The sequence below is a fragment of the Equus quagga genome, chromosome 1 (genome assembly GCF_021613505.1).
Source record: "Equus quagga isolate Etosha38 chromosome 1, UCLA_HA_Equagga_1.0, whole genome shotgun sequence".
Lineage (NCBI taxonomy): Eukaryota > Metazoa > Chordata > Mammalia > Perissodactyla > Equidae > Equus > Equus quagga.
In genome coordinates, this window is record NC_060267.1 from 147,424,812 (window position 1) to 147,713,169 (window position 288,358).

Sequence of the window (288,358 nt, forward strand, 5' to 3'; positions counted from 1 at the left end):
CATCTCCTCCTCCTCACCAGCTCCTCTACCCTCCACTCAGTCTTCTACGAACACTGCTGATACTGCTCAAACACTCAATGCCACAGCATTAAGACAGTGCACTGTTGGAAACATTTATACTCAAAAGTTAAAAAGAATTGTCTCACCTCCACAAGATCTAAATGCACCTCATCTCCACCAAATACCCTCCCTCATCATCCGTAAACTCTAGTGAAATCAAAGTGCTTCAAGTGTTGGGAAATTGTAAAAGAGAAGGCTGAAAAGAAATCTTTCCACTTTTAATCAAAATCGCCTTTTTGGAAAGTGAGGACATTTTTGGCTTGACAGGTTTGAACTTTGGTAGACCCTGTTCCTACTGGAATCAGCATTGCTCCAGCATATTCTTGTGATTCACTGTCCTTTCCCTATTGTAGCACACACATACGTTTTCAGTATTACTGTTTGATTACAGTCTTTCCCAGTAAACTCCAAAAATATTTGTTTATTTCACTGCAAAAATGACATCCATCAAAATGACCAAAGGAAAATCCATGTCTTGAAACAGGCAGCTAGTGATTCACCATGCCCAGATTTAGACTGTTGGGTATGAATGCATTTTATCAGTTCATTAAGTGGTATTCACCCTCACTCGTCTTGGAGGAGGCACACACGGAGCTGTGATGTCATCCCCACCCAAGAGTGACTGCTGATTTCATTGTAATTTTTCTCTCTGTCAAGACTCCCTGACCCAATGTTGAAGGTTTTCCAAGAATATTTTTGGAAACTCTTCACTTTAAAGTGGTTCCTTTACAGTTTACTCCATGGAGTTAGAGAAAATGTTTACTTAGGAAAGGCCTTAGTGATTCATCCTAAATGTAGAGGTGGAAACTGTGGTGGAGAGCACTGGCATTTCCTCCCTCCAAGGGCTGGCATTAAAGAAGCCATTGGAGGTCCTTGCAAGGTGTCTTTCATTTCTGTCCCACCATTTCTTGCTATGGACTTTCATGTCTTTGAGAGAGCACATTAGCAAAAATAAATGAGAACATAGATGACCTGAATACTTTAAGCATTTATTTAGTAGATACATATTTAACTTTATACACTGCAGACATAACTTTTCTTTTTTGCCGAATTCTTTGAACATTTATAAAGATAACTGGTATTTTAGGGCACAAAATAAAATGCTAATCAATTCCTCAAGCAGAAGCCATATGAACTGTATTTTCTGACCACAATGCACAATGGTTTTAATCACACACACACATGAAATTAAAAAATCTAAGAAAAAAATAAAAACTGTAATTACAGAGTATTTAGAAATGAATGAAAATGGGAAAACTTTAATACAGTCAAAGCTGAACTCAGAGGAAAAGTCATAACCTTGGATGATTTTTTTTTTCACCTTAATAAGGAATGAAAGTAAATGAACCAAGTACATAATTTCAAGAAGCTAGTTTAAAAAGAGAAGATAGACAAAGAAAAATATTGCCATGCATAAAAAAAGATGGGATCAGGTGAGTAATCTGAGAAACTGAGTAAATGAGGCCAGTGGAGGAAATCTGAAGATGATCCACCATTTTTCTTGGAAATAGGTATTATACTTTTCTAAGGTATATTTTCGGGGCTTTAGTACATCCTGACTTCCATGAAGACATGGGAGTTTTTCAATAGCTGTTTAAACTTGATGATGAGATAATAAAAAAATCAGCCACTTTTTCATTTTTAAAAAGGAGCTCTAAAATAAATTGCTATCATCTGGCTAAAATTTCAAGGTACAGTTAAAAGTTTCCATTACCCACAGGAAGATTGAGGACTATTTAAATTTCCTTATTGGAAGCTAAGAAAAAACATGTTCCAAGGGTCAAAAACACCAGGTGTTGTACAAAACACACAACAGAATGGCAACTGAGCAAAAGTGAACAGATTGTTAGAGGATGTCATTAAACTAGTTTTATTTTTTTGTCCGAGTTGTTTGTAAGGGCTTTTGTTTTGGGATAAAACTGTGGAGCACACCTGCTCACTCAGTTTCACGGGGCTACTATTTTGGGCGATGCTGAACTTTCTTTTACTCTCAGATTTATACCAGCCTACGCCCTGCTGGTCAGTATTTGCTAAAGCTATGGGAACACAATAAAGCTACTCTTACTCCTGAGTTTTCCATCCCTTGGGGACAGAGGTCCCAACTTTCTCCTATTCTCTACAGATTCAAGAGTAGATTGTCTTTCAGCCTTCATTTTTACTATGATTGTGCACTTTTGTCCTTTTCAAGACTTCACAGGTATCCTAGTGAGATGCAGAAAGAGAGGGGCCATCAGGGAGCACTGGGGCTCTTAGGCAGACCCCACATTATATGAGAGTTCTCTACCGCAGTATTTTCCAAACTACGTTCCTTGGTGTGTTCTAGTTCATGCTAATAGGTGTTCCATAGTTTTAAATCCCCTTTTACAGATTCACCTTCAAAATTAGCAAATTAAAGGCTCTGAGAAGTCTTGATTGAAAAAGTCTGGCTCACTTTATTGAATCTAAGCTTCTTTTTGAACACACAACACTTTTTCACAGCTGCTTGGGCCTGGCTCTAGGCTGGGGCCAATAGTATGTTTCCTTCCTGGCTCTCTTCTCCTTGGAGCAGCCAGTGGCCTGGACTAGCTTTTGAACTTCCAAGATGTTTTCCTGCCTTTTAGCAGTACTTGGCACCAGGCTATTTACATGTGTTGTGATCTTCCAACTGATTTTATTTTTCTCCCTTTAATAGCAAAGAGGACTAGCTCTGATAAGCTCCTACCATGTGTCAGCCTACTAGATGCTTTCAATATGTAGCCCAGATCCTGGACTCTTCCTCTCGATGGGAGTGTGTGTGCATGTGGGTGTGTGTGTTTGTCATGTAGAGTTGGGCAGGAAAAGTGGCCTGTGAAATCAACTGTGCTGGTAGCCAGTTGGACCTCTACACATAGGCTCTCTTTGCAGCCCCACTGCTCACATTAAAGGTGATTCAGATGTCTACAAATGATGGGGGTGAAAGAAGTTTTATTCTTCATCTTCTGGAGCACAGAGGAAAGTTCAATGAGTTATTAATTTCAAATTCATCATGATAGAATCCAAGTCCTACAGCACTGGTAGTAAAGTATAGGGCACAGCTCTCCTGGTTTAGCTGGATATGTGCCATCCCTTAGCTGGAGGCAGGGGCAGGAGGTGAGCGGGTACAAGGCTGTTCCCTCAGACTATGAAGAATATCCCCCCAGATACCTTTTTTCTTCTTCATATTAGCACTTTCCCCTCCTTCCCTGTCCCCTCACCAGAGTCTGTATCCTAAGGTCTTCATCTCATCTCCATTCTGAAAGCCTTTCTTCCAGACATTTCTTGAGTCTTGGAAACCTTCAAGACTTTGGTAGGTAATAGCAATCGCTGTTCTTGCCCTTTCTGCAGACAGGCAGGAGGAGAAACAGAACTATGGCTCCTAAAATTTCTGTGTGTGTGTAAGCATTATGGCAATCTGCGCTTTGAGGAACATCTTGCTCTTTCTTTGATATCTGGATGACTCCAGATCTTTAAGGAATGCTATACATCTTGCATTTGGAGGGTTAAGCACCTTCCAATACCTGATGTTTGCAAAAACTGTTGGGCCTGGCTGTGCAGAAAGAGTATTTTTTCTCCTTTCTAACGCTGGCACACTTACAAAGTCCCTCTTTCAGTTATCTATTTCTGTATAACAAATCACTCCAAAACTTAGTGATTTTAAAAAAACAAACCATATTTATCTTCTCATAAATCTAGAACTTGGGCAGGACTCAGCAGGACGATTTCTGCTTGGTGATATCTGGGCGCTTAGCCACAGAAATGTGCGGTCTCTCCACTGGGTCTCTCCTCCATGGTGGCCTGATAGGAGATAAACTTAACATGGTGGCTCAGGGTTTCAAGGCTGAGTGTTCCAAACGATTAAGGCAGAAGCTGCAAGGATTTTTGTGACCTAGCATCAGATGTGGTGCAGTATCACTTTCGCCGTATTCTATTGGTCATGTAAGACCAGCCCTGACTCCATGTGGAACGGAGTTACACAAAGGCGAGGATATCAGGAGGCAGGGATCATTGGAGGATCAGCTTGGAGGCTGGCTACCACAGCCTCCTTCTGTTCAACTTCAAAAGGCAAACTGATTTTTTAGTGCAAATTAAACTTGCATAGGATGTGACATCACTGTATCCAAAAGCTTCAGTGGATATTCCACCAGAAAGAAGAGATCGCGACACATGTTTTTCTATGCTCTTTCTGGCCACTGTGTTATCTTTATTAAATGGAATATTGAATTAGAGGCAAAGAGCGTTTATACTCTGGCATTATATTTTATAGAATAGCAGTCATATCTTTCATTCTGGCTCTCAAAGAATCCATCTTGACTCTGTACATTCAGTTTTGCACATTGTGTCAGAGAGGGAGGAAATTCTGGATGCTGGCTTTAAAATGAGAGTAAGGCATCCAAACTACTGTGAAACCAGCAGCCACCCCGTCTCAGCTCCCAACTTCATACTGAACAGTAACAAAAGAAATAAATGACGACTAATGATGCTTTGGTTTGGCAAATAACGTTTACATGCACAGATGCATCCACTTAAGTCTTTTCAAAACCAATTTTTCTAATGATTTTATTGCTCTGTAACAAAATAAACCAAACTGACATTGATTCCAAGGTCACTGTGAATTGCAGTTTAACTGTATTAATGACTAATAGGATGCAAGTTTGAATGCCAGGAGGAGGCTTGAGGAGGAAGGCATCACAGTATATTGCATTCTTGTAAACATTAGTATAAGTACAGAGTAATAGAGATTCCCCTAGTTGATGCCAAATAGGCCCTAAGTTCCTCTGCTTTCAGAGGGATGAAGCATTAAGGATTCTTTCCCATTTTACCTCTGCTAGGGTATAATATACTGCCCTAAAGAAGAATGGATTCCAATTTGGCTACTTTTCTCCTAAGATGCTGTTTTTCATTCTCCTCCATGTTTCTGGTTCCCTGTAAGTTGGGCTCAACCTCCAAAATGGAGTCCTACCTGATGGCATGAGGGAAAAATGCTGCCTGCTCCCCAGCACAGAGCATGTAACATAAAAATGGAGCTCATTATCGAGACTTTTTCCCACCTTCTCCTACCTAGCTCCATCGCCTTGGGGAAAGCCCTTCATAACTGAAGGGGCTGTATAACCTTCAATAAATAAGGGCTCTTTGCTCCATCTTCCCCCGACGTCGCCCTTTGTATCTATGCCTCGTATCTTGTTCTGTTACCTCTGTCAGTAACTAGAGCAGCAGGAGGGTGTGCCCATCAGCCATCTTTGGGCAGATAGGTCTTTGCAGTTAGTGCCACGTCACCTTAGTCCTCACATCTAATGCACACCACCAGGATTTACTCAGAGGACAGAAGAGACAGCGCAATCACAAAGTTAGGGGGCCTGAGGGGTACACTGGAATGTTGGGGGCTAGGAAGTAGGACTTCCTGATGCTCTGCTGAGAGACTGCTTGGGGTCTCAAATATGATGATGCTGATTGGTTGGGGCTGGGGACAAAGGTCTGGAACCAGAATCACACTTGGCTGCATGGATCTGAGCCTCACACTGGGGCCGCACTGCAAACTTGGGGCACATTCCAGCAGGTTAACTTACACCACACAGACAGGGCGGGAGTTGAGTCCTGGCGGACAGCTGTGGTTGCTGCCCTGCTGCCCCTGCTGAGTATGGCGCTCCGCTCTGCCAGCCGACTCTCTCAGCTTCATCCCCTCCTTGGGCAGCCTGGATATGCTGTGCGATGGGCCCTCTGTCTTGTGGCTGTTCGTCCACAGTCTCAGATCCTTGAGTCTTGTCTCACTGTTTCCTGGGTGGCCGGGTCAGTGCGGCAGCTCCTCTGGGTTGACACAGTGTGAGATGAGGCATCGCAGCAGAGCTTGCCTACTGCAGAAGGAGGAGCGGCCAGCAATCAGATGTCTTCTAGGACATCGAGGGGGACGAGGCCTCTCTTCTTTCCACTGAGGACTCTGATAAAGCCGTCTTGCTCTTCTTCAGAAGTCACACAGATCTGAATGAGAAAGAAGAAAAAACCAAAAGTGTCAACAAGAAAGAAGTTAGAACTTGAGTTTGAATCACTGCTGGCTGAGGTCAGTGGCCCATCACACTGGAAAAGGGAGAACAGGTGCAGGGTGGGAAATTGTGGCTCTGTGAGAAAAAAATTGAATCACAAATTAGGCAGAACCCTAGGTTTGGAACTAGGCCCAGGCATTGAAGATTTTCTGATTTATGAACGAGGATCAATAAAATGGGATTGATAATACTGTGTCCCTCTGAAGAGTCACTATGAGGACAGAATGAGATAACGCTTATCACAGAGCCTACCATTTGGCATGCAATCAGTCCTCAATACGTTATTTAAAGATCCAAAATAACAGTTGCCATTTAGCAGGCTCCTGTCATGTGCTTGGAAGTTTATACATATAATATTAGGAAGTCAAAGGAAGCTATTTCATTCCTGGCCCCAAGCAAATAAATGCCAACATCTCCCATATTCCAGAGTAAGCCACCTGCGCTGCACTTAAAAATGAAGTGGCTAAAATCCATTTGGGTAGCCTTGTCACTCACTGCTCATAGGATACTGAAGGGCACATAAGGGTGGATATGGCCAGATGTAAATGAGAAGAGGTTTTCGAATAGAGCTGTTAGTGTGTTGTGAGTTTCTCCCACTCGACCTGCTTCCATGGGTGGTGGGTTATGTCTTAGGTTGGATTCCTTAACAGAGCCTGAGACAAGAATTCCTGTACAAGTGACCTATCGAGGGCGTGCTCTCAGGAGCTGGGAAGTGAGGGAAGCAGGATGGGGCAGGAGAAGGAGCTAAGCAATGGTGTGGTGTCAGCTGGAGATGAGCCTCAGTCTGATCCTATGAGAATCTTGGAGCATGAAGTGCACCATGGGGTTGTCCTACTTTGAAGCAAAGGATCTGGCCTTTTGGACTCAATGTCAGCCACTGGCCACTAGCTGATCTGGGGCGTGAGGGGCATCACCTTGCAGATGAGGCAGCTCTTGTTCCACCAAGGGGGATTCGCTGGAGAAGGAGCAGCTGTGAGTTGTTAGTAGCCAACATGGCAACTGGGAGCTGGGCACACACACTTAGTGAAGGGAGTGTGTGCAGGACACCAACAGAAACCACCAAAGTGGGCTCTTCTTTCACACAAGATGAGGGGCTTTAATAGGACACATAAAGAGCTTGATTTATGCCTCCTGGTATGTGGGGCATACAATAGACTCATATGTGAATCATGTTTCAGAAATCTACTGTGTGAGAAATGTGAATGGAAAAGGACTCAGACAGTGAAGTAAAGACGGATTAATTTATAAGAGCAGAAGATTGTGTTGACTTTCACAAAGACCAGAGGTGGGTCACTTGTGAGAGAGTAATAGCCCAGGAGTCATGTTAGATTGTACTAGAACCTGATGGGTAAAGTGACCCCCAAAAAGAGGGTGGACTATTTGATTTTCAAAAGTTGAGACCTGCCGTTGCCCATGACAGAAACACCACAGGTGAGAGACCTCAGTGATGGGCAGGGAGTATATGTCTTGTAAGAACCCAGAAAAATGCCTTGAGAGGAAGATTTACCTTTAAAATCTGTTAAAGAGTGAGTTTTCTTCTTTATTGAAATGTGCCGCAATTGAACAATCCTTAATAGAAGTTCAACCAGTCAGCAGCAATGAATAGCTGAACACCTGCCCCGTTGTGCAAGTTTGTTCTAGATGCTTATTTAAAACATGTTTAACTGAAATATTTAAATAAAGAAATCAAATTTGAAAACAACTCACTGACACATGCACACATAGATGTTGTATTGTGTTGATGCTGAACAGAGAGAACACTGGACAAGAAATCAGAAAACCAAAATCCTGGCCAGAGCTAAGAGCCTTAAACCATTACCTTATGCCTTAGAATAACTAAAAAATGGACTGCAGTTTGGGTCTCCATTAGTTTTTTGGGTCATTTTCAGAGTTTTACATCATTTATATGAATAGTAAATTTCAGTCTCTTTAGCAAAACACCCGTGATGGTTCAGATGCGTGTCTATATATAGAGTAAACCTTTGCTTATCCTTCTCTCTCTTAGGATTTCAGTGTGGAAGAGAAACGTTGCTTGATGGAGGCAGTGGAAGAGTTGTTTGGAGGTGTCGCAGAAACAGGAGGCCAAGAAGCACAAACGTTCATGCTTTGTTGGATATATTCACTTATTTTGCTCCTTCTAGTTGGCATCTCTAGAGTTATTTGATTTTGGGAGTCCTTTGTAAGGACGAGGAGCTCTGCACCCACTATGTACAGCTTAGACAGGTTTGGGAGCAGATAATGGGTAAGTAAATGAAGAAGTTAAAGAAAGTTGAAAATAATGAGTACAAATGGCTGAAAAATAGGCTTCAGCAGCTTTCTCTCTACCCAGAAATGAAGGTCTAGAATTTGAAATTCTGGTGGTACAAATACTAACTTTCCAAGCTTGAGAATCTAGCATTTTAGGAAGAAACGGCAAAGTTGGAAACATTTCCTTTCGTTAGAGGTGGGATGGAAAGATCAGTCCAGAAGATTAATTACAGGGAGAAGAGAGGGGGAAGGGGGTGGGAGCCAGAAGAACTCCTTTGGGTTGGAAGGCCATGAATAAGTGACCAACTTGTCTTGGTTTGCCCGGGACGTTCTCAGTTTTCGCACTGAAAATCCCCCGAAACCAGGAACTTCCTCATCCCAGACAACTGAACAGTTGTTTATTCTAGCAAATGTGTTACTCATCACGCTGTCAGACCTACTTCAATTGTCTAAGGACCCTTAATTCCCCACTTTCTACATTCGTTCATTCAAGAAATTTTTATTGGGTGCCTACTATGTACCAGATGCCATTCCAGAAGCTGAGGAACTAGCAGAAAAAAAAAAAAAAAGAGAGGCAGACCAATCCCTGCTCTCACAGAGCCTGCTGAGCAGAACTGAGAGGCAAGAGCTTCATTGAGTAATGACCTATATGATGAGCCTGAGGGCCAGGCCTGTTTTAATCCAATTATCCATTGAACAATACTTAATAAACCCACTGACCACGTAAATCATTAATATTTTTTGAATGAATTAACGAGTGAAGAAAAGGGTGCTGATGTGAACATGTATGGCAATCTGATCTAGCCTTGGGGGTAAGGAAGACCTCCCTGAAGAAACAAGATTTAAGCAAAGAGAGGGAGGTATTGTGGGAGGGAGGGAAAAGAGTAGAATAGGAACAAATTCCAGGGTCAAGAGACTGCGGCACTGTAGAGTGACTAACTAGAACAGTGTAGCTGGAACAGGGAGTTGGAGGTGATGAAAGGTGTGAGATGAAGCCAGAAAGGCTGGCAGGGTCACGAATGTGCAGGAAATGCAAGGCTTGCTAAATCCCCTACTTGACCTTCTGACCTATCTCATTGACTGGAACCGGGTCAAAAGCCAACCACTAAAATAATCACCAGCAAGGGGAATGGAACCAATTCAATCAATTCAGTTAAGGTTTACCTGAATCATGAACCATTGAGATGGACAAGAGAACAAAAATCAGGGCTTTGCAGATGGGAAAAGGGCTAAAAGGACTATTGGTATCTACCAACTGTTGAGGATTTTTAAGTGGAGAGAGGAGCTGGTCAGATTTATTTAAAGCAGCTCTCTTTCCTCTCTTCTGTCTTTTCCTCTTCTCACCTCTCCTCTCCCTTCTTCTTTTGTTAACCATTGTCTCCCTTGCCTCTCTCCCGCCTTCTCATCTTCTCTTCCTTTTTCCTCCTCTCTCTCTTTTCTCTCCAGCCAGAAGCCTTCTGAAGGTTGCAGCAATTTTCTTCTCACTGCTGAAGAATCCTAACTTGTCCACCCAGCTTGCTGACCATGGTACAGACCTGGCTCGGGCACATCATGTGTGCAGCAGTGGTGAGCTGGGCATCTCAGTACCACGGCAGAGACAGCACACACAGAGCAGAGGCACCACTCACACAGCAAACCTTCTCCAGCCAGCCCAGTGCTTACCTAACTATCACTCCCAGCTACCACCAGCCCCTCAGAGACTTTGCATTTGTAATATGAGACAGATAGTTTATGGTCTTTCAGCTTTGAAAGACTTACCCCATTTCTTTCCCAATCTCATGCCCCAAAGCCTAGACTCTTTGCTGGATTGCAGGTCCATCTTGATAATTAAACTTTAACAGTCAGCATTCAATCTTTGGCCTCTTAGTCATTATTATTATCATCATCATTATTATTATTTTAACACCACTCATCCACGTTTCTGCTCTGGTTTCTGAATTTGTAGCTCAACCACCCTCCTGCTCTCACGTCCCTCAATTCTTAAAGACTATTAGAGTGGACTGGATTTTCCACTCTTGTCTCTACTTGATATCTGATTGCTGATCCACTCCTAGGACCTCTGCTTCTTTTCCTGTGTTGCCCCAAATTATGCTACCTGCTGGTTAAGTGTCCCTCTTGACCCAGTCCCATTTAGGTCCTAACTGGCTAAAATCCTACAGTTTCTTTTTTTTGAGGAGAAAACTACAGAACTTTGACTGATACAAAATCTTGAATCCATGAAAGAACATGATCATATTCCTGGATGCTAAGATTAAATGTAACAATGTTAATTCTCCCTAGTTCATTTATAAGTTCACTTTCAAGTTCACTTCACTTCATCAAAAGGCATTTTTAATTGATAAACACAAATTTTTATCTGGAAGAATAGCAGGAAATTATATTTTTTTCATATAAATATATATACATACATGCACACACTTTTTTAAGGTACAGTGATGGAAACTCATTCCATCTAACCCACTTCTGGGAGCACAGATGCTAATAACACTTAAAGTTTTCCCTTGCATTGCCTCCAAACTCGTTAACATTCAAATGTGCTGCCACTTATAACTGAGGAGCAGTCATTTTATTTAAAAATATTTCTCGCCTAGCAATCCTGGATTCAGTCTTCCTCTCAAAATATCTATGAATAATGGGGGTGGGGGTGGGGAAGAAATGTTATAACACAGAATGCCAAGATGGATAGCCATTCCAGAAGGTGATTGGAATTTCCATAAGACCTTTGGAGAGGAACTCAGTTGATGACTGAGGCAAGTTGTGCTGCTGGATCAAGGACAAATCTCTGAGCCTAAAAGATGACTCTTCCTTCATGGTCTATCCCACGCTCAGAGATGCAGCAGCTGCCCTGAGCAGAAAATGGGGTAGCCATGTCTTGATACTATGGGCTCGACTTCCTGACGTAGTCAAAATTCACTTTTTCCCTCCCATTCTACCCTCCTCCCCATCAATGCTTCTCTTTCTACATTTATTGGGAAATGACAGGAAGTAGGGGAAAATTAGAGGTGGCACAAGTGTCTCCTGTGAGGCGAGGTCTCAGCAAATAAAATACAGCGAGTGGGAATGAAGACAGAAAGACCATGGGATCTTGCATGAAGGAGAAAGTAGTTTATCATGTACTCCAGGAGTTTAGAATGTTGAGGCAAAAAGCAATGGTGATAGAACCAAATCCTAACTCAACCCAGCAGACCAACATTGAATGAATGCCTCTTAGATACTAGAAGTTAGTATGAGAGCAATGCATGACTACCTAATCCTCCAACTGAGTATACTTGAAAACCCATGAGTGGACGCTGAGCTAGACCACACTGATGCACTCATCTTCTCAGCTGGGAAACCTCAGCTCTGCACTGATCGCTCCCTGTTCTAGGGTAAGTAAATTGCTTGAGGCAGATGCCATTGGTTGATATCATCAGTCATTTCTGCCCTTTTCCATGCAGCAGAGTCCTGACTTTTGTTCTTTTGTCCATCCCTACCCTATTTGACTCAGGTAAATTCTAATTGGTCCTAACCTGTTTCTATTCTCCTTGCTAGTGATTCTCTTAGTGACTCCCTTGAGACTCAGTTCCAGCCAATGAAACAGGATGGAATATCTGCTAGGGAACTTCTGGAAAAGTTTGTTTTCCTCTTAAAAAAGAAGCACTAGGAAGAATATCTCTTTCCTCATCTGGAAGGGTTTCTTGGAGTGGCTGCAGCTATCTGTGACCACTAGGGGAGGTGGCTGATATTTCAAGGATGGCGGAGCAGAAGGGTGGAAGAATCTAGATCCCTGACCATGGGATTAAGCTGCTGAATTTTGAATCCAAAAACTTCTCTGTATCCAGACCTCTTATTACGTGAGTAAAATACACCTTTTGAGGTCCACTCAATTTGAGTTTTGTAAATTGAGATGTGCATTAGTTTACTATTGCTGTTGTAATAAATCACCACAAATTTGGTGGCTTTAAACAACACAATTTATCACATTGCAGTTCTGTATTTCTTACGTCTGGGGGACTCAGCTAGTTTTCTCTGCTCTGGGTTTTATGAGGCCAAAATCAAGGATTCAACAGGGACTTTTTTGTTCTTTTATTTCCTTTCAGTTCCAGACTCACTAAGGTTGTTGCCAAATCCAGTTCTTTGTGGTTGTAGGACTGAAGTTCCTGTTTCCTTGCTGGCTACCAGCCAAGGACATTCTCCGTTTCTGGGGACCACCTGTATTCCCTGACTTGTGGTCCCTTCCTACATCTTCAAATCCAATAAGGGTGGATTGAGTCCTTCTCATACTTAATCTCTCTCTGACCCACCCTTCTTCATCATCTCTCTTCTGACCTCTACTGCTGCATCTCTCTGACTTCAGCCAGACACATTTCATTGCCTTTAAGGGCTCAAGTGATTAGATTTGGTCAACCTAGATTATCTAGGATCTTGCTCTGTCAGAGTCCATAACCTTAATCACATCTGTGAAGTCCCTCTTGCACGAAATCTGCATTAGTTTCCTACGGCTGCTGTAACAAATTACCACAGATTCGGTGGCTTAAAACAGTGCAAATTTATTATCTTGCAGTTCTGGAGGTCAGAAGTCCTAAAATCAAGATGTTGGCTGGACTGCATTTCCTCTGGAGGCTCTAAGAGAGAATTGGTTTCCTAGCCTTCAGCTTCTAAAGGTCACCTGCATTCCTTGGCTTCTGGTCCCTTCCTCCATCTTCAAGGGCAGCAGCATGACATCTTCGAAACTCTCTCTCTCTCTGACCTCTGCTTCTGTCGTCACATTTCCTCTGACTCTGACTCTCCTGTCTTCCTCTTATAAGGACCTCTGTGATTACATTGGTCTCACATGGATAATTCAGGATACTCTCCCATCCTTAACTTAACCACATCTGCAAAGTCCCTTTTGCCAAGTAAGGTAACATATTCAAAGTTTTGGCGATTAGGACATGGGGCTGTTATTCTGCTTACCACAAGATGAAAGGATCAAGACTGTTACTATAAGACATCAAAAAAATATTGCAGGAAACATATGCTTATGTCTGAAAGAAAAACTTTTAGACATATTGGATGCAATAGGTTGAAGGAAGACTTGACCTTGATGTCTTAAGGGGAGAATCTCTTGAGATGAAGAGATAATGTAATGAGATGCAAAAATAAGATGCTGCAGAGGAAAGGGGGCTGATTGAGAAGAAGACTACAAAGAAATAAGCACTAAATTAAAATCTATGTTAGAAGTAATGAAAGACTGAATTAAAACTTCAGGAAATTGAAATGAAGTGGAGGATTATCTTGAAACGTTCTCTTAGGGAGAAGTGGAGAGTGATAAAGTGGACAGCAATAAAGAGATTAAAACTATAAAGGAAATATTGTGAAATAGAGATGATCCAACCAAAGAGCTATTAAGTTCCTAAAGAAAGAAGCATTAAGATCAAAAAGGCAAATGATAAACTGGGGAAAATGTTTGCCACACATGGTAGACCAGGTGAAAATAGTCTTAAAAGATAGAAAACTTTTTCAAAAGTGTAAGAAAACAGGCAAAGTATGTAAACAGATTATTCATAAAAAAATACAAATATCTCATCACACGCATGATAAAATTTCAACCTCACTAACTATTCAGGAAATGCAGATTAACATGAAATATTATTCATCTATCAAAATGATAGATATCACAAAGAGTAAAGTTCAGTTCTGGCAAGGATGTGGTGACCTGAATATTCTCATAAACAACTGATGTGGGTACAAATTGGCACAAACTTTTTGGAGGCAATTTGGCAGTATGTATCAAGAACTGTAAAAACCTTTTGTCCATTTTTGTATAAATTTTAAAGTATATCCTAAGGAAGTAATCAGTTATGGAGAAAGATTTAGGTTTAAAGATGTTCATTGCAGTTATCAATAATAACAATAAAAAAAGAAAAACTCTGAATATTCAACAATAGGGGAATACTTAAATACATTCTCGTACGTCTAGAGAGGGGTTGGCAAACTTTTTCTGTAAAGGACCAAATAGCAAATATTTTAGGCTTTGCAGGGCATATGTTCTCTGTTGCAACGACTGAGCTCAGCAGTTGTAGCGTGGAAGCAGCCACAGACAATACACATATGAATGAATGTAGCTTTGTTCTAATAAACTTTATTTAAAAAACAGGTCCAGATTTGACCCATGGGTCATAGTTTGCCAACCTGGGATCTATGTGATGAAATGTTATGCAACTGTTAAAAACGGTTTTGATAAACATTTAGTGACTAAGTTAAAAAAAATTGGAAAACTAAATAGAATGTGATATCAAAATATGAATTAGGAGAAAAGGTGGATGGGAAATACACGAAAGTGTTTATGTTGATAATAACTTGATGGTTGAATTACCTGTGCTCTTTATTTTCTTCTTTATATATTTTTTGGGGTATTTTCCAAATTTTCTCCACAATAAATGCATTTTAGTTTTAGAATGTAAAAATAATTTATCCGTTTTTCTTTAAAGCTTTGGTAGAATACAAGGACTCCATGAAAATAGTTCTATAGGGATGACAGAATTATGGACGGATTTAAAAATATTTTTATGGTGTTTCAAGTTGATTTAATAAGGATTTTTTTAAATTTCAAAAATGAAGAAAACATACTCTTGTGTCAAGGCAAACTCTAGTTGTGTTCACAACAAAAGAATAACTTAATTCTATTGGCAACGAGAGTTCTGTGAAAAAATAATACAATAATTGTGAGACAAATTAACCCCCGAGGTAGAAATGTGATTTAATCAAAGAGATGCATTGCATTTATTTTCAGTATCAACTTTATTCTATTTCCCCACTAATGACTAGTTGTCTCTTTATATTTTTAGAGTTACAAATATCATGCTGGCTATTTTCTGATGTTTGCTAGGTGATTTTAGGTGGCATTGGTTGCTGCAGATGAATTGCCCCTTTAGGCTTTTCTGTGAATGCTGATGGCCACAAGGCAAATGACCTTGCTAAGCACCAGTGGTGGCCAGGCACCATGCTGTCGTTTTACCCAGGTGGAGACATTGAACCCTCACGTCCACGTCAAGAGGGAGATGCTGCTATGCTGATTTTACAGATGGAAACGTTGACGTTCAGAGGTGACTTTGCCAAAATCACACAGGATATGGATCCATTTCTGTATGATGCTAGAATCCATGTTTTTGCTGCTACTTTGTAGTACTCCTCTCAATTAACAAGCATGTTTTGAAATTTTACACCTAAAATAGTTTAAGACACTAAAGCGGAGACAAGTTTTAAAATTTTTTCTCAAGAATAGATTTTTAAAATGCAAATTTTCTTTCAGGTGACTGACATTTATAAAAAAATGGGTTGCCATGTTGATGACAAAGATTGAAAATAGAGAATTTGTGTAGGGGTAGAGACCTCAGGGCCTATTATTGACTCATAGGTAATTGTAAATAAAAATGCCTTCCTTTGTCACAAATCTAGGATAACACTTAAAAGTGAGATAATGGAAATGAAGGTCATTCTCAAACTTTAGCTTTGATTAGAACACCTGGGGTGTTTGTAAAAGAGACTGATTCTCTGTGTTTATCCTGAAAACTTCTGTTTCAGCAGGTCTGGGATGGAGTCAGGAATCTGCATTTTCAGCAAGCTCCCAGGTGAATCTGATTCATGTGGTCTTCAGACCGCACCTTGAGAAAGACCAGGCTGGGCAAACATCAGGGGTTATGAGACATTCCTAATGAATTGTTGGCAGATCCATGTGGTTCCAGTTTCAGGCTGAAATGCTATGTTGTGCCTTGAACACTGCTGATTGCAGAGGCTGGGTTGTTGGCCTCACCCCCCCTCCCAGTAGATTGTCAGTTCAACCGTGAGAGTGGAGCCCATTCTCAGAAAATATTTTTTGGGGCAATACGGCCAAGGAATTGGTAGACGTCACTGAGCAGATGTTCTACTTCTGGAAATTGATCAACTTGAGCAAATTCTAATTTGCCTTCTGGTTTCACTGATTTGTATTTTAATAACAAAAGCAATGTTTAACCTCAAATGGGGAAGCACAAGATTATTCTGAGAAACAAAGATCAATCATGCTGGCAAAATTATTTAACAACATTTTGCCAATAAAGATGAACATCCTTCTTGAATTTATTTCATCCAAAAGACTTTCCAAGTTTGGGGAACAGGGAGGATACAGGTGGGTAAACTTGGAGAAGTCTGAAGCATTGGCGTGGAATCCAGCTGGGAAAAGTGCCTATTTGCTTTGTGGGGTGTGTGTGACGACAGAGACGGGCTCTCAGCCTGATGAGAATGATTGCAATGCTTGGAACTAAGAGTGACTCAGTACTGCTGAGTGTCCACATGAGCAGGAATTTGCTTTCAGGGGGCCCTGTGGTCCTAGGACACTCGCTTTTATGACACTTGCCTTCTCTGGGAGCCGCACTATGTACGTGGCACTTTACTGTTGAGTTTGTTCTGCATTATCAGGACACATGGGGGGCTCAGCGGGAGGCACTGGCTTGGAGCTTGCAGACCTAAGTTCAAGTTTCGCCCTGGTTACTTTCCAGGTTTTTGCTGCCTTAAGCAAGGCATAACCTCTATGAGCCTTTGCTTCCTCATTTAGAAAATATAAATAGTGAATAATGAACTTATAAAATTCATAGGGCACGTGTGGAACCCCAAATAAAATGTAGGTGTGTAAGCTTTATAAATATTATATAATATATATGTATGACATTGTTAAATAATGACTAGCAATAATGATGATACTTATACCAATTAGTATTCTGACGATGTCTAGGACAATATTAATTTGTTCTTTCCTTCTCTGTGAACCAGAGGCTGGAGACAAAAGCTTCTCTCTCAAGCAGCAGACCGTAAAACAGGGCATCACGATGCCAAAAAGGAATAGCCATGAGAGTTTTCCTTACATTTTTATGGGTGACATAGTGGTCTGTGCAATCTGCCAGGGGGGAGGGGTTCCCCGGGTGCTGTTGTTAAGAGAGGTCCCTTAGCTGCCACTGTTCTTTATAGGCAGATGATGGCTTCTTCTATCTCTGGGAAGCACTTGGGGAAGCAATGTGTTGGGCAAACACCAGCTCCAGGGAGAATGAGCAACTCTGGGCAAAAAATGAAGGAGAAGATCTTAAGAGAGGCGTATTTAATGCCAGCACATTGATGGCTTTTGATCTCTTTAAACATATATTCTGTTCACAAGGGACCAGGTAAAGGAGAGGTTATGTAATTTTCAAAATGCAGTCTGTCCTAAAGTGGGTATACTTTGTAAGCAATTTTTTTTTTTTTTTATGCTGAGGAAGATTTGCCCTGAGCTAACATCCATGCCAATCTTCCTTTATTTTTTGGTATCTGGGCTGCCAGCACAGCACGGCCACTAACAGAGCGTGGTGTAGGTTGGCTCCCAGGAACCAAACTTGGGCCGCTGAAGTGGAGCACATTGAACTTAACCAGTAGGCCACTGGAGCTGGCCCATAAGCAATTTTTGTAGGCAGGAAGAATGCCAATTTGAAGTAAGACTTTAAAACTGGGGTGAAACCATACAGCCCAGTGACCCAATTTCCTAAGGTTATTAGAGATTTTAATAACCAAAAATCATTAGACGGCATATACCTCTGGGGGTACTTGCATTTATATAAGCAGCAGCTAACTACAATTAGATACAGCAATGGTGGGATGCGGTGATGTGTGTGTGTGCATGTGCAAGATTGAGGCCCAGGAAAATCACAGCAATGCTGTGTACTTTTACATTATTAAATTCAAAAGATAAGATTGAGTATTTTTAATTTCGCTTCTTTTTAAATTTAGTTTTTAAAAATTTACACTATGAAAGCAATTTAAATGGGAAGGAAAAAAGCCCTTAAACAAACCTTCCAATTTTTCCTTTTTTCCCTTATGTTTATATTAATTTTTCACCACCAGTGAGTCATTAATATTTAACTTACTCCCTTACTGTTTATAAAACCATCATCTAAGATGGTGACACAATATTTGAAGATCTCTCTCCTCTCTCCTAGGTCTGTCCCCACTTCTCCAGAGGAGATCTGATCAGGCCACATGTCCCAGGGCTTTATCATCATCTGGTAAAGCTTCTCCTTTCTGGTTCCTCCTTGGAGGTCATCAGGCCATTTTATCTCCTATGCCAGTTTTGCTGCACTCCTTTCCCATCCATTGCTCTCCTGTGGGTCATCTGGTACCACAGGATTCTGAGGTTCAGACAGGCCTGTGGTGGTGGTCATGGTGGCAGTGGTGGGGCTGTGGCGAGGAGGCCCATCAGGCCCGTAGGTCATGTCTAGTTCACTATGTTTCCAATTATAAAAATGGCCTTAGGCCCCATTTCCATCTGTTTCTTTGTGTTTACCTTGGGGGAGTGGTGACTGGGATCTGGCTCTGGATCCTAGAATTCTTTCGATCATTTTATCATAACACCATCAAAACCGTCTAGTCCTAACACTAGCCACTAAAGACAGTATTATTGTTGACTTAACCGCTCCATTGTTATGGAATTGTTCTTAATTCTCTTCACTAGGAACACCACTGTGATGACTATTTTTGCATAAAGTTTCCCCCCCTGTATTTTAGATTACTTTCTTGGCTACATTATAGAAAATGGAATTACTGCATTCATGAAGTTGAGCAATTTCATGGCTCTTAATACATGGCACCAAATCACTATACAATATGAGTGGACCAATGGATCCTCGTATTTATGAAGATGCCAACTGCACTGACTTCATCCCTGACTTTTGTTAAAATATATAGGGAAAAATGATACTCAGAATTATCGGTCTCTCATTCTCACTAACTTTTATTTACTTGAATATAAAGGGAGGGGAAATGTAACATTTTTTTAAAAGTTGTGCCTCCATATTATAATTTTTCTTTAGATTTTCTTTTAGAAATTCTTTTGAATAGCCATAAAGAAAAGGTAAATCATATTCTTTGAGGGTGCACTTGTAGGTTTGAAGATAATTAGGTCATTTGGAGTCATATGTGGCATATAAAATGGTTGATCAAGTTAGGTAAAACAATTTTTTAAAATTACAAATCAGATGTAATTATAAAGTAATGACCGCTTTTCTTGTAGGACTTAGAAACTATCTTTGAAGGCAATTCCATTCGCGATGTCTTTTGGGTAACTCTAGTGAAGAGGGGTAGTATTAAAATTATTAATGCATTTTTTGTTTTGCACTTCTTTGTAGGGTGAGCCTCATCATTTTCAACCAGAGGCATTGATTGCCTCAGAAAATATTAGAATTATTATACCAAGAATGCAGACAGAAAGAGTGGCAAGGTTTGACTTTCAAAACTGGAAATTAGAGTTAATTGTGAGACTTTATTTGGAGGGAAAAGAAATTTCTAATGTTTAATTTCCAAAATCATCCCTAAATACACCAAGAGCAAACTTGAAGGTCTAAGCACATTATTTCACTCTGTAGTGATGATGCAGGACATGACACGAGGGGAGTTGCAGTCAGAGAAGAAGGGGCGGTAGGAAGCCCTCTCTCTGCTTGAAGAAGGCGAAGAAAGGCAGAGTAGGACAAAGAGCTGAGTTGTGCATGTCTTGTCTCTTTCTCCCTGTCATCATTCCAGGAGTGAGATGGGAAAGGATGATGCAAGGAGGGTGAAGGTGCAGGGGGTTCATGATTCACTTCTTAGGAAATGGACAGCATCATAGTGAACTCTACATTCAACATGGCACTGGAGCAAGATGGCGCCAGACACTTCTAGATTAGATATAGGGAGACGTTCAGGGCATGGGCCTGAGATACTCTCTGGTTATCTATGTCTTGCCTATGTTTAATGGAGTGACGTGAAGGTGTCTTGGGTTGCAGTGAGCAGGCAGAAGCTAGGCGTCTGGAAAAGGAGACCTAAGAAGGGTCTTTGTGACTGGAGTCCAATGCAACGAACCATGGAACACAGTAGGAAGTAACAACAAAGTATTCCCTAGAGACTATGGAAAATTAACCAGGCATTGGTGGAGACCAGCACAGAGCCCAGACTGGAGTAGCTGCCCACATCAGAGACCAGCGGTCCTCAGAGAAAAGCATGGGGACCAGATGTTCTCACTCTGCCGCCATGATGTTGTCTACATTTCGTCTTGTGAACAGATACCACCAAGTGAGCTTCCCAACATTTTGGTTTCGTGTGTTTAGATCCTACTACACATATTATTGGAGTAAGTATATCTTTTCTCAAACTGAATACTTTGAATGTGACCACACTCATTTAGATTTATACGAGTTGCTATGTTTGTTAATAGGACTGTGACTCTACTTTGGTCACACTTGGTATGTGCTTGTGTGCTTTACTCACCTGATTCTCTTTCAGTGTTATCTGCCCCTGTTCCTTACACCCAATGAAGGTTCTAACACATCTAAAAATCTTCTCATTTTGTTGTACTCTCTGAACAAAGTTGGCTGGAAAGAAGCCAATCCTGTCTTGAATTTTCCCCTGAAAGGAAAAAGCAGGCATGCATCCACAATTGTAGCATTCATTGTAATTATAGATACCAAATGATTTTTTTTAAAGAAAGAAATACTTACTTTCCACCAGTCTTCATTGGAGTCTTCTAGAAGAGTAATCATGTCTCCTGGCCTAAAATGAAGAGTGAACGAGTGGGAGGAGAAGTAGAGGGGGAGAAGAGAAACAAATGGTAATGTCAGAAGTAACAGTCTTTCATTTCTACGAATAATCCTAAAATAAATAGAAATAAACATGATTTTTACCAGTCTTCCTACCCATGAAAACAGCTTTGTTAGACATTGAAACCAAGTGTAATTTCTGTGCTGTATTTTTAAAATAAGTTTTAGCTTTATTTTTACACATAGATGATCATATTTGCATTATAAAAAACTCCAAAATTTGGAAGTTGATAAGCTTCAAGGTGTAAGTCTCCCTTTATATTCTGCCCCACAATCCTGTTCCCATTGCCCATTGACCACTGTTAATGGTTTCCTGTGTCTCCTTCTAGACCCTTTTCCGTGCCCTTACATTCATATGTGGATATGTATACGTATTTTGATTTTTCTTTTGTTTACTATTGACATCTAGAATTAGTCATTATCTTAACATTATATCTTCTCAGTACCTTCTTGAAACCTAGTACACATTTTCCTAGCTCCACTTTCCCTGCCTCCCACCTTTTACGTCAGGATCATTTTGAATTTTGTTCTAGGCTCATATGTATACGTGTTTTACATCTTTCCTCAAGAATTACTTGGGTCTGGGGCCGGCCCCGTGGCGGAGTGGTTAAGTTTGCGCGCTCTGCTTCGGCGGCCCAGTGTTTCACCAGTTCTGCTCCTGGTGGATCTAGCACCGCTCATGAAGTCATGATGAGGCAGTGTCCCACATACAGAGCCAGAAGGACCTACAACTAGAATATACAACTATGTACTGGGGGGCTTTGGGGAGAAGAAGAAGAAGGAAAAAAAGAAGATTGGCAACAGATGTTAGCTCAGGGCCACTCTTAAAAAAAAAAAAAAGAATTACTTGGGTTTAACTGAAGACTTACATGTTTTTTGTTGTTGGTTCTATTGTTGATGTGGTGGTTATTTGCCACTTCTTGTTTGATTCTCATGTCCACATGTGTGTGTGTTGTGTGTGTGCGTGTGTGTGGATGTGTGTTTTAATTCTTTCTACTCAGTACTTACAGAGCTTTTGCAATCTGAAGACTCATTTCCACCATGGGAAAATTTTGTCTACTATTTCTTTTGTTGTTTTCTCCCATCAATTTTCTCTCTTCTTTCCTTCTGGAACTTCTAGTCAACACATATTGGACCTTCTGGATCAATTGTCCACACCTTTTCTCATTCTGGTACATTTCCCATCTCTTTTTTTCCTCTATGTTCTTAAAACTTTTCTGAATTTTATCTTCCTAATTGCTTACTTTGTGTTTAGGTTTGTCTCTTCTATTGTTTATTATGATACTGAGACTTTTTAAGAAAAAAATTAATTTCCAAGGGTTCCTTATTATTTTCTGAAAATTTCCCTTCATATTTGCCACCTTCTGTTATAGACGCAATCTTATAATGGATCTTTCTGAGGATATTATTATATTCTTAAAGCAATATTTCTTCCCTTTATTGAATGATTTGATTCTAAGATTAGTTAGGCTGTTCTTTATCTTATTACTTCTCCTTCACATCAAGGGATTTTCTCCAGTATCTGTGCTTCTTGGTTGTTTCTTTATATTAATGACCAAAAACAGAGATAGAAGGATGTGGACAGCTGGGTGAGTTTCTCTGCTATTGCATACATCTGTATCTGCAATGGGTATCTCTCCCAAGTGTGGGGGCTAATTTCAGGCTCCATTTAAGAGAGCAAAATGTGTCAACTGATGCATTTCATTTTTGGATGTTTGGAGGGATAGAAGACAGGCAGTCTGGGGCCTCCTACCACCACCCAACTGGCTAAAACAGGAAGGCTTTCTTAACCCTGGTGAGAGAGGTCAGTTTATTTTTCTCCCAGAGCTGCCTTTTCCTTTCCCGCTGCTCTCTTGAAGGTCTGGAGGTCCAGAGTTATCTCAACAGAATTCTTTTTATTTCTCAGACCACTGTGCCCTCATAGCAGCCCTCCTTAGGCATGAGTTCCCTTTCTTTGAAGTGCAGGTTTTGGTTTCATTCTGGAGTCAAACACCATTGCTGCCTACTGTTCATTATAAGCAGTGATGTGGGGTTACGAACACAGTTGGGACTCTGTATCAGTTATATATTGCCATGATAATGCTGTGTAACAAACAGCCACAAAGCCTCAATGGCTCACTCATATGCCTAGGTGTTGGCTGGCTATTGACTGGGCTGACTGCAGTGACTTTGCCTCAGTCCATGTTTCTCATACCCCAGAAGGCTAGTTTGGACATTCACGGCAATGCCAGAGGTTTAAGAGCAGCAAATGGAAACATGCAAAACACACGAGGCCTCTAAGACTTAGGCCCAGAATTGACACATCATCACTTCCGCCTCATTTTACTGGGCAAAGCTAATCACAAGGCCAGTCCAGACTCAAGGGATGGGGTAATAAGCTCTACGTCTGTGGTTAGAGGAACTGCAAAGTCTCATGGCAAAGGGCATGAATACAAGGGAGGGGTGAAGAATTGGGGCCATTAATACAGTTAAGCCACCAGAGACACCTTCCTGCTCTTTAGTGAATTTGCTGTGAGTTCAGCATCTCTTTGAAAGTGCTCCTGCATCTAATGTTGTTTTTTCCTGAGCATTCTTTGGTCTCTGGTCATCTACATTCTTCTTAACTCAATTCTATTTGCTGTGGTCTGCCAGGAAATTCCCAAGGTTATTGGGTGTCTGAGAGCATTATTTCTTGTTTTCTAGTACCATTATGGATGTATTCTTAAAAAAAATATATATTTTCTGACATTTTAAGGGATTGGAGCAAGAGAGAAAGTAGATTTGTGTGCTCATTTTGCGATTCTGATCCAATCTCCCCTGCTGTCATTTTCAATTCTCAGTTAATATCTATCTTCGTAGTGGATTCCAGATATAACAGGCTTGTTGTACCTGAAGCATTAAACACAACTGGCATTTTGGTATTTCAACAGTCACAGTTTCACGCTGATGCCGCAGAAAGTGAGAGGGCTGAAAATCACTCTTTTCCCAGGTGAGGGATTTAATTAAGCAGCAAGGATGAAAGTTGATGTAGAAAAATCTTTCTAGCTCCAGCAGATTTTATTTAACCTAATAACCTAAGAAACCATGTGTTAGTATCAAATACAATGACTTAGTTTATGGTTTGGCAGAAATTGTAAGTAGGGAATAAAGCTGGAGATTGGGGTGAATCTGACCTCTATTCCTATGGTCTAGATAGAGACTTACTCTCACGCCCAGGGATGGGTAGTCCCTGAGGGCACGACCCATGTTAACTAAACGACACATTAGAAGAAGGCACTTGCTGGCCTTATTTTATAAGCCAGATTTCATAAGCTAAAATTTTATGAGAAATACCAGACATACTCCTGGCAATGTGATGGGGATTCTGTCTTTTCCTATAAAAGAGCTCTGCCAGGATCAGAAAATTGTTTGTTGAGTGAGGAGAGTTACATTCACTTATTTTTGTTTTTTTGTTTACCCACTCACTCAACAAATATTCCAGAAGGCCGATCCTAAAAAAGCCATTTTACTAGGCAGTGGGTCTACTTTGATGAATAAAGGCCTCGCTGTAGATAATATTCTAGTGAGAAAGATGGCTAATAAATAAGCAAATATATAATAAAACATTAAATAAATATATAAGTAACAAATATATAATGTGTACATATAACTAATAAATACACAATTACAAATAGTGTTAAGGGCTATGAAGGATATAAACAGGATGCAGTCATAAAGAGTAAGTAGACACCTCCTGAGACTAGCCAAGTACTCTAATCACCTGGCAGAGACAGCTAATGCCTCTTTCTCACTGTAGGGAGGATCTTGCTCTGGGGCAGCACTGGAATCCAAGACAGCAGCTCTCTAACATGTGGGTCAGCAAACCCGTGGCTTGTGGGATTTGTACTGCCCTCATGCCCCTGCCTGGCATCACCTTTCAATCTCAGCATTCTTTCCCACTGAGCCTGCACTCAGATTTAGAATCCTTTCCAGCACTGGGCTCCAGGTAGTGGATCTGAGTAGGCATGCAAGATAAAACCACTCTGTGTAATATAATGATTTTTGGTTTTTAAAAAAAATGTGTTTTGACCCAGTTTTGAAACCCTAGCTAGAGATTGGTCACTTCTCCTTCTTAAGCAGCTGATTAAGTCAACACCTCCAAGCACTTCCCCTATGGGGCTCTCACACTCTGAGGGCCACTGTGCACCAGCCTCTGCCCTGATTGCTCTGGGGCACCAGAAAACTAGGGACAGCATCTATATCCTTGAGCCAGAGAAATTATTCAAAGGAGCTAATCCCCAGGGAGCCTGGGAAGAATGATAACCCCAGCTGCTGCCCATACGTAGTTGCCCCTATAGCTCCAGCTTGCTGTTACCCTAACTCCCAGGGCAATCCTCTGTGGCCCTGTGTGGCAGCCCTTTATTCTCATCTGTGAGCTCTCCTCAACCCCTTCTCAGCTTAGTTCTCTTCTACCCCTGGTGTTGGTGTGCTATGTCCTGCCATCAAAGAACTAAATTCAAACATCCTGTTCATCAGTTCTATGTAGAGAGAGACTTGCCATTGTTCCCGGAGGAATGGAGGCCTGATGCCTAAAATTCTCCTTCCCCTGGTTGGTCCTAGGATGGGCACTGCTAGTGCATGACTCTCTGCCTCCAATAACTTCATGCCTCTGTGGTTGACCAGGTCCCCTTTCCATGGGATAATTCTTTCTTCATTCAGATTATCATACCCCAGGCATGTTCAAAGAAAGTCCTGCTCTGGCCAAAAAGTTATTCTCTTTCTTTCAAGCGACTTTACGTTTCTGATTCATTATGTGTAGATCTTTCTAATTTAACTCTATACTTCCAAATTCTTGGAGATGAATTTGTCAGGCCCCCAAATACTTAAAAAAGGTTCCCTTTGCTTAACTCCATCAGAGCATCCTGAGTTCAGGTAAACACTCTGCTTGTACTGTAACCTAGAATTATATACCATGATACCGTGCACAACGCAATTCGTAAGCAATAAAAGCATCTGTTTCCTATTTGGAGCAGATTGATCAGAGCACCTCAGCTGGTCTTTTCCTTTTGTTTGTTCAGTAAAATTTGTCTCTGGTCCAGAGGAAGATTATCATGTTGTTTGTATCATGATTTATGGAAAGTCTTGAAATGATGAGGGAACTGTGGGCTATCAATGAGATTAAGAATAAAATAACAAAAGCTAACTATAGAATTATGGCTTAATGGTGAGGGCAGAGTTTATTTGTGAGTGTGTTCGTGTGTGTTTACGTGTATGTGCACGTGAGAGTAACGGTTGTTATCTGGGTTCATTCTTAGTAGTCCTCTGCCTCCCTCATTTCTCAATTTTCCACTTGGACATAGAAACCCATATTTTCCACTACCAGGTAAACTGGCTTCAGGGCCTCAGAAGGCACAGTGTGCACAGACATGCAAACGACAGGCAAGCTGAGCCCAGCCAGCTCCAGGGAACTCTTCTGTAAGGTGCTATGAAGATGGCTTAGTGTCTATGGGTGGGGGCTCCTGGAGAGCAGATGTGAGTTGTCCTGAGGCCCTGTGCTGAGCCTCTCTCCAGTCCCCACAAAGAGCGCAGATTCCTGGAGTTGAGACACTGACACCCACCTGATGAGGTCACTGCCTCCGAGAAACACCTTCTCGCTGTCTGGGACAAACTGACACCTCAGACCGGCCCTCCTTTGGGAAACATCTGGACAAGGCAGGATACTCTGGGCCTTCTTTGCTTTCATAATGTTTTTGATATACTAAATATTTTGGAATACACAGGAAATTTGTCTTCATCCCTCCATCGCTGTCTATTGAGCCAAAGGAAATGATCTGACATTCAGGTATTTTTTGAATGCTTATGACATGTTAGGTCTTAGGTGGCCACTGAGGGTACAAGATGAAATGATTTTTCTAAGCATCAGTTTTCTTATCTGTCAGGTGAGGATAATAACAACACCTACCTCATTAATATTTTTGAGGATTAAATGAGGTAATACTTGTGAAACACATTTAGAAAAGCCCACAATAGATGGTGGTTATTATGGTTGTTAAGACATAGTTATCGCCATCAAGATGTCAGTAATCTCAAAGGAGAAAGTGATGTAAACTGGTAATTTACAGTAAGTGTCTTTGCTGAATGAGAAGAAATATACTAGGAGGGTGCAAACAAGTGTGGAATTGACCCCAAACAAAAATCCCAAACATATATGCCTTTTTGAGACTCAGCTGCCTCAATTATATTTATATAATTACTTATTATGCATAAATATATATAATGAACTATATTTACTTTGCAAAGTTGTGTGGATTAAATGAGAAAGCATATGTGAAAGTCTTTGGCAATGTGGTTGATATACACTAAGGGCTTAAAAATTCTAATTTCCTCCTAAAAATGTAATCTTTCACTTGGAAATGAGAAGATCTGGTGATCAATGCCTTTTAAGTGAGTGTCCCTTTAGGTTTTTGGCAGGGACAGTTGGTTAATGAAACGGTCTTTGACCTCTGGTCTTAATGGCTTCGGACACTGACCTTTGGTGTGATTCAGAGTTTTAGAAAAGCTTTTCCCTCTCTTCACAGTGCCCCCCATCCCTCTTGCCCCTCCACTCCAGGTAGTGACCACAAAGGTGGGGCAGGGCCTGGGGGCTGGAGCTAGTATTCCACGGCCCAGGGGGGCTGATTGCAATGGAGAGGTTGGAAGGGAGGCCAGCCACCTAGCCTGGAGGGAGATAGCAATTTTCACTGAATGAAGTGGGCATGACCTGTTGCATTTGCACCCAAGTGAGAAAATTCAGAGCGACTTCCCCACTTATAGGCAGGGTTGGATCCACTACGAATGTCACTGAATCAAGCTGCCCCTTGCACCACCCAAACCTTGTGAAAACTCATCAGAACTGCCCATTTGACTCCATAAGTATTTTGAGATATTTTTTATATTTCTTACACTTTCCCATTCATGAGGCAAAAAAAACCCCCCAAATCAAGCTTACCACAATCATAGTCACTCAGCCAAAACAGATGTCCTGGAAAACCCAGGCTAACGAGAACAGAAAAAGGAGCCAGCAAAACTGCTCCATTAATTTTAGATCTACTGCTTAATTTTTTACTAGACTTAGTTCTTAATTTCCATAATCCTGGTCCAGAGCCTTTAACAGTCTGAGCACATGGGTAGGTAACAAGGAACTCCGGAACTTTGCAGTTTGATTTTGTCTTAAGCTTGGCATCTGCAAGACTGCCTGCGCTTTCCCAAGTCTGTAGACGAGCTCAGAGGAAAAGCATTCAGCTAGAGGGCCATTTGGATGGGATTTGGTAAATGTTCCTGAACTGTCATGGATCACGCTCTCCAGAACCTAATTGAAAGAGGCATTTGAGTAAGAGGGAGGCTGCTAAACACATTAGTGACATTCAGGAAGATCTGGGTTTCTTGACATAGTGCAGCATCAGAACATAATATGCATCAGAGACTTTCCTCAAATAGCCTTAATTGCATTTTGATGTCCTGGTGACTGTGAAGATTATTTTTAAATCAAATTGGTGCATTAGAATTACATTTAGTTTTAATTAAGTTGATGCATTTGCCAAGCAGTAATGTAGTTAGAGAATGGAAACGAGACACCAAGGGAGTCTTATTCTGTCTTACTCTGTCTCCAGGGCTCTCCTTTTCTTATTTTATGGAGGGCTCATAAAACCTCACAGAATGAAGGACATCACCACATAAGTCACAGGCCAAAAGTCCAATGAAGACCAGTGTACTGAGCATCGACTGAGAATCAGGAAATCTGCATTCTGGTTTTGGGTCTGCCACTGGCCTGCTGCAGGTTTTTAGATAAGGCACAGTTGTCCTCAAATCTGGAAGATAATCAGAATCCAGGGGAACATCTAACCATACAGATTTCCAAGTGAATTTTACTCTCTAGGCCTGGGTGGAGCCCAGGAATTTCTATTTTAATGATATTCTCCAGGAGATTCTTTGGCTTGTAACAAGTGGTTTAGCCAACCTAACCATAGTTTTTTCCTCTGTGAACTGCTACTTGCTTGAGTAACCTCACAGATTAGCTAAAAGAATTCAAGGGGGTGGCAGGGAAAATTGTGAAAGACTTTGAAACGGGTGAAATAGATTACTGATCTGAGTGTCCGTTCCAGGTCATCTCGCCCTTTTCAATGTCTTTGAGCTATTTTACATTGCTGAAAGTTGTATAAGATTGATGATAATGCAAATGATTCTTGTCCAGAAAAATGCAAGCAGGTTGTGTCTGATGGAATGTAATCGGTTATTATTCCGTGAGTACTGACCAATTTTGCATCTATTTGTAAATTCACATCAGCACTCCTGATGGCCTACTTACGTGTGATGTATGAATTCTCCTTTGAACCAGATGTATATTTGTATAAGAGTCATGATTTTTTCCTAATTTCTAAAATTATCCTTGAACAAGAGCAACATTTCATGAACACACTCTACAGATCACAAGATTCCTGGTCTTTCAGACCAGAAGTAACAATCCTAATAGACTTGTAGGAAGTGATATGAGTGGACAATATGGGATAAATTAATACATTGTTTGAATCTGCTGATTAAAACATCAATCTTATCAGAGAGGAAATCTCTCACAATCAATGTAGGATGGAAAGTTTGGGGTAGGAGAAAGACCAGCGGACTGGGAGTCCACCTCCCTGGGTTACAGACTTGAGCCTCTGCTGTCTACCTATGAGTTCTTGGGCTTGGTTCTCCCTCCTTACCCTCAAAAGGGTAATGAACCATAAATTGTCTCATTGGAATATGAACTAAACAGCTAGGTGTCCATTCACTAAGCTTTACTGAATTTTAAAATAGTCTTTTGAGAATGAAGACGGGAATGAATGCAGTTATCTAAATACACTCCTGCTCCTGCAATGAATTTCCACCATTTCTCTTTATGATGGAGTTTGCGTTTGCCTTCCATTTGGAACGTCTTAAAGTAATTCTCTTGTTCTGCCGTTTAAGCTATTCTCCCCTTATCCTCTCCTCATTGGAAAGAGAGAATGATTGCTCACTAACCAAGCTGCACAGGCACCTATGTCCCCTCTTTCTGGAAGCCTTGGCTTGGCTGTGATGCCACCTCCCTGCAAAGTTTTCCCTTACCTCCCAAGGCTGCTTTGATTTCTCTTTGAAGTGCTGTAGCATCCTGGACCACGTCCTCACCCGCAAGATCTCACACTGGATTGTACCTTCTCGTCTACCCTTCCACCACCACCCCGCCCTGTGACCCTAGGAGCTCTTTGAGAACAAGGCCTGTAAACTGTTCACCTAGCAGAGAGTAGATGCTCATTCATGATGTGATGAGATGAAACAAATCCTAGAAACAGCCATACAAGGGTTAAAATCACTTTTAACTTGATTCCAAGTGGTACTTTGAAAAAATAAGAAAGAGATGAATTCAGGCCATCCCATCTCCAGAGGTTTTTGTGAATATTAGAAAATGAGACAAATGATTGCCTGGTTTCATTCAGACTCACCCATGGAAAAATCCGACACTTGCTACTTCCAAGAAAGAGCCTGGTGATGCAAGAATTTAAATCCTTATTTGGGGTTATAAAAGAAAACATGTTTTTCTTTGAAGCCCCTCAAATTTAGGTGCTTTGACACACATTGAGTGGCAATTAATTTGTACCTCTTTTAGAATTTAATAATATTGAAAAAGTAGTCTCCTCATTCCCTCTCTTGGCTCATAAGCTTGTTTTTCCTCTTCCTCCCACCCCCCACCTTATGAAACATGGTCATTATCATATAAATCTGTTTGGGGAGAACCAATAAAAATGAAAATGACTCTGATGTGGGAAGCCAAAATGGATTCTTTGGAATAGGCATTATATGGTCACTAAAATATGCATTTGAACCTTTAAGTCTTTTATTTACCTTCAATCTTTTATTTTGGAATCCCTGAGATGCCTTAGGGGTTTGTGCTTACTTGGAGTTATTTACCTCTGCACATTATTTACGTGACATATCAACTTGGCAAAACTATGAAAGTTATGCTTATTGATTTTAAAAAGGTGTGCTGATGTGAATAATAAGCGATGGCTCCAAGACTGTTTTGTAGACTTCTGAACCCCGAAGCAGTGAGGATAATGGGACTGGTTACATTGTACATGTGGAGGGTAGGATTCACCTTCATCAAAAAGCTAAGCATGAGTTATTAAGCTTTTGCTAATGACGTGTGTATGTGTGTGCACGTGTGAAGGCATGTGTATTTGAGTATTCATGAGTATATGAATCTGAATGTACGTGTGTGAGTGTGTGGCTGCGTGTGAGTTTGTATATATCTGCCTGTGACCGTGTGAGACAGCATGTGCATATGTGAGTGTATCACACACACATACTCACCCACTCGGTCAGGAGGATGATTTGACATATGGCCTATGTGAATTCACGAGGCAGTGTGTGATGATAATGATGCCAGTGCTGATTATAATGGGGTTCTGCAATTTGTATTTCAAGCAGCATTTTAAAGAGCTTTGCTCGTGAATTAAGCTGGCAGTCCATAAAGCATAATTTTCAGAGCTCTTCAAAAAACTTGATAATAAGAGTTATTGTTGGAAATTGTCTAAGACCTTTAATTACAGTAGGTTATCTACTATACGAGCTCATTACACTCAGACAGAGAAACCTGGATGGCTCTTCAATGTTATCAGACCTCAAACTGTCAGCAATGGTCTGGAGATCCTATGCACGATGGCATCAGATCTTGCACGTGAGTGGTGAAATTCCATACCTACAGCATCTCATGTCAGCAACTGCAGAACCTACTCCGGAGAGGAGGGACAGGGTATTACAGCCTCCTTAGCACTGGGCCAGTTAGATAATGTCTCACTGGATGTGCTCAAAGGCCAGACAGAGCCTTTAACTATGTTCTCTCTACTATATATCCTTAGGGTAGTGTTAATGAGGGTGTTCAGAAGACTAGGAAATAAAATATATTGTGAAAAGATGCAAATTATGAAGAGAAGCTATCTAAAATATACTGTTCACTTTGTACTGGGTATGAAATCCCACATTTTGTTTACATCATCTCCTCAAACACTCAGTCCCCCTAAGAAAGAGAAAACTGAGGTTCCAAGAGATTAAACAGTTTGCTCAAGTTGATGCAGCTAGTAAAGGGGACAGCTGGGAGGTAGACCAGGTCTATCTGACTCCCAGATATTGCTCCTTTCTGCCCTGCCCCCTTGTTCTCTCCTACCCTCTGCCTGCGGTGATGGAAAGCTAGAGCACTATCATGGTAGGTGAGCTCCAGAGATTTGGGTAGGTAATGGTGGAGGAATTTATGAAAGAAGTTTATTTTGCACTGAAACTGTAGCAAAGCAGACTGTGTGAAGCCTCTGCCTTTAGACAGGGTTTGGAGACTAATGACGGCACCACAGCACTTCTAAGAGGAGTCCTCACTGCCCTAAGAAGGAGGGGGCGGCACCTGGCTTCTCCTCTCTTGAGGCCCGCTCTCTCATCCCCCACTGGTGTGTACTTCAATAAGGGCTTAGCAGGCCTTCTTCCAAATTCTCTTAAACTCTTTGTTCTTTGTGAATATGACCACAGGCTGCTTTTGGCCTCCTTTTCTACAATGTCTTCTTGACAAATAACATTCCTCATGGGCTCAAGGCCCATCTCCTCCAGGAAATAAGTTCTGGCTAAGCCCTCCGAGCTTGATTTGCTTCCCCCTTTATAGTTTCCATTATATTCCCATGGATTTGGTTTGTCCACTAACTGTACACACCAGGTGCAGCATTAATTCATTTATTCTCTACAATATTCATTCATACATTGATCAAACATTTATTAAGTATTTACTTTTTCAAGAACTGTACTACACTCCAGGGATATAAGGGTTAGCAATTACAGATTCTCATGGAGCTTATGAGGGAGATAGAAGTTGACCAAATAATTCCAGAAATATATAAATACAAGTTGAGGTAAGTGCTTTGAAGACAAGAAACATGGTGTCATAAAATTATATACCAGAGGAATCTCAACCAGAATGGGGGTATCAGGAAAAGCTACAACAAGGATGCAAAATCTGAGCTCAGGTCTAGTGGGTGCATAATAGTCAACTGGAAGAGTGTGTGTGTCTGTGTGTGTGTGATAGTGGTGGTGGTGGGTGGATAGGAGGATGGGAGGAGAGGAGCAGACTTCTGGAAGAAAAATTCCTTGGCAGGTGGTAGTTTGGTCCTTTTGAGGAATAAAAGAAGGCCAGTGTGGATGGAGCAAAGATGTGAGGGGAACAGAGGTGCAAGACAAGGCAAAGAGGTCACCAGGAATGAGACTGTGCAGCTGCTGGAGGTCCCTGTAAATATTCTGGCTTCCCAAGGGTAATAGGAGGACATTGGAGAGTTGTAAGCAAACATACGTGTCATGAGCAGATGTAAGACAGGCATAAAGATTATCTCCTTCTACAAATGAAGAAGCAGAGGCTTGGATGGCTTGTGTAACTTTTCTGGGCTTCATGGGGGTCACACAGCTAGTGAGTGGCTTGGCTAGGACTTAAAACCAGGCCAAGTGATGCCCATACTTTGTATTCTTGAACATGCAGTGAATCCATGTCGATATGTTCATTATCTCTCTCTCATTTCTTAAGCCTGAAAAAAGAAGCATCTACTTCTGTAGTGTGACTAGAACTGGTTGGAAATAACATTTTTAAGCTACTACTATATACTAGATTTTGTTATATCTTATTTAATCACAACCATCCTCTAAGGGTGGGACTTATTATCCCTATTTTCAAGATGAGAAAACAGAGGTTCAGAAAGTTAGATAAGATGCTCTATTGTTAGAAAGAAGAGGAGCTGGGAGGTGAATCCATCTTATCTGACTCCAAAGTTTAGACAATCCTCAGTACCCTGTACTGTCACCTTAGTGTCCTCTCCACCCAAAATGCATGGGAATGGAGGAGTAGGGGACAATACTAGAAACACGAAGACCAGGTAGGGCCTGCTACACCAATCCAGGGGGCAGAGGAAGGTGGGGATGGATACAGCAGATTTTAGGCAAAGAGAACAAGTAGGATTTAAATATTAAATACATTTTAGGCACAAGGTAAGGAGAAGCCTCCAGTGGCTAGCTTGAAGCCTGGGCAGATGGTGACATCATTTATGCTAAGGAGCAGGTTTGTGGGAGGGAGGGTGGAGCTGCTGGCTGCCATCTACTCCTAAGGCAGGCAGGTAGGGATGTGACTCTGGAGGTCGGTAGAGAGGTCTGGGCTGTTGACTGGGGGCAGAGAAAGCTTTGCTTATCATTGAGCAGATATGTAATGAATGCTTGCTGAAGCCATGCTTTATGTGCTCTGATCCATGGCCATTGGCTTTGCCAGTTGGGCCCTCTTTGTCTCAAGCTCACACATTCCCTGGACTCTCAAGTCCTTTGGTCTCTTTCCTGAGGACCATACCCAGCGTGCTCCCCTGAATCAGAATGCAGGTGGATAAGAACGACATTTTGTTAAAAGGAATTTTTTCCCACCTTATGGTTCAAGGAGAAAAAGATAATTCACAAAGCCCCAGTTCATTCAAGGTATTATACCAAATCCCCAAAGCATTGCCTTACACAGTCTAAATCAAGCGCCCGGCTTTTAAAATGGGAACTTATGATATCTTCGGAAAAAAAAAAATCTAAGTATGATTTATCACTCCAATCTTGCAGCTATGTAATGCAGACATTTCACTCCTGGGAATGAATAGTCCTGTTTGCCATGAAGCAGACTGTAAACGTTGGATTCGTGACCAGACGACTTGACTTTTAATGGCCTGCGACCGACTAAAATAAGCGCTAAAAGTTACGACCCCTGCCAGGCAGCTAGATGTCAATCCTCAGTACCCCAATAACACTCTAAATTTCTCTGGAATTGTCTTTTTCACCTGATGACTTCACAATAATCTTCTAATACAAAATGGACCTGCACAATAGGAAGTTGTTAAGTTTTAAATTCTAGATGCCCAAATGACAATCTCAAGAAAGACCCAATACTATACTGTATTTATTGCAAAGTAAATATATGTTGTCCCTGTCTTCATCAGCAGATAGTTAACTATGGACCATAAGCTGAAGGCAAGGCGCCACCCCAGTGGTGAATCCTAGGTAGGCTCTAACCTTCAGGGCTTGTTATGTCTCTGATATGATAGGGCTTCACTGGATAAATGCCGTCTCCTCCTCCAGCACTGATGCCAGACTGCTCAGGTAGTGTTTGCAACCCCAGCCCAGTGAATTTGGTACAGCGGTTCTTACTCAATGGTGATGAAAACTCAGATGTACAAGAGCTTAGTTGTGTGAACAAATCTAAAAAGCCAGGCCCTAACTCTGTTCTGGAAAGGCCCAAGAATCACTTGAAAGCAGACTGCAAATGAATATTGAAACAAAGCTGACCTTGAGTGAGAGCCACGGGGAGTTACCAGACTCCGGCAGTACACATGTCTGCTATGGAGTCTTACTAGATGTTCATCATGAGGGGCAGCCGAGTTGCTGAAGTTGACCCAACAGCATATGGAACCTGGGAAACAGGGTCTAACTGAAGCCTTTTTGGTAGCTCTCTCTTTTTAGGAGGCTTTGGGGAAAGTGGAAGGGGAGAGGCAGATTTCACTGAGGTGGGAAACCATACTCAGGCAAGTGTGAGAGGGATCATGTCTGGGAAATGGCACAAGCCTGAGGATGTGGAGAAGCTCAAATAGCTCCAGGGTGGAGAGAAAAGGTCTTCTGGAAGCCATCTGTTGGGAATGACACAGACTGGTAACTTGGCCTCCATAGCATTCAGACAAGCGGAGTCCACCCCAAAATGGAGGACATTTTCTTAATGCTCTGACATTTCAATAGTTTTCAGTGCTAATTTCTCTCTCCGTTCTTTTCTGAAGAGGAAAGGCCAATCTCCCAGGGCCTATTTGACTGGAAAAGCAGCCCCTTCTACCCTGCTCTAGGAATGGAAAACACCAAAGCCTTCTCCCAAGATTACTTACGTTTGGGTTCATGAATGGAGGAAAGGAGTAAACCTCATCTTTGAGACAGGCCAGCGAACACTACGTTATAACAACTGTAATAACTATCAGTTACTGAGTGTTTATGATGTCTAGGTACTGTGCTATATGCTTTATGAACATTATTCATTTCATTCTCACAAATACCTTGGGGGAAGAGGTCATTATTATTCTGTTATAAATAAGGAAATCATAGTAATGAGATGTTTATAAATTGCTTAAATTCAACAATAAGTAGGATGTGAACAGAGGACTGACTGCACCTTAACTATCTCTGAAACATGAAGAAACAACTGGTCAAGAGGAAGGCTGAGATTTCCTGAGGGTCCCCACGCTCACCCTGTCCTCCCCAGCGTTTCGGTTACCAAGAAGTGAGATAGTTCCTGAAACAAAAGCAGACTTCAGGGTGTGAGCCGGGGGGAGCTGCTAGCCTCTCGCAGGATAAAAAAAATAATTTTAGTTTGATTCTTCAATCAAAGTTAATTTGAGCATTAAATACATTTTTGATTCCTTGTTAGACCCCACAGGATGCCAAGCGCATTTGATGCTCAACCTTCATGAAACTCCTATTAGCAGTTCTGTTCATGATGTACTAAAACCATCCTTGTTCAAGTGTGGTCCCCACATCAGCAGCATCACAACCACCTGCAGACCAGTTAGAAATGCAAATTCTCAAGCCCCACCCCAGGCCTGCTGACTCAGAATCTCCAGGCGTAGGCCCCAGTAAGCTCTCTGTCACCAGCCCTGCAGGTCATGGGACGCACACTAAAGTTTCAGAATCACTGCTGTGAAGCATTAGGAGGTAGCACAAATGGAATTATTTTTTCACGTGGAAAAATACTGACTAAATTTTCCCTCCTTCCATCCCTCCCTCCTTCCTTCCTTCTTTAAAAAATGATTTTTTTACCTCATTTCCAAATCTTCAGTCTCCTGTGGTACAAATTTGTACAAGGCAACATAGGTGTTCATCTGTAATGGGTCTTTGGAAAGAGGTCCCTGAAAGAGAAAATAAAAGAAAAATGAGAAACAAGGAGGAAAAAATGGAAAGAAGAGAGAAAGAAAATAGGAAATGGAGAAGTTAATTCAATGTAATTCCCGTGTATGGATCTTAAGTGTTAAAATATCTAACCATTATTAAAGCCGTTGTTTCAACCAAGGGTTTATTTTTAATTTCTTAGCTGAGTTTGATGTCATTGCAAACTATTTGAAAACAATTATGTGGAAATCTTTGTCAGAAATACTACAATTTTCTTCAAATAAATTTTTTCTTTGATATAGTTGTTCATGAAAAGTGACACAGGCTTGGCCCCAGGAATGGGAATATTTTTTCCATAAAAAGAGGGAGATATGAATAGCAGTAAACAAATTTCACTTACTAAAATTGACTTTTTATCAGGTAGCCTAAAATTTGGTAGCTAGCATATTAAGGGGAACCAGGTATATTCATCTGGCAATGAGTTCATTCATGCTGTGAAAAACCATAGATTTTGGCATCAGATTGATTTAGTTTATATCAAGGAATCCCCAGCTACTGTCTGTGAAATCTTTGAATAAAGATTAAAAAAACTACCATTTTTGATAGCCTACTGTGTGCCAGGCATTATGTCTCATGTATTAGCATACTTGCATCTCACAACAGCCCTGTGAGATAGATTCTATTGTTGTGCCCAATTTATATACTCTAGAAGTGTTTGTAAATATTTACAAGTGTTATGTAAATATTATCTATTATTGTTAGCCAAATAAATGTTAATGTTATTTAAATATTTACACTTTATAATACATAATAAATTAAAAATCAAATGACATAATTATACAATATTACATATTATATAATATCTATAGTATACACACATATAATTGTATAATATATAATATATGCATATGCACAATTATATATTACATAGGATATATAATATACTACACACAATACTATATATAGGATATATAATATATAATTGTACGATATAAATAAATACATAATAATTTAATAAATACATGTTACATAGGTAAAACATAAAAGTTGCACAAAACTGTATCCTTTTTACCTATGATTCACTCTGCTCTCCAAAGCTCAAGGACTTTATGCTATATATTTCTGTTCTAATTATGCATATATACATGAACATAAAAATATAATACATATTCATATACTATGAAATATATTAATAATATATTATATATTTACATGACTTACACACTTTAGAGTATGTATCAACTTGTATGTAACATATATAACAGAAACAAAAGTGTACAACACAATACTTATCCTTTTTACCTTTGATGCTCTGTGATATTTCTGTTTCACTCCAAGATGTCTATGCCATGATACATTATACTACATTATCATATTCTATTCTCTAAAGATGCTGATCTGGGACCCACTAAATTGATTTCATGACCCACTTGGGTGGTGACCTGCAATGTTATCTAAGGACCCCATCTGGTCTGTCTTCTGTGACATCCATAAATACCTGGTGGTTTATGTTCTTTGCTTGGTCTCTGAAATCGTCAGTGCCATTTTCTGGATACGTAAACACTGAAGGAAACAAGAGAAAGCAGGAGGTTTATGATCCAGTCACCATGTTTTGGAAACATGCTTGAGAGATGTGGCTTTATTTATTCCCTGCCCAATAGCTCTACTGTACCTCTCACTGCCTCTTCCTCATCCTCACTGACCCCGCTTTCATGTCATCTTCCACGTGATGCTTCCCTCACCTCCCCATGCACATTCTGCATCACCTCCTCTGCATGCCCACAGCCTTGTACGTGCCGCCAGCTAGCACGCATCCTCTTGATTGCTCAGCAGTTGTGTGTTCACAACTTGGTCTCATTTGGTGGTGCTCACCTCAGGAGGAGAAACCATGTCATTCATCTTTGCTGAATGTATCAAATCTCTTGTTAATAGGATGGTGGGTGAAGTGTGGTCCTGTTTAATGGTATTTGAATTACCTTTTCTAAATACCAGATTCTTTTATCTATTTTCAATGTCTTGAGTCTAGTATCTTAATGACATCTACATTCTATTTTGTAGATAAAAACATTAGTTTTAAACTTCAAAATATTTCCTCGATCTTGTATTGTCAATGTGTTGGGGCTATTATTTGGAATAAAAAATAAAATAGTGGTTTCTCATTTAGTTTGTTCTTGGGATGTATAATTCTCTTTTGTTTGCATTTAAGCAGCCACTTTGTGGCCTTCGATAAACAACAAGGCTTCTTAAAATGGGCAGAAGCTTTCACTGTCCATGTACACAGCTGTGGGAGGTCCCTGATGGGTATGGGGGCTTCTGCTTTAGCCAGTTGGATCAGCGAAATTCACTCCATTGACCAACATCAGGACCTTATTCTCACCATATGTATCGTCCTTAAACAAAGATGTGGCAAATGTTTCCAAGTTTATACCATAGAGTTGTGTTGTCAAAACGAACCTACCACTTAGATGACTTGCCGTTTACAAATAACACATTGCTGCTTTATTCTTCCTTTTGGTCTCCCTTCAGATTATCAGTGAAATATCAATAGAGGAAGAGAAACACACAATAGAAAGCTCTACAACCTATTTCAGTTAGTGCATTGGCAACCTTTATTGTCCTTAGAACGGACTCAATAAACTTATGTAGAAAATACAGTTCAGAACGAGAACCCCTGTAAATGTACTGATGCTTAGCAAATATCTATTCTCCAGTTTATAGTTCCAGAGCCTGTGGATGCAATTCCATTATCTCTAGGAAGCCATAGGCAGTCAGTGGAGGAGCTCTGGTTTGTAGTGAGGGAAAACAAAAGCCCAATTCTATGGATCTTGTCTGCCTCAATATTCGGCCACTCAACTTCAGTTGAGCAACACTTTTCTCTGTATTATGTTGATTATCTGAAGTCCTGGTATAAACACTTGATTCTGTAAGTATAAAACCAGATACTTCTAAAAGAATATTGAGTATTCGAATAAAACCATGCAAAGAGAATCTCTCTAGAAAGTTCTTGATTGGAGCTAAGAAGGGGGACTACATAAAGTGCATATGCAATGATCAGTTTGGACTGATTTTACAATTTTGTCATTTCACATTATTTTAGCTTTTTATTGAATATCCATTAACCATCTGGTATGAAATGTGTACCATTTTTGTGAACTATGCTGAAAATTATTTGAAGTTACCCCAAATGTGTTTTCAGTGTTATGGTTGCAAGCAGAACTGGAATAGTGCAAAAACTGATTTTTAAAATCTATTCCTTCCGACTATTTCTAAGATTTTGATTTGAAGGGAAAGGAATAAAGGAGGTAACTATTTTACCAAAAATACATCATACACATTGTATGTTTAGTGCTTTAAATTCATTTTATCAAAGATAATTTGGTTGTTTATTTTACCCATGACAAGTATTCAAAGAATATGGTCATTATGCAGGCATATTTCCTAATGTTACAGACGCAACCTGAACCTTTAGTTTTTGCCACATGGCCCCCCAAATTTTCCTCTTTTCCTTTTTCGTATTCTTTCTTTTTTACTTTCCAGTGTTGTGAGGCCCATGTCCACCACTGTGCTTTCTATTGAGATGATTATTTGTTTTTTCTTCTTTAGCCTGGTAATGCACAAGTTACATCACTAGCTTATCTGACATTGACCCAGATTTGCATCCCTGGAAGGAGTCCAACTTGGTAATTATGCGTTACCTTTTTAAAATACATGATTCCATTCAGTTTACTAAGATTTTGTTTCAGATTTCTATGTTTACATTCAACAGGGAGATGAGCCAGTGCTTTCCCTTTCTCACACCACCTTCATTTGGTTTTGAGGTCAGGATTATACTAGTCTCATAAACTGAGTTAGAGAATGCTGCTGCCCTTCTTCCTTGTCACTTTTTGTTTTCCTGAAAGAGTTTATGTAATCTGGAAATTTTTTTATTCCTTAAATATTTGGTAGAATGTACTTACAAAATTGTCTGGGCCTTGTATTTTCGTTGTGCAGAAATTTAAAATATTAATTCAGTTTCTATTATGATTAGAAACAAATTAAGTTCTCTATTTATATTTCTTCTTGAGTCAGACTTTGGTCATTGATATCTTCCTTGGTGTCTGCCCATTTAAAAAAAGTTTAAAAATTTATTGGCCTGAAGGAAGTCACGAGATTCATTTATTTTCCTTTCAATCTCTGTTATATATCTCCTCTTTTTGTTATTGCTTTTTGCTTCATCTGTCTCTTTTATTCATTTTTTTTTTTTTTGAGGAAGATTAGCCCTGAGCTAGCTGCTGCCAATCCTCCTCTTTTTTCTGAGGAAGACTGGCTCTGAGCTAACATCCATGCCCATCTTCCTCTACTTTATACATGGGATGCCTACCACAGCATGGCCTGCCAAGTGGCGCTATGTCCACACCCGGGATCCGAACTGGTGAACCCCAGACCGCGGAAGAGGAATGTATGCACTTAACCGCTGCGCCACTAGGCCGGCCCCTCTTTTACTCTTAAATAATTATTAGAGACTGCAAATTTTATTTTTTAAGAACCACTCAGCATCTATTGATCTATCTTTGTAATCTAATAATTTCTGCTCTTATCTTTAGTATTGCCTTCCTACCACTTTCTTTAAGTTTATTCTGTTTCTCTTGTCTGACTTAAGTATAATGCTTAGACGAATACTTTTTAGACTTTTTTATTTTTTAACAGAATAATTTTAAAACTAAATACTCTATAGTCACAACGTTAGCTGCATCCCACAAGTTTTGATAAGTAGTGTTTTCATTACTACTCAGTTTTATATATAGTTCAATTGTCCTTATAAATTCTTTCTTGACACACGAACTTTTTAAAAGTGTGTTTTAATTTCCCAAATTATGGGTTTTCCTGGTTATCTTTTGTCTGTTGATTTCTATCTTATTGCATTTTAGTCTGAAAGATGTGTTCTACACACAGTATTGATTCTTTAAAATTTATGGAGCTGGCTTTATGGCCTAATATTTGATTAATTTTTATAATTCTTCCATGTGTTCTTAAAAAGAATTTGAATTTTCCATTTGTTAGGTGGAGTGTCCTTTTTTAAATCAATTAGATTAGGATTGTCAAATGTGTCCTCAGGTCCCTCATGTCTGTAGTGAATCTTGTTGTCTATCTGATTTGTCAGTGATTGAGAAGGGTGTTAAAATCTCTCACCACAAAGGGGAATATCAATTTTACTAAGAGTTCTGCCATTTTCTCCTTGAGTTTTTGTCATTTTGGGGCTATGTATTTGGTAGATGCAAGTTTGAAAATATATATCTTGTGATGAAGCAGACATGACCATGTAATATGCTCTTTTTCTTTAGTAATGCTTTTTTTTACACATTACTATAGCTATATAATCTTTTTTTGCTTAATATTTGTCTGTGTTAACCTTTTAAAATAATTATTTTTACCTTTAAACTTTCTTTGTCCTTATGGTTTAGATGTTTATAAATAGTGTATAGATCATTTTAAAAATCCAGTCTGTAAACTCTGTCTTTTATTTAGTTTTAGTTGATTTAGATGAATTTTGATTATTGATAAATTTACATTCCTAATATTTTATTTTGTATTTTCTATTTGTCTCAAACTTTCTACACTTTTTTTTCGACTTCTGTCTCCCTCCCACCACCCCTTTTCTTGCCCTCTTTTGAGTTGATTAGCTTTTTTCTCCTTCTCATCGTTCAAATTTATTCCCTTTCTGGTTTTGAAAGTTAAATCTATTTTTTATTCTTTTAGTGGTTATTCTAGAAATGTTATGAGGTATATATTATCAAAATCTGAAGTGAAATAATATCTTTACTCTCCTCCAAAACAATATAAGACTCTTTATCCATTTCTCACTTAAATATCCAGTATTTTAGTTAACGTTTTATTAACAACTTTTTATTAACATTATTTTTTTATGCAGCCAATGTTTACTTAGATTTAGCGCCACATGTTTACCACTTTCTTTGTTCTTCATTCCTTGCTTCTTGATCCTTCCTTTGAGATCACATTTTCTTTTTTGAAATACATCTTTCTGAAATTTCTTGAGTGTGGGTCTTTCTTAATTGCACTGAAGATGCAGTTCTTGTCTGAAAATATATTCTTGAAGGATAGTTTTGCTTTTGCTTCATTTATAATTCTGTTGAGTTATTTTTCTTGCAGTATATTGAAGATATCACTGTACTGTAACTTATAAGACGTAGCTGTCAGTCTAATTTTCATTCCTTTGTAGGTAATCTGTCTTTCAGCCTGCATTTACTATTTTCTTTCGTCTTTGAAATTCTGCAGTTTCACCAAGATGGGTCAAGGTATAGATTTCTGAATTTAAGCATTAATGTCTTTAATCAGTTCTGAAAAATTCTTGAACCTTGTCTCTTGCCCATTTTCTCTTTACGTACTTCTAAAATGTCAGTTAGCTTCACGTTGGACTTTCTCACTCATCTTCCGTGTCTCTTTTACTTTCACGAATTCCATTGCTTTGCCTCCATGGCTCTACTCTCAGCAACTTCTTTGGCTCTATATTCCAGGGTACTAATTCTCTCCTCAGCTATATCTAGTATGCTATTAAATCCATCAATCAAATTTCTTTTTATTTCTAGAAGTTCCATTTGGTTTTTCTTAAAATTTGCCTGTTCAATTTTTGTAGTCTCTTGTTCCTTTGTTATATTTTCTAGTCCATTTTTTATATCTTTAAACATATATAACTATATAGTTACATATTTTTTTTCAGTCGTGCACTGTATAATGATATTTTGGTCAATGACAAACCACATATATGACGGTGGTTCCATAAGATTAGTACCATGTAGCCTAGGTGTATAATAAGCTATACCATCTAGGTTTGTGTATGTATACCCTATGTTGTTTGCACAATAGTGGAATTGCCTAACGACACATTTCTCAGAACATATCCCCACTATTAGGTAACACATTACCATATTTGATAATTCCAACATACATAGTCTCTGAGAGTCTGATAATAAAATTAGTTGTTTTGGCCAACTTTCAATCATCGTGGCTCATTTTCTTGTGTGTTTGGTGAATTTTGATTCTTAGCTCATATTATTTGAAAGTTCATTGGTAGAAATTTTTGAGGTCTAGGTTTAAATTCTCTTCCTCCAGAGAGGGTTTGTATTTACTTCTGCCAAATGCCTGGTGATTTTATCACATCTGGGCCACATTAAACTTAGTTAAACTCAAATTTCATATTATTTTACTTTGTACAGGTAGTATGAATTGAGGCCCCAAATCCAAGTAAGAAGACTTTCCTTTTTTCCCCTCTTTCCTTTCCTTCCCTCCTTCCTTTCTCTGTCCCCTTCACCCTATTTCTTTCTTTTCTTTTACACCTGAGCTAAGGCCAAAAGCATTTTCCTTTACCAAATTCCTCTGCAGGATATTCTTTTTTCCTAGTGCCACTAAGGGTGCCTTTTGGGGTATCAGCATTTTCCCAAAGGGCCTCTCATCCAACCTATTACCCTGCCCACTCCCTAGGTTTTGTCCTCTATTGTCCATGCATGGGGCCTAGTCTTCCACAATCTGAGGGCCCAGGAATGTGCAGAGTAAACATTGGCCTCCACCTGCTTATGTCTTTGGATTCACGCTTTATTGTCATTTCTAGACTCCAAGGAATTGCCTTATTTTGCTGCAAGCTCAGCCATGCATTAACTAGAAATTTCTTTTTAATTCCTTTTTATTCTATCTCCTAGCAGTTCTCTTCCCAGTTTAACAGGAGTGTTAAACTTGGAAAAATTTCTCTGAAAATCCAGCCCTCCACATAGCTGAAAAGAGAATCTTCTATGCTTTTAAAGAGATATTTACCTTGACTAGATATTAAATGTGTGTTGCAGAAACATACTATAAATATTTGCATCTGTAATTTGGGAATTGTCCACCGGAGAGGGACCAAAACCAGGCGCATCTGCTAAAGAGGCCATTAAAATATTTGCTTCATTTTTATGGTGACAAATGAAAACTTGAGATATAAAACCAGTGCACATTAAAGCAAGGATGAATTTTCTGAATCTGATCTTGCCTTTTTTCTTTCTGGGCAAAATTTCTTTGCTTTAGTAAAAAGTAAGATAATATTGGGCTTTGTAATACCCTCAAGTGCATGTGATTAACCCAGTCCTCTTTGAAGAATATTTCTAGGAATTTGTCTTGCTATGTTCTGTTGCCCCTGCTTCTCTTCCAGGAAAGTTATGATCGCATGCAGTCATAATGACATACAGTTACTGAAGGCAGCCAGGAACGTCATTATTTGGCATTTGGAGCTGAAATAGGCAGCCTGGATTTCACTTCTCCCTTTGCTCATTACTTGCTTTGAATGGAGTTTCTGGCAGGTAAGCCCAAGGTGAAGACCAGTTCTCCCCATTTACATTTCTAGTGCACTCAGGAACAGTGTTGGAAACAACAAGAAACACTTAGACCCGCCCAAGAGAGACCTTGTAAGAGAGAAAGCAGAGAGTACACTCTTAGGAGTAAAGGAATGGGTATGAATTGTACCCTATTCTAAGGTGGCTTTGGAAATATTCTTCTGGAAAAAATTCCAAAAGGATTTTGACATAACACCTGGCTGGCAGAAATAATGCCTGTGCATTGTGTATGTTTTAGAACATAAGTGAAACACGTAATACAGAACTCCTTGTGACTGGAAGGCCAAACCCTGCTTCTGAATAGCCAGCACCCTCCTTGCCATGACTGTGAGAAGACGGGTGGGACGTGGACCACATGAGCAGGCTGCTTTCTCTGTGTTGTTTCTCAAACTGCATGGACAGAGGATTAAATCCAATCAAAGGAAAATGTTTTGAAGCAAACTGCTGCATAATTAATCCCTCCAGCCTCCAAGGGTGCATTGTAAAGGAAGCTATTGCTGATCAAAGGAATAGTTAATAGATCTCCAAAGCTTTTTAGAGGTTTATTGCTTGCTAAGTTCTTTCAAAAGATTTCTGTAAATAAGGCTGTGAAAATGCCCCTTAACATAAAAGAGATGGCAAGTAATCAACTTGGTGTCTTTGAGATGTATTACTCTATGCCTCAGTTTCCTTATCTATACAGTGTGCGTTGTGTGTATGTGTGTGTACTGGAGGGGAGAGGATTGGACTAAATGATTTCCAATCCTGCTTCTTGAATTTTAACAAGATTCATGTCACAGATTGACATGCAAATTCTAATTCTGCAATCCTAGGTTGGCTTCAGATTTTGCATTTCTAATGGGCTTTCTTTCAAGTGATGCCCAGGCTGCTGGTCGATGGGTCACACTTGGAGTAATGAGGCCCTAATCTGCACCTCTGACACTTTATGACCTTCTGATGACTTTATGAATAGCAACCACGATCCCTAAAGATAATGCTTCACATTATAAAATCCAGTGAAGAGCACTTCTTTGAGTAAAGAAATCCCCAGGGCAAACAGACAACTTAACTACTAAGGGGTAGGTGAGCAACAGCATCAGTGAAGCTAGGACAAGATGGCTGAGGCAGAGAGGTCAGTGGTGGGCACCTGCTGGGCATGATTTTGAAGAGCATAAGATAAGATCTGCTGACAGACTGGACAGGAGGTGTGAGAAGAAGGGGGAGTCAAGACTGATGCCAAAAGCTTTGGCCTGAGCAACTGGTAGCATGGAGTTCCTATTTACTGAGCAGGGACAACTGGCTAAAATCCAGTTTGGGTGAGCGGGTGGGTGAGGGAATCAGGAGTCCAGTGTGTGTGTGTGTGTGAACTTTATGTTGCCTGTTCCACATTCAGATGGTCACACCCAGCAGGCTTTAGGCATCCGGCGGCAGCAAAGAAGCCTAATGCCAGAAATGAAGTTTCAGAGTCATCAATGTACGGATAGTATTTACATTCATTATCTTCTTTAAAGATCACAACACAATATGAGTTTGACGTTATTTTTTTATCTTCATTTTAAAGATAAGGTGACTGAGGCAGAGAGAGGCAAGATCACTGCTGTAAGGCCACACGATCACTAAGTGAAGTACAGTGGTCCACCTCAGAGCAAGGAGGGGCCAAGGAGGAAATACGTCCAGTGCAGTTAGTAATGAGGAGGCCGTCAGCGATCTGGTGAGAGGCACTGGGGAAGGATGCAGGCAGAAGTCAGACTCAGGGGATAGAGCCGCTCACCAGACTTGAAGCATTCAAATGCAGGTCTGGTTTATGTACCAGTCTCTGGTGAGTTCGTTCTCAGATGCTGAAGATTTCTGGGGTTGCTGACCAAGTTAAGTTGCTGGATCTGTACTGCTGGACAGACTTGGGCTGGGTGGGCCTGCTGTGTTACTGCCCCCCTGTATGGTCCCCCTGGCAGCCAGCATGCTCTCATTTGTCTCTCTAATGGTAGGGCTAACTGCTCAATGAATATCTGCATTGATCTGAGAGTATAGTTTTCCCCACGTGATGCCAAAGAATCCTTCCCCCAGCAGAGCGCTTTAGCAGGTGTGTGTGGGCTTGGCTGGGGGGCCCTGGGGAACGCTGACGCTATTTCGGAAGGAGAGTCATGGGGAAGCTAAGCACGTGCTGCCTGTGGGAATCACAGAGATACCGTTCTAACTAGAGAAGAGACATCAATGAATTCCTAGAGCTAAGAAGGGGGAAGTGACACCTCATAGGACTGCTGCTGGCATTGAATGCAGAACTTCTGCTTCCAGTCTGGAAAAGGCAGGGATGTCTAGTCAAGTGGAAAATCTCTCCAAGGGGGGCACATCCTCACACTTCCCACACAGGGATTAGGGTCGGAGGGGTAACTTCTGCCATGAAAACCCATTCAGCCCAAGTCAACACTGCAAGTCAGGACCTACAACCTTGCTAGATTATGAGGAACTTGAGGACAGTTTTGTGACCTATGTACTTTGTGTGTGTGTGTGTGTGAGGAAGATTGGTCCTGAGCTAACATCTGTGCCAATCTTCCTTTATCCTGTGTGGGACACCGCCACAGGGCAGCTTGAGGAATGGTGCCAGGTCTGCGTCCAGGATCCAAACCTGTGAACCCTGGGCTGCCAAAGTGGAGTGCATGAACCCAACCACTACACCACTGGGCTGGCCCCATGACCTATGTATTTTTGCTGGTGATAGTAAAGGCTTCATAAATATTTCTTGGGTAAATGAGTGGAGATTACGTAGTTGTTGACATCAAAAAGGCTCAGAAAGATTCATCCATAATGGGCTGGTGATGCTTCTTTAGGCTCGGGTTTAAGAGGTGGCTCTTTCTTAATGTTAGCAAGCAAGAGAACGTAGTTAGCACTTAACAAATATTTTATAAACTAATGTAAAAAGGGCTTAAGCTATTAGAAAATTACATTATACTAATAAACAATGTTTGGCTAGATTGCACATCTCAGTTTTTGAGTCTTGGCTATCTCTGCCAGGGAGGAGCCAAGTGTGCGGCTCACACCCCCCGGCACCCCCACCCACCTGGTTTGAGGTACCTTAGTGTAGCATGGAGTAGCTTCTTTCTGGTACGGTTTGATAATCTAATATAGGTCAGTGGGGGAAATGACGTGGTAACAAAAAGGTCTGGAAGTGACTCTTAAATCCCAATATAGCTAAATCCATAAGGCATGAGAACTCAGGAGATATAAGACAAATATTGTATGATCTCTCTTATATGTGGAATGTAAAAAACTAGACTCAGGGCATGTTATAGACAAATTACTGAATTCCACCAGTAATTATGGCCAGTTTCCCTCCAGATTGTTGAACCCTTGCTCAGACTGAGTTCCAGAGCTAGCAGAGAAGGAGTGACTGGAAGTCAACTTTCTCTGCCTGCTGACCTGGATGACCAGTGTGATTCACATATGCAGGGGGCAATGCATGATGCCCCACTTCTTCACTCACCGCTGTTGCTGCGTTTCCGTAGGTCGTACCCTCCGTCAGCTTCTTCAGGAACCTCCACAAGATCTGAAGTCTTGGAGAAAAGAGGGAACAGCATGGAGTGAGCAATGTCATATCAGTGGGCCAACTAAGCAGGGATTTTGATGTCAATAGAACTAAGGTGGACGTTGTCTTAAGAACCCAATCATTGCTGTCTTGTCTGTTTGGCTAACTTTAGAGAGGCCATGTGTTCCCTCATGGACTGTCCCTCCCTTCAGGTGTCTGTTGCAGGTTCAAGGCTTGGCATATGACAGATACTCAATGAGTGTCAAATGAATGTCTAGATGCACAGTTCACAGTTAGGCTTCTTCCCAGGAAGTGACAACAGAGAGAAATCAGAATTCCTGAACATATCCTGTTATTTAAAATTTTCAGTAGAATTATAGCTCTTTCTATAGGTGAGTTTTAAATATTAATTATAAGGAATAAGATGCTCTACTGAGGGATCATTACCTAGGTATGAGTTAAATGCTATTCCATTGCTGCAAAAAATCAGTCACGTGTTGCTTAAGGATGGGGATAGGTTCCGAGAAATGCATTGTTAGGAGATTTCACCATTGTGTGAACATCACAGAGTGTACTTACACAAACCTAGATGCTGTAGCCTACTCCACACCTAGGCTACATGGTACTAATCTTATGGGACCACATTGTATACGTGGTCCATCATTGACTGACAGGTTATACAGTGCATGACTATACTTATTTTGCCCTTGTTTTTTTTTTTTTAAATAAGAGAAGTCATAGCCGTTCTTCTACTTCGACGAATGACTTTTAAGTTGTTACACAATGAATCCTGTTGTTATAGAAATAATAACAATAGTAATAATACCTGCACTCTAAATAGTAATGGTTACCGATCATTTATCTTATAAGTACTTTATATGTATCATTTCATTTGTGCTTCACAATAATCCTATGTTAGACTTATTTGTCAGATAGGAAGCTGAAGCCCACAGAGAATCAGTAACTATATTCTAGGTTCCAGAGCTAATATTTGGTGGAGCTTGGGTTCAAACCCCAGGCATTGTCTCCAGAGCTCATGTTCTTAAGCACTGTGCTTCATCAGTGGTGTGCTGGAGCCACTCACAGGTGCTGGGGAGAGTCTTCAGGGTCATCACATTGTTAGCTTAAAATTGGCCATGGTGGGAGTATTAACACCATGGAAATTGGCAAATGCTACAATGTAGCCTCCAACGCCAGCCAGCGGTTAAACATTTATCAGCATACCACTGATTTCGAATGGCCTTTTTCAAAGGGCCAGATGCCCCAACTTCTATCAGCTTGGTTTCACCTTCTTTTTTTTTTTGGTGAGGAAGCTTAGCCCTGAGCTAATATTTTTGCCCATCTTTCTCTATTTTTTGTATATGGGATGCTGCCACAGCATGGCTCAATGAGCGGTGTGTAGGTCTGCACCCGGGATCTGAACCCACAAACCCTGGGCTGTCGAAGTGGAGTGTGTGAACTTAATTACCATGCCACCAGGCTGGCCCCAGCTCCAGCTTCTTCAAAAGAGGAATTTAGGGGGCTTCAGAGGAGAGTCACATTTAAAAAAATAATTTATTTATATCTTAACAGAGAGGGGCAAGTTTGCCTTCCTGGCTTTCCTAGTCAGGTCTGGAGCATTTTGCACCACCCTCTGGAGACTGATTTTTGTTACAATTTAGCTTTAAGACTTTTTTCAGCTATTCTTACTTTCATGGCACATCAGAAATAAGAAAAACAATAAATGTCACAGGGTCTCTAAGTCACTGGTACCCTGCTCCTTTGAAGCTCACTATTTCTGAACAAAAGTTGCTATTATTATGGTAATTTAATCTTATGAAATTGAAGATTATTCATAAACTAGCCAACCAACTCCCAGAAAGTTTTTTGAATTTGGTTTCTGCTGGCCTTCCCCAAGCTTTCAAGCCTTTTATGCTCTAGAACATTTGAAAGCACATTAAAGGAAACATAACAATTTCGAAACAGCCAGGCAGCGACTTCCTGACATTGTAAAGCGAATGCTCCACAGCCCTGGAAGAAAGTAAACCTGGGGGACAGAGCTTTGCTACGTGGGAACACGTCAGCTGTGGGACGCAACAATACCATGAGAATGGCAAGAGGCTGAAGTTCATTATCATTTGACCCTGCAGGAAGGAAGCAAAATCCATTTCAAGTACCAATCAATTGTTTCTGTTTTCTTCCAATGAGGCAAGTTGGACTCTGGGGAAAGAGTGATGTGACAGATATTTAAGAATAATTTGATTTGTCTTTGTCTCCCTGCAGCTCTCAGAACAATGCCTTCACAGAGCAAAATTTCAAGAAATATTTATGGGTGGAACCAGTGCCTGGAAGTCTAAGTGGACTATGATGAACGGATACCTTATTGACTTTCGGAAAACTATCCTTTCTGCGCCTAAAACCAGTCTGTAGGGTGCAGACACTGCTAGAAACAAAACTATTTTAGACATGAAAGCAAAGTGGACATCCTTAAATTGTCTCTCAGATGTTCTTGCTGCCGCTTAGCATGAGCCAAAAATGTGGAGACTAAAGTGTTCATTGCTGACCGTGTGTTTCTGAGGATGCCTCCCTGTCGTGAGTTCAGCAGAGCTCAGAACTGTGGGAGCAGCCCTCTGCTTCCGCTGTGGGTAGGGCAGGGCCATCACTGGGGGACCTCCTTTCCACTCTTGCCTCCCTCGTCTGGCTTTCCATTTGCTCTTCCACTAACGCCAGCCTCAGACAAGCAAGGGAGATGCATGCGCTGGGAGTGGGATGAGGACATGTTGGCTTTCACCAGAGACATGAGAAAGGCCCCTTCTGTGTACAGGTCAAAGAGGACAGATGTCTTCCTGCTCTGGTCAGCACTGTTTGTGTTTTTCTTTTGCATTGCTGGGTAGTATCTACAAAAAGTCGTCACTTGTAAGGGGGATGGCTACAGGCTGAGAGCCAGCTCTGTGCGGCTTTGGGGGAACCAACTTGTTGGCAGCAATGGCCTTCGTCACCCTCCTGAGGAAGGAGATGCAGCATGGTACATGGGGTTAGGGACATGGTTAGCATTCTTGAATCTCTGCTCCAAACTCCAGATCCAGCCTGGTAGCCACTGTGAATGTTTGATTCAAGAGCTGTTCACACAGAGGCAGAGCAAGAGCAAGTGAGGGCAAGCAAGAGAGAATATGATAAAGAAAGAAGAGGGGGCTGGCAGCGCTGGTTTCTTGGAAATAAATGTACATCTTTAATTTAACTCAGTCTCTAACATGCATCAACATCACCTGGAGGGTTTGTTAAAACCTAGATTCTTGGGCTCCATCCCAGAGTTTTTGATTCTGTAAGTCTGAGAGGAAAATACAAATTTGCCTCTCTCACAATTCCCAGGTAATGCTCTCAGAGTCATGTTCCTAGAGACCGTGCATTGAGAACCACTGATTTAATTCATTCCCAGCTCTAGGTCCTTTTTAAAAGTCTAAGGATTTTGACGGAGGAAGGTGTTCGTTCATTCATTCACCACCTATTTAGCGAGAATCTACACTGGACTGGCCCAGTGAATCAGTGGTTCTCAAGCTTTGGTGGGTATCAGAATCACTTGGAGAACTAATAAAGCTCACAGAGGCTCAGGCTTGTTGAAGTGGGACACGGCCTTGGCCTTTATATTTGCACGAAGCTCTTCAGTGGATTCTGACACCCACCTAAGTTGAGGAATCACTGTTATAAAGTAATGGGAATAAAGTGGACAAAAAGTCCTTGCATCTAAGCAGCTTAGTCTAGTTGAGGAAGGGACTGGAGAAGAGAAAAATGAAACAAAAAAGTGAAAATTACCAAGAAATATGCAAAGCACTAAGATTAATGAAATGGTTGCCATGGGTGCCCAGGGAAGAGACACCCAACCCAGACCAGGAAAAGAGATGCTGTCTGCAGAGGCAGAGAGAAAGCATGGGCAAGGCCTAGTAATTGGATTGAGCACGTCTATCCAGAGAGCAGCAAACTGTATTTGGGACGGAGGACATGAGAAAAGAAGTGTTGTATGGATCCCTGAGGATTCTGAGAATCCCTTCAAGAATCCCTTGTTCATTCTTTCTCATTCTTCAAGCATTTCTCGAGTGCCTACTATATGCCAGCCTAGGGTGTTGTGAGATGGATAAGGAATGGGGCCCTGATGTATAGTTACTCAGGATCTAGTTCAGGAGAGAGATGCAAAAGCAGATAATTATAATACAATCATCTATATCCTTTAAGAAAGGAGTTTTTGAAGGCTTGCGGGAGGAGCAACTCATCATGCTTGGGGGAGTCTGAGAACTCTTCATAGTTTGTGTAAAAACCAAGCCGGATCTTAAAGAATTTCAACGAGGAGGAACAGCATGTTCTATGGCATGGAGATGTCAAAGAAGTTGGCAAGTTCAAGGGATGGTGGGTCTTTAGGGTAGGAACAGGCCTTATATGCCATACTAAAGAGTTTGGGCAAGTCAACGGAGTGTTTCAATCAGCATAATACTAATGTGGTAGGGGACACAAAAGGTCTTTCTTTAAAAGATAATAAATCTGGAGGTATTGCTAAGAGTAGACTCAAAAGAAGACAGTTGCACAGCTATTCCTTTATAATGATCTGGGTGAGAGATGATAAGGTTCAAACCTCCAGCATTGGTGATGAAGAGGAAGGGCCTTTTCATCTACATTTCTGAGTTCTGAATTACGGGACCTAATCACCAATGGAGCATGAGATTAGTTTGGACATACTGATTTTGAGATAACTGTAGGACTGGTCTGGCACTGTGCAAGAGGTTTGGATTGGTGATACCTATGGGAGTCATTAGTTTAGAATAGTGGGTGGATAAGAGGGATGTGAAAAAGATAACCAGGAAGAGCATGTAGAACAAGAAGATCAATCCAAAGCAGACTCCTGGGAACACCCTGACTTAAGGAGTGACTAGAGGACACATCAGAAAAGACAGGCTGAGAAGAAGAACAGAGTGGAGCCCTTGATTGATTCAGGGGTTTCCTACAGAGGCTGAGAATGGGCCCTGTTAAAGGGGGGCTCTGGGAAATGCTCTTCTCAGATAAGGTATTTGCCTTTCTGATGGATTATACTCTTGTTTCATTTCATAATAACTCAAGTTCAAAGAAAACCCAGCTATAGGCTAGATGCTGAATGAAAATAAAACAGCAACAATGCCCATGTATTGAGTACCAATTATGCCAGGCCCTGTGCTAGAAACTCTTATTATTATTATCCAATCCATGCAGCCAGAACATAGTTGTATATAATATAAATCCTATCCATATGCACTTCGTATGCTATCATCACATTTAGCACCATTTCTATCCTTCTTTCACTAAATGAATTAACATTATCATGGAGACTGCCAATTTGATTTATAGCCTCCCTCGGAAGATCATCAGGATCAGGTATCTTCAGATGTCACAATTACGCCCTCACTGCTTTGAGGCAATGCCTACTGAAGCTAAACATTTTCCATCTGTACATTCACATGATATAGTTATTATAATACCCTGAACACAAATATGCTATGTTCTTCTTCTTAATAAAAATAGGAAAAGATACATAAAAGAATATTTAAAAAAAAGCGCTAAATAATGCCACCATCATCAGCTTTTTTCTCTGTTACTTTTGTCTTCAGAAATAAGTTGTGAATTCTAAGGGTAAGGAGCCATGTCCTCCACTTCTTTTGTGTCGCCTACCGTGTTAGTAAACTGTAGGCGCTTAATTCACATTTGTTGAGTAGAATAAAGAACTAATTGACATCAATTTTATGTATAGCAAAGAAAAAGATTAAATATTATTTTTGGTTCTTCCCTTTTAGAAATCAGTGGAATCCATGAAGAACACGCTTTCAGTGAGTTTAAAGATGGCTTCCAGGATAACCATGTGGCATCTGTCAGAGGACCTACATACCTACTTATTCACCTACCTGACCTATGTATCTATACACAGACTATAATCTCTGTTATTTTGTGGATTGACTCACAGCCAGGAGGGAGCTCCTTCAGCTCAGCCTCTGAGAGCCCTTTCCAGGGGGTACGCCCTGCCCTTCTCACACAATCTACTCTAATCACTTGATGTTGCGAAGACCCAGTGGGATAGACCATTTGGAGGCTCATCTGTGTCTTGCCTGGAAGTTCCCAGTCCAGCAGAGGCTGCACCAATGGAACTGATAACTGAGTGCAAGCTATCCTAACTGGAAATGTGAATTGGAAGGTCCCTGTCACCGCAGGAGAGATGGTGGTCTTCCGCATGTGCTGCAGAGTTGTGTGGCATCTTGGGGGCGTTTATAGAAATTCTGGTTGGGACAGCCAGGGACAGAATGATGGTAGTAGATCCCAGAGATGCACAGAACACTCATTTTAGATCCGATAAAACACAGGAGAGATGCTTGGGAGGGTGAGTGTCTCATGGAGAGAAGCCCCACTAAGTCACAGGTCAAGTGCCTCTGGGGAGGGCAATTTACTGTGAAACCAAGGGACATACTTTGCCTTAGAGAGAAAGGACTGAGACAGTGTGAGAAATGGCTTATTCTTGAACTGGGATGTAGCTGGAAGGAGAACTGGACACAGCTGGATCTTCCCTGCTTCTGCTCATTGTTTGGGCCAAATCTTTCTATGTGTTGACTGACATGTTACCTAATTTTGGTGCGAGGGTTGGGGGGAGGGAGTATGTGGGAAGAGTCAAGGAGCATGGGGCCAAAAGCATGATCTCTTGAGAAAAGTCAAAGATCTCTAGGTGTTGGCAACAGAAAATTAGTCTTTAGTGCCCAAAGCACTTTGGGTTTCCCTGTGGAGGGTGCCTGACCCACTACAGACCCACTCTCATGATGCGTTCAGGTGGAACCCCTCACACTGCAGTGCCTGAGGCCCGCCCTGCCCAGGAACTCTGTGGACTGAGGCAGGAAGAGGACAATTACAGAGGTTCTGTGAGGTGAATCAGAGCCACTGCCGGAGCTGCTCTTCTTTGTTCTCTGGGCCAGGGAGGTGCCGAAGCGGAGGGTCTCATAGACGGGGTCTACCTTGTTGCCACAGGCTGCAACAGAAGAGAAAGCATATCTGAGACAAAGTTTTCCTCAACTAACTGGCAGGAACATAGCCAACCACCTATCACATCTCTTTGGTTAGCAGCAACTGGGAAGCAGGTTCTGTACCACAGACCCACCAACCCCTGGGAAAATGGGGCTTTTTGTGGTCAAGCTTTCCTTGGAGATGAGTCCCCCATGGCATGTGCCCATTTGTCAGGTCCCTCCACTGCACCCAGGACTCTCTGCTCCCAAACACTTCCTGATTGGTTGGTTTTCCTCTTTTGCTATTCATCTCCAGGACTCCAATTTCAAGGTTCTTCCCGGAGACCAGTTTTGCTTCTTGTGTGAGGCTCTGCTCACTGAGGTACGAAGCCCTGAGACACGAAGTTTGCAGTAGGAAGCCAGTATTTTCCAAAGAATTTGACATTACCAGACTTCATGAATTTCTAATTAAAAGCTTTCCAGTTTATAAATTTCTAGTTTAAAGCTTACTTTCTCCTCCCAAAAAAGGCCAAAAAAAAGTAGAGATTTTCAGAGAGAGAGAAAAAATAGAAGTAAACTGAAAGATACTGTTAAAGAATAAATTCAAGCCAGAAATATCTATAAATATAAGACTTTTTTCATCCTCATTGAAGAATAACTGATATTCACTGAGTTCCTTCAAAGCAATGGTATATAATTTATATGTAGTTTCTACAATCAGGAAAAGCAGCCATGGTATTCTCATTTTATAGGGTCTGACAGGTCACGTAACTTGTTCAGGCACACAGTTGGTCAATGGGGAAGCTGGGCTTTGAGCCGGGTCTGTGGGATGATACACTTCATGCTCTTTGCACTCTACCATGCAGCTGATGAGAGGTATAGTAAATCAGCAGCCTTTGGGAGTTGGGTGTTTTTCGAGCTTCATCAGGGAAAGGATGAAAATGCCTAGTGAATTTGGTCTACTTTATGTTTCCCCTTCAGCAAAATAAACAAACGATCATAACCCAATCAGCCACCAAACAAATGCACAAACACACTCCACTGAGTTTGAAGCCCTGGGAGAATAGCAGCCATTAATGCTGACATTGCTGCTCAAAACCCAGTTCAACTCAGCAATGTTTCAACTCACCAATGGGCATAACTTCTTTAATGCATCCAAATTGTTCATGAATGAGCAAGGGGGAGCTGTAGTAACGCCGAAACCCTTTTGGCTGGAGAGAGAATGAGAAAGAGACAGGCCTAACATCACTGATGAGATGGAGGAAAGCACACAAAAGCTCTAAAAATGAAACCAGTTGGTTTCTCCAGGGACACCTCCCTATCTCCTTTTAAAATGCTGACTTGTCCTATAATTCATCCTTGGAGGCGGGAGGTACAGGTGCCAGTAAGCAAGCTACACTCCATGCAGAAAGCAAGCCCTCAGCCTTGCCCTTCCCTGTCCTGTTTCTCCTCCTTCTACAGCCCGCTGCAGCCTCCCGTGTGTCTGGGCTCCTCATTATCTCCCAGGATACAAATGGACTGGCATGCATTTATTTCACTACAGCTTATTATTGTGGTTTATTAAAATCATAAAAGGCCGGGGCATGGGAAAGCAGACCTCAGAGGTAGGCCTAAAGGCACTTCTATGTCTGATTAGCTCCACCCAGAATCATTTGCTTTGTGTTCTAAATTTCATTCTGTTTTTCTGACCTCTCATCCATGGTCTTTGCCTTGGCTTGTGGAAATCACCATTGGAGGAGGAAGGGAACAAGTGAGGCAGGGGTTTTAGAGAAGAGGACATTGCCATCAGAGTAAAGAGATGAACTCTCTAAGCATCTCAATTTACCATATCCCAGTGTTGGGAAGAAACTTAGTTGCCCAGCCCCTATTAGAATTAGAGAATCCTCTCCAATGTTCTTGGTAAGTTGTATCTTCCTTGAACACTGTCAGTGATGGGAGGTCGGAGGGTAGGAGGAGCTCTCACTTACCCCGGAGGCAGGTCTTTGGTGACATTACCTCTCATTGTTAAGACTTGGTACCTACTGATCCTTGATCTTTGCCCTGGAGCCACCATGGACAAAAAAATTCCTCTTCCTTGTGAGAGGTCTCACATTTTTTTAAAGACAGCTATCCTGCCCTAAGTACTTCTAGGGTAGACATTCTTGGTCCCTTCTACAATTCTTTGGCTATCTTAATTTCAAATATCCTCAAAAGTGCTCTTTTTATCAATGTGTGGCACCAGTACTAAAGCCCACACTCCTAAAATGGTATGATCAGCCCAGAATAGGCCAGGACTATCCAACCTCCCTTGGTTTGGCCACCTTGATCTGTGAAAGTGGAAAAGAGTTTTATTATTCTCTCCATTTTTGGGGGGGGGGTGGTGGTGGTGGTTAATCTCTATCCCATTCTCGACACCCAGTGAGCTGTCAGTCCATTAAGCACTAGGGTGACCAACCATCCTAGTTTGCATAGGGCTAAGGGGGTTCCTGGGATGATGACTTTCACTTTTAAAACCTGGACAGTTCCAGGGTGTGGCACTTCCTGTGCTAAAACTGAGAAAGTTTCAACCCAGAACAAGTTGGTCACCCTATTTAAGGACACTGAGTCCTTTTCACATGTGGGGCATTCATCTTTTAAGTTGACAAAGCTCCTCCTCTTCTCTGTCATTATGCCAACTAGGAAGCCAAGTTGGCCAGCTAGGGATTCTGGGGCGACTTTCCTAGTGTCCACTTCTCAGGGCGCTGCAGGAAAGGAGTTTAGATGAAGTAATCCCATCAGGGCATACAGGTGCCCTGTGCAGGGGGTTTTGGGGCTCACTCCTTGCACAAGCTCTTACCAGCTTGCCCATGCACCGCTGGGATGCCAGGCCGTCCATGCACTTGTGGTGGATGCTCATCTTACAGGCCTTGCAGCGCAGTCCGTGCTTAGCGTTTGTTCCTGTCAGATATACGGTGAGCTTTGGTTAGGATATAACCAACCATTTCTTGGTGACTAGTATGAAATCCCTGAAAAAGTTGCTATTCCCACAATCCAGGTACTTCTTCCCTGTGACTTTTGTATAAGCTTTCAAAGTGGACAAAATATTATAGTAGATTCTTTTACCTTCTCCCACATTTTCTACCTAAGGTATCAGCTCTGGTTTTCCCCTGGATCCTTCCAATTCATTACTGCAGGAAATCTCAGCCTCCTCCACTTTCATGGTTCTCTCAATTCAAACTAGCAAATTCCACTTCCTTTGCTCTTCATATAGGTCACCCCTTTCTGCTCTTCTATATGTCTTGCCGAGTGGTGCAACTCCTGAAATTTTCCCCATTTTTACCTGAATTCCCATCACAGAGTCTGAGCTGTTGGACAAAGTCTCAGGAAAATGACTGATAAAGGGGGAACAGCATGGTCTTTGTGAACATGGGACTGAAGGCACTTTAAAGTAGGGGAGAGAAGGCTCAATTGGACACCAGCTCCTGCCTGGGGACAGAGGAAGAGGAAGCGGGTGGCAATGAAACCACTGCTGCAGTGAGTCACTTAGCCTCCTGGGACAAGGTGCCACAACAGGGTGAGAAGAAAGAAGGCAGAGGAGGAGAGGAGAGGCAGAGAGGCATCTCGGCAACCTCATTGCTGTGCTAAGACCCAAGGCAGCAGCACTGGAAAGGCGCTGGGAGGACAGACAAGAGGGAAGGGTATGGGAGCTTCAGGAAGATGGAAGTGGTGTTGGACACCTGCATTTATTGATTTAGAAAGTGGTTATATGGAGTCTAGGAGGGGATGTTAACATGGGATGTTTTCAGTCTCCATTTAGTCCAGAACAAGAGTATGTGGGACAATAGGTGTCATCTGCTCTGCCACATGGAAGTGAGGTGGTAGGCTCCCAAGGAGGCCTCAAACATGAGGTGCCAAAATGGACTTTACAGTTCTTAGATGACCAAACATATCAAGTATATATTAGAAAAGAGGAAGAGAGCTGGGAGATTGGGGAGAGGATTTCTTTGTACAGTTGTTGAGGCCCTATTAGGTCCATCCCTACTCCTCTAACGTAATGAGTAGGATGGCGGTGCTTTCTTTTCTCCTTAGTCCTACTGAGAGGGGTTTTGAGGAGACTATTTGGAAAGCTTGGCCTATGGCCCCTGGAGTCTGTGGGACACACAGCTGTGGCCATATTCATGCTTGGGAAAGTATAAAAGTGAGAGGTGTGGATGACCAGTGGTCCTGTCAGCTTACTGAGGAGAGACGGTTGTGTAGGCAAGGCCTGCACTTTAAAAGCTTGTCAGGAAAAGAATGTGTGAGTACTTCCTGTGGATCAGATTTGGATCATGTGGAATCCTGCCCAAGAAGAGCACTAGGAGAGGCAATGGGACTCCCTATATCTCAGTGGAGGTATAGGAATTAATATGTCCATATACCATGAGACATGATGCCACAGGTATCTCACTGTATATTACAGCTGACCATAGATGCAAAATGAGGATAGCCTAAGATATGTAAAACCCACTCTCTTCTCCACCATTGCCTCCTCATCCAAACCACCATCATCCCTTGTCTGGACCAATTCCTAACTGAACTGCCTTTATCCATTTTGCCATCTTCCATGTTTGTACAGTGACCAGAGTAATCTTTTAAAAGTATACTTGAGTCACCTCCTTCTCTTGCTTAGTCATCTTTCAGTAGGTTTTGTCTGTCTTTCTGATGTTATACAAAATGCTCACGATTTCAGCAAGACTTTGTATGATTTGGTGGGAGCCCATATTTACCTTTATCTCAGGCCACCCCCTGTTGTTTGCTATGCTCTGCCACAAGGCCTTCTTCAAGTTCTTTGAATGCACAAGCTCTTTAATTCCTTACGGTCTTTATGCATGCTGCCCCATATGCCTGGAATGCTGTTTATACCAATCTTACTTAGCTAGCTACTCCTCACCCTTCCGATCTCCTGTCATTTCTTCAATGAAGTTTTCTTGGAAACATTTACCTTCCCTTGTCTAAATTATATTTTTCCTATTATTCTTTCTGACAGCATTCTCTTGTTATCTTTCATAGCACTTATTAAAATTATTATTTATTTAAGTTTATTTTGGTCTACCTTTCCCTCTCAACTATGAACTCAATGAGGCTAAGGGCTGAGTCCGTTCATTTGCCACTGTATACCCAGCTCTGAGTATTATGCCAAATAAATATGTATTAAATAAACTAATGAACAAATCTTTCATAGTCACATAAGTATTGAAACAGTGGTGACTACTTTAGATAACAAGTGGAAGTTGATTCATTGATGGTGTAGAAATGGCATTCAAGAGCTGAAAGAGGGCTTGAAGATCATCTGTCTGTATGGCTTTATTTTACAGATGAGAAGCCTGAGAGTCCAAGAATGATTTGTTCCAGATCAGAGGAGGTCCTGCCTAGTTTCACTCTTTCACTGCTTGGCTCAAGCATTTCTTCCCCTTTTTTTGGTTGTTTAACTACATTAAGATGCACTTGGGGATAATTAGATGATGAAATGAGAGACTACAAGAACCTGACATTCAGCTGGGAAAAGCAACAGGCAAACTTCTGACTGGACAAAGACCTAAACACCCTTCAGGAGGTGTTACCTGAAAATTCCCTTCAGGAAAGCATCATTTAACACAAAGCACGTCTGCTGTTATAACCATAGAAAGTCAAAGTGACATAAACACACCATAAATTACTGGGTATGTGTACTTGTTCATAAATACTAGTTGGAAAGTCTCTTTTCCTTTTTGAGAATAACCACTTAGCTGAAAGGCTGCAATGCCTTCAAAAGACTGAACTTCAAAAGCAATTACTTATTTTTTGCTTTCAAATTAGAGAATGCTATTTGTGCCCTATGTGAGAACGTAAGTAAAAGCTTCAAAGAGAAAAGTTATTTCATTGTGTGCTGGACTCTGAAATAGCACCATTATATATTAAGGTATATTTTCCTTCAGACCTGAACACCACAATTTCAGTTTTCCTTGTCTGTTCTAATACACTCCAATGTTTGGTATGAGTCAGACCATCAGTAATTATTTGTTTTTAGGTGTTCCAATTCCTATTGTGGAAGAACAAGGTGATTGAAGAGGAAAGTGTGTATTCTGTGGCTCAGAGAATAGTTCAAAGGAATAATTCACATCACAGCAGTGTTGTTAGTTACTGTGGCAAGCTATGGGGGAGCTATGGTCTTACTTCTTCTATTACTAGTGACCTCCTTCTCAAAGGCATCACTTAATGTGACCCTTATGCCTCAACAGAGTGGGAAAAACATGATTTTAAATTTTAATCTGTCTTGTGCTGGCTCTTTAAACTTAAGAACAATACTAACATTCCTGGATCCTTACCTGTCCCACCATCAAACGGGAATAGTACTAACTACTCTCAGGGTTTCTAATAGTAATAGTGTCAAAATATATACAAAGGGGTCTGCATGGGTTTAAATACTTGGAAATATAAAGATGTCACTGGACTTTGAGTAAAAATGGTGGACTGGCCACACTGGTTTCCCATTTATTCACATAAAAACTCCAATAAAATTATAGTCCAAGAATGAAAAAATGGTATAACCCAAATAACCAGGTTACTGGGAGAAGTTTCAAGAGTAGAAGAAAGTTCAACACGTATTTGGAAGGTAGAAAGCAATGGGAGATGTGGTGAGGAGTTTAGTAAAAGAGAAAAAGATTGGATTTCCCAATAGCGACTTGGAAACAAGAAGGCCATGCAGCTTTAAAACTGTGGAATTTCAAAATTCTGAAAGAAAAAAATAATTTCCAACCTAGAATTTTATACCTAGCCAAATCACCAACAAGTATGAAGGCAGAATAAATACATATTCAGATCTTCAGAGATTCAAAATATTTACTTTCCACATACCCTTTCTTAGAAAACTACTGAAGAACTTGATTTAGAAAGATGAGGGAGAAAATCAAGGAAGAGGCAAATATCAGACCCAGTGGACAGCAGAAGGACTGACACAGAGGAGAGGGAAATGACACGCCCAAATGACGCCTCTGCAATAGCCCTAGATAGGAGCTGCAAGATGAAGGAAAGCAGCAGACTTGGGGAAAAATGGAACTTAAAAGTTTATCAATGCTTTTGAGGTTTGGATTTTATAATAGATATAACATTTGACAGATATATGGGAGCATTTGAAAAAAACAATTATAGGCGCATGAAAAGTTATGGAAATGAGGAAGGCAATTTCTAATTTGAGGAAATATAAAACCTGTGTAAGGAAAGAAATGTAATCATAGTGTGATACTTGAACCAGAAGTTAGCAATAGTCACAATAGTGTATAAATTGGTCACCTAGTTAGCACAAAATTATGATAAAATTACTTGGGAAGATGAAAGCAAGGGAGCAAAGATGGTCATATAATTCTTTGGTAAAGGTGAGAGCAAAAAAAAAGGGAACAAGCAAGGGGTATTGGAGGTGCAAGAGATGAATCCTCATCTTCTATAGCAAGAAGCTGAAAAATGTTTGATTAATCAATACGTAGTAGGAGAAGCACAGCATTTAGAAATAGTGAAATAAATGTCAGAAGAAACAAAGAGGATGAAAGTGGTTGCCTTTCTGAAGCAAGGCAGTATCCATTGTAGTATTTTCAGTACCATTGACACCATCTTTAAACTATTCTCATGTTGAACTGTCAAAAAAAGTGCATAAAAAATGAAGTTGCTGAAAACTGGGTCAGGTCAGCGCTTTGAAACAATGTGGTCTTTGGTATGTGGAGATGTAGGGAAAACATGGGGCCAGCACATCACATAAGCCATCAGTTCTTTTCTGGGATTTGCACCTCTGGGATAAGTCTAAGATAGCTTTATGAGGTACAGTTGAAAATTGCTAAGAATGTTAGTTATGATATTCAAATAGAGTTTGGAACGGATCAATGCAAGCCAATACAACACTGATTAACTGTCAGGCACTGGGCTGTTTTATGAGCATGGTATCATTTACCACTATGGATAAGTGACCTGTCCACAGAAAACCAAGTATTGCGGCTCTAACGAATGAAGAGGTCTATACATAGATGAGGGGAGAAAATATTGAAGGAATTTTTCTCAATGCAGATGGCTGAATCGACTGAACTGGGTGACAGGCTCTTTTTTTTTTTTTTAAATGAAATTGATTACATATATATCTGTAAAACAGTTGGGCAGACTCATTTTGATAGGATTTTGCCATCGAGGCTTTGCTTAATGCTTAGTCAAATTTCATATCGTCTCAGAGTTAAGGATAAAACAATGGTTTACAATTGAAATCACTTATGTATAAAAATAATATGAAGAATAAATAAAAAATAAACTTGCCTAAGAAAAGAAATGTAATCATAGTATGGCACTTAAATCAGCAGGGAACAATGGTTATAATTGTTACTAATAATTAGTTTGCTTCTAGATTGTACAACTATAGAATTACGCCCGCAACTTATTTGATTAAAATTAATGTAAATTAGAAAATAAAAAAGACTTTTTACTATGGTTTGGGAAAAAAACTTAAAAAATATAGAACTATATATATAAAAATAAGAATATAAATATATTCATAAATATTTCTTGGAGTACATAAAATATCTATAAATGATTCAAAGGTAAACACAGGTAAGATAGGCCAAAGACTCTCCAGGCCCGTGTTCTAGGTTTAGCTACTGGATTCCCCTCAACCTCCAGTGGTAAACCCATGGCTGGGAGAGGAAACTGCAAGGGATGCCTGCATCAAGAGTGGCAGAGCCTAGGGGCTGGCCTGGTGGCTCAGCAGTTAAGTTCGCACATTCTGCTCCTGTGGCCCGGGGTTTGCCAGTTTGGATCCCGGGTGCGGACGTATGCACTGCTTGTCAAGCCATGCTGTGGCAGGCGTCCCACATATAAAGTAGAGGAAGATGAGTATGGATGTTAGCTCAGGGCCAGTCTTCCTCAGCAAAAAGAGGAGGATTGGTGGCTGAGATATTAGCTCAGGGCTAATCCTCCTTAAAAAAAAAAAAAAAGAGTGGCTGATTCTAGAGAGGGCTAGAAGCCCATGTCACAGAAGGGTCTCAAAGCTAGAGAGATGAGAGCAAAAGCAGTGGGTGAATTTTTGGTCCCTGGGTAGACCAGAGGCATTAAAGGGCTAGGGACTCTGCAAATAGTAGTAAAGATGGCAGAGTTACTATTTTTAAACTAAAGGCTATAACAAAAGCTCTAGTGGATAATAAAAACAGGCATTATAATGCAACTAGCATTATTCACAGGGTGTTTACCCTTGAATACACACTAACACAAGGAATGAAACAGAGTCACGTGGGAATCAGTTGAGAAGCCCTCCGTGATGCAACTTCTGCCTTCTTTCCTTGCTTCATTTTCAACATGCTCCACCTTGGTCTCCTCCTTTCTTTTACCAGATCAGTTGCGGTTCCTGGCAAGGGTAGCTGGATCAGGCCTCTCGAGGGTTGCTCACACTGTCCTGCTGCCTCTCTTGTTCAACTGCTAAACAGCCTCTCATCTTCTTGTATCCCCTAAGAGTGTTTTCCAAGGCCACTTGCACATACAGCCTCCCTCCTTCTACAACTATAGGACCTGCCACTCTCTGTTCTCTCACCCTTCCCTGAGAATCTATCACAACAGACCCTTGACATGGAACACTGGTTTATTCCCCTCTGGAACCTCTGTGGCCAGGAAAGTCCTTGGCACAAACTATGTTACTGTCCATCAGGAGTGATCAACCTGCCCCGGCCTGGGCCAGAGAAGTGCCCAAGGTAAGAATGCTGAGGCTCATACTATGGAAAGAGCTAGATTTCTTTTTGTGACTTCCTGACTCCTGAGGGCTTGTCTGAGCACCGAGGTCTAGCCTGCCTGCAGGTCTCTGCTATATGGGTTCCCAACTGATAGGTCTTGCTTTTCATACCAATGCTCCAATGTGGCCTCATCTTGGCTCACTAGGACTCCGAACTCGCCAAGCTCCTGGCCTGCATTCCAGGTCATAGACTGTTCCATTAGATGCCTACCTGACCTAGGAAGTGGGCTGAAAGCTAATTCTGGAAATCACTCTCTCCGTCTCTCTTACTGGCTTTTCATACCCTCCTCAAAGCAGATGTTGACAACTATCTGGACCAGAATCAAGTTAGCTGCACCCCTTGACTTTTGTCATTCTGCTTGCGGACTTCTCCCAGCTACCACCTACACTGACCTCTGCTTCCTCCTGGTATGAGTTCCTGCTATGGCTCCCAGATGACCTACTATAGCTTCTGTGAATGTACGTTACCCTGACAGAGAGATGCCTCAGATTTCTAATATTGCATTTACTTCATATATATAACCCAGAAGTGTCTGCTACTCTATACCCAAACATACCTGATTATGGGAGTGCGTAAGTATAACAATTTAGCCATGGTTTCAGGTACTGACGCAATGCAAAACAACTGACCTCACACATATAAATGATGGGCTGAATGATCACACGTGGAATTTCGATTCCTGGGACAAGAATGCAGAAATTCTCTCTCTTTAGTGCCATTATTAAAAACTTGTGGCTTCAAAATCTCAATATTCACAGAAAGATTTGGAGATGCCAACATTCCATAGTGGAATTAAAAATAATACTTACAGAACATGGGATGTATTCCCATTACTTTTATTCCCTAATTCTCTTTGATGTCAAATAAGAATATGGAGACATTTCTAAGATTCTGAAGCCACATGAAGGCAGCTAAGCCAAATGGAGTCACTGTGCGTGATTCTATCCCTTCTAGTGGACAAAGGGTGATTTGAAAGAAAGATAAATGAATGGAGGACAAAATGAGTAGAACTAAGATTGAAGGAGTTTTTCAGTGAAAATACAAACACACACACATTTGAGATGAAAGAACATTGTACAGAAATCAGAAACTTGAATTCTCATTCTGATTCTACAGGAAGGAGAGAAGGCAGGAAGGAATTAAAAATTATTGAGATCTTGCGCATTGTGTTAGGCAATTTCCTGAATATTTCTTCATTTTATTAATAAATATTACCTTTTATATGCAAAACATTATTTTAACTAGAGGAGGCAGGAGTAACAGATAACTTTACTGGAAAAGAGTGAACAAATGTTGCGTTGGGTGAGTATGTAACTCTGTAGCTGTGGAGCTCAGTATTGGAACTTTCCCCTGCTGTTATTATTCCTACGTCCTGCGAGGTAGGGATTTTTGTTCTCTTTCTTTTACAGGTAGTGAACTGGGGCCCAGGGATATGCAATTCATGAAGAAGAGGCAGGAATAAGGTCCAGGACTACACAACTCGGAAGCCCAACTCTCTTGCCCTCTCCCCACTGCCTCCCACCAGCAATCTGCACATCGGCAAACCTCTACGCTGGTCTGGCCTGGATTTCTTCTGCTGAAATTGAAAAAGTAGAATTAGAAGGACATTTATGGTCCTCTCAGCTTTGACTGTCTCTGATAATGATAAAATAAAGGCACAAGTATATAATCACCGTCCATGAGGGTGGGGTTGGAGGGTTGGAGGAGAAGGAGCAAGGAGTTTCTAGGCACCAAAAGTTTTCCTAAGAAGATTCTGGGTCCATCACTGTTCCTGCCTTAATACTCTCTTTAGAAGAGGCATTCTGATCCCATTTGTGGTGGGTTACAAATAGGCTCTCATAGTTGATGAATGTGAACAGGAGTTTTCAGGATGAGCTGGCCACTGTAGAGATGTGCGTCCATGTAACAGACACGCATAAGAGATTACGGGCTCTACTGCTCCAGAGCCCAGTGCAGGCCCTTGAAAACATGCAGAGAGAAACCGTGGGAAATAAAGAGTCCTTCCCATGGCAGACTTTATTCCCAAACCCTCTAAGCTGGTGATTACTTACATGATTAATAATGCATTAGGAGTCAATTCTGCAAACACATTAGCCAATATAAGTGTACTCTGCTGTTTCTAGGTCTGTATGCACTTATTGAGGGACTTATTTTTTGTTTTGAAAATGACACTGATGTCATAAGTGCCCTTAATAAAAACAGTGTTCTCCTCTTGGTTGACACTTTTAAAAGGAAGAGAGGAGCCAGGGTAGAGAAGTACAAATGTAAGAATACAAAAGTACAAAAGTATGATAACTATTAAAGCTTCTATGCATAATTTGTATTATATTTGTATATTCATATCTGGATATGTATGTATGTACATGAATACATAATATATAAGATAAACAAAGATATCATGGTGGGGTGGAAAAGTTGTGCCTAAGGCATCAAATTTTAGATAGTAGTCCTTAGCTCTGAGATCTTGGACAAGGCTCTTGATCCCTGAGCCTCAGTCTCCCCATCTGAGAAGGGGCGTCATGATCATAAATTGGGAATATCAAGGGGCCCTCTCTTTGGTAAGTATAACTCACCATGCCAAAGTAAGTGGTGATCTGGCTAGAAGGTGCATCACCTGCAACAGTGAATAGTGACTTTCCCTGAGGTTCTGATTTCCAGATTCCTTAAGGCTGAACTGGACATTCCAAATTTAGGATTTGATCATGTGTGACCCAGATAGAGCATAGTCTAACTACATCATTCTACTCTCCAGTGTGTACTACACCCAAACCCCTCCCTTATAGCTCAGTTTACAAACAAGCAAGTTGATCCTTGCTTTGTAAAACTTTGCTCAAATACTTGGAAGATTCACAGTGAGTTAACATCTGTGCCAATCTTCCTCTACTTTGTACGCGGGATGCCTCCACAGCATGGCTGGTGAGCGGAGTAGGTCTGCACCCAGGATCTGAACCTGCGAACCTGGGACTCCGGAAGTGGAGTGCACAGAATTTAACCACTCAGCCATGGGGCTGGCCCCCAAATCTATTAATATTTTTATTTAAATAATACTTAAACATTTATATATAATAATAATGTATAATTATATTTTGCTTATGTATTAATGTGATAAGTTAATTGTTTAAGGACCTCTAACAACCTGAAGCAGACCAAATTGCTAAAAGTTTTAAGAGCCATGGCCAAACAGAGAGAATTAGAAGTACTGGTTAAAGCATGCATGAGCTGTCAGTGTGCACAAAATCGACCCCTCAGCTTTCTAGGAATACGTCTACAGTGCAAAGGTGGGTCTTCTTCTGGAGAGATCTCCCAGGGATCTGAATCAAAGGGCTACACTGGGAAAGGATTGACAGTGAGGAGAGAATATTTAATAAAACAGCACAACGAAAAAAACAAACCAAAAACGAACGAGTACACACTCTCATTCACGTTATAGAAAAATGGGCAACTGAGACATCACATTTCACATTTCAGATCAGACTAGGATTTGGGAAGCTTCGGCAAGGATACTGGACAAGCTGTCAGAACTGAGAATGGCAGTTCTACAGACATTGGTGGGTCCCTCCCTGGCCCTCATTCACTACTTTGATTTTAAGGAAATGGGCGAGAAAGAAGAGGCTGAGGGCTGGAGAGAACTGTGGAGGTTAGCTTTCTCTGGAGAGTACCCCCTCCGGAGGGAGAGGGGACAGAAATACTCTCCTGTCCTTCTCTCTGGTACCCATCTCTGCCACACTGAGCATGCCATTGGTGATATTTTTATGACATTCACTGCAGCACTAGAAACAATTCCTTATCATTTGGTACAGTATTTTTAACCATAGTTTGGAGGCTAATCAAGAGAAGACATAACCAGGAGGAAGGCAGATAGCTCCCAATGTCTTCTTTGAAAAACACCTATATTCAAAGACTCTGGAGATTTTGACAGAAGAGTAGAGGATCTCTCCAGAAGAAAACCCTTCACAATGCCAAGCTTGGCTGTAGAGTTAGGAGGCTATTTTTTTTCTTCTGAGGAGTTAGACTAGGGTCCCGCAAAGTTTCTCTGTAAAGGGCAAGAGAGTAAATATTTTAGGTTTTGCAGGCCACACAGTTTCTATTGCATCTAGTCAACTCTGCCATTGTAGCATGAAAACAGACATAAATAATAAGTAAACAAATGGGCATGGCTTTTAAAACTTTATTTAAAGACGCTGAAATTTGAATTCATATAATTTTCATGTGTCATGAAATATTATTCTTCTTTGGATTTTCTTTCAACAATTAAAAACTGTAAAAACAATTCTTAGCTTGTGGTTATATAAAAATAGGCAGTGGGCCAGATTTGTCCTGTGGGCCATACTTTTCCCCCCAGTATTTTTTTATTGAGGCAGAATTCACACAACGTAAAATTAACCATTTTAAAGTAAAAAATTCAGTAGCAATAGGTATGTTCACAATGTTATGCAACCACCACCTCTGTCTAGTTCCAAAATATTTTCATCACCCCAAAAGGAAACCCTGAACCCATTAGGCAATTACTTCCCATTCTTTCTTCTCCCAGTTTCTGGAAATCAGCAGTCTCCTTTCTGTCTCTATGGATTTACCTATTCTGGATATTTCATATAATTGAAATACAACATGTGACTTTTTGTGTCTAGCTTCTTTCACTTTGTATGTTTTTGAGGTTTATCCACATTGCAGCATGTATCAATATTTTGATATTTCATTTCTTTTTATGCTGAATAATTTACATATATATAATTATTCATCATTAGAAATAGCTAATAATCTAATTAGTCAGATTAATAGACATCTCATTCTGATTTAAACTATTAGTAAACGTGGGAGAGGGATACTTCCATAATATAATGAAGGATACACCTCTGAAATGAGTCTCTGTGATACTTAACAAGGAAACTTTAGAAGCTTTCTCTTGCCAGTCCACCAAAACTGCTCTCAGCAAGGATACCAGGTACCATGATCCAGCTACATCCAAAAATCTAAGTTCTTCCCACAGCTGATCTACTGGTAGCATTCGACAAGGCTGATCGTTCTCTCCTCTTTGACATATTTTCTCTCTTGGCTTCTAAGATAATGCATTTTCTTGGCTTACCTCCACCGCACTGGTCACTATTCCCAGTATCTTGGTTGGTTCCTCCTCTCCTACCCAATTTTTAAACATTAGAGGGGCAGAGGACTCAGTCCTGGGTCCTCTCCTCTTTTTTGTCCATACTTACTCCCTGGGTCATATCAGCAGATCTTATCTCTTTAAATACTATTTATATGCTGATGATGCCAATATTTATATCTCTTGCCTAGACAAGACTCTAGAACTCCAGATCTACTTAGCCACTTGACTACTTGACATTTTTCTGCTTAGTTGTCAAGTAAACATTTCAAAGTTAACACTTCTAAAACTGAATTAGTGATATTTCCCTTGACACAAACGCCAGAAACTATTCAACCTATGGTTTTCCCATCTCAGTTGATGGCAACACCATTCTTCCAGTTATTTGGACCAGAAACCTTGGAAACATCTTTGGCTCCTATTTTTCTCACACAGCTGATGTGCAAAAAATCCTGCTGGGTACTTCCTTTAAAATATATTGAGAATCTGGACACTTCCCATTTCTTCCTATTATATCTGGACATCTTACCTGAATTATTGTAATATCCTAACTTTTCTCTCTGTTTCAATCCTTGTCCCATCCACCAAAGTCTATTTTTCACATAGTAGCCAGACCAACCCTTTGCAAATATAATTAAAGTCCTCTAATTACAAAGTAAAAGCAAAAGTCCTTACAATGGCCTACAGAGTTGCACAAATCTCTGCTCCCTTTCCTCTTTGCTCCTTATTTACTCTGCTCCAGTCCCACACTGGCCACCTAGCTGTTACTTAAATGCCCCAGGCATGCTCCTGCCTTAAGTTTTTGTTCTAGTTGTTTCCTTCACTTTGAATGCTCTTTCTCCAGAGGTCTTTCACTTTCTGCAAGTCTTACTCAGATCTCATCTTCTTGACAATGCTTACCCTGACCACCGCATGCAATACTGCAACCTGTCCCCTGCCTCTCTATTCCTGATCGTTCTCACCCAGCTTTACACTGTTCTTCTTTCCATATCATTATCACCTTAGAAAATTCATCCATCCCTCTATCTATCCATTGTTTCTCAACTAAATGCCAACTCTGCAAGATCGGCAAAGATCTTTGAACAAAGATCAATGAACACATTGATGCAACCCAAGTGCTTAGAACAGAACCTGGTACAGGGGAGATACTCCATAAATATTTGTTGGATGAATTCCTATTTAAGTTCGAAAGAAGACAAAGATGGCTGATGTTACTAATACTAAGCACACAATGATAAAATAAGAAGATGACGTGTTGAAAGGATGCCAATTTTCTCCAAATAGTTCTGCAAGTTTACCAGAATTCCAGTTGAAATCTCAATGGGATTTGGGTGGGGGACTTCACAAATGATTCTAACATTAATCATGAAGAGTAAATGCTTGAGAATAGCAAAACATTTTTGAAAAAGAATCTACTATAAGCCACAATAATAATTAAACCAGAGGACTATTGGTATTGAACAAAGAAAAAAATAACCAATAAAGTGAATTGAAATCCTAAAAATATCCTTAAGTATTCTTAAGAATTTAGTGTTTGATAAAAGTGACTTTCAAATCAGCAGTGAAAAGAAGAATTATTTAACAAATATTGGTAAGTCACCCGGTAAATTCGGGGAAAACATCAGATACTTAGTACATAGCATACTCTGAAATAAAATTTGGATAGGTTAAGAAATTTATATGAAAGTTGAAACTATTAAATTAACTGAAGAAAATATAAATACTAGCTTATTTCTAAGCATGATTTATGAGAGAAAACACTTTACCAAAAGATTGATAAATTTGATTACATAAAAATATACTTCACTAGTATAAAACTGAAAAGCAGATAAATTGGGGAAAATATTTGGTTTATATAATTAAGGGTATTGTATTGCATTGCATGGGATTTATGAGCATCTCTTACAAATTAAAAAGAAAAGATAAGCCAAAGGCTATATGGTTCAAGGACAAAAATGACAGCTTATAAAAGAAATGGAATTGAAAGTTAAGCATTTAATGAATGGCGGATTTAATTAATAACCAGAGAACTGGAAGTAAAAATAGTAAGATATTCATTTTTTCCCTATCAAATGTGCAAAGATTAAAAACATAAAGACAATACTCATCAGGCTTGGATGTAAGGTAATAGGAACTCCCACACACTGGGGCTGGAAGAGGAAAATGGTACCACCACTATCAAATTAATGTGGGGGCATACATCAAAAGCTTTAAACATGTGTATAATTCTTTGATGCAGCAATTTCAACTTCAGAATTGAGTCTTAAGAAAATAAATATGTTTGCAAAGATTTAACTACAAAGACGCTTACTACAGCTTTGTAAATAGTATTGAAAAATGGAAAATAACTGAAGTATCACAAAATAAGTTCTTAGTTAATGAAAGTTTGGTTCATCCATAAACAAAATGCTTTGTGGCTACTGAGATAATTTTTTATTTAATAACGATTGACATGATATGATGTTCACAATATTATGTTAAAGTGTTAAAATTGGGGTAAAACACAAAATGTTTAGAAAACGCTCATTTAAAATGAGTATATATATGCATGCAAAAATAATCTGGTAGGGCAATGCCAAGATGTTAATAATATTTCTATTTGGGTGGTGGAATTATAAATGCTTTTTAGTTCTTGTTTTTGTTTATTAGTATTTTCTTATTTTCTATAAAGAGTACATTTTCCTCTTGTAATAAGAAATATGATATTTTGAAAGGAAGTGTTAGTATTATTATTTTTTGGTGAGGAAGATTGTCCCTGAGCTAACATCTGTGCCAAACGTCCTCTATTTTATATGTGGGTCGCTGCCACAGCATGGCTTGGTGAGCAGTCTGTAGGTCCCCGCCTGGGATCCGAACCCACGAACTCCAGACACTGAAGTGGAGCTTGCAAACTTAACCACTACACCACTGGGCTGGCCCCCAAGTGTTATTATTTTTGACAAATTATAAGAATAAAATCATGTTGAGATGAGAGGAATCACTCTGGTGCTTTTGTTTTTGGAATTACCATTGTTAGGAATTTGTGATTGCAGTTGGGAGTCCAACAGCTTAGGAAAAAAAGTGGAAGCAACTCCCCTGATCTCCCCTCACCACGACCTTGGCCTTAGGTAGCATGGAAAGCGTTGTCCTGGATGCCATGTCTTGCTGTAATCAGCACGGCCCCAGCTCCCCACATGCTCACGTGCCACGCACCCTGTGCATGTTGACACGTGCAACAGGCTTTTTTTTTTTCCTTTCCTGGAACAATGTGCATCAAGGCAGCCTTCCTCTGGGTTCCTCAGAGCACATTCTGGAGTAGAATGTCAAGTTACAGACTTCACAGATTATTCCACCTCAATTGCCTCTGGTTGACAAGGGGAAAACGTCCATCTTCCTTTATCTTTCTTCACAATTTAATGGGTAGCTTTCAATACTTTAGAGATTTCAAAGCACTTTTTTTTAATCCATGTTTTCTGAGTGGAGTTATTCAGCCTCGGCGCTAGTGACATTTGGGGTCTGATAATCCTTTGCTGTGTGTATGTGTGGCTGTCCTGTGCTTGTAAGATGGTTAGCAGCAGCCCTGGCCTCTACCCACTTGATGCCAGTAGCACCCCTCCACCTAAATTGTCACAACCAACAACATCTCTGGACACTGTCAAATGTCCCTGGGGAAACAGCTGCTAGATAAATAAAATACAGACAGCCCAGGTAAATTTTAATTTAAGATAACAAATTACTTTGTAGTATAATTTAGTATTTTTTAAATTTTTTAGTATAAGAATATCTCAAATATTGCATGGGACGATTGTGTCCCAAATATTGCCTGTGACACACTTATACTAAAAAATTATTGGTTGTTATTCTGAAATTCAAGTTGCACTGGGTGCTGTGTCTTTTTATTTGCTAAATCTTGAAACCTGACCTGGGAGGCAGAATTACCTGTGGTGGCGAACCAGGGACGGAGAGCAACAATTAGTTTCCGCCCTCTTTTATAGCTGAGCAAACTGAGGCTTGGGGAGGGGAGCCCTTGGTCTAAGGCCCCATGGAGAAAAGGGTGCAGAGATGAGAGTTGAACCCAGGTATCCTGATTACAAAGTCCTTCTTCCTTCCTGTACACAGAAGAACTGCCCATCTTTATTTCTGAAAGGTTGAAAACTCAGAGACCGTTGCCATCAGGCCACTTGATATGGGCACTGTGCTCAGGATCTTCAAGAATTAGGGACTTTCCATATGTTCTAACACGACAATCCCTGAAGTTAGTTATTATTCCTCACTTAGATGGAAAATTGAGAATCAGAGAGTTTAAACAATTTACCCAAGATTATTTAGCTAGTCAGTAGTAGAGCTAGAATCCTGAAGCAGGTCTGACTTACTCCACACTTGATATTGCATCTCTTTGCTTATTTATTTCTTCCCCTCAATCAACCAGGCTTGACTGAAACCTTTTAGCTGTATTTTCTGGTTGCATCAAGGTACCGGATCTTTGACCCATTACGTTTGGAAATCAGGGATAAAAGGATGAACTGGGCCAGAACTCTTTTTAAATACCATTTCAGACCAAAACCAAGTAGCGTAACCACTGGTTTTACCTTTTGGATATAGGTTAACCTGGATAAATCTGTAGGCTATGTCATAAGCTTCTGAGAAATTAAGAGGTGGCTCTGTTACATTTTTCTTTTAAAGAAAACACAGCATGTTTTGGTTCTTTACTCAACAGGAAGGTGCTTCTAAGAATTATAAAGAGTTTGGTAGGGAGTGGTGAACTCCTATTCATCTGTCAGTGCCCAACTCAAAAGCCACATTCTTTATGGAACTTTCATTGATCTCTTTCTCCTCAGGCAGAGCTATGGTTTCCTCACTTGGGTTTCTCTGGCACTTTGTATATGTCTCAGTTCAGATATTTACATGTACATCCTCAATTATCTATAAAGCATCTCATATTTATTAAGTATCTGTGGAAAGAAAGAATGAGATGAATATCTATGCAAGAGACAAAGTTAGAAATCTTATGAAAGTTTAAAACTAGCTCTTTTCTCTATTATTTCTGTACTTCATTTTCTCTTTCCCAGGTAGTTAGCAGTTGGTATTAAAATACTACTGTCCAGTCTCCTGGTCTAATGGTCTTCTTGTTGCACCATGCTGGGAAATTAAGCAGACATAGCTCAAACTAGGACGTACAATGACCTTTTCCTCATCATCTTAAAAGGAGCCTGAAATTACCTGTCACGGTCCTCATAGTTTGGTGTACTAGAAAAAGCTTGAGCTTTGGAATTACAAAATACACCTTAAACCACCCCAAAACTTTAGATATCACTCAATGGTTACAAAGTTTTCTGCTAAAGGCGAGAAAAGGGAACATATTTTCCCTCACAGTTGAACCCTAGTCATGGGAGCTTGATTAAAAATAACCCATTCTATCTCTCCCCTATTATGAGTTCAATTGAACAAGATGATTTCCAAGTTTTCCGGGAAATTCGCTCATTTAGTAATTCACCAGTGACTTGAAATGCCATCAAGCAAGCAGAAAGGACCATTAAAAAATGTGAAGACCCCTGGGCTATCTTTCCCTGCCTATATTCCCCACTCCTTGCTATACTACATCATTTCCAACCCCTTCTTAGCTTAAAAAAATTAATGGCATTCATTGTTTATAAATGCCTCTGTTGATCTTTCCTATTTAGGTTCCTGACTACTAGTGGAAAAACTCTCCCTACTTTCCCTGCCCCTCACCCGCATGGAGCTTTAAAAATAGCAAGGGGGGTTGGGTTGGACCAGGGTTTTGTGTTTGCAGTCCACAGCCTTTACCCTCTGGGTCATCAGTTCACATTGTAAGACCATGGCTGCCAAGCTTTCCTTCTGCTACATGAGTTTGGTTTAAAGTTTTGAGAGGAGACGTCCTCCTGAATGATCACTTTCTCATGACCATCTGGGAAATATCTGGACTTGACATCCCTGACCCCAGTATTAATAATCTCTGCAGCTCTGCCTTCTCCTCTTCTCTGAGGTCTGCAGTTTTCATAATCTCATTTGCTTTCTTCAGAACTGTTCTCTAGCTTGAGAATCTGTATTTATCCTCAGGCCTCCCAAGAAGGGACTGGCCAATCTATGCTCTACACTTTTTCTCCATCTCCAAAGTACTTTCCTAGGAATTTGGCATACTGTTAGCAATAATTTTTCATACATAAAGATAGCATTAAGAATAGTGAACAGTTTTTGAATTTTATAGTCCATAAAGAACATTCATATGCATCACTTTATTTAGTTATCAGTAAATCCCGTGAAGTAATGTATTGCTATTTTCAATCTCATTTGAAAGACACTGGGATTAAGAGAAGGTAAATCAGTTGTCTGCGGTCATTCAACCTACTAAGCGCAGAGCCAAAATGCAAATAACTACCCCTCGACCCCTCTGCACCATTCTTTCTTTCTCTTGCAGGTCTGTATTTTGCATTTATTTGCAATGATCTACTTTTAGATGTTCACTAGTGCCATTGATGATGCCTGTCAGGCATAGTAAGGAAAGTTTCACTTTCTCTAAATCTGATGGGATAAAGCCCTTACTTCTTTGCCTTTGTTAGCTACTGCAGGTTTTAGAATAAGCGCCAAGCTAGGGAGCTTGAGTGTAATTCTCTAGGCAATGAGTAATGCAAGCATTCCCGAGAAAAGCAGTAATTCAGTGTCAGTTTGCTTTCAGAAGATGTTTGGCAGCAGCGTGTAAAGTGGATGAGGAGGTAGAGATGGATAGAAAGAACATAATTTAGGAAGTTCTTGAAACAATTCATTTGAGACATGCTGAAGCCTGGACTGGGGCTGGAGCAGTGGGGAAGAGAGGTGGGGCCTGACTGCAGAGAAGTCACGGAAGTAGAATTGACAGTGTGCTGGTGGATGGGACTTCTGGAGAAAGGGGGCAAGGAGGAGTCAAAGACGGCCTTGAGGTTCTGGCCGGGCAGCTGAGAGCATGCAGATGCCATCTGCCCCAGCAGGAGAGGACAGATGTTATGGGGGAAGAAGACACTTTGTTCCATGGTGGACATCTTTAAGCACTTCAGCATTCATGAGGCATCTGGGCAGCAAAGTTCTGGCAGTTGAAGTGAGAGACTCAAACTCGGGTGAGAGGGCAGGCCAGCAGCAGTGCATGTCCCCTGTGATAGCAGGACAGGAAGACAGGGAGAAGCAAAGAGCCTGGAAAGCTACCATTAACTGAACACTACTGCTTTTAGGTACTGCCTCATCTAATCTTTATACCAAATCCACCAGAAAGGCATTTTCTATTTCCATTTTTAAAATGAGAAAACAGATGCTCAGAAAATGGTCCTTGACATCTTCTTTTCAAACAAGGATATCAGGCTGATCACATGCAAATGGTACAGTCCTTCTGGGTCAAACAGAGTCGGGCTGGTTCATCGTCCCCCCTCAGTTTTAATAAGTGATTCTTGCTGCTGCTTTTTCTGACATTATAAGCAGGGTGAAGATGGTGCTTGGACCTTACATTGTAAGGGGTCAGATACAGGCTGAAGTGGATGTGAACTCTTTAAACCACGCTCTTGTTGTGTCAGTGAAAACACACATTCCCCTGACTGGAGGTGGGAGTGTGTGTGGTGTGCACAAGTGCGCATATGTGTAAACGCGTGCACTCCTGCACGGCTTGTTTGTTCTCATTGTTGTTGGGGTGAGGAGCGCAGGGTAGCTATAAGCTTCTGGATTTTCTTTCCAGGTAAGTTTAGCATGTGATAGAGTAATCTATGCTTTATTTTTCTGGTTTAGCAACCAGGCGGTGTTGGATAAGCTACAAATAAAACGCTTTAGCAGCAATTAGCCATATATTTCTATGGTCCCCCATCCTCTCTTCTTAATTGTTGGGTCACAATGTACAGGTGTGTGTCTCCCATAGACACACATACACACACACACACATACACACGCCTGATGCTTTGAGCCCCAGATACACACAATGGGCCATCCTAGTTTCTATTACTGGCCCAGTTCTGTCATTTTATGATGTGGTATCCACTGTGGCTGCACAACCAAGGGGACCAATCTAAAGTAGGTCAGTGGAGAATTCTCTGTTATGGCAGCTGAATGGAAGTGCAGAATACACATTTTCCAACAGGTCCCTATCTCCCTGTGTTTATAACTGGAGGTGGCCGATTCACGGAGCTCCCTAGCCTCCAAACATGGATTTAACTTTGGGTCCAAAGGCAGGCAGCCTCTCTACATTTGTTTGTCATGGGTGGTACAAACCTCAAGCAGGAAGGCATGAATCAGCAAGAGCATATCCAGGAAAAGATTTTGAGCTTCAAGTTTAGACAACTCTCAAAGTGCATCCAGGAATCACAGTAGTGTCTACTTTCTGTCCACTCAAACTCTATCTTGAATGATTTCTCCTCCTTCCCTTTGCCCTGGGCATATTTTTAATTTCTTCCTTGATGGGACAAGGAGAAATTATAGAAAGCACAGTGGGTCTCGGAAGCACATGGAAATACCTATTTAGAAGATATTTGCTGTGATATTACTAAATAGCTTGTAGCTGGTGACCTATAGGAAATGACTAAACATTTAACAAAAGAACGCCTTAAATTATCAGACAGTCTCCCCTCTCCGGTCTGTTATTATGCAGTGAAAATACTTTGCTATATTTTCATTTCTTTCTGCTAAAATAGAATCTTAAAAGTCTCCTAAAATACAAATATCTTCTTTGAGGCAAAAAAACATTATTTTTCTGAAAGATCATCTCTATGCCATGATTCAAGAAATCGCCAAAGCACTCACTAACATGATGATCTATAATTTAAGAGGGATAGTCTTTTTCCTTTGGCTAGATTTTTTTTTTTACTGCTTTTTCCTAAATTTGACCATTTAAGACTTCAGTCAATTACTAGTAAAATAAACAGTTCAGAGGAAGGAAGTTCCACGTTTTCTTTTTTACATTGATAAGATAGCAGCAATGTCTGGCAACTTGGGAAATTTTCATTTTCTGGAGAGCTGTGTGCATATCAAGACTCTCTCTTCACCACTTGATCCCTTTCTCATTCTTAACAGTCATGACGTGGTTAAGGATGGGGTGGAGGGGGATGGCAGTGTCCATATCTTCCTAATATCAGCACGTGTGTGCAGTAAGAAAAGCAGATTTAGGAACAAATTTAGAAGGATGACCAACAACATTGAGAAGAACTAGACTCTTATAGTTCCTCTGGCTTCCTATCTTCCCCAAACTGGTACCCCAAATGGGGTTTAGATATCCTCCCATCAGTGATTTGGCTTCAGGACATCCAGTTTGATCACCTGGATGGCGGTAAGGGGTGGGATGGCTTTGGAAGGCCAGTTAGAGCATCATGAAGCCTGTTAAACCCATCTTGTCCACTGAATACAGCAAAGTCTGTCATGGACAGAGGCCCAACAGGCCTTCAGCTTAAGGTGGACGGGAGTACTCCTTACTTCCTCCAGTTTCTACATAAATTCTATTTCCTTTGCCTTTGCCAACTCTCAGTCTCCTCACTTGAAATTTGTGAAGATGTTAGATATTAGCACAGGGCTTGGCATACAGTTGGCCTTCCACGGTTGATGGATAAACGGTTATCTGCAGTTTTATCTTCTTAAATCTGAATATTTTGCTCTGTGTATAAAAAAAAATCATAACCATAATTCTGATTCTAATATTTCTCATTGGTTGAGCACTCATCTGTTCATTTGCTCACTTAACAAATTCGTATTGAACAATTATTACAAGAAGAACTATTCCTGGGTACTAGGCTTAGTGCTAAGTGCTATTAGTACAGTGAACATGACACACAACAGCCCCTGCTCTCTGGAGTTTATGCTGTGACATTTGCCATTAGCCTAGTTCATGTGACTGCATTACATAACCTATCTCCCTCACCCCTTTCAACAATGCCATAAGGGAAGGCATATTTTCAAGGGTTACACTAAACAAAAGACAATTATAGACAGCATCTGCTTTTGGTTAACAATAAAATACAAGAGAACCAGATATTATGAGAAAGGAGTCAAAAGAAGAAGTAAAAAAAATCTGGAGGAACATGTGGGGAACATAGGAAAGCAAAAAATAAAATTTCATGATTGAAATCCTTATTAAAGGCAGTGAAGGACAGAACTGACACTACAGATGATTTAATTACTGTCATAAAGCAGCAGTTCCCAGCTTATTGGATTTCACGGACTAACCTAAAAGGGGGGAGTGTGCTACTTGCTTCAGTGAAAACAGAGTGGGCAGAGAAATGGAGCCACAGAATATGGCAGAGGGACGTTAAGCAGAACCTGCAAGAAGCCACGAGTTGGCCTCTGCTCACCAGTCTGCCCCAATCTGCAAGAGATTCATTAGCCAAGCAACTGGGACCCACGGCAATTTACTCCTTCATGTGTTTAGTACTCATGTTCTCTTCTTGAACAATATTACTGAAAATATACACTGCACAACTGAGAAACAAAACAAAACAAAAATAAGAGCTTAACAATCGAGACATTACGTAATAATAGAATTGGTTGTAAATATTGAAGTCAGTTAAAACTAGAAACGTCTAAATAGATGTCTAAATCTTGTTATAAAATGTACGTATATCTTGAGATTTATTCTAAATCAAAGGTATGAATTGCAAGACATTGGAAAACAATAAAAATCTGGATTGACAACAGTGCATACTTAATTTGCAAAAACAAGATGTGGAAATACTATCGCTGGTGGGATGGGAGTTAGGATTAAAAGTTTGGTAAGCTTATCTGGAAGAGTAGAGGAATCAAAATACCATATTTATTTTTACTTTTTAATAACTCGAGAAATGTAAAGTAAAGAGCGTTTCTTGGAAACCTCAGAGATAATCATTAGAAGAATATATTATATATCTTCCAAAACACAGGAGGTTATAAAAGGAAAGAACACATAAACCACACATGGCTAACACACACTCTCTCTCTCACACACACACACGAAATGGAAGGAAATGAGAAACATAAAACAGAAATCATATAGATAATAGAAGGAAAGCCAAACATTTCATTCATAACAATGAATGCAAATCCATAAACCTCTTCTGTTTAAGACTAAAACTTTAAGTTGGGCAAAAAAGAAATCTAAAATCCAATTACGTTTATTTTGAAAAGAAGCACTTAGATAACACAAAAAAGCTTTAAAGTTAAATGTATATAAAGGCATATCAGGCAAATATTAAAAAAATTAAGGTGGAAGTGTTATTATAACAGTGGGATTCATGACAAAAGCATTCAGTTCACTTCTCTTTCTGTTGGTTGGTATTGGAAGGCAGATTGTTTTTTCCCACGCATCACTACTACTTCTTAAATACTCACTATGTGCCAGGAGTGTGCTGTGCTTGCTGCTGTGGGAAGAGGCACATAAGATAGACTTGCTCATGTCTTTGAGGAGCTTACCAGAGTCTAGTCTGTTTGAGAAATGACATGAAAGTTCAGAGAAAATAAATGGTCACCAAAGAACTGGAGAAAGCTTTTAATTGAGTCCTGATAGATTTAGGATTAGAATAGATGGAAAGATGGAACAAGAAGGAAGGGAATTCCAGATGTTTCAGAAAGAACAGCAAAAAGGTAAGGCATTGAAAATGGGCTCAGAAAACAATATTAGGATCTTCCACAGGGAATAGGATGTCTGAGGCAGACTGGTGGGAAATATGGTAATATGGGTGGTCCTCCACCTCCTCTCATACTATCTTCTCTTTTGGCATCAGGTTAAGGATATTTACATTTTCAAAGTGATGACATGGAGGTCCCATATGATGCCCCAGAGCATACTACTGGCCCCTAATGGGTGCTATTTCCATTTCTCTATAAGGTTCTAAGATACCTTCTTCCTTGGAGTCCACCAACATCCATTTCTGCTCAATATTTGATGGAAGGAATGTGGTTTACTTTTTTATTTAAGTAATTTTCAATGACAAATTTATTAAAATACATAGTACTTGGCAGCAGGCCTAAAATTTCAGGAAACTAACAGAAGATGCTAGCTTAAAAGTATTTTCAGCCCCTTTACTTGAAAGGTGCTAGGTACAATGTTCTAGAAGAACATTGGCCCTGATATTGAAGTCTTAATAACTCTTTAATGAGTTTCCATTGCAGGCATTGGAAAGGCTCTCTGAAGTGTGTACATTAAAGAGATACATGACAAATAATGCCCAATAGCAGCCAAGTGGAAGCAGAGAAAAGTAGACGTTAGGACGGAGAACTCTTCAGTTACAACCCATTTGTTCCACTGTCTCTGTTCTCCATTGACAACACTTGGTTGTTTTCAGGATAGCAGGACTTCAAAATGCCAGTGTGTGCCATGAATATCCAACGGGAGTATAGTGTATAGCATTTTCCAAACATGCATTTTATCATGGAAAATCCCCTCTCCCCATATCAATGGTGCCTACTTCCGGAATTACTTTTAGAAGCTCTTACTTTCAGTATCTTGAACTCCGCCTCCTTGTATCATCCATCACTGTGTATTTGGGATCCCAAGTGAGTTTAAACCCTCTTCCAGATGAGATCTCTTCAGCTATTTGAAGACAATGATCACGTTCCCCTAAGTCTTCTCCAGGCCAAACACTGGCACCTCCTGCAAACATTCCTCCTCTGATAGGGTCACCATCTCCTAACCCTGACTGTGCCCCAGTTTTACTTACTTTCACTTGAAATTCTGTGCCTAGAATTAACACGATTCTCTCAAGGGGGCTTTATGAGAAAATACAAAGAAATGATGTCTATTGGACTGGGCATTACATTGCATTTTTGTCCTCTAGTAGGAAAGTAGCAGTTAAGTTATGGACACCAGAGATTAACAATCCCATTGGACAAAGCACTGAGGTCTGGGTACTGCATTTTAAGAAGGACATATACCATGGCCCAAAGAAAAGTTATCTATTTGAAACTGAAGAAAAGATTTTAGAGAGCATTTGTATTTTCTTATTACAAGTTGTACAGCGCTTAAAACAATTGTCCAGTTAAATGATTGATGACACCTCAGAGTTTCAATACCGTTCTGAGAATACACATATTTGACATCGATTTTTAATATTCCCCTTGATTTCTGTTTGGCTATTCCCACCAAAAGACAACTTTATTGGTGAGTGAACACTGTTTTGTCTTTTTAGTTTTATGTATATATGTATGTATGTGTGTGTATATATCTCTTTTTCTTTCCATTCATGGATTGATTAATGTTTTATGGCTTTTTAGGTCAGAATAGTCAGGAAACAATTAAACTAATGGTCAAACAAGAGCATGACAGAAAGGTCCTGGACTAGGGTTTAATGTAATATTTCCTCATGTTATATGATTCATGATAATGGTAATACAATGTTATAGGTACAATGATGCCAAGACCATTTGCATTTTAAATTCATTCCTAGTGGAGGATGTTTTTATGTTGTATCTTGTAGCATTAAAGTATGTTTACTGATGATGTGATGCTGTTGGTGCCTGGTCCAGATCTTATTTATCATGTTGATGCTGAGAGTGTTGGCTACTAATGGCTCACACATGCCCTTTTTCAGATAATTGTTCTTGGCCACATGGGATCCTCCTTGCCTGGGATGTCACACCCCCACTGCCTCCCAGGGCCAGCTATGGCCAATGACTGAGTGACTGGAGTACACAAAAGCCAGCACCTTGTCTCAAGGTGGGACCACTGGGTGATGCAACCTGTGTTCTAGTGCTCCCTGTGGTGGGGTCAGTCTGGAGACAACTCCAGCTGAGACCATATCCTCGCTTAGCTCCTTCTCTTTCTCCTCTCGCTTTTCTGATTCCCCTTCTCCTGAGGGTACTCCCCATAATAAGCCACTTTCATGAGAATCTCTATTTCAGGTCCATTTTAGGGATTCTTACCTAAGACAAAGTCATTATTATTTTCCCCAGTGGTTGCCTCTTGGACAGTTTGGAAGCAAATGACTCTTTGACTATTCAGGGACTATATAAGGGAAGTCAAAATTTTAGGCAATGAAATCCAGCCATTTTGCTAAATACTTGTTTAGAAAATATGAGCTCTTTTAATATGCTGTGTTTTCGACATGGACAACAACTAAAAACATTTAGTTAATTTAAAAATAGTTTTGGAAACAAGGTATCTGGCAGTAAATAGAATAGAGTTCCTTGGAAAAAACCTCCCTAATTGATGGAGTAGACTTAAGCATTGAGTTAGTTATGTTAATAATGCATGTTGACTTGTTCAAGTCTTCTAAATTTCAATGAGACCCAGATTAGAAGAACATTCAATGCTCTCTTGAAATGAGTCATTGTAGACAGTTAACTCAATGTAAAGACAGAGTGCCACAGATGGAATACATTTAAGTGATGCACAGTGAGGATGAGTCTCTCACCCCTAACTCCCATTGCTAAGGCCTAAGGATGGCAAGAGTGGCTCTGCTTGGTGGAGGAGGTATATTCTTCTAGCCAAGCACAAGAGGCAGTTCAGAATTCTCCTAGTCTAAGACTGGGTCTTGAGTCCTATTGACTCACAGGCTGAGGTATTCAGCATTGGGGCTGACAGGCACACCTGACTACTTATTTCTCTCATGTCTCCATGAAAGCTTGGGTTGATCATCTTTGGTTTGCATAGGTTACCAAATTTACTGGAAAGAGATAGTCTAAGGAGGTGATCATAAAGGTGCTGGAGGCAAGATTAGATTAGCTAGAGGGCATACCACAGTGCCTGCTTAACTAAGGGGTCCAGGAGCCAGGTCAGTAGGGGAGGAGCAGTCTCAGGTGTCAAGTCCAAGGGCAAGGGCAAAGCTGGCACTAGAGAAGAAGTGAGAGAGTGAAGGAGCTAAGGAAATTAGAAACAGACGGGTAGGGAATGAGTCTGGGATCCTGGTCTACTTTTATTGGTCACTTTCTTGTGGCAAATATGTAGCCTTTTCAGATTTAAGGCACAGGCAGTCAGGCAAGGCACAAACGTGAGGCCTTGTAAGCCCAATTCTGAGTGTCCATTCCGGCACAGAAACCCTAGACAGTGAGGATGCCAGATTCCTTTTAGTTTTAAACGAATATCCATCAGCTAGAAACTGCACAAATGAGAGTTGATGTCTCTAGGCCATCATTATATAACCTTCAGTTCTCAGTTGAGAGGGAAAAAAACCAGCTTTAATATTTTTTGAAATGTCATTCTAAGGGGATAACAGCAGGTGGTCTTTCCCTAGAATTTAGAATATGAAGATGACTTGTAGCTTGAAGGAAACAAATCTTCAGGAAATACATGTAAAGACAGGAAGCTAGGTTTGAAGAGTAAAGAAAGAGAAAGAGGGCAGATCAACTGTGTTCCGTTTTCAGGGATTACAATGCCCTACACACTGTTTTGGGAAGTTGAAACATTTATCAGCCTCTACGTCACCTGACTTCTCTTCCTTGCCTCACCTCCTTCCTCCAGCCTTTGCTCTCTTTCCTTTCTCTGCTGCCTCACATGGTCTCTCTAACCCCCTTCTTCTTTCCTAGAAGGAGCCTACTGTCTGGTTTACTTTGATTGCATCTTTGAAAAAAGCAGTGTGCCTTGTTGACTATTTTCTTTCTCTTTCCTTTTTAAGTTAAAAAGGTAGCTACAATATAAATTTAATTCTGATAAGAGAAAAGTATAGCGCAATTCTCTTTAGCCCAGGGTATGCTTTTTGTGATTTTCAAAACAGTCTTTCAAAATTGTTGTACTTGAGGTGTACCTAGAATCCTCTTCAGGATAATGATTATGACATTCCTCAGAGGTGAACTCATTTCCGTTACTCATTCTAAAAACACATGTTCCATTTGTCTTTTCACACTCATCACAATGAGATTTAAAATAGAGACTCATTATCACCTATTTAAGGGTTATGAATAGCACTGCCTTGAAAAGGCCTGGTGGAAATTTGTGTGGAAATTGAAAGTGACGCATCAGATTCAGAAGCTAGAGAGGCAGACACAAAAACTAAGTTGGAGGCCAAATTGCCTAAGGATTCTGAGCATGGGACAGGCTGAGACACCCTCCCCACCAGCCTAACAGTCGGTTGCCAGGCATCACTTCTAGATGGAGAAGTGAAGCGGAAGCATGACTTAGAATCTGCCAAATAAAAAGCGTTCAGCAATCCAGAGGCCATCCCGAGCTTTGCAGTAGATTGGACTATTGACCCTATTCTTCACCCCTCCCTGTACCTGTGACCTTTGCAAAGTATCTTTGCAGTTCCTGCTGGAGAGGCGTGTGTACGCTTCTCCATCCCTTGACGTGGGCTTGGTCCACATTCTGGTGGAACAAAAGCGGAAGTGACAGTGTGCCACCTGTAATCCAAGGCCTTAAAAAGCTTTGTATGCTTCCCCTTGTCCTTGCCATGAGAAGAATAGGTCATGGCTAGCCTACTGGTCCAAAGAAAGGAGATAAGAAATAGAGAAAAGATGCAAAAACTGAGCTGAGTCTGGATCAGCCAAACCCCAGCTGACCTGAAGATTCCTGAGTGAGAGTAAGAGAAAGCTGCTTTAAGTGCTAGAGTTTGAGAGTAGCTGTTACACAGCATTATTGAGGAAATCCTTGACTGATACAAGGACTATACCTAAATGTGGCCTGGTTAAAGGAAGAAAATGAATAATAGTGACTAGAATATGAGAGCGTGAGTAGATAACGGTTTTCTGAAGTTGAGGACTGGTGTTGTGTGTATTGTCACAAGAGGGGCTGATGTTTCCACTCATTCTGAATATCCCACCCCTTAATGGGGTTTTGGCTGAAGGTGAAGCAATTTGCAGAACCCTGCCTTCCTGGCCATACTGGAAACCATTGATATGTCCAAGGTCAATGATGACAGACATTGGCCTGTTTGGGAAGCAACAAACATTCCACGTCTCACTTTAAAGAACATCAGATAATTAAGTCAGGAAAGGCCTTCCAGAGGACCTACGACTGACAGCAGTTAAACTACTTGCTGCTCACAAGGCAGCTCATTCAATTACAGGTCAAGTGCATCAGTTAAACCATTATATTCTCACTGAAATTTGCCTTTCGAATTTACTCCTTGTTCTCAACCCTTCCCTCTAAAGCCACATAGAATGAGTACCTTGTCTCTTCCAATGTGGTATTTTAAAACACAGCTCCAAATCCTAAGTCCTTTCCACACCAAACTCCCAGAGTTTCCTCACAATTTTATTGTGACATACCACTCACCATTTTGATCACTCTCTTTGATCACTCGCTTCCTTGTCCATATCCCTCACAAAATATGAAATGCAGAATGAGAGACAATCCTAAGGTGTACGCAAGACATGGCTGCGTAGATGAAGGGCTCACTAGATAACTTCTTGTTATCTGGATATTATTTTTTTCAATTATTTATGCCTATTAAGTTTTGAAATTTCTTTCTGTTAAACTAATTTGGTTTATCCTCCAAATATCTTTCTCTGCTTCAGTAGAGTAACGATTACATTCTCCATTAATTACAATGAGAATAATACCAACTCCAATGGACTCCCTTTACTGAGAGCCTATTATATGCCTGGTACTTCCCCTCTATAAGTTCATTAATCCATACAAAACCCTGATGGTGATATTATTATCTCCACATAAAATGAGGGCACAGATTCAGAGAAGGTGAGTCACCGGCACTAGGTCACACAGCTGCATGGGGCTCAAATCCAGGCCGTCTAATTCCATGCTCATGGTCTTTCTACCATCCTCACCCCCTCATCTCATTTTATCTGGAAAGGGACAGGGCTCATTATGTCCCGGGAATCGCCAGGAGCAAAATATGGGTCAGCATTCTCCCCTTTTTGTGCACCAAACAAAAAGATACCTCTTGGCCCGCTTCGAATGAAAATGGCCTCTCATCATGTGACATTACAAAGCCATCAGCTGGAATACACAATCACATGACTGGCATCAGAGCCAGAATAGACAAGAATCAACAAAGGCCAGTCTTGTGATCTTCAACCAAGGTTTTCTTCTATTGTTGTGGTGGACACTGTTGATGTCCAGCCCACATACCCTTTACTGGGTGTGCAGAGGCAGAATAATGGTCTCCCGAAGATGTCCATGACTTAATTCCCACAACCAGTAAATATGTTATGTTACATGGCAAGAGGAAATCAAGGTTGCAGGTGGAAGTAAGTTTGCTAATCAGGTGACGTTGAGATGGGATGATTATCCTGGTTTATACAGGTGGGTCCACTCTAATTACGAGGGTCCTTGAGAAAGAGGAAGAGTCAGGACCAAAGAGATGACAGTGTGAGAAAGATGTGACCTGCCATTGCTAACTTTGAACATGAAAAGGGGCCACAAGCCAAGGGGTGGGCAGCCTCTAGAGTTGGAAAAGGCAAGAATATAGATTCTCCCTTAGAACCTCCAGAAGGGAACGCAGCCCTACTGACACGTTGATTTTAGCCCAGTGAGGCCCACTGCAGACTTCCCATCTCCAGAACCATAAGACAGTCAATTTGCGTTGTTTTCAGATACTGAATTTGTGGTAATTTGCTACAGTAGCAAATACACTGGTGGTATATATGCTGGCTGCTAATGACTCACAGCTACCCAGTTCTCCAGAAAATTGCCTTCAGCAGAACATGAACCACTTTGCTCAGAGGGTTATGAAACGATCTCTATCCTGGGAGGAGGAGAGAAGCTCACTCACACCAGGATACAAAAGTCTGGCCCCTTGCCTCAAGGCAGGACCTACTCATGCAATTCACGTGCCAGAGCTCCCTTGAGATCAGGCTGAAGTGAGATCCACCTAAGACCACCTCCTCGTTTAGCTCCTTCCCTGCGTGTCTACTCCCCGCCCCTTCTCCCGAAGAATCCCTTCAATAAATTATGTGCCCTTGTATCCCTGGCTCTGCTTCTAGGGAGTCTGATCTAAGACAACCGTCATACTCAGAAGAGATGCCAGCCTGCAGGAAATCGGTACTGAAGGGGAGACGGTGGAGTTGGGAGGGAGGGGTGTGTGTCAGGGGAGAGGAGCTGGAAGGTGAGATGAAACGACATATTAGCTTTTTGCCTAGAGCCACACTAGGCCCTGGCTGCCATCTGGGGAATCTGAGGCTGTTGATCTTAAAAGTGTTCTTCCCTGAAGCATTCATTGCCAAGGCTGTTGCTGGGGCGTCCAGGCTGTAAGTGAGCAAGAGCGACAGCGTACGCCTGGCACTGGATCCCAGGGTGGGCAAGGCCTATCCCCACACCTGTTTTCCTCAGTGTTCCTCCAGGCACTCCAGGCATTTGGTTGGCTACATGTCTAGGGTATCAGCCCTGTCTCAGGAAGATGGTCCACAGCTGGATCAGCCTGGCATCTTTCGATTTTCAGCCTCATTTTCCTCTCTTTAACTTCTCCTATCCTGGAGGGTACATCCTCACACCCCCTGAGAGCAAACCAGGGCCTGCATCCTTCCCCTTCCCTCTGGTTCCTGGTGACTGGTCAAATACTAGGATATACCGCTGTTCTTGAAACAACTGCGAGTCCCACCCGAATTCCCTTTCTGATTTCTCCCGTCTGTTTGGTCATCAGGTTTCTGATGCAGGAGAGGCAGAAGAGAGTGAACTGTGGAGTCCATGTGTGTGGCTCTGAACAGCCTACATTCTCCACCAAGCTGGGACATCTTATAGGTCATTCTCTTCATCTGGGTACAACCCCTAAGACTCTCAGGCTACCACCATTTCTCTGACGTACCATGAGTGGGTCCTTTCAGGCTCCAGAGTTGTAATGGTGGCTGAATCACCCTTTCTGCCTGGTTCAGAGCCTCTCCAAGGTCGCCCAGCTCCAGAATCATCCCTCCCACACACACCTGTCTGGGTCATTCACCTGTAACTTCCCAAGCAATAGACCCCTCCCCAGGCTGCCCCAGATAGACATCGCCATGCACACTGTAGTGGACGCTGCGATGCTCACTCAGGTCCCCAGGCAGAACTGAAGCATTTGATCCCCAACTGCCCAGTGTCTTGGTTACCTCCCACTGATTCTCTCTCTGCTCATTGCCCTTGGCTAAACAGAGCAGCTTTGTTTCAAGATTATGCCCCCTTCTCAGGGCCTGCCCATACACAGTGACGTGATGCAGGGGTACAAAGTCCCAGACCTCCAGCCTTAATGCAAGATGACTGTAAAGGGCTTCAGAGCTCCCCGGCGGATGAGCTGAAGGCTTTGTTACAACTGTATCACAACCCAACTTCTCCTCTGCCCCGTCCTTCTTCTCTTACCTTTTCACAAATATTGTTCCCCCAAATGCTCTCATATAATCATCCTGCAGGTGAACCTCTGAGGCTCAGAGTCTGGGTACGCGGGACCTAGACTGCGCTACACCACTCTCACTTGGCTCTCAGGGGACGCTGGGACCTGGAGGAAGGGGCAGGAGAAGGCCTTACCCACGATCATGTGGTTGCAGACATCACAGAAAGTGGGCTTCTTGAAGATGTGTTCCTGAAAGGCGTGGGCCTTGCCGCCTCCACCTGGGTGCAGGCCAGCCCTGGTGGGCGTGGACGTCAGGCTTCCCGGAGCCGGGAGTGGGCTGGAGCTGGGGCTGACCTCAGCCAGCATGTCCGCCTGCAGCTTCACGTCGCTGCTGGTTCGCTGGAAGAAGTTGTCAGCACTTTTGCTCCGTAAACTCTTGGTCTTGAAAGAAAGTGATCGTTTTAGTTTCTGGAGCTGCAATGCAATGACAGAACAGACTCTCTTATGATCATGCAGACTCATGCTGTGGGGGTGAGGTCTGTTCATGCACTGCACGGTTCCTACTGACACCCTTGGACCCCAGGAGGCTCATATATGTCCCTGTGTGGGTGAAGTGGTGTCATTGCCTAGAGGGGGTTCAGCAGCACCTCCCCGCCCCCTGCCAAGCCAGAAAGAGGTCCCATGTAGCCTCTGCTTCTGCCCCTGCTCCTCCTCCCTGCCTCCTTGAGGTCCTAGCAATGTGCTGTCAAAATGTCCCATGACATTGGGATTTAGACACCATTTGCCTTTTGAATTTGAATCACTGGAAATATTAAGCATACAATCTCCTGGGCTCAAAGGCTGGGTCTGTAATCCGGGGCCTCTGCTGGCCTTTTTCTCCTATGGTGATTTAGCAGCCACTTGTCTCTAACACAGCAAAGCAGAAGAGGTGACCGTCTGACTCAGAATCAATCTGGCTACCCACAGAACACAAACCAGAAACTCCCAAGCCTGCTGGGGTCTGAAGCATGTGGACCAGTAACTTGTGCGCATGTGTGTGAGAGAGAACACAGTGTGGAATGATCCATTTGACTTTCTCTGCTCTTCCCCATGCCCTGCTGCTTGATTTTGGCCATAGCAAACTAGTCCACTTCTCCTTTGCCTTTGGGTCTTATGAAGAGGCACCAAAATGGGTTTGAAAAAGTGCTAACTTCTGAAACAAAGGTCTGGGTTTGGTCCAGTCTTCACCTCCAATCTAGTCTTCACGTTGGAGCTAGAGGATCTTTTGTGAACATGTGAGCCTGTTGTTTAAGATCCTTCATGAAGTCTCCTTTGTTCTTAAATTTAAAGGAAAGCTCCTTCTCATGTGCTCCAGAGACTGGCAGGTTCCGGATCCTGATGGCAGCTTGCACCACGGCTACCTTGCTCTGTTCATCCCAGCCACAATGGCCTTTGAAAAGTCTCTGGTATTTACTCTGCTTTCATATCACCAGCCCTTACTACACAGTTTTCCCTCGGCCCAGACAAAAGAAACGAAGCACACAGTACTGCATGACCTGCAGTAGGTCACTTCACCTTTGAAGTAGGTTCTTGTTGTAAGTGGATGTCATGGGGACCCTGCCTATTGCCTGGGTTAATGTCTGTGGCCCAAAGCTGCAGACACAAAGATGCTAAGCACGTGAGTCTAATAAAGGCCTCCATCAAGTGTGGTCAAACACTCCTACATATAAGATTAGTTGATCTGGCCTTGCCAAGCGTAGCCACCTCTGCATCAACCCCTCGACTTCTCCCTCAGAAGACCAGGAAGATGTGGTGGTCATTAATGCTTGGAGTAGAGTGCAAACATGCCACCATTCTCTACCTTTCCCCTTTGTGATGCACAGAGCAGCTCCTCCTATCAAAGGTGGAGTGTATTTCCCCCACTCCTTGAATCTTCTTGATTTTGGGAATTTAACCAATAGAAGGTGGCAGAAGCAACTTTAAGCCAGTTCCAAGCCCAGACTTTAAGACACCTTGTGTGCTTCTGTTGTCCCTCTTGGAAACCTGCCAAACTGCCATAGGAACAAACTGAAGGATGATGAGAGAAACATGGTCCAGTTATCTCCCATCACTCGAGTAAGCCCCAGAAGCATAGCTGCCCTGCTTCCCTGCAGGGAATCAAGGAGTCTAGATGAGACCAGAATTGTCCAGCTGAGTCCCGCTCAAATTGTCAACCCACAGAACCATCAACTAGAGGTGGCTGGTGTTTAAAACCATTAAGTTGGGTATCTACTGTGTGTACACAGCCTACAGTGCTGTTATCTCTATCTTCCCAGCATGAGGTGGGGTTGTACTTTGTTGTCCATTTGAAGTTGGCTGTGGCCGTATGAAGACAGCTCTCCACTTCAGGGAGCTATACAGCTCTAGAGGAGCCCCACTAAGGCCAGCAATGGGGCATCATCAGCCAGAAAGGGCCAGCCAGAGAAGCAGCAACAGCCTACCTAGAAAGGTCAGATACAGTGGCCAGCCAAAACTCTTCTCTCTTTCCCTCTGCCCGTCAGCCCAAACCCAACAGAGGAGCTGGAGCTGCCGAAGAAGGAGGAGGAAGGAAGTGCTCCGGAGTTACTTTGGAGTTGGTTGTTACTGTACCGTAATCTAGCACACCCTGACTGATAGAGGGGAATGAGCCGTGAGCCTCTGGGAGTGCAGTATTTATTATGAAGGGGACCCTCCATCTCCAGCAAGCTAAATGAGAGGAGGTTATGAAACAACCCCTTGCTGAGACTCAGCCACGCTGAGTGAGGAGCTGGAAGCAGCAAAGGAGCAGAACAGAGCTTCTTCACTTCAAGCCCTTCCAGCAGCTGGAAACTGGGCTGGTGCTGAAGGAAGGAAGACTTAGATAGGAGGCGAGGTGGGAGTTTTATTCTAGACAGATTTTAATAAATTAACGTAACCAGGAAGTTATGGAATCTGCCAAGATTTTGTCATGGGCTGTGCAACCCAGGGGGAGGCAGGCTTATCAAAGCAAATGTCATCACACAAAAAAATTAATTCATTTTCTGTTTTTCCCCCATGGAGTTCAGATGGTTCAATAAATTGGCTACCCTTGTCTCAAAAATAGAACAATAACACCTACCCTCATTATATTAGGGCACAGCTGTGAAGGTCTCAGAGGATGACGGCTCAGAGACAGCTGAGAATTCTCCATGGCACAAATGAAAGGAGGGTGATGGGGCAGAACAGGGGAGCAGGGAGCTGGGAGTATGGGGCTGGGCTAAGTGCTTCACCAGGTAACCCCTCTTCATCTTCCCAATCATTCAGTGAAGACCCCCGGATAAATAGAGGCTGAGAGAGGTCAAGGAACTTGCTCAAGGTCACACAACTTATGTGAGTCAAGACCAGGGTTCAAAATTAAATCTGCCTTCCTCTGAACCCCATGTTGGTGAGTTGACAGAGGATGAATTGGGGGATGGAGAGGAGATACCCCTCACCCGTAGGGGGATGGAGCTACTTCTGGTGGTCAGCGAGGATGGGAAGGGATGTGGAGTGGGAAAGCAAATCTGCTATTTGGGAGCTCCTTCCTCTATTTTATGTATTTCAAATTTCTGAAAAATAATAAAGGCGCATGCCTTGTTTATCAAAGGGGAGCATCAGATGTCACTGTATGGCCTTCTGCTGCCAGGACAGGGAAAGCGACGGAGTGACGCCTACACACAGATGTCCAGTCTGGTCTCCCTACTGTGGTCAGGTGCTTTATTTCCTCCTTCAAACCCTTCCATCATATGCGGTATTCTGTTCCCCAGAAGTTTAGTATAATGTCAAGAAACCTGTAGCATTTGTCTTGTCCTGTGGAGTATGGCTGGAAATTGTGTCAGCCTTTTGGAGCCTGCTTGCTGGCAGAGCTGGAGAATTTGCCTTGGAAGTCAAAGTGACATTTCTTATTCAAGTGGACAGCTTAAAAGAAATGCCTACAAGTTAAACAAAGTCTGAGCAGTGAGCTCAAAGGAACATGCTTTCTCCAATTATCCCTAAAAGAGCAGAGGCCAGATGGGAACATATGAAATGCAGAAATAGAAGCAAACTTTGATAATAGCAGATGTCACAAAATGACTGGCTTCTGTGCACTACTGCCACAGCCCAGCTCCATTTTATAAACAATAATAATAGTAGAAGAAACAGATATTCTTGAGTCCTTTACCATGTGCTAGAAACTGCTCTATATACTTCATGTAATCATCCTAGCAACCCTATGAGTAAGAGATCATTCATTCATTCATTAAATAATTCATTCAATGAATATTTACTGTGCTACCACTATGAGCCAGGTATAGCCCTTGGCATGGGGATCCAGCAGTGAAAAAAGTAAAATCCTTCCTCTTAAGGTTTTAAGGTCTAGTGGGTAGAGATATAAAATAAACAAATAATCAAAGATATATATATATTTGGGTAAGGATAAGGGCTGTGGTCGACATAAAAGCAGAGCCAAGATTTAGAAAGTGACAAGGAAGCCTTCTCTGACAGGTGACTTTGGAGCAGAGACATGAAGGACATGAGGGTGTGAGATACTTTGGAGAAGAGCATTCTGGGAAGTGAGGAAACCAAGGGCAAAGGCCCCGACAAGAGTGCAAGGTGGGTGTGTTTGAGGAATACCAGGAGGTCAGCGTGTCTGGAGCAGAGCAATGAGGGACAGAAGGGGCAGAGACGTCGATGCCAGGCCTTGCAGATCATGCAAGGGCTTTGGAATTTATCCTAAGGGTGATGGTTTTGAGTATGGAAGTGACAAGGTCTGAGTTTTATTTTAAAAGCGTTACTCTGGCTTCTGTGTGGAAAATAGATTATAGGAGGGCAAGAGGGAGGTTGGGAGACCACTTGGGAGACTGTTGCAATTATCCTGATGAGAAATCATTCTGGCTTGGTCCAGTAGAGGTACGGCAAGACATGGTTGAATTTGGGGTATATTTTGAAGGTAGAACCAACTGGGTTTGTTGAGGGATTGGACATGGAGCGTGGAAGAAAGAGGGGAATTAAGAACATTTTTAAGGTTTTGGCTGGAGCAACTGGGTGAATGGAAGGGCCATTTACTGAAAGGAAGACACTGCAGAAGAAGCAAGTTCGTGTGAGGAAGAAGGGTGGGGATCAGAGTTGAGTTTCAGATAAGTTAAGTGTGAAATGCTTATTTGGAATTCAAGTGGAGCTGCCAGGTAGGCACTTGGATATATGATTCTGGGATTCGGGAGAGAGGTCCAACCTGGAGTAATACATTTGAGAGTCATGAGCATGTAGATGGTATTTAAAGCCATAAGACTAGACAAGATCACTACTTAGGTAGTGCAGACAGTGAAGAAAAGTAATCTGAGGACAGAGACCTGGAGTGCTCCAATATTTAGAGGTCAAGAAGATTAAGAGGCACAAACAAAGAAATCTGAGGAGAAGCTGGTGAGGTAAAAGAAGGACAAAAGAGATGGATGTTTTAGAAACTTAGGGAAGAAAATGATTCAAGAAAGAGAGAATACCCAGCAGCATCAAATGAAGCTTATATGTCGAGTAATGTGAGGTGTAAGGGCTGGCTAAGGGAGCATCTTTGGGGGCCTTAACAGCAGCAGATCCAGTGAAGTGGTGGGATGATAACCACTGGCAAGATTTCAGGAAAGAATGGCCAGAGGGGAGTGAGTGGAGGTAGTGAGAATGGGCAGTTTTGCTGTAGAGAAGATGAGTGAAAAGAGGAGGGGGATGTGGCATCAAGGGTGGCTTTCTTTTTAGTTTTGCTTACATATGGAAGATTATTTCGTCATGTTATTAATCTTATGCTGCAGAAGAGAGAGGAGGGAAATGCTAGAGGAATGTCCTTGAGCAGATGAGAGGAGGTGAGATGCAGTGCACTGCAGGAAGGGTTGACCTTAGATTGGAATGAGGTAGTTTACCTATAAGGAGAGAGAGATGCAGACAGCTTGGTAAAGTTGGTGCTGGTTGGACATGGATCTTCTCTTTTGATTGCTTCTATTTTCTCAGTGAAGACAGAAACAAGTCTATCTCCTGAGTGAGTGGAAAGGGGAGGTAGAGGGAGGAGATGTTGGAAACTGGAAGAGAGAGAAGATATGCAATAGCTCTTTCAGAAAGTAGAGAGTGAATGGAGTAGAGCAATGCACAGTGAAGGATGGGAGGGTGGCACAGAGGGTCTGCTTCAGGTTATTACCTCATTTTACAGATGAGACCACCAAAACCCAAGGATAAACGGCTAATAAGTTGCAGAATGAAGATCCACGTACGGGTCTCTCTAACTCCAAAGCGCCTTAAGCCAAATGGACTTTCATAAGGAGGTTTCCCACCCTTGACCTCTTCTTAGTAAAATTCCTCTGCTTAGTGTGCTTTATCTTCCTGGTGCCAGCTGGAATTTTAGCAATAATCCATGTGGTTGCCATGTTGAGCAACACTTCCATGGCAATTAATTGAGGAATGCAAAAATCAGGCACGATTAGAGCTACGGAAGACAGAATTACAGCCTGAAGGTGACGTGGTGGCATGTGTATGGATTTACCAGCCTGTTCTGCAGTGGCACATAAAGTTAATTAACCAGCACGTGCTTGATCATTTCAGCCAGGATCTAACATCTGCACTTTGTGGGAAAGGGGTGGTCTTGGAGCAAACGAGTCTCTGCCCACACAGGCATAAATCAGGAGACGCAGTCACCATCTCAGTTCAGTTTCCTGCCGGTTGACATTTAACCATGAAGTTGCCTCTACAGACATTTCTTTCACTATTTAAGACCATACCAATCATGCACTGGCTTTTGTTTCTGAATTGAAATGACGTCATCAGAGAACTCTTGACAAGCAAATGTCTCTCTTGATGCCTGTATGGGATCTACATGACTGAATTTAAGACGAACATTTTTTTTTCTCTTTCACATTTTCACTTTTCTAAAATAGGAATATGTCTTCAATTGAAATGCTCATTGTTTTTTTTTCTTGAAAAGGTATTATTAAACCAATTGATGACATCTAAGAATTGAGGAAATAAGTTATTTGTCATGCTGTGGCGTGGCAGCCCCTGTGCATTGCCTCTGAAACCCAGCTCCCTTCACTCTCCATCAGCCATGCAGATTCACTTCAACTATTCCAATTTCGGCTGATGCTGTGGTTTGTCAGAGCTCTTCCCACACTAGCCCCTAACATTTTAACCAGGGCTGTACAGGCAGAGTGAGTAATGGGGTCTGCAGAAATGTAATGCTCATGATGAGTATTAACTTTCACCCACACTTTCACCCAACCACAGATTCCCTTTAAGGCAAGCACAATATATTCCAGGTCCTGATTTGCTTTAATTTAAATGGTGACTTCAAAGTCAGAAATTGTCTTCTTACATCCACCTGGCTCTGTCACAACCAGCTTCAAAAACCAGTTGTTAATGAGTGTATCAGTAAAGCCACAGTTATTGTGTACGATCAATTGCATGCTGGACCACCAACGTGCTGTGTGGCTTGGGTAGGTCCCTCAAGCTCCTTGGCTTGGGTTCTATCAATAAAAGGAGAGGATGAGCTCAGTGCCTGCCAAGTTCCCTTCCAGCTCTGGCAATTCAGCACAGTGAGGGAATACAAAAGACTCTGAACAGTCTCCACTTATAGGAAGTCTAAGGTCTAATTCTGGAGACAAGTAGAAATGTTTAAAACCATCCGAGGGTGACATAAGACCCTATATTTATATTATCAAGTGATAAGTAGAGTGTTTTGATCGCTGCCTACTCTAATATGTCAGAAAAGGAGCGATCAATGGGAGTTGGAATAGTCTGAGACATTCTTTCAAATCTTGAAGGATGAGTCATCTTTGAAACATATAATTCAACTAAGAGATTCAATGGCCCCTGTTGCTTCTAGGTTATATCCAGGCTCCTTACTGTGGGATAGAAGACCCTTCCTGACAGACGGGGCCATCCACCTCCCGGCATTATCTCTAGTCACCCCTCCTTCACCCCAGGCACACAAATATGCTAAGAGCAGCCCAAAGATGTTCAATGATGTGAAAGCCTTCAGTGCCTTTGTTCTGCCTGGAAGGGGCATTCAGTCTACCTGGAAAATGCCTGATTCTCCTTTACTGCTGAACTTGTCTCTGGCGTCTTGCTTGGCCTTCCCTGCAGGCAGATCGGCACCTTCTCTCCCGTGTGACCTCACTGTGCAGCATGGAGATGTGTCACTGTCCTTCTTGCCTTCTGCTCTCGGTTCTCCTCCAGAACATGAGACCACTTCCAAGATGTTGCACAGTGCCTGGCACATAGTAATGATATTAATTATGCTAGCAAACAGTTATTGAACTCTTATTATACACCAGACTCCATCCTAATGGGTTTACATGAGTTATTTCGATCTTCATGCTAACTCTATGAGGTAGGTACTATTACTCTCTCTATTTTATGGATAAGGAGGTGAAGGCAGAGAAAAGTGAAGTAATGTGCGTAAATATACCCAGAAAATGTGGTAGAGTCAGGATTAGAACCAAGTACCAGTTTGACTTCAGAGTCCAAGCTTTAAACTTCTACACATTTGTTAAGTGTAGAAGTTAACTTCTACATTTGTTAAGTGACTGCCCAACAGACTGATGGACTGACTGAATGAACAGCAAGAAATACAGCCAGATGGGAGACTTAGAAACGCAAGCAGGAGCAAGTGTTCTGAGGTCCCCCAGGATTTAGGTGGTGCTTATCATAGGGCTTCAAACATACTGGTTGTCCAGTAAACCCTTACTGAAAACCCTGGCCTGCCTGGTAACCTGGGTATGTCAGCCAAGAGTGGGAAACAGCAGCAATTAAGGAAGCGTGTATGGGCGTGTGTGGGTGGGTGTTCCAGCTAATGATGGCCGCCAAGTAGAAAGAGCGGAGGACAGTATGGTAATCTACAGAGACCACTGCAGACTTTTCTATAAGGCAGAGGTAGCCTTGATGAGAGCAGTGTAATAAAGAGGATCAAATTGGGGTAGGACTTGGGTGCATTAGAAGGAGGAGAGTAACATCAGAGAGACGTCTGGGAAGGACAAATCAGCAAGGTGCTCTCTCTATGCTCTAAGGCTGGCTGCCACATTTTCTCTAAAGAAGTTTCTGTGTAGCTCCCAAGTTCACAGTTGCTGGAACAGGAAGAATGGACTACCACGCAAGTCCTGGCTACTTCTCACCTATTCTTCTTCACTGGAGAAATTCAAGATCACCAATTTCCTCAGGCACCATCATCTTCCTCTCTGAAAGTCCTAGATGTTGTGGGATTTTTGTCTTGTCCTAAAAACCGTCCTTACCTATACTATTTAAGCCCAGAGTGGTGACCTTGGTTAGATCTTGTTCAACGGCAAGCACCAAGATGATAATAGTCCACTTTTTCAGTACAACAATACACACTCACAATTTTTATTTAATATATCTTTCCATGAAACAGCCCTGTGAGTGCAGGGGGGAAATATCTCCATTTTACAGTTGAAGAAAATGGGACAAACAATGTGAAGTGACACGCTCAAGGTCCACAAAAGATGAGATGCTTAATGGGGAGGAAAGATTTTAAGGATCCTCATATGTACAGGGACAGGAGCCTTTCCAACCCGAGGGTGAGACACAGTGGAGGGCTCAAGGCTTTGCGGTCAGACTGACTTTGCTGCCCTTCCCAGCTTTGCTGGTGTCCAGTAGTGTGAGCACAGGAAAGTTACTTAACATCTCTGAGCCCCAACTTCCCATCTATAAAAAGGGGACAAAAACACTTCCCTTGTAGGTTTGTGGTGAGGATTAAATGAGATAAAACATCTAAAGTCCCTGGCACAGTCCTGGCTCTCAGGGGCCACTCCGCAATCTTGACATCTCGAAATCCCACCATACCACTCATGTTTCTGGTTAGCATGGAGCTGGGCAGCATTGATTTTATCCTTCCCCTGTGTGTAGATGTCAGTACAGCAATACGGGGGCAACTGTATCACCTTCAGAGAGGGGTCAAGATTCCTCTTGGGAAAGGGTACTACATGTGCTCAGAAGAAATATTCGAAGAAGCCACCTGATGGGGGGAAGATACTACTTCAAGGACCAAACTCAATAATTAATAATAATAATAATGATGATGACGATGATGATAAAAATGCAGCACTTTGTTCTGGGGAGTACTGAGAAGAGTGAGGTTTACAGGTTGAGGGACGGAGCTGCACTACAGTGTATAACAGAGTTGAGTGGAGGGCGGGGCAGGCTGCCATAAGGGGGCTACCTGGGAAAAGGCAGAGAGGAAGCAATTTGGGGGTAGTAATGGATTTTTGAGTAAGAGAGCTACTGAATAGGGTGTGCATTGTAAACCTCCTCTTTCTTCTCCTCAAATTTTCAGTAAAGTCTATTTTGCACGCTAATGTTTTGGTGAGGGGGTTCTTTGTCGGGGAGAATGAAGAGCAGGCTTGGGGAGTCAGCACCTGGCTCATAATGGATTATATGGCACATTTCAGAGTATGATCCTCAGCCTGGGAATCCTGTCAGAGAGAGGGCGTGCTGACCAGGAGGCACAGAGACTGGAACTGAGCGTACTGGCTCTGAAGCATCTGGCCCATCAAATGGAAGTCACACTGGGCTGTCTGATGCCGTGATCACTGTTCCTCAGCACGTCCAGCAGTGGCCAGTCCCCTTTCCGCGTGTTGCTGCTGCTGTTGCCATTGGGACAGCTTGGGAGGAAAGATACAGCCCCAGGGACCACATTATTGTTTTTCCTTCCCATGAACAAAGAGGGCTGGGCCCTAGGAAGGCCAATGAAAAACAGGGAAAAGGAAAAAATAATGGCTGTCTAAAAGGTGGGAAAATGGTTTCAAGGGCAAATGATGAGTTTAAAGTGTGGACCTTTCTTGATTCTGATTCATATATTAAATGGTTCTATTGATTAAGTGATGGACCAAGGAACAAAAGTATTTACACTTAAGTAGTATGCTAGGCTTCATATGTTAATACCACCACTATGGGAGGTATTAACATTCATATATTGAATTCATATTCATATATTGAATTCATATGTTGAATTCATATATTGAAGCCCTAACCCCCAATACCTCAGAATGCAACTGTATTTGGAGATAGGGCCTTGAAGTAGGTTAATAAGTTCAAATGAGGCCTTTAGGGTGGGCCCTGATCCAGTCTGACTGGTGTCTTTACAAGAAGAGGAAATTTGGATACACAAAGAGACACCAAGAATGCCTGCACCAGAGAAAAGGCCACCTGAGGACACAGTGAGAAGGTGGCCATCTGTAACCCAAGGAGAGAGGCCTCAGGAGAAACCAACACGTTGATCTTGGACTTCTAGTCTCCAGACCTCTGAGAAAATAAATCTCTGCTGTGTGAGCCACTCAGTCTGTAGTATTCTATTATGATGGCCCTGGCAAACTAGCACAATGCTCAATAAAAGCTTGCTGAGGTGAAAGGTTGTGCTCCTAGAGCCATCAATTCCAATCAGAAAGAGCTGCACTGAGATTTCTGTAGTGTTTCTAACGTGTCCATGACAAATATGCCTGGCCATGTGTTCCACTAGGTAAGAAATGGAAACCTGAGTAGACTGGCTTGTCTATGCTGTTTTGCCTGCAATGTCCTTCCTCACATTATTTCCTGGAGACCTTCTGCTCATTATCTAACACTGAGCTCCAATATTGCTTCCCACGCCCCACTCTGACTTCTCCACATAGAGTTCAATATTCCAGGCTTCCAGGTGTTTTATCATCTTCCTGCCATAATCTGTAGCAGTACATCACTACAATTAATATTCCGCATATTTTTATTTTTTACACTGAGGTCAAGGACTGTTCTTTTCATCTTTGTATCTCCAACATACATGTATAGTACTGGCATGGGCTAAGCATTCTATGTTGACTAAGTGACTGAATGAATGATTACCTGCCTTATGCATTTGAATTCTCTACAGTTAGTGGTGAAAAAATTAAAGAAGGATCATTCTTTTAGTCTTTGGCCCTAAACAATCTTCTGGCAGAAGACTCTGAATTTTCCTGTCTCTAATCTTTTTTTTTTTCTGCTAAGGAAGATTCACCCTGAGCTAACGTCCATGCCAGTCTTCCTCTATTTTTTAGTATGTGGGCTGTCAGCACAGCATGGCTGCTAACAGAGTGGTGTAGGTCCATGCCCAGGAACCTAACCTGGGCTTCCAAAGTAGAGTGTGCTTAACTTAACCACTAGGCAACCAGGACTGGCCCTCCCATCTTGAATCTTGAACCCCATTTTTTGCCAGTAACCAAAACCAATCTCCTTTCCTTTGAAAATGTCTCTTGTGTTCCTCCCTCCTCTCAAGACCGTAACAACTCTGACCCTTTTCCTCTGTGTTATAGCTTCTAGTTTCTCCCTTTGTAACCCATTCTTGAAGGATTATCTTCCAGGAGTTAGGCAGCGTTGTTAAGGATTTTTCCATCTGTGTTCATCAGGAATATTGGCCTGTAAATTTTTTGTGTGTGATGTCTTTGTCTGGTATTGGTATCAGGGTAATGCTTACCTCATAAAATGAGTTTGGAAGTGTTCCTTCCTCTTTGGTTTTTTGGAATAAATTGAGAAATATAGGTATTAATTCTTCTTTAAATGTTTGGTACAATTCACTTGTGAAGCCTGGACTTTTGTTTTTTGAGAGTTTTTAAATTACTGATTCAATTTCATTACTTGTAATAAATCTATTAAGGTTTTCTATTTCTTCATGATTCAGTCTTGGAATTTTGTGTGTTTCTAGGAATTTATCCATTTCTATGAAGTTTCCCAATTTGTTGGTGTATAATTGTAGTAGTCTCTTATGATCCTTTGTATTTCTGTGGTGTCAGTTGTAACTTCTCCTTTTTCATTTCTGATTTTATTTATTTGGGCCCTTTCTCTTTTTTTCTTGATGAGTCTAGCTAAAGGTTTATTTTATTTATTTTTTAATTAATTATTTATTTATTTAATTTATTTATTATTATTTTACTTATCTTTTCAAAGAACCAGGTTTTAGTTTCATTGATCTTTTCTATTTTTTTTTTTAGTTTCTGTTATTTATTTTCACTCTGATCTTTATTATTTCCTTTCTTCTACTAAATTTGGGCTTGGTTTGTTCTTCTTTTTCTAGTTCTTTGAGGTGTAAAGTTAGATTGTTTATTTGAGATTTTTCTTGTTTCTTGAGGTAGGCCTGTACTGCTATGAACTTCCCTTAGAACTGCTCTTGCTGAGTCCCATAGATTTTGGAATGTTCTGTTTCCATTTTCATTTGTCTCAAGGTACTTTTTGACTTCCTCTTGGATTTCTTCATTGACTCATTGGTTGTTTATAACATGTTGTTTAGTCTTCATATGTTTGCGTTTTTTTCCAGTTTCTTCTTGTAGTTGATTTCTAGTTTTATACCGTTGTGGTCAGAAAAGATGCTCAATGTGATTTCAATCTTCTTAAATTTATTGAGACTTGTTTTGTTGCCTAACATGTGATCTATCCTGGAGAATGTTCCATGTGCACTTTAAAAGAAAGGGTATTCTGCAGTTTTTAGATGTAATGTTCTGGAAATAGCTATTGAGTTCATTTGGTCTAATGTGTCATTTAAAGCCAATGTTTCCTTATTGCTTTTTTTTCTGGATGCTCCATCCATTGATGTACATGGGGAATTAAAGGCTCCTACTATTGTTATATTACTATAAATTGCTCCTTTTATGTCTGTTAATATTTGCTTTATATATTTAGGTGCTCCTATGTTGGGTGTATAAACATTTACAAATTTCATATCCTCTTCTTGGGTTGACCCCTTTATCATTATGTAATGCCCTTTCTTTTTGTTATAGTCTTTGTTTTAAAGTCTATTTTGTCTGACATTAGTATTGCAACCCCAAGTTTCTTTTCATTTCCATTTGCATGCAATATCTTTCTTCATCCTTTCACTTTCAGTCTGTGCGTGTCTTTAGATTTGAAGTGAATCTCTTGTAGGTAGCATGTACATGGGTCTTGGTTTGGCAATTTTCTTTAGTGTTATGTTTGGGTTCCTTTCTCCTTATTTTTTGTGTATCTACTGTATATTTTTGGTTTGCAGTTACCATGAGGGTCATATATATTGATCTATATATATATATAGTGGTCTATTTTAAGGTGATAATAGCTTAAGTTCAAATGTATTCTAAAAGCACAACATTTTTACTCCCCACTCATGTTTTATGTTTTTGATGTCATATTCTACATCTTTTTATTTTGTGTATCCCTTAACTACTTATTGTAGTTAGAGCTGATTTTACCACCTGTCTTTTTATCTTCATACTAGCTTTTTAAGTGGCTGATCCATTGACTTTATTAAATATTTGCTTTTACCAGTGAGATTTTTTCTTTCATATATTTTCTTATTCTAGTTATGACCTTTTCTTTTTTGCTTAAAGAAGATCCTTTAACATTTTTTGTAAGGCCAATTTAGTGATGATGTACTCCTTTAGTTTTTACTTGCCTGGGAAACTGCTTATCTCTCCTTCAATTCTGAATGATAACCTTGCCAGGCAGAGTATACTTGGTTGTAAGTTTTTTTCCTTTCAGCAACTTAAATATATCATATCACTTCCTTCTGGCTTGCAAAGTTTCTGCCAAAAAATCGCTGATAGTCTTATGGTAGTTCTCTTGTATGTGACTTGTGCTTCTCCTGCTGTCTTTAGGATTCTCTCTTTATCTTTAACTTTGGTCATTTTAATTATAAAATGTCTTTGTGTGGATCTCTTTGGGTTCATCTTATTTGGGACTCTCTGTTATTCCTAGACCTAGATGTCTGTTTCCTTCTTCAGGTTAGGGAAGTTTTCAACCTTTATTTCTTCAAATAAGTTTTCTTCCCCTTTTTCTCTCTCCTGTCCTTCTGGAACTCTGTAATGTTAACGCTAGTATACGTGATGTTGTCCCAGAGGTCCCTTAAACTATCCTCATTTTTTAAAATTCTTTTTTCTTTTTACTGTTCTGATTGGGTGATTTGCACTATTTCGTCTTCCAGATCCCTGATTTGTCCTCTGTCATTTAATCTGCTGTTGATTCCCTCTCATGTATTTTTCATTTCAGTTATTATATTCTTCAGCTCTGATTGGTTCTTTCTTATATTTTATAACTCTTTTTTGAAGTTTTTGCTGTGTTCTTCCATTTTATCTTGAGTTTGATGAGCATCTTTATGACTATTACTTTGAACTCTTTATCAGAGAAATTACTTATCTCCATTTCATTAGGGGTTTTTCTCTGGGGCTTTATCTTATTCTTTTGTTTGCAACATATTCCTCTGTTTCTTTATTTTGTTTGTCTCTTCATTTTCTTTCTGTGTTTGTTTCTATGAATTAAGCAAAACAGCTACCTCTCCTGGTCTTGAAGGAATGTCCTTTGGTAGGAGCACCCCTGTTTAGACTATGTGTGCCAAGTGGCTTTGGGAGGCCAGCTGGAGCTGGAGCTGGTGTGGGCTGGGGAAGTCTCAGGTTGTGCTGCATTGGGGCCACCCTGGTGGGATGGCTGGAGCTGGGGCAGGTACAGGTCAGGGCCCCAGGGTGTGCCATGCTGGCACTGCCTTTGGGTAACAGCTAGAGTTGGTGTGGGCCAGGGGCCTGGGCCAATTAGGGTAGCTTTAGCAGTCTGGCTAGAGCATCTTAACTGTGCTCCTGCCTCATTATCAAGGTGGAGGGGGAATGCAAAAACTGGTGCTTGCTGGTGCCTCCAACCCTGTATAGAGTTCCAGTAGTTTCCTGCCTGTTTGGCAGATACTCTAGAGTTAGTAAATGGATTTCCTTTCTGTATAGTCTAGGTGCCCTTTAAACTGCTGTGTTTTTGCTATGCCCTAAGGCAGGTAAACCTGCGTGCACGCCCCTCAGTGATAGCCCTCCCTGCTGCAGGCTGCTGCATCGTGGGTTGGGTTCTCATTGATACCATGTCTGTCTCTCCTACCTGTGTCTATGTTGTCCCTCTATCAATTGTTGTGCAGAAGCTGTTCAATCAGCCCTCAGTTCTTCTTCGGGAGGAACTGCTCTATGTGCAGGTGTACATTTGGTGTGTTTGTGGGAGGAGGTGAGTTCAGGGTCTTCCTACACTGCCATCTTGGACTTGTCTCCTGCTCTGGTTCCCTCTTATGTATTCTATGGAGATGGCACTGAGACCCTAGGTTTATGGTGAGACCTTGGCAGGTCACATGGAAGAGCTGGATTCGTATAGAAAAAGACTCCCCAACTGACGGCCTGTGTGCCCTTGAGGGGCCCCAGGGAGCAGTCTTCCAGCTTGTTTTCTCATTTTCCAAACTCCAAGTCAGTAAATGACATTTCATTTTATCCATTTTATCAGGTCTTAAACCTTGGAATTATCCTTGGCTCCAATTTCTCCCTCATATTTCATCCAGCTCATTAGCCAATAGATTAGTCAAAAGACTTTCAAAATACATGCAGGATCCACCCACTCCCATCATCCCAGTCCAATCTGACATCCCGTCTCACCTAGACAACTGCTTCCTCAAGGTCTCTCTGACAAATATATCAATTATATCCAATTTTCTTGCTCCATTATACTCTACTTACAACAATGTGGACAAAAGTGCTTATTTAAGATGAAAGTCAGGCCATTTTACTATTCTGCTTAGAACCTTACAATAGTTTCTCATCACACTTATAATATATCTAACATTCTTTCAATGGCTTCTAAGGCCCTACGTGATCTGAACTCTGACCATTCTTACCACTATCCTTCATCATTTGCTCTGCTCCAGTCCCTCTGGCCTCCTTGCTGTTCCACAACCACCAGGAACACTGCCATGTAAGGGCCTTTGCTCCTGCTCTGTCTTCTTATAATGCTGTTTCCTTTTCATAGTTTGCTAACTTCTCACTTCCATCAGGTCTCTACATAAATATCATTTCACAAGAGACTTTCCCTGACCTCCATGCTCTATCTCCACTACCCTCTTCAGAGCACTTATTACTATTTTATTTTATCCTTTTAAGCTTTTTATTTTGAAAACTTTTAAACTCACATAAAATTGGCAAGAATAGTTCCATGAATGCTGATGATGTCCTTCACTCAGATTTGCCAACTATTAACATTTTGCAATATTTGCCTTTCATTATTCTCTTTAAGATATTGATATTCTTGTGATTGTTGTTGTCATTGTTATTATTGTTATCATTACTGAACTATTTGGGAATAACTTGTAGATATCATGACCCTTTATCTATAAATACTTCAGTGTGTATCCCCCAGGAACAAAGATATTTTGTTACATAAATACAATACAATAAATTAACAGTGACACAATAATATTATCTAATATACAACTCATATTCAAATTTTGAAAATTATACTAATAATTTCCTCCATAGTATTAAAAAATCTGCTTTAGCATCTAATCTTGGATTATGCATTGTTTTTAGTTTTCATTTATTTTTGTTTCTTTTAATTTGGAATAGTGTCTCAGATTTTTTTTTGTCTTTGTGACATTTTTATTTTAAAGAGTAGAGAATAATTGTCTTGTAGAACAACCTTCAACCTGGGCTTGTCTGATGTGCTTTCATAATTAGATTCAAGTTATACATTTTTGGCAGAAATATCACAAGAGTGATACTGTGACCTTCTCGGTATATTATATCAGGAGGTATATGATATTGATTTCTGATTTTGTATCTTATGTTATATACTAATTTGCTTGTGGATTCGCTCCCAAACTAGAATGTAGCCTCCATAAGAGCAGTGAATTTTCACTGTTCTATTAACTTCTGTATCTCAGAACTTCAAACAAAGCCTAGCACAGAATAGGCACTCAATAAATACTGAAAGAATAAATCCAGGTGTGACTGGTTCTAAAGCTCAGGTACACTTAACCACCAGAAAAACTGCTCAATGCAGCATTCTTCAGAGAATTCCACAAAATTTTCCCTATCCTACATATTCTTGAGCAGTAACAGCATGCCAGGCAGCCTAAGGACACCTGAGTAGACAAGATGAGGCTTGTAAATGCCTCCTTGGGATTCTCAGGCACATATTCCAAGGCTGGCCAGAGGAAATGTTGTAGCAGGCAACTGAAGGCTGTGCAGAACAGAGACCTGTAGTTTTGCTGGTTGGGAGAGGAGCTGCAAGGCTGTACAGGCAGGAAATCATGCCAGATGATGCTCATTGGGATGTGGAGGAAGGCTAAGTTGTTTCATAGGCTCATAGACTTCTCAATATAGTCACATTATCCCTCAGAGCATAAAGGAGGTTCAGCTCTACTCATCACCTATCCAAGTGGGACATGATCGAGGTCTCTTAGAGCTTTTGTTTGTAAAATTCCCTATTGAGTCAGAAGTGGGAGAGTGAGTGTGAAAGGTGGAGAGGAAAAGCAAGGTGGAGGCTGACTGACATAGTTGACCACAGCTCATTTTCCCAACACAGGTTTTCAAGCCAGGGGGTAGGCCTTAGCTGGAGTGTTTGTGGCTGGAGACAAGGAAGAGGTTGGTGGTGCAGATGAGATGACCAGCAGTGAATTAACTATCAGACTTACATTCTGCTTTAGGTGAACTGAACTTTTAATACTTTAAAGTGAGACTTTTATGACCAACAACAAAAGTCATGACATCTGCCCAAAATGTTGTCAAGAGGCAATGAACAGAATTCCAACCAATTATGTTAGAAGAGTGTGAGGGGAGAAAAATAAAGCTGATAGCTGAGGGCACCCTGCGAGTTTCAGCCCACTCCATAAACTGGTGTCTCCATCATTATGTAAGATTTATTTCATATAGATTATAGTGTATAGTGTATATATTACTGTGTAAAGTGGCAGGATCAGAACTCGAACCCAAGCTACTGAGTCCACATCTGGAGACCTTTCCCACAGCCTGATTCTGCTATTAATATAAAATACTATTTACTCAAGAAAAACTTACTTATGTCTTGAAAAAAGTATCTAATAGATTAAGTAAATTTATATGCTGAATCCTTCGTGTATTTCACATACTGTGTGTGATTCTTGACTTTTCATTTTCAAACCACTGCAGAAAAACCTCTAAAGCTGCATGTTAGATTTACAGGCACCTTGTAAATGGTTTTTGATTCCACAGCTTGCAGCTTTAAAGGCAGCTTGGAGAATCAGAGCAGCAAGTAGAATCCCAACTATGTCTAAAGCCTCATCTGCTGCTTTCTCCAGCTTTAACAATTTATCTAGGTAACGATAAGATAAGGGCAGTTTCCTTTGGCAAATGAACATTGAAGACTTTGCTTCTTCCAGATAATTAAGAAAAAACCCTAGAGTTAGATTACACCAAATCAGAAAAAAAAACTATTGATTTTAAACATTAACTAATAGGTGTTGGAGAATTACTCTGAACTTCTCAATTCAGCAGGGCTCTGGATTGCTAATCTATGAAAGACAACCCAGTGATAAATTGCAAGACATATTTTTTCAACTTTTTATTTGAAAATAATTTTAGTCATACAGAAAACTTGCAAAATAGTAGAGTCCCCACATACCTTCACTCACTTTTTCCTAATGTTAAATCTTACATAACCATAGTATATTGGTTACAACCAGGAAATTAACACTGATATAAAACTATTAACGAATCTACAGACCTTATTAGAATGTTGTCAGTTGTCCTCATAATGTCTTTTTTTCTCCAGGATCCAGCCCAGGATTCCATATCGCATTTAGTTGTGTTTCCTTAGTCATTTCAATCTATATCAGATCCTCAGCCTTTTTTTGTCTTTCATAACCTTGACCCTTTTGAAAACTATTAGTATTTTGTAGAATGTCCTTCAATTTGGGTTTATCTGATGTATCTCATTATTAGATTGAGGTTATACATTTTTGGTAATAACAGGACAAAAGTTATGTGTTCTTCTCAGTGCGGCATATTAGGAGGTACCTCTTGTCAATATGCCCCATTACTGGTGATATTAACTTTGATCCCTGGGTTAAGGTGATATTTGCCAGGTTGCTCCACTTCAAGTGCTGTTTTTCTCTTTTTTTCCTTCTGCTTTTTCTCCCCAAATCCCCCCAATATATAGTTGTACATTCTAGTTGTAGGTCCTTCTAGTTGTGGCATGTGGGACGCTGCCTCAACATGGCCTGATGAGCAGTGCCATGTCCAAGCCCAGGATTTGAACCAGCGAAACCCTGGGCCGCCAAAGCGGAGCGCTCGAACTTAATCACTTGGCCATGGGGCTGGGTCCCAAGTTTTTCTCATTGTAATGAATGAGTTTCATGTAGGGGACATACTTTGTGACTGTGCAAATATCCTGTTTCTCATCATACATTTGTCCTCTAGTTTCAAACTTCATTGATGATTCTTGCCTGCAAAATTTATTACTTCGTGTTTGCCTAATGGTAATGTTCTATTTCCATTAATCCTTCTATTTTGATTAATTAGCATTCTACTGTAGAATTCTCCTCCACTGATTTATTTATTCATTCAATTGTTCATTTCTATTAGTATGTACTGATGGATATTTGCTTTATTTTATTAGTTACAATTTACTATTATCATTATTTATTTTGTTGCTCAAATTGTCCCAGGTTTGGTCATTGGGGGCTCCTTTAGGTTGGCATCTTTGTCCTTTTTGATGTGCTCCAATTATTTTTGAACACTTCCTTACTTTCTAAGACTACAGGATTCTCCAGGCCTATCTTGCATTTATCCTGTTCCAGTCTTGCAGCCAGCCCTTTCTCCAAGGAGCCCTGGATAGTTCCATTTTGGAATAGTGCTCACAAACTGTTATCTGGGTACTAGATGTGCTCATTGCTACTGGGATGTCATTGACTTCAGGCTCTCTCAGTGGACAGAACTAGGAAATATTTTAATGAGTACTCATACACTCATATCCATGTATCTGTATTTATTTTTATATCAATCTATCTGTATAACTATTAAAAATCACGCGTTCATACTGATGCACCCCCTTATTTATTAAAACATGTTTCATTGTTCGCTGATTGATATGTGCATGCTTGGACTCTAAAGTAGTGTCCTTTAAACTACACTAGAGGAGGGGACAGAAATTAGTTGGGAGAAAACACACAAAACAAAAGAGAAAAACTGGAAAAAAATTGAGAAGTGGAGCAGCTATTTAAGAGAGGAATCGTGTAATCAATTAATAACTGTTTTATAAATTTCCTGTGTGAGAGGATCTTTTCAGTTCAACAAATATTCACTGACTGTCTGCTATTCGTCATCCATTCTGTTAGGGATGAGGAAGGGCACCAGACCTTTGTCCTCAAGATCTCATCTCACTTGAGGAGATACATGGACAGATTCATGATATTAATTTTATGGCACTAAACTCAGTCTTGTGAGAAAAAAAAAGGAATAAAGTAAAATACAAGGTGCCAACTTTTTTGGAGGAGTATTTTAGGCTGAGAGACTATTTATGAGCAAAGGAAGGAAACTAAGGAACAGCACTGGTAGAGAGCTTCAAGTTCAAGGCATAAGAGAGTAGACAGGGACCTGAAAGGAAAGGAGCTTGCAAAATGTGTCAGTAAGCCTGGACACTATCTCATAGCAACAGACGATTGCTGAAGAGTATTAAGCAAGGGAAGAACTTATTCATATTTATACATTTACATTTTACAATACTATTAATAATGATATATACATGTGGTAAAAAAAGAAGAATCACAAAATACAAAAAGGGAACTTACTGAAAAATAAGTTTTCTCTCACATCAGACCCCTAGTTCAAGTCAGAGTTATACCTCCATTAATAGCTTCTTCTTCCAGAAATGTTCTGGGCACATACCTGGATATAAGTGTATATCCTCATTTAAAAAACACAAATGTGAATATATTATGCACATTTTCTGATATCTTGCTTTTCCATTTCACAATAGATTTTGGGATCTTTCTATTATACATATCTACCAGAATGGGAAATTTAACTCATTCTTTAATTGCAGTCTTCCACTGAATGGAGGTACGAGGTTAATGAATTTTTTCTCTTTTTATGGACATTTGATTGTTTCTGGTATTTTCTTGAGGTAGTGACCTGCATTTGTTCACCAAAATCCATTTTCATTTTCTTCCTGGGTATAAGGTTAGCTTACATTTCCCAAAGCTTTTGGCAGATAAATACAGAAAAGGGACTGTATTCTTCCTAATGGAATATAATGAAATTATATGTATCACCTCTGAAACCAGGCCTGAAGGCTATGTGCACACCTGCTCCATTCTCTCTTTCTCTTTCACACCAGCTGCATATGGATGTGGTGCTGATCCTGCTTCAATCGTGAAGAATATGGGAGAGCTCCAGGTGATGGCAGAGCAATATCTTGGAAGGAAATGCATCCTTGAATGACCACAAGGAGTAGAGCTGCCTGCTAACCTAAACAGTTTACCTTGAAACCTATGCAAGAGAGAAATAAATGTCTATATTTTTTGAGCCACTGAATATTTGTTGGGCTTCTTTGTTATAGCAGCACAGCCTTACCCTCACTAGTGTATTTTCTATTACACACAATATTGGAATGAATATTTTGTACATACATCTTTGCATGCGCAGGCAAAGTTATCGAAGAGCTATAGTGCTAGAAGTGGATTTGCTTGGCCAAATATGTATTTTTAAATTCACAGTCCCATTGGTTGGTATAAGAGAGTGTCTTTTCCTCCACATCTTGGCCATAGTTGTCATAATTAATTTTTAAAATATTTTACAATTTCATAAGTAAAAAATGGTACACAATTTTTAAAAACTTTCTTAATTATCAGTAGGGCTAAATTTCATTTTATATGTTTATAAGCCAATTTATGCAGCTTATATGGGCAGAAACTGCTCAAAGTTTAACCTTTTTTTAGTTGGTTATAGATTTTTTTAACTGCCATGCAAATGTTTTATAGGTTTATAAAAACTTTGCCATTTTTGTGGCAAATATTTTTCTCAGCTTGTCATTCATCTTTGACTTTATTCACTGAATATGTTTGCAGTGGATGAATTAAAAATTTTTGTGGAGTCAAATTTATCAACAATGCTCCTGCTGCTAGTAATGGCCAAAATTTATTGAGGACTTACTATTTACTTATTCTATGTGATCCCTAAGCCTGTTGTATCACTCAGTTAATGCTCTATCCTCACATTGACCTCCCTTCTAGCTGAAGATACAATACAAGGGCTCTAACAACATCCGTGTGAACACTAAAGTGATCATAGGAGACTTTCTCATTATATTTAGTCACAAATTCCAGATCTTCAAAAACTCTTTTCATTTAGAAACAAAAGAACATAAAACATAAACCAATAATATGGTGCCTGTGAAAACTTCTAAAACATAAAATGAGTCAATATTTTAACACTTAGGTAGTAAAGGAAGAACATAATTATGAAAATCCTTACTATTTAATGAAAAGTAAATTTTATATCTCTCTATGCTTACAACAAGTTGGAAGAAACATATTCTCTGCAAAACAAGATATGAAAGCTGAGAGGATCAAACTAAAGTAGAAAGGGAGGTATCCGGAAGAGTTAAGAAAAGAGTTTGTAGCAACCAGTAATACCACAATAAGACTTAAAACAATAGGGAGGAGAAAGCCAGAAAGAGTAGCTCTGGAGAAAGGTGGAGCGGTGTGGTGGGTATGTTTGAGAAACTCCTATGGAATGTGAAGTAAAGATTCAATAAGTTGAAAATCACTACAGAAGATATAAAGAAATCTTTGAATCCTGAAGACGACTTCAGAACGACTAGAGCAGAAGCATTGTTCAAAGATAAGAGAGAGCTCCCTGGCTAAATGGGGAAAGAAGACCCAAATCTGTCAATGAAGGAATTACCATGTGTCGGGTCAGCCTAGTGAAAAAAGACATCCTTTCTCCTGCCAGCATGTTAAAGTATCCTGTCAGAACGTTAAGGTGTCAAAAGTGAAGAAGGACATCCAAGTTTACAGGCAGGAAATGGGTCATCCATGGAGAAAGAAACCTCAGACTCAATTTAAATTTCTCTTCTAGAATGTGAAACACTGTAAGACAAAGCTATGGCCCAAGTATTCTTAACCTGGACAATTACTATTCATGAACAGAAAAAACAAAAGATTAGAAAATATGGAAAACATGAGGTATAAAAGGACTTGTGCTGGAAATAATTTAAACATGGTTAAGTTAAAATGACTGGTATAACAGTTCACAAAGAAAATTCACCTGTTATCAATCCTTAATGAAACAGATGACACATAACTTAGAAGTGTTTTAACAGTAATAAAAATACCATGACTTGTAGTAACAAAACACAAGCAGTGGAGGCTTGGTGGGTCGGGGATGGGGGAATGGAAGAGGTCGGGTTTTGTTAATTTCCTCATTTTATATGGAGGAAAAGTAGCAAGGAAAACAACAACAATGATATTAGTTACAGTTGACATTTGAATCCTTACTATGTGTCCCCTACTGTTTGTAAAACTTTACATGTATGCTCCTTTTTAATCCTCCAATCCACCCTATCAAGTATATCCTATTATTATTATTGTCCTTATTTAGGATACAAGAGGACACTGATGTGCTATTCCATTCTCAATATTAATAATTAGAAGCACATGGTTGTAATAAGCGTTAGTAAAATTTTAAAAGGAGTCATTAGTATATTTTAAAAATTGGATTGTATCCAACTTATAAGAAAAAAAGTTCATATAGCAAAGAATAGTTTAAAAAAAGAAAAGAAATTAGCAAAGAGCATGAAAACCTCCAGAAATAGAAAATAAATGACAGAAGAAAAATCAAACAGATGACAGTGAATGTTAATGGTTATGTTCCCCATTAAATAAATTTAAAATGTAGTTCAGAGGAGTCCCACTAAACTAAAACAACTTCTGGATATTAAATTAGAGAACGAGCAAAGAGGATGACAAATGCTGGCAAAGGAGGGGGCATTGTAGGATTAATATTACATAGAGTATAATTTAAATTAAGGGAAGTTAGTGGTGAATGGTGCAATCCATAATGAAGGTGAAATAGCTGTGAGCTGCTATGCACCAAATAACATGGCGTTAGAAGATATAAAACTTTTAAACTGTGGAAAGAAATAGAAAGAAATGAATCAGTAGTGGAACTACTTTAACTGATTTCCTATAATCCATGATAAATCTAACATTGTAAAAGAAAGTGTAAAATACATGAACAGTTGAATTTATAACGTTGATTTAGTTGAGAGTATTAAGCTCTTTACACTTCAGTAAACACACTTTCTTTTCAAGGGTGTATGAAACACCCGTCAAAAATTACCTTATAAGAAATCACAGGGAATCCTCAGTGAGTTCCTCAAAACAGATGATTAGACAGGCCATATACTATGAATACATAGCTACAGGACAAAAACTTAACAGCCAAAGGTACACAACAACATAAAAACACCTAGCCAATTGGCAATTAACCCCACCTTCTCTTTAGTTTGCACGTGCACACACACCTGTTCTGTTTTAGGGTACTCAGAAAACAATGATGAGAATAATAATTACAAAAATTTAAGAGATATAATCACAGTTGCATTCAGGACTGATTCCAAAGCCATAAAAGTTTTCATTGTTATAAGTGAAAGAACGAAAACTAGTGAACTAAGAATGTAACTAAAAATGTTATAATAAAAAGAAGAAGAAAACAAGTATGAGGAAATCAGGAGACATGTTTAATAGACAAAAGCAGAAATTAAAGGAAAATCAAAGAATAGATCAATTCAAGAACTAATTTACTGAAAAAATTTTAAAATAGAAAAATTTTGCTTAGACTAATCAAGAAGAAAGGAATATCTCCACTAAATACACAAAATATAGAATGAGAAAGGAAGTATAATCACAGATTCAAGAGATTTCAGATCATTTACTACTAGACTTGAAAATCTGGTTTAAAAAGATAACTTTCTAAGAAGATATAAATTGCCAAGATGAAGTTACAAATAGTAAATAGCTGATTAGCTCAATTACCACAGAAAATACTGGAAATGATTTCTCAGTAATTATCTACAAAAAGGTAGCTGGACCCAATGTTTTATGGGCAAGTTCCCCCCAAATTTAAGGAACACATAAATTCTATCCTTTATAAGCTATTTCATAGCATAGATACAAATGCACGACTTCCCAATTCATTCTTTTTTTTTCAACCTAATATAAATACCACTGCTAGAACTTGATGAAGAGGATGTACCCAAAAGTGTACAAACATCCACATTCTATAAACAAATTTCACTTCGAATACAGAGGAAAACGTTTTAAATACAATAGTAGGAAATCAAATAAATCTATACATTGAAAGAATTATATTCTATGGTCAAATAGGGTTTGTTCTAGGAACAAGTAGACTATTATTTACATTGTTCTGAAAAGGCTAGCTGTAAACAGTAAAGCAAACAATAGAAAGTTTTACATATGTGTGTGTGAGTGTACATGTGTATCAGAGTGTGTCTTTGTGTGTGCATGAAGTATACTCTTCCTGACCGAATGAAGACTAAACGTGGACTCTGCTAACTGATTCACCTGAACCCATCCCTGGATACGCCACATACACAGGAAGGAGGTGCAAGGCTCCCACAACACAGGAAAATAGGGATATCAGTAGGTCTTTGTGTTCACTGTATTGGAAAAAACAGCTTAAACTTAGAAGAGAGTTGAGCACCATGGGACACAGAGGGAAACACTTTTTGTTGGTTCTTTTCCTCTCCTACATGGCTTTAGGAAACTCATTGCCCCCACCCTCTTGTCCATGGAGAGCATTTAAGCAGCAATGTCAGCTTAGGGCAAGCTGGGGCCGTGGGTAACATCAGGGAATCTCTGGATGCCTGGTAGCATGAGGGACAAATATACCAGGGGCAGGACAAAGACTTTCCCCAAAGTTCCCCCTGGCTTCACCTCTATATGTAGTCTGGATGGCTGCTCTTAGTATAAAAGAAGTGCCCAATGTGGAGGCACAGGGAAGTTTCCTGAAGAGCAGGGTTACAGGGTTGGGAGGAGGAGGGTGGAATTCAGGGAGAGGTTGAACTCAGATAACAACACTGGAGGCTGTCTGCTCTGCAGTGCATTCTTCACCCCCAAAACTCACTAGGGATACGCTCTATATTTTGGGCTTTTGCTTCCCATCAGGCACAAATCACCGGGCAAGGCGGCAAACATTCTAAGCATAATATTAGCTCACAGGGAAAAATAACAAGACAAGAAGAAGAAAATTAATGAACCAGAACAGAATCTGAATTTAACACAGGCATAATAAATATCTTAAAGCATTAAGGGACAATGTTAAGAAGGATGCTACAGACATAAGCAAGCTGTCACAGAGAACCAACTAAAGATGAAGAGATGCCGAATATAAAAAATATGAGTTCATACAAAGAACTCAAGAGAAGAGTTGAATAGCAGCAAGGATCCACTTGTGTAGGCAATTTTATTAAAGTTTTATTAAAGGACATATAAAAGACCTGAAGAAAGAGAAAGATATACCATGTTTATGGATGGCATGCCGTAATATTTTTTACTAAGTTAATTTTCTCTAAACTACTGTAAAACTTCAAAGTAATTCCAACAGGATATTTTGAACAAATTAATACCTGAATATAACAAATACCCTACAGGATAAAAGACCAGAATAAAGAACGAAGACACTATTAAAAAGAAGAGTAAAGATGGTGATATCCCAACCAGATTTTAAGATATACTACAAAGCCATAGGAATGAAAAGTTACGTGATATTTATGGAGAACTATATAGATCAAAGGAATCAAATTAAACATACAACCCTCAAACACATGTGTGGGTGAGTGTAGAACTGTGTAAGTATAAGAGTAGCTTGTCAGGGAAATGTTATAACTATACAAGGACAGACAAATTGGATTCCTTCCTCTCCTTGTGTCACACACACATTTACAGCTGAATTAAAAACCTAAATGTAAAAGAATAAAACTAACAAGTGAAAACGTAGAAGAATATCTTGGCACCTTGGGTAGCAAAAAAATTCTTAAACAGACCCAATAGTCATAAACCATAAAGAAAAATATTGAATTTTACAACATTAAAATAAGAATTTCTGACAAGTGCTTGATGCTGATCTGTGACATGAGTGAGAAATAAACATTTGTGATGATAAGTCACTGAGATTTGGGGATTGTTGGTTACAGCAGTTACACAACTGATCAATACAACTAGCAAATCAAAATGGAGAAGGTTAGTGTGGCTTATGTCTGGTGTGGACTGGAAGGGTTCTGGCAAGAGGCTGGGGATGTCTCTGTGCAATAGAACTATAAATGTCTAATAGTGAAATGGTAAACCAATACTTAGAATTTTAATTAAACTTGAGCTGGTTGCTCTCCTAGAAATAGTAGGAGATAATGAAAATGTTTTTTGCCATATAGCTTTAGTGTCTCCATACCAAAAGCCAGGTATAAATTCTGCACCCCAATTAATAAAAAATCCAGAGAGGCATGTTTGATTGTTCTCGCTAGAATGCAAAGTGCTTGAGAGCAGAGTTTTGTCTGTTTTGTTCACTCCTGTTTGTCCAGTGTGTAAAGCTGTACTGCCCAATATGGAGCCATTTGCCACATGTGGCTGTGGAGCACTTAGAAAGTGGCTGGTCTGAACTGAGATGTGCTACAAGGTGAAATACACAACTGATTTGCAAGCCTTGGTGCAAAAAAATTGCAAAATATCTCAGCAATAATTTTTTATATTGATTACATATCACAGTGATAATATTTTGGAAAAATTGGGTTAAATAAAATATATTATTGAAATTAATATCACGGCCTCTTTTTACTTTTATTACTGTGGCAACTAGAAAACTTAAAATTCCATATGTGCCTTGTATTACATTTTTATCAGACAGTGTTTGTCTAGAGTCTTTCTAGAGTAATGAGTGGAATATTATAGGTGCTGAGAGAGGTTGAATGAAAGAATAAATGAATGAATTAGTTCAAATGACTCTTTTTTTAAACCAATTTTTTTATTGAGGTAACACTGGTTTGTAACATTATATAAATTTCAGGTGTGCATCACTAATTATTAGGGAAATGCAAATCAAAACTACAATGAGATATCACCTCATGCCCGTCAGAATTGCTATAATTAACATGATAAGAAATAACAAGTGTTGGAAAGGATGTGGAGAAAAGGGAACTCTCATATACTGCTGATGGGAATGTAAACTGGTGCAGCCACTATGTAAAACAGTATGATGATTCCTCAAAAAATTAAGAATAGAACTACCATACGATCCAGCTATTCCACTTCCAGTTATTTATCCAAAGAACACGAAAACACTAAGTCAAAAAGATATTTGCACCCCTATGTTCATTGCAGTATTATTCACAATAGCCAAGATGTGGAAACAACCTAAGTGCCCATCAATGGATGAATGGATACATAAGATGTGGTATATACACATAATGGAATACTGCTCAGCCACAAAAAAGATGAAATCTTGCCATTTGCAACAACCTGGATGGACCTTGAGGGTATTATGCTAAACGAAATAAGTCAAATGACTCTTAATCAGCAAGTGGGTTCATTTTCTCCATTTATTGTTCAGTGTTATATCCTGATATATAATGGGAAATATTCTATCAACTGAGAAAAGGGTGTCTTCAGAGGGGAGGGCTAATTTAGCAGTTTCCAAAGGAAGAGGAACAATGAACAGAGCGCTGTTGCTTGAAAACAGATTTCATTAATGGAGCAGTTGCTGTGTCGCAGACTCTTCACCTGTACTCTCCCATTAAACCCACCCTACAACTCTATGAGGGATTATTACTCCAATTTATAAATGATGATACTGACAGTCAAAGAGGTGAAAAGCAGGAATCGGTCCTGCTCATCTGACCAAGCCAGACATTTGCAGCCAGCCCAATCTGATCATGCACCTACATCTCCACACTCTGTATTTCAGCCATGATGGACTTGCAGGGTGTATGTTCCTGCCTCTGAGCCTTTGTTTATGCTGTTCCTCTGCCTAGGAACACTCTCATCCTTTCAGAAAGCCATCTGCTATGTCAGGATTTGTCACAATTGGAATTTACTTTATTTTTTGGTTTGCTTAATTGTTTCTTGACTATGTTCCTCTTAAAATAGGAACTCTATGAGGGCAGGCAGGTCTTCTGTCTGTTCACCAGGGAGACCTTGGCAATTAGTGTTGAAACGTCTGGTACACAGGAAGTGCTCAATAAATAATTGCTGCCTGGATCAATGAAGATGCCTCCATCATTCCAATCAGAACTAATTGCTCCTTGGGTCTACCACAACGTAATGCTTGTGCCCCAAGTTCAATTCTTCCGTCAATTTGCATCATATTATTACTATCTCTCTTTTTTGTGTGTCTCCCCAATCCAAGTTTATAAATTCCTTGTAGATTAGACTAGGTCTCAATCAACTTTGTATCTCTCTCAAGGCGGTTCACAGCCTTTTTCTCCCTGCAGGACTCTGTCACTCCCCTGCCCCATGGCGGACTCTGTTACCTGTGTACCCAACTTTCAGTCCTTATTTCTACTTTTCTTACAGAATCTCCATTTTGCTTGGGACAGCAGTGTGTCCAGCTTTCCTTACAGCTGGAAATGGCCATATGACACAGTATCGCCCAATGAAATGTATATTCACTGTAGATTTCTCCAGAGGGCTGCTTTCCTGATAAAAGAGGGATGACTCAGTAGTCCTGACTTTCTTTCTTTCCTTCTTGTCTTAAACACAGACATGATGCCTAAAGCTACAGCAGCCTCTTGCCATCCCAAGACAACACGCAAGAGGACATAAGCCACCAGGCCAAGGTGGCAGAGCAGAGAAAAGGAAGATCCTGATGCCTTTGCTGAGTAGCTGAGCTGAGGCCAGCAACTTCCTATCTCCAGACTTCTTGCTATGTGAGAAAAACAAACCCATCCTTGTTTAAATTATTGTAAGTTAGGGTTTTTTTTTTTTTTGTCACTTTTAGCCAAAATTATCTTTAACTTATCCAGCTGATATCTTTAACTGGCACAGCAGATATATGCTATAGTCCCATGGGTACATGCAGATTTTGACGACCTAAAAATATTTTTGAAGGAAAGTAAATCACTGCAAAATTTTGAAATATGAGGAGACTGAGACTCAGAGAGAGAGACTCAGAGATGGGTCTGCCCACAATCATGCTGACAGTAAGTCGTGGAGTCAGGAATCGAGTCCAGGTATCTCAAGACTGCCAAATCCATGCTTGTGTGCTGCCTGCAAAGTCCACATCCCTTGGCCTAATGGAGATATGGGGACCTCTGATCACTGCCCCTCAAAGACCTCATCCTGGAGAAACACTGTCTCCAGGGCTTAGCTGCCATGGTTTCACTTCCGATGATGGGGTGCAACTTTGCTGGCACGATAGTCCCTGTCTTTCCTGGATACTTCTTTAAGAGCTATTTTAGAGACTCCCACTAGCACCCTTTGACCCTGGTCATTCTCCCAACCCGAGATGGGACTACTTTCTTTCATTTGAGGGATGCCAAGGAACTTGAGCATCAATGAGTGGAGCAGATTGAGAGGGGGAGAGGAGGAGGCAAAGCATAAATATAAGGAGGATGGATCCTAGAGAGGCCTTGGTAAGGATTTTGGATTTACTCTCAGAGCTATGGAAAATCATTGCTTGACCGTGAGTGACTTGTATATTAAGAAAGGATTTCACTTGCTTATGTGTGGAGACCAGCATTTGTACAGACAGATGGTGACTTAAGCCATTTCCATGGCAGTGGAAACGGTAAGAAGTGGCATGTTCTGGACATATTTTGAAATAGAATTGACAGGATTTCTTAGTGGGTTGGACGTGGGGTGTGAGGAAAAGAGAGTAGCAAGGATGAGTTCAAGGTTTAAGGTTTTTGGCCTGAGCAGTTGCCATTGGAGAAGCAGCTATTTACAGAGATGATGAACAGCAGGAAGAAGCAAGTCTAACGGGGGTAGGGGAGCAGATATTGGCCAATTGTTTTTGATGGATTAATTCTGAGATGACTATTAGCTCCATCTGAAGATGTGGTGTCAACAGAGTCCAAATTCCCTAAGCTTATAGTCCCAAACATCACACCAAATGTTCTTTATAAGCCTGAGGACAGCTGGCGAGGCCCCAGAGTGAACCATGTGGGTTATGAGATATGTTTGAAGATGGAGACAAAGATCAATCAGGAATTACAAAGAGCACCCTGAGATTTTAGCTTTTCAATCTCAGTTTGCTGGTGAACTCATCAATATGTTACAAAGAAGATGGGTGTGTTTGGTTGGTTGGTTCATTGTCTCAGCCTGAGATATGTACTGGTTCTATTTTAATGCAGACAATAGAGACAACTGCTCCCCTTCAAGATTTTATCCAAAACAAACAAAAAATATACGAACACACATATAAGCATGGTAGTTCAGCAGCATGATCATGTAATCAGTGGCGAAAGGCTCTAGGGAGATGATTGTCCAAAATGGTCAAGCTGCCTGGGTGTGAATCCTGGTTTTGATTCTTAATAGCTCTGTTAACCACTTCATGAACGGAAAATGTAGGCTGTTGAGATAACTCAAAGAGATAATCCCCATAAAGCTCTTAGCACAGATTCTGGGACACGGTATCAACACACTAAATATTAGCTATTATTACTTACATTCACAGAAGCATACAATACAGACACACATAACCCACTGAACACATATCTTGACACCCATGCACTGAAAAACACACACTAGTAAACCTGCATCTATAGTTCATGCACGCATATATACAGAAAATGGCTTAATTTTTCTCATTCCCTCACTGCCTGTCTTGCCTGCCTTTGTACTTGATAACATTCCTTTTTAATGCTTTTCAAGAATGGAAAGATTATTTTCTCTTTCTTCCAAAAGCTGGATGATAACTACTGATGCCTGCCATGGCTCACGGCTAGCTGTCCTCCTGAATGAATGACAAATACCCTCAGCAAATCACTTTCTCTAAAAATAAACCACCCCACATGATCTTTAGCTTCAATTCTCATTTCCATAAACCTTGAAAAGAAAAATTCCATTCTTTTTAGAGACTTACTGCTAATCTATCCCAAGCAATGTGATTCGATGGAAATTAACAAATCTCTCAAATTTTGCAAAATGCCCTAGTTTTACCTCATCTGTTTATTGGAGTTATATAAAATATAAATGTAAGGCTGACAGATTTCTTCATATTCTGCCAGTTGAACATTCATTCTGTTTGGCTTTATGGAACCATTTACCCGGAGTATTTTATCTTGATAATTTAATGCATGATTTGCCTTCTCTTTTTCTTCCTCCAAATGCACGTGAATGGGTTGAGTGGATATAAGATACCTTTCAAGTCACAGTCATTGTGCAGAAGCACATGAGTTGCTTTCAGCACTATAAGCCAACTAAACCTTTGATGGACAAGATTCCCCAAGAGTTCGCTTGGCTTCCTGGGTCAAAGACCACTCAGTTCACTCATCCAGACTGCTGGGGATGCATGTTTATGGAAAATACAGAAACAAAAAAATCAAAATACAGCTCTTAGAATGCATTTTATATTGGGAAAATCAACACAATTGGCCCAATGCTAATGGAGCATGAGCATGAATCCTTACAACCTTAAATATGCATAATCCAACTAAATTCTGGTTTAGACCACCCTGCTCCCCTGATTTGGATTACAAAGAGGCATTCAACCAAGATCTTAACACCAAATCATTAAGAGATTCTCTAAAGTCTGTCTTGACACACTTACTCTGGATTTTCAGACCAAGGAGCACTGACTCTGAAAGACCACAGGAAATATGTCAAATCTATATTTATATCCTTCTAGATGCCATTCAGTAAAATCCGGGGCAATGGATTTTGCAAATTTTATGCTAATGACTTTGACATCATTCCCTAGACAGAGGTAGCTCCTCTCTACATTCCTGCTGTTGCTATCATTATCATTATCACCATCATCATCATCATCAATATTTCCAACTACAGTATGTGATGTAAGAGAATCACATTTTGCACTGATTCACTGTGCTCTGAAGAGGGTGCCACAGTTTAAGACTCACACACGCACACACCACATACATACAATCATTGTAGATACTACAGCTGTGAGTGTCAGGAAACCCAGACTCAAGCTGGCTTAAACCATAAGCATACTGCCTCATAAAACAAGCTGTCATAATGCAGGGGGACTACTAGGGATGGCTAATTCAACAGCAGAATGATGTCACAAAGGATTCGTTCTTTCTATCATCTTACTTTGACTTCCTCATCCCAGCCTTAAAGCTGGCTTCCCTCCTAGTCTAAAATGGCTGCTTGTTTGCAAATATTCTTCAGCAGAAGAGTGATGGCATCTTCCCTTATGTCTGTTCTTATCAGCCTAGAAAACCTTTCCCAGAAGCTCGCCATCAGACTTCCCTCCTCTCGTTGGCCAGAACTAACCTATCTTGTGAGGTTGTGATTCCTAAACCAATCACTGGCCAGGAGAATGAAACCACCATGAATGGCTTAGATCAATCAGGATTTACTTCTTCGGTGCATGGGCTGAGAAAAGTGTTTCCTGAAGAACATGGCTATATAGAGAAGGGTGAATGTCAGAGCAATATTAGCATTTCATCACAAAGGAGAAAGAGGAGTTAATGGCTATGTGGTAGGGAACCAATCACGTCTCCTAAACATGCAGAGACCCCTGGTGGAGAAAGACTGGACTAGCGGTAGGCAAAGGAGGAGGAGATGGAGGAGGAAGTGGAGAAGAAGAGGAAAACAAGAAGGACTTAGGGATCAAGGGTACATAATCCCCTCCTCTAGAGTGTGGGCAGGGCCTTGAAGATGTTGGGATAGTCACTCCTTTGGGTAGGCTACATTATGAGAAAGGTGACAGAATAGTCACTCCGGGGATTACTACACTATGTGGTATAAAACTCCTTCCTAGGACACTGGTGTGAAACCACCCCGCTGGCCTTGGAGAAGAAAGTTTCCATGTTGTGAGAGGACAGGCCGTGTGGCAAGGGTCTGAGGTGGCCTCTAGTTACTGAGAGAATCTCTGGCTTGCAGTAGCAAGAAAATGAGGACTTCAGCCATACAGCTGCAAGGAAACTAATTCTTCTAACAACCAGTGAGCCTAGAAGAGTACTCCAAGCCTCAGATGAGATTGCAGCACTGGCAGATACCTCAGTTTCAACCTGGGAAGATGCTAAGCAAAGGAGCACCACTGGCCTGTACCCAGACTCCTGACCCACAGAAATTGTGAGATAATAAACATGTGTTATTTTAAGCTGCTAAATTTGTGGTATTTTGTTATGCAGCAATAGAATAGCAATTGGATGAGTGAGAAATAAATTTATTCTTTGTGTGAAGCCATTAAACTCTGGTGATTCATAACAGCTAGTGTTACCTTAACTAAATACAATGGCATTAACAAGCTTGCTCATATACAGGCAGTAAAAGCCCCATCAAATGTATGGGAATTGTCCCCTCTGGAAACCTTGTCGTGGAGATGGTCTCCTGGGGCTGGCCTGCAGCATGGCTGTACCTGCTAACGAAACAGAATTCTGAACAGCTATGACTTATTAGCTGTCACCCCCAAATTACATCACTTTTCATTTATGGGATCTGGCTTGCTCCAATTAATTAGAATCTGGGCCAGATACATAAAGCACGATAACTCTGAGGACCATCAGGACTGTCTGTCACATTTATGCAGTAGGAAAGGGCTTGGTTTTCTGGCAGGTGCTAAGGTTTTCCTTTTGTTTTTTATAAAACAAGCACACTACCATCTAGTCTACTCAAATAGGGAAGGAGGATTCCAGGCTTTTTCAGCCTCAAAATGTCATAAACTTTCTGAATAGACCCAATGGCTTTCATTTAAGAGGACATATAGTGTATATATATAGTATATATTGTGCCAGTAATCTATATATGCTTGCTTATTTAATGTTTACTACAACCCTGAAAAGAAAGTAATATAAATTCCATTTTATTGATGGGGAACTTGAGACTTAGAGAGGTTAAACAACGTGCCTAAGACCACAGCTTTTGAATGCAGAGCCAAGAATCAATGAATGAGTCCACGTGACTCATTCATTCATATATGAATTCATTTGTCATCCATCCAAAACTGCATTTTCAGGCACCAGTTATGGAAAGATATATAAGATAATAGAGCAGGGGTTGGTAAACTTTTTCTGTAAAGAGCCAGAGAGTAACTATTTTAGGCTTTGAGGGCCATATGGTCTCTGTCACAACTACTCAACTCTGTGATATGATGTGAAAATGGCCATACACAATATGTAAATGAATGAGCATGGCTGTGTTCCAATAAAACTTTATTTAAAAAAACAGGAAGTGGGCTGGATTTGGCTGGCAGGCTGTAGTTTGCTGACTCCTGGTCCAGGGGGAAGACTGACACATAACATATCCTGGCAAGTGCAGAGTAATATGCACATAGAGGCACAGAGAAGGGCCCCACAGTGGAAGCTGTGGTACACAGTTCAGATTACCTGTCTCATTCTCTCTGCAATGGCAAAATAGGGGCTGCAGGCTCACAGTGAAGGGATCTATTTCATATAAGGGCATACCTTCTTCCTAGAGGTATGGCTGATGGATGTGAGGATACAGGTCCCAAGTTCCTTCCTCCGTCTGGAACAACTCTGATGGGCCACCGTAGCTTCTGAGCTCCCCATGGAATGGTCTGAGGTCTTTGTTGTGACTGCACTGAAATTTAACATCTCCCTCTGCTCACTTCTGCTTTCTTCAGTCCCTTCCAGGGCTAGTTCTCAAGAGCACAGTAAACTCCCTGCATGTGATTCTCCATCGCAGAGTCTGTGTGCAGAGAAGCAGATGTAAGCAGGTCATTTATCCTAGCCTGCCTGTGGGGAGGGGCTGAGGGTTGAGAAGGAAGGCTTCCTGAATGAAGTTGTGTCTCAAAGAACTACTAGGACCATGCCAGTGGAAAGGGCAAGAAGTAGGAGAAGTGGGAAAGAGTCTTCTGGTCAGAAGGAAGAGCAAGGGCAAAGATGTGGAAGCAAGAAACACATGATGGATTCAGGGAGCCATATGTGGTTCATATAGCTGGAGCGTGATGTGTGGCTGAAGAATTAACTAATTATGAGGCTGAGAGGGAGGCAAAGGCTAGATCGTGCAAGGCCTTGGAAGAGCAAGCTGTTTTACATCTGAGAGTGGAATAATGGCCTAGAGGCAGCTCTGGGTGGCGGTGGGACCCTTCTCCATCTTCTGACCATGAGGAAGAGGGTACAGTGCCTGGAGCAGCCTCCACTGGAGAGGGCTGCAGGAAGTTGTGTGTCTCAGGGAAGTCTGGCCTCAGGGAGTCACCAGATGGAGGAAGTGTGAAGGCCCTCTGAATCTAAGAGTATGGTTACCATGCCTCAAGGTTTCAGAGGACATGGTGGAAGGAAGGCTGGGGGCCTGGAGAGTCTGGTAGAGTAAGTCAGGGATAGCAGGCTCAGATCAGAATGGAGAGAACCTAGATGGGAGAACGGGTGGCTGGAGTGGCTTGCAATTGGGGTTACACAAGGATGGCATTGCAGTAAGGCCTACAGCTTGGGATGAGGTCGTTTCCCCAATGAGGGCCCAGATGGGGCCTCAGTCAGAGTTGGGGACCTGGCAATTCTCTCTGTTGGGGGCCTGATGTGTGGGCACTGTGGCTTTACTAGGGCAGTCACCGTTAAATGCACGGGGGTTTTAAGATCCGAGAGAGGAGAGTGGGTGTTGCGGGGCGTGGACAGGGACATACAAGGAAGGAAAGGACCTGCGTGAGCTGTTCTCCTGGCACCAGGATCTCTAGACTCTTAAAACACTGTCTAGGCTTTTCTAGTTCATAGTTTTAAAAATAAACAAGTAATATATGATCTTTTAAAATTAAAATAATATAAATGTATTTGTAATAAAGAAAGAAAATGACTTTATACCATTTCTATGACCAATCTTAGTACCCTACACACAAACCACAACTGGGAACAGTTTGGTGTGCACAATTCGAGAACAATTTCTGTGCATTTGCTAACATATACTTTTACTTAAAAATTTCTCTTATCTATCTACCTAACTACTATTTCAACACTTTTTACATAAATGAATTATCCTACACATTTTGTTCTGTGACGATTTTTCCATGTCAGATTATAGACACACATATAACAAAATTCTAATAATATTTTTCCATGCTATGGATAGGGTGTATTGTACTTAATCATTATAATATTGATAGAAATTTGAGGCCATCCTAATTTTTGCTATTGAAAGCACTGCTGCAATGAACATTATCATACGTGTGTTTGCATGCACAAGTACATTTAATAAGAGTAACACAATAAAAATGAGTATTTGTGGGTGTTGGTAGGGGTTGGGCGTTGTGCTAAGTGCTTTTCATGTGTTACTCATTTAATTCTCACAATGACCTTTTGAAGTAGGTTTCTTTACAACCCCAATACTACAAATGAAGAGCCTATGGCTTAGAGAGTTTAAGTGACCTGCCACTAATTCCCCAAGAAGCATGGTGGGATGGACTTGCGAATCTTCATTTTTTAAACAGATTCTGTTGTTATCTGACTGGAATTACCTTGAGTTTACGTGTTTATTTAGAGTGGATTGACATCTTTACACGATTGAGTCTTCTCATCTAAAAGGTCATGTCTTTCCATTTATTGAGATCTCCTTATTTGTTTTTCTATAATGTTTGCATGTTTCTTCCTATCGGCCATACATATTTCTTGTTAAAGATATTCCTAGATATGTTATAACTGTTGTCGCTAGTGTAAAGAAAATGAATGGATTTGTGTTTTGTATTTGAGCTTGTAGCATACAGAATTGTCTTATTAGTCTTAAGAGTTTCAATTGATTATTTTAAACAGACAGATTTTCATATCAACTGCTAATTATGACAATTCTGTCTCTTCATTTCTAATATTTATTCTTCTTGCTTATTTCCCGTCCTGGAGCTTCCAGAGCAATGTTGAGCAACACAGGCAAGAGAGTGCTTGTCTCGTCCCTCACTCTGTGGGGACAGGAGTCACTGCTGCATGGGTGGTTGCTTGTTTTCTGGTGGATACTCTTAATAAGTAATAAATCCTAGCTTATCAGGAATCTTTTTGATAATCAGAAATTCCAATTGATTCTACATTGGTGAAGTCAAAGCAACTTTCTCTTGTTTTCTATCAAAGTAGGGGATTACATACATTTTATTATGTTTCACTGCCCTTGCTTTTTTGGGGTACATTTTCCTTGGTTATGAGAAATTCATTTTTTAATATACTGATGGCTTTGAGAATGTTTTATCCAGGAGTTAATTTGTATCTCTGTTTTTTCGAGAGACGTATTGATGACTTTCTCTTTCAGAGGCATCCTACTGACTTGATACTGGATTCCAGGTTGCATATACTTTTCCCTCAGAATCTGCAGCCATGGTGACCTTGACTTTTCCTCTCACCTGTTTTATAATTTCTGGAAACATTTAGGGACTTTATTCTTGAAGTTTAGAAATATCATCTTGATTCTGCTAATTGTATATGTACAGTTTGTTCAATTTTATTTTCCACATCATTTTCATATGTTTGCTTTTACTACTTGGCACTTACTCATATTTTACTTTTCTTACTCAGCACTTCTGGGGCCTTTCAATTTCAATATATAAATCCAATTTTTTTCTGTTTAGTCTTTTATTAATTTTCTTCATTTTACTTTGTATATTTAAAAATTTTTTTCTTAATTTTCTTCTATTTTTTTTTTTTAATTATCTCCTCACCTCCATTTTAGCTGTTCTCTTCTACTGGAGATGACTGGTTGTCCTCCTGTTTCTACTTTCAATATCTCCAGATCTTTCTCTTATAAATTTCCCTTCCTTTGCTATATCTTTTCCATTTTACTGAATCAGTCTTCAGATTCATTCATTCTACTTTTCAGGCCTTGCATTGATGGTTTTTTAAGTCTTATTTTTGCAAAAATTCATTCCTATGGATTGATTGTCCCTTTTTTAAAAAAAACAGAAACCAGTTATTTTGATATGGTCACAAAACTTCTTGAATCTCTCTGAAGATACCATTATAAAGTTTTTAAATGTAGTCCTAACCATTGTGTTCTCTCATTTCTCTGGGCTAGTTTACATGGTTTGTGCACACCGGTCCTTCTCATTCATGCTTCCGTTGTCTGTTTCAATTTATGGGTGAAGAACTAGCTCGATGATATAGGCAGCTGAGGTGAGTTTCCGCTGCAGCTGAGGCTCTATGTAGAACCACCCCTGAATCCACCTCAGTTGGGAGGGCTGGCAGGCAGCCTGGGCTCGAGGATATGTGGGTGAGGACGCAGCAGGCAGAATGGAGACTGTCACAACTGCCAAAGTACGGAGGGTTTTATTTTGAGATTTGAGTGCAGTAATGTATTTTATTCCTGGTTAAAGCTGTTTATTATTTTCTTGTAGTTACGATTTTTGAAGTCTGGAATTATCTTGGTCTCTGTTCTTCTGTCTGGCCCCTGAATCCATTCTGGGTGACTTCCTAGGCTAATGCTTTAGGTTGTTTAGACACATATCCTGAGGTGTTAGCCTCAGGCAGGACCCTGTGCTTCCAGCTCTTTGTATCCTTGGGGAATGAGGAGGAATGACAAGACCTCTGTACTGTGGGCAGTGCTTGACCACTCGCCTGGGTAAGTGCTGAGGCCACCCTTGCTCTTTGCATCTGCTAACTCTTAGCTTGGGCATCTCTGGAGCTCCGCTGGGAACATTGGCTCTCCTGTCTGTAACTACTAAGTCCACAACCTGCTTTGGACAACAGTTTTCTCGCATCTGGTTTCTCCCATACTTCAATGCTCTCTGCTTCAAATCTTCCACAATTTCCTCACAAATTCTGACTCATTGATGGTATCTTTTCTTGTGTTCCCATCTTGTTTTGATGTAATCTTTCAACAAATATTTTCAGTTATATCAATGGGAATTTTGCGAGGAAGGCAATTAAATACCTATACCAGGTCTGGATTCTGAATGATGAGGTTTTAAGGATCTTTAAAGCAGGGCTGACCATTCGCCTGGACAAGTTACCCTCTCGGCCTCAGTTTGCTCACCTATTATTTGGATGGAATATTACCCTACTGCGAAGGGGTTGTTGGAAGGATTAGAAGAGGATTTGAAGTGCCTGAGTGAAGAGCAGGCAATCAGTAAGCAGGGACTCAGTAAATGGCACCTGCTGTTACTATTTGTGCTAAAGGTATTTCACTGTGCCTCCCTGGAGGGGGATGTCATATGTGCACTCAACGGCCTGTGAGACCCTCCCTGACATGGGAAGCACAGCCTGCATTGCTTTCCTCACAGAGGAGCAGGAACGAGCAGCCTTCAGCATCTAGCTTCAGCTGCACACAGACTGGGGGCTGTGGGTGGGAGGGCTCGGGCCAGGTACCAACTGCTGTGAGCTTCCGGCTCCACCTCTGTAAAGTGGGCAGAAAGACAAGGTCTGTTGGAGAAGATTGCTGTGAGGATTAAACAAGGCAAGGAAAACGGTATGTAGTGACTGGGCAGCATACACTGGCTTTCCTCCTCCTTCCCGTCCTCCTTCTCCACTCTCTGACTCTTCCCCCCACCACTCTCCTCCTTTCCTTCCTCTTCTGTTCTTGCATTTCCACTGTTATTATTATTGTTGCTGTTGTTATTGAAGTAGGATCTAGACCATTTATTAATTCTTTTATTTATTAAAAAAATTTTTATGAATGCTCACTCTTTCTTTGGCCTTATAGGGAATAAAATTTGAAAACAGATGTGCTTTCCCTGCAAGTCGTTACTGCTTTAGGAATGTGGATGTGCAAAAGGTAACACAAACAAATAAACAGGGACTTGGAAGAAGAGATGGAGAGGAATTTCAGTGTAGACCCAGATCAGCCACGTGCCCCCAGGAGGGCCTCTTCATTTTCCTGAGCCTGGGCGTCTGCAGTTTCCTCATCTGTCAAATGAGGATTAGATGAAATGATGTACCCAGATCACCCCGCACAGAAAGTCCTAGGGAAAGGTCCGGCCCCTCCCCCCTTCCCTTCTCTTGTTCTGCCAAACTGCTGTGGGGATCACACTGCAGGGCCGGCCTCAGGGACGCCCGACCTGTGTGTGGCGGCACAGCGCCCTGCACTTAGAAGGGCCCTGCATTTGCTTCAGTTCTCTGCTATTTTTCTCTTGCAATTCTTAATAATGTTTAAGCAAGGTCCTCCTGTTTTCATTTTGCACTAGACTCCGTAAATTACGTAGCTGGCTCTGCCTGCTGTGACAAAATCCACGGAAGAATCCATATTTCTGTCCTCCCTGTAGACAGAGAGGAAGTGGGTTCCCAGGTGCCTGAAGGCAGCAGCTGTGGAATCCTAGGCCTGTCTGTGGCTGCGACTCTCCCAGAGTCATTTCTATTCAACTTCTTAAAGCAACCAGTGCCGGCTTCCTTGGGTCCCCTGCAGCAGGTCTAACTATAGCTCCAATTTGACACACTTGCTATTTTCTATCCAGGTCTTTAAGGTAGCTCTCTGCAAGGTTCTGGAAGTGATGCAACTTACTGCCTTGTTGTTAATGACTTTTAGAATCATGAGCATTTTTTGAGCACAAGAAAACCTCCAGGAATACGCTGGGAGAGGCAGGCTCACTCTGTGCATGGACTAGGGAGTGTCCTTGAATGTGAAATCCCTGCCAAGGAACAGCGTGGCTGGGAGCTTCCCCTGCCTCCTTCAGGAAGCTTCAGTTGGTCATCTGTTCCTTTACTTCCAGAGAGGACAGACTGATTTCACAAGCCAACATGACTCTAAAATGTAGGGACAACAACATTTTTAGAAGCTTGATTTCCCGGTTGCTTCAAGATGGACATAAAAGTTTGTTCGGAGGTTTGAGCAAGTTATGATCAAACTTGATGCATATGAAGTCGAGTTTACCCAAATCCACAGCTTGGGAAGGAGGCAGGGGAGTGGCAAGGAGCAAAGCTGGGCCAACCCAGCGTGGTGTCTTCCCAGGAGTCCTGAGTTAATTACCCCATAGCAGCAGTTTTCTCATGGGTCCAATTATTCTGAGGTTAGAGGACGGTCACGGTAGAGGACAGATCACTAAGGAGGAGCAAGGCAGCTGGGCCACCTGTCCTCCAGCCATTTCTGCACTTTAAATTGGCCAGCTGAAATCTCACCAAGTACCACTCCTCTCTGTAAAATGTTGTTTTTTGGTGGCAGAAGTGTAGAATGCGCCAGTGCCCTGCCCCCACCAAGATCCCTAGTGTACTCTCCTGCTAGAGCATACGGGCTCCGGTAGGGCTAAGCAGCCAGTTCGCATGCCAACAGCTCTTATATGCTTTCCTCAGGTGTCTATCAAACTTTTTTCAAATGTAGCACTTGTTTTTGGACCAAAAATTTTAGCAAAATTCCTAATGGTAGAGCATGGAAAAGGGAAACGACTGCTGTGTCTGAGTGGTACAGGTAGAAACCCAAGGTAGTGGGTGCTGTTGGTGCTGCCCAGATCCTCTCTACTGGGGCCCTGGCACGCATCACCCAGCTGCTTTGGTGTACAGATTGCTCTTCCTTCAGAGAACTGCCAACAGCTAATGGGAACTGTCTCCCTTGAGAGATTATGCAAAACCTGCCCCCTCCCCCACCTCTGGGGCCAAAGACTGATACAGAGTAATCAGTCCTGCCATATGGCCCCAGGCAGGGACAACTCTGTGGTGCAGTCTGTGCTCCAGGGGCCCCCTGTGGGTCAGGCCAAGACTATCTGAGACCACGTTGCTGGTCTCTTGTGCAGCTCCTTCTCCTGTCCTGTTCTACTCCCTTCCTCCTTGTAGGTTTCTCGTGCGAGCACACCCTCAATAAATTACATGCTTCTGAACCTCAGGATCTACTTCTAGAGACCCCAACCTCGGGTGAGGGATAAAGGAATAATAAAAATATAAATTCAGCACCTTCTGTAGCTAGAGCAACTTTATATGTTGGAAGCAGGCTTCCTCAAAGTTGGTCCTATAGGGTTTGATGACGGGGACTCTGTTTCTCTCTCTTCCTTCTTTCCCTCCCTCCCTTCCTTTCTTCCTTTCTTTATTTTTAACATATCTTCATAGATGGTACTAGTATGGTCTTATTATAAGCTTATTATAAAGCTTATAAACAGGCAGGTGACACTTTGTCTGATGGGGGATGAGGTCACAGCTGTTACCCTCCTCATGGGACTCCTCTGGTCTCACAGCTGCTGTCCAGAGCCTGGGAACCAGAAGGATGGGCTTGACGAGTGAGATGCAGGCTGGTGTGCAGCTGTCCATCCAGGCTGTGGATAAACTTACAAGTGAAGATCCAATTAAGAACCAGGGAGGGCCCTGCCATAAAGCTAGATGGCTTAGCATTTTGCTCTTGGCTCCTAATACACAAATTTAAAATACCTCCCATCTTCAACCCCATGATTTATTACAAATTAGAGTATCAGGTTTTTTTTTTTTACTGCCTGCTGTCAGCAAAAGTTACCGTATAGGCAGTCTGTGAAAGGAACTTTGTCAAAATAATTCTAACCACAAGAACAAACAAACAAATCACATATGAAACAATGTATATTGCTTTCTTAGAGAAGTTCATAAAATCCATGAAATTCTAGAGCACTGGGTTATCAGAACCAGATTGAAGTTATTCCCTCTGGAAGAAAGCCCTTTCACAGGGATTAAGAATCTGCATATTTGAGAGGCTTCCGTGGGTTGAGTTGTGGTCTGACATGAGTCTCCTGATTTTATATCGTGTTCTTTCCTGTATTCATGGGAAGAATCATAAGCTGCATGTTTTAATTTTGTAAGCTGGATTTTTCTTCCTTTTGCTTTTTTTGCCACATGCAACTTATTCATGGAATATTTATTTTGATCATTTTCACTTACTGGCTGTATACCTGAGGAGAAGAGAGAGAGTCCAATAGAGCAGTTAGAAAAAAATCCGCTCTATAGAATTTGACAATAATGATACCTTATATTTAGGAATTTATTGTTCCAAATGTTAATTGGAAGGGGAGGTCCATTGGGGATGATCACTAGCAAACTGATCAACACATTAAGCAGCCAGTGAAAAGTTAATTAATTAAATTAATTAAACAAATGCATGCCAGCAACTTCAGCTTATCAATTTGCCTTTTATTTTGATTTTTTAAATTAAAAAAAAAAATTTTTGAGGAAGATTAGCCCTGAGCTAACATCTGCTGCCAATCCTCTTTTTGCTGAGGAAGACTGGCCCTGAACTAACATTCATGCCCATCTTCCTCCACTTTATATGTGGGATGCCTGACACAGCATGGCTCAACAAACAGCGCGTAGTTCTGCACCCGGGATCCGTACCGGCAAACCCTGGGGTTTCGAAGCGGAACGTGCAAACTTAACCTTTGCACCACCGGCTAGGCCCCTCCACTTGCCTTTTAAACAAGAATTAAGAAATATTAAACCTATCAGAAACTCAGCAACTGACTTATAGAAAATGTAGCCAAGAACCAAGAAATAGAAGCAAAAATTCTGATGAACTACCAGACCAATCACTAAATAAAAAAAGAAGCAAAGAACAAAAACACTAAAAACCAAAAATCCTCTATTTACTTATAGTCGATAGTTCAGTGTCTGTTTTGTTTTAAGGAACATGAAATTCCACCAAGTTAGGTGATTTATTGTTTAATACAAAAGCAAATTAGAAGAAACACGTTAGAAGCCTCAAAGTAGCCTGGAGAGAGGGATGGTCTTTGTGTGGTAAGAGATAGAAAAATGTTAGAGTCAGACACGAGAACTCAGTGAGCACGGTAGTGTGGTGTCAGTAGTGCAAAGGAAAAAAACTCTCCTAAACACAAGAAGCTCAGTAACTGGTGTTCAAAATGGCGATCTTGGGTAAGTCAGAAAAGGAAATTACAAAAACAATATCACTGCTTTGAAATTTACAAAGCATTTGCAACTCTGCTACGTAAATAAAATTCTATGTGACATATTTTGCTTTTGAAAGTAAGGGAATGTGGACCAGATTATAGAAAGATTTGCAAGCAAAATTCCTAAGAGAGAAAGCTTGGAACATAAAAGGACATGTTCTCTGTTATCAAGAAGGCTTGACTCTCCAGGATGACTCTTTTCCTGAGCATCTTTGCCTGATAAGATTTCCCTGTACTTTTTTTAGATGAAAAGAACACATTTGCCCCAAAATAGGGAACTCCAAGAACATGTTTCTGGAAAAAAAGTTGTAAGTAATTTCGCATAGTACTAATAAATGTACTATCAGAAAATCATCTCTAGTATTTTTTAATCATAAATCTAATTTAGAAAATTTATTGCATTTGTAGCATGTGGTTTTTATTGTTATTTTTACAAGGAACTTCATCTCAAATTTCTTAATGAAACTCAGTAGGAAAATATTGTCCAATGAGCAGAGATCCAATTTATAATTGACTTTTTGAATGTATATCTAAGTCATATACTCCACTTGATAAAACTTTGGTTCAATAACTGCTAAAAAATGTAGCAAAGGAAATCAATTGGAAAATCTCTCTAAGCTTATTAAACTCCAGGGTCAGGACTTCTGTTGTGCTTTAAAAATAACATTAATTAAGGGAGAAAGAAACAGACTTCTGCCAAAACTGTGATCAGAGAGGTTTTTCTATTATAGTGATAATTTTTATTTACCAGAAAGACTCCCTGACTAAAGGAAATTATTACAATCCAGTCTTTCTCCTTGACCCCTACCTGGTCTTTAATTTTGTGGAGAGATGGTCTATGCTAATGGAAACCAAAAATCAAAGTATTTTCTTGTTGGATAACTCTGGCCTTTGTCACCATCTTCTTGTCACATGAGGAGATGTGAATGTAGATTACTATGACTAACAACTGACCATTATAACTAAGGTTGTTCAATAACCTACATGGACCAAGTAGCATAGCAGAGAAGAGCTTCAGCAAAGCAGTGAAATTCACAATCTTAATTCCTGATGACTTCGTCTGAGCCTCATTCTGTCCTGCTTCATATTTTCTTCACTGCTAACATTAGCTCTTACACTTTCTTGCCTTATCCCACCTTTTGGAACTTTCTCTGTCTCCATGTTTCTGGTTCTGATCTTGGAATTGATATTCAATTATTCTGGCCATTCACTCTGTGTGGTCTCTGGCTGGATAAGGGTCCTCCTGGTTGAGCATAGCCTCCACCCCTTGTGCAATCTCTATAAAGATGGCTCTCTGTGGAGGAACCAGACACTTACTTGTCTTTGAAAGTCCTCTCATGATTTCTCTTTTCTCTTCCTTTGCATTTCCCCTCTGTCATTTTCTTAAGACTGGATTGTTCACCTCCCTGGCTTTAGGTTCTCTCCATGCCAATCCACCTTTCACTTCACCATTACAACACTAATGACTCCTCCTATCCTCACTCTTCAAATCTAAATCCCTCTGCACAGCTTCTAAGATTTTCCTCTGGCTTTTTCAACTTTCTGGTGTACAATTTCAATCAAGCCAATCATTGTTTCCATCTTTGAAAGGTTATCTATAAGTTCACATCCCATCTTCTTGAAATTTACCATGACTGCTACCAATATACGTTTGCACAGGGCTTCATGGATCATAAAAGGTTTTGATATACACATCCCTTTTGATTCTCCCATTAACGCTTTAGGAGTCATCCTTGGTTTCTCTTTCTCTCTCTCACCTCACAACACATTCATAGCAAATCTTGTTGATTCTACTTTCAAAATATATCCTAAAACTTATCACTTTGTCATCTTCCACTAACTAACACCTGGTCTAACACATCATTCTTCTTAGTGTGGATGACTAGCTTTCTAATTGGCCTCCTTACTTCCACAGTAACTATGCCGTAGTCCCACTGTATACAGCAGCCAGAGAAATCTTTGTAAAATGTAAATCATGTACTGTACAGATCCTCTTCTTCTCTGGATTCCTGAAATGGTGGTCTCTCAAACTTAGAACAAAATCTGGATTCCTTGGCATGGCTATTAATTCCCACAGGATCTAGCCAGAACTATCCATTAGACTGTTCTGTAATGATGGAAATGTTCCATAATCTGTGGTGTCCGATACAGTAACCACTAGACACAGGTGATTACCAAGTACGTGCAATGTGGCTAGTATGACTAAAGAACTGAATTTTTAATTTTAAATAATTTAAATTTAAATTTAACTAGCTACACATGGTTAATGGCTACTGTATTGGATAGTACATATCTCACTTTTGGACTCACAGCTTTCTGGACTCACCTCTTGACATTTTTCTTCTTGTTCATTCAGCAATAAGGACCCCAGATTTCTTGCTGCTCCTCAAAAATGCAAGCTTGTTCCCACCTCAGGGCTTTTGCCTGGTCCCCTCCTCCCCTCACTTCTTACCCTAAATCTTCAAAAGGCTCACATCCTTACTTTGTTCCAGTCTCTGACTCAAAAGTCACTTTTTCATGGAATCCTTCCCTGGTCTCTCTATGCAAAAGAGCTCCTCACGCTGCCCCTTTCCACGCTGTACTCTTCTATGTAGCTCTACCTCTGCCTGAAATCATATTATGCATCTTTTTCACTTTGATTATCATCTGACTTCTCTATTTTCTCCAGAAGTGTAGGTAGGCAGTAGGTTGGAAATTGGCTTTAGGCAGAGTTGAAGTTTCTCTAGGTGATTCCAAACGAAGGACAGAGGCACAAGGAAGTTCAGGGTGTTTATAAGGAGTAATCACAACGATAGAAAAAAGGAACACGAGAATCTAAAATGGGTGAGTGATGGAGAAAAGGGGGTAAGCTTACCAGTTTAATGGACTCATGCTCTGGTGGGGTTGAAATAGTATTGGAATAGGGGTGTTAGAGGGAAGTAGATGGAAATATACCAGCTAGTGGTAACAGAACGGGAAGACTGAAAGGGAGATTCTGGAGATGGTGCAATCATTGTGCAGAAAAAGTCTTGGGAATGGTCACAGAAGTGGGTGGTGACATAGAAGAGTGTAGAGGACAGCATCAGAAGAGGAGAAAAGTTTAAGAACTGAAGAAGTCAGGGTATTTGGAAGAGTTGTTTGCAGCGTATGAAAATCACTAAAGATTATGACAAGAGTAGTCTTGGAAGGAGTGAGAGTGAGCCTGGCTCTACCATCATGAAGAACAGAGAGACCCACCCAGAGTTGGTAAGTGACTGCTGATGTTTGCAGTGGGTAGAAGAGCCTGAGTGCATGGATTTTAAAGCTCCAAGGTTTAGGGGAGGAGAGACAAGACTCTGGAAGCAGCAGCAAGAGTGCCTCCCCAACAATCAGGCCTGATGAAGGAGAAAAGAGTCACCACTTGAGAAGTCTTCAAGGGAAAGACTGGGCGTCAGAGTAAGAAGTGAAGGACACCTCAGAGAAGAAGTGGAGGAGAGAGGATTTTGCTGAAGAGTGAATTCCAAAGGGTAGGATGGAGGGTACTGATTGCTGGGGAGGGTGGCAGATGGGGTTGGATTAGTAGATGTGCAGACCCATGTGGAGATTAAACAATGGGAGAGGAAGGGGGCTCTGCCATCTTCTTCTGGTGAAAGACATTGGGAAAAGAATGCGATGGGGTTCTTTTCCAAGGTCTCGAGGTTACCTTGTTCTGATAAAACTGAGAGTGTTGGAGGTAGAGGGCAGGAATTTGGGGGTTTTCTCAGGAGGACACAGAACTCGGGTGCCTCTTTTCTCCCTCCCTCACGTCAGTTTGGAGGGCTTGGAAGCAGTGGCACTCCCGGGAGCCCAGGGTGTTCTGGATCTCTCCTCTTTGCTCTTTCTCTTGCTGTGGTCACAGCCGCTCCCGCATTAGAGGAAAACATGCTGACTGAAACTTCAGCTATGGGGGCCATTAGGAACAGGAAACAGGTACAAGTTTCACTTTCAGATAAATGAAGCATTCTCTGGGGGCCAACAGACATCTTGTCTCCTGTCCACTTTCTGCCAAAACCTCTTTGTTCAGGCCCCCTGGGGGTCATCGAGGATGATTTCTGGAGTTCTGAATTGGTTGACTCCATGGATGATACTCGTCTGTGGAGGAACACACAAGAAGAAGAGCACACAAGAGGAACTGGGTGGCATTTGAGTCGAGAATAATGAATTTAGTTGAGGGTAGTTTGATTTTAAAATGTATGGAGGCCATTAAGACAGGTTGTCCAAAAGGCAGCTGGATATAGTGGTCCGGAGCTCAAATGGGAGATGTCTGGGTTGGATTCAGATTTAGGAGTTATCAGATAAAAAGAATAGGGAAGATGTGCCGGTAGAGATCCAGGGAGATTATGGAGAGTGAGAAGGGCTGAGGGCTGAGAACAGAATGCTGGGGAAGACCAACGGTTAAATGATGGGTGGAGGAGGAAGTGAGTGACAGCCAACAGGACCAGAGAGGAAGTGTTACAGCTGTAGGAAGGCAATCAAAGGATTGTGAGAGATTTAAGGAGGGAGCAAGGAATACTTTCTCTTGGTAAGGTGGAAATGTGAGCACTGGTATACAACTCTCCTGATTCCAATCCAGATCTAAGGAGCCAATGTCATATAAACATAGAGAGCTACAAAAAGGGGTGTTCACAGGATAGAAGCACATGGGAATCCTGCTAGAGAGAGTGAAGCCGGGACGAGATTGAAGGGAGGTCCCAGGGCTGTCCTACAATAACTCATGCAGAGATGTTAGGAGGTTTTAAACGGAATGGATGAGTTTCTGGCAAAATACAAGTTAACAAATCTGACTCAAGCACATTTAGAAAAAAATAATAGAATAAAAAAGTGGAAAAAATGTTTTTAAAATTTATTTTAAATGGGTGCTAGGTTTAGATATTATGGACAGTTTTTTCCAAACACTCAAAGAGGAGATCTGGGTTCCATAAACTGTTCCACAGAAAAACCAAACCAAAACAAACACAAACATCCATAGACATTTCCCAAATCATTTTTTAAAACTTGGTATATCCTTAAAAAGAAAATCTCACCAAGGATGCAAAGTGACAGTTAAAGAACAATCTCCTTATGTATATAGATATAAAAATAATAAAGTATTGGCAATCAGAACCCAGCAGTTTATTAAAAGAAAATCCCTATGGCCAAGTAGGATCTTTTCCAGGAATGTAAGAAGAGTTTAATAATAGGCTATCTATTAATATAATCCATCACATAAAGAGGCCAAAGGACAAAAAAACCCCGCTAAAATCACATGATTACCTTGATTCCTGCCAAAAAGTCATTTGAAACAATTCCACATCCATTCCTGATGGAAATTCTTAGCAAGCTAAGAACATTACCCATCTTTAACACAAGAAAGACTGTCTCGGTTTAATTGCGAACATGAGTGGGAAGTCTGGAATTTGTGTAGAAGCGTGTCTTAAGGAGTGATTTAGTGGAAACGGATTTGTCTTGAAGTTGAATTTGCAAAGCACCATCTTCTGTTTCTCAGGCTGAATGTGGATATTTGCAGTGGCTTCCAGAGTGGCTTGAGATACAAGAGAGCTAAGGCCGCCCCTTAGCACTAACACTGTACAATACCCACTTACAGACAGCGTACACTCATAGCAGAACACTGGTGGCATTTAAATAAGTCAGGTACTAGCCCAATACCTCCACTAATATTTACCATATTTTGGGAGTTCTAATGCAATAAGCTCCTGTCCCTACTTACCTTACTCCTCCACAACTCCCCAACCCCCTAAGAGAGAGTTATAGTTACAGAGGCAACACTATTATTGTAGATTTGATGATAATCTACTAAGCACACTTACTGTGTGCCAGGCACTGTGTTAAGCACTTAGCATACACTAAATAATTTAACCCCAATGGCCACGCTGCAGAAGGGCATTATGATGCCCACTTTACAGAAATAACAGTGAAGCTCAGGCAAGTGAAGGGCAGGGAAGCTTGTTAAGTGGCATCCCAAAGTGGCTCAGGGAAATGAACATAGCTGTGTCTGACTCCAGAGTCCATGCTCTGAACAGTAAGCAACACTGTATTTCTTTATTAATGAATAAGAAATGGAATCTAAAAGAACAGATTACAAAATTAATATAAAAACAAATTTCCTATATGCCAGCTATCACCAGTTAGAAAATATAAAAGAGATGGTTCAAAATAGTAACTAACAGCAGTATAAAATATCCAGGAAATAGCTAACAGAGAATTGGGCAGGAAATATTTGAAGAAAATTCCCAAGCACTTAAGAGTGGCATAAAAGATATTTCAACAACTAAAGATATATATATACTGTGTTCTTGGATGAGAAATTTCATTATTTGTAAAGATTTCACTAAAATGGTCTTAAAACGTGCATGCAATTACTTTCAGAATATTATTTTTATAACGTGGTGGGAAAACAAAAAGGTGAATGCAGGTAAATAAATAAATAAAACTTCTAGGAGGGTACTTGTATTATCACTGATCAGTCTATTACAAAGTTGCAATAATTAAAACAGTATAATAGTGATACCAAAGTACAGTATAGTAATAAATGCAAAATCATTAGAATGTAACAGATGACTCCGAAAGAGAATCTAGTACATATTACCATTTATTACATAATAAATGTAACATTTCAAATCAGTGAAAAAAGAATGAATTATTCCATAAATGGTTTTAGAAATACTTATTAATCATTTGGAGAAGAATTAGATTTCTTCCATACCATATAACAACATAAATTCCAGATGGACTAAAGTGATAAAAGTAAATGGTAAGGATCTAGAGAAACGTGTAGGTTAATATTTATTTGCTTCGAGGGCGGGGAAGACCTTTCTAAATATAAAGAAAAGAAGAAACCATGGCTAAATAAATTTGAAACATCTAACAACATAGAAAAAGAAATCTACGTTGAAAATGTAATAAAATAGAAAGAGAAATTTCAATCTGAGAAAACATTAGCAACATATATGAAAGATCATGGTTTTAATATTTATAAAGAATTTTCTTAAAAAGCAATAGGAAAAGGATGACTGCTCTATTAAAATGGATAAGAACATGAATAGAAAAGGAAAAATATAAATAATAAAAAATGTGAAAATAACTCTTTGCTAGTGAATAAATGTAATTAAAACAGTAAAAAAGTTCAATACATCTTTCTCCTTCAAAATTTCTCATTTAAAAGGCTATGATACTACACCTCAACAACAAAAAAACCAAATAACCTGATTAAAAAATGAGCAAAGGTCTTGAACAGACGGATCTTGAAAGAAGATATAGAAATGGTCAATAAGCATATGAAACAGTGCACAACATCACCAATCATTAGGGAAATACAAATCAAAACCACGATGAAATGCCATTTCACACACATTGGGATACAAAAAGTAGAAAATAACAAGTGTTGGTGAGGATGTGGAGAAATGGGAACCATTGTGCATTGCTGGTGGGAATCAAAAACAGTCCAGCCACTGTGCAAAACAGTATGGTGACTCCTCAAAGAATTAAACATAGAATTACCATGTAATTGAGTAATCCACTTCTGATATAGACTCAAAATAAACGGAAGCAGAGAGTTGAGCAGATACTTATACACCTAAATTCACAGCAGCATTATTCACAATAGCCAAAGGTGGAAGCAACCCAAGTGTCCATTGATGGATGAATGGATAAATAAAATTGATATCCACATGTGATAGAATAGAATTCAGCCTTAAAAAAGAAGGAAATTCTGACACATACCACAACATGGAAGGACACTGAAGATTTATGTGAAATGAAATAAGCCAGTCACAAAGGGACAAATATTATATGATTCCTCTTCTATGAGGTACCTAGAGCAGTCAAATTCATAGAGATAGAAAGCAGAATGGTGGTCGGCAGGGGCTGGGAGTGGGGATAGGGACTTTCTGTTTAATGGGTACACAGTTTTAGTTTGGTAGGATGAAAAAGTCCTGGAGATGGATGGTGGTGACACTGCACAATAGTGTGAATGTATTTAATGCCACAGAGTTGTACATTTAAAAATGCTTAAAATGGTAAATTTTATATTACGTATATTTTACCATAAATAAAAAAACTACCTAGGGGGATTGGATGTTGATGCTTATATGGAGCAGAGATCTGAAAAAGAAAGAATAAACTAGAAACAGGTTTCTTACCAACTCGGGTTGACAAAAAAGAAATCTTAGCATAGACATAAAGTGGACAGTCAACCAATCAATATTTCCATGGGAAATCATAATCATAGATCTGCCTTCACATAGATTTGGGGCTCAATTGTATACAACACAGTTTGGTCTTGGAACTCCAAAACTGAAAAAGTAACATAAAATTTGGTTCTCAGCTAACGATGCCCTGGGAGACTTGGCAGAAGCAAATACTCTGGAGTCGGATAGATTATTGGAAAACCTAATGGTATATACATGTCCATCCTCTCCAAATAGATTTATAGGTTTAGTGGAATCCCAATCAAAATCCTAGAGGTGTTTTTGTGGAAATTGATTAGCTGCTTCTAAAATGCATATGGAAATGCCAGGAGTTAAAAATCACAAAAATAGTTTTGAAAAAGAAGAGCAAAGCTGGAAGCCTTACTCTGCCAAATATCAAGACCTTTTTAGTAAAGCCACTACATTTAAGACAGTGCTATATTGGTACAAGGATACACAAACAGACTAATGGGGCAGAATAGAAACCTCCACATAAATCAGAAATATAGTCATCTGATTTACGGCAAAGGTGACAGCACAGTGAAGTTATGAATCTTGACCCCTACCTCACACCATACCAAAAAAAGCAATTCTAAATGGATTATAAGCCTACGTGTGAAAGGAAAAACAATAATATTTCTAGGAAATAATGTAGCAGAGTACCTTCACACCTTTGGGGTAGGCAAAGATTTCATAAGCAGAACACAAAAAGTACAAACAACTGTAAGGAAGAAAATTCATAAATCGACTACATTAAGTAAGAATTTCTGTTAAGAAGAGAAGAGGTAAGCATATAGTAGGAGAAGATATTTGCAATACATTTATATCTCAAAGTGCTTGTATCCAGAACATGTAAAGCATTCCTACAAATTAAAAAGAAGACAGATAGCCTAAAAGAAAAATAGACAAAAGACCTGAACAACTACTTCACAAAAGAGGATATTCAAATGACAATAAGCATAAAATCTTCAAAATTCATTGGCCATTGGGAAAATGCAAGTTCAGGTCACAGGGCAATACCACTAATCGCCTATGAGAATGGCTAAAATGAGAAAGACAGACAACGCTAAGTGTTGGTAAGATGAGAAGCAGATACAACTCTTATACATTACTAGTGGGAATATGAATTGATACAGCTACATTGGAAAGTTGACAATATCTAAGAAAGCTGAACATGTGCATACTCTACAACCCAGCAACGTAGCTCCCAGATATACACCCAAAAGAAGTCTTCACATGTGCCACAAAGGATATGTACAAGAATGATCATAGCAGCCCTGCTTAAAGCGGCCAAAACCAAGAAACAATCAAAAGTTCCATCATCCATAGAGTGGATGAAGTGTGGTCTGTTCCTACAGTGGAATGCTACACAGCAATGAAAATGAAAACTATTGCTACATGTACTGGCATAGATGAATCTCACAACATAATGCTAAGTGAAAGAGGCCAGGAATGAAAGAGTACACCCTGTATGATTCCATTTATATGAAGTTCAAAAATAAGTGAAATTAACTTACGTTGTTAGAAGTCAGAATATTGTTTACCTTTCAGGAGGACAGTGGCAGAAAGGGGTATGAGGGAGATTCTGGGGTATTGCTAATATTTTATTTCTTGGTTTATGTGGTGGTTTTACACAAATCAAAAGTTTATTTTTTGAAAATTCATTAAGTTCTAATTCATAATGTGTGCAGTTTTTAGTATGAAGTCATACTTCAATAAAAAGTTTACTTAGAAAAAGAAACTGTGACATGACCTTTCTTGAGGGCACTGTGTCAGTGAGAATAAAAGACCTTAGAGGTGTCTATATCCAGACCTACCAGCTCTACTTCCCAGGAAAGTAAGCAGAGATATATTAATATGTTTACATATCGGGATGCACATTTTAATATTTTTAAGTGTGTGAAATCCAAGAAAGAACCTAAACATGCAATCAGAAGGAATTGATAAAACAGATGTGGTATAACAATGAAATAGAATATTATGCCATCTTTAATATTCACATTATTGATTATCTAAGAGTATGATAAAACTGTTTATGTATAACATTAGTGAGAGAAAAAGCACAATGCATATTTATGTATACACTTTTCCAATTTTGTTTCAAGTAGGTATGTGTGTAAAAATGGAAACGTATATGAAAGAAATACAACAAAAACTTTAATAATTCTTATCTCTAGGTGCTGGTGTGATAAGTGAATTTTTTCCTTTATATTTTTCTGTGTTTTCCAGTTTTCTATATGAGGTAGCTATTACTTTTATACTCATGAAAATAACTTAATAAGGGCATAATCAACCTTGTAAATCCAGCAGGAATGGAGTAAAGCTCAAGATTTTTGGGCAGCGTGGAGGATAAAAGCAGGTCAACTTTGCCAGAGCCATTTCTTTGGATTGAAGTGGAAATGAGAAGTGAAGCAGAAGACAGAGTAAATACAAATGATTCCTTCAAGTACCTTTGTTGGAAGGGGAAGACTCTTGCTTTCTTTGACATTCTTCAATCCTTACAGTCTAGAGCAGTGTTTCTGGAACTCAGCTGCACAATGAAATTGCTAAGGAGGCTTTAAGAAAATACTGATACCTGGGACCTTCACTCAGAGACTTCAATTTGGTAGATCTAGTCTATGGCCTGGACTCCCAAGGCGATGTGAATGCAAAGCCAAGGTTACATTTTCTTTCACCTTCTCCGCTGTAGAAGTTAAATTCCTGATCCATATGTATGGCATGTGCTGGGCACAAAATAGGCCCCCGATAAATAGTTGCTGATTGTTGCCACAGAAGTCTTTTTGGAAGATGCAGAGTATGTACTCATGATTAGAGATTTCTTCTCCCTCGATTGGATGGTGGCCCAGGTTCAAAGTGGGCCATGCAGGAATGAAGGGGCATCTTGGTCCATGGCTCCACTCGGGCATTGGGTGCTTATATCAGCCTTTTGAAATTGAAGTCACATGCTGGTGAGTCTATGGCTTATTTTCTTGGGGATGCAAAATAGCTAAGGTGAAATCTCACTGTAGTCAACAGCACAACGCAGAGTCCAAAGGGAGGAAAACTCAGTTATATTATCGGAATGTCAGTTTTGGTTACTGAAATTGTTCCAGTGATGACATTTGGGATAGGCTAGTGACAGAAGTCATCTAATTTGATGCAGGAAGAGAAAGAAAACAGTATTTTATGCTTACAATATGTCAGATGCTTTTTATATTCTCAGGCCTTATAAAAACCACTTCAACTAGGTATTAACATCCCCATTCTAGAGATTAGGAAGCTGAGACTCAGAGAGGTTAGGCAACTTGCCCACAGTCACAGAGGTGGCAACTAATGAGAAGAGATCTGAACTCTTCTCTATTTGACATCAAAACCTATAAGCCCTCCACATCATCAAAACGTAACCTTGAGTCATACAAATGATGGAAAAGGGCATCCATACCAAACCTTCGTTTTAGACCCTAGTAAGGTTTCTCTGTTGTCAATAAGTCAGTAGGAGAAAAGACAGACACTGAAATCAGAGATGCTGAAATATAGGAAATTTTTCTTAGTATTCAATAGTCTTTCTTAGCATTCAAATGGCTTATTTAGAAAATAAATTAGGTTGTGGTCATTCTGGAATAGTGCGTGGAAAGATAGAGGGGTGAGGTTCATCAGTGGCTTTCAAACTCTTTCAACTCAACTAATTTTATGAAAAAGAAAAGCACGTAGACTACATTACTGCTGTGCTTACAGGAATTCGCTCTGAGGAAATTGTACTGGGTCCTAGGTCCAAGACTGCGTTCTTAGGTGTATGAGCCAATAACTATCTGTGTGATCTTAGGCAACTCACTGTCTCTCTTTGGGCTTCGATTTCCTCAAGAGAGAAAACAAGAGGACATTTAAATAGCCTTTGAAAGCTATAGATAGTTTATTGATTGATATAAGCTACAGATTCTCTCTCCAGAAGATGTACATACGCATGTACATGTACAATTTTGAATGCTGGTTCTAGTTTTGCACAGATCTTCCAAAGACCATTCATGAATCTCCAAAGAATATACTGACTCTTGATTTAAAACCCCTGGAATATGTCATAATAGGACTGTTGTCACGTTTACAAAAAAAGCCCTTATCTTCTAGAGATGCAATCTGAAATATTCTTGGATGAAGTGATCTGATGTCTGAAATTTGCTTTACAATGATCCAGTGTGTATGGGGAGGGGGGCGGTGGCAGTGCTGGTGGAGTAACAGATGAAACAAGACGGCCCATGAATTGATAATTGGTGAAGCCAGGTGATTAGGAACATGATGGTTCTTTAATATTGTTTTCCCTACTTTTGTGTATATTGAAATTTTCAGTAATAAAATAAATTCACACAATAAAAATTATCCATAATTAAAAAAAATACCCTGAATAGATCTCTAATGTTTCCAACTCTAACATTCTATGATTTAGCATTCCAAAGAACTTGCAAAGAAAATGGACTTCTGGAAACATTCTATGTGCTCAGGGTGTTGAATCATCATCATTCCTCTCCTAATGGATCCTCTGGACTAGAGGACTTGTTGTGGTCCCATTTTCCAGATGATTCTGTGATATTGCACTTAATTACTTCCCTAAATATACTTTTGGGGAAATAACTGCAAAATCAAATGCAAAGAAGCTGGACAAGAATTGGTCTTTAATCATTTGACATGATAATATGGCTCAATTTATTTTCAAAGATTTCTTAAGACAAGAAGACCAAACTACTGTTGCAAATGACTTTTCTGGCATGTAAAATACTTGGTTCGGACGCTGTGTGATCGAGGATGTAAAAGAATATGCGAACACAAGAGACAGCTGCACAGTGGTTGAGAGCTTGGGCTCCAGAGCCGCACTGCCTGGGTCCCTGTCCTGGCTGTTTCACACAACTAGCTATGTGATCTTGGATAAGTCACCTAACCTTTCTGAGCTTCTGCTTCTCCATCTTTAAAATGGAAATAAATAGCACAATCTCCCTCAAGGGGTTATTGTGAAAAGCCAAGCTATGCCTGAATATAGGAAGTATTCAGTAGATGCTCACCTTTTTCTCTCAACTATGTAAATATAAAAATAGATGAAAAAAGATGTAAGAGATAGATTAAAATGTTACTAGCAGTTGCCTCTGGACTGTGATCAATGGGTGATTTATTCTTTTCTTTAATTTTTGTCTGGACTTTCCAAATTTCTACAAAGAGTATTTGTTACTCTTATAACCAGAGAAAAGGTTTTTTAAGAATTAATATTAAAAGTCCTTCTCGAGAAAGTTTAATGCCGAGAGGGGACTGAGCCATGCTTGCCCTACACGGTATTTGGACAAACAGACCACTTCAGAAGAGAGTAACATGGAACTACCACTAACGCTTTGTTCTCATTTTTCCTCACTAGCCTCCCATCTTCAGGTGGAAGATCCTTGTAAATGCCAATGAGCTTTCAAATGTGGCGTTCCTGGTGTAGAAGGAATAGAGCCTTCCTCTGCTCCTGTTTCATGCCATCCTGCCTCCTTAACACAGTTCACCACACCAGCAGTTTAGCCTTTCTGAGGGGCCTGGACCCTTTTGAGAATGTCACAAATGCTATGCCAAGAAAGATTCACAATCAGGCACACTATTTTGCATTCAGTTTCCTGGGGTTCACAGGCCCCCCCATAGCCCATCATCACTGATTAAGAACACCTAAGCCACGACAACAAATTTAGGAATGTATAAACACACTTCAGGTGTGTAGACCACTTTGCGAAAAATTGACACGTACAAATTCAAAACCATAAGCCAGATAAATCGGTGGATAATTACGGATATTACATATGTAGCTTTTGCTTTGCCAAAGAATTTACATTAGGATATCTATAAATAGCAAACCTATACAGAGTGTTTGAACCATATTGCTGTATACCCAAATGCTAAGCCCTTTCCAGAACACGCCTACTGCAGAGCAACAGGCCCAGTTCAAAAAGTTTGATACCAGTTTTACTGTCGAGTTTAGCTACATTCATTTACAGTATTCTAGATCACCTGTGAAACGGCCGCTAACCCATATCACTTAGCTGACTGATGGTCAATGATGGACAATGATGAGACACCCAGAAATTTCCAGTCAGAGAGGTGGTACATGTGTGTGGGCTGTGTGTATTGGAGTGGATCATCTGTGCTGAGACGGATCCCATCCCCTTAGCTCAGGAAGAAAAAGGATAAACATTGACTCAGTCCTTCCACTGTACCAGAAGGGACTTTAGGTCATCTCCTGTATTCCTCACAGGTGTTCTGGAAAGTAGAACACTTTGTCTCCCTTTTCAACTGAGTTTAAGAAGAGTTGACCCACATGCCCAGGTCAGACACTTATCAGAAAAAAATTGAAATTAAAATAACGCAAAGCTCTTTGTCTTGGATTGCCGTCTTTGATGGTTAACTTCTGGAGGCTGGGATACGTACAGTGTCCAGCATCACGTAAACTGACAGCCAGGCCACTTAGCTGTGATTTTGATCCCGCTGATTTGTCAAGGGCTCTCAGGGATGTGTGTGAAGGGAGACAGGGACTAGGTTTTTCTTTGCCCCATCTGACCTGCCCTCCAAACCGGCATCCCCTTTCCTTCACTCCTACACAGGGACTGAATCGCATTCCAAAGATGCCTGGGGAACTCACAAGGAGATCTGTATAAAGAGCCAGGAACCCTGTACTTAAAAAAACAAAACCCATATAACTACAAACTCCATCTTACGATTTTCACTCCCGGCTGAGATGCCATTTGGCATCTCACTGCTAGCAGCCCCATTTTACTTGATCCTCTTCCAAGATTCCCAAACATGTGCCTGGCACCCACGAGAGTTTCAGAAGAAGTGTAACAGCGACAGGAGAAGTGCGGCGGGGTTGGTTTTGTGTATATGTGTTAGTGTAACTCTCATAAAAGCAAGCGTAAGTTCTGGGAATATTAACTTCCACCAGAGGAGCATCAACTTTCCCGTGAACGCGGCAATTCCCTTTGCCTGGTTTCCCTGAAATGAGCGGTATCTGAAGTTAGGGGTGAGCCCTGTTAAGCAAAGGATCTCTGAGACCCTTGGAATACAGACAGCCCTTTGCTGGCCCGCAAGTGCCCTAGCTTTTCTGGAGGAGTATCTCTGCGCTGTCTGTCCCTCAGCCATCAGAAGCCGCCTAATACCTGCACGCTCTGTGGTCACAAGCAGGTTCAAAGCACAGAACAACCAAGCCGCCACCACCACCCGGGGAAGCGATCTCTGAACCCGGAGTCAACGTGAATTGCGTGTGCTCGCAGGTAAAGCGCGGCGCACAGCCTCAGGTCTGTGTGGGCGAGGAGGCTGGTCCACAGCGACGTGGTCCAGCATCGCTAGCAGCGAGCCCTGCCGGACATTCAAGTCTCAAGGGAGGTACAGTCCTTGAGCCCTGGTGGAAGTAGGGACACGTCTCAGCCTCCGGGGCCGGCGCCAGTTCGGAGGAAACAAAGGTGGACAGACAGGGAGAGAAGGAGAGTGAGTTTGTGTTGTCTTGGGGCAAGTGTGCGCGGTACCTTGGATTCCTGGCTGCTGGTGGATGCAGGAGAGGGTGGCTGCTCGGCGCTCGCCGCCTCCTTGGGCAGCCCGTCCACGCCGTCCTCTCGGGCACCGCTCGGAGGGATCATCGTGGCGGCGCGGGAACGGTGTTGGGCTCCCGGAGGAACAGCGAGGCTCGCCTTCCTCGGGCTCGCCCTCCCGCCGTGCGCTGGGTCGCTCAGCTCCGGGTCCCCGGGACTCCCATCCTCACCAAGGCGCCGACGCGCCCTCCTCCGGCCTCGCCCCCGCCCCGGCCCTGCCCACCTCCCCGGCACTCCCGTGGGCAGGGGCAAAGCGCGCCCCGCCCCGCCGCGCCCGCGGCCACCTCGCCGGCCACCGCACGGTCGTGACTGCCACCCGGCAGTGGACGAGCGGCTCGGGCTCGCTAGCCCGCCGGAGAAAGGGGAGGCGGGAGGCGGCTCTTGGGCGGGGCTGCGCGGACAACGCAGGGAGTAGCGAGGGCAGGAGGGGGCCCGCGGCGACGAGAGGCTCGGCTGGGAGGCTGGGCGCGCAGCGCACCGGGTCGGGGGTGATTGTTTAGCTGGGATAGCGACAATTGAGACCAAACCCGGAATGAACAGAAGACCTGTGAATGATAGAACCAGGAGGGACCACCTGCAACAACTCCCTCTTTCCGCACCCTAAGAAACAGCGACCATAAGAGACACTGTGACTTAGCTAAGTTATTTATAGAGTTCAGTGACGGAGAGAGGGACCAGAGGTGGGGTTCCCTGGCTTGAGGGCACTCTTCTTTCCCCTATTCAGCTTTGAACTAAAGCAGAGAGAGAATGCAGTGTGTCTGTGTCCTCATTTTGTTGTGCCTCTTTGGGGGCTAAACTTTTTACACTTTTTTACCTTATTTAATCCTCAGAGCCACCCTATTGGGCTAGACACTATCACTTCCATTATAGAGGAGAAAACTGGGGATTTAGGGTGGCTGAGTAATTTGCTTTAAGTCACTGAACTGCAAATGGTGGAGCTGGGATTTGAACCCGTTTTGGCTTCAAAATCCATGCTGTTTGGACTGTGGAGTCTCAGATCTAGGCCAGATCTTCGAGGCTAACTGAGGAGCAAGAGGGGGTTGCAGTACAGCAAGGCGTCCAGGGCTGTTCACAGAGGGGAAAACCAACCTGCCTTAATGCATCTTTTGGAAACATGGAGATGGCGCTCTTGGAGAAAGAGGCAGAAGCATCAGTATCTTTTAAAGATACAACCTCAGTGTGCAGGGAAAGGAATTACATCTGGATATTTAAAAGGCTTTCTTCTTTCTTTTTCATGAATACAAAACTCCTCCCTTAATTTTCTAACAGAAAATTATAAACTTATGGTCGAATTTTCTTTATTAACTATAAATGTTTTCAAGGCTAGCTTCATGGGTATGCGACCTGTGCAGTCACATAAGGTCCTGCTCTTGGTTTAATAATTTTCTGCCGCCATCTTGAAATTTTTAATAATTTTTGAACAAAAGGCCCATCATTTTCACTTTGCACTGGACCCTGTGAATTATGTATTTGGTCCTGCCTGTTTGCCCTAGCTCATGTCCTTTGGAGAGAAGCTGGGATGTCTTGCCATCCCGGACATCAATTGAAAGCTCCTATCCTAAGTTGACAGCCTCTTACTTGGCATTTGGCTCTCAAAGTGCTCTAAATACCCCAGTGACCCTTAGCCTCTCTCATGACCATGGCAGATTGGCTAACCCAGATGACTACAGCTTTTTCCTTCTCAAAATACAATTTCTGATTGCTCAATAGAGACAAACACAACAGTCAAAGTCACAACAGTTAGCAACCACAGCACCCAATGACAGGAGCAGCAGTATCAGAGCATCCTTATCAAGCATCTATTCTGTACCAGACATTGTGCTAGAAACTAATGATACAGCAGAGAGGAAACATAGATTAAGTTTGTCCTCCTGGAATTTAGAGCCTGGTGACAGAGAGAGAGACAGAGACAGAGAGAAATTAAATAATACACACACACACAAATTTTTCAAGAACTGTGCCAAGGAAAAGTATGGGATTCTAATGAGTGTATACAAATGTGAGGCCTGAACTAGCGTCGGGGCCAGAAAAGAGTTTTCTGAGGAAGTAAGGCTCCCCAGGGTCTACGGACAATTCCAGTCTCGGTGGGCAAGTGTATTGTGGCTTATAACAAGCAATTTTTCATCTTTGGATCTTATTTTTTTAAGAATTGAAAAGCAGCTATGAGATGTCATCTTTCATTTTAGTAAATGCTTAGCTCTGATTAATAACAGTCATTCTCCAATAGCATAAATGTAAATGTTGTCCCCTGAAGGAAATTTTAAAGAAGCTAGTTCATCCTTCCTCCTCACTCCACCCCTGTCCTAATAAGAGAAACCGTTGGTCTGATAAATAAAATACCTTTCCCAGGAAATTGTGGAATTATTTGTAATTGCCAAAACTAGTCAAGCCTTTGTGCTGGTGTTTCGTTGCCATAAATCCCTTCCCATCCCACTTTTTTTAATAATCTAGTTAACTTCTCTTATTCTTCAAAACACATCTCCAAACATTTGTTACTCTTGAAATCTCCTTGCTTGACCCCATTAGTCTGGTTTAGATTCCCAAAGCAATGCCATGTCCTCACAGTAGCCTTCATTCAGTGATCAATGGCAGAGCTGCCTGCTTTCCCACTGGGCTAGGAGCTCCACCAGGTCAGGGACCATGTCATGTTCATCTTGTTTCCTCAGCCCTTGGAACAATGTTCGTTAACAAGATGGTAAAAGAGGGAAAGGCTACTGCCTTTGGCGCCCCCTGAGCTCTGAGATGGTCTAGACATTAGTTACTCCAAGTGCCTTCCACATACTGAGTGGAGGAAGACCCTGGATGCTTGTAGAAAACAGTGGGGTCTAAAATGAAATAAGCTTCTTGATATTGAGGATTTTGTCCTTATTGGTTCAAGAGGGGATCTTAAACTGAGTGCCATGGCTGTCTGGGATTGTGAGATTCCTTGGTTTTCAAGGAGGTCAGCGGCCTGCAAAAAGGAAATCAGGTTCACAGCTCATCTCTGGGAACAGGAGTAGAGGTGGACAGATGCTGCTTTGTCAGAGTCTGTGGGGAGAGGGCTGCTGGCAGAAATGCATGACACGGTGTTTGTGTGGGATGCCCTGAAGCTTGGGTTACAGGCACTGCTGCTTTGGGACTCAAGGACATGCCTGATTCCCAGTCCTGGAGTGATGAGAGTCCTCCCACATTGTCATGAAAGCCAGCTGTGACCTGGTAGTGAGAGGACATTGATTTATTGATAGCGATGCCCAGAGGACAGTGGAGAGGATTGATGGTCTCTATGCCCTGGAGGTCAGTGGATGGTAGACCAGCAAAGTGATTCTTTGAGGACGCCTGACAAAGCACTGCTCCCTGATCAGAAGTGTACTTGTTCACGGTTCCGTGTGAGATACCTCCTTGGGACTCCCAGTTATACTGGGGTGAGACCTCACAGAAGACTGAAGGTCCTGCATTAGAAGCTGCAGTGACATTTAGCTATGGCTGTCAAGATGACCTCATTTCTACTGAAGGCTGGTGAAGTCTGGGGAAATTCAGGTTGCAAATAATCATTGTAAGTCTCAAGTCTGTAGCAGGCCCCTGTGACTTTTGTAGGTTCCCTTCATGGTCCATTTCACTCTGGTTGCTGGTTAAATATCAAGCCAGCAGAAATGTGAGATGTGCAGAAATTTATCTCCACATACTTGAACTGGAAGCTCCCACTCCTGGTTCATTTACTCATTCATTAATTTGTAAAGAGGCAAAGCCCTCCTCCTGATGGCCTGCCTTTTGCAGTAACACTGCTGAGCAGCAGAGTGCATAATGCTTTCTACTTTCCCCATCGCTCTGCTCCAAGTTTAGATAAAGAGATTGGACTTTCGTTCCATGGACTTTGGCTTCTTTTGGAGCCATTTGGTAAAAAGATACTATCAAGACTATTTAAATAAAACAGCCATACTTATAAAGGGTACAAAAAATAATAGCAAGGAAAGGAAGAGAGAAGATAATCAGAATGACAAGGGGATGGAGAACTGGTAAGGAGAAAGGAGAGGGTTTCAGTAAAAGGATGTTCTCAATGTATGATGCAGCAGAGCTATCATAGGTAATATGATATATGAGAAGGGCATGGGGTTTGACAATTAGGTTGTTGATAATAATAATAGCTAACGTGTATTGGGCTTCTACTATGTTATAGACATTTTCTATATGTTATTTCATTTGATCTTTACAAACCCTTAACAAGATAATTGTGTTAGTTTCTACAATCTGGAAACGAGGACTTGGACTCAGATATATACTGCTCCTGGGTCAAGTTTTGGCCACTCAGTTCCATGCTGCCCACTAGACAATGGCAGGACCCAGATCTGGTGAAGAGGTGGCAGGCCTTCAAGGGAAGGAGTGATGCAAATTGAGAACCAGAAACCTAACAGAAGACACAAGCAGAGTCCTCAGAGAATGAAGAGTTGTTCACTTCATTCTTTTATCTTAAAAGTAAAGAATCACCAGATCTGCATCTAGAAGGTGATAGCGAAGAAGTCAAGACAGAGTTGGCAGGAGGCACCAACCCTTGCCATTCAGCCTTTAAAGGAGCACTGGGAATCCCAGCATTAATTGTCACCTCTGCCTACTTTGCCTGATGGGCCTGCCTTCAAGCTCAGAGAAACCAAATGCTTTGCCCAAATTCTTACAGCTAACAACTACATCAGCCCCTACTTTGAACAACTGTTAATGCCAGACTGCAGTCCTCATGGGAACTCAAGACTGGTCTCTCCTCAGCAGCAAAGGTGATCATTTAATTTGGAAACTCATATTGTCAGGATGAATGAGATCCAGCTTAAGTATCCTTAACTTGCTTTTCTAAGTGCCAATGAATAGTGATAACAGCCACAACAATGGTAGATCATATTTGGATAGCACTCTTTGACTGCATTGGAACGATCTCCCACTGGAGAGTCCTAGAAAAGCGTGGCAAGGCCCGAGCCTCACAGAGCTGCTTTCTGGTTAAGATCTGCCTCTCTTCTCTAAAGAGAGAATGCACGGGCTGCTTCTGGTTGGTTACAAGCTCTTTGAGAAAGGGGGAACTTGAGTCTTTATTCTATCTTTAGTGGAAGGGCTATGAACTTAAAGTCCAAATATCTCAGCTCTTTTATTTAGAAGAAATATAATCTTAGACAATTGATTTGATCTCTCTCAACCTCAGTTTCCTCAGGTCTAAAATGAGAGAACAATTCTTACTTCACAGAGTTTTTGTAAAGATTAGAGGATTAAATGCCTGGTCTAACTGTGCCCATTATTATTATTATTGCTATTACTATTATTATTGATATTATTGTTAGTCATGATTTTGGTCAAATATATTTGCTTTGAGTTGGGTTTTCTGTTCATTATAGCCAAATGCAAATACAATATCAAACATAGATCTCATCTGCATTTCTAAAATTGTTAGTAGTTTCTATTTGAAGAGTTCAGATGCAGCAAATATCTAAAATTTCTTATAGATTTTGGTCCTTTGACTAGTAATAAGCATTTAATTTTATACATACTCTTCTAGGAGTTCAGGGTAACAGTTTAAGAGCACATGATCCAGCTCACCTTGACCTTTTTGCTCCTCAAGAATGCCTGGTCTGTGCCCTCTCCCAGCTTTCGTGCTGTCCCCATTCGCTGCATCTGAGAATCCCCCACGGTTATTCTCTATGGCAGCTACTCACGTTTCAGACCTCAGCGCCTACCATTTGAAGACCTTATGTTTCCTTTTTTCCTCTTTCGGTGTCCTTTAGCATGTAACTTCCATGAGGTCGAGGAGCTCATCTCTCCTCTTCATCATATATCTCTGGTGCTTAGGGCCTCATATAACAGGTGCTCAGTGAATGTTTGTTATAGTGAATGTGCTGGAGAGGAACTCGTAGGTCTAATGAAAAACTGTTTTGTAGAGGGGAAAATTGAAATTCACATAGGTTAAACACTTGTGCAAAGTCAATTAATATGTGGCACAATGAACTGATGTCTGTTTACTTGCTTACCAATCTCAATGGTCGTTGCTTTATTCAGCTTTGAAACATCTTATTACACTACCAGCTGCACAAGTTTCTTTTGTGAGTTTTAGAATTTATTGTGATATTATCCATAGTATTTCCAAATACTCTTTTCCAGAAGTATAGCTTTACCATTATTCAAGCCATATTCAAAAAGAATACTGAAGAAATTAAAAATCTTCCAAAATTCTACCACTTATTGGTAATAATTATTAGCATTTTGGTAAGCCTCCTTCTAGAAGCACATGCATATATGGGTATATTTTAAATTCATATATATTTACATAAAAATGATCTAAGGACACTAAGTGTTTTTGTAACTTCCTTTCCTTTCAAGAATATGTCATAGAGACAGTTCTGTGTCAATAAATATAAGTATGCATTATCCTTTTTTAATGAGTGTGTATTCCACTGTGTGGATGCACCCTAATTTATTAATGAAGGATCCTTTATGCATTTTGCTAGGAAGTGTAAGAGGGCAATTAAAAACTCATTATCTCTTTTATTTCTAAACATCAACAAAGTACTATTAGACCCATTTTGTAGATGAGGTAATCGGAAGCCTGAGAGGCTTTATGACTTCCTAGCCGGATATGGTAATAAGTGCAGAGTAGGGACCCAGCCCATATCTTCCGACTCAGAACCTCAGTCTCCTCACAAGATGTAAGCAAACACTAAAACTCTGTGCGATCCCTGCTCTATGAGACCTGCACAATGATTTGAGAGTACAGGAGGGGAGGAATGATGTCCAACAAGGGGAGAGGACATTTAGGAAGGTTCCAGTGGAATTTGAAAGGTGACTACAATTTTTCTGGATGGACTCTTAAGCAGAATGTGCAGTATCAATACAGATATGGAAGTCTGCTCGCTCAGGGGTTGTTCAGGTCTGCTTCTTAGAAAACCACAGCTTCTTTTCTTTGTGAGTAACATTTACTGATCACATAGACAATGCTCAAAAAAGGGAAAGGCGGGAGAAATTCTTTGAATAATAGTTTTAAGGACTTTTATAAATGGCCCATGGAGAAAGTTGGATCTCAGTCAGCCTGGAAGAACCAGTTTTGGTTAGTAAGAGAGGGAGGAAAAAAAGCATCGTAAGGCTTTCTGGAGGGTTAAATGGGTCACAGAGTGAGAAAGAGCAGCATTCAGAGAGTTCTGGGAAACACACATAGAATCTTCATGCCTGGAAGGCAGACACAGAGCGCTCTGGTTCCCTCAGAGGCAGGAGCCCACTCCATATACGGGGCCCCAAAATTCAAACACATGTGCAACTTACACATTTACAACCTCTAAACGATTATGGATATTCAACTTATGCTCTGTTAATCATTATATATCTTAAATGACATCCCTAGAGGTGGGCAGTAGGACTGACATTCAAAACAAAGAACAGGAACTCCAGCAAACACGTATAATTGTTCTTGCTCTTTATCCATAAAGCTTTGCACTTACTTTGAAATATGTTCCAAAAGCTTGTAGAGTCATACCGGGGGCAAATGAATCTCAAAAATCCTCTTTACAATATTTTCCAGGGAGGGGTTATATTTACTGCTTTGTCCTTCTGCCTTCTGTAACCCTCTGTGTGCCTCCAAAAACTCACTTGGCAGCCCTGAGCCATCTATCAGGCACTTGACAATTGGCCTGGAAAAGATGACTCAGGCTTGAAGCCTTAAATGCCACTTTCTTCTCTCCATCGCTGAGGCAAACTTACCCATAAAGCCTGGACTTAGAAACATACCTATATTTCATCTGCCTTTATTCTTACAGTGTTGGCCAGAAAAATGGGGATTTGGTCTTCTCAGTTAATAATAACTTATCAGGTGCAATGTACAGTAGGAGACAGGATCGACAGAGTTGTTATTGAGACAGAGCTTAGGGGGTTGTTGTTGACTGCATCTTAGTCTCCTGTTTCCTCCCTGAAACATAAGCTGCTGAAATGCCAAAATCTACCAAGCACTGGCCCAGTACTCTGAGGAAGCCCAGCCTGGCTAGTCACTTTGTACTGCATGGAATCACTGAGTGCCTCAGAATGCAGTTAAAGCTGCTAATGTATGTAATGAGATAAATACCCAGATTCTAAATAAAACTTGCCCTGTTTTATCATCTGCTTTCCCTCAACACCCTTATTTACTGAGTCACCATGTCTTATTGCTTTTACCTCTTGTGTGGTCAAGAGGGTAAGGAGTTATTATTCAGCTTAAGATACCTGAGATCATTACAAAATTAGGTAGAAATGTCTAAATAAATGAAGTCCTTACTTTACTCACTGATTTATTTATCAACAGTTGCTTAGACTTGCTTTGTACCATGTACTTCATTAGTTCCATGGATGTAGAAAGGTACATGCATATTCCCTGACCCAAAGGAAATTCAGCTTAACGAGGAAGGCAGATCTGACACAAATAAGAACCACAAGTATGAAGACAGAGCCATAGGAACCAGGGGAGGAAAGAGCTAATGCCACTGAGGAGCTAGGGGACAATTCACCAAAGAGAAGAAATTCATATTGAAAGGTAAGTACCAATTTTCCAAAAGGAGAAGAGGAAGGTCATTCTTGCCTCATAAGATGAGTATATGTCTCTGCTTATATTTTCTGTCACGATTGATTTTATCATTGATACTTTGTGGATAGTGAAGGGACCAAGAATTGTCATCACCAATCTTTGCAATTCCCTTTTCTCATTTTAATTTGTTTTAGTAATTGTCCCAAATATAACCCAATTCTCACTCAAAATTCTCTTCCTTCAATGACACCCACTATAATGTTTTTAAAATACATATCTTAGGCGTGTATGCATATTTAAAAAATATGTGGAGTTAATTTGTGTGTATAAGTGTTTTAAATTGCATAAAACATATTGCACTATAGCATATTTCCTCTTTCTAACTTATTTCAGGAAGTACACTTTGATTTTTTTAAACTGGATTGAAAGTAAAATATGCAAAGATCATTTAAAATGGATGAAGATTCATGGTGTTGAATGTATTCTCTTTTATTGTTTTAAAGAATTTGATCGCATAGCTCTACCATAATTTATTTAATCCATTATCTGTTGGTGGACTGTTGGGTTGTTTTCATCTTGTGCCTATCATGAATAGTGCTGCTTTGAACATTTTTTGTATATGACCTTTAGTGCTAATGCGGAAGCATGAATTATGGGTTCCAGTTGTTTACTCTAACACGGATGCTGCATTATTTTTAATTTTATCACTGTTGGCTTTATTTGCATCTCCCTGATGACTAATAAAGCGAGCATCTTGTCATATGTTTATTGGACATTCGGATGTTGTCACAAACATAGAGTAAAAGAAGCCAGATGCAGAAGAGTACGTACTATATTATATCATTGATATAAAGTTCAAAGACAGTGGTTATCTTTGGAGAAGAAGGATAGTTTATAACTGGGAAGAAGCACTGCGGCTTTCTGGGGTTCTGGTAGAGTTCCATTGCCTCACCTTTGGTGGTGGTAACTCATTGAGCTACACATGAACAATTTGTGAGCTTTTCTGTAGATATAGTATGTTTCAGTAAAACATTTATTTAAAAATTTTATAAGCGGCAGATAAACAATCCAAATAAAAGTGAGTAGTTTTCCACTTGTGAGAAGATATCCTTTTCCCTGATCCTCTCACTAAGGACAACTAAAAACTCTGAATGTTATATGTAAAGTGAAGATAAGGACACTCTGAAAGGTGGAGAGACGAAGGCAGACTAGCTTGGAATTTCAGGAACCAAGGGATGACACAGTGATGAGCTCCCTGAGTTTTCTTTTTGCCTTGTATATGCCAGACTGAGCTGAAGAAGCTTGAAAACCAGAAATGTCGATGGGAACAGAAAAAAAATAATGCCAACAAAAGGCTGCTCTCTCTAGGCAAGGGACAAAGAAAGGGTCAACTCAGCAAAATAGGAAACTTTTAGACAATAGCTGCTCCACTCCAGCCAATACCACAGAAAAAAGTGAGACTCTACTCCCACTTATGCCAGCATAGGCCAAGTGGAGAGCTGAGACTTCTGCTCAGACCAGAGTGTAAAGAGGTGCCCCAACATCCCAGTTTGAGGGTGTCAGGAAACAAAGTAGGGAGCTGGGACTTTAATTCTCATCACCTGGTAATAAGGTCCCCCTGTGGTATCTGCAGAGACCACGTGGGAGAGTGGGACTTCCACCCCCACCCAGTAGTAGCAAAGAGCCAAACTCCTCTCCAGGGGATCCAAACTTCAATTTCCACTTGGCAATAACAAGATGGTGCTCCTCCCTTTCCTCTGCAAGAGAACTGCCAGAGAAAGCCAGCTAAAAGGGAAGGTTTAAATAAGATTCAGAGTCTCATAACATAATACCAAAATGTCCAGGTTTCAGTAGAAGATTACTCATCATATCAAGAAACTGTAAGATATCAAACTAAATGTAAAAAGACAATCAACAGATACCAACTCTGATGTGACAGAGATGTTAGAATTACCTGACAAAGATTTTAAAGTGGAATGATAAAAATGCTTCAGTCACTAATTACAAACATGTTTGAAACAAATGGAAAACAAAAAGCCTCACATAGAAATAGAAAGTATCAGGAAGCAAAAAGACATAAATAAGCAAATGGAAATTTTGGATATATAAAATACAAAAACTGAATAAAAAGCTCCATGATGGATTCAACAGCAGAAAGAAGGGAAGAGAGGAAAGAATCGGTGAAATGGAAGTTACAACAACAGAAATTACCCAATCTGCACAACAGAGAAAAAAATAAATAGAAAAAATGAACAGAGCCTCAGGGACCTATGGCACTATAACAAAAGATTAACATTTATGTCATCAGAATCTGGAAGGAGAGGAGAAAGAGTGGTGCTAAGATTTTATGGTTTCAGGTCTTATATTCAAGTCTTTCATCCATCTTGAGTTAATTTTTGTGTATGGTGTAAGATAATGGTCTACTTACATTCTTTTGCATGTAGCTGTTCAGTTTTCCCAACACCATTTATTGAAGACACTTTCCTTTCTCCAGTGTCTGTTCTTGGTTCTTTTGTCAAAGATTAGCTGTCCATAGGTGTGTGATTTTATTTCTGGGCTCTCAATTCTATTCCATTGATTTGTGTGTCTGTTTTTAATGTTCCCATACCATGCTGTTTTGATTACTATAGCTTTGAAGTATAATTTGAATTCAACGAGTGTGATACCTCCAACTTTCTTCTTTCTTTCTCAGGATTGTTTTGGCTATTTGGGATCTTTTGTTGTTCCATATAAATTTTAGGATTCTTTATTCTATTTATGTGAAGAATGCCATTGGGATTCTGATTGGGATTACATTGAATCTGTAACAGATTGCTTTAGATAATATGGGCTTTTTAGCTATGTTTATTCTTCCAATCCATGAGCATGGAATATCTTTCCATTTGTATGTGTCTTTGATTTCTTTCAATAATGTCTTATAGTTTTCTGTGTATAGATCTTTCACCTCCTTAGTTAAATTTATTCTTAGGTATTTTATTCTTTTTGTTGTGATTGTATTCTTGACTTCTCTTTCTGCTCATTCATTATTACTGTATAGAAATACAACTGATTTTTGTATATTGAGTTTTTATCCTGCATTGCTTGATTATTTCTAATAGTTTTTTTGTGGATTCCTTAGAGTTTTCTATATATAGAATCATGTCATCCACAAACAGTGAGAGTTTCACTTCTTCCTTTGCAATTTGGACCCCTTTAATTTCTTTTTCTTGCCTAATTGCTCTGGCCAAAACCTCCAGCACTATATTGAGTAAGAGTGATGAGAGTCAGCACCCCCTGTCTTGTTCATGTTCTCAATTTTTATCTATTAAGTGTGATGTTGGCTGTGGTTTTGTCATATATGACCTTTATTATGTTGAAGCACTTTCCTTCTATACCAATTTTATTTAGAGTTTTTATAAAGAAATGGATGTTGGATTTTGCCAAAGCTTTCTCTGCAGCTATTGAGATGATTATGTGATTTTTATTCTTCATTTTGTTAATGTGGTATATCACATTGATTGGTTTGTGGATGTTGAACCATCCTTGCATCCCTGGAATAAATCTCACTTGAATGTAAGCCCTGAAACCATAAAACTCTTAGAAGAAAATATAGGCAGCACACTCTGACATTCCTAGCAGTATCTTTTTGAATATCATGTCTACTCAGGCAAGGGGAACAAAAGAAAAAATAAACAAATTGGACTAAATCAGATTAAAAAGCTTCTGCAAAGCAAAAAGACCATCAACAAAATGAAAAGACAACCCATCAACTGAGAGAAAACATTTGCAAATTATATATTCAAGAAGGGGTTAATTTCAAAATTATGTAAAAAGCTCACACAACTTGACAACAACAAAATGAACAACCCAATAAAAAAATGGGCTTATGATATGAACAGACATTTTTCCAAAGAAGATATACAGATGGCCAACAGGCACATGAAGAGATGTTCAACATCAGTAATTATTAGGGAAATGCAAATCAAAACTACAATGAGATATCACATCACACCCATCAGAATGGCCATAATTAACAAGACAAGAAATAACAAGTGTTGGAGAGAAGGTGGAGAAAAGGGAACCCTCACACACTGCTGGTGGGAATGCAAACTGGTGCAGCCACTATGGAAAACAGTATGGAGATTCTCAAAAAACTAAAAATAGAAGTGCCATATGACCCAGCTATTCCACTGCTGGGTATTTATCCAAAGAACATGAAATCATCAATACAAAGAGATTTATGCACCCCTATGTTCATTGCAGCATTATTCGCAATAACCAAGACCTGGAGGCAACCCAAGTGCCCATCAATGGATGAATAGATAAAGAAGGTGTGGTATATATATACACAATGGAATACTATTCAGCCATAAAAACGACAAAATCGTGCCATCTGTGACAACATGGATGGACCTTGAAGATATTGTGCTAAGCGAAATAAGTCAAGCAGAGAAAGACAAATACTGTATGATTTCACTCATATATAGAAGATACACAAACACATAGATAAGGAGAACAGATTAGTGGTTACTAGAGGAAAAGGGGGTGAGGGGAGGGTGAAAGGGGTAAAGGGGCACATGTGTATGGTGACTGATAAAAACTAGGCTATTGGTGGTGAACATGATGCAGTCTATACAGATACTGAAATATAATAATGTACACTTGAAATTTATACATTTTTAAAAGCCAGTATGACATCAATAAAAAATAAAGACAAACTGCAAAAAAAGGAAAAATAATAGAGTGGGTCAAAAAAAGCATTCAAGGAAACAGTGGCTGAAAATGTACCAAATTTAGCGGGAGACATAAACCTACAGATTTAAGAAGCTAAAAGAATCCCCAAAAAGGAAATCCAATGAAATCCATGCCAAGACACCTCATAAGTAAATTTCTGAAAACTAAAGTCAAAGAAAAACTCTTGAAAGCATCCAGAGAAAAAATGACATCTTATCCATACGGAGAAAAACAAACAAGCAAAAAAAAACCCCAGTTAAAATGACAAAGGATTTCTCATCAGGAATCATGGAGGCCAGAAAGAAGTAGCACATTTTTCAAGTACCGAAAGAAAAGAACCATCATCCCAGAATTCTATGCTCAGTGAAAATATCCTTCAGGAATGATGAGGAAATCAAGATACTCTCAAATGAAGGAAAGCTAAGAATTTGTCACTAGAAGGTCACCATAAATAGTGGCTAGAGGAAGTTCTCTAAACAGAAAGGTAATGAGAAGAGAAGCAACCTTGATGCACAAGGAAGGAAGAAAAACACAGTAAGCAAAAATTGTCAGTAAATATAATAGACTTTCATTCCCTTCTTGAGTTTTACAATTGTGTTTGACTGCTAAAGCAAAAATTATAGCACTGTGTAATAGGATTCTAAATGCATGTAGAGGAAATATTTAAGACAATTATATTATGAATAGAGGAGGGTAAAAGGATGTAAAGGAAGCTAAGGTTTTATATTTCACTCAAACCAGTAGAATGACAGCACCAGTAGACTATGAGAAGTCATGTATATATTATGTAATACCTAGAGCAACCACTAAAAATGCTATACAAATAGATGCACACAAGAACGTTACAGCTAAATCAAACTGAGATTTTAAAAAACATGGACATCAAAAATGTAATTCATAAAAGGAAAAATTTGTAAATTGGGCTTCATCAAAATGAAAAATTTTACTCTGTGAAAGAGACTTTTAAGAGGATGAAAAGATAAGCTACAGAGAAAATATTTGCAAGCCATATATCTGACAATTGACTATTTAAAATATGTAAATAACTCTAAAAATTCAACACTAAAAAGAGCAAACAATCCAACTGGAACATGGGAAAAAGACATGATGAGCTATTTCAATTAAGCACATGTATATATATAAGCACACGGGATCTCTCTGTGTTATTTCTTATAGCTGTATGCACATGCTTCATGGAAATGTCTCTTCATGTCTTATTTGCCATATACATATATGCATATATTTATCTGTATACATCTACATGGCAAATAAACACATGGAAATATGTTCGATATCATCTGCCATTAGAGAAACGATAATTAAAACCACAATAAGATATGACTATGTATCTATAAGAATGGCTATACTAAAAATTAGAGCAATACCCACTTTTGGTGAGGATGAAGAGAAACTGGACCACTCGTGTATCACTGGTGGGAATGTAACATGGTAGTCATTCTGGAAAACAGCAAACTTCTTAAAAAATTAAACTTGCTGCCATAATATGACCTGACAATTGCACTCCTAAGCATTTATCCCAAGAAATGAAGGTGTATGTTCTAACTAGAACTGTCCATAAATGTTTACAGCAGCTTTATGTGTAATAGCCAAAACCTGGGAACAATCTAGACGTCCTTCAACAGCTGAATGCTTAAACAAACTGGTACATCCACACCATGGTATACTACTGAGTAATAAAAAGGAATGAACTAGTAATAATTTGCTGGTGAAAAAAGCCAACCCCAAAAGTTTACACATTGTATGATTCCATTTATATAACGTTCTTGAAATTACAAAATTTTAGAAATGGAGCACTGATTACTAGTTGCCAGAGTTAAAGAGGGGATGGGGATGGGAGAAAAGTGAATATAGCTATAAATGGATAACGTGAGGGATTCCTGTGATGATGGAAATGTTCTGTATCTTGACTGTTATCAACATCAATATCCGGGTTGTGATACTGACTATAGTTCTGCAAGATGTTACCATTGTGGGGAAGTACACAGCATCTCTCTGTGTTATCTCTTACAGCTCTATGTGAATCTACAAATATTTCAAAATCAAAAGCATAGTAAAAAAACATAAAAAGTGAGCAAAAACATGAATAAGAATAGCAAGTTCATACATCAGAATATCTAAGAAGTTAAAGAAAATATTAAAATCTACTCAATATGCACTTTTGGATAGAAAAATAAAAATCAAGCAAATAATGTATCCACTTGAATCCACTGGGTCCACAGAAATAAAAAAATAATAACATTTATCTCCAAGAAGAATGTGAGGAAGTCCACACGCAAATGCTAATTGTCCCAACCTTTTGGAAAATTAAATCACAGAATAGCTATCCAAATGAATAATTCAACTGTATCTGTAACACCATTTCTAGGAGTAATCACATAGAAATCAAAGCTCTAGTACATAAGGAAGGGAATAGAGAGAGGGTAAGTGAGAGATTATTGATTTTTTCTTTATAATCTTTTTATGGTTACACTGCCTACAATGGATGTGTTCTGATACTGAAATATGGAAAATAAATATAATGAGAGAGGTAAAAAGAAGTGTGATTTCTGTATTCAGCTTCAACATGTAAAGAGCTAGGAAGTCATCATTCCTGCCTTTACTATAAGAAAAAAGCTAAACAAACTGAAAATCAACAACTTTTTTTAGACCCATCTGAAAACTGAGGTCACGGGGCAAACCACCACTCTGAAGTCACCTGAGGGGTGGTTGAATACAGAGAATCACAGGTGAAATCAGCTTATTTGGAGCCAAAGCCACTAGAGCCATAAACTGGTAGAAACACTGATTGAAAACAAATGTTTATGAAGGGTTGGTGGCTGAGGGTAGACTAGCCTGAGAATGAGAAGTTCCTGGGACCCCAGTCTTAGGGGATCCTTCTGCACTTTCATGGGCTTTACTTTCAGGAATCTCACTAGATTCTCACAGTGAAGATCATAGGAAAATCTCCTCATGTTTTGGGTAGGGTGAGGGAAAAATAACCATTTTGCTCACAGCAATCTCCATAATGAAGTCAAATACTCCAAGGGAAACAGCTTTTTCAGAGCTTATGTGACCTGGAGGGGAGGGCATAAGCCCTGTACTATAGTTGATACAGTTGTTTCCCACAAGAGTACAATTCTCATAGTGCAATACATGCATACTGGAATTGAACAATTAAGTAAATGGATAGCCGACATTAGCAGACCGTGAAAGCTAGGTTTCCCACTGTTGGTATGGGATTTACAGATAACTAAGGGGAGACACTAGAATGATCTGTGTGGTAATGGATTTAAGTTGGAGACATTAGTAAAAACTCATATTTATCTTAATAGAGTTATAGATGGTTACATGTAGAAATATTTATAGGTGTAAGTATATGCATGCGCGGTATGCAGGCATATTTTTCTTTTGCTTTGTCAGTTGAGAGGGCCTACAAGAAAACACACCCCAGTAGCAACAAACACACCAAGTGCTCAGAACTTGGTTTCTAATACCATTCTTATTAAAAAGGAACCAGTGTGTCTTGGAGAAATGGCTGATTCGAGGACTGGGGGAGGAAATATACAAGATGAGTCTAGACTATCGTGTAATGCCAGAAATTAAGGAAGGGCTCAGAAAAACAAACAAAACAACCCATATTGTTGGGTATATGTCAAAGGGACACAGGAGGCAGATTTGTATCAACCATTATAAATGTGTTCAAAGAACTGAAGGAAACCATGTTTAAAGAATCAAAAGAAGGTATGGTGACAACGTCTCATCAAATAGAGACTATCAATAAAAAGAAATTATAAGGAAGAAACAAATGGAAATTCTGGAGCTAAAATGTACAATAGCCAAAATAAAAAATTAACTAGAGGGGCTCCATAGTAGATTTGAGCTAGCAAAAGGATCAGCAAACTTGCAGATAAATCAGCAGAGATGAGGAATCTCCAGGAATTATTTTTGTTCCCACTGCTTTAGGTCTTCTTGTTTGCTCTTCTTGTCTGTGGCAAGTTTCCCCTAATGGGTCTTCCCTAGACTCTGCTCCTCCACAGGGCTAGCAGGAATTTTGTTCTAGAACACAAATCTGGCCATGAGACTCCTATTTTACAAACTCTGTTATTTTATAAGCTCCTCATTCTGATCTATACCACCTGGCCTCTGTGTACATTTCCAAATTAATTTCACTCATCATTCCATTTGCATCCAGTAATCTCACTCTGAAAGTGCCTTGCTTCTCCTTTTCCTTGCCTCGAACTCCCATTTATCCATCAAGATCCAAGTCAAATGATACATCTTAATCCATCTTGGTTTGCTTTCATATGGCACATTATACATGGCATTATTTTAAAACTTATTATAATATGTTTTATTTGTTTGTTTATATTTTTCATTATTCATTGCCTCATCTCACTAAACAACAAATGTTTATAGAGCACTCACCTTTAGTTATATACTCTATTGGAATTTGGGGGATACAACGATGATGAAAACAGACATTATGTCTACTCTCCCAGGGCTCATAGTATTGTGAGAATATAGAGAAGGAGGGAATTCACTGTAACATGATGTGAGAAGGGATGGATTTGCGAAGGTAAGTAGCACTATGGTTCTACATATAGAAATGTAGAATTAGAGCATCTAATGGGTGGTCAGGAAAGCTTTTCCTGAGGAAGTGATATCTCAATTGAGCCCTGAAGGGTGTCTTAGCTACATGAAAGAGAGGAGGGGGAGGGTGGAGGTGCTGGGTGTTGTTGAGGGGAGATCGAATGTTCCAGGCACAAGAAAGAGCCAAGAGTGAGAGGACTTAGTACTCTTGAATGTAATTTATTCGAAGGTCATCAAGGCTGATGCAGAGTAGGCAATTTCACTAGATGTTTATAGGATGAATAAGTGATCAGACATGTTAAGATTTGTTTCCCTGTATCAGTGAGTATAAGGACATACAAAGCAGTCACTTTTCTCTGCTTGAGGAACTTGTGGCTGGCTATTTATCTATCTATCTATCCATCTATCTATCTTCTTCCTGTGTATCTATTCATCTACCTAGTTATCTTGCAATTAGAGCTTCTAGATTAACTAGTATTCCCATTCCAGGTCATTTCACTCCTACTAAAAAAAAGGAAATCTAATTTTTTTAGATAATCTGACTAGATAGTTTATCTCTAAGTAAATTCACAATTTGCACTACGTTTGCTTTCTTCTAACATTGGAAATAACTTCCAGACTCCTGTATCTACCCTAAGAATCCTTAGGAAATTTGCAAAGTCATTCCTCTTCCATAATCTTTTGTTTTCTCCTTTTTTCTTCTTAGGACTTTCTTCCCCCCAATTCCACATCACATGGTCCCAGACTTTTGGCGTTGGAAGAGATCTTGGGAAGGCAAATCAGTGCTTTCTCCAGACTTCACACAGGAGATCGCCGAGCAGGTGATTCTGCATCCAAGGTCGTCCAGCCCTCCAAACCCAGTCGTTCTGCTAAGTGACATCCCCTGGCTTTTTTTTTTTTAACATTCTTTTCTCAATAGCTAGCCTTTAATTTCACAGCCTTCCAGGCCTCTATTGTAAGAAATAAAATAAAGAAGGACCATGAAACTAAGCACTTGTTGAGAAGGGGAGAAATTAAGAAAGACTGCTTTTTGGAGAAAATCCTTTTTACTTTATAAAATATCAACTTGCTATTTCTTTACGTCTTGTGCACTCATACTCTCCATGGGAAGTCCTATTGGGAGTGCTCAGCAATTCACATGGTATTTTGGGGGAAATGTAACTGACTGACTGAGTGGATTCTTTTTAACTGTTACGGTGTGTAACAGAAGAATTATGAGCCTAAAAGAGAAATTACTTTATGATTAAGAAGCTACACTAGGGAATCTCAAGACTCATGTTTTTCAGGTTACAGAAGCAGACTTTCAAAGGAAATTTAAAATTTTTAAATTAAAGTTGTTTTTGATGAGCATCTCTACACTGTGGACCAATTCACAATTTCCAAACTGGAGAAGTCAGACTAATTATACAGCTAATACTGACAGTGGATAATGACAAACCTTCAAATTCAAAGTTGTTTTCATCACAGCATCTAAGAGAAGGGAAGGAAGCCTTCTGCATTTCCTCAGCGGGCCAAATGGCAGTAAAGTTGTCCAGAGCTATTGCACGTGGCTGTTCCTCTTTTCTAGAAAGTGAACCCTTAGAAACAGGATCATCGTGAAAAAATCAACAAGAGAAAAGTACTATCTTACACAAAAACATTACAGTTGTGAAAATGACGTGCAATAAGAAAAGGGAATGTGTCTTTCATTATATAGGGAATATTTGACTAAAGCCACAACTGTATCTAACTGAAGAAAAAGCAAGCACCTCAGAAAAGAGGGATAATTTATAAACCTCACTCGTTAGAAATTATAATATGATAATACTGTGAAACTACCACACATTAACTAAGAGATGACTCCATTGCTTAAAAATTCATGTGACTATTAACAATACAACAGCAGCAACATGTTAGAGAGTTTTCCCAGAATGGCCTAAAGTAATTCCTAATGCCTCTCTGTCTTTTTTTTTAGGAAACAATCTCTCTGATTAATGGTTTCTAGTCAGTATTCTCCCACCTTTTATATATGACTGTCCAAATTATTTTTCTCTCCAAAAATGTTAGTTCTCCCCTGACAAACACACATATCCAGTATTACTTCACATTTCAACAGAAACGGATAGAATCACAACAAAATCTCATATTATAATTCCCCATTCTAAACCACACGAAGTATGAACTAACCAAATCTTATCTCCCATAGGTGACCATCTTTTAACCAGACCTACTTGCTGACTATGGAGCACTATCTTTTGACCTTATTCCTGGTTCCATTGTTTTCAGTGTTGTTATAACCTCCCCACTACTTCCCAATACATTTTAAAATTGCTGTGTCATCTCCTCTAATTTAAAATTTTGTTGACAGTTACCTACTGGAGGGTTGAATGGCCTAAAGGCCTATTTCTTCCATTACATTTCAATGCGCTTTGGAATGTTATGAATAAATATTGACTAGGATCATTAGAAACAGTCCAGACTACTGGGTAAGAACAGAAACAGCCAGTGGTTTGGACAACCTGTGACTCACTGGTTTCTCTAATCATAACCTTACATTGTTCCTGTGATAGGCACCACCATGCTCTAATTTCCACATTTTCAATGTTCCTTCCACAGTCAGTCTCTCTTACTTCCTTTCCATTAGTAATCAGGTATGGTGTTGACCTATGCAAAGGAACCAGTTCTATACAGTGCCCTGGACAGAAGAAACTTGCATGTTGCATTTTGCAGATGTGTTCAGAATTAACACATGTTCCTGGCAATTGCACTCAAATCCAGGGTTCATCTCACCTCAGCTCCTCCTTTCTGTCTAGGACTTACTTTCTTCCGATTCCACATCACCCAGTCCCAGACTATTCACAGTGTCAGGTAATAGTGTTTGGTTTCCCACAAACTGACCTCAGGTCCCTTAGTATTGTCAACCTCTGTCTTAGACGAGGGTCCTACTACATCGACTCTTGTGGCCTATCCATAAACAGTGATCTAAGCCATGCCAATTTCCATCACAGGAAACACTCAGCAAGAGTCAAATGCACTACCTGACAGCAACAAGCATGCCCTGAATGCTATTACGTGCCAGCCACTGTTTTAAGTGCTTTTACGTGCATTATCTTGCTTAAGTCTGGGAGGTAGTATTATTATTTCCACTTTGCAGATGAAGACCCTGTGGCTCTGAGAGGGGACACATCTTCCCTAAGAGCACAAAGCTATTATGTGAATGCATTCTGATCACAGTCATGCTCTTGTATGTTATGCTACCTCCAAAGTGAGCACCCTGCCAGGATTCAAAATACAAGTGGGAGATTCAGACATATTCTTGTGACTTAAGTGCCTTATCTTTCATTTACAGGCACATCTAATTAGAGTCTGTGGTATAAATTAGTGCAAACAAATTGGAGGAACTGATGCTATGAACATAAACAAAGACTCTCATTGAAGTGCTCCTTCATTAATTGTCTTTGTGGCTGATAGTTTGGTTTTAGTAGCCCTTATGCATGTTTTCACAAACATTCATATTTTAGGCTCAGATGGAACTCAGACTGAAGATATAATAATGCTGTTGCCTACCAGGAAACAGCCATTCGTAAATGCATTACTATAGATTCTTTTGACAGTTCTAATGGTAAAGGATAAAAATGTTACCTTGAGCGTGTTTTGCATTTCAGGATTCCTACAATTAAGGGGAACACGGAGGGTCAGATGGAGCCCAGTTCAAAGGTACCCGCGAGATATTGGCATATAACTAATTTAAAATAAAGGAAAAATTTCAAAATGTGTTATACAGTAATTGCAGCTAGTTCAAATTTATGTCAATTTCTGACTTCAGTTGAAATATAAACACTCATAGCTATTAGATATTACTTGAAGTTACTTAAAAGATATTAAATCTACACTATCGAAAAGGGAACATTCACGTTTTCCTAATTATGTTCCATTACGACAGAGTTTTAATTTTTAGAAAATGAATTCTACTAGACTTGATGTTGGAGATAGAGAAGTAGAAAGAATCGAACCACTTAGCACTTAATTTTTTCAGGAGGCCATTAGTCAACCCGCATATCCTTCCGCTGATGTAGTTAAGTATTGTTTTCTCCATGCTACCCCCATGGGAGATGAATCAGGAAGACGTGATGTGCCACTGAAGTCGAAGAAAACAGAAAATTCAGCTGCTCAGACTTTGTTAGCAGAAGCAATGGTTTAAAAAAAGTTGCACTTAGGGAAAAAACACACACAAAAACATAGTATTTTACCAAATAGCGCTTTAAAACCTGTTAATTGATATATACCCAAATAAACTGAAAAATCGAATAAACAAAAAGTCTCCATGGTTTACTTTTAAAACCTGTCTCACAAAATTTTCTGGCTCTAGTAGTTACAGAGCATACAGCATCCCATAGGGCCACTCCTTTGGAAAAATTCAATTCTGGGTATAAGCGTACAGTCATACTCTTAGTCACTATTTATCTCGTTACTATTTATATGACGCAGGCACTATAAGTACTTTGTATGCAGTATCGTATTTAATATTCTCAGTAACCTAGGAGACAACTACTATTACTACTTTCGTGTTACATATGAGGAGACCCGAGTTTAAATAGGTGAGGTAAATTATCCAGAGTCGCTGTGTGTACCAATTAGCTTTTATTCTATAATAAATCATGTCCAAACTTAATGCTTAAAACAGCAATCATTTCTTCAGCTCAGAAGTCTATGGGTAAGCAATTGGGGTGGGCTTACCTCGGCAGTTCTGCTCGTCTCCTTGGGCTCACTCACACTTCTGAGGTCATCCTCCAGGACTCACAGCCTGCTGTCCAACGACAGGCGAGCTCGGGCTGTGCACGCGGTGGTCTCGGAGTCCCACCAAAGAGTGGAAAAGCCTCAATGCTCAAATGCTTGTCACGCTTCTGCTTGTCTCACAAAGCAAATGACGAAGCCAGATGCAAAGGGCAAAGAAATAGACTCTACTTCTTGACCAAAGAAGCTGCAAAGTCACATTGTAAATGGGAGTAGAAGGATTTTGCTGGTTTTTTGAAATCCACCACAGTTTGGAAGTGACAGAGCCAGGCTTTGAACTTTGATTCCAAAGCCCACGTCCCTAATACTGATCCTGCAATGCTCCCTGGAAAATAGATCCCTTGATAGTTTTCAAGAATACTGTCCCACTTTTTGGAGGAAGCTATGCCTTCTTTTTATTTCACATGTCCCTGCTCTCCTCTAACTCCCAACAAGCATTGATTCTCTCTGTGCACCCCTGTTCTGTACATTCATCCACTAGAGTCTGTATCGCGTTGTATGGAAGCATTTATCACAATATAGTGTTCACTCTCTAGACTAGGCAGTGATTATGTCTAATTATTATCTATAGCCCTGAGGCTTGGCCCAGGCTTTGGTACAGGGTTTGAGCTCAAAATGACTTGTTGAAGGAAGTCAAGCTAATTTACCTACTTGAAATCAGCTGTTTCAGTCACAACTGGCAACATCATTAAGTAGTTAGCAATGTTTACTGCTCAGCTTCACTTAAGCATCCTCAACTCCTTTGAAAAGAGCAATGATAAACGTTTTATTTTTGATCTCCAAATTTCAGAAAAGTTCTCCATTTGTTTGTTTTCTTTGTTATTTTAGGTATCTCCTATCAAGTCAGCAACATTAATTTAAAAAGAATATTAGATGCACAGAGCAAGAAAGGGCTTTAGAGCTGAGTTCACATCCAGTCTAGTAACGGCAAGGTTGGGGTGTGGCTGAAGCTCCCCAGTTTGTCGGTGCTTTTTAAGAAGGGCACTGTCTGTCCCCTAAGAGAAACAGGTTCTCAGAAGCAGGAGCCCCTTGCTTCTATCCTGGAAATCTAGCAGTGCCATTGTGAAATACTGCCTGGAGGGCCCCTTGGCTAAATTTAGAACCATTGCTTTACCAGTGTTTTCCTCCTTGTCAGCAGCTGATGCCAGCATCCGGGATGCCTCCTTGGCCATTTCAGTTCTTTTCTCCCTGCAGGCTCGGTAAACTCCTCTATGTGTCTCTCTGGGCCTTACTCCTCATCTGTAGGCTGCTGTTTGAAATGCCCTTGCACACTCTGTATGCATGCACAAGCAACAGAGTGAGAATACAGGCCAGCACAGAGGAATGAGAAGTTGGTGCAATTCACACTAGGTGCAGGAGTGAGTGACGCGTAAGTGAAAAATACTCAGATCAGTGACTTAACTTTTTCTTTAATGTTCTCAATACCGCTGAAAAACTGGTAGAATGCTAACCCATCTATATTCTCCAGATTAAACGAACCAATGTTTATCCTGAGCTGTTAAGTACGAAGCATTTCTGTACTCTACTTCTGCCAGCTGGGAGACCTCAGCAAGTTGCTCATCCGTGAGCTTCGGTTTCATCATGTGTATGCCATGACTCATGGCATTGTTGGGAAATTAGACAGATCTGTGCATGCAAAGCACTCAGCACTGTGCCTGACCTGTGGGAAGTGCTCAGTAAAATGAACTACCATTGTTACTGTTATCAGTTCTATACAGGCCAGCAGTGTTCCCTGATGTAAATCTCGAGTCTCAGCTTAACTTTCTGTATTGTATTATTATTATTTTTTTTAAAGATTTTATTTTTTCCTTTTTCTCCCCAAAGACCCCCGGTACACAGTTGTATATTCTTCGTGTGGGTCCTTCTAGTTGTGGTATGTGGGATGCTGCCTCAGTGTGGTGTGATGAGCAGTGCCATGTCCGCACCCAGGATTCGAACCAACGAAACACTGGGCCGCCTGCAGCGGAGCGCGCGAACTTAACCACTCGGCCACGGGGCCAGCCCCTGTATTGTATTATTTTTGAATCAAACCTATTTTAATTTAAAGAACAGGTTAAAATACGTAACAACAAAAGAGAATAACCCATGTTTCTACTACTATTAATAAATGCAGTTGTTTTCATTGTTCCACATTCCTGTTTAGTCTTTATCCATACACATAGGCAGCTTTTTTTCTAGTTGCAATCGTTGCGAAGGAAACTATTTTGGTGTATGTTTTTTAATTTTCACTTGGTGTTATACCCTGAAAAATATTTTAATCACTTTAAATCACTGCATTTAAAATTAGTTCATAAAAAACCTTCAAAATCACTGCATTTTAGAGGATCAAGTAACAATAGCTAGATAAGATACTGGTGTTGTCACCTACAATAAGTTATAGAGTGCTTTACACTTACATAATGAGTTGCAACTTTTCGTATATGCATTTTTATTTAACACAGTAATCTTGGAAGATTATGACAATAAAATACTGATTTTTATACATAACACTTTTGAGTGCTTACTGTGTGCCAAGTTTGTTTTAACCATTATTATCTCTGTTTGACTCTCGAGGAAGTCAAGTGCCTTATTCAATCTCACAAATCCAGTGAAACAGTTGAAATGAGTCTAAAAATCTAAATCTTCCAGCTACTGCTCCAGTTTTCTTTCTACTTTACCACCCCCTTCTAGAAAACCACACTTGGTGGTTTACAGTTCCTTCATGGTATACATTTCCGTTGGGCATATGTGTGCTGCCATGTAACTTTCTGTTTCATTTATTCACTTACACTCTTTTAAAGCTTGCTTTATCGCATCTTGGGCACAGCCTCTTATCTTGACAGGATCAGTTGGTATAAGTTGTAGGCATTTATTGTCTCCAGTCTTCCACACAAGCCTGACGCCAGTGATTAAACCAAGAGCAGGAAAAACAAGCATGTCAGCAGGAAATCAAAAAGGAATCTTCTGCTCTTCTCTTTAAAGATGAATGCTCTTTCTAATTGTGTCGTTTCTGTAAGTGCACTTTTCTTTGTCCTGGAACACACTAAGTTCAAGTATCGCCAGGTCAAGTGTTCTTCCCTCACATGTAGTCTTTTCTTCTGACATTATTAAAACCTCACTAATCAGAGCATTTGTCTCCCTTGTTTAAAAATTCTAGACAAGGACTTAGAATTGTGAGAACAATTAACATAAAGCCCAAGACAACTGCCAGGGGATGGCAAAAATAAAGTGGCCTTATTCTATTCACTGCCTTAGGTCTCTTTTCTCTTTTTTGGTCAAATCAGGACCTTCAATGAGAAGTTCTTTACTGTTCTACTTCATCCTTCCTGCACTATGATTCTATTCCTGTTTCCTGATGTCTTCACCCACCCACAACTACCTACTTCGTTAATTATCTGGTTGAAATGTTTAAAAATTCCCTAAGTATCATCAAAGAAATTCCCACGTGAGCATCCTGTGTACCATTTTCTTAATATAACTACATTAAAGTACTATTGAAGTTCTTTAGACTTTTTCTGCGTGGGTGCCTAAATTATGTTATTCATTCACCGAACATAAATTAAATATTAACATTGCTAAAATTATAGACACAATGACTAATGCCTAGAGGAAGATATGCAAAATAGCATAAATTAAAAAAGTAGACATAACTTCTAAAACTGAAACCAAAATGCTCACAGATATTTGGCCTGCAATGCCTACTTTATGATCCTTGGAGACTGGCAATTTCAGAATTTATCTTTTGTTTGCAAGACCATGAGATCAAGAGTGTACTATTGCAAGACCATGAGATCAAGACTGTACTATTAAGTTCATCAGACTTTTAAAGCTTATTAATTTGAAAAAAAATACATGTGGTAAAATTGTGTTATAGTAATAGAATGTAATATGTTAAAGTGACGCATTGCTAGGTAAGAACTCTTTTAACATTGCTAATAAGCAATTATTTCATGCTTCAAACATGTCTTAGTTTCTATATATTCTTTGTTTTTAAACTCACCCCAAATTCTGCAATCCAGCTACTATGAATTCCATCGTAAAGCGTAAGAAATTGAGATTTAGTGGGTGACTAAAACATTGTTCTCAGAATTGATATCGAAGAGTAAGTCAGTTTTCCATTACTACCTAGTATACAGAAAACCACCACTTGCTTAATTAACTGGTCATATTTTATTTTCTTGGGTATATTTTTCAGATATTTCTTTCCTTCTTCCCTCCCTCCCTTTCTTTCTTTCCTTCTTGTTTGCATAAATACAAACAAGATATATAACATAAATATATGGAAAATATATTTCCATGAATATATAGAAATTATAAATGAAAATATTAATTACAAACACTCAATACAAATGATCCAGCTTAAAAATAAAACACTATCAACACCTTCACTGTCTCTCCCTCAACCCACAGCTATGGCTTCCTGAGGAGTTTCCCAAGACCAGTTAATGGAGAAGGAAAATGGTGGTATCTTAGTCTGTTCAGGCCGCTATAACAAGATACCACGGACTAGGTAGCTTGTAAGCAACAGAAATTATTTTTCACAGTTCTGGAGGCTGGTTTCAGAGAGGGCTAAGACCTAACTGACGTTTCCCAATGTCAACGATATGGCAGTCCTTGTGATCTCATGGATTTTCTGCGTTAGAATTTCAAACCTCTCTGGGCAAGAGAAAATACTGGTTGTGTTGGAGCAAAAGAGGTGAGCTAATGGATGTGTTAGACTATCTTGCATTTGCCTCTTGAAATCTACTTCCCACTTCTCTGCTGCACTTTCCATCCTGCTCTCTGCTCAGGGAGGCTGACCTTTATGAAATTCAACAATGGTCTCCCATGCAAGACTGCCAGATGAAATACAAGGTGCAGAGTTGGAATTTGAATTTCAGATGAATAACAAATAAAAACATATTTGTTGTTTATCCAAAATTGGAATTGACCTGTGTGTCCTGCATTTTTAATCTGCCAAATCTAGCCGCTCTACTTTCATCCCACCTGGTTTCTGGCTGAGTTGCACCACTGAAGAGAGCTAGGGGAGGTAGTTCAAAATATTAATTTTCCTGTCTTTCTATAGGACGCTTTCCTTCCATGTTCTTGCTTCCAGTCCTTCCCCTCAATCTTGTAGGCTGAGGGATGGAAACAGCTCTACTGATGTCACTGGCCCTGTGTTGCTGTATTAGCCCTTGGGACCTCACATCTCACTGTGGCTTTGTAAATAGTCTCTTTGTAAATTAACCCTCCTTAAATGATCTTACTGAAGGAGGATCAGCAAGACCAAAGTCAAGGCACTTTCAAAAAGAAGGATTCTGCTTCGGAGTGAAAGGTGAATGGAGTTTAATCCAATAATTTCTTATTTAATTCAATACCTTACTTTCTCTGTGGACCTATTTGAGTCCCTGATGTGTTCAGGCATAGGGATGAGTCTTTATCTTCATGAAACTCATAGTCAAATAAAGACATTGAATGGGAAGGAAGCCAACCTCAGTTCATCATCATTTCAGCTGTTTTCTATACATTTTCTCAAGTAATTTGCCTAACACTTTCATGAAGAAGGCGTTCTTAACTCTGCAGACAAGAGAGATAAGGCTCAGAAATGGTAAAGGGAAAATTTAAGCATTTTTCCAAAAGTCTTACCACCAGAGCATGCCAGAAGCATAGTTCGAATGAGTATCACTTCCCAGGCACTATCCCAGCCAAGATTTATTGAGCACATACTATAAGCCAGGCATCGTTCTCACACTTTACATATATTTAATAATTTAGTCTTCCCTAAAGCCTTGTGAGATGGGTACAAATATTAACACCATTTTACAGCTAAGGAAATTGGGCACAGAAAGGTAATTTTCCCAGGTGATCTCACAGGGAGGAAGTGGTGGGACCAGGGTTTGAGCTCATATGTATGGGCTCTAGAACTCATATGCCTGCCCATCATGTCACACTGTCATATCTTGCCCCAATAGAAGGCTGTCCTTGATCTTGTGGGCCAATCCTAAGAAACATGTGAGGTAAGTGAACTGACGTAGACATCTGGAGAAACGGTCTGCATGGTGCTTGGCAAGGGGTCTGCTCTCTTGCCAAGTAAGATGCTGGGCAGTCCTGCATATGGTCATTCCTTTAGTTTGTCTGCATAGGGGATGGATGTTCTCTGATTCCAGACAGAGCAGTGACAGCTGAGAGCCTCATTTTCCTTTGATCCATCAGAACCTTGCACAGAAGATGCTATTGCCTCCAGTTCCTCCAAAAACATCTCATCCTCTGAGCTTATTTTTCAGAAACTGGCTACAGCAGGGTTTGTGCCTCCCCTTGACCCCTGAAAGCCACAGAAATATGGAAACTTTGCATTTTTCTCTAAACCTCAACTACTCTCATTCCTAGCATAGAGAGAGCATTTTCTTTCTAGCAATATGAGACAGTCCAATTATGGAAGTTTGTTAGGGCAGAGGAAAAGAGAAGCATATAAGAGGAAGAGATACAGAAAAATTTTAATATTTATAGTATCATTATTTGCAGATAGTATAATTATCTATCTGAAAAGCACAGGGAACTAGCTTAGAGACTATTAGAACTGATTAGAGAGTTCAATTGGATGGTTGGTTAGAGAATTAAAGTGTAAATGGCAATAGCTTTCCTCTCTACCTACGATAAATGAAAAATATAATGCAAAAAGCCTCATTCACACCCTTTTTAAAAATATTAAGAAATCATCTATGAAATTATGCAGAGCTTATATATATGTAATGAATGAGATAAAACTAAACAATGACAATAAAAGAAACTAGATGCCTGATGCACACAGTAGGCACTTAGTCTGTAACTGCCGAATCAGTGAATGGAGGACAAAACTTGTGATTGTAATAGATGCTGAAAGTATCTTGTTTATGGTTGGGAAGACGTGTTACCAAATAGATGTTGAGTGTCCCTAAAATAATTATCAACTTTATTTCCAGGACTCTGATGCTTGATATCTGGGCCAGTTTGAACTAGACAAGTCAATGAACTCTCCCGAGTTTTCATTTCCTCTTCGTTAGAATTTAAGTCATCCCGGGAAGTTGTCAAAATGGCTAAATAATAAAATTGTCTTTGAAAGCTCTTTTTATAACGTGACAGGCTATACACATGTCTTTTGGTAATAGAAGTCAGGCCTGTCAGTAGAGTCATGCCCCTGAAAGGGGTCACTCAGGCAGGGTCAACACTGACAGCTTATTGTTTACGGAGGGGGCTCAGGCGTTCATGTGCACTGCCACCGTCTCCACAATCTTGCAGGCAGCCGGGAAGCCAGGTTTCAGGCTCAGGCTCTCTGACACTGCCTACAATGACCTGGCTATGACATGCCACTCAATTTGAGGAACTGCCTGGAGCATCTTTGTGCTCTGATGTGAGTGCTCCAGCCTCCACAGTGACAACTGCAGAATACTCTGCACCTGACCCCTCACCCTATGTACTTCAAAAGGGAATTATGACTCCACAAAGTCACTGGGTTTAGTAGAAAGCTTAGAGGAGTGTAATTATGTGGGCAGATATTTTTAACCTTAACATAGGAGAGAAAATGAGCAGAAGTGTTTGATAGTCTTGTGCAGAGGATCAAATTGGAGTTACTTGACACCTAAAGTACGCTAGCCCCACCCCCACCTCCCGTCCTAATTCCTCGCTCAAGATTTGAGATCACTGTGGTGAGCACTTCCTCGGAGTCTGTTGTGAAAAAGCAATCACCCTTGAAAAAAAAAAATAGAGCGCACGAAATGCAGGAGTGTTCCAAATTAGTCTTGAAGCTGAGCTGATAATGTAAATTGCCTCGGTAGGACCACCTAAAGGGAGCTTTCTTTGGAAAGTCTATTTTTAGCTCAGAGCCCAAGAGCAACAAAGACCCAGCAAAAGGACCGCTCCTGCTTGACAAATGATGGAACGCACACACCCTGGAGTGGGCTTTCCTTTCCATTTCTCCTGAGGATTAAGGTGGAGCCTAAGGATAAAGGATGCCAGGAAAGGCTGTATAGCCTCGATCTCTGACGTGGTTGTGATCCCAATTTTTCTTAATTTCAGTGGCAGATTTCTCTCTTTTAAGGGATTGGAAAGGAGTGGGGGAACTTCATGGCTGAAGCACCGTCTAAGCACAGCACAGCCATCCCCTGACATTTATCTGCCCAGCAGCTGCCTTTCTGCGCCTTAGATGCTTTCCTCATCAGTAGGTGAAGGACGATCGTTTTCCTCTTTGAATAGTTGTGCTTCTCCAGCCCCTTCACTCTTCCCATTACCACATCTCCTCCTACCCTCTGTCCCCCTGAAAGGAAAAAAAGAAAGAGAAAACTGTGAAGGAAAACACTGTAGGACATCCTCTCTTGTCTTGTAGGACATCAACTCCCAGATGGTTTTTCTTTCTCTTGTCCTGCCCATTCTTCTGAAAACTGCCGAAGGGATATTTCCAAAACAAACTGACCATGAGCCCCTTCCAAGGCTGTAAGCTCCTCAAAGGGAGCAATCATCTTTGTGTCCTTGGCTCTGGACCTGGTGCCTGGCACATAGTAGATGCTGAACAAGTGTTTCCTTAATTGGAATAGAACCAAAAGTCTGTCACTCATTAATACACATGACAAAGCTTTCTTCTAAGCCCAGGTGGAGGTTGGAGTTTGAGTCTTCCCTTTCTCCCCCAAATGTCTACAGGCTGCATGACCTCACAGTTAGTCCATAAAACACTTTGTTCTATAAATGTTTCCCTGGCAAGGTGTTAAATTACCTAACAAGACATAAGACAAGGGGAAAGAAGCAAGCTGGGAAACCATTGAGTTCTGTGTAATAACTTTCCACTAACCTGTGGGAGATGCTCTACTGAACAACCCATTTGTCAAAGGTCTGCCTTAAATTTTGTTCTTCAACATTGCTGATTCGACATTTTATGACAAACAAAACAGTAATTTCACATAGTTCAATATAATATTTGCCAAGAGGCTACTATGTGCCAGGCTTGACAAGGGATAGAGTGGTGAATAGGCAGATCCAGCCCCTGCCTTTGTAGACTTTACAAGTCTCTCACAAAACACATGCATTGGGCTTTGTGACAGAGAAATGTTAGGTGTTATAGAAATGTATAAAGGAGAGGGAGGAGAAGGGAGCCTTGAAGCAGAATCTGCTACCTTTTCCCCAAATCCAAATTTTCCTCTTCTTCCTGAGATTGCAGCTGGACTACATTCCCAGTCTCCCTTGCAGTTAGGCACAACCATATGACTGATATCTAGACAATGGAATGTGAGAAGATGTGATGTGTGCCAATTTTGGGTTTGACTCATCAGACCTTCCATATGTACTTCTCCATGCTCTTACACTGGTATAGCTGACCAAGTTGGAGGTCACCATGGTGATCTTGGAAGCCATGTGTTGAAAAAGTTGGAAACTGCGTCAGTCACTTAATGTGAAAGAAAGCAGTAAATGAGGAATAGAAGAACCGAAAATACAAGAGACACATAGAAAACAAAAATTAAAATGATCAACATTAATCCATCTATATCAGTAATAACATTAAATGTGAATGGATTAAAAACCCCAATCAAAAGGCAGACATTGTTAGGCTGGATAAAACCTCAAGATCCAACTATATGCAGTCTATGGGAGACACACTTTAGATTCAAAGATACAAATAGATTGAAAGTAAAAGGAGAAAGATAGATCATGCAAATATCAACCACAAGGAAGCTGGAGTGGCTATACTAATATCAGACAAAATAGACTGTAAGACAAAATAATCCTTCAGAGATAAAGACAGACAGTTTAGAAAGATAAAAGGGTCAATCCATCAGGAAGATGCAACAATTATAAACATGTATTCACTTAATAACAGAGCACCAAAATACACGAAGCAAAAACAGACAGATATTAAGAGACAAATGGACAATTCAACAATAATAGATATTTCAATACTCCACTTCAATAAGAAACGTAACAACTAGAAGAAGATCAATAAAGTATGAGAACTACATCTCAATAAATTGTTAAAGAAAAAAAAAAAAGAAGAAATGGTCTCTTTCTCTCACTAGATGTGGTCCTATTTAAACTTGATGCTGAACTATTGCAAATATTTTTGCAGTCCCCAGCCTGAGGATGAAGTTGACGCTCTGGATGGTGGGGCAAAAGAGGCATAAAGATCAGTGGTTCTCCAGGATATTTTGTGGCCATGTTCTTATCATCCCAGCGGCCTGACTCCTCTGGACTCCTGATGTGAGGTAAAAAATTTGCTATTGTTTAAGCCGCTTCAAGTGCAGACTTCTTTCATATGCTTCTGAAACCTTAGAAATCTTTTCTATGTAAAATATTAGTAAAGGAGAGCAGGTCCTATCACGGAAAAAAGTAATGAGCATGAAGCCGAAAAGTTCTTGGCTCACATCTTGCTTCTTTCACATATTAGGTTTGTGATCTTGGGCAAGTTGCTTGACCATTCAGTCTTAATTTTCTTATCTATAAAAACATTATGAAATGCTCACAGGATTTTTCTGAGGACTAAATAAGATAATATCAATGAAATGGAAATGTAAGGAATTATTACTGGTGTTTTCATTACTCAATGAATTGTTCAATTTACTCAGCTGGGGACATTTTTACCTTGCATTTATTACATCTAAATTTGGTATAAATATATTAATTGATTATGCCTAATACAATATGGGAAAATCAAAGTTAAGAAGGTTACATGGCTTGAAGTAGTGTCTAATACATCACGCTGTGTTTCTGTTTTGTGAACTATGGAAGAGATTATTCCCACTTTTCAATATCATCTTCTCTTGGGTACTTTTTTCTCTTTCTTTAAACTTATGAACTCTGTGCGTCTTGTAACTGACCATTCATTCTTTTCCTTCAGCACTGAGAAGTTCAATGCCAAATTTGCATTCCACCTACTTCTAGCAAGAACACAGGACCTTATGGCATTGATTTGAATACAAACGTTGTCTGACTATATTTTATTTTCCTTTGCCCTTATTTATTTTTATCCTATTGTTTATATTTCTGTAACTTGCCTCAAGAAAATAAGAGTGAAGCAAGGCTAGGTTACACAAATTTACCCTCATTTGACTTTCTGTTTTATTCCCCTTGCCCTTTCTGTGCTGGACCAACCCTACCATGTAATGGATTAAGTCTCCATTCAGATGACCGCATTTAACCTTAATTACCTTCTAAAAGCCCTATCTCCAAATACGGTCACAATTAGGGGTTAGGACTTCCAACATACGGATTTTCAGGGAGACACAAATCAGTTCATAGCTCTAGTGTTTTCCCCCGTATTATATGATCGTTAGTATGTGGAGGAGGCTTATTGCCATGGGAACAGTAGTGCTGTATCTTTAATTTTGCCTCTGCTGGACCCTCTGCTTCATTTTGTTGAAGCTAGACCGTTCTTGCCACATCTGACTTTTGCGGTCACAAAAATGAAAACATTTTACAGTGCCCTTTCCTTATTTTGCTTATTTCTAATTAAACCTTGGTGACCTATACACATTCTTTTTGTACCCACTGACCCATTTCCTCAAACTTAATGTTTACTAAGTGATCTTAATTTGTTTCCCTTCACCAGTTAAATAAATTCCTCTTCTGATTATCATAGCCCTTTCAACAAAACTCATCCTTTCCATATGTTTTTCTAAATTTGTTTCTCTCTACAAAAACAGTTTAATTTGTGATTGTTTCTTGTTTATTCTTACTGTCCCCCCCACTCCCTTGGTATTATTTTCCTGTATAATACAATACTAACATACTCCATTTTTTTTGACAAAAAATGTTAACTGCTGACTGGCCCCTGTCAAAGATAAACAAAGTGGGACACTAGTTAAAGTGTTAAGGAAAGAACAGATTTTAATCAGTAATGTACTATTACAATAGTGAAAAGAGCTTGAACTGGACTCAATTTTTTTTTTTTTGAGAAAGATTAGCCCTGAGCTAACATCTGCCACAAATCCCCCTCTTTTTGCTGAGGAAGACTGGCTCTGAGCCAACATCTGTGCCCATCTTCCTCTATTTTATATGTGGGATGCCTGCCACAATATGGCTTGATAAGTGGTGTGTAGGTCCACGATTCGGATCTGAACCAGCAAACCCCGGGCTGCTAAAGCGGAGCATGAGAACTTAATCGCTATGCCACCGGGCTAGCCCCAACCTGAACTCAATTTTGGTTTGTACAGAGGTGACCGGACATTTTAAAGGGAAAATAAGGGAATAGGGAGGAGGGTGAGCAGAAGCTCAGTAGAGTCAGGAAGTGAAAAATTATAAAAAACTGGAAGTAGGGTGTTGGTCCATGTGAAACCCATCTGGGTTTGTTAACTGGTGCTTTTCAAAGTTAAGCTCCTTCCCTCCCACAGAGACTGGGAGACAAGGGACCTATCTTCTGGTTTTAGCTGGAATAAGCAGTAAATTTCCTTGTCAGCCACTGAGCTTTCTCAGGTACTTTAAGGGAGGCTGGGGTCATCCTGGGGACATGGCCTTGAGCTGTTAAAAATTCTGTTAGTGTTTTGTTCGACTCTTTATAGGCCAAAGTTGAGGCCTAGTAGAGAAAAGGGCTCAGAGGAGCCTGGAGTTTGGTTAAGGAGGGAATATCCCAGTATCCATTCTCTCTTTCTTGCTTTTAGTAATAGAAACCACTGAGTTTTAGCTGAAAACATGGCTATCCAGCTGCAGACTACCTTTACCACCATCGCTTGCTGCCTGGTGTGGTCATACTACTAATTTCTGGCCAATGAGCCATAGAGGAAGTAATATGTCCAACTTTCAGATCATATTTATAGGGATGTAGCCACTTACCATAGTCTTCATCTTGACCTCTTGTTGACTAGAATGCAGAGATGGCAGAGATCCAGCTTGCAGGTGAGGACAATAACTTGGGAGATGGCAGAGTGAAAAGTTAGAAGGTACTTGGGTCTCTAAATGACCTTGGGGAGCAGAGACAATTCATTGGCTTGGATCACTCACCTCTGGACCTTTATGTGATAGGGAAAAAACTTTATCACTTAAAGCATTTATTACTTCTTTATTACTTAAGGCATTGTGTTTTGGGATGTTGTTGTAGGTTTTGAATTCAGACTCTAACTAATGTAACAATGTAATAGCATTATAATTCCTCATACAAAATTCTGCAAAATGTCTACTGTCCCATGCCTGTCTCTTTTTTTTTTTCAATTATTTTATGGAGGTCATTATTGGTTTATAACATTGTGTAGTTTCAGGTGTAAATTATTATTATAAGTTTCTGTATAAGTTTCTGCATCATGCTTACCACCAATGGTCTAATTTTTATCCATCACCATACACATGTACCCTTTTACCTCTTTTGCCCATGCCCGACCCCATTCCTCTCTGGTAAACACTAATCTGTTCTCTTTATCCATGTGTTTGTTTATCTTCCACATGAGTGAAATCATATGGTGTTTGTCTTTGTCTGGCTTATTTTTGTTAATACAATACTCTCAAGGTCTATACATGTTGTTGCAAATGGGACAATTTAATCTTTTTTAATGGCTGAGTAGTATTCCATTGTATATATATACCACAGCTTCTTTATCCATTCATCAGTTGATGAGCACTTGGGTTTCTTCAATGTCTTGGCTTTGTGAATAATGCTGTAATGAACAGAAGGGTGCATAGATCTCTTTGAATTTTTGATTGCATATTCTTTGGATAAATACCCAGTAGTGGGATAGCTGAATTGTATGGTATTTCTATTTTTAATTTCGTGAGAAGTCTCCATACTATTTTCCACAGTGGTTGCACCAGTTTGTATTCCCAGAACTCTATGAGGGTTCCCTTTTCTCCTCATCCTCTGCAACATTTGTTATTTTTTCCTTGGTAATAATGGCCATTCTGACAGCTGTAGGGTAATATCTCATTGTGATTTTGATTTGCATTTCCCTAACAATTAGTGATGTTGAACATCTTTTCATGTGCCTGTCGGCCATCTGTATATCTTCTTTGGAAAACATCTGTTCATATCCTCTGCATATTTTTGTGCAGAGGATCAAGTGGGATTTATACCAGGGATGCAGGAATGGATGAATATCTGCAAGTCAATGAATGTGATATACCACATTGATTGTATGAGTTCTTCATATATTTTTGAGATTAACCCCTTGTGGTATGTACGATTTGCAAGTGTTTTCTCCTAGTTAGTGGATTGCCTTTTTGTTATGTTTATTGTTACCTTTGCCTTGCAGGAGCTTTTCAGTCAGATGTAGTCCTGTTTGTTTATTTTTTCTTTTGTTTCCCTTGCCTGAGTAGACGTGGTATTCAAAAAGATGCTGCTAAGACTGATGTCAAAGAGTGTATTGCCTGTGTTTTCTTCGAGGAGTTTTATGGTTTCACATCTTACCTTCATTTCTTTAATCCTTTTTGAGTTAATTTTTGTGTATGGTGAAAGAAAATGATCTACTTTCATTCTTTTGCATGTGGCTGTTCAGTTTTCCCAACACCATTTATTGAAGAAACTTTCCTTTTTCCATTGTATGTTCTTGGCTCCTTTGTCAAAGATTAGCTGTCCATAGATGTGTGGTTTTATATCTGGGCTTTTAAATTCTGTTCCATTGATCTGTGTGCCTGTTTTTGTACCAGTACCATGCTGTTTTGATTACTATAGCTTTGTAGTATATTTCGAAGTCAGGGATTGTGATGCCTCCAGTTTTGTTCTTTTTTCTCAGGATTGCTTTGACTATTAGGGGTCTTTTGTTGTTCCATATAAATTTTAGGATTCTTTGTTCTATTTCCATGAAGAATGTCATTGAAATTCTGATTGGGATTTCATTGAATCTGTAGATTGCTTTAGGTAATATGGACATTTTAACTATGTTTATTTTTCTAATCCATGAGCATGGAATATCTTTTCCTTTGTTTATATCTTCTTCAATTTCTTTCAATAATGTCCTGTAATTTTCTGTGTATAGGTCTTTCACCTCCTTGGTTAAATTTATTCCTAGATATTTTACTCTTTTTGTTGCAATTTTAAATGGCATTGTATTCTTGACTTCCCTTTCTGCTAGTTCATTATTAGTGTATAGAAATGCAACTGAATTTCGTAAGTTGATTTTGTACCCTGCAACTTTTCTGTAGTTGTTGATTATTCCTAATAGTTTTCTGGTGGATTTTTTAGGGTTTCCTATGCACAGAATCATGTTGCCTGCAAACAGCAAGTGTTTCACTTCTTCTTTTCCAGTATGATACCTTATATTTCTTCTTCCTGCCTAATTACTCTGGCCAAAAACTCCAGTACTATGTTGAATAGGAGTGGTGAGAGTTGGCACCCTTGTCTTGTTCCTGTTCTCAGAGGGATGGATTTCAGTTTTTCACCATTAAGTATAAAAATGTTGGCTGTGGGTTTGTCATATGTGGCCTTTGTTATGTTGAGGTCTTTTCCTTCTGTACTCATTTTATTGAAAGTTTTTATCACAAATGCATGTGGGATCTTGCCAAATGCTTTCTCTGCATCTATTGAGATGATCATGTGATTTTTATTCCTCATTTTGTTAATGTGGTGTATGGCCATTAATTGGTTTGCTGATGTTGAATCATTCCTGTGTCCCTGGTATAAATCCCACTTGATCATGGTATGTGATCCTTTTAATGTATTGCTTTATTCAGTTTGCCAATATTTTGTTGAGGATTTTTGCATCTATGTTCATCAGTGCTATTGGCCTGTATTTTCCTTCCTTGTGTTGTCCTTGGCTGGTTTTGGTATCATGAAGATGCTGGTCTCATAGAATGAGTTAGGAATCGTTTCGTCATCTTCTATTTTTTGGAATAGTTTGAGAAAGATAGGTATTAAATCTTTTTTGATTGGTTGCTAGAATTCTCCGGAGAAGCCACCTGGTCCTGGACTTTTGTTTTCTGGGAGGTTTTAATTACTCTTTTGATCTCTTTACTAGTGATTTGTCTATTTGGAATCTCTATTTCTTCTTGGTTCAGTTTTGGGAGGATGTATGAGTCTAAGAATTTATCCATTTCTTCTAGATTGTCCAATTTGTTGGCATACAATTTTTCATAGTATTCTCTTATAATCCTTTGTATTTCTGTGGTATCCATTGTAATTTCTTCTCTTTCATTTCTAATTTTATTTATTTGAGCTTTCTCACTTTTTTTCTTAGTTAGTCTGGCTAAGGTTTGGTCAATTTTGATTCTCTTCTCAAAGAACCAGCTCTTAGTTTCATTGATCCTTTCTACTGCTTTTTTTTAAAAAAATCTCTATTTCATTTATTTCTGCTTTAATTTTTATTATTTCCCTTCTTCTGCTGACTTTCAGCTTTGTTTATTCTTCTTCTTCTAGTTCTGTTAGGTGTAGTTTAAGATACTTATTTGAGATTTTTCTTGTTTGTGGAGGTGAGCCTGTATTGCTATAAATTTCCCTCTTAGTACCACTTTTGCTGCATCGTATAAGAGTTGGTATGATGTATTTCCATTTTCATTTGTCTCCAGCTATTTTTTGATTTCTTCATTGATCCAATAGTTGTTCAGTAGCATGTTGTTTAGTCTCTGCATATTTGTGATTTTCCCAGATTTTTTCTTGTAGTTGATATCTAGTTTCACAGCATTGTGGTAAGAAAAGATGCTTGATATGATTTCAATCTTCTTAAATATATTGAGGCTGGCCTTATTTTCCAACATATGGTCTATCTTTGAGAATGTTCCATGAGTACTTGAGAAAAATGTGTATTCTGCTGTTTTTGGATGGAATGTTCTCTCTCTTTATCTATCAAATCCATTTGGTCTATTATTTCATTTACGTTGACTGTTTCCTAGTTGATTTTCTGTCTGGGTGATCTATCCATTGATGTAAATGGGGTTTTGAGGTTCCCCACTATTATTTTGTTGCTATCACTTTTTCTTTTTAGGTCTGTTAATAGTTGCTTTATATATTTTGGTGCTTCTGTGTTAGGTGCATATATATTCATAAGGGTTATATCTTCTTGCAGTAATGTCCCTTTCATCATTATATACTGCCTCTTTTTTCCTCTTATGGTCTCTTTCATTGTGAAGTCTGCTTCATCTGATATAAAAGTATGACAATACCTGCTTTCTTTACTTGGAGTGTCATCTTCCATCCCTTCACTCTGAGCCTATGTTTGTCTTTAGAGCTGAGATGTGTTTCCTGGAGGCAGCATATTGTTGGGTCTTGTTTTTCATTCCATTCAGCCACTCTGTGTCTTTTGATTGAATAATTCAATCCATTTACATTTAGAGTGATTATTGACATATGAGGACTTTATGCTGCCATTTTGTGTCTTGCTTTCTGTTTGTTCTATATTTCCATTGTTTCTCTCCCCTTGTTTTTCTAACTGCCATTTCAGTTTGGTGGTTTTCTGTGATGGTTTTCTCAGTTTTCTCTTTATTTATGGTTTGTGACTCTGCTCTGATTTTTTGTTTAGTGGTTACTGTGATTTTTGTATAAGAGATCTCATAGATGAGACAGTCCATTTTCTGAAAGCCTCTTATCTCCATTAACCTAAGCAGCTTCCATCCCTTTCCTCTTACCCTTCTGAGTTATTGTTGTCACAAATCATTCTTTTTTGTTTTGTGAGTTTGTGACTAAATTGAAGTGTTTATAGTTGTTTTTGATACTAGTTCCACTGCTTCCTGGGGATCCAGTCCACCCACATTCAGATGAGCAGCTGTGTGGATCTTTCATGTGTCCTGTTTCGCTGTGTGGGAATCCTCTGTTGGTTAATGAACATCCATCCATTTAGTTGTAACTTAGAGAGGAGAGACAAAGGGAACAGCTCACTCTACCATGATGCTGATGTCACTTTCTCAAACCTGTCTCTTAAGAGTGACACATTCTTAACTAGACATGGTTCCTGTATCACAAAGCCATCTCTTTTGACTACTGTAAATAGCTTTGACCAAATTCTTAGTTCACTATCCCAAGTGTTTCTACATTCCCCCTGCCATTTTGCATTGCACTCTTTATTATTGTGTTAACTCTTACAATGTAATCTTTCTTGCCACTGCTATCTGAGGCTAAAAGTCAAATTTCTGTGTTTTAATTTCATTTTAGTCCATGCCAGAATGTCAGTGGTAAGGTGCTGATCAGGGCTTGAAATATTGGAATGAACAAAATAATATTTATAGTCTGAACACTTGTGGTGGACACCATGTACTATGTTGTTCCCACTTATCATGCTAATACTTCTTCCACCAGCAGAGCCTCTAATCCATCTACCCCATGTTGATCCACAATTTTGGTTGATAAGCTGGTTTTGGATCAATGCTTCATCATACGAAGAAGTGTATTGATGCTTTCAATTTATTTTGAAAAGCAAAAAATAACCCATTGATGTTGTTATGGGCTGAATTGTCCCCCCCACAACTTCATATGCTGAAGTTCTAACCCCCAGCACCTCAGAATGTGACTATATTTGGAGATAGGGCCTTTGAAGAGGTCATTAAGGTTTAACAAGGTAGTTGGAGTGGGTCTTAATCCAATAGGACTGGTGTCTTTATAAGAAGAGTATATTAGGGCATAGAAGAAGACCATGTGAAGACACAGAGAGAAGTTGGTCTATCTGCAAGCCAAGGAGAGAGGCCCTCGGAAGAAACTAACACCTGGATCTTGAACTTATAGCCTCTAGATATGTGAGAAAATAAATTTCTGTTGTTTAAGCCACCTAGTCTGTAGCACTTTGTTATGGTGGCCCTAGCAAACTAGTACAAATATATAGAGGATTGAAGGATGGATATATGATAAAGTAAGTATAGTTAAAAGGTTAACAGTAGAATCTAGGTGGTGGGTATAGAGATGTCCACTGTAAAATTCATACAAGTTTTTGGTATGTTTGAAATTTTTCATAATATATTTTTTGGGAAAAGTCTACTGTATGACTCAAATTTGGGTTTATCAGTTCATAGCAATTTAATGAACAGTATCAGAAATTTGTGCCTTATAATCACTGTTTAACTCATTTTAACTATCTTCTTCTCTTTTTAAAAATATCATTATGGACACCTATCTCCTTCATCAAACTCAATGTATTCCATCTGACTGTAATGCTTGTTTTCCTTTTTTACAATCAATCGTCACTATTTGACCTCTATAGATCCTCTTTTCCAGTTGGATCCACATATCTCTGAACACATCCCACTTGCTAGTAATATGTCCATGTTGAGTTCTCTTTCCTCAGGTTTTTGGATTTTTGTTTTGTTTTTAATTTGTTTGTTTAAAAAGATGGCTTTTGTCAAGTAATTTGAACTTTTTGTTTTCTAGCCAGCTAACCCAATGATTTGTGAATGGATGCCAAAATGATGAAACCCAACTTGGCTGAGAGGAATTCTTGGTGACTGGGAGCACACTCTTATGATTCTGCATTCATCCATCCAAACTGAGTTTACTCAAAACTAACCTTGACTGCTTCTTTCTCTTCTTCCTGGGACATGGGAGGTTCAGAGCCAGGAGTCACTGGAGAGTGGTCTGCAATCAAGAAAAACCAGGTCCTCAGCCCTTTGCTAACTTGTTTTCTCACAGATACTTGTTTTGACACTGTCTGAAGAACAGTTGAACCCTTTATTGTAAGTCACTATTGATAGATTGTTTGAATAATCCTAGAGAGGTTGACAGAGTTCTGATAATCTGTTCTGTTCATTCAGTTTGTTCAGGAGCTAGAATGCCTGTGTCTGTGCTAGTGGAACCTGGCCCAGGTTCCTTTAGATTGTTTTCATTTGCAAAGAGGCATACTCAACCTTATTTTCCATGAGGTGCTTGGCTTGCTGCTACACAGTTGGGCTAGTAGACTATATCTGGAACCCAGATCATTTAATGGTATGTTTTCTGGTACTTTTAAGTTAACGGCAATTGGGAAATTAGGTAACCACCACTTGACAAGGATAAGGCAACTAAATGTTCAAACCCCTTGAGGACTAAGTTCTGGTTCATTCTACTAGGCAAATGACTCATGCTATCTGAACTGCTGAGCTGAGGTTAAATGCATCTAGAATGGGTGATGAAGAAGGGCAGTCAAAAATATCAGTTTGGGTCTTGGGATATGCTACAGCAACAGGGGCCGTAGCTTTCACCCACTAATCTTATTGTCTTACACAGTTGAGGCTGTCTACAAACTTGAAGTAAACCTCAGGGCTGCTTAATTGTATTTTCTCAGGGAAGAAGTGACAGTGTTATAGTCTATAAAAAATAGAAGCACTAAATATTGTGGTGGAGGAGCCAGATATAATGGTGGAGTATGAGCAGATCTGAACAGTGTAAGAACTGGATTCTGTCAGACATCTCTTAATGTGTTACTGCAGATTCTCTCAGCCTCACTAGACTCCAGGCCTTTGAGCATTGCTGCATTGTCTACTGAAATGGAGGCTGTGGTGTGCTGCCTGGATCCCCATGCCCCATCCTGCTTCCCTCGCTCCCTTTCCAGTGTTTTTCCTAAGAGCACTCCTCAACAAACCACCTGGATGCAAATCTCCATCTCAGAGTTTGTTCCCAGGGAACCCAACCTATGACAGCTACTCTGTGGGCTCTAGCAATTTACCCAGGCACACTCGACCAAACATCTTCTCTTGCCAGTACTACAGGCCCCTCGCCTGCTGCACCTGGCTTCCCAGTTGTTGTTGAGACCTGAGACTCAATGGGCCCTTGTTGGTACCCACACATACATAAGCTGGAAGTGCGGGGGAGTTAATGCCCTATGGGTTAAACCTTTGAGCAAAGGAAGATGGGAACTAGAAGATAAATTCTCCTTCTTTCCTCTCTTATGGTCCATTGTGAGGCACAGTGATCACATGGTCTTTCCAAAGAGGGTCCTTTGAAACTGATTAATTGATTGGGCTTGCTAATAAATGGAGCCACCTCTATAACTGCTGCCTCTCCTTCCTTCCATTTCCCCATTTGGTTTTTAACTAGTACCAGTATCAACTTAACAATTTTTTTTTTTTTGCAAACTGTTGTTGAATTGCAATTTCTTAGAGGCCCTGAGTTACATAAAGTAACCATTACCTAAGCTTTAACTATGTCAAATTCTCCAAATTTGAAAGTGTCAAAACTAGTATTATCCCATTGTCAGAGAAATATAGCCTATATTAAAATTAGAAGACTGGCGGCCAGCCTGGTGGTGTACTGGTTGAGTTTGTGCCCTTCACTTCAGTGGCCTGGCAATCGCTTGTTCGGATCCTGGGCATAGACCTGCCCACTGCCCATCAGGCCATGCTGTGGCAGGTATCTCATAGATAAAATAGAGGAAGATGGGCACAGATGTTAGCTTAGGGCCAATCTTCCTCAGCAAAAAGAGGAGGATTGGCGGTGGATATTAGGTCAGCGTTAATCTTCAAAAAAAAAAAAAAATTGGAAGACTGACAAAGAATGTTTCTATTATACAACTTACAGCTTTTTGTGACCTTGATAATACTGACTGTGTGGTGTTCCACCAAAAACATGTCACCAAAGTTGCAAGTATAAGTGGGTTATAGCATATTCAGGTCTATTTTCACATTTACTTAATATCTAGGTATCCTAGTATCATTACATATGATTCCCAGTCATCTTTCATACATTTTAGAATTTTTTTTTCCTCCTCCCTCCCATGACAAATAATTTTATGTATCAACTTGGCTGGGCCACAGTGCTGAGATATTTGGTTAAACATTATTCTCTGTCCCTATAAATGTATTTTTTATATATGAGATTAATATTTAAATCAGTAGACTTTGAGTAAAGCAGATTACCCTCCATAACTGGGGTGGACCTCGTCCAAATAATTGATGGCCTGCATAGAAAGACTGACTCTCCTGAGCAAGAGGAAATTCTGTCGGTAGACTGCCTTTGGACTTGAACAGCGGCTCTTTCCTGAGTCTCCAGCCTGCTGGCCTACCCTGAATATTTTGGACTTGCCAAGCTTCCACAATCATGTGAGCCAAATCCTTGAAATAAATCTCTTTCTCTAGATATACATCCTGTTGGTTCTGTTTTTCTGGAGAACCCTGACTAATACACCACCTATGAACAAAACAATTTAAAGTTGAGAATGAAATAAATTTTAGGGCACTCCAATTTTATTTTCTGCGGTAACTTTAACAGATTAATGCCCACAAAAATTAACATCATGCCAAAAAATATTTTCCCATTCCAATTTGGAGCATATGATAAAGAATTTCTTAATATGAACTCTCCAAATTTTATTATACGCATATTTCCAACATCTTTTAATTTGTTGGTTTCCATGAAAAGATTTTAGAGTTGAGGCTCCAAGTAGACTACATTTCCAATTTGTATTTGTAAAACTTTTGACTTGTAAAAATCATCTTTTAATAGAGAATCTGTGACCTCAATATGAGTTTTTAAAGCACGTCAAAAGATGAGAAAAATTCCTTCCAAAATTCAGCTAGGGGAAAGTTGTGTTGACAACCATTTTTCTAAACATAACGATGTTTATTAATGCAAGATCTATATTCTCTTTCTATCTCTTTAGAATTTTTGCAACAAATCTTCTCTTTCCAAAACAAATTTATGCTTGAAATACAAGAAGTAACTATTGGAAACACACAGAACTCATAATTAAAAAAATTCAATGCCAATAATAATGATACTCTAGTTAATTCCATTGTGCCCATTGCGATTCAGTACACTTGAGGACTGCAAGCCACTCTGGAAATAATAAAAACTTCATTTTCAAAATTCTCACACATCTAGCCCAAACATTGCCACCTATTTACCCAGCCAAGTCACATATACACACTTGTTTCACAAAGCAGTTTCAGAAAAAAAGTAGCTTATTACTAAAAAATGGAAATGGCACATTTTCACTCAAGTAAACTCTGATTACTTTGAAAATTATCTTTTTAAACTTAACTAGGTACCAATGCAATTTATACAAGTCTGTAGTCTCAAGGCCAACCTTTAACCTATAGGATGAATAACTGATTATTTGATTAAAGTTTTAGGTAAAATAACCTTTTATTATTACATAATCAGTATATATTCACTGCATAAACTTTAAAAAATCAACTTTATGGAGATATAATTTACATGCAATAAAATTTACACATTTCGAGTGCGCAGTTGATGACTTTTGACAAACATTAACTTTATGTAACTAGCACTGCAATTGAGACAGAGTATTTTCACCTCCCCAGAAAGTTCATGCCCCCTTGCAGTCCATTATATAAACTCGTTACATAGAATTACTTTTACATATTTAATGAGTAACCAACATTATTCTGAATGCCATGCCAAGCTGCACAATTTTTCTGGTAAGTAGCCCCTTCCTCAGTTCCTCCTCTGTCAACAAAACCAGAAGACTCCTTAAATTTACTTGTTTTCTCTCCTCCCACGGAAGTCCTTTGTCATCGGTCAGTTTCCATTGCTGTATAGTCCCGCTGTGTTCCTACTTGCCTTTGAAGGCATAATTCCTTTTACTATGACAGACTATTTCCTTAACTTCCCTTCTATCCTTTTCTAACTTCCTCAACTCCCTTGATCAGCCTTAAACCACTGAAGCAAAACCCATTTAATCTGGCACAGAGTCAAACCTTCAGGTTTATAATTACCTTCGCAGACCAGGTGACCTTTCCTGGCACCTCCGAGGAGGCTGGTGATTGAGTGCAGCTGGCACTGACGATATGTGGTACCTACGTCTCAGTCATCATGGTCTCCAGACTGTTCCCAGTCATCCTCCCCAAGGTGAAGGGAGAGGGCAGGAGAAAGCCCTCTCTCATCTATCCTCTCAAGCTCCCTGTGGACTTGGCACAGCTTCCTCATTACTCAGGTTAGTGCTGCACTTCAGGTCAAATAGCGTCACGGGTTAATCATGGGTTAAGCTAAATCACTGTAAGTATTCATCTCTTCCCAGGAATGTTGGAAATTTCCTGCTGTCCTGGCCCTCATCTTGGCCTAACCTTGGGAAAGGACTATGTTTCCCAGTCTGTCAGCTTTCAAGCTAATGTTAACTCCAAGATTAACATTTCAAAGGACAATCTTTGAATTGCCTCCCTGGAGGCTGCTTGCTTTTCCCCACCCTGCCCGTTATCCAAACCTGGCCCTGTAATTCATCAAATGTACACTAACAGTTGAGTGAAGCATTCCTCTGAGAAACTTTATCTTGGGTGAAGTTAGAGCCCATTCTGCTGGTTTCAATGCGGGGCACCGGTCCTGGCCAACCGCATTCTCCGGGGCATGGATTAGTCTAGCTTTGTAGCCTGTTTCCTTGGAAAGATGGGCTTCCTCTCTGCTTCTAGGACCCTCCCTTGGGCCTCTGCTCAGGTTGTGCTGATTGAGTTGTCACCTCCATTAGGATAACCAAAGGCCCTGTTTAATCTGGCACAGGAGGAACATGCCCCTTTCAGACTTGGCACAGTTCTGTGCTCTTTGAGTGACTCGGAGCACCTTAGGTTCAGCTTCTTAGAAGTGGAGACTGAGAAAGGGATTTGTGATTTAAGGAGCGAGTGTTTTCAGAAAAAACTGAAAGGGAGAGACTAAGGCAGAGAGGTAGGAAAGAGGAAGGAGCTGAGCAAAGCTAAGGTGTCAGGAGAGATCTAGCCTTGGCCTGATCCACTGTGGGTGATGGGGGGCAGCTCTGGAGCATACAGGGCCATGCAGAGTTGTCTTGTCTTGAGGTAACAGGGCAGCCTTTTGTACCCCTGTACCAGTTAGTCATTGGCTCTGGGCTGCTCCTGGGTGAGGAGAGTGAGACGCATAACCACAAGGTTTTGGCCAAGGGCAATTCTCCCGAACAGGGACACCTGTGCCCCTTAGCAGCAGCTGTTACTCACCGAAGTTTGGAGGTGGGTACATCAGCCAACCCCAGAGGATCTGGGGGAGGCACCACAGCGTCCACCACACTTAACATTTTCTGACTCTGCAGGAAAACAGCCATGTATAATACAGCTGCATAAGGCATAGGACTCCTTGAACTGAACTACTAGGCTAAGCCTGTCTGCCTATGTTTTTCGTGTTTTCAGCACTCAGCAGGTTGGAGCAGAGACAGGGGTCTCCTCTCATCATCTGGCTTTTTTAAGCAGTTAGGAAGCCCTCTCCCCAGCTGTATCACACCTGCTGCTCTTCCCCACACGTGTTCTCCAGCCTTCCTCCTCTGAGCTGGGCTGTTGGAGGGTGCTGACTGGAGGTCAGGCATGTAAGCACATTTCCGGTGAGACGCACATGCAGCTAGGTGATTGCTTACGAGAAGGAAAGGCTAAACCAAATGATCTGTCTGAAATGTATTATTTTTCGGTCAGCTAGACCTGAAAGTGCTGTGAATAAGCTGCAGGAAGCAGGCTGGGGGCTGGTCTGCTCCTTACGTTTCAATTGTTTTGTGGTCTAGACTGCAAAATGAATTGCTGAAGTCCAATTGTAATGCATTCCCCATGGTCCTTGCTGGGATGATGAGAGAGGAAACTGACATTTATCAGAAGACTGCTTTGTGGTAGGCACTGGGCGAAATTCATATGAGTCTGATTTTATAGATAAGGAAACTGAGAAGGAGAACCTTCAAAAGGCTTATCCAAGGACAGACCGCTAAGAAAACCAGATGATTCTGCTTCACACCTGGGTCCAAAGCCCTGAAATTTCTACTAAACTATACTGCCTTTTATCATAAGTTAAGAAAAGTTAAAAAGCTAACTAAGCTTATTCCTCCAAATCTATCCCCAGACGTCTGCTCAGTGGAGTAACTATATTTTCTCAGCCAAAACATATTGTCTGAAAAGGCTGAGCATAAGGCAGAGGTCTGCAAACTTGTTTTTGTAAAGGGCCAAATAATAAATATTTTAGGCTTTGTGAGCCTTATGGTCTCTGTCGCACTACTCAACTCCACTGTTACAGCGGGAAAACAGCCGTACTGCAGACAACAATATTCGTAAACAAATAGGTGCGGCTGTATTCCCATGAAACTTAAGGACACTGAAATTTGAATTTCATATATTTTCACTCATCACAACAAATTTCCTTTCCCCCTTCTCAACCATTAAAAAATGTAAAAACTATTCTTAACTCCTGGGCTGTACAAAAACAGGAAGAGGGTAGGATTTGGTTTGGCCCTTGACCATAGTTTCCATACACACACACACACACAATGCTTGATGGTACTTTGAACATTAAACTCCTTGAATCTAGAAAGGATTTTTTCTCATGCTGAATTTTCAATCTTAATGCATCACATAGTAGTGAAATAGCAGTGTTTTAGAGCATGTACAGGAGAAATAAAACATGATAACAACGACAGGAAAAAAACCCCAGGAATAAGCGACAAGAATAAAAAATGAGATGTAGTGAACTGTTAGAACACAATTGTCATATACAGTTACACGTGTGCATTAATTTGTTGGAAAAATACCTGGTTTATGCTGTTTTGCTGTCTGGATAGTTTTTGGAGTGGACTAGATGGTATTAAAAAAAAAGAATGGTCTCATCTTATTAAAAAAATTTATGAATGAGTGACAAGTGTTACCTGGAGTTGGGAAACCATTCCTCATATTTCATATTCAAAGAACTGGATTAATGATAATGACACAGTATTTGTGTAATATTTCATTATTTACAAAAATGCTTCCCTGTATAGCATCTTATTTAATTCATGTATGGCTTTGCTAAGGTAGTTCACTAATTTAACAATGAAAACTGAGGCTTATAAAGTTTAAGCGATTGGCAAGTGATACATTTAGTAACTTATGTTTAGAACTGGAACTCAAATATTTTCTGATTCTTAGTCCAGTATTCTTTTCCCTATACTTTGGGATGTTGCTAGATAGGACATGAAAAAGAAAATTCCATAACCAAACTATTTCAAAAATGCTGGGATGAACTGATGTCTTTGCTTCAGGACTCCCCAGAACCTTTCATAAGCTAGTGTAAATGTAAATTGCCAAAAGGAGAATATAAGATGTGATGTTTCCCAATTTATTTGGTTCTAGAAACCTTCTTAGGAATGCACTGGCCAAGCGCTTGTGTTTCACATAGCCCTGGGTAAGAGTCAAGATCGGTCAAAGTACCTAAACCTCTCTGAGCCCTGTGTCCTCGTCTGTAAGAAAGAATTACAATGATAGCTTTTTCAAAGGGTGGTTGTGAGGGCTTCATGAGTTGCTGCACTTAGCCTGATGTCTGCTACATGTAATTGCTTAATTATATGTAATTGCTGAATTACACATAATTGTTTTATAGCCGTATATATATGAAGCACACACACTGGCAAATGCAATCTCTTTTCAGAGATGAAGAAACAATTCAGGGAAGTGAAATTCTTTTCTCAAGGTCATGTGGCCAGCCAGAGAGAGGGCTAGACTGTACACTTAGGTCTTCTGAACCCTCGGGCACAGTGTTATTTATCAAAACGAGAAAAATGAAACCAGACATGAGGTCTGAATGAAAACTGGATGATCGTGGTCCTTACCTAGATTTTTTAAAGAGATAAAATAAATATCTGAATATTTGGCCAGAGTACGATGACTGGCTGGTGTTCTTGCTCACCTTCTGTCTGAGGGATACGCTGTCCTCTTTGAGGAGACTGGCTTGTAACTCCCTGCATTGCTAACCCACTGATCTCAATTTAAGGCTTCAATTTGGGAGAGTTGGAGCTGGGCCATTTTGCCAGAAAATGATTAAGACAAACTCTAAGAATATTGTGAACTTTATCAGGAAGATCAATTCCTCTAACAAGGAAGTGAATCGCTATTGATTTTTTTTCTCTCTCTAATTGGACTCAGAGCCCTGATAGCTTTTCATAAGTGGTGGCAGTTTGCTTTCAGCAAAAGCATTTTTCACTTTGCAGTGGAGTCTAACATGCTCTCAAGAGCCTGTGGCACTCTTTTTCTTCCTCTCATTTGTCCCTGTTCTTGAAGGTTAACATGGAAGCTTTTACACATCTGTTATTCACCATGACAAGATGTTCATTAGGCTTTTTTGTTGCCCTAAATGGACAGTCTCTGTGTTGCTGTAATAGGTAGATACACAGGGGTGGAGAGAGGTTGGATCCACAGAACAGGTGATGCACAATGAGAAAATGGCAATGATTTAACTAAGTGATTAGTGAAGCAGCAAGCCATTCCCTTTCAATCCAAGGTAGCTAGAATGGGCTACATAATTTATGAGCATGGCAGAGCCAGGAACCTGAGCATGTGAAGGACCACAGGGCCTGGGCTGTTGATTGCTGGCTGACACCTCTGGAGGTAGTGGCTTCTCTGACCAGGTGGGGCCTGTCTTGATAGGTGCTGGTAGAACTTAGGACATTCCTGGGGCATGTGAAGTTGGGAGAGAGGTGGAGGCAAGAGAGTGTCCCTGAATCTCTCTTCTCCAACCCTGGCCTCTCAGCTGGGAGCCTTGCTTTGCTTGCCTACAGCTGATTTCCATCTCTTCTTTCCTTTCTTTTGTTTCCCTATATTATTATTTTGATTCAGAATCTTGGCATTGATTTAATAGATTTAGTTACTGAGATGTATGTTGATTTTTAAAAAAAATATTTATCACTTAATTCTTCTAGCTCTTGTATTTTTAGTCTTTTTGCTCCTTTCCCATTTTCTTCTATTTTTTACTTACTCTACTGTGCAGGAAAGAGTTAACTTCACAGGCCTGAGTTACTCCACCCCTGAACATTTCCAAGAAAGTTCTGTTTTCAGGGCTAACTTTTGGCTGGTGCCTGGGAGAATGAGCTCTGGGCCCTTGGGATATTCTGCCTGATAGAACCGTTGTTGTACACCTGAGGCCTTGGGCCATGGCATACTAGTGCTATCAGTGTGATTTATGGTGACTACCTGGTTTTGTATCCCTGAGGCCTTGGTACTCACTGGGTAGCTGAGGTCAGTCATGCAGGTGCTACATGCTGAACCCCAATAAAAACCCTGGACATCAAGGCTCTAGCAAGCTTCCCTGTTTGGCAAACATTTGCAGGTGTTGTCATACATTGTTTCTGGGAGAATTATGCCCATCCATGGAACTCACTGGGAGAGGACAACTAGAAGATTGTTACTGGTCTCTCTCAGACTTTGGTCCATGTACATTTCCCTTTGCTGACTTTAATCCATGTTCTTTCACTAAAATAAATCATAACCATGAGAATAACAGCTTTTCTGAGTCCTGTGAATCATTCTAGTAAATCGTTAAGCCTGATGATGGTTTTGGGGACCCTTGACATTCCTATATTTTAATTTTCATTTCTTAAATTTAAAATTTTCCTTTATTTCTTAATTCTTAATCTTTAATTCTCTATTTCTTGTCTAATATCCTGGTACCACTTTTTATCTTTTATTGATTTCACTTTCATATTATATACTTTTACCTTATTAGCTTTTTAATCTTTTTTTCTAAAGTTTTATTTGTATTATTTTTGATATCAGGTTTACGTACTGTTTTTAAATTCTCATCCGATTATTTTAATTTTATATTTTATTTTAAGTTCATAGTTTTGCTCCTTTTTTTTTTAAGATTTTATTTTTTCTTTTTTCTCCCCAAAGCCCCCAGTACATAGTTGTATATTCTTCGTTGTGAGTGCTTCTAGTTGTGGCACGTGGGACGCTGCCTCAGCGTGGTTTGATGAGCAGTGCCATGTCCACGCCCAGGGTTCGAACCACCGAAACACTGGGCCACCTGAAGTGGAGTGTGCGAACTTAACCACTCGGCCACGGGGCCAGCCCCCATGGTTTTGCTCCTTTTAATCTCTACCCTTTAGTACTTATTTTTTGTATTTGTCCTCCCTTTCATTTTACCTGTAGTTTATAATACTTAGAATTTGTTTTCACACTGAATAGCAAGAAAAGCAAGGCTGCAGATGTGGCTTTGAGAAAACAAGACAAAATCACATAGAGGCCTCTGGAGAGTTTCCTTCTTGTTGATTGTCCCTGAAGCAGCACTTCTGTCTCCTTGTTTTGTATTCAACCTTGCTTTTTAAAGTTGTTTTTCAAAATTCCTTATCATGAAAAGCTTGTGAGGTTACTATTTAGTAGGACCTAAAAAATCATTCCAAATAGAATCTTTAGAGCAAACTGGGAAGATACAGCCTCCATGAAACAAGTCAAAGTTGGCTACTATGAAAATGGAGACATGTGATTACAGAAATTAAAAAAAAACCCTCGAAAGAAAGGCTAATTGGATAAGATAGAAAACTGCATTATTGACCTAAAAACAGATTGCTTCTTAAACTGAGTCTGGATATGTTTTTGGAGTTCCATGAGTATTTTTACCTTAGGAGAGAAAGAATTATTATTCAAGATTGAGAAATACTGTCTGAGAACATAAGAGCCAAACAACAAAAAGATGGAACATAAGAGACAAATATTAATAGACTTGGAGGACAAATAGAGAAGATATAGCATCTGTGGAAACAGACATATGAGACGAACGAACAGTAACTGAGGGATGGAAATAAAAAAAGAAGAAAGAGGAGGAAAAGGGGGGGCAGGAAAAGGGAGAGGAAGAGGAGGAGACGGTGTTGCTGCTAAGCTGAAGGAAGACTCAGTGTTTTTAGATGAAAGAGCCCACCACGTGCCCAATGAATACGCCAAAGTCATGTTCTGAATACTTAATGCCTCTTAGAAAGTAACAAAGGTGGAAAATTACTAAAAGGACTTGAAAAAGAAATAAAAAGCAAACCTAAAAAAATAGAAAGAAGAAATTAACAAATATGAAACACCAAATCAATGAAGCAAAAGACACAAAATAGATCAATAAAGCCCAAACTGTTCTTTTCGAAAGACAAAAATAAAATGTTGGCAGTCTGATTAAGAAATTAAAAAAGAAAGATACCAACTATACAAGGAACAAAAAAAAAAATGAACTAAATGCAGACCAAAGTAAATTAAAAATTAGAATAATATGTACAACATGTAGAAAATTTAAAGGTATCTATATAGCATACTTTTCTTGCCGATAATATATATTTCTATTGGGTGCTGGAGAAGTAGTTGTTATACCTAGTAAACACAAGGGGAATCAAATTCAAAACTCATATATATACACGAAAATTCTATATAATGAAATTCACATACAAATTGTACTTTAATTTCTTTACAAGAAATGCAAAGGGGAATTCTTCAAGTTGAAATAGATGTTGATTAACACCCTGAAAACATACGAATGTATAAAACTCATTGATAATAGTAAATGCATAGTCAAAGTTAGATTTGCTAACATTGTAATGGTGGTGCACAATTCACTTATAGCTCTGGTTTAAAGGTTCAAAAACAAGAGTAGTAAAATAACTATAACTATAATAATTTGTTGTTGGATACACATTGCCCTACTTTGTCCTCCTTCTGCACGCCAGGTGAGCATTTTAGATTACAGTTGTCCAGGGCGTGCTTCAGCCTCACTCCTAGGTGCTGGGGTTTTCACAATGGTGTCTTGTCTGTGGATAGTTGCTGGTTGGTCTACTCGTGAGGGAGGCTGAAGTCGCCATCTTGACGACCTCACTTGAAAATTTTCATTCTTTATTCTTGTTCAATTTTATTTAATGACTTTGTCACTTACGGATATAACCATATTTTTTCTCACTTGACTTATTAATCTGATGACTTCTATTAATGGACTACCTAATATTCTTCCCATCCTTTCATCAATGGAAAGAAAATACTATTGGATTAAAGTGCTATTGGATTTTGTTTGCTAATATTTTAAAGAATAATTTTCACTGATATTGATGTTTGGTTGCGTTTCTACCTTGTTATGTTTTGTTATATCTTTTCACTGATTGGTATTTATATTAAGTTGGTTTTAAGAAATAGTTTGGAAATGTGTCTTCGTTTTTTGCACTCTGGAAAAATTTTAATTGTTTGCATTATTTTTTTCTTTAAGGGTTGAGTGTATTTAAATTCCTAAATTCTTTAAGATTTTTCAAAACTTTTATCATGGTAAGTAACAAGATGAACATCTATGTACACACAGATTAAGAAATAGAATGTTATTCCACTTTAGAAACTTCATGTATGTCCCTCCCTAATTTTATGTCAGTCTCTCACTCTCAAGTTAACAATTTTCTTTAATTTAATCATTCCCTTGTTTTCTTTATGGTTTTAATACATGTGTTTGTATCCTTAACCTAAATATTGCACAGTTTTTGTCTATTTTTGTACTTTATATACATGGGATGAAACTGAGTATAATCTTCTATGATGTGCGTTGCCTTGCTGTAATTTTTTGTGTCTTCTCTACTGATGTGTGCAACTGTAGTTCCTTCATTTTAATATATACCATACTTGTTAATCTGTTTTGCTCTTGATAGCTATTCGGGTGATTTCCAGTTTTTTTTTCTGCCTTGAACATTCTTGTACATATCGCTCAATGTACGTTTTTAAAAGTTTTAATAGTATATACAGCTAGTTGTGTAATAGTTTTTTGTAACTACATATACAATTTAAACTTTTCAGCAATATGTAAGAATTGCCGTTGCTCCAACTGCTCGCCATTTGCTAGCATACTTTAAATTTTTTTCCAGTGAGATAAAGTTAAGTTAAATCTTATGGTGGATTTTTTTTTTTAAAGATTTTATTTTTTTTCCTTTTTCTCCCCAAAGCCCCCCAGTACAAAGTAGTATATCCTTCGTTGTGGGTCCTTCTAGTTGTGGCATGTGGGACGCTGCCTCAGCGTGGTTTGATGAGCAGTGCCATGTCCACGCCCAGGGTTCGAACCAACGAAACACTGGGCCGCCTACAGCGGAGCACTCGAACTTAGCCGCTCTGCCATGGGGCCAGTCCCAAATCTTACTGTGGTTTTAATTTACATTTCTTCAAGAACTAGTGAAAGCAAAACTATCTTTTTACCAGATATTTATTGGCCACTTGGATTCCTCATCTGTTCATATCTTTTGCACATTTTTCCTTATCTGAGTTTTTTCTAATTGTGATACTATTCATTTATTAATTTTTGGTTTTGCAAATAAATTCTGCCTTTTTTATTATTATTGGAGGAGGTCATCAAAAGGATACAATCCCCAGTTAATCGGCAAGCTGGACCCAGGCATTCAGAAGCTCCTAACCCCTCCCCTCTCCTTGGAATGTATGTTCCGCCCACCACTGCCACTCTAGGAACTGTTTCAAGGACAGAGCCTTGAGAGAGTGAGGTGTGGTTGAGACCATCTGGATTAAATAAGTGACTGAACCCTATTAAGGCCTCTATATAAACTGAAGATTCTGGCAGCAGGTGCAAAGATCTACTCATCTTGTGGCTGCCCGAGACAAGCCTCACAAGTTAAGTTCCCTTGCTTGTCAAACCTGCCCCCTGCGGAATTGGAGTGGTCCGCCTTTCTTCAGCCTTCCTTGCCCTCTGTGTATGGGGGCCCATTTGCAAACCAACAATTATATAGAAATTCTGATTTTAATGTAGTTAGTTTTATCACTTTTTTCATTGTGATTTGCTCTTTTTTATATCTTAAATCCTTTTCTACCTAGAGACCTATATGATTTTAACCTATTTTACTTTCATGTTTATATAGTTAAGCCACCTGGATTTGTGTTTTTGAGTAAGTAACGTGATTAGGATCTGTTTTCTAATTTTTACAGACATATCTAATTATCCAAGGGCTGTTATTAAGTAATGAATCATTTTTCTATTGATCAGAAATGTTGCAGTGTGATAATAGAAGCTTCTACATGTGTGATAATCTATGTATGGGCTCTTAATTTTCTTCTGTTGTTTATCTGTTATTCTGTTCTATTTGCCCATCTTTGTACTTTTAGCACACTGTCTTAATTAGCGTAGCTTTAAAATCTGTCTTGGGATTTAATAGGGCAAGCCTTCCTCCTCGTTCTTCTGCAGAATGCCTTGGCTGTTCTTGCTCTCTGTTTTTCCTTAAAAATTTTGCAATAGCTTATTGAGTACCTGGGGTAGGGGAAGGGCCCTTGGGGATTTTGATTAGAATTGTATCTACTCCATCAGCCAGTTTGGAGAATGGACATCTTTATGGACTTTCTTTTCTTATCCAGAAACAAGGTACATCTCACTGTTTATTTAGTTCTTTTTAATGACTTTCATTAAAGTTTTATACTTTCTCCGAAAATTATTTAAACAATTTTAATTATATTTTCCCTAAGTACATTATATTTTTGTGCATTTGTAAATGTTTTAAAATTACATTTTCTAATTGTTAATGGCATGTAAAATGTGATATTGTTTTCATAGGTAACCAATCTTGCTAAAATCTTTTAGTTCTTCTAATAACCTATTTGAGTTTGAGTTTTTCACGTATACAGCTCCTATCATCTGCATAGTGTCAGTATTGGGTCTTCTGATCATTGTTCATTTATTTGCTTATGACACTGACTAGGACTTTGAGCGAAGTACTGAGTACAAGGGATGATGGCAGTTATCCTTGCCTTGTTCCCAATCCTAGAGGACATGCTTTTGACATTTCAACATAAAATGTTTGCTCTATTTCTTCTTAAACGTATAGTGTATTAGTTTGTTAGGGCTGCCATAATAAAATACTACAGACGGGGTGGCTTAAAGAACAGAAATTTATTTTCTCAGAGGTTAGAAGTCCTAGATTGAGGTGTCAGCAGGGTTGATTTCTGCCAAGGCCTCTCTCCTTGGCTCGCACACGGCCATCTTCTCACTGTGTCCTCACAGGGGCTTCCTCTGTGGGCACATATCCCTGCTGTCTCCTTTTGTCTCCAAATTCCCTCTTCTTATAAGGACACCAGTCAGATTGTATCAGGCCCACCCTAATGCCTTCCTTTTAATTTAATCACCTCATTAATGGCCCTGTCTCCAAAAACAGTCGTATTTTGAGGTATTGAGTGTTAGGGCCTCGACATGAATTTTGGGGGGACACAATTCAGCCCATAACATATGATTTCTTTTCTTTTCTTTTTGTTTTTTTAAAAAATATTTAAATCACGAATGTACATCTAATTTCAGAAATACTTCTCCTGCATCTATTGAGAGGGTGTATATTTTCTTGAAATGGTGTATATTTTCTTTTTTCTTTAATATATTGTTCATTACACCAGTAAATTTCTAATTTTTGTATTTCATTTCTAAAGTGAGCTTTAAGTTTATTCCACATGTTTTAATATGTCGTATTTGAATTATATTTCACATCTAAACATATTCTGATTTTTATATTAATTTTTTAAGCCATTATTTATTTAGAAATGTTTAATTTCAAATATATATATATATTTTTCTCATTACACTTTAAAAAATTGTTTTCCAGGTTAATTTTTTGGTGATTATAGAACACATGAGTTCGAATGCTATATATTTTCACTGAGATTTGTTTTGTGGTATAAAACATAGTCAATTATTGTAAATTGTGTGTATGAAAACAATGGGTAGTATCCAGTTTTTTATATCTACTTGATCAATCTTATTAACATTGCTGTTCAAATGGTCTGCTTACCTAAAGTCTTTTTATTTGGTTTCCTTAACCTGATATTTATTGAAAAACTTATGTTAAAAATCTCCCATTATGATGGTTAATTTGTTAGTCTCTCCCAGTGGAGCTCTTAACTTTTACTTTATATATTTTGAGACTATGTCATCAGGTAATGTTTACTTTGACTTACTAAACAAAAAAAATAAAAATCTATAAAAATAGACAGGACAAAAATTAAGTAAAATTATCTTTAGCTATTTTCCATATAAATATGTTAAAAATTAGGTTTCATCTTTTAACTCTCAAATTAGTATTTTATTTGCAAAACTGTAACTTCGTATATATTGTTTAAATATTCAAATACACAATAATACTGAAACAGTGTTAAACCTTCTATGTAAAATAACAATATATCAACCCATAAAACAAAAGTCATCAGTATTGAAATGACAAGTAAACAAAACTACCATTGTAATTTTGGACATTAGCACTAATCTCTGTCTATGATAGAAAGATAAAAAAGGCAATAAGGCTTATATAATTTTTTTAAAAGAGGAAAATGCAACCATAATACAAACACAAAATACTGCTGCCCACTGACAAAAATCTATGTTTTCCAATTGTTCATAAGACATTCATTAAAAAATGAAGTATGAACTAAAGAACAAAGAAAACCTCAATTAATTATAAATTCCAGAAATTATATGGGGAACAGTATAATGCAGATCTTACCATGATGTGCGAAGTCTGACAAAATATGGGGAAACCCTAAGATCAAACATATATTTTCTACAAATCATTAAAGAGGGATAAGAAGTTGGACATGTAAGCAAAGCATTCATAAATAATATTTTGTCCACTCTGTAGTCAAAAATTCAATTACATAATATTAAGAAAATAACGGTAATGTCAAAATGAAACAGCAAACCTTTTAGAATGAAGTCAAGTTGTATTTCCGTGTTTCTACATGGTCACTGATAGCCCTTAACCTTCAAGACAAATAGTGGTGCTCATCAGTCACTGCCTTTAGGCATTGAGCCACAAGTTATACATTGGTCATGCTCTGTCCTCTGCGTCAACTCAGTCTTCTTTGGGTTGATTAGAAGGTGGATGCGATTTGGGGCTGTGGTGGCAGTGAGGTGGATGTGACCCCAGGAGTTCTCCTGGGGGGCCAAGGTGGGACAACTGGGGTAAAACCCTGGTGGCAGCTGAGAGTCAGCAAAGGACCAGAACTCCTCTTCATCAAAGTCACTGCCTGAATCCAAAATAAGTTAGCCAAAATATGTATGGCCTCAGTTACAAGTTTGTTCAAAAACAAAATCATTTCCTTTTTTGTCCTCAGTTGCAGGGTTTCATATACAGTACCATTTTATTTCGTATTTTCAGACTTAAATTTCTTGCTCACAACACTCTCTGTGACGCTTGGACATCAGCTGTGTTGGTTTCATCTGTGTTTACAGAGCAGATAAGACACGTTCTCTTTGATTTAGCACAGCTGTGTGGCAGCAAGCTCTTGCAGGGCCAAGTGAGAAAAAGACACTATCCATAAAACTAAAAAAAATCCATATTAAAGTTACAGGATTTTCTGTGGGTTGCTTGTGGAGTGAGAGATCATGCAGATACAGATTACGGGGAAATGTTGCTGTTTTCAAGAAAGATCCACTTATCTGTATAGCATGAAAGATATAAAATTTGTTGCCTTATACTTGGAAAAACAAAAACATAGTCACAATTCAACAGAGAAAATCTGAAACTGAAAAAAAATTTGCAATTTTACCATTTTAAAAACTTTTTATTGAACATATGCATACATACAGAAAAATGTATGTATTGTAAGTGTACAGTTTATCAAATTTTCACAAAATGAACACACTCATGCAGCTGGCACCCAGATCAAGAAGCTGGATATTGCCAGCACCCCAGGAACCCCTCTGGTGCTTTCTTCTAGGTAATACCCCACGCCCCCAAGTGTAACACTTTCCTGATTCCTAACAGCACACATTAGTATTGGCTGTTTTTGCACTTTCTATGAATCGAACAGTTTCACACATACTTTTAAATGTCTATTTTCTTTCACAATATTCTGTTTGTAAGAATTATTAGTGTTGTTGCATATGGTTGTAGATCCTCTGTTTTCACTGCTGTGAAATATTCTATTATGTAAACATGTCACAATTATTAACAAGTTGATTGACATTTGGGTAGTTACTAGGTTCGGGCTATTGAGAATAGTGCTTTTATGAACATTTTGTATATGTCTTCTCATTTGTATCTTATGCATTTTGGTTGGGAGTAGACTTAGGGCTGAAATTGCTGGTCATAGATATGCATTTATTCAGTTTTCATATCTAAGTGACAAAGAGTTTTTTAAAATTGTTTTGTCTATTACTACTCTAACGGTGTCTGAGAATTCTAGTTAACATCATTGCGAAAATTTGATATTCTCAACCTTTTTGATTTTAGCCATTCTGTGGTGTGTGTGTGTGTTTCTGTGGTGGTATCTCTTTGTGATTTTAATTTCCATTTCCTCTATAACTAATGAAATTCAGCAGCTTTTTATATGGTTCTTGGTTATTTGCATATTTTGTTTCAAGAAAGTCGAAGTCTGCCTATTTTTGCGTTATCTGTCTTTTTCTTATAGAGTTTTTAATTTTGGATATTTGGGGTTTGTTGCATGTATATATTGCAAGGCTCTCTCTCTCTCTTTTCCTCTCTTCCATTGTGGGTTGTCTTTGTAATCTTTAGTGGACAAATTTGGGCAAACCAAAATTTATACTTTTAATAAAGTGTGTTTTATCATATTTTTTTTCTTTTATGGTTAGTGTTTTTAGTGTTCTGTTTAAGAAACCCATTCTCCAGGTCAGGAAGATATTATTTTATGTTTTTGTAAAAGCTTTTTTTATGTGGCCTTTCATATTTAGACCTATTATTCAATCTGGTTTTTTTGCGTGTGGGTATGGTGTGAGAAGAGGTCCAGAATGTACTCTTTGTTTCATATGGATATTCAAGTGTTCCAGCTCCTTTTATAGAAGGGCCCACCTTCCCTGGTCTGCTTGAGTGTCATGTCTGACATAAATTGGGTGGCTGTATATGTTTGGGCCTCTTTATGGGCTCTGATTTTAGTTTTATTTGTCAAATTTTTTATTCTTGTGTCAATACTATGGTGTCCTAATTACTATGGCCTAATAATATGTCATTATATCTTTGATATTCTTTAATACTGTGTTGGATATACTTGCCTTTTTGCATTTCCAATTAAATTTTAGAAACTATGTCAATTAGTGCAAAAAACATGCTTAGAATTTGATTGGGTTTGCACTGAATTTTTAGACTGATTTAAGGGACATTTGAAATCTTTGTAATATTGAGCCTTTCAATCCATAAATATAGCACATCACTCCATTTATATTGATCCTCTTTAAATTCTCCCAATAATGTTTTATAGTTTTAATATAGAGATCTTCCAAATTTTTTACTAAACTATATTTGATAGTTTGGGGACTATTTTAAGTGGTATCAAACTTTAAAATTTGTTATTGGTATACAGTAACACAAATTATTTTTTTATAGTGAACTCGTGTCCAGCAATTATAATAGTTTGTTTGTAGATCCTTTTAGATCTTTCAGATAGATTATTATGTCATCTGTAAATAGTGACAGTTTATTTTTATTGTGTAATCCATATGCTTTTTTCGTGCCTTATTACAAGGCTAGCACTTCCAAGATTTTGAACAGAAGTGGTGATAAGAGCATTCTTGCATTGTTCCCAGTTGCAGGTAGGAAGTTGTTAACATTTCCCCACTGAAGATGAGGCTTGCTATAACAAACAGTCTGTTGCTCCACATTCTCACCAGCGATTGGTATCGTCAATTTTGATAGGTGTGTGCTGACATGCTGGTATTGCCATTGTGCTTTTAATTTGCATTCTCCTAATGACATATTATGTTGAGTATCATTTCATGTGCTTATTGGCCATCTGTGTGTCTTTGGTGAGATGGGTGATGATATTCTTTCTTGGGTTCTTTGATTTCTTATAATTGAGTTTATAGAATACTTTATATATTCTGGTTATATTTTTTTTTATTAGATATATGTTCTGAAAATATTTTCTCCCAATTGGTAGGCTGTTCTTTTCATTCTCTTACCAGTATATTCCAAATAGCAAAAATTTTTATTTTTGATGAAGTTCAGTTAATCAGTTTTCTCTTTTATGAATTGTGCTTTTGGTATCATATCTTAGAAATCTTTCCCAAAGTTAAGGTCACAAAGACTTTCTCCACTGTTTTCCTCTAGGACTTTATTGTTTTAGCTCTTAAATTTTAGATCTATAACCATTTTGAATTAACATTTGTGTATGGTATGAGTTATTCATTGAACTTCTAATTTTTTGTGTTTTTTTGCATTTGGATATCCAATTGTTCCAGCACCATTTATTGACAAAATGATTCTTTCTTCACTGAATTGCCATTGCAACTTTGCAAAAAATTAGTGGTCCATACATGTGTGGGTCTATTTCTAGACTTTCAGTTTTATTTCATTGACAATTTGTCTATATTTATGCCTATGCCACATTGTTTCAACTACTGTAGCTTAGTAATTATTCTTGAAATCAGATAGTGTTAGTCTTCCAACTTCATTCATCTTTTTCAAAATATTTTGGCTATTCTAGGTTAATTGCATTTCCAAATTAATCTTAGAATCAGTTTTTTCAGTTTATATATTAAAAAAAAGGCCTACTGGGGCCGGCCTGGTGGCACAGCGGTTAAGTTTGTACGTTCCGCTTCTTTGCTGGCTGGGGTTCACCGGTTCGGATCCCAGGTGCAGACATGGCACCGCTTGGCAAACGTCATGCTGTGGTAGGCATCCCACGTATAAAGTAGAGAGAGATGGGCATGGATGTTAGCTCAGGGCCAGTCTTCTTCGGCAAAAAGAGGAGGATTGGCAGTAGTTAGCTCAGGGCTAATCTTCCTCAAAAAAAAAAAAAAAAAAAAAGAGAAAAAAATAGCCTACTGATATTTTGATTGGGATTGTGTTGAATCTGGAGGTCAACCTAGGAAAAACTGAAATCTTAACAGTATTGAATCTTCAAATTCATTAACAAGATAGTCTCTCCATTTATTGTGTTTCCTTTAATTCAGCAATATTTTGTCATTTTCAGTGTACAGGTGTTGCACACCTTTTGCCATATTTTCTCTGAGTATTTCATAGTTTTTCATGTTATTATAGATTATATGTTTAGCAAATTAAATTTCTCACTATTCATTGCTAGTAGATAGTAATGCAATTAATTTTTGTATATTGATTTTATATCCTGCAGTCCTTTGTGACTGGCTTCTTTCAATTAACATAATGTTCTCAAGGTTCATCCATGTTGTAACATGCATCAGTACATCGTTTTTTATTGCTGAATAATATTCCATTGTAAGGATATACCACATTTTATTTCTGTGTTCATCACTTGATGTGCATTTGGGCTATTTCTGCTTTTTGGCTATTATGAATAATGCTGCTATGGACATTCATGTACAGGTTTTTGTGTGGACATATGATTTAATTTCTTTTGGGTGTATTGCTGAATTGTACGGTAACTCTATGTTTAACCACTTGAAAAACTACCACTTGAAAAACAGACTGTGTCTACAACATTTTACATCTTCACCAAAAGTATATGATGGTTCCAACTTTTCCATATCTTCCTAACATTTGTCATTATCTGTCATTTTTATTATAGACATCCTAGTGAATGTGAAGTGGTATCTCGTTGTAATTTTGATTTGCATTTCCTTGATAGCTAATGATGTTTAGCATCTTTTCATGTGTTTATTGGCCATTTATATAACTTCTTTGAGAAAGAATCTGTTCAGATTCTTTGCCTATTTTTCAAATGGGTAATTATTGAGTTGTAAGAATGTTTTTAATATAGTCTAGATATAAATCCCTTATCAGATAATTTTCAAACATTTTCTCCCTTTCTGTGGTTGTCTTCACTTTCTTGAACTTTAAAGCACAAAGTTCTCATTTTAGTGATGTTCAGTTTATCTATTTTTTCTTTTGTTGCTTGCATTTTTAGTGTCATATTTAAGAAATTGTTGCATAAACCAAGGTCACAAAGATTTATGTCTGTGTTTTCTATTGATTTAATTTTAATGTTGAACTTAACTTGCATTTCTTCAATAAATCTAACTTGGTCATAAAGTATTATTCTTTTTATATATTGTTTGATTTGAATTTCTAAAATTTGTTTATAATTTTTGTGTCTATGTCCATGGGAGATAGTAGTTGGTAGTTTTCTTTTATTATAATGTCTCTGTCTGGTTTTAATGCCAGGGTAATGCTGGGCCCATTAAATGTGTTGGAAAACATTTTTTCTGTTTAATTTTCTGGAAAAGTTTGACTGAAATTAGTACTATTTCTTCATTAAATACTTTGTAGTATTAAAAATGAAGCCATGGGTCCAGGAGTTTTCTGTGTGGGGAGATTTTTAAATGAAAATTTAATTTCTTTGCTATAAGGCTCTTCATGTTACCTATTTCATATTGAGAGAGCTTTGGTACCATGTGTCTTTTAAGGAATTTATTTCATCTAAATTATGAATTTATTGGCATAAAGTTACTTATAATATTCGTCATTATCTTTTTAATATCTTTAGAATCTGTAGTGATATCACTTCTCTCATTCCTGATTTTGATAATTGTGTCTTCTCTCTTTTATTCCTGATCAGTCTGGTTAGATATTTTTCAGTTTTATTGATCTCGAAGAGCTAGCTTTTGATTTTACCTCATTTATCTCTGGTAATATTCCTTTCTCTGAAATCCACTTTGATATTAATATCACTATTCTTACTTTCTTTTGATTAGTGTTAACATGGCATACCTTTCCCATTCTAATTTTCACCCATTTGTGTCTTCATATTTAATGAGTTTCTTTTTAACAGTATATTATTAGATATTGACTTAAACATTTTTTTCTTGAGATATAATTGACATTAAATTAGTTTCAGGCATATAACAATGATTCAATATATGTATATATTTAGAAATGAACACCACAATGAGTCTAGTTAACATGCATCACTGCACGTAGTTACACATTGTTTTTTCTTGTGATGAGAATTTTTAAGAGCTACTCTCTTAGCAACTTTCCAATATGCGATACAGTATTATTAACTAGGTTTTGATTTTTAATCCAATCTGATAATCTCTGGATTTTAATTGGATATTTAGATCATTTGTATTTAATGTGGTTATTGATATGGGTAAGTATAAAACTATCATCTTGTTCTTTTTTTGTCTCCTCTTCTTTTTGTTTCCTTTTTTCTTTGTTTTCCCCCTTTTTGGGATCAATTTAATTATTTTCTGGCTCCATTTTGTCTCACTTGTTGATTGATTGCATGTAACATTTTGCACTATTTTCTTGCTTGCTTTAGGTTAATAGCATCCCTCTTTAACGTCAGTCTATCTTCAAGTGATATTGTATCACTTTACATATTGTATAAAAAGCTTTTAGGAGTAGACTTCCGTTTTCCCTCTCCAGGCCATTATGTTATTGTTGTCATATGTGTTACCTATACACATGTTACAAACTCCACAATTTATTGTTATTACTTTGTTTATACAATCAATTTTATTTTAAAGAGATTTGACTAATAAAAAAATATTCTTATATAGTTATTCAGGTAGTTATTATTTCTGGTGCTCTTCATTTCTTTCTGCCAACTCATATTTTCTTAGGAGAACTTACTTTAGCATTTCTTGTGGCACAGGTCTGCTCAGGATGAATTCTTTTAGCTTTTGTACATCTGAAGTAGATCTTATTACCTCTTCATTTTTGAAGCATTTTTGTTGGGTATTGAATTTTACATTAACAGTTGTTTTTCCTTTTATTTCTTTAACTATAATGCTTCCTTTTCTTCTCACTTGGTTATTTCTATATCAGTTTTCTATTGCTGTCATAACAAATAGCATAAACTCTGGGCTGGGCTTCAGACGACACAAATGTATTATTTACAGCTCTGTCAGTCACTTGTAAGTCTGGTATGGGTCTCACTGGGCTAAAATCAAGGTATCAGCTCATTGCGTTCTTTTCTGGAGGCTCTAGGAAAGAGGTTCCTGCTCGTTTGGTTGAGTGTAGAACTAAGTTCCTTGTGGTTGTGGGATCAAGATTACTGTTTTCTTGTTGGTTGTAAACTAAGAACTGTTTTCTTAGCTTCTAGAAGTCACCATGTTGCTTGATTTGTGGGCTTCTTCCTCCATCTTCAAAGCTAGCAACGGCAGGTAAAGTCCTGACTTCACATCTCTGATTACAGTCAGGAAAGTTCCTCTGGTTTTAAGGATTCATGGGATTAGATTAGGCCCACCTGGTTAAACCAGGGTACTCTCCCCATCTCAAGACCCAAACCCTAATCACATTTGCAAAGTCTCTTTTGTCCTGTAAAGGAATATATTCATAGGAGATAAGGGCATCAAAATCTTTAGGGAGCTATCATCTTTCCTTCCCTTTCCCAACAAGAAATCTACTGTCATTCTTCTCTTTGTCCTTCTATGTATAAAGTTTCTTTTTCTGGCTTCTTTCAAGATTTTCTCTTTATCACTAGTTCTCAGAAATTTGATTATGAGGTGCTTTGGTATAGTTTCCTCGCTTCCTGTGCTTGGAGTTTATTGAGTTTCTTGGATCTTTAATTTTATTTGGAGAAATATTATTTCTTCAAATAATTTTTTGTTTTCTCTGTCCTTTCCTTCTAGATGCATCATAATGCTTGAAGTGTCTACAGAACTTACTGAAGTCATTTTGTTTTTTTGATGTTTTATCTCTCTGTGTTTCCTTTTGGATAGTTTCTATTGATATCTCTTAGACTTCACTAATATTTTTTTTTTCTGCAACATCTAATCTGCTATTAAACCCATCTAGTGTCTTTTTTCATCTCAATCATTGTACTTTTCATCTCTAGAGGCTTGATTTATATCTTTTTATATTTTTCATCTATCTTCTTACCTTTTTGAACATCTGGAATTCAGTTATAATTGTTTTAATGTCCTTGTCTACTATTTTTAATATCTTTGTCAGTTCTAGGTCAGTTGTGATTGGTTGATTTTTCTTCCATTCTGAGGAGGAGATATTTTCCTACTTCTTTGTCTGCTTAGCAATCTTAGAATAGATACAAGCCATTTGGAATTTTACCTTGTTAGGTGCTGGGAAGTTTTGTATTTTTTTTCTTCTTCCTCCCAAAGCCCCCCAGTGCATAGTTGTATATTCTAGTTGTAGATCCTTCTGGTTGTGCTGTGAGGGACGCGGCCTCAGCATGGCCTGATGAGCGGTGCCATGTCCATGCTCAGGATCTGAACTGGCGAAACCCTGGGCTGCCGAAGTGGAGCATGTGAACTTAAACACTCGGCCACGGGGCCAACCCCGAAATTTTTGTATTTTTGTGAATATTCTTAAGCTTTGTCTTGGGATATAATTATCTTACTTAGAAACATTTTGATGCTTTTGTATCTTGTTTTTATGATTTTTTAGGTGGGAGCAAAGTAGCATTTAGTTCTAGGGCTGATTGTTACCCATCACTGAGGCAAGACCATTCTGAGTACTCTATCTACTGCTCTGTGAATTATAAACTTTTCCAGCCTATGTAGTTGCAGACTTTTCTCAGCCTTGGGTGGGAGCCTGGTTCTCCTCCGGTTCTCTCTGATGGTTCTTCCCAAGCCTCTAGTAGTTTCCACACGTGCATGAGCTGGTCTCTGCTGAATAGGTGGCAGGGATCCTCGCAAGATTTCCAAGTTCTCTCTGTGCAACTCTCTTTCCACGATTCTGCCCTGAAAACTCTAGGCGCCTTGATCTCCCCAGAATATCAGGTCCAGCTCCTCAAGTCATGGAGTCTGCTGCACTCCACATGGATTCTCTCTATACCATGGATTGGAAGCTTTTTCAAGGTTGGAAAGAATTGTAGGGCAATTGTAGGGCTCAACTGATGTGTTTCCCATCTTTCAAGAGTGACTGCTTTATGCTGCCTAAAAAGTATCTTGAAAACTGTTGTTTTATTTATTTTGTCTATTTCTTTTCAAGTAGCTCCATTAATCCTACCAATTTTTAAATTAATCACTGTCCACACTTTTCATTTATACAGCTCTTTGATCCATTTCCAGTTGGCATATTTACACATTCAACCATCTATCTTTATGAAATGGAATAAAACTTTAGGTTTTAAATATAACATGAGTACAATATGGTGATGAGATTGACTTGCCAGTCACATGCTTAAAAGTAGTTAGACTGTCAGAGGTTGAAGTATTTCAAAGGAGGAGGGGTGTCAGTGATCTTTCAGGAATTCTAATGAAGGAAGTCCACCGACTTCCTTCATTAGAAGGAATTTCCTATTATGGAAACAATATCTCTTTCAGCATTATGGTTATAGCACACATTATTGTCTTTACGGGAATATGGGAGGTCCTAGCTAGCATTGACATCTTCTTTTCAGTAAATATACACATGTTTTAGAGGGTGTTATACATGAAAGCATATTCTACACTCTGATCTGAATACTGTACAAGGAAAGGAAAAAAAAATCCAAATTCTTCTAATATTCTAGGAGCATGAGGATTTCTATTTTCTTTCCATTCTTCAGCCCCCACAGTAAACTGTCTCTTAATTTCTATTGATTCTTCAATCTGACTGCTTGTTTATGTCACAGTCCTGCTCCACAAATTGTTGTTACCAATTGCCACAATTACAATGGAATAAATTGACACAGATTCCTAACTGATCATTATCTTGTCTTCATTCTTCATGTGTCTCCGTATGAATACTACTAAGATGAAAATTTGAGGATATCACTCATTTTTAACCCTCGATGGAATTCTGGTTTGAAAACAATGATGTAAAGTTGGTACTTTCTGTTTCTCTATTTTTTAGTCATAAAAACTGGAACAATGAGAAATAGAAAGGCTCAATCTCTAGTGAAACTAAGATACATCTGAAAACTTGCACCATAAATAGCCTGAACAACTGTGGTATAACAGAAGCGTGGGAAGACTCAAAGACAGCACTCAGGAAAAGCCAAATCAGAGGACCTCCCTATGTGTGTGTCACAACTCCAGGTACAAACTAACAATCCCTTCTTTGAAACAGCAGGTGTTGGGTGTGTGATCTGGTAGCAGGAGCATCTCTAGATCTCTACTGGTACAGAATCTGAAACAATTAAGCACTTTTACAGGAAATAGTCTATTCACGAGGCAATTTAGAAAGAGAGGCTCACAATGTGAAGTGCCCATCTTGGTGGGCTTGGAAGGCGTGAAGGCTAAAAATTCACATTCACATACAGAAAATCTTGTCCCACAAGAACTCCTGAAAGTCAGTAACATGGCCTTTTCAATGAACTGCCTGATTCCAACTAGTTCAGGAAGAATTAATCTCATTCAAATGTGAGCAATACATACAAAGGACCAAAAACAGGTCTCACAAAATACTACCAATGAAATAGAAATAACTACCATGACAGATGATGGAAGAAACGGGGAAAAAATCGCAAATAAAATATTGATATTGCCATGGTAGAGATGAAAATTGCCATCAAATTTACGTCCACGAATTAAAAAACATTAATGAAGCAACTGTCTCTCTGAAACATGAGCACAAGACAGAGACAAAGGATATGAGGAACAGAGGACAAGACAACAAAAAAAGATAAAATGTAAGTTAGATAAATATATGTGAGAAAAAATAAGAAAAAGACAATCTTTAAAAATGGGCAAATGATCTGAAAACTCACTTTTAAAAACAGGACATCCAAAGGGCTAATGCTCTTATGAAAAAAAGGTCTATGAAAAGAAAATTTAAAACAACTCAAGTAACCGAAAGGAAAAAAGCTTCACAACACCAAGTGTTGTCAAGGATGTATGGAGTGAGATGATTTTTTGTACAGTGCTGGTGGAATGTACATTTATAAACTTCTTTGGAAACGTTTTGGGAATTATATAATAAAGTTGAAGATATGTATATTCTGACAATCAATAATGCTGTTTACCAATATTTTTAATTTTTTCCCTTTTGATAGAATTCTTGTTTTCATCCCCTTTAACTTAGGTATGGCTATGTAATTTACTTTGGTTAATTAAACGTGTGCAAAAGCAAAATGTATCACTCATTTCTGCATGGGTGCCTTTAAGGTCCAATGCATAATTTGCCATATACCATTCCAGTTGGCATATCAGCCAGTCCTTCTTCAGACGATGGGAACTCTAGTATCCCTACCTTGCTTGGTGATGTGCCCTAGCTCCTCCACTAACCCAAGATATGCATGTGGAATTGTGAAATGGGTGATAAAATAAACCTTTGCTGTTTAAACCACTGAGACTTGGGAATTGTTTGTTACCAGAGCTTAGCCTAGTTCATCCCTGACTGATACACAAACTCTGTTCTCCTCCTAGCTATATGCCCTGGAGCACCAAACTTTTTTTGTGTCACGTACCCTTTGGCAGTCTGGTGAAGCCTAGGGGCCCTTTCTAATAATAGCTTAAACTTTTAAATACATAAAGCAAAATATAGAGGATTTACAAAGGAAAACAATTGTATGAGAATATAGCTATCAAATATTAAAACAATAAATTCATGTTGTAGTAAAAATTGTCCATCTTTATTAACATATTAACTAACAACAGCTAGTAGTCAGTCTAATAACTACCATAATTTCAAAATAGTGATGAGCACAAATGATATTTCTAGATATCTGCAACCATAATGTGATATAAAATATCTATTATTTCTATCAGTGACAAAGTTACAAAGCTCCTGTGACAAAGTTACAGGTGCAGGTATTACTTTTCTTTTGTCTACATTTGTAACAGAAGAAAATGCTGCATTTTAGGTTGAGGTTAGTGAAAATTAACATGTAATATTTTTTCCCATTCAAATTCATGGTCTCTTTGAATTCCATCCACCGAGACAAGGATTAAGGATGTCTGCATAGAGGTGTGCATTAGGACACTAGAAGACGACACTTCATGACATTGTTTGTAGTAGTGAAAAATTGGAAATATTATCAATCTCATTAAAAGATAAAATAAATAAGCACTAGTACCTTCATACAGTGGAATATTATTTAGCAACAAAATTAACAGTCTTTGGTTGTACCCAGCTACATGAAATAATCTAAGCATACGCACTTTGTGATTCCATCTATATAAAATTCCAAAATAGGCAAAGTTAAATTATAAGGTTTAGGTTGCCAACATAGGCACCAAAATTATCTTAAAAAGCAAAGAATGATTACCACAAAAGTCGGTGTATTTGGCTCTAAGAGGGAGGGGTAATTTTGAAATCGGAGGGTTCATATTTGGAAATGTCAGATTTCCTCACTTGAGTTATGATTATATAAAATTTAACTATATAATAATTCATGAAGTTATACATTTATATTTCATGCCCTTTTCACCTTTCTGTAAGAGCATTATATTTTGCAATTAAATTTTTTATTAAATAGAAAACTTACATTAAAAGTAGAAACATGGCAAAGCTAATATGCAAATACAAGAGTTGATTCTTTTGGAAAAATAAAATCGAGAACCAAAAAATAAATAAATAAATCAAGAACCATTAGCTAATTAAATTTGAAATGAATAAATGAGAGAAAATTCACAAATATCCAAAATTAGCAAAAATAGTGAGGAAATGAACATAGATACACAGGAAATAAAAGAATCATTGGAGACTATTATACTTAGATTTATACAATAAATTTGAGAGCCTGAAAGGAAATGATTGTCTAGGAAAATATAAATTACTAGAACTAACTCTAGTAAAGACAGAAAATTTGAACAAGTTCATTATTAGAGAAAAATAGAGAAAGGTGTCAAAGACTACCTCACTATTAAAGTATAGATGGTTTCAGAAGAGAACTATACTACACTTTTAAGGAAGAAATAATTTCAATGATATTTAAATTATTTAATGGTACAAAAAAAAAAAGAAAGCTTCCAGATTTTTATAAAGCAGATATACATTGTTTAAAAAGTCTGCCAAAGATAGTACAATAGAAGAAAAACTACAGACCAAATTCAGTTGTAAATATCCACACAAATGTCTTCAAGTGTAGCAAATGCATTCCAGTGTGGTTGCTGTGCTCGATGCTCAGGAGATGTAGTGATTGACAAGTTGCAGTGCCTGCCCTCAAGTAGCCTAAGTTTAGCGTAGGAGATCAAAGTAGAAAAATGACTTTACTACATAGTAGGGTAAGATAAGGACTATCACAGATGATCTGTATGTTGCTATGGATGCCCAAAGGAAGGCAGTTGGATATATTTAGCTTGAGTATATGAATAGCAACCTGGAAGAGCTGCTCTTTGAGTTGAGTGGTGAAGAGTCATGGCTAAGAGCTTCAGTTCTGGCCTTGTTCTACCCATGTGCAAAACCCAACTCTGGGATTCAGTGATCAAAAGCTGTTTAATTGGCTTATCCTCATATCCAGGCTCATCTTTAGAAGCTCATCTTTAGGTTATTCCTGTTGGAACTGACGGCTTTCCTTGTATAAATATAATTGATTGCAAACATGGCCACAATTCTTTGTAGCTCCTCCCATCAAGAAGCAGAGTCTGTTTGCTTATCCCTTGAATCTGGGCTGGCTTTGTGATTTACTTTGACTAACAGAATGTGGTGAAGACGGCAGTGCACCAGTTCCATGCCTAGTCTTCAGGAGGTCTTGCAGTTTCCACCCACTGTTCTTGGAGCCAAGTAAACAAGCCTGCACTATGCTGCTGGAGGATGAGAGTCTGTGTGCAGAAAGGATCCAGTTATCCCAACCATCCCAGCCCAGCCCCAGACATGTCAGCCTACCAAGCCAAGCCTGGCTAATACGAAGAATTTCCAAAAATTTCCATCCTTTTATTTGTGAGTAGTGACTGCATTTAAAAATTATTCTGTATTATTCAAAGTGTCTAGCTGTGTGTGAGGCATGAAGTTGATGGACTTACGTGAGCAGCTCTCATTAAGACTGTGAGGCACGTGAAAGCTACTCAAATGTGAGTCAGAAAACCTCATTATTGCACTAATGAATGGTAGGGTTTAGAACAGCACATTTGGCTTCCCGGGCTTTCGCTCGCTCACCATGCAACGAGGGAGTGCAGCTGGGTCTCCAGGGCACCATCCGGTCCAGTGTGCTCTGATTCCAGCACCTCTTGCTGTGTCGAGTCACTTTCTACTTCAACTGGGTGCCAAGGTCAGTAGCAATTCTCTGATATAACAGAAAATAATTTCTTTCTTCAAATTTATGTTATTTTACCTAGTCTTGATTATGCTAGTTACTCATATACCAGTAATTCACCAGATTTGGTAAAATAGATTATTCAGATATAAAAAAGATCATATTCCTATAATTCGTATTTAGAAATAAACAAGGTTAGCACTGTCAATTGTCCATCCCTATTTATAATCATACATGTATTCAAAAATAGGGTTGTGATGTACATATTGTCTTACCAATTGATGTGTCTGCATCAGTATATGCGTAGTTGAACGGCTGCACTATATCCTGTTGACGAACTACTCATCTATGGTTTCATGTCTGGGATACTGCCAATTTTTACTCTTATCAAGAATGTTGTGACAAACAGAACTATAGTCTTTAAATCCGGGAAATAAATATTTGAAAAGCAGGGCACCAAGCAGAGCTTTAGTGAGGACATTGTCCAGAGGATGAAAACTAAATCTGTATTTTGCTATGCTTCATTGTGAAGTCATGGCTTAGCTATAGTCTCCTAAATTCTTGTCTGAAGTGGGACACAGAAAAATTCTCAAGACAATGAAAGTGTCTATACCCCCTACTGAATCTAATTAAAGTGAGGGTCTCCAGGGCAATCTTTAGATACACAGCTAGCAAAATCTTGTAAAGATGTCATTTCTTTACTATATTTGCTTATTGACCTAATTAGAAAAGTGCAAGACAAAAAAAACACTTTTAAAACCTTGTCCCCAGTAGCTATAGATGATGACAGTTCCCCAAACTCTAAAACACATTCTGAGATCAATAAAATGAGCATCTAGAGAAATAACCTCCTATTTAATTTCCAGACAGAGAGCAGAATTTCATTTTAGACAGAAAAAAGATTTAGAAGTCCATCAGAAATGACGTAAGCAGGAGCTATCCCTCAGGAGAAACCACAAAATCTGAACTTACACAGACTGAGTAGCACACTCGCGTCACAGATTGTTGCAAGTGGTCCCTCCCATGTCCTGCAGATCTTTTACGTTCTTCTATTAACTTTGTTTAACTCCAAAAAAATTTTGTCCACCTCACACATGCCAGGCCTGATAAAGTTTTAATACCTTGAGTCATATATAACTTCACATATAGACGCTCATCTCTTTTCTTGCCTGTCTCTCTTAGTAGATTGTGAGGGAGGCCATTGAGGGCAAGATCCATGTGTTACTTTGCTTGGACTGCATCTGGCACACAGGAATAACAATAATTTTTACTGTTTACTGTGTATCAGGCATCGTGCTAAATGATTTGCATATATGGCAGGTTAACCAGTTAGGCTAATTTTCCTCCTGTAATCTCCCTCCTTTGTTCGTTATCAATGGGTAACCAGCAGTTGTGCTCTCTGCTTTCATCTTTGCAGGGCAGAAATCAGATGATGTAACTATCATTAGCTCTTCCTAATGATTATGGCTGGAGAGCTTGTACTTGGTGTCGTGGATGGTGAGGTACGAGAGTAGAGTGATTATCAGGGCAGAGAGAGGAGGAGAAAGAGTTATATCCCACTTCTCCAGCTCATAACTATTGAAGATAAATTAGAGGTCTGAGTTCCCAGAATGCAGGATGTTTAGTTTTAAAACCATGAAAGTCTTTGGCAAACTTGGATGATTGATCATTGTAGGTGGAGCCATCGTGCCCTTGGAGAAGGCAAGGCCTTTAGTGGGAGAGCCTATGATGCTCACCTGGAAGAAGAGGATGACTCCAGGTACAGGTGCTCCTAAATATGCCAAAGATACTCTTGCCCCAAGTGCTACCCAGAAGTAACAGAGAGGCTGGACCTGAAGACACCATGGAGTCTGTGACAATGGGGATCTCAGTAGAAACCAGTGTAGAAGATTAGAGACTGCCCTGATGTCTCAATGTCATGAAATATTTATTGAGCTCCTGCGCCAGGTACTGTGTGATGGACGGGGGATACAGGAATGGCTAACAAGTCATTGCCTTTGAGACACTGAGGAATACAAGATAAAATTTACCGTACCCTATGGTGAAAGCTGCAACAACAAAAGAGAGAAGCCTCTAGGCATATTCAATTGAAGAAAGGGGCACAGGGATGCCACCCAGAAATGATGACATCATTGGGTGGATGATCACCCACCACCTCTGTACGCTTATGTGTGAGGGACGAAAGGAAACAAGGGAACATTCAAGACTTACTCAAGGAGCTTAATGGGGTTTATAACATACACACACACATCAATGACTTCAGGCAATTCCAAGGCAGCAGATCCAGTGCAAACTGATGTAACAAGACAAAAACCAAAGTCCTCAGGGGCGCCCGAGAGAACCATCAGAATGAAGTGGAATGAACGCGTCTCCATGGAGTGAAGTTTTGAATCCAGGGTTCATACATGGAGAGAAAGAGATTGGAAAGTAAAGTGAAAACTGAGCAAACTTTCAAATTTTGAGTGAAAGTAAGTTGGATGGGCAGCTTTCATATGGTATTGCAGCCCCCTCTCACTGGGCTGTACTTGGACAGAAGAGACCACATCTGGAGGAGGCGTTGTAGGGCGATGAGAGTGACTTGACCATTTCATGCCAACAGCATAATTGGGGCCACCATGCTGAGGGCTCTTCAAATTTCGTTTCAAAATTCAGGCAAAATATTCACCCTCACTCACCAGACCTATTTCCTTCAAATTTTTCTCTGAAGAAGGCAGCTCCAGGTCTTACTCCCTTCAATCAGAAGCACTATTCTTTGTTATGTTTTATAGATTTTAATAAGCTTTTTTGAGATTCTAAGTAAGATGTTTGGACATCTACTAAAAATGAATCCACCACACTGGACAATGACACTGTGGTCCTTGAGGGAAGAAGTAGCTTTTGGTTACCATCTGTGCCCAGCATGGAGCCTGTCCTGGGAGAGATCCACAGCAACCGTCCTAGGAGTGACTTGGGCAGGCGTAGGCACACTGAACTCTGTGAGAAGTCAGACAAATAGAAAGACGTAGGGTTTGCATCAATCTTTTTAAAAACACTAGTCACGCTTCTCAAAATGTTTAATAAAGTGGAACGGTACTGTCCTCAGTCAGAGAGAACTCTTCATAAACAAGGCTGCCACTTATGAATGCATTTCTTCCTCACGATTACCAGGCGAGATGGGCTTCCTGCAGGGCAGCTCTCAGGATCTGAGAGGGACTAACAGTTGTGTCAAGAGAGCTCTTCCTCTGACAATAAGCTATTTTAGTCACGTTATATTTGTTCAAAGAAAATATACTGAGACTCACTGACTGAATCCTATGAAAACTCCCTACAAATCTTAGAATTGCAGCCTTTTCTTCCCTTTCCCAAAATTCTCTCTCAAACCCAAATAGATCATCAGTGCATATATATAATAGTTTAGGGATATAAAGGTAAAAATATGTAACCAACACCCACCTGGGATGCCCTCACGTAACTGCCCTGGGCAGAGTGAGCTGCTCCCATCTCTGAGTTCTCATTCTGTGGTCACACCTCCAGGACTCACTTCTCACACTGTAGGTGGTTGTTAGGTTAGCTCTGTTTCCCACATTAGCCTGTAGGTTCCTCCAGGGCAGGAGCAGGGTGGAAATGTTTAATAATTACCCGTGATGATAGGCAGTGTCCTATGTTGTCTCACTTAACTTAATCCATTCAAGAGCTCAGAGAGGTCAGCATTATCTATAACCATTCTCCAGCTCAAAGTTGTTTGGGAGTTTGAACAAGGCAAACCAACGGAGTGTCTAGACAGGTGGGAGGAGCCAACTCTATACAGCACACCAGAGACCACGGAGAGAGCTACAAGGAGGATCCGAGTTCAGCAGAGCCCTGCTCTGACAGAGGTTTAGCGAGGCGAGGCTCACGCAGGGTCTGAAAGAAAATAATCAGGCAGGCCACACCTCTGCCTGGAGCTCACTGACTACTGGATCTGATGTTCTCAGCAGATTCCTTCCAGAATTCAATATGCAGCATAACTTTGCTAAGAAAAGGCAGCAAATGTGGGATGTTTGAGTTTAGGCCCACTGAATCTCTGATTCTGATGAAAAACCATTTGAAAACATGGCCTAATCTTTTCCTTTCTGGTAAGTCAGTCCATTGCTGTTTGTGATGCTAAAACTCCATATAAAAAGTCTCTGAACCACTTTTCTGAGTTTACCTAAATTAAATACTCGTACACACAAACACAAACGTACTCGTATATATATGTATGCACATAGACACATATAAATGTAGAGAATATGATTTCTTTATATCCATAATATTTCTCTGCTTCGCTATGCCATTGAAATCATTTGGTTCCAAAATAAGAAAGTATTAAGTGACTATTTGAATGGTTCTCATCGATTTTGAGAATCTTATTTAGGGTATATTTAAAATTCACTCAATCATGTAACTGCATCCACAAGTTACCTCTTTTCCTGCTTGATTCCAAGTTGAATCTCTGTGTTCCTATTATGTTCTTCCGTAATTTTTTAAATCACATTCGGGCTCTGCAGTTCAGTTTATCTAGTTGTTTAAAAATCTTGTAAATAGAGAACAACTTAAAATAAAAATCAAGAGTGAAGCTTCTGGTGCTACAAACTGCTCTTTCGGGATTTGTCTAAAGAAATGACAGATTTGTGCCTAAACCTCTAGAATATGATTTCTTTGTGTGTGTGTGCGTGTGAGGAAGATTGGCCCTGAGCTAACATCTGTTGCTAATCTTCCTCTCTTTGCTTGAGGAAGATTGTCCCTGAGCTAATATCTGTGCCAATTTTCCTCCATTTTGTATGTGGGATGGTGCCAGAGCATGGCTTGATGAGCGGTGCTAGGTCCGTACCCAGGATCTGAACTGGAGAACCCTGGGCCACTGAAGCAGAGCATGTGAACTTAGCCACTATGCCACTGGGCTGGCCCCTAGAACACGGTTTCTTAATCCAGAACTGCACTCTGAAATACTACGCTCTCCCATCTTCTGCTTTCTGCATCAGGACCTTTCTGCCTCATGGATGTCCAGGAAACTTCCTCTGACATATTCATAACACCTGGCATAGTCCCACGGATGTAGTAAATTCTTAGTATGTGTCAGCTCCTCTACATATAGTAACTCCAATTTATTTATTCCATGCATCCAACTTATTGGTCTACAAATCTTCCCACCTTTCTACTTTAATAAAGAGAGACTTAGAATGAAAATATTAACTTTTTTCTTTATGAAACTATTATTTTTATTTAGAAAAATTGAGTATAAAAATATACCTAAATACCTACTATTTGGAATTCAAAAATCTAACTCTATATTTTGCATATTTTAAAATATAATACATAAAACATGACTAATAAAATGAAAGTCCTGTGGGTACCCCCTCAGCCCTATGCATATGTCAAATTCCCATAATAAGTTATCTATTACTGGGTTATCAGTTTTGACCTAGTGATCCAGATCCATTTAACTATTCCTACGTCAGTGCCATGATGTTTTCATTACTATATCTTTATTGTAGGTTTTGTTATTTTGATATTCCTGCTTTTTGTTACATTTCTTAACCTTGAATTGCTATTCCCGGACACTTCTGTCTTACGACTTTTAGAATCAGTGATACTGGATTTATAGATGAATTTTGGGAGAATTTATATCTTTACAATATTGGATCGTTTCATTCATGAACATGGCATACCTCTCTATCTATTTATGTATCTCCATTTATCCTTTGTCTCTTAGAATAACACTGGGCAATTTCTGCATGAAGGTCATGTTGATCTTTTGTTAGAATTGTTCCCAAGTATCTCATGTTTCTTGTTCTTATTGGGAAGAGGAATTTGAAAAAACTTACATTTGGTTATTGTTGGGTGATAGGAATGCTACTATTTTTGTGAATCGTCTTGCACCCAGACACTCAATTATTCGTTCTTATACTCTATGTAGACAAAACACAACATCTGTACACAAATGTTCTGCCATTTTCTTTCTAATCCTTCTGCCTCTCCCTCCCCACCTCGCTGGCCCTATCTTACTGAATTGAGTGGTGTCCTTTCAAATTGTACTATTTTTTAACCTTTAAGTATGGTGTCCTCCACGTTGATGTGTTTGATGACTGTTGCTCATGCACTTTATAATTTTTCCTTGGGAACTCATTTTCAACAGGAATCCTCTTCTGTGCAGGTCTTCTGTGGGTTTGAGCTTGTGGAGACGTTTCTATTGGAAGTTTTTGATTATTTCTCCTCTAGCCTTTGTGGTTCATAGGTTCTGGAGTTTTTGCATCAAACTCTTATTTTGTGTTTCCATATCACAAAGGTTTTGTAGATTTTGGATCACCACTATCCTGGGCTATAGTCTAGAGACATTGCTGTCTTGCTGCTTGCTCTGTTTCTACCAATGTTCCAGGGCTCTCACAGCCCTGGGTCCTCTCCTTGGGCTGAGCATGTGAGATTTTACAGATGGGAACGTGCTGCCATAGCTCCCAGATTTATTTATGTAGGGGGCTCTGGTAGTCAGGGCCTTTGCTATCATATCCTTACTGCATCCTTGAGGATTAATATTATTTTTAAATAAAAACCCAGACTCTAAGGTCTATGTCTGGTTTGGTCACTCTGACAGATTACACGATTTTAGTTTCACTCATAACTGAAAGGTTTTCTCTCTAACTTTCTGACACTCACGAAATTCTGAGTGTGGCTTCCTACTTTGAATTTTAAAAATGTATTTCATTAACATGTGTGTGTATGTGTATTGTTTTGGAGAAAGATTCTCATCAAATATCAGGTTATTTCAGAAAAGAAAGTAATCTAGTGTGAGGGGAAAAAAGCTCAACGGCAGAAACAACAGGTACTTCCTAGGAACATTGCAATCTTTCCCCTTGGTTGGAGGTGGGGCAGGAAAAGAAAAAGACCAGGATATTTAAAGACTTGATGCATAATTTATGTGTAGGGCTATTTTTGCAGGCTGTTGTAATAGCAAAGGAGATGGGAAGGCATCAGCAAAAATCAAATGAAAGTGGAGCTTTGATTAATCTCAAAATAAGTCTCCAAGAAAGAAGCCCCGTGAATTCCGTAGTTCCTCCCTCAACAATTATGGGAAGGTGTGGCTGTTTAAAAGCTTCACAGAATTGGTGAGAAAAAAATCAGGCAAAAACCCATTTCCCCTTCAGATGAGGTCATTGTCAATGTCAGCCTTCTCTCCGACATCAGTAATCTGCAGTGTGGAGATGGAGCCCAATGTGAAGCAGAAATCTGGAGTGCTTTGCTCCAAGAGCTAAAGTTTAAGCAGTACTATACACTTATTATATGCAGTGCCACGAATAATTTTTTGGTGATTAATAAAAAAAAATATTCAGTAAGGCTGAAAAAACAGTCACCAATTTTTGTTCCTCATGATGTAATAAAAGAGTTGCAACTAAGCTCCCAAACAACAAATACCTGTTGAGTGCCTACTGCATGCCAGGTACTGTTTTAGGCTCTGGGCATTCAACAGCAAACGGAGTTTCTGCCCTCTGGAGTTTGCATTCTAGCTGTGGAGGAGAGATGATAAGCAAGTTAACAACTGTATGATAACATAATTCTGGGAAGTAAGTGCTATGAAGACATTGGGTAACAAGATGGAGAGTGCCTAGAAGAGCAGAGCAACTTAGACAGAGAAGGCTGCTGAGAGGAGAAGACATTTGACCTGAGTCCTGCATCATGAGAAGAAAGGAGGTGAGGAGTATGCAGGAGGTGGCAAGTGCAAAGACCGTCAGATCAGCATAAACTCAGCATGTTCCAGGCTCTGAGAGCAGACAAGTGCAGCCAGAGAGTGTGAAAGTGAGGCGGGTATTGGAAATAAGCTCCAGGAGGATGTGTATATACATGTCTCAACAAGATATGTACCTGCAAATCTGGATTTTAAGGGTAAAGCATGGAATTTATTTACTAAATAACTGGAGAGAGGGTGGTGGGCATTTAAAAGACTTTATATATGATTCCCTTTAAATGTAAAATTCCCTACCCAACTAGAGGGGAGGAATATAATTAGTTGTGTATGTATCTATTTGATATTAGTTTCTTTGATTTTCCAAATCACCTTTATTTTCCAGGGTACGATATTGAGGCTCGATGAAGTTAAAGGACTGCGCAAGGTCATAAAACCAGGGCTGTGTTGCACAACTCTGGTAGGTGTCAGTCCTTTCATAGAGGGGTTATGGCACAAGGAACAGGTCCCCTGCACACAGCTCATGGATGGCCAAGCCATTCCACTATGCATGACCAGAGAGCCCTTTCATGTTTTGTAAAGGAAGCCATACTTATGAAGGCAGAAATTATACTGGTAGCCCCCATGACATTTGAAAGAGCATCACATTTCCAGGACAAATTGTCCTTACCACAGGATCATTTCAAAAAGATGAAACTGTGAACAATGGTAGTTGTTCAAACAAGTAACGCACTGAATGCTGGGCTAAGGACAAAGAAGATATGCTGTTTAAAAAATTCACTCATGAAAAAATAAGCACTTGGTGTTAGCTGAAATAACCCCACAATGTTTGAGAACAAGAACAGTGTTAGAAAGCAATATGACAATCCATTTCAACAGTTATGAAAACTTCGGTCAGCCCTTTGACCCAAGAATGTTGCTCCTGGGAAACTAAAAAAATTTTAAAAACTGTAAGAATGTTGCTTACACTAGAGTATATCATTTATGGCACTATTTCTAATGCATGAAAATAAAACAAAATTGAATATCCCCAAACAAGGGCAAATGGTAGATTATCCATGGAACAGGCTCTTGATGAATTATTGTGCTGACATTTAAATTAATCTTTATGAAGATGATATAGCTTTATGAAAAATTGCCTAAAATGAATTGCCTAAAAGAGTGAGCTAACCTTAATAGCACTCTAAAAATTGTGTCAGCACATTTAGATGGACTAAAAATGAACGAGAAAATGTTAAAACTGGCAGTCTGTACTTATGTTGCCATTTCAAGAATTTTCTTTGGATGCTTTACCTTCTATTTTATTTCTATAGCAAATAAAACGCATTCTAGCAAATAATTTGTTAGGACACCTGCTTTCATCTTGGATGTTGGAAATGGCATCCTCCTGTACCAGTCCTAGCTTCTGTCTACTGGTCATCCTTGCTCCAAGCTCTGGGGAAAGAGGAGAAGAGACAGCAGGCGAGGGAATTGGGAGGGGTGGGGGGAGCTCCTTCTGCATGATCTCTCCTTGCTCAGAATCATGGATGGATGCTGGGGGCAGAAGAACTTGAACTCCTTCTGAGGGTTGCCCTTATCCATGTCCAGAGAAACATTCCTCCTTGAAGTGTACCAGGGAGATGCTGTCATGACAAAGGGTTGCAGATGGCCTGAAGTGGGAAACCTTCCATTTGCAGCATTTGGAGAAATAAAACTCAATTCCAGAAGAATTACCAGAGAAGATTCAATAAGCCAACAAAAAGGCCATGGGAGAGGTTTGTTTTTTCAGCATAGAGGCACCAAAAATAATTGCACTTCCTCTCTTTCTCTAGTATCAGCCCCAGTGGGGTGAACGATAAGAAGGCACACAGAATCCCTAAAGCTCCGAATGCCTCACTCACGATCTGCAGCATATTTAGCTTCCTGATGATCTTCCCATTGAGAAATCCGTGAAAACACACATGCACACACAAATAAAACATTGCAGTGGCACTGGTAATTAAGGATATTGTTCAGCAATGGGCTTCGTTCTTGTAAAAGTTTCCTAAAAGAATTGAGAAACGCTGGAAGTTCACTCATTCCTAAATGTCTCTAAATGAGAAACACATCAGGGTAAGAAAAATGAGAAAGGGCTTTTGCCTCACCCTCTGGTATGTCCGTAAGTTAGAAACTCAGAGTCTATTCTGCTGAGCATAATCCTGACTAAATATCCTCCCTGTTTCCCAAGCAGCATCCTAAGCCATCCACGGCATTTGGTCCTTCCCTGCACTCCTCCCCCCACCCAGCAGTACCGCTCTTTGATACATATCCCAGAGATGACAGCTCTCAAGATTGCAATGCAACTGAAGGTGAAAAGAAAAAGGAAACTAACCGGTGTCTCCTGGTGACAGGGAGCCCACTGGGAGAGTGTGGAAAGGGGATTTCATATGTCTGTATACTGCTTGCATATGATTTAAAAATTTATCTCAAAATAAATCAGCTTTCTAATAGCCAGAGGCCATGTAAGAGAAGACGTGGGCTAGTAGAGCTGCCCTAGGTATGGGCCAGTTTGATGTGGTGCATTTGTCAGGTGCTGTGCACAAGGACTTGCCCTCAGCTCCTTGCATGAGACGCTAATTCTGACAACACCAGGAAGACGGTGATAGGAACCACAGGAAACATACCCTGTGTGTTGTAAAAGGCGGGACCTGCTTAGAGCTCTCTTCATTCCATCTGAGGACATAGAAATACAAAGTTACCATGAGGCTTAAGGAGAGATTCTTACATAACAGAAGGGAGCGTGTTCCTTAGATAAGCATAGGAAAAGTGAACCTGTGAATATTATTTACTAAAAAGATAAAAAGGAAAGTTTAGAGAACGTTTACTCTTTGTCTTCAATAATGTATGAGATAACATGGTTTACAAAATTAGGGATCAGAAGGGGAAAGTTACAAATAAAAGTTTAAGAATCAGAAAGACCTTAATTTCAAGTTGGCATGGGTGGAAAACAGATTACAGTGGATCAATCCCTTTAATATACTGGGAAAAAAGAACTTCCCACCTAGAATTCTATACCCAGTCATAGAGGCATTTTTACACATGCACAGTCCTAAAAAATGAACTTTCCATGCATTCTCTTTGAGGAGGCTCCTCGTACTCTGAACAGAGAGCCGTGAACACCTAGTTTTCAGGGTGTCTTGCCTGGTGGGGTGTGTTGGTGTCTTCTGCTGCCTCTAGCTCTACCTACCATTCTTTACTTTCGAACTTTCTATCCATTGGACACAACATGCCACCACCACCATCATTGCACTATTTTCTGCACAGTAGTTTTCTGAAAGTTTCAGTTTCCAAAAAGAGGAGGGGAGAAAACATTCTAGTTTCTTCGCAAAGCAGCAACTGTTTTGCCTCAGCAATTCCTTGCCTAGATAAGTATCCATAGACTTCTCACACCAATCTGTAGGCATAGAAGTATGAAGATCGACACCTCAGCATTATCTGAACTGGTGAGAAACTGGGAGCCCAATGTCCATCACTAAGTGACTACTGGAATAAGTCCACAGAATGAAATTCTATGGAACATTGAAATAAGAATGAGGTGAATTCATAGAACTGAGATGGCAACATGTACACTGTTTATCAATCAGTGGGAAACAAGAGTTGCAGAACTGTAAATCATACACGCTGAAACTCTGCGATTGGCACTGCCCTTCTCCACCTGTTCCAGGGCCCTGGGGGCTGACCCGTTTGCTTGACGTCAAACTGCATCCTTGCCCTCTGCTTCTGATTGGTGCTCAGTAGAGACTGTAGGGAAAAGCACAGGGCAGAATTTTACTTCCGTAACTCCCTCCCTGCAAACTGCCTGGGACCTGGTGACTTAGGCTCCTGTGGGGCAGCTCTCTTCACGTACCTTCTCTGTCTTCAGGTCTGGAACCACTCCCTCTGTCTTAGGGAGGTGATGGCACCCACTGTTAAAGCCCCACAGTACTACATTCTCCCTGCATTCATACTGCTACAACTCTCTACCCAATTCAGTTATTAAACTCTCCTCACTTTATTTTAATTTGAGGGTGCTATCTGTTTCATGCTGTGACCCTAACTGGTAGATATAAGATGACCCCATTTTGACAACAGTGATTCTCACATGTGGTCAGTTGTCTGGAAAGATTAAACCAATCTGTAGATAGTGGTCGACTCTAGAAAGTGGATTTGGGAAAAGAAAAAGAAGGGACTACATTATCTACTCTTGTATTATTTGAATGTTTGTGATGGCTATATGTTACTTTATGTAAAATAAATTATAAATTTATTATAATAAAGTACTAATTTAAATAGTAAAAAAAAACACACACACACACCCCCACCCCCAAAACCAAAAGACAAAATCGGGTTCTTAAATCTCTGATCAATAGACCTGGGATTTCTGAACTGGAATCTAGTAAGCGAGAAAGAGTTTATTTATCCTAGCTTATTCATGATTTACATATAGGGAGTAGCGGGCTTCTGATTTCATTAAAATATGTTTCAAAAAGCATTTGTTGATGTCTCAGGATATAATGGGGGTAATTTTCTAATTACAAAAATTTATTAAAAATTCCCCAATAAGCCTTGAGGAATGGGACTATTGTATCTCATGATTTAAAGTTTTACTTACATTACATCATCTATCAGCTTCCTTAAGATTTCAGTAACTAATACTTCTATTTTCCTTTCTGGAATTTTTTTTTAGCATATTCCATTACAGCATGATATCTAAGATTTAAAAGTTATTTTTATGCCGTGCCTGTACTTAATTGGCGGGTTTCAGTTCTCCACATGGAAATTTGGTTTTGTGTCAGGCCTTTGGAATTGGAGCTTCAGCTACTTCAAAATATAGCACTTCCTTTGGGAGTTGGGGCCATTATAATGAAGCCAAGTGGGACACAAGTTCAAGCTATTTTCCAGAAAAACCAAAGCATGTAAGAATGTATTTTTTGACTTTCAGAATTTTACTCCCATGAAATCAATACATGTGGCAAATTAGACCTTTTAATTAGTAAGTTTTCTATTGAGGCCAAATTTAACTGATACAAAAGGCTCCGTAACACTTTTGAGATCATTTTTCTGAATTTTGTCTCGCCACCACATTTGCTAAGACATGCATATATGTTCCTGCTGGTAGAACATGATGGGAGGGCAGAATGTTCCGCAGGGGTATGAATTTGGGTCTTCAGGAGCACGAGAGCATGGAACAGCAGGGTTTGAAGAACATGTCTTATTCGTTCCTTGGTGATTTATCAGGCATGTGCACAACTTTTGACCTGGGGGAGATGAAGGCAGAGACAAGGGCTTGTCCTTGTCCTTGAAAAACTCAAAATCTGGTTGGAGCAACAAGGCACATCTAGGGGAGCAGGGCTTCTAAACCCGAGGAGCACAGAGACACTGCAGAGGAAAACAAAGTATTCCAGACCCTTGAGTTGATTTAAAATGGTTTTATTATAATGTTAACTGCATAAGAATAAACAAGTATAAATATTTAAAGTTTTATATACTCCTTAAAATTATGGGTTTGTTCGTATAAAAACCAAGTTAAATAAAAAGAAAACTACAAATTAAAATACATGAAACAACATTAATTTAAGGTGATAGGAAACATGTTTTTGTGGAAACCACGTTGACGCACACAGAACGAACTGGGGCCACCTTGATCTGGTTGGTTGTTCTCATGTCAGGATTCTTTCATTCTTAGGGGCTGAGTGAGGACTCAGTTCTCATACATGTGGAACTTTCACCCCTCCAGTTTGCCATCTCACTATTTGCCTTCATGTAGCTTGAAAGCATCTTTCAAGAATGAAGTCTGGCTCTACTCTTTCTTTGATAGATCACCATTAGGATACTGCTCAAATATCAACTTAGGCACAGAAATTGTGTGCGGATAGTTAGATCAGAGGTGATCCAGACATGAAATACTTAATATTTACAAATGCTTATAAAACATAACTTAAAACATCACTGATGTATTTAAGGGTTGAATATATATCCACAGTCCTCTTCAGGATTCTACAGACCCCTGTTTAGGAAATTCTCATCTATAGCATATAAATTAAACAAAATGTAATAATATAACTCAATAAAATAAGCAGTGGGAAAAATATGGGAATGGTTACTGTGATTAGGGAAGTAAAAATCTTCTGGGTGAATGGTTGGAAATGTTTTAAGAAGAATTTAATCACTAAACACTTTGTAAACTTTATTGTCAAAGAAGGCTCTCAGATGGGTTTAAGGAAGAAAGCGTCATTTGGTGGACACTTTGTCAGAAATATTACAGTTGCCCCTATGAATTATATGTCCTGAAATACTGCACTGCCAACAATACTCTACTCATAAATGCAAAGTCCATGTGCTCCTCAGAGTTCAATTCCAGTTTGCAAGCCTTCAATTTTTCTAATTTCTCACCAATAGAAGTTAGGTTGCTATTTCCATTAGGCCACAGCATGTCTTTGAGGCCACGGGTTAAAACTCATTAAGGTTCTGGAACACAAATGCTTAGCTTCCTGTTTTTTAATTGCCAATTTCAACTTCTTTATTGCCAGGTACCTGGAGCCCACATTTTATTTCCAGAGTGGTCCTTTGAGTCACCTGTTTTCGAAACCCTGGGACACCTCTGAGCAAAAAATGCTATCATGTAAGGAACAAGTAAATATAATCTGACAAATGACTTGTGCAGCCTAGCATAAAAAATCTGCTGTGCCTAATTGTGCTTACTTGAAATAATTATGGCAACAGGCTGATATAAACTTCAACGCATTAAAGAATGAGCATGGAGCTGACTCCATGTACACATTTATATGCTGGTATCTGGATATGTATATGCATGTATTTACATGTACATGTTTGATATGCATGTGTCTATATATTTATAAAATGCTGATAGCAACATCAAGTAAACTTGCAACAGGGAGTTGGGAAATTCAGCTCTTGTCAGGGTTTATACTGATTGGTGATTTGGATTCTGCACATCCACTTCTGTCTCATAACTTATTCACCCTTTCAGGCAAAACAGGACAGAAACGAGAAACAACATTGAAGTGTGAGGAACGAAAATGGTATATTATAAAAACGTTCAGGGAAAAATTGAAGCAAAATGGAAAATCATACTGCACACCAAATTTTAAGTGATCAGTTAACCTATATTAATATTAGCACAGAAAAAAATGTAAAATTCATGCCACACCAGTGTGAGTCGTGCGTGGGAGGCTGTTCATGGGAAGTACGTGCAACCAATTCTCCTTTCACACCTGGCCCCCCACTTACCTGTCTAATGTCACGTCTCATCACTTCCCCTCTTGCTCTCAGGGCCTCAGGCACACTGGTCTCCTGTGGCTACCCAAACGCTGTGTGCTCCCTTTTACTCATGGGCCTTTACAAGCACTGTTTCTTCGATCTGAAGTGCTCTCCAGTCCTCGCTCCTTCATGTGGCTTAATTTAAGTGCTTCTTTATAGTTTAGATTAGAAGGAACTTCTAACCTAGTTCTATCTCATAACTTATTCACCCAGCGCCTGGCTGTATTCTTACCATAGCACCTAAAATCACATATGTGCCTGTTTCTCTGTGTGTTTCCCACCCTCGTCTGTAGAATCTGTATGAGCAGAAGAGAGATCACCACTTACCTCCTCAACTCTCAGCCTGACCTCCGCACACTTTCAGGGCTCAGTGACCATTTGCTGAATGATCAAGAGTGTTGGGTGAAACTTACTATAATAACATCATTGCCATTTTGATTTGTCTTACATTAAATACTAGTGATGGTAAAATTAGTGGGTTTAAAATTTTGAATTAAGCTTGCTTCTTGGAATAGATTGTCATTGCAATGGAAGTTTCAGACTTTTAAAATACTGTTGGAATGTATTTACCTAAATTAATTCAGGAAGTGTTAAATAGAAATTTGAAAGTAAAATTTATCTGTAGTTGTTTTTTTCTCAAAATATCTTTGTCAAGTTTTACTATCAGGGTTTATGTGTAAAGCTGCATTTGGAAGCTTTCCATCCCTGTCCCTTTGCTTTGGAGCAGCTTTAATGTTATCCTTGGATAGCTTCTTGGATTCACAAATTATCGAAGCCTGCTCTTTATGGAAGATAAATCTTTCAATGCTTCTTATAGTAAGTGTTCAGCTTTATACTTTTGCAGTCAATTTTGGTAATGCATAGTGTCCTTGAAATTCAGACATTTAACCAAAAATTCTAAATTAATTATTATGGAGCATTATATATTTTAAATTAAGCATTGTTATTAATATCTATATGTATATCTTTTTTCCTTGACTTTTCCTAGATAGATTTACTTCATGAAAAACCTGAGTCTTAGAATAGTAAAGTGTTTTTCCCAGGTTACGCACTTAGTAAGTGGGAGATTTTAGATTCTACTGTAGGACATGCGGCTGCAGAACTCATTTTAACCATTGTGTTATGCTACCTCCAAGGGAGCATTCACCTTGTAATTATTTTTTGTTGTATGTCTATCTTTATATTTATTTATTATTAATTAATTTTTATTCAACTTATTTAAATTAAAAAATACCAAAAAGACAACTCATTTCTCCCACACCCACTGTCATCCCTGACTCTGGCAACCACCAATCTGTTCTCTCTATCTATGAGCTTAGATTTTTCTTTTTTTATGTTATTTTTTTTAGAGTCCACATATAAGAGAGATCATATGGTATTTTGTCTTTCTCTGACTTATTCCATTTAGCATAATGCCCTTGAGGTCCATCTATGTTGTCACAAATGGCAAGATTACTTTTTTTGTGGCTGAATAATATTTAAGTGTATGTATATATGTGTGTGTGTGCACACCACAATTTCTTTATCTGTTCTTCCATGGATGGGCACTTAGGTTGTTCCATATCTTGGCTATTGGAAATAATGCAGCAGTGAACATGTGGGTGCATATATTTTTTTGAATTAGTGTCTTCATTTTCTTTGGATAAATACCCAGAAGTGGGATTGCTGGATCACATGGCAGTTCTATTTTTAATTTTTTGAGGAACCTCCATACTGTTTTTCATAGTGGCTGCACCAAGTTACATTCCCTCCAATAATGCACAAGGGTCCCCTTTTCTCTGCATCTTTGCCCCTCTGTTATTTCTAATCTTTCTGATAATAGCCATTGTAACAGTTGTGAGATGATATTTCATTGTGGTATTGATTTACATTTCCCTGATGATTAATGATGTAGAGCATCCTTTCATGTACATGTTGGTCATCTGTATGTCTTCAGAAAAATGTCTATTAAGATCTCCTAGGGGCTGGCCTGGTGGTGTAGTGGTTAAGTTCGCATGCTCTTCTTTGGCAGCCTGGAGTTCACAGGTTTGGATCCTGGGGGCGGACCTAGCACTGCTTGTCAAGCTGCCCTGTGGCGGCATCCCACATAAAGTAGAGGAAGATTGGCAACAGATGTTAGCTCAGGGCCAATCTTCCTCACACACACAAAATAAAATGTCTATTAAGATCTATTTTTTAAATTGGATTGTTTGTTTTTTGCTATTGAGTTGTATAAGCTCTTTATATATTTTGAATATTAACCCCTTATCAGATATATTTTCTCTCATTCAGTACGTTGCCCTTTTCCTTTTCATCTTGTTGATTTCATTTTGTTCATGGTTTCCTTTGCTGTGTAGAAACTTTTTAGTTTGATGTAGTCCCACTTGTTTATTTTTGCTTTCATTGCTTTCTCTTTTTGCATCAGATTTCAAAAAATCATTGCCAGGACTTATGTCAAGAAGTTTATTGCCTATGTTTTCTTCTAGGGGTTTTATGGTTTCAGATTTTACATTCAACTCTTTAATCTATTTTGAGTTAATTTTTGTGTATGGTATAAGATAGTAGTCCAGTTTCATTCTTTTGCTTGTGGCTGTCCAATTTTCTCAATGCCATTTATTGAAGAGACTGTCCTTTCTCCATTGTATAGTCTGGGCTCCTTTGTTGTGAATTAATTGACCATATACACATAGGTTTAATTCTGGACTCTTTATTCTGTTCCATTAATCTGTGTGTCTGTTTTTATGCCAACATGATACTATTTTAATAACTTTTGCTTTATAATATAGTTTGAAATGAGGGAGCATGATGCCTCCAGCTTTGTTTTTCTTTCTGAAGATTTCTTTGGCTATTCAGGGTTTTTGACGGTTCACGAAAATTTTAGTATTTTTGGTTCTATTTCTGTGAAAGATGCCATTGGAATTTTGATAGAGATTGCACTAAATTTGTATATTGCTTTGGGTAGGATGGACATTTTAACAGAATTAATTCTTCCAATCCATGGGCATGGAATATCTTTCCATTCGTTGGTGACTTCTTCAATTTCTTTCATTAATGTCTTGTAATTTTCAATATATACGTCTTTTACCTCTTTGGTTAAATTTATTCCTAGGTATTTTATTCTTGTGGATGCAATTGTAAATGGGATTGTTTTCTTAATTTCTCTTTCTGATAATTTATTAGTAGTGTATAGAAATGCAACAGATTTTTGTGTATTGATTTTGTATCCTGCAACTTTACTGAATTCGCTTATTAGTTCTAACAGTTTTTTGTGGGAGTCTTCAGGGTTTTCTATATATAATATCATGTCATCTGCAAATAATGACAGCTTAACTTCTTCTTTTCCAACATTGAATGCCTTTTATTTTCTTTTTCTTGCCAAAGTGCTGTGGCTAGGACTTCCAATACTATGCTCAATAAAATTGGTAAGAGTGGGCATCCTTGTCTTGTTCCTGATCTTAGAAAAAGTGCTTTCAGCTTTTCACCACTGAGTGTGATGTTAGCTGTGGGCTTGTCATATATGGCCTTTATTATGTTGAGGTATGTTCCCTCTATACGCAGTTTATTAAGAGTTTTTATCATAAGTGGATGTTGAATTTTGTCAAATGCTTTCTCTGCATCTATTGAGATGATCATATGATTTTTAGCCTTCATTTTGTTAATGTGGTGTATCACATTGACTGATTTGCAGATATTGAACCATCTTTGCATCCCTGGAATAAATCCTACTTAATCATGTTGTATGACCCTTTTATTTATTTATTTATTTATTTATGAGGAAGATTGGCCCTGAGCTAACATCCATACCAATTTTCCTCTATTTTGTACATGGGACACTGCCACAGCATGACTTGATGAGTGGTGTGCCCAGGATCTGAACCTGTGAACCCTGGGCTGCCAAAGCGGAGAGCACAAACTTAACTGGTATGCCACTGGGCTGGCCCGTGTATGGTCTTTTTAAAGTATTGCTGAATTCATTTTCCTAATATCTTTTTGAGGATTTTTGCATCTATGTTCATGAAGGATATTGGCCTGTAATTTTCTTTTCTTATATTTGGTGTATGTTCATAGGTTTATTTATTTGATATATCAGAAATCTAGGGAGTTGCATGAAATATCCTGTTGCTTCTTGAAATCTTTTTGTATTTATAATAATTTTGCTTTATATATTTGAATGGCATGCAATTTGGAACATAAAATGATGACATTTGTGTCTATCTTATAGATTTGTAACTTTTCTGCTATAAAACATTTATTTTTCCAGTTTGATAATTTTTGCTTTGAATTATATTTCATCCGTAAAAATATTGTCACTCATTTAAATATATTTTTGGCTGGTATTTGCTTTCAACTTGTCTATTCTGAATTACAAGTGCTAGTTGTTGATTTCCTCATCTGAGAATCTGTGTCTCCCAAAATCATTAGGTTTTTCGTTATCTAGTTTTATGCTTTTTGCTTTTAATGCTTCTTTGCTTTTTCTCTATTTTACTTTTTCAGCAATTGCAGATCTATTTTCCTCAATTTTCTGGGAATTTTACATGCTAACTTTTCTTTTAAATACTTCACTATTCAACTGCATTCTTAATGTCAATGATTCTGTATAGAACAAACAAAGACATTCTTGCACCCTGTTCCCAATCTTTCCTTTTGTATGGACAACTCTGTGAATAGTTAAGTGTGCCTGTCCCGTCCCTTTTCTTGTACTTTACTGGTGTTTATAAACACATTTCTCTACTTTTTCCTTGTAAACAGTGTTATACTATACCTATTTTTCATAGGTACCTTCTTTACTTAGCAGCATGACTAGAAAATATTTCCATGTTAGTAAATTATATAGATCTCATTCTTTTTAGTGGAAACAAATAATTAATTGTATAGATATTCCATGATTAATTGAAACATTCCCTTTTTGATGGGCGTTACAGTTGTTTCCATCTTTTTCTGTTCTACATAATTGCACAATAAACATCCTTGACTGTATAACTTGATGCATGTGTGGCAGCCAGGGTGGCTTCACGGATGTGTGATCTATGTAGTTGTGCAGGGGTACATGCTCAGAAGAGGTCTTTCTTTGGTTTAGTGCTCTGCTATCATTGCCTTGAAATTCTTAACCATTTTTGAACAAGGGATCTACATTTTCCTTTTGCACTGGGCCCTGCAATTTAAGTAGCCTGAGTGGTAGATTGGAATAAAATTTCTGGCTCAGGGTGTAGGTACATATTACATTTTGATGGGTCCTGTCCAGCCACCTTCTTCCCTTATACAGCCCATCAACAGAATGTGAGATAGCTCATTTCTCTTCACTTTCCTTTATTCAAATGAGACTTTTACCAATACAAGGTGCAAAGAAGTCATTGTTAGTTAATATTTCATTCTTTATTAATATTTCATTGTTATTTAGTTTGTTTTCCCTGAATAGTTGTGAAGTTGACATCTTAATGGAGTTGAATGAATTGTTTTTGACCCCAGCATCTTAATCCCTTTTCTACGTTTGGGGTATTTTTCACCTTATGATGCTTGGTTAGAGGAAGAAGCTGCCTCCCGCTGGAGGAACTGGAGATTCCTGCCAACTGGGTACATGGCTTTGTGGGAGCTGTCATAGAGCAAGGCTGTATGGGCAAATAGAAAGATATCAAATAAAAGGATTATCAGGATCAGACCTGCTTTTGTGTCTGTGTTCATTGAAATCTTGGACAAGTTCATTCATCTTTCTGACCCTCAGTTTCCTCATCTGTCAAATAGGAATAATATAGACCTCATGGGGCTATTGTGAAGATTAAATGAAAGAAATTATATATGGTGCTGCCTCTTCCTTGAGGCCCATAGGCTTAGGCAACTTCTCTCTCCTTCCAGCTCTTAAAATGGCTGAAATTCTTACCACTATTGTGAAAGTATGGTGGAAAACAAATATATATCCATCTTAGAAATAAGCACAATTGGTGACACAATTTCATTTTTTACCTGTAAAGATATTTATAGACTCTAGAAAGTATTCATTTACCACCTAGATAAAGATTATAACCCAACAAGTCTTTTTTCAGAAGGGCTGGAGGGGGTGCAGAACCTGCATTTTGATAAGCATCAGGTGGTTCTAATTCAGGTGGTTTATGCACCAGACTTGGGAAATGCTGTCCTGGGCAGCCAAATTTAAGCTAATGTTTTCTGGTTCCGTTTAATTAAAGGAAAATAATGAAACAGATAATTACTTTAGAGCTGTTTTAGTTTGCTTTTCCAGGTAAATTATCTTCCTGCCTCTCCTTACCACTTGTCTTCCTCCCCATCACTACAATGTGTATACTTTAGATATTCCAGATCTTACACATTCATACCTTTGCTCATACTATTTTCTTTCCTGGAATGTCACATCCTCTGTCTCTCCATCAGGTCAGCTCCTATCTGTGTTTTAAGGCTCTACTCAAAAACCCCATCCCCTTTGGGGGTGTTTACTGCCACATTAAGGCAGAATCCCATGCTTTTCTCTTTGTGTTTTCATAATGCACAGCACTTGTCCTGTGAATTAGAATCTTTGTTTACATGTCTGTATGTCTCAGGATTAAGCTGTGGCCTCTTGAGGGCAGAGACCACAGCTTGTTGATCTTTGTACTTCCAGCATCTGATGCAAAAGATTCCCAGTGATAACGTAGCATCGACATAAATAATCCCTAACCATCTATAAATCAAAATTGGAGTGAGTTTATTATGAGCCACATTTGAGGACCATCTAGCCTGATAGAGTCCTTCCACAAAGGAACGGAGCACTCCAAAGAAGTGGGGGTGTACAGAGAGGTTACAAACAGTCAAAGAGCAAGGAACACATATGATTGAAATGTCGCTTTTATAATAGTCACAAGATTGCCCTGTCGGCACAACGATTGATAGACACAGCAGAGTGGCAGGGCTGCTATCTTGAGCTGAGTGGTCACAGGGTGAGCGCAGCAATCAGTTCCTAGCCTAGGGAGAGATGCTTATCCTTAAGGAAATGCCAAGGTCAGGCAAGTTGCATCTGTTTTCTTTTTGAGGAAGACTAGCCCTGAGATAACTACTGCCAGTCCTCCTCTTTTTGCTGAGGAAGACTGGCCCTGAGCTAACATCCATGCCCATCTTCCTCTACTTTATACGTGGGACACCTACCACAGAATGGCTTTTGCCAAGCGGTGCCATGCCTGCACCCGAGATCCAAAACGGTGAACCCCGGGCCAAAGAGAAGCAGAACGTGTGAACTTAACTGTTGTGCCACCCGGCCGGCCCCGGAAGTTGCACCTTTATCTTAATGGCATTTGTTCTTGTTTTTGGGACATAGCAAATGCTTAAAGCTGATATAGAATGCATGCTCAATGGCCACGTCAGGCCCTTTAGGAACAAACAAGGTTAGGCCAAATTAGTTTTACACCAAATGGCTTCCTCATATACTCCAATATATCCTATTGTTTGCATTTGTTTATGAGTGGTCTTTAACTGTGTTACCTGACTGTGCTCATTCCTCTATTTTCTTCTTCCATATTAGGGTTCATCCTGGATCTTCCTCCGTATGCTTTGATTGCTCCTTTTCTGCTCAATGTTTAGATGATGATAAGTTTGTTCCCACCATAGGGACTTTGCACCTGCTGTTTCCTTTGCCGAGAAAGTTCTGCCCGTAGATCTTCATGTGGCTTATTTCCTTCTCTTATTCAATTCAGTCTCTGCTCAAACAGCCTCTCCATGGAAAGGACTTTTCTGCCCATCCATTCCAAAGCAGCCACCACCCTTCATGTCACTCTCTTACTTGGCCTGATGAATTTTCCGTATGGTACTCCTCATCATCTGAAATTTTCCTGTGAATATATGTACTTTACTATCTGACTTAGATGTAGTATTGCCATTAGCCAGGCATAGAGGGACAATGGCTTATTCATTTTTGTAACCTTGGCATAGAACGAGGAACCGGCACAGAGAGGGGATTATTGCATTTTGTTGAATCAGTAATGATTGCTCTTTTATGGACAGAAAGCAAAGGAGTGCTCAGGTCTACAGAACAGTTGTAGGAAACACTATTGGTGCCCAGCCAAGCTTTCCTTTACCACAACCCATTCCCCAACTTCCATTAGCGTTTGCTGGTAAACGTTCACAGTTGCCTCTTCTCTGAAGACTGGGAGCACCTTGAACAGGAGAATATGCATCCCTTCTCCTGGGGCTGACCATGGTCAATGACTGACTGACATGGATGTGCAAAAGGCCAGGGCCCTTGCCTCCAGGCAGGGACACCTCTATAGTGTGATTTATGCTCCACAGCCCCCTGTGGAACAGATCAAATCTAGTTTCTTGAGGCCACAGCTGTACTCAGTTCCTTTCCCTCCCCTCCATTATCCTTCCTCCCCTTTCTTACAGATTTCTCTTGAGAGCTCTTTCTCTATAAATCATTTGCATCTGAATCTCTGTCTCAGGTTCTGCTTCTGGAGAGCCTGACCTGAGACAATGGTGTTCTTTGGTGGAATGTAAGACCGAGAGTCTATGTCCTTACTGTAAGCGAGTTGGAAAGTAGAGAGTTAGCCACAGATATGTCAGGAAGGCCACCTTCCATGTTATTCATGTCCTGTTGGTCAAACTTCCTGTCTAATGTGAAATAAAGCAATTCTGATTCACACAGTTATAACTCTGGCCTCCAGTATCAGTTGCCAGACTGACGGGCTATTTCCTGATTTTCTATGTGCTAAAGACCTTGAGAAACCACATTAATTTATTAGTTTATTCAATAAACACCACATGTCTGGCACTGAGTTTGGTGATGGGGTTTCAGCAGTGAGTAAGACTGACAGTCTGGACACTGAGCCCTGACAGCTTACCACACCATCTGTAGTATCTACTCCGCCTCTCTGCTTCCAACGTTGTGACTATGAGTCTAGACCCCGGGGCCAGAATGCCTTGGCTCTGAGTCTTTGCTCAGGCACTTCCCAGCAATGTGGCTCTAGACATGAGACTGAACTTCTTAATCCTGTTTTTCACTTGAAAAATATACCTGCTTTATAGGGCTAATCTGGGGATTCAAGCACTCAGCCTGGCATTTAATAAGCGCTAACTAGGTGCTAGCAATTAGTGCTACCATGAGAGTATTTGTCTCCAAAAAATGTGATTCATTATGGTAACCCTTTCTGATTCCCAACAAATTGAGAATCTATGTTTGATCAGGGGACGGAACATCTGGGAGCTCTCTGAGGTATAACGTGGAATATCAATATAGATTAATTCAATATAATTAGATATATAAATTTACTCAAAAGCAGATACCATTGTACGATCATTACAGCACTGATTATGGTGTCACCTGTCAACATTTAAAGAAAATTTATAACAGGAAAATAATTAAGATTAAAAAAATAATAATGTTTGCAAATTTGAAAAACAAAAGAACAACCATATATTTTATTTTAGCAGTGGCCTCCAGAAAATAATTCCCACGGGAGGATCATTTGTAAATCTCTGATCGAAAGTCTCTGCGAAGCGAATAACTTGAGCCTTTTTCCTTTTGTTTCTTTCTGCAGTGGAAACTAAGGACAGGGCTTACGTCATTGGTTCAGATAAATCTTACTTTTCCTCTTAGCTAAGGCCCTGAACTGTTGCTGTGAATCAAAGCTTTGCCTATCAATTTCCATTTTAATTGCACGAGGAAGCTAATATTTAAAGAAAATGAAAACGCTGCATTGAAGCTTAGATAAATCAAAGTTCGTTTTTGTTTTCAGTGAGAATAACCTTTTGCCACTCCTTTCTTCTTGCTTTATGATTTGTCATTGGTGGATTATCCAAATGTGTGCCCAAGAGATGATCTGGCTGACATCTGTCCCGGGAATAGCGAAGCGCAGTTTTCCAGAAGGCAGTTTGACCTAAAACCCTGGGCAGGCGAGGATGGAGACCTCTTGGTTCTAAGAGTATGTGCCACGCACACAACCTTTTTTCTGCATATGTGCCCTAGATTGTTTTTTTTCCTACACAATTCCACAGAAAGTTATGATTTTCCTCAGGGGGAGGGGTTAAAATTGAGACGATTCTTCTGCTCTCAGAAAACAAAACACTCTATATCTCATATATAGAGATAGAGATATCTTTCCTACTTGTCCTTATTTTCAGATTCCAGAGTTCTGTCCTCATTGGAGAGGCATAATTTCTTTTTCTTCAGAGGTCTGCTCTCAACGCAGCTTGCCCGCCTGGAGGCATCCTGTTCCAGTTCCTTACCTTGGGCGTAGTGGCTCTGTTGTGGTCACTAGGGTGAGCCTGAGCCTCCAACGCCTACAAGGTGGCTGTGTGCAGACTTCCTGCCTTCCCTGGAGAAGGGTGGCATATGGCCAGTCTCTGGTGTTATTTAATCTGTGTTTCTCTTTGAGGGCTCCTGTCCGAGGGAACAGCTGCTCTTCCCGCCCTCCTAGGCTTTGCACACAAATTAAAAGCTGAGTAGTTATGGAAGGAAGACAATGGCAATAACCAGAGCCCATGAGTTATTTAACTCAGGAGGCCAATGCTGGTTCTTTGAGTCAGAATAAGTACCTGACACTTTTAAGAGGTTCTTCTGCCTTTGGTCCTGCCTATTACAACATCTTGAAATTAAAAACAGTAAATTTTCATTTCATTCTGGGAAAGTTAGGGCCTGGGGATCCCACTTCATGATTTCCTCTGCCCCCACCCCCACTGTCTCTGTGATGAAGACTTTCCTGCGTTTAGGATTGTGTTCCTATGAACTCATTGTAAATGTCTGTTTATTCACTTATATCATTGTTTGAAAAGATCTCTTTCACATTGGCCTCCCCTTCCTCCCCACCAAGGTTGTGCGCGGCTTGAGGACAGGGGTCAGATCTACCTTTTTACTAATTTCTCTTATCCCTAAACCCTAGCAGATTGCTTTGGATAGAGCAGATACTCATTCTTTACTGTTGAATCAATTTATAAAGGAAGAAAGGAAGGAAGGGAGGAAGGGCGGTCAGGGTTGGTGGGGGGGGGGGGGGGAAGGAAAGAAGGAAGTAAGGAAGAAAGGAAGGAAAGATCAGTTTTTGAGTAATTACTTCATGCACAGCTCTGAAAAACACAAAAGAAAGTCAAAATAAAAATAGCTTTATATATCATTTACTCAGGGATTACTATATTTCTGGCTCATATTCTAAATAATTTACGTATAGCTTATCCATTTACCCATACAACACGCTTTTAAAGACCGTTCTGTTATCCCCATTTCCAGGTGAGAGAGCTGAAGCCCTGAGCTAGGAGATGAGAGTTAGTGTAGGGACATGCCACTTGGTTCCAGAGCTCACTCTTAAATGTTATCATGTTGTTGTTTAGAATTGTTGTCCAAATTCTTTTGCCTGATTTTTAAAAATTTTATTTTTGAGAAAAAGAAATTATTATTTCCAGGGATGGATGGAGGGGTGGGCACAAAAGGATGTCTAGAACGAAGGAGGCAAGGCCAGGAATTAAAGAGTCAAATTGCAAAAGCTCATCTCATCTCAGGGTGGAATGGCTGAACTAAATATGGCAACTGTCGACTGGAAGATCAAGTGAAAACTTTTCTTGCTGGGACCTGGCTTCTGGGTGCCCAGTGACATTCCCTGAGCAAGACAGTGGCAAGAGAGTTGGCTTCAGAGGGGCTGTGGGTACCAGAACTTTGAATTCTAGTTAGCGTGCTGTGACTCTGCTTGTGAGGAAGTAAGAGGGGACCACTGGGCCATCAACCCCATTGAAAGCTGAGACTGACTCTAGGTGTTGACATGGCTAGCAAATGTGATCAAGGACTGCAAACAGGACTCTGAGGCTGCCCCTGCCAAGGCAGAGGTAGGGCCCTGAGGCTGCAGCTTAGCTATAGGATGGAGGACAAGGACCAGTGAGAGACCCGGAACCAAGACTGAGGGAAAAAAATTTCTGAAACCCTTATTTGGGCAAGCAGGTAATGCAGACCTCTGATCTTAGCTAAGGTTTAGATATTGAAAGGGATATCTGAAAATAGAGGATATGAAGCTAAAGTGGTTAATAACCCAAGACATACCCCAAGCAAAGATGTCACAACTAAAGCTGAGTGAGAACTGGGCTCAAACCTAAGGGATACAGAGATTGATTTGGAACTTGACCAGGACACGGGGTCTAAGGCCAGGAATGATTTTACAAGGAGCCTGAGACCTCGTCCTTAAGTAGAGAGGGAGCGGTTAAGGGCTGATTTGGACACTATAAACTATAATTTGGCCATAGTAATATTTAAAAGATCAGGATATGTTAGTGGAGTTCTCAGTTTTCACATGGAAACACCCTCATTGTTTATAAAATGTGCATCTGTATATGTTTTAGGTTGGGCTTTCTAGGCAAAGAGACCGATAAAGGAATTCATCTGCAAGTGATTTACTGGGAGAAACCTTACAGAAGAAACCAGTAAAGGAGGGAGGGAAGCAAGATAGGAGAATGAACCAAGCAAGAATGTAGTCTTGGCTAGAGACCAGCTTCAGACTGATCCCTCCAGGAGCCCAAATTGGACCCCAGACTAGGTTCAACCTGAGACAAAGGGGCCTAAATTTTCTTAATTTTTTTTTCATATATATATATTTTTGAAGAAGAAGATTGGCCCTGAGCTAACATCTGTGCCTATATTTCTTTATTTTTTATATGTGGGACCCTGCCACAGCATGACTTGATGAGGATGCTTAGGTCCACACCCAGGATCTGAACCAGTAAACCCCGGGCCGCTGAAGAAAGGGGCCTAAACTTTGTACCTCTATGCCAGTTAGTCATTGGCTTCTGGCTCCTTGAGGCAGAAGGAAAAGGATAGACGGAAATACAATCCCCTGGGAAGGCGATCCTGCTCAGTCAACCCAGGAGAATTGTCCTGAGAAAGGACAGCTGGGAGCCATGAGCAGCCAATGTTCACACAGCTGGCAGTGTGGCCCAGGTCAGGTGGAAGGATCTGGGTAGGGCATCACCAGCATCCACTACAGTACATGTGCAAGTGCATGCATAGGTGTGGGAAGGGCACTGTCTCTATTTTCTGAAAAGATCTTGGTGGGACTGTGCCAATGAAAGATAGGCTCAAAAAATAATAATCTGACTCTGAGTGCTGGGGCATGGCTGACCTTGGAGGAGGGCATTTCCTCTCCATTGCATGCTCTCCAATACAGGCCCTCAGCCTCATCCTGGGTAGGCCTTGCAAGATCCCCAGTATGTAAAATGTGCATACTCCTCCCTCAGACTTTGCTTACACCTCTTTTATCTCCAACCATAAGTCCGCTTTTCCCCACCCATTTGTCTCCAAGGTCCAGCTACTCCCAACACCTATTTGCTCATCATTGCTCAAACCATTTGCTTCCTTTTGTGAACTATTAGACTTATATTCAGCACTTATGGTTACCATTCAATTCTTTTTCCTCACAGACTGGTTTAACATTAGCATCTTCGTTAGAGTCTAGGTCACTGGAGTGTAGGGAGTGGGTCAGTTGCTTCTATACTCAACAAAGTCTGACACAGTGCTAGACACAGAGGGAGCACTTAACCAAAGCCTGTGGATGTATTTGTGATAGACAGGCCTTTTGTCCTTAAAGACTTGATAATGCTTCCCTGCATATACTCCATGAGATGAGATATACTCCTTGAGATGAGATATATTCCGTGAGATGAAGGAGCAGTAATGTAGAATGCCTTAGGAGGTGGAGTAGAGGACAGAGGCCGAGGTGCAGCCCTATTTCAGACTAACCACACCCCCTTCACTGTACAAAGTGGGTCAAAGATTACTTGACACGTTAGGCCATTCAGTTAAACCAACAGAAAAACTTGATATTTAGCTAAACTGTAATGTGATATAGTTCCAGAAATATTAATCAAAAGGAAAAATGCCTTAAAATAAAATAATTTTAAAATACTGTATTTAGACTTCAACAAATCAAAAAATAGGGATTAGATTTACGCTTCCTGCCTGGAACAACTGAAAGCTCAAACAAAACATACAAAGTGCTGTTTTCAGGCACTCTGTTGTTGAATGGACATCAGGCAGAGCAGGACGGTGATTCCTGAGATTCAATGAGAATGGGAAACCGGTGAGAAGGCCCTTTGATTGACTTAGCTTATTGGCTGGATGGAGTTTCCAGGCCCCTGTTCAGACAGAGGTAATCCACAGGGAGCCCAGAAATCTTTCAGAGAAACAATTACAGAGATCTACACAGGGACCCCCTTAAGTCTTCAAATGAGTAGTAATCAGTGCACGAATGTGAGGAAACTGCCCAAAGTCAGGGGAAGAACCATCTGAAAGAAGCAGAAGGAAAGATCTCAGGAGCTTCCACTGGGTCAGAATGGTTCCTGTTCGTACCCAGCAATCTCCTCATTCACAGAGCTGGAGTACTCAGAAGACTCTTGCCTTGGTAATGCTGAAAACTTAGCCCCAGAATAAAGGCCACTCTGATCCTGGCTTAAAAGTGAGTCTTGAAGGATCAAACTGTTTTCAAAGAACTTAGCTGTGTCCTCAAACAAAGATCAAGAATATTTACAGAAATTCAAAAATGTCTAGTACCATGAGGTACACTTTAAGTATCTTACAATTTTATATGTCAATTATACTTCAATAAAGCTGAAATTTAAAAAAATGTCTAGTGCCCAACAAAGTAAAATTTATAGTGTCTAGCACCTGATAAAAAATTGCCAGGCAGTGAAGAAGCAGGTAAAAAAAAAGACTCATAAGGAGGAGAAACTTAATCTATAGAAATAGGTTTAGAAATGACACCATTGACTGAAATAGCAGACAAGTACATTAAAACATTATGTTTAATATGTTCAGGAAGATAGAAAAGTGATTGAATTTGTTAAGTAGAGACAGGGAAGATATAAAAGAGAACAATGTCAAATTTCTAGTGATAATAAATGCAATGCCTGTGATGCAAAATACACTGAATGGAGAAAACAGCAGATTAGACATCACAGAAGTCATTGTTAGTGAAACTGAAGACATAGCAATAAACACTTCTTTAAGTGAAACAAAGAGAAAAAAGACTGGAAAAAATGAACAGAGACTGGCCCCTGAGCTGTGGGAAAACTTCAAGCTGCCTCATTTGCATTTAATTAGAATCCTGAAGGGTTGGAGTGGCGGAGACAAAAATTACTGAAGAAGTAATTGTCACTTTTTTCCAATATTTAATGGAAACAGTAAACCCACGGAAACTCAAATAACTCAAAGATAAAGAAACATGAAGAAAATCACACTAAGGCACCTCTTAATTTAATTTCTTAAGAACAGTATTAAGGTGCAAATATTAAAAGCAGGTAGAGGGAAAAAATGACATATTATTACAGCAGAATATAGATAAGAGTGAAAGAAGACTCCTCAGTAGAAACTAAGCAGGCCAGAAAATGGTGACGCACATCGTTAAAATCCTTAGAAAAAGAAGCGAAACAATGAACTGTTAATCTAGAATTCTATACCAAGTGAAAATATCTTTCAACTATAAAGGTGAACCAGGCCTTTTCAGACATAGGAAAGCTAAGTTTGTCATCTACAGATATGCATTAGAAGAAATGTTACAGGAAATCCTTCAGACAGAAGGAAAAATGATTCCAGATGGAAATCTGATTCTTCATAAAGGAATGAAGAGCACTAGGCTGGAAACAATGTGTGTGAATATATATATACATATAAAGGTCTTTCTCCTATTTGAATCATTTAAAAAAATAATTGACTGTTAAAAGCAAAAATAATAACAATGTAATGTGGGGTTTAAAGTAAGTAGAAATAAAATGTATCACAAGAGCAGTACAAAGACCAGGAGGAGAGAAATGGAAGTAAACTGTTTTAGGGTTTTCACACTGTATGTGAAGTCATATAATATCATTTGAAAGTGAAGGCGATAGGTTAAAGGAATGTTATATAAACCTACAGCAGCACCTTAAAAAAATAGAGCTTATAGCAAATAAGCTGATAAAAGAGGTACAATCAAATAATAAAAAAACAATAAATACAAAAGAAGGCGGAGAAAGAAACAAAGAACAAATGGGGCAAACAGGAATCAAATAGCAAAATGGTGGATTTAAATTCAAATAAATATCAATAATAATACTAAGTATAAATGGTCTATATACCACAATTAAAAGTGAGAAGTAGTCAGATTGGATAAAGTAGCAAGCCCCTACTGTAGGAAGCTAATAAGAAATTCACTTTAAATATAAAGAGACAAATGCATTAAAATTAAAAGATTGGAAAAATACGTACAATGCTGATATGAATCAAAAGGAAGCTGGAGTGGCTATATTTAAATGAGACAAAGTATATTTCCTAACAGAATATATTACCATGGAAAAAGAGGATCATTCATAATGATAAATGAGTCAGTTCATCAAGAGAATACAGTAATTGTAAATTTTTACGGACCTAATAAAAAACTAAATTGAAAAAAACTGACATAAGTCAAAGGAGAAATGTATAAATTCACAATTATTTTCAGAGATTTTTAACTCCTGTTCTTAGAACTTATTAGGTCAAGTAGACTGAAAATCAGTTGAACAATATGGTCAACCGACTGGACTTAATTTACATTTATAAAATACTCCATCCAACAACTGAAGGACACAAAATTTTCAAGTACCCATGAACATACATTAAGATAGACAAATTTAGGGCCATAAAACAAGTCTCAACGAATTTCAAAGGATTCAAAACATACAAAGACCACAATAGAATTAAATTAGAAATCAATAGAAGAAAGATCTGTTGCAAGTCCCCAATATCTGGAAACTAAATAACATAATTTCCAAATTAACTATGGGTCAAATTAAAAACAAATAAACGTGGAAATGAAAAACCATTTTGTACTGTGTGAAAATGAAAATAACATATCAAAATGTGTGGGGTGCATCTAAAGCAATATTCAGAGAGAAATTTATAGCACTAAGTGTTAATTTAGAAAAGAAAAGGGGTCTTGACTCAGCCACATCAGCTTCCACCTTAAGAAAGCAGAAAAAGAAAAGCAAATTACACTAAAAGCAAGCAAAAGGAAGGAAAAAATAAAGATAGGAATGGAAAGCAATGAAATAAAAAATGGAAAAACAATAGAGAAAGTCAATGAACCCAAAATTTAGAGTTTTGAGATAATTAAAATTGATAAACCTGTACTCAGACTAATCAAGGAAAAAAAGAGAAAATACACAAATTATCAATGTCAGGAATGAAAGAGGTGACATCATCACAGATTATATGGCTATTGAAAGGATAACAAGCAAATATTATGAACAACTTTATGACATTAAATTTGAAAGTGTAAATGACAGAGACATATTCCTTGAAAGACATGGACTGCTAAAACTCACTCTAAAGGAATATAAAACCTCAGTGCCTCTATATCTATTAGAGAAATTTAAGACTACAGGCCCAGATGGCTTCACTGGTGAATTCTACCACACATTTAAGGAGGAAATATTAACAATTCTAAACAATCTCTTCCATAAATCTTAAGAAGATAGACTACTTTGCAACTCATTCTATGAGGCCAGCATTTTCCTGTTAACCAAACCAGGCAAATACATTCCATGGAAAGAAAACTAAATACTAATATCCCTCACGAATGCACATGCACAAATTCTTAACAAAATTTTACTAAATTAAACAATATATAAAAAGGAAATTGCATCCTGCCCAAGTGGGGCTTATCCCAGGAATTCAAGGTTAGTCAAATATTAAAAACCAATCAATGTAATTCACTCTATCAAGAAACTGAAAAAGAAACACGCGGTCATTTCAATAGGCCCAAAGCAAGCAGAAGGAAGGAAAAAATGAAGATAAGAGTAGAAAGAAATGAAATTAAGGAAAGAAAAACAATAGAGGAAATCAATGAACCAAAATCTAGAGTCTTGAGATCATTAGAGTTGGTAAACCTGTACTCAGATTGATCAAGAAAAAAAAGAGAGGAAATATGCAAGTTATCAATGTCAGGAATGAACGATAAAAAGCATTTGGCAAAATCTGTAATTCATTCTGGATTAAAAAAAACTCTCATCCAACTGGATAGAGAAAGAAACATTTTTAACTTGAAGAAGGGCGTCTACAAATAGCCTGTGCCATCATATTTAAAGAGGGGAGACCAAATGCTTTCCTTCCAGGATAAAGAATAAAGCAGGAATGTCTCCTTTCATCACTTTTATTCAACATTGTACTGGAGATTATAACTTGTGCAATGTTCAATAAAAAGCTAAATGGAAGGCATCCAGATTGGAGAAGGAGAAGTAAAATTATCTTTATTTGGAGACAACATAATTGTCTGTATAGAAAATCCTATGGGATCTACTATAAAACTACTAGAACAAATGAGTAAATTTAGTAAGTTTGCAGGATAAGATCAATATACAAAAGTTAAAAGTATTTCTTTATCCTAGCAACAAACAATCTGAAAGTGAAATTTTAAGATGCCGTTTGCCATAGCATCACAAATTCGAAATTCTTAGGGACAGTCCTCCAGCCACTACTCTCTCTCAGAGTTAAGCACCCTGGAGAGTGACCTGTTTTTAGCACTGTCTTCCTGTTCCCAATTCTGGGGGCTCACACGCGGGCCCTGACATCTCACTTCACCAATATTGTGTTCATCCATGTCACCAATGCCTTCCGTGCTGACACATATACCTCCCAACTTTTAAAAATCACTGTTCTTTCTTGATATCTTTATTGCATCTCCTGCCTGGTTCTTTTAGCACTACCAGGAAAAAAGGTCAACAAATTTCCTGGATTACCTTCCAGAACTATCTCCATGATTATGATGTTTCCTCTATTCATTCAATAAATATGTACTATTTTAGCCATTGAATTATATGTATTTCATACAAAGATGAACTTATCTGGTGGGAAAGATACACAAAAGAATTTATATTCTGAGGGAAATATGTATTTTTTCCGTGGAAATGTAGTCAGGCAATGTGGGGCGGGGATGGAATTCCACCAAGTGAAAAGGGCATGAAGAAAATATGAAGACACAAAGTAGCTATGTGGGTAACATATTCGGACATCTGTATTTGAAGAATTTGGTCCCTAATTCATGGTCTTCCTGTCTAACTCTCTTCCTGCTATGATCCTAGATGTCAAACGTCTGAATGAATGACTCAGAAAACATCTTGAGTTTATATCAAATGATGCCCCACAGCCACATCCTGAATCTTGCAATCACTGGCATCTGCTCCTTTCCCTCTAAGTCATAAATTTAGATTTTCTGGTTTCTGATCACAATTTCCAGTCATTTCAGCCTGCTCACTGTGGTTTTTTCCACATCCTCCGCCCTTTGACCTCATCTAACCCCCAGATCCCTTTAATGCCTCTCTATTTTACTTACATCTTCTCCTGTCTTTACGCTCTTATCTCTCCATCTTAAAATCCTTAAGCCACTGCCTCAGTCCCTCTTTTGACAATATTCTCAGTTCTGTCACCCCTCTGGCTTTTTGGCACATTCTCTATTTAGGCGCTCAGGCTTTTCAGTGCCCTAGAGCTGATCTGACTTCTGAAGAAGTAAACACCAACAAGTACACACCATGTGAACTCACATGCATACACAGGGCGTGCACAAATAACCTATCATGTCATCTTACTCTGCGGGTCTATGGGTGTGTATGTGCGCATGTGTGTGACCCATGTGCAGTATTGGGGCTACTTATGTCCTCAGTTCAGGGTGTCTTTTTCCTGGTATAGAGGTACCTGGAAAAATAGCTTTGTAATTGAACCAGACAATTGAAGATTGTCTGGTTAGTATAGCGTGAGAGCAAGAGTGATGGTCTCTGTGACTGAGGTATTTTGTGCTGAGCAGACAATTTTGTCATCATTTGTTCAGGACACCTACTTGTCTTAGAGGGGGCTGAATGGACACTGACAATATTTGTCTTCCTAAATTTCCTTTTTTCCCCAGTGTTTCTTAGTCTAGCCAGTTGCTCCTTCTTGGACCATTCACGTTTATTGTATTTCTACCTTTACTCAGGGTGATATCAAATCTTGCACCTTGGAATCATTTTCTCTCTTCAAGGTAACTTTGCATAATTCTGCTTTGATCTATTACATGTTGATTTTTTTATTTTGGCGCTTATTTCCAGATTTTCAGGGTTCTTCTTATTGATGCGGGGTTGGTGAGCCGAGGAGTCGAAAGAAAGATTTCTTAGACTCTCAAGATCTGGCAGTAGTGCTCTTTTATTTAGAGAATAGTGTAGAATAGCATGGGGACAGGGCCCATGGGCAGGCAGAGCTGGTGTGTGGGGACAAGACCCATGGGCAGTCAGAGCTCCTGCTGCTGCCCTGAGTTGAGGGTTAGGGCTAATTTTATAAGGCATGGGTACATGACTTATTTTTACTGGAAAAAAGAAAAGATGATGTAAAAAGTCATTAAATGATTTCAGTGCAGATGGGGTCTGGTTATTGTGCAGTCATATAACTTTAGGTACGAATCTGGCCATATAGATCGGCACGTAGGTGAGGATGCCCTGGGCTTCTCTCCCTGGGGCAGTCCTAATTCATACCATAAAAAAAAAGTCCACTGGGTCATATAGTTTGGCATATAGGCCAGGTCACCTTGGGCTTCTCTAGCTGGGGCAGCCTTAATCCACATCATTATGACTACTCTCATGGACTGACTGATGCATACAAATATAAGCACTTACAGACACACATGCATGCACGCAGAACATTCACAAATAATTACACAAACAAGTGTGTTCAGTCCAAAAGGATGAGGGGTATCACCAACCATATATTTTATGTCAGCACAGACACAGATGTCATCAACTTAGTTAAATGACACAGTGAGTCACAAGAAACCAGTGGCACTAAAGGAAATAGAGAGTATTTCATATTTTTGACAAGCTATGATTGCAGCTCATGCTCAGATGCAGAAAGGTAATGACAATAATGTGCACAAACTAGAGGTAATGGATGCTCCCCTCTTCCATCATGGTCTCTCAGCTGTTTTATGCACAGCTGTCACCATCCATTTTGCAGCAAATTGGAAGCAAGTCTGTTGCAAATGAACATCTGAAGAGTATAGATAAAACTGGGTCAGGGACCTCTATCCCTTAGTAGCTTTCATGTGAAAAAGAAATCAGATACTTTCTGGATTCTTGGTTCACAGGAAGTTTTGGGCATCAGTTCGAACACACATCTGCTGAGAACCAAGTAGGCGAAAAGTGCTGTGGCAGATACTGAAGGGGAGGGTCAGTTAAGTATGACTTGGTCACTGACAGAAAAAAATGCTCACAAAGAAGTAGTTGATGACTAAACATTTTAGGAAAACTCCATATCCTAAATATATCATATACTCTTATAATCCTAGAAGAAGCAGATCTACATTTGTAGGTGGATTGACAGCAGACTCTAGTCATTTCTCTCAGGATCTGGTCTCCAAATCTTCTCCTTTATAATTACCAAGAGAAGAGAACCTTAGGTCATCTCTCTATGGGCTGCATAGATGTGATCTCACTTTAAGTTTCTTGGTGAATTTATATTACATGAGCTAATCCTCAAGTACAAAAGCTCTAAAAGAGAGCCTTTAGGCAGCAAGAGAAGTGACAAGTTCCGTCCTCACCAAAGAAGCAATGGGACCATTTATAATGCGTATTCCATGACCACTTGCAAAGGAATATAGATTGTTTTCCTTCAACCCCATGGCCCTGATTTAAGAGCAGTTTGAAAGTTGAAGTGATGGATCATTCTTGTGAGAATAATAACACAGGACTGCCAAAGATAATATATTCTTCAAGTGCCCTTAAGCTTAAGACATTTGAATTTCTTTAGAAAATGGCCATTTGAATTAAACACTAGTCTGTTCCCTATTGTATGAAATGTATCTGTTTATCTATCTGTCTGTCTGTCTATCTATCTATCTATCATCTAGAAGAGGAATGTTTCTGCATTGCTATAGAGGGTACAGTTTACTATAATTTCTCTCTTCTTTCTAAAAAATTCAATCCTGATTTGACTTTTATTCAACCCCTATTAAAATCTTCCTGAGAATGTTGCTGAGAAGCATGACATGAGAGGCAGTCCAATCATATACTCTTTCATTTGTTCACCCATTCACTCATTCAAACAGAACTGGTGAGGTTCAGGGGACAATGATACAAAAGACGTAGTCTTTGTTTCTTAGTAGATCCTGTAGTAGTGAGTTGGAGAGATCAATGAATAAAATGATGCAAGTGTAATTACGCAAGTGATGAGATGTGACTACGGGAGACAGAGATGATGCTTCAGAGGAAAAGTGGGATCAGATGATGATTGTCTTTTGTGACCTTTTAAAGTGAATACACTCCATGCTGAGAGAAGTAGGAGGCTTTGTATGATCAGAGCTGCGATCAGAATGATGCATCTGGAAGCAGGAAGTTGAATTGATTGGGGGGTAACCAGAGGGAGGCAAAGAGACTAGTTAGTTAGCCATTACAATATCCAGGTAGGAAAGATGAAGGTTTGAATGCAGGCAGTGATAGTGGGGATGGAAAGGAAAGAACCACCTCAAGGGATGTTGAGGAGCTGAAGTCAACAGAATGAAGTGACAGATGGAAGTGGGAAGAATGGAGATGCATGATGCTTTGACTGACAGCTGACCAGTGCAGTGGTTAAATGGCAGCGACATCCTTTTTCATTTTTTTCTTATCCATTACCTAGCATGAGTCCTTACATATAATAGATGCTCAGAAACTCGTTAAAAGTGGGAAAAAACATTTGTGATGTACATGTCACCTAGAGACTTATATAATCCTTAAAATGAAACTTTTTCAGGATTGTTGATGCTATATTACCCAGTTTTTTTCATGAGAAAGCTAAAGATAGGAAATAACTTTCCCAAGGTCACACATAGCTCATAACTGTACACACATTGTAAGTCATTAATTCCATTACTGCATGAGGAAGCTTCGAATAATAATAATAATAATAATAAATGTATACACCATAGAGAAAACATTGAGCAAAAGACATGAGAAGTTTAGAAAAGAAATATAAACGGCATTAACGTGAAAAAAGGTTCAATCTTAGCATTCAAAGTAGTACAAGTTCAAAATATTTTAGTAGTTCAGTGCTCACAAAAGTAGAAATTCAAAGAAAAGGATGTCTGCCTTCTTTATTTTTGGTTTATCAAGCAGGCATTTTTTAGAATAAAATGATATATGTAACATTTAAAAAATCTGGGAATATTACATATATTTGGGAGATAATGTTCTTTTTTTAAAGTAAATTTTTGAAGTATAACAAATACCTTGAATGGTCTATGTACTTCCATAAAGGGAAAACATTGTTCTAGCCACCATTCATATATGGAAGAGAAGGTTGATAGCATTCTAGAAATTTCCCACCTCACACCCTCTTCTACCCAGAGGTCACCTCTGTCCTTACTTTAACATCATAAACTCATTTTGCCTGTTTGCGGACTTTGCATAAATGGAATCATAGAGTCTTGTTGCTTTCATTCAAGATGGTGTTTATGAGATTTATCCATGCTGTTGCATGCGGCAGTATTTTGTTTCACTATCACTGCTGTATAGTGTTTGTTTGCAGGAATATATCATAATTAATTTATCATTCTACTTTTGGTAACATTTGGGTGATTTAAGATGTTTGAGGCTACTTTGAATAACATCCTAGCATATGTTTTTGGTGAATAATGTTGATTATAAACATAGGAATTGAATTCAGCATTTTAGGGCAGCCACATCTTCAGCGTTTAGTACATATTGACAAACCAGTTTCCAGTGTGACTGTGCCAGTTACAATCTTACCTGTAGTGACTGGTTACACTGTGGTATTGGGAACCCTTGGAATTTTAGATACAAATCTAATGGGTGTATAATGGTATAAAATTGTGGTTTTAATTTGCATTTTCCTGTGACTGATGAAATTGAACACTATTTCATATGCTTACTGCTATTTTGAATAGCCTCTTCCGTGAAGATCAGTTCAAATCTTTTATTATTTTGAATTGTGGGCCTTTTATCTTACTGATTTGCAGCATATATATGAGTTCTTTTTTGGATATGTCTATTCCAAATATCTTCTCTCACTCTTTAGGTTCACTTTCCAATCTCCTAATAGAAGAATTTGATGACAAAGAATTCTTAATTTTAATGTAATCTAATTTATCAATTTTTTTCTTTTTGGTAAGTGCTTTTCGTTTCTTGTTCAAGAAAATTTCATCTATTCCAAAGTCATAATTTTCTTCTGAAACCATTATTATTTTACCTTTCGTAGTTAGATCAATAGTCTCTAATTTTTGTGTATGTTGTAAGTTAGGCATCAAAATTCATTTTTCCATATGGATATGCAATTGACAGGACCATTTTTTTAAAAAGACTACCCTTCCCTCATTGTTCTGAAGTACCTTCTTTTACTTAAGTCAAATGCTCATGTATTTGTTTGCTTCTAGAATATTCTGTCCCATTGGTCTTTTTGTCTATCCTTGCACCAATACCAGACTATCTTAATTACTGTGGCTTTAGTAGATCTTGATAGATGGTAGCGTAAGTCCTCTAACTTACTCTTAGATCTTCATCTTCAGGATTGTCATAGATACTTTTGGTTCTTTGCATTTTCATATAATTATTTGAATCAGCTTGTCAACCAAAAATAACCTGCTGAGATTTTGACCGGGATTTCTTAGAGTCTCTAGATCAGTTTGAGGATAATTTACATCTGTGCAACATGAGTCTTTATATCTATGAACTTTTACATCCTTCTGTTTATGTAGGTCTTCTTTAATTCCTCTCGGAAATGTTTTGGAGCTTTCAGTGTAGTAAATTTATATCTGTTAGGCTGATGTCTAGGTATCTGATATGTTTTGAGTTACACTGAATTGTATTATTTACTGAATTTGACTTTCCAATTTTTTATTTAGAAATAAAATGGTTTGATACCTTGATCTTGTATCCAATGATTCTGATGAATTCACTTGTTAATTCTAATATGTCATAGATTCTTTTGGATTCTTGTAGTTCCGTCTTTGGCTTTCCAATTGTTTTGTCTGTTTTTCTGAGGACGTTTGGGGAGTTTTGAAAATTATTTTGCCATCTCTGCTGCCAATGGCTCCTGCTCGTTTACTTTTGACATCATTCTTTTGCTTTCTCATCTCTATTTTGAATCCTCGTATTTCCTCTTTGAGCTCTCATTTCATAGAGGCCATGTTTATGTTTTTATTTAAATAATTTTATAAAGTGTGTTTATCCATCAAGTTTCATGGCACACGGTTTTGATATAAATAATTCATTTGCCTTGAGCTCAGGGAAAGGCTTCCTGGCTTTCATATGGTAAGCCCATATGCTGCAGGTATTTTTGAGTAGTTACATAGTGTTTATTTTTCTAAAGCACTTGTACAGCTGTTTGACTACTTTTTCTCCCTTCTCCTTTCTTCCTTCACACATCAATACTTTGCATGCATCTCATATTCGTGGATCATCTTTCTGCCTCATCAATCTGCAGTAGCAGATAGAATCCTTCCCTTTGAGGAGGTTTGCTGAAGCTTCTGCTGCCTTTGCTAAATCTAGTCAGTGCCTTCTCCTCTCAGCTTTTGCTATCCCAGCTCCAATACTTATGGCATTATGAAGTCCTTCTTCATAGAAAAGTTTAGAGGTGTGGCTGTGTTCTAGCTTATCAAATATCTTATTTTATTTTCTGTTTCGTTGGTTTCAGGGAAGACGGGGAGACAGAGGAATCTTTACCATTTCTAAACACAGGTTGATTACTTAGTTGTGTATAAAATACTACACAGAAATTTCATCCTATATGCATAGTACAAAAGTTCTTAAGACCTAAAATGATTTTGAAGATTGGAAGGGATAAAAATAACACTTTGTAGATTGGAGGCTTAAAATAGCAAAACGTACTTGAGTATCTGGAACTCTATTAAAAAAAGTTTTTCACTACTGCCTTACACTCTTCTGTGAAACACAAATGAGATGTTTCTGAGAGATTCAGAAAGGCATGCCAAAGTTTATACCGCTTTATTTTACTGACTAATATCTTTTTATTTGTTCCCTATGTGAAATTTTTGGTCACATAAACACAGTCATTTGATGCTGAAATTTGAGACAATCCCTTTTCCTTTGAACTTTGTTGACCTATTACAGGAAAAATGGTTTTATCTTTCCATGAACAGATGATAAACAAAACTAACGTTCAACTCTTGTTATAGCAAGTGTTAGATGCCGTTTTGCAAAACAGTAAAAAACTTATTATCCTTTTGCTTCCTGAAGTTACTGACCAACAATTACTACCAGAGACTTTGGTTGTAAGTTCTCAGCCCATGTCTGTGGTTTTTATTCATAGCAATCTACTCTGTCCTTTCAAAAGTGTGACACATGCCTCTAATGATCCCAAATTTATGACTGAGGTTGATTTTTTCCTCCCAATTGTTCTTTTTGATTGCAGAGGAGGAAAGACACAGGTAGGTAAGGGAATGAGCATAGCATTTATTGAATACTTTGCATGACCTTAGCATGGAGCTAAACACATCATGGATTTTTATCACATTTCATGCTCATAACTTTCAAAACAAGATTCTTAGTCCTTATTTAAAGGTGAGAAAATTGAGGCTCAGAGATATGAAGTACTTATTGAAGGTTACACAGCCAACAAGTGGAAATTCTGGAATTTGAACTCAGGTTTGCCTGATCCCAAAGTTCATGGCTGGTCTCCACGAAGAACTTTCTCAAGTCATAGTTACTGAGTGAGTGTGTAATGCCTGGGCAGTCTGATTCCAGAACCCGTAGTTTTAGCCGTTCTCTCCACCGCCTCCCTGGAGAGAGGAGTCATTTATCCTTGTCAAGTCCTGGCACAGTGCCTGGTACAAGGTAGAGACTCAATGTATGTTTGTCTGAGAGTGAAAAATGGAAGAAGTTGGCATTGTTGATTTATATGTACCCAGCATGCTTTGCTACTCAAACCAGAGAAAAAGTAGACAAATAGGTATTCTAAGATTGTTTATTCCTTTTGTTTTCCTATATTTTTCTATCTTGTTTTCTCTATAGTAAAACTCTAAAAGTCTATGTGGCAGCTATACAACATAGTACAACATAGGGAAAATGTTCAAAATGGCAAAAAAAAAAAAATATTGACCCAAATATGAGAGAGAAAAACCTGCACAGTGAAATAATGAGGACTTGCTAAGGAAGGTTTCTTTTTATAGATTACTATGCCAAATCTGGGCATAGTAACAAAATGTAAACGGTTCTCACATTTTGGAAGTGCCTTTAGTTTAGAAAATTGAAATGAAATAGTCTGAAGATACGTTCAGGTTTAATTAAAATTATTCCTATTTTGAATAGCTTTATGGGTGACACCACCATTGAATGAGATTTCGCCTATTCTACTTCATTGCCAATTTTATTAATTCACTTAAAACAAATTTTACTCTTTTGGAAAGTGTTGTAACTATGTTCTAGTGAACAATATTTTTCTATATCTTGGACTGCTTTTGGCACAAACTGTCCCTCAATAAATGTTTGATGATTGAGTATTAATGAAAAGAAAAATTTAAAGAATGCTGCATTCAAGTTAGATTATGTAGGATCAGAATTATAGGGAACAATCAATCAATCAATAGCAAGGAACTAATATTTATCGCACATGCCAGGTATCAGGTTAAGGACTTTACAGGCACTGTTTTTGTCCCTCACAATGTTTCTCTGGAGTTGTATTGATTTTATTTTCATTTTACAGATGTGGAAATCATGGTCTAGAGAAGAAAATTGTTCGTCATCACACTGCTAGTAAGTAGATGAGCCAGGATTTAAACCCAAGATTCAAAGCCCAAGATGTTAACCCTCATTGTAATGCAAGCTTCTATTTTTTTTTTTTTTTTGTCTTTGAGAACTTTTCTCACACAAGAAATTGACAAACAGTAAAAGAGCCAAGAAGCATGTGGTCTCATTGATAGGACCATCCATCACTTGTATCAAAAAGACTCATGTGCCTGCAAATAATAACCAGAGGTTAGGACAGGGTTTGAAATGTAGCCCTAAGGAAAATACTAAAATAAAGCCCGCTAATACTGGGGGATACTGAGGTCTGAATATATAGATCTCTCGATAGCTCGTCCTGAGAGGTTTCCATTGAGTGCCACATCAATCTGCATCTGCCAATGAATTTCACCAAACCTGTTACTGTTATTCATGCCCATGAATGTATTCAACCTAGAGACAAAGTATCTCTAGCATTTGCTTCAGGAAAGGCTGCTTGGAAAACATATACATGATCTTTCTCCCCACGTTAAATTACCAAATCACAATCTTTGTCATGTTTTAGGTCTTGATTTATTTATTTAAATGATATTTTCTGAGGGCTCTGTATGTTCTAGGTGTTGGACATACACTGGTGAATGACGCATCCATGATTCCGACCATTACGGAAGTTACAACCTAGTGAGGAAAATAGTGAGGCAAATAGACAATAAACAAGCAAACAAATATATAGTTACAAATGAAACGTTGAGAAAGAAAAGATCAGAATTCAGTGGTTTAAAGGGGTGGCTTTAAAATAAAGATTTTGTAAAGAAGGCAAAATTATTGCTATACACTTACGTCTGTAGATATATAGCTGCATTGTACACAGAGACTCAAACACTAACAGCAGTTTAGTTTTATATACATTAGGACAAAAACCCTTAGCAAGGTGTTACTAGGAATGTATTTGTCTTGTTTCTGGCCCAGGCCCTCTCTGTTCTCTTGTTTCCTCATCCTGGCTCCACTCTTTTGGTCCTGTTGCCTGAAACAGTCCACATTCCAACAGAGGTTCATGCTGGTCCCATGCTTACTTCAGATATTCTTATATTCTTCAAAATTATGTGCGTACCGTTGCATAAAGCCAGATCTTTAAACTACAGAGTCTACCTGTAGCCATACTTAGCTAGAAAGTATTTGTTAAAAGCTCTGTGGGCCGTTTTATGCTCTCATTCAACAATGTTGTCAGATGTGTACTCATGGCCCGCTGTTACAATAGGGACGGCTAAACACCAGTGAGGCTAAGGAGGTTGCTCAAGGTCACAAAGTTCTGAAGTGGCTAACATGACATCTAACACGTGTAAGTCTAACTCTGTAGCTGCTGTTCTGTCTATGACAGGCAGGCTGCCTCCAGTGTATGTTACAATCATCGTTGTATATGGCCCCATAGAGCAATTGCATCACAACTATGTGGAGAGATTTCTGGGATAAACAAGTGTTTTTTGGTATCAATAACAAACATAAACTCTCAAAAATTATTGCTACCATATTACCTCAGATAAATCTTCTAATATTAGCTATTAGTGCCTTCTCTGCACTGTAATTTGGCAGAATCTTTTCTTTTATGAGGATGAGCATCACTTAATAGTCCAAATATATCTGTGGAAAAACATCAGAACTGCAATCCACATGCAATTGTGCTTTTCAACTGTTTTGGTTTTAGAAACAAATTCAGAATCCTATGACGCTGTGGTAATATTTCTTGTCTTGGCAAAAAGTAATGTTGTCTTTTACAAGTTATCTATTTTGCAAGTTATTTACATAGAAATAGGAAATCAATTCTATCTAGTCCATTGTGTTTCTCTCCCAATTCCCAACCATTTCTGCAGGAGCTATGCTGAGAGACCAGAGAGGACCTTCAGGGGCTTTGCCCAGGATAGAGGCTCGGCCAGGGAGAAACACGGAGGGAAGAGCCAGGAGAGCAGTGTGCAGTGGCAGGTGTGATGAAGGCTGAGGCAAGTCCACAGAGGGAGGAAGCAGAAAGGTCCAAAGACAGGTCCATGTGAGGGGTGGGTCAGGGTAAGCAGCTCAGGACCGAGGCGACACCCAAGGAAACAGAAGAGCTGACTTGGAAATGGGGCATGTGACAAAACCCAGGGGCAGGCCTGTTGGACTGGAGTCATGCAGGCTCAGGGAGCCTCTCCTGTCTGTATGGTATTTCCTACATTCTCTTTTGGAATATACTCCCCAATAGTTGGGTACTAAGCAAAGGGAAGAAGATTATCCCGGTGGGTTCCTCTGTGTCCTGCACATATCAACTGCACTCTGCTTTAAGTAGATTATTAGTATTTTTGCAAAAGATGAAACAGAGGGGACAAGTCAAAAGAGAAAAAATTATTCCCCGTTAATAATTAATTGTCTTTCTCATGTGGACACATGTCCAACTCACAGATCTCTCAGGGAAAAAATACAGTAACTCATGCTCAGCACATGGGGATTGCTTAAAAGATGCATCCTCAGTGTTTGACAGAAATTGTAGCTCTGGCTGCAGTTCAACTAATTACGTTTCTAGGCACTTCTAGTTTATTGATGGACTCCCACTGCCTGTCCATAATCATTTGTTTACTTGCCTCTTGCCTCAGTAGATTCTATGAGTGGGCCTTATTCATGTGGACTGTGATGGAGTGGATGCTCAGTGTTTGATGAATGAATGAAAGAATAAATGAATAGCTTTGTAGGTTTAGCCAAAGATAATAACTCAGGACACTTGTAAGGGAAGTGCAGAACAGAAAGGTGAAGGTGGAGGTGGGACGCCCACCCGCTTTTCCTCTACTGTCCAAATGAATTTTGCTTTCTTTAAAAGATGGATGATGTTAAATAATTTCAGACAAAAATGAGAGAAACTGGCAAATTTTCTATTCAGACTCTTACATCTGGTGAAAAGCATTGCTGATGTTAGCAGTGCTTTTGTTCCATAAACATGTGTATTTTATTTTGTGTTTCATTAAAGCCCAAATCATTTGTTTTTCTGAATAGATCAATACCAATTTCTCGGAATCCTCTAATTCCTTGTAAAGAGGGTCTCTTTGCTGGTTTTACGATCACAGACTCTTAGTGATAAAACTTTTATTATTTATTATCTTTTAAGGACAAGTGGACTTTTACCATCTAAAATTTGGCATTGTTTTTATAACGAGCAAGTAGATATTTTTCTTCTGGGAGGCTAGGAATATGTTTTAGTTAGAATAAAAGCAAAACTCGAGATGGTCTAGAATGTTGTTGTGTTTCCAGTTTAAGCCCAGGGTAACAAAAAGGCCCATGGAGGCCCACAGATTGCTTCTGTCTGCTTTGGGGAGGCATTTGTGGATACGTGTGTACCTAAGGGTACAGATTATACTCGCATCTACCTGGAATGACTGTGCCATTTTAAAGCTTCCTGTATGATGTGTTTCGGATTTTGTGCTAATCTTCTAGATCTTGTCCTTTCAAGTCTGTTTGGATTTTCTGTAACTACTGGGTAGAGCTGCCCCAGTCTTTGACGTGATGTCCCCAGGTTACTGTTGCTATGATCCTTCCTTTAGCAGCTTTTCAAGGCCATGTCTTCTTGGGATCTCGGATCGCGATTGCCTGTGGTGGAGACATTTCAATTTGCTTTGGTAATTTGTCTCCCTTCTCCATGAAATTCCTATGGGCTCTCGTCACTGTTTGAAACCTCTTAGCTAAGAAGAATTAAGAAGAATTAAGATTCTCTCTTTAAGAGTAGTTAAACCTGGGCACATCTCCTTTTCTCTCTTATTTCAATCTATCATGGCCTTTAAGATCCCCTTAATATCTGTCCAGATTATAAAAATTTAACCTTTCTTTTCAGAATAGCTCTTTCTTCTTCTAGCTTAATCAATCTTTTCTTATTTTGTTACAGAAACGAAGTATAATTTTCAAAGCATTTGTTCTTGATTTATTTCTTAATGGATCTTTGTGTTTCGAGCAGAGACTTTCAAAATTATGCAAAATCTTTTTGTCTGCAAGAATTTCCTTAAAATGATTCTTTCTCTTATCCCAAGAAGATGGCGTAATATCTTTACAATAAGAGCTCTCATTTTTCTTTTTTTGAATAAAACTGACTGTCTTTCTATGAGTGAAGTCTCAGGTTGGGTGTCTGAAATCTAAAGGTGTTGTTAAAACTATGTAAATGCAAAGTCACTTTGAATACATGTGGTAGGGAGTTTCTCTGAACCCGTGGATAAGTCACATAAACTTCAGCCACAGTTTTCTCTGTGGTCCTAAATCCAGGGTATCTAGAAACTTGAAAACAGCAAATATAGTTAGGCTCACCAATGCCTAAAATAATCTAATCCTCCCTCTGACTTCCCTGTAACACCAGAGGAAGCTGTGATTCTCTGGTTCAAGGTCAAGTGTAGCAGCAGCTATATCCTAAGACCCTTGCCTGGCTGACTTACCCTTTGGCAAAGGTTGCCTGGGCAGCCCTGCAGGCAATTGCTTAAGACCTGAGTAGGCTGTGTTCCACGTGTGCCCTGCCTTAGCTATTCTCCATAGGACAAAGTGGTCATAAGCTGCAGTGACTGACCAAGACCAACAATTACTAAAAGTAACTTGCAGCTCCCACATAGACTGTATGAGATGAAAACCTGCCATATGTAGTGTGACCCCTGCCAGACATCAGGGTCAGAAACCCACAAGGTCAACTCCACAACAAGTCTTAATGTCTATTGTTCCTTTGCTTCCCAAATGATACTCACTGTCTGTTTTTCAAGATTCACAGCCCAATGCTTAGATTTTGGGGTTTGAGAGGAGACACATAAATGACATCCATTAGTAAACAGAGAGGAGTCACGCAGGAAGAGATCAAAATAACACCATTTTTTTTTTCAGCTAATAAAGCCAGTTAAGAATGTGGCTTATATTTGCAAGCAATTGGGCTTCCTAATACAAACCCAAGAATTAGAGATTTTTGCCCACACTGTTGCAGCCTTTATTGGGCAATCCAAGAATTCCCCATATGGAAGTTCTTTCTTCCCTCTGTGAAACTCTCCATGGAGAAGCAAGCTAGAACTTTTATGTTTGTCTATGTAGCCAAACTCCTAATAGAGAAGCAGAAGTGGGCTATGCTCAAGGAGGTTACAATTCATTGAACAGTATAAGAATATTGCTTTAATTTGCATTTGTCTGATAACTAATACAGTCAAGAATCACTTCCTACATAGCTAAGAACGGGTGAGAGAAAGCTTTGACCTTGGAGAATGCCCCTGGTTTTTTACCTCCCAGTTGTTCTCCTGGGGGCCACAAACATGATTCACAGAAACACAGTGTGCTCCATATTCCTTAAACATATAGACAACTGTAATTGATGGCAATTTTAGAATGGTGATGTCGGCATAATTGTGTTTTATCTCTGATCCTTTTTAATTGCTGGGTTAATGAGTAGTGGCAAGATCTCACCTTCACAAAGAGCTGCATGATTTACAAGTAACTGTTACACGTATTACCTCATCCCTTGCACTGACCCTTAAGTAGAAAATGTTGCTCCTTGTTTTGTAGAGAGGAGAAAAATTTCAGAATATTAACTGCTCTTCTGCCTAGTACCATACCAGCTAGTTAATTAGAGATGCATAGACTGGAGTCAAGACATTTTATCTGTAAGCTCGTTTCTATTTCTACCATGTCAGCCTCTTTTTTCTGAGAAACGAAAAGACTCAAAAAGTATGTGTTTGCTAGTGGTGTGTGGTCATGATAAGGAGAAGGAAATGCAGAGAAAGGCCTAGAAATCCTGCCTCCCTCCAAAAGAGTGCTTCCTTTTTTATATAGGCAAATAATTATTTATCCTGGGCTGCTGAAAGTTCAACTCATGGGTGATTTATGGGGAAAGTAATGAGGACTCTTGTTCTCTTCCTGTTAAATTCAGGTGATAGTTAACACAGTTATCCAAGGTTACTAAGTAATCTCATCCCATTGTTTCCTGGGCAGCAGAACCACCTCAGTAAACAAGGGACTTTTAATGAAGTCCAACATGCTAGATTACTTCCATATGACATAATAAGAATAATATTACCTCAGCCTTGCAGAGACTAATTTAGTGATACTTTACCAAGTATGAAGAATTCCTTTATCTGAGTTTAGCCAAAATAATGGTTTGTTAGGACAGGAGACATCAAATTTTAAAGGCAGAAATTGATCTATTTACAGAGCTGCTGTCAGAGTGATTCAGGATGCCTGAAAGAGCCACATTAGGGCTGCTTGTAAATCAATAATCATCCCAATGAAAGTCAGAGAGAACAAAGATGACACAAAGTTTGTAAATTACCGAGGCGGGAGGAGGTGATCAGCAAAGCTAAAAAATGAAGCTTTACTATTCTTTACTTGCTCCTTTTCTAACAGAATTGGAGAACATGCACTCAAAGCTGTACACACATTTAAAAAGAAAAAGACAAAAGAAATAAAGAATAAATTCCAAACTCTTCTCCACAGCATTTTGGTCCAAAGCCACCATGTATATTCTAAGGCTCCAGATACACACAACTACTTACCACACTCTAAGTTTAATATCTAGTGATTATCCTAGACAATTTCACACTCCTGTGGCTCTTCTCATAATAGTCTCTCTGCCAAGAGTGGTTTTCTTTGGCTTGTGTTTATAAAAGCCTTACTCTTCCCACATGGTCCAGGTCAAGTCTCACCCCATCATTGAAGCTTTCTCTGATTCCTTTCTTTCAGAGAAAGTCATTGTTCTGAACTTTTTCCCCAGCCTTCTGGAGACATCTGTATTGAAACACTCACCACATTGGATGACATCGCTTTCTCCCCCAGCTTCCTGTGAAGTCCATGGATCATAGGGAAGTAGTCTCATTTATAGTTACAGTAACTAACACGGGGCTTTGACCTAGGAAATGTCCATTGAGTAAAATAGACCACATATTAATAAGCATCTGTTATCACTGAAACCAGTTTTAAACGTGTCAGATCCCCATACACCTTCTTATGATCAGTAATTCTGCTTATCATTCTATCATTTAGAAAAACGTATAAGTTTTGAAGAATTTCCTCTCTCCTTAGGATTTCAATTCTAAATTTGCTACAAAATATCAATTCAGAAGTTATAGCCATTTTTAAGACGATAAACTCAAATTTTAAACCAATTATTTTTTATATTTGCACATATTTAAGCTGAAATATAAAGAAGCTAGATTAAGAAAAAAATATAATGTGGAGTCATGTTAGTATTACATTGAATAAAACAACGTGAAGAAACTAAACCTCTTTATTTTAAGAAGAGTCAACTTTAACAATCTTACGTTAAATATCCACATACTATTGAAAATATAACAGACCATGGCAAAACCATATTTCTTGAGGCAGATTTTTATGTCATAAGAAGTATGTGTTAATCACTTCAGTATTAGTTAGAAATTTCAAAAGCATTTTGTTTTGACTTCATCTCGGTCAGAAAAGCTGGAAGAATATCACTTCTACACTCTTCGCCCCTAAAAAGTCCTTAAAAATCTTACATGTCTTCAACGACAAGTTAACATCACTTCAAGAAAACGGAGTAAAAATAAACAAGCTGTTGTGGATGTGTTTAAGGCACATTCAAGTAATTTGCATCTTTTTAATTTTAATATGAGCATAGAAGTTCTGTCTCCTTTACCTAAACTTTAGTTTTCCAAGTAGTTTGAACATTATTGACTGCAGTGAAAATCTGAATGTTATTCAAGGAAAGAAAAAGATTGTTTTCTCAGTCAACCATCAGATCTGACCATTTTTTCATATGCATCAACTGTTTGTGCCAACTTAGATGTCTGCAGTCTAGGAGAATTTTCTGTTCTTTTCACCACTTTAGTGGTCTTAAGACCACTTATACTAATATAACCAGACAGCTGAGCAATTCATAGATATTTTTTCCTACTATCTGATGTTCCTCTAGCCTGGAATACCCTCAAAACATTTCAACTCCCCCTTCACACAACACCCTCCAAGATATTTCCATGGTTCACTCCCTATTCCAGTATTTGATTTTAAGAAACATTGCTTCAGAGGCATCTCTCCTGATGAGTCGCTCTGATGTAAGTTCCTCCCAGTTGTCTATTCTGTTATTTCCATCATCTTGTTTAAAACAAGTGGTACCGTCTAATTACTGTCTGTTACAACCACTGGACTGTAAACATCATGAGGGCAGAGGCCAAGTCTCTCTTGGTCACTGCAGTACCCCCAACACCTAGCACAGTAATGGACGTTTTCTAGACAAGCGCTGTTCAATAGAAATTTAATATGAGCCACATATGTAATTTTTAATTTTCCAGAAGCTACATTAAAAAGGTAAAGAGAAACAGGTAGACAATTTGAATAATGTATTTTATTTATTCTATAATGTATATTTAGTGTTATTTCAATGTGTAATCAATATAAAAATTATTAGTGAGATGGTGTGCATTCTTTTTTTTTCTTACTGAGTCTTCAATATCTATTTTACACTTACTTATAGCATAGATCTTTTCAGGATAGCCACTTTTAAAATGATCAATAACCATTTGTGGCTAGTGGCTGCCATGTTGCACAGCACAATTCTAGACTATCAATAAATATCTGTTGAATGCATGGAAGCTACAATCTGTTGACTGTCCTATGTGGTTGGTGCCCCATCCAGCTCCCTCAGATCCCTTTTATGCCCCCTGTGTACACATTCCCAGCTTCTGTGTGCTTTGCTGCCAACAGCTATACCTTGAGCCTACAGAAGATTGCCCTGGGACACTGGAGTCATCTGAGTGGCACAGAGAGCTAGAATTACATAGGAGTTTTATATCCCCCCAACCTCCAGACAACAGGTGACCCATATAGCCTACCGATGACTGGTGTGGAAGAACAAACGCCAAGCCCTTTTGCCCCCATGCAGGGCACTCTGAGGTGTGATTGACACTCCAGAGCACCCTGTGGGATCAGGCTGAGCCCTGGAGTTTGCCTGAAATTGCCTCTTGCTTGGCTTATCTCCTTTCCCGATCTTGACTCCCCTGCTGCCTTGCTGAGTTCTCCTGGAGGTACTTTCTTAATAAAGCGTTTGTTCCTAAATCCTTGGCTCAGAGTCTGCTTCTGGGAAAACTCAAAGTGCTCAAACTGTAGGATGTTCCTAATGCATAGTTGGTGTTGCAATGGCTTAAGCAACAGCACAGTTGGATTCTGTGTGCATCAGGAATAGTTATAATGTCCACTGTGTCGCCCTTGTCTCAGATACCACCTACTCTCGATAAAAATTCCAACAATATAAAGAAAATAAGGTGAAAAATGTAAGTGCTCTACGTCCTTCCTCTCTTCTGCTGTAATATTTTTGGTGCATCCTTGAATAAATTTATTATGCAAATTCAACATACAATGTATAAATGTTATTTATAAAATATACTTATATTTTTCCTTTTATACAATGAGGTCAGAAATATTCTTCTGCACATTGCTTGTTCCCTCAATATTTTCATATAGTACTTTTCACATTTTTATGACTGCCCGTTTAACTTTATGAACATAACTTACTTTACTACTTTTCTTCTTCTTTGTCTATTTTCACTCTTAGTTTGCTTCAAGGCTCTGATACAGATTCGATATCTTTAGGTCTCTGGTATGGCTATCTATTACATGTGTCATTCTTGCTGGGGCTGATTTCAATTAAGAGCTCGAATGAAAAGTAATTGCAACGTCTGAGTCCGAACGTACATCTTTTTAGACTGAGGCAGAGGTTCTGAATCTGAGCTCCAGTGAAGTCCTGACCTTAAATTCATGTGTGTTCTTTACACATGCTTGTATCTCTGGGAAGAGGGAGCAGAGGTTTCAATAGAATCTCAAAGACATCTGTGACATTCAAGTGTTAGGGTTAAATGTACAAATACACACTGTGTGATATAATGTGTATAAATGTCTTGCAGTTTTGTCCTACCCACTTTCCTCATTAGATTAGTATTTAACTAATTAACAGCTTCTCAATTAGCATACAGATTCTTCAGAGGCTGCGATCCAGCCTCATCCATGTTTATATCCCCTTGCTGCCTAGTTCAATAGTACAGAGAAGGCAGTCACTAATATTTTCTTAAAAAACCAATGTTTTCCCTTTTGTATTTATGAATTCTCAGTGGAACACATTTAATTTCCTTCTGCTTCTGCCTTTTACCCTGCTTTGCTTTGATCTTGGGGGATTTAAGGACAGAAGATCCCTTTCTGCAGAGATGGCACAGAAATCATTTTGGACCTATTGTACAAACTAGACGGCGCTGAGCAGGAGGCAGACTGGATGCAAACATCTCCTAATCCTATGTCCATTAGGGCATTGACTTTAGCTGCTTAGAGTTCTAGCATTATCACCCCCTCTCTGAGTGAAGGATGATGGGCATGTGTCTGGTTCTTCCTGTCTCTGGTCATTAATAGTCTCTTGTTCAGAATTCCAAATTAACTTAGGAGTTTCTTTAAATAGTGAGTGGTCAAACCCTTTGCTGTGGTCTGAATCTTATGTCTCCACAGCCCCCACCACCAATCCTTACATTGAAATTCTAACCCCCAAGGTGATGGATTAGGATTTCAACATATAGATTTTGAGAGGACACAAACATTAAGACCATAAAAAATGGTTTGGCCACACACTATTTAGAGACTTCTAAATTAATTTGGCCTTTGGCGGGTGATTAGGTCATGAGGGCAGAGCCTTCATGAATGGGATTAGTGCCCTTATAAAAGAGACTCCAGAGAGATCCTTTGCCCCTTCTGCCATGTGAGAACACAGCAAAAAGACAGCCATATATGAACCCAAAAGTGGGATCTCACCAGACACTGAATCTTCTGATGCCCTATTCTTGGACTTCCCAGCCTCCAGAACTGTGAGAATTATCTTCTGTTGTTTTTAAGCTGCCTACTTTACGGTGTTTTGTTATAGAAGTGTGAATTAATTAATACACCATTTTTCTTTAATCAGTGCAGTATCTTGTCTCCATCACCAATGCACTGCTAGGGGACATGAGAGTCGCCTTCCTTCTCCATTGTCTGGAAGATTGTGAGGAGTGCCCTGTGGTGCATGAGGGCCAGTAGCAGTGTCCACTGACAGTGCTAGATTACCATGTCAGTAAACAGTGCACTCTGTCAGGGTCGGACACCACAGCGCCGCCTTAAAGTGGACAAATCGGCAGGGGAAACCTCAGCGTGCGAGAAGCAGGGACCAGAAGAATAGGACCATGCTAAACAGTTTTTTTTTTTTCCGGATGTACATGATATTTTGAATCCTGTATACATTACATCATGTTCACCACCTGAACACTAATTGTAGTGCATCCCCTCACATGTGACCCTAATCACCCCTTTTGCCCTCCCCCCTCCCCCCTTCCCCAATGGTAACCACCAGTCCAATCTCCAATCCTATGTGTGTTTTTTTTTGTCGTTTTTATCTTCTACTTATGAGTGAGATCATATGGTATTTGACTTTCTCCCTCTGACTTATTTCACTCAGCATAATACCCTCAAGGTCCATCCATGTTGGCACAAATGGCCAGATTTCATCATTTCTTATGGCTGAGTAGTAGTCCATCGTGTATAAATACCACATCTTCTTTATCCATTCGTCCCTTGATGGGCACCTAGGTTGCTTCCATGTCTTGGCTATTGTGTATAATGCCACAATGAACATAGGGGTGCAAGTATCTTTACGCCTTTGTGTTTTCAAGTTCTTTGGATAAATACCCAGCAGTGGAATAGCTGGATCATATGGTAAATCTGTCCTTAATTTTCTGAGGATACTCCAAACTGCTTTCCATAGTGGCTGCACCAGTTTGCATTGCCACCAGCAGTGAACAAGGGTGCCCTTCTCTCCACACCCTCTCCAACATTTGTTGTTTCCTGTCTTGTTAATTATAGCCATTCTGACGGGAGTGAGGCCTAGTCCTCTGATTCATGCAGTCTGCTTAGTTCAATGTAGAAGTTTTGGAAGACAAAAGGTGACAGGTACATGTCAACATTAAGCTTGGGATTATTTGACTGACTGCATCATGCCTTACAACTCTCATTAAGAAAGTCATATGTAGCCGTATGACTGTAAGTAAACTCTTTCCCTTCCTCTGAATCTTAGCTACTTAATCTTTAAAATAGAGATTGGTCTAGCTCATTGTTTCTTCAATATTGGGACAAGAATCAAGGATATTTTGTTGTATGTCAGGTGTGCTTTGCACATAGTATGCATATAAATATTTGGGGGTTAGAAGTGAAATGATAATGATAAAAACACTAATAATAACAAATAACAATGATAACTAAGCCCACAAAAGATCCTTTACACTGCATACCAACTCATTTAATATAAAAGCCCATTTTACAGATAAGGAAACCGAGATACACATAATTAGTAAGTGGATAAAGAAATGCATAAAATTGGGACAAGTTCTAATGTGGGCACTTGGCAAACGCAGCATGAATAGCATCACATCGAGTCCAGATTCTTTTAGTCTCTTTCAGTCATTTTGATTACAGCAGGGAGAATGTCTGCTAGTCTGGAACATCATCCTAGCATGTGCTTGTCTCCTTTTATTAAACAAAGCGAGACTGGTCTTCAGGTTCAAAGCCTTCTGCAGGCTGCTGATTTAGTTAGACTTTAATGACATTGTTTTCCTTTGAATTGTGTTTATTTTTCCAATTATCTTCTATTTATGGGATAGTATGCTGGTTTGCCATGTAGGTTAATGACACACTACTTCCTTTTAAAATCAATTAATTTAAATAAGAATTAATCGATATAAAGACAAACATTGCATAAGTAATATTATTAGTGACATGACTAAGGCAAAGATAACAAAGGAGATATAAAAAGGCCTGAATTCTGGACAACATTTGACTCTGTCACCTTTGGTCTCACTGGAACTTTCTGTGGTTCCAGAATTCTACATATATTAAAGTTATAACAGCAGAAGACTCCAAAATCACTAGAGAGCTCTTGATCCTTACTATAGACTTTTTGCCAAAAAAAGGAAATTGTTATTATCTTCACCAGGATATGCTGTTCAGAGAAAATAGGATAATAATTCTGCTGCATACTGAACGACGGATTCTGCCTACTGTGTGCAAAGGTGAACCTTGACCTGCAGCCAGGTTTGTAAGTGAGGGGGAGGGGGACACTTGATGTGTCGTTGAGGTGCTGGGCCCGGAGGCCACCTCTGATTCTCCTGATAAGCTGAGCCAGGGGCGTCCATGCATCCAGCTTTCTTTGCACTGCATGGTAGATGTTCACTAGCAGCTGCATAGCATCCCCTAAAATCAGGCACGCAGTAGTCCTCTCAGGCTAAGATTTGCTCAGTTGTCTTCGGACAATGCAATGGCCCAGGCATCTGCCTGCCCCAGTCTTCCATTACTACCACCCTCTTGAAAGCATCTTCTCTGACCTTGCCCTCATGCACAGTTGGAAGAGGAGCAAAGAATAACCGAAACCCTTTTAATAACACAAGCTTAGACATATGTCCATGAGGTTGTAACTACAGAAAGTTGGATTAGTATGACAGCTAATGATAGAATCATTGATGTATAATTATTTTGAAATTGATAACGATATTGCAAATACATTCCTAAGGTTACTCTGAGTTTAAATCCCATTAATTATTTCAAGGCTAACAATCTTGTATCCTCCAAAATGATTTCCCACAAGCCAAAAAAAAAAAAACATGCTTTACTAGATCATGAGACTCCAAAAATATTAAATAAAAAAAAAAGAGGCGATGTTACTGTTAGGGACTGAATTGTGTCCTCCTAAAATTCATATTTTGAAGCCCTAACACCCAGATTGGCTAGCTTTGGAGACAGGGCCTTTAGGGAAACAATTAAGGTTAAGTGAAGTCATCAGGTTGGAGCTTAATCTGTAGGACTGGTGTCCTTATGAAAAGAGGAAGGGACCCCAGAACTTTCTGTGTCCCTGCAAACACACAGAGAAAAGGTCATGTGAGGACACAGCCAGAAGACTGTGCAAGCCAGAAAGAGATCCCTCAGAAAAACCCCTGATGGCACCTTGATCTTGGACTTTTAGCCTCCAGAAGTGTGAGAAAATAAATTTCTGTTGTTCAAGCTACCCAATTTGTTGCATTCTGTTATGGCAGACCAAGCAGGCTAGTACAGTGACATAACTCAAAGCATCTCCACCAGTCTATGGGAGCAATTTAAAACAGAAGTGGTGATGCTATAAGAAGAGAGTTATGCAGGATCTGGTAGGCTGTGGCTGAGGGAAGAGCATGAAAATTAATGAACCCAATTTACTAGGGAACAGAGCAAGACCTAGATGGACAAGTTACACGTGAGGAAACCGATTAGAGTTAGGAGTCGGGACATAGAGGGAAGAATTCAAATCAAAGCATAAAACTGAATGAAATAGACAGCAGGGCTCAGGCTAAGAAAGATCCAGAGATCCATGGTTATTTCTCTTTATGTGCTTATATCTACATGGGGGAGGCACACCTTAGATTTGATAAAATGTGCTAAATTAATGTCCGGCTCTTACCAACTCTGGTGTGAGGAAGGGCACTTCAAAGAAAAGCCATTAATGAGAAGAAGGGATCATCAGAAATTTCCAGCATAGCACAGCAATTCTTCAATGGCCTTACCTTCCAGAGAATTAGGTTCTGCCCCATTGTTATCTCAACTTATAAGATGTATACCTGCAAGAAAAAAACAGAGGAAGAAAAAGGTATTGCTGGACCTTTTCTCTAGTAGGCAATCCCGTGAGCTTCAATACGAGCTTTAATCTTTAACTCCTTGAAAGCCCATCAGTGGGATAATGATTTTTTATAATATTCTGAAATTTGAGAAACAGCTGTCCCCTCATGTTATGTTTGAGAAGGAGGAAAGAAACATCTCTTAGCCAGCAGTTAACAGTAGTCCTCCTTTTTTAAATGATGAATAATATACACACAAAAAAGTGCACATTAGTGTATAACATGCTGAAATTTCACAAACAGAACAAATCAATGCAACCAAAACTCAGATCAAGACACAGAATATTGCCAGCACAGAGCTCCCATTCCTTCCATTCTTCATCCATACTGTAAAAGGGCAACTATTATCCTGACTTTGAATAGAATAGGTTGACTTTGTCTGCTTTTGTACTTTGCATAAATGGAATCATATGATACATTCTTGTGTGTCTACATCCTTAGCTCAGAGAATGTCTTTGGAGTTCATCCATTTTGATGGACACAATTTTGATGCTACCTTCTGACTACCTCACCTGTCTCCCTCTCCCCACCGTCCTGGAGTCATCCTTAGCGCCTTACCCATGTTAGCGGGCATGTGTTCCTCTCTGACCTGTTCTCCTCTTCCAGGTATAATTATCCCATTACGCCCAGACACATCCTGACGTGTACAGTCATTTGTACCATTCACCAAGATTTGTTCACGAAAGCAATTTCTCTGTGAAAAAATTACGTAGTTTTCTCATTATGCTTATAAATAAATGCACAATGAAAGTGATTTAACTAGTGATAAATGATCATGTTACAATGACGGTCATGGAGTCCCATAACCTTTTTGGCACCCATATCCCTTTTCCAATGTGGATGCGTCTAATCCCATAAAGAGAAAGGGGAGAAAACCTAAAGGGAGAATATTCTGATCTTCATATGTTGTTTAGACTCCATTATATAATCGCTTTCATTCTTCCCATTCCTTCCTTGATCTGTAATATTTTGATAACAAGGATAGCACCTTATTATGTTCTACTTAATATATACTTTTTAGACAATCATTATGAGAATGGTTCACTGCCTGACACTAGAATAAAGAGACAAATAAGGCAGTGCCAGCCTTCAAGGGGCTCAGGTTAGTATTGGAAACTCTCTCTTGCAATCAATTGCTGCCAATAGCTCCAGCAGGGGGTTGTAGGGACACAGAAGAAGAAAAGATTAATCCTGTTTCTGTTTGGGGAAGATTTAGAAAGAGGTGACACTTGCACAAAAAGACATTAAATCCAGAGGGAAATTCTGCTTCGCTTTTTTAGATACACAGCTTTGAGATGGCTTGCCACAGCGTCCCTGCATGGCCTTGATCAAGTCTTGCTGTTTACATCCCTCTTTTCTAGCTTCTTATGGGAGAGAACTGTTGCTTCTCTAACCCCTTCATCTCATGATTTCACTGCCACAGAGCACAATTATTTGTGAAAAATAGTGTTACAATTCTTTGGGAATCAAGTCCACTGGCAAGACAATGAACTCTTTTTCTTTTTTCCTCTGAATGTCTTAGGAATTTAAAAGGGAGGATTAATAAAATTCAAGTATCTTATTATAAATATATAACAGTAAAATGACAGGTAGTAAATCAGTGTTCCAAGAACAAATTTCAAATAGCAGAGTCAATAGCACTCCTTCAATACTAATAACACTTGGTAGAAAGCTCAGCATTCCAAATAGCGAAAAGCTCGCAGTCTGCATGGAGATTAGCATGGCCTTGCAAGGCCTGTTGCATCTCCTGTTAAAAGACAAGAGCCCATATTATGGATTAGAAGATGCTCTTGTATCTTCTGTTTTACCAAACCCCCACAGCAGGCTGGAAATAACCTTGATTTGTAACTAAACTTGTCTCCTTAGGAAGGTCAATGTCAGCGGATTCTAGTTGTCTTACTCCATGCCAAGAAGATAGGTGACAGATCAAGTATGTAGGAAGTGGGGTGCCTTGGGTTGGATTCTCTAGAAGCAGAACCCAAGGAAGGATTCATGTGCAAATGATTCATTAAGAAAATGCTTCCAGAGGAAACCAGTAAGGCAGTAGGGGAGGATGGAGGGGGGAAAACCAAGGAAAATCTTACAGAACGTAGTTAGGTCTTAGCCTGATCCCACAGGGGAATTCCAGAGTGTAAGCTATACCACATGGACGTTACGCCACAAGGAAATCCCAAGGAATGGGACATTAGGTTTACCTGGCAGGCTGCCAAGGATAAGGTGAGTATAAATTCCTAGGCACTCTGGTTTTTCTTAGTGTGGGCAAGTGGGGCTACAAAAGCCTGAGGACAGTCTTTCTTGAAATGGGTATTAGCTCTTGGAAGTAAAAGGTCATAAAAGGGGGTATATATGTACAAAAATGGTAAAAGGGGTCCAAACAGATCTAGATGGAGCAAACTTGTTGTGTACTAAAAGAGTGGTACCCAAAGCAGGTGACAAAATATGTTGACTAATAGCCAGCATAAGGAGATAGGGATTATAGAAGAAATGATGAAGAAGAAATGATGACATTCAGGTTGGCAACTGAAACATGGACATGTTGGAGCAGGGAGCTAGGTGCTACCCATTGGGTTTCAGACAGGATCCAGTCCTTAATGGGATGGCTGAGAATAAGTCAGTGTCTTAGGTCACCATAAGTGCCTGCCACGATGTCAAAGCCAGGATACAATGTCCACACCTAGGCTAGCAGCCCCCTGAGATGAGGCTGAGTCACCAGAAGATGGAACTGGGCTTCTGAGGTTTCTTCCCAGGTCAGGCTTGTCCCTGAGCCTGGTCAGAGCTGAGCCTGCAGCTCAGAAGGGGGTGCTGGAATATTTGCTACTCATAATTAGTAACGTCCCTAGGTTAGGAAACAGACAAGGTGCTCAGAAGAGATTGTGGTAGAACTAGATATTTGTTACTGTATGCAGCAAATTTCTTCATGGTTCAGATTTTTGTATTCGTTGTTTCAAACTCATTTTCACTATCATCCTTTCCTTTTATTTTATTTTCCCTTATATTTAATTTTATTTCACATCTACTGCTAATATGCTATTTTGCTGACCTAAACATCCTTGTGATTGTACCACAATGTATAAATAAGGTCAAATCTATCTTAAGTCTGCGAAATTCATTCAACCCATATTTATTGAATACCTCTATATATAAAAAGTTTCCTGCCAAGTACTAAGTGGGGATTCAGAAATTGTTCAGATATGCTCATTCCCCTTAAGGAGTACCTTGTCATGAATGGTTTTGTAGCTGCAGCTAAATAGAGAACCAGTGTGTTTCCTGGTGTGCATGAGGTACTTTAATAAAGGTCGTCCTTAAAATAGTCTTCCCACTGGGGCTGGCCCTGTGGCCGAGTGGTTAAGTTCGCGCTCTCCGCTGCAGGCGACCCAGTGTTTCGTTGGTTCGAATCCTGGGCACGGACATGGCACTGCTCATCAAACCACGCTGAGGCAGCGTCCCACATACCACAACTAGAAGGACCCACAACAAAGAATATACAACTATGTACTGGGGGCTTTGGGGAGAAAAAAGGAAATAAAATAAAATCTTTAAAAAAAAAAAATAGTCTTCCCAGACAAAATACAGGACACAAGTATTTCTTGGGACATACTATACTAAGAAGTTAATGATAAGTTATCCTGTATTTTTACTGAATTTGACTGAATCTGACAACCCTACCTGAAAAGTATTTCAGTGATTGATCAGTGTGTATTTCATCCCCAGGAAGCAGGGCTCGTAAGCACTCACCAGTGAGTGGGTAGAGGCGTCACTGTGTATTGAAACCAGCTCAGTCAAGGGAACCATACAGAGCTGCCCAGACTCAGATGGTAGCTCTGCCAGTTACCACCTGGGGGCTCCTGAGCCAGGAATTAAGCTCTCTGAGCTGTTTTTCATCTGTATAATGGGGATTAAAAAAAACCTACTTTGCAAAGTGATCGTTAGATAGCAGATGTTCAGGGAAAAGTAATCTCAGACCTCTAAAAAAGAGACAATAAGCATGCATTCTTCATCGAAAATGTCATTTCCTCAAATGAGAAGAGAGGGGATAAAGCACCAGGCAGGATTTTTAAACTTCCGTGGGTTGCAATTCAGTAGAAAATACCACTTTGCCAGGGATGGCTGAGTCTGTTCTACATTTCACAGGTAACAAGCCACAGAGCTCTGGCAGGGTAAGTGAGGGTTGCACATGTCCACAAGTAATATGATTCATGATGATCAAGTCACATTTTGGATTGGTGAGAGGCAGTCAACAGCCAGATCCGCTCATAACTAGAATAATTTGTTCCCACAGTTCTTATTTATTTCAAACTCTGCCTTGCTGTCCCAGGAGCTTTGATTTCTAGGCTCTTCTATCTTTGATTGGTCTTTGGCAACGAGTGTCATACATCTGTCCTATTTGGATGAGGAGCCAGAAGCTGGTTCTGCACTGAAGCATCCCAATGCCTACCTGCCATGTGTACCACCTGTTTTTATGTATCCAGCCCACTTTGCCTGATGGACTTGCCCAGGACACAGCAATTGTTAATCAGCATACTTGTTTCTTACCTTGTAATGTACGAATAGAGTCCTAATTTAATATGCAAATTACAAAATAAAACATTACTTTTATGACTGAAAATGCAATGAAATGCACCAATTCATGATAGCAGAGTATGTGAATATTCTCTTAGCAAGGTTCCTGCTTTCCTGGTTTGATCAACAGCTGCCAAGGAAACACCCCTCCCTAACCCTCAGATGGCCCTTTGTGCACATTCAGAGAAAACATTCACTCGGATGGTTGTCCACTGAAAAGTGGAATCAGTAAGTATAAGGAGGGCTGGATAGATTTTATTTCCTCTGGGACCCTAGAGAGAAAATCATGTCTGTTCTGATGAGGAATAAAGCAGAATATGGAGAAGCTGTGACTGTATTTCTTGACGTATTATGAGAACTTAGTAAATATCAGGTCACAGTGCAAGAGAATAAAGAAGGATGGACTGACAGAGTCTCTGCCCTCAGAAAGCTTATGTTCCGAAGTAGACACTATAAGGTAAAGAGTAAAAGGTTTTTGAGAAGGGGGTGATTGTAACATATTAAAATTCAGAGATACAAGCGATTGTTCCCAGCTAGAGGACAACAGTGAAAGTCTTTGTGGAGGTGGCATTTGATACAACACGTAGAATTTGCACGTGCAACTGTGGAACAGAAAGAAGAGAATATTTAAGGTGGATAAATCTCTGTTAGCAGAGGCATGGATTTATGCAAGTGAATTTTACATATAAGAAAGAGAGTAATTGTGTATATGTGAGGGGAGTAGTGGGAAAAATGGATTGAAAAGAAGGTTGGGATCACATTGTAGAGGTCTTATATTGCAAGGCAAGCAGTTTGATCTTTATTTATAGGTGATTGGCAATCACTGAGGCTTTGAAACTGAGAGTGAATATGGAAACTATTCATCATGCATTGAGAAGGTGAAGCTGGTGGCACTGGGTAGGAGAACTTGGACAGTTAGGGTAAGAGGTGGGAGCTGGCCAGATCACCGAGCGCTAGTCTTCATTCATATTCATGTTCAAGACTGACTAGACTTGGGAAATCCCTCAGTGTAACCGGAGAAACAGAATCTAGAGCTGGCAGGAAGTGTCACTGAATTAGAGTTCAGGCTGAAGTCGTCGGTACTGAATCCTGCCAAAAGTGTGCTGCTGCATTCTGGGAAAACAAGGTCATTGTGCAGAATGTCACCTGCTGCCATCAGTGGGATTAGGAGCTGACAAAGACAGATTATTTAATTTGGAAGAATCAGTTTGGATTTTTTCAGATCAGTCTTACCTTCCCCCATGAGAACAGATTAAAAATTTGAAATTAAACTGTTTATTACCTGTATCAAATATATATTTACTTGTCTAAGTTATGTGTATGGAGAATGTGAGGGACGTCCAAGAACATTTCATCTTGATTGATTTGTTGAGGTTCTTTTGACCTGGGACATATACTTGATTCAGTCATTGAAAAATGTGTCAAGATGGTCATATCAAAAATCATTACATTTTTAAATTTTAATTTCAAAGTAGTCTGTGCATACATCCTTGGGCCTCCCTACATCTAGGGCCCTGGGTGATTTTCAGGGCCTCAGTCATTGTCA

General features: G+C 39.5%; 1 protein-coding gene across 1 annotated transcript; it reads right to left on the reverse strand.

Moving 5' to 3' along the window:
- Window positions 1–1,062: 1,062 nt before the first annotated feature.
- Window positions 1,063–152,297, reverse strand: STAC (SH3 and cysteine rich domain). The gene is made up of 11 exons (XM_046650575.1): window positions 151,947–152,297; window positions 90,794–91,073; window positions 58,493–58,593; window positions 56,807–56,888; window positions 55,588–55,703; window positions 48,659–48,728; window positions 38,343–38,407; window positions 36,776–36,864; window positions 20,831–20,882; window positions 20,601–20,738; window positions 1,063–6,030 (listed from the first exon to the last, which is right to left on the reverse strand). Exons 1-11 carry the CDS (start codon window positions 152,055–152,057, stop codon window positions 5,932–5,934), a joined length of 1,203 nt encoding a protein of 400 aa, XP_046506531.1. The 5' UTR covers window positions 152,058–152,297; the 3' UTR covers window positions 1,063–5,931.
- Between the last annotated feature and the right edge of the window lie 136,061 nt (window positions 152,298–288,358).

Bases quoted from the DNA above. Each gene is read 5' to 3' on its own strand.
- STAC (XM_046650575.1), bottom strand. From the start codon at position 152,057: ATGATCCCTCCGAGCGGTGCCCGAGAGGACGGCGTGGACGGGCTGCCC. The intron at 91,074-151,946 runs GTACCGCGCACA...ATTGCATTGCAG, and splicing joins CCAGCAGCCAGGAATCCAAG to CTCCAGAAACTAAAACGATC. The intron at 55,704-56,806 runs GTGAGTTGAAAC...CTTCTGTTGCAG, and splicing joins TAAAGAAGTTATGCCCATTG to CCTGTGGCAACAAGGTAGAC.